Source organism: Stegostoma tigrinum, chromosome 15 (genome assembly GCF_030684315.1).
Source record: "Stegostoma tigrinum isolate sSteTig4 chromosome 15, sSteTig4.hap1, whole genome shotgun sequence".
In the NCBI taxonomy this organism is placed as follows: domain Eukaryota; kingdom Metazoa; phylum Chordata; class Chondrichthyes; order Orectolobiformes; family Stegostomatidae; genus Stegostoma; species Stegostoma tigrinum.
In genome coordinates this window covers 21,269,238-21,493,840 of record NC_081368.1, presented here as the reverse complement: position 1 = coordinate 21,493,840, position 224,603 = coordinate 21,269,238, and the positions used below count along the sequence as shown (strand labels likewise).

Sequence of the window (224,603 nt, the reverse complement as noted above, 5' to 3'; positions counted from 1 at the left end):
GTTTACAGCAGCATCCATAATAAACTTACACAAACTTCCATTAAAAATGAGCACAGAAAATATATTGCCATGGTACGCAGAGAAATGCATGATTGTAAACAAGTAGGTTTGGATTTGTTCTCAGGTTTTGAGAGTAGATTAGTAGCTCGGGCTGTGGATATTGTGGCTAGTTGTCGTGCCGTGCTGCTTTGTTGTTCCACTGACGTTTCGTTACCCTGCTGGGTAACATCATCAGCACAGCCCATAATGAGGTGCTGTAGTGTTTTCCCGTCTGTTATTTAAACTCTGGTCTCTGGTTGAGCTGGATTACCTCACTTCTAGTTTTCTTTCGCAGTGGTCTGTATATGGGGGTCTAGCTCTGTGTTTATTGATGGCTTTCTTTGTGGAGAGCCAGGCCTCTAAGAATTTCCGTGCTTGTCTCTGCTTCGCCTGTTCCAAGATCCTGGTGTTGTCCCGATCGAATTGGTGGTTTTCCTTATCCATGTGGATGGAGGTGACTGAGGATTGGCCATGTCTTTTTGTTGCCAGTTGTTGTTTATGTACTCTTGTGATTAGTTTCCTTTCTGTCTGTCCAATGTGATGTTTGTCGCTGTCTTTGCAGGGAATCTTGTATATGACATTGGTCCTGTCCATGGTGGTCTTTGGTTCGAGTTAGCAGTTGGCATAGGGTTGATGTGTGTTTGTGTGCTACCCTGATGCCCAGTGGTCGTAGGAGTCTTGCAGGCAGTTCAGATGTGTTTCTGATGTAAGGTAGCGTGATGAGTGTGTTGGAGTGTATAGTATCATCCTGATGACATTTGTGTATAGGCATCTTCTGACTCAGTTTCTCAGGTATCTGTTGTCTTTGAATACTTGGTAGAGGTACTTTTTTTTCTTTTTGGCGTAGTTGTGTTGCTGCGGTTTGTTGCCTGTTTGGTCCATTTAATAATGACAAAGGTGTCGTCCGCATAGCATATCCATAGATGCGATTGGATTAGCAGAAGGTGCATGCTTTCAAGTCTCTGCATCACCACCTTTCTTGCCACCAGTCCGGATAGAGGTAATCTTATGGGTGTCCCATTGACCTGTTCATATTCTTGGCTGTTAAAGGTGAAGTGGGTGGTGAGGCATAGGTCCAGTAGCTTCAGCATGGTGTCGCTCGGGTCGTGTTCTTTTTATAGTGTTGCCAGATTTGTTCTTGTCAACCTAAGATTTTCTAACATGATGGCAAGCACATGCTGCTTATAAACTTATAGGTTAATTTATTCAAAATTTTTTTTATCATTTTAAAACTTTTAAGGTACTATATTTAAAAGTATACATTATCTATATTGTATGTTTATATACTTATTCATACATTGTGCTAGTACTCGGATGTTAGTAAATATGATGCACACAGGCCAAGGCCCACTGCTGTCATTTGGCTGATTATGTTGTGATTAGAAAGGTGTCTAATCTCTCTCTCTCTCTCTCTCTCTCTCAGCTTACTGTCTCTGTTTCTTACTCTCTAGCCTCATTTATTTGATCCTCTTTCATAATTAATCTTGCTTCACAATTCATCCCCTTAGCTTTAAGCTCATATGCTGTTGATTTGTACTTGCCTCTTGATTGCATTAGTAATACTTACATTTCAAGTCTACGCATTGTCTAAGCTGACAGGTCAGAATTGTCCTCAGCATTATGTTTGGAAACTGTTCTCAATTCTGTTTTTTGATGTATTGCTTTTCATGTGATTTGGGGTTCTTTTATTTTCAGTATTTTCACTCTTAAATATTTCATTCTGAATGTTCACTCTTTCAATTCACAAAGTTATGGATTGCTACAGGCAGTAAAATAAACCTGAGCATGTAAATAAACACAACTGTCTTTTTGGATGTATAGAATATAATTCAGCATTGCCGTCACGCCAGCCTGTGGTCTGTTTTGCACACAGTAGGAATACTTCTCTGGTAAATCTCTGAATGTGTGAACCTTTCTGGAAAAAAATGACTTTTTAAAATCTGACAGTTGATAAGTGCAGTGACCAAAGCAGTTCATATTAAACTATTTAATTGATCCACAGGCAAAAAGAAAGGACTTTTTTGGAGTATGCTGTGTTAGCGGGAATGCAAATAAGCTTTTAAAAGTTGGATGTGCGAGCCTTGGAGAGATTAAAGAGATTAGATTACCTATAGAGTGGAAACAGACCCTTCGGCCCAACAAGTCCACACCGCCCCTTGAAGCGTCCCACCCAAAACCATCCCCATTCCCCTATAACCCACACACTCCTGAACACTACGGGCAATTTAGCATGGCCGATCCACCTAGCCTGCACATCTTTGGACTGTGGCAGGAAACCCATGCAGACACGGGGAGAATGTGCAAACTCCACACAGACAGTTACCCGAGGCTGGAATCGAACCCGGGCCCTTGGTGCTGTGAGGCTGCAGTGCTAACCTCTGAGCCACCGTGCTGCCCCAAACAGTGAAGTACAAAGGGCACACTCATGAAACCACATGTTTGACTGAAATGTTTCTCCGTCAAGATGTTAGGCAATGAACATTGGGAAGGAATGACAGAGTCATACAGTCTGGAAGCAGACGCGTCAATCCGACCCATCCATGCTGACCATAATCTCAAGCTAAAGTAGGCCCACCTGCCTACTCCCGGCGGATATCCCACCAAACCTTGCGTACTCACGTACCTGTCCAATGTCTTTTAAATGTTGTAACTGTACACACATCCACCACTTTGTCAGGACGTACATTCCACATGCAAACCACCCTCTGCGTTAAAAAAAATTGCCTCGTCTTTTAAATTATCTCCTCTCACGTTAAAAATATGCACCCTAGTCTCAAAATTCCCCACCCTAGGAAAAAGACATTAGCTTTATATATACGTCATTATTTTATACACTCCTTTCTGTTAATGTTTTACTTTCCAGTCAAATAGAACTAAGTTGCAGCAGTGTGCCTGTGCCTGATTTGAGGCTCCAGATAGGCCTGAACATTTGAATTGAGGTCCTATCTGTCTCAGACTTGTGTCATACCATGTCTGCACAAGTTGATTAGAATAATTGTCCATCTGATTAAAATCAGTCGTTGAACAGAGCCTTCCACATCGTGGGAAAAAGGTTTATTTTTGTGAATCAGTAACACATTTATGCATGAGTGGAATATTGATGAGATTTTAATGTCCCTTTGAGGAAAGATCATGACTTAATGATAACCTTTGCAATGACAGAAATGGAGTGCAAATTGTGATTAAACCTTTGACCTTTTCTTCCAAAGGTGAGGAAGTCGTTTTATACAATTTAAAAAAAACAGCAAACAAAATTTGGGAATACAAAGCATCCTACCTTGATGGTCACCCAGTCTGGAAAATGTTCTGATTTACGAAATGAACTGAGATGTCTGCATTAGATTATTCACATTTGCCCTGACTTGCTGTTTGTGTATTGCATTTGTAAATTTTTTTTTTATTTCTGTAGATTATTTCAGTTTTAATGGTATACTTTGTTCAGGAGCTGAGGATGTACCTCATGAGGTGATGGAAGGTGGTGACAGTGTAGACATGGAATATTATCTGGGTTGATATCTGGGACGGTGAGACTGTCATTGAGAGACTTCATGGGTTGGGACTATATTCACTGGAGTTTAGGAGAATTGTGGTGGGGGTGAGGTGCCTCACAGAAACACTTAGAATGCTAACAAGACTGGACAGGGCAAACACAGGAAAAATGTTTCTGATGATTGGTAATAAAAGGCCTAACAGTTAAGGAGCAATGAGGTGTTGGGGAAGCAGTGTAGTTATAGTGCTTTGACTCCTGTTGAAACTGTTTGTGACTGTGATAACTATTTGTATGCTGATGCTTTGCATATAACATGCAATGTGAATCCAGCACTGAAGGAGAGGGTGTGACGTTTAGTAATTACCAAGCTAGCTCTTGTTAATTTTTTTTGCGTGCAATGCCTTCCACTTCTTAATATTATTCCTTATATTGTTGCTGCTGATATGATTCTGTTGTTGCCATGGTCACAGTTGAATATACACTTGGAGCTTGCTGGTTCTAAGCCACGGAACGTTTTTGAGACTCGTAAAGCAAAAGTAAATAAAGACCTCCTGGCTAGGAAAGTGGCTACAGTGTGTAAATAGCAATCATTACACCATTCCTGTTAATCAAGATCAAAATTGAAAGAACTACAGATGCTGGGAATCAAAAAGAAAAACAGAAATCGTTGGAAAATTTCAGCAGGTTTGTCAGCTTCGGTAGAGAGAAATCAGAGCTGACATTTTAGACAATCAGAGGATTAGACAGGGTGGACAGTGAGAGTCTCTTTCCGAGGATGATGCCGTCAGCTTGTACGAGGGAGCATAGCTACAAATTGAAGGGTGATACATTTAAGACAGATGTCAGAGGCAGGCTCTTTATTCATAAACTGGTAAGGGTGTGGAACACTCTGCCTGCCAATGTAGTTAACTCAGCCACATTAGGGGCATTTAAACAGTCCTTTGATAAGCATATGGATAATGATGGGATAATGTAGGGGGAGGGGCTTAGATTAGTTCACAGGTCAGCACAACATCGAGGGCCGAAGGGCCTGTTCTGCACTGTATTGTTCTATGTTCTATGTTTTGGGCCCAATGACCCTTTCTCAATTCAGAACTGAGAAAGGGTCACTGCACGTGAAACATTAACTCAGATTTCTCTCCGCAGATGTTGCCAGATCTGCTGAACTTTTCCAGCAATTGATTTTTGTTCCTGTTAAGCAATGTTGTGCCACAAGGTGGAGACTTGATGATGTCAATAGTGCAGTCAGGTTCAAAATCTCAAACTGCAGAATCAGATGTCTGAAAGGTTACTCCGGCTTGTTAATTTCATGGGGGCAGAATTCCATGTGGTCCCAGCAACCATGGACAAGACTCCAATGTTGCAATTGTATCTCCTAGCAGTTCCACACAAGTGCAGAGGAGATGTTTAATTCCCAGCAAAACATTTGAAAGAATGCCATGTAGGAGATGCCTTAAAAGGTTGAATGTTACAATACAGCTGGAATTCCTCTAAAGTAGATGGAAAACTGCTTGAAACAGAAAACCATTGTGTTAGTTCTTACATGCAATAGCAGTTAATATTTTTGTTATTGCAGTATTCCATACTTGCTGTGGTTTGTGCATTCCTTGTTACATCAGCAAAGGTTTAGATTAGATTAGATTCCCTACAGTGTGGAAACAGGCCCTTCGGCCCAACAAGTCCACACAGCCCTTTGAAACATCCCACCCAAACTCATCCCCCTATAACCCAAACACCCCTGAACACTACGGGCAATTTAGCACGGCCAATCCATCTAGCCTGCACATCTTTGGACTGTGGGAGGAAACCGGAGCACCCGGAGGAAGCCCATGCAGATACGGGGAGAACGTGCAAACTCCACACAGACAGTTGCCCAAGGCTGAAATCGAACCCGGGTCCCTGTGCTGTGAGGCTGCAGTGCTAACCACTGAGCCACCGTGCCGATTTAGATTTTAATTGCACCCAATATCTATGTACAATCATGAGCATAATAGTAGAAATGTTATTTGAGGTGAAGCAATTCCTTCAATGGACTATGGTGATTGTAAATCTTGTTTCTAAGATCATGTTTTAGTTTGGATGCCTACAGTCCTACAAATGTGCTACATCTTGCCGAAAGAAGTTCATGAGTAGGCTCAAGTGACCCAGCATATTTTTTGGCACAACTCCTGCCTGGGAATATATTGACAGCTAAAAATGGATTGTGTACCCAGGAACTCCATCGAAGTTTATTGTTATGGCAGTAAATCAGGAGTATCCCATTGAAGTTTAGGGACCTAACATTAATAAAGCTTGGAAAAATATTTAACTAAGCCATGCCTATTCCAGAGTGTCATGTACTCCTGAAATTCTCTTAAGAATTTGAAACAATGCCTGATTACCCCAGGTCAACTAGTCTTCATGTGGTGAGGATTGCTCAATGTAATGTTTATTAACCCAACGTGTGGTTTTGTTTCTTAGCTACCAGTGTTTGCACCTTGAGGTATTTGTCACCTCCCCCAGTTTGTTGTAACGGGTAACAATTGTTGAGGTAGTGCACTGTCACCAGTGCTTCCTCGTCTTTATCTTGGGTCCATTTGGTGATTAATGGTAGAGGATACACCCCTGCAGAGTACAAAAGAGCTGCTGTTCTTGGATAACCAGGTTTATTGCATAATAACAGTGATAATGGGAACTGCAGATGCTGGAGAATCCAAGATAATGAAATGTGAGGCTGGATGAGCACAGCAGGCCCAGTAGCATCTTTTGTGCTCCTGAGATGCTACTGGGCCTGCTGTGTTCATCCAGCCTCACATTTCATTATTATTGCATAACAATAGCTTCATACAACTCCTTCAGCAGTACAGAAAATGAGTAATTGACAGTGACGTACAGTTAGACACGACAGTGTCTGACCGTACAATTCCTGTTGAAGTCCCTTATTCATACCCATTGACCTTGGCATAACTGTTATGCATGGTGTCTTCTGTATAACAAGTAGCCTGCTGCTTTCTACAAAACTTGTATCTTTTCTAGTTCATTGGATTGAACTCTGGAGTTGAAGTCTTTGGCAGTGAGTTTCTCCCTATCAGCAATTCTATAAACCACACTTAGGAGTATGGTCATTCAGTAATTTAACAAAACTATATAATACTCGGCATTTTTGTTCTGAACGGATTTGAGCATCTGGACCCCACGCTAGGTTTCCCCATTCAACTTTGGGTACTTTAGTAATATTCAAATGTTCATGTTCAAATCAAGAACTGGCTAAAAGTTAACCTTGAGGGAAGCCACTTGATTTTTGAATAGCATATGCCTTTTTCACAAAAAACTGTTTGGCACCCTTTCGTACCACAGCAATGTTCAGGTAACTTATTTGTCTGGCAGTCATTTAACTGGCTGTTCGGTGGTGATTTACTGCTTCCAAGCTTTGTAAAAATCTGCTTCTTTGCATTGCTGGATTTTGTTTATTCTCGTTCTGTCAGTGCTTTCCTACATTCTTCATGATCAAAACTGTCTTTTTAAAGTTTTTCCCACCTTCTGCAACCAAAATGGAGTCTCCCGTTTCTTCCCAGACAAAACAGCCTAAAACACAATGAATGATCTTAAAGTTCTCTGGCTGTGACCTTTATAAATTTTCCCACAGAAGTTGAATGACTGAGTCCTGAACCTTTTTAAAAATCATTAGTCTTCCCTGATTTTTTTTCTTCTGCAAGACTAGATTTCTCTAACTTTTCACTTGACCAATTATTAAATGAATTCTAAGGCTTATTTCTAATTTTGCAGCTCCCCCCCCCCCAAGTTTATTTGTTGGCCCTTTTCACTGCCTCTTGTAATTGTGCTTGTGGAGCCTAATTTTGATGGCAATAATGCTTTATTGTGACAGGTGAGAGCACTTTTCACTTTCCTCCTTTCTGGTCTTCACACTGTTTTCAGAAATTGTTCTGCTTTTCCATTTGGAATCCCTAACTTTATGCCAGTGACCTTCTCTCTTGGTCCTTCTTCACTAAGGTCTTTGTCTTTTTCTAACCCTGTGACGGGCTTTTTGCTTTTACCCTAGCCCACTCACTCTTTCATGCACCTCTTATCAACTTGGTGAAGGTTTGTCATTGCAGTTTTGCAGTGTGTTGTCAGTCAGGGAGGTGCAGACACTGTGGGCAGGGGCCTGCCCCATTTGGTCTCGGAGCTGCTTGACAATGTCTGTCAGAGATTAGGAGCACTCACTCTGCCTGCAGTCTGTGCTTTGATCAGGGAGGAGGGTATGAGGAGGGCTGTAGGGGCAACTGGGGGAATCATTGCAAAAAGGGTGGGGCAGCCAACGCTCTTGAAGTAAGTTGTGACTAACAGTTAGGGACAGGGCCTGAAACAGGCAAACTGACATGTGCGTGTCCAACAGTTAGGGACAGGGCCTGCGACAGGCAAACTGACATGTGCGTGTCTAACAGTTAGGGACAGGGCCCGCGACAGGCAAACTGCCATGTGCGTGTCTAACAGTTAGAGACAGGGCCCGCAACAGTCAAACTGACATGTGCGTGTCTAACAGTTAGGGACAGGGCCTGCGACAGGCAAACTGACGTGCGTGTGTAACAGTGAGAGACAGGGCCTGCGACAGGCAAACTGACGTGTGTGTATAATAGTTAGAGATAGGTCCTGCGACAGGTGAAGTGAGGTGTGTGTATCAGTTACAGACTGGGTCTGCAACAGGCGAAGTGGGGTGTGTATAACAGTTAGAGACAGGTCCTGCAACAGGTGAAGTGAGGTATATGGAGGGGGAGGGAGCACACAGTAGAAGGGCTCGAAGGCTGAGAATGGGCTAGTGATTGGCAGTGATCATCTCCTCGGGGGAGGGGCATCATTAAGGTGTAATAGAGTGGGCATGTAGGAAGTGATGTTCAATGTGGTGAGTCTCCACATGGTGGGAGTGGGTGTGTGCATAAACAGTCTGACCTGGTAGAGTGAAGTCAAAGTCACTCGGAAGTGGCATCAGGTGTGGGACCCAATACAAATACTTGGAGTTTGAGCTTGTAGCCTGCTCCTACATTCAAACTCTAATCATTTCATCATCCTTTTGCAATGCTGAAGGAACAAATGCAGGGTTCAAATCCTGGTGAGAGGTAATTTGCATCATGCCATTGGTGCTTGTAAGTTGAACATTGTCACCTCAATGATTCTGAAGTGAGCAGCGATGAGTTACAAAACTGTTGATTGCAAACCATTGGTGACCCCAACACTTGTGCCATTTCTAAGGAAACTGTTGGAGGTGGAGCTGAATGCTTTGTTACCTGTGATGTACAGTTAATGATGGTGTCCCACGGGATGTAATGAGAAGGTAAATGAATGGTACGGGCCTGGGATGGCAACGGCCCTGAGTCTGTTGATTACTCTGTCAGTGTGGCACCTTCACCAAGAGGGCACCCAGACTGACTTGTGTGGGGGTACAGCCAGTCTCACTGAGTGTGTGTGTGTGTGTGTGTGTGTGTGTGTGTGTGTGTGATGCTTTCAGTCTGTCTGTGTGTGTGGGATGGGTACAGTCTGCCTCACTGTGTGTGTGTGGGATGGGTACAGTCTGTCCCACTGTGTTTGTGTGGGATGGGTACAGTCTGTCTCACTGTGTTGTGTGTGTGTGTGTGCAATGCGTACAGTCTGTATCACTGTGTGTGTGGGGGATGGGTACTGTCTGTCTCACTGTGTGCGCGTGGGATGGGTACATTCTGTATCACTGTGTGTGTAGGGAATGGGTACAGTCTGTCTCACTGTGTGTGTGTGGGATGGGTACATTCTGTATCACTGTGTGTGTAGGGAATGGGTACAGTCTGTCTCACTGTGTGTGTGTGGGATGGGTACCGTCTGTCTAACTCTGTGCGTGTGGGATGGGTACTGTCCGTCCCACTGTGTTTGTGTGGGATGGGTACAGTCTGTCTCACTGTGTTTGTGTGGGATGGGTATTGTCTGTCTCACTGTGTGCGCATGGGATGGGTACATTCTGTATCATTGTGTGTGTGTGTGGGATGGGTACAGTCTGTCTCACTGTGTTTGTGTGGGATGGGTACAGTTTGTCTCACTGCGTGTGTGTGGGATGGATACTGTCTGTCTCACTGTGTTTGTGTGGGATGGGTACCGCCTGTCCCACTGTGTTTGTGTGGGATGGGTACAGTCTGTCTCACTGTGTTTGTGTGGGATGGGTACTGTCTGTATCACTGTGTGTGTGTGCGATGCGTACAGTCTGTATCACTGTGTTTGTGTGGAATGGGTACAGTCTGTCTCACTGTGTGTGTGTGGGATGGGTACCGTCAGTCTCTTTTGTGTGTGTGGGATGGGAACCGCCTATCCCACTGTGTGTGTGTGGGGGATGGGTACAGCCTGTCTCACTGTGTTTGTGTGGGATGGGTACAGTCTGTCTCACTGTGTGTGTGCGATACGTACAGTCTGTATCACTGTGTGTGTGTGCGATACGTACAGTCTGTATCACTGTGTGCACACGGGATGGGTGCAGTCTGTCTCACTGTGTGTGTGTGGGATGCGTCCTGTCTATCTCACTGTGTGTGTGTGGGATGGGTACCGCCTGTCTCACTGTGTGCTTGTGGGATGGGTACAGTCTGTCTCACGGTGTGTGTGAGGGATGGATACTGTCTGTATCACTGTGTGTGTGTGTGGAATAGGTACAGTCTGTCCCACTGTGTTTGTGTGGGATGGGTACAGTCTGTCTCACTGTGTGTGTGTGCGATGCATACAGTCTGTATCACTGTGTGTGTGGGGGATTGGTACTGTCTGTATCACTGTGTGTGTGTGGGATAGATACTGTCTGTATCACTGTGTGTGTGTGTGGAATGGGTACCGCCTGTCCCACTGTGTTTGTGTGGGATGGGTACCGCCTGTCCCACTGTGTTTATGTGGGATGGGTACAGTCTGTCCCACTGTGTTTGTGTGGGATGGGTACAGTCTATCTCACTGTGTGTGTGTGATGCGTACAGTCTGTATCACTGTGTGTGCGGGGGATGGGTACTGTCTGTCTCACTGTGTGTGCATGGGATGGGTACAGTCTGTATCACTGTGTGTGTGAGGGATGGATACTGTCTATCTCACTGTGTGTGTGGGATGGCTACTGTCTGTCTCACTGTGTTTGTGTGGGATTGGTACTGTCTGTATCACCTAATGCGTGCAGGATGGGTACAGTCTGTCTCACTGTGTGTGTGTGGGATGGGTACAGTCTGTCTCACTGTGTGTGTGCGATGCGTACAGTCTGTCTCACTGTGTGTGCGGGGGATGCGTACAGTCTGTCTCACTGTGTGTGCGGGGGATGGGTACAGTCTGTCTCACTGTGTGTGTGTGGGATGGGTACAGTCTGTCTCACTGTGTGTGTGCGATGCGTACAGTCTGTCTCACTGTGTGTGCGGGGGATGGGTACAGTCTGTCTCACTGTGTGTGTGTGGGATGGGTACAGTCTGTCTCACTGTGTGTGTGTGGGATGGGTACCGCCTGTCTCACTGTGTGCATTTGGGATGGGCACAGTCTGTCTCACAGTGTGTGTGAGGGATGGATACTGTCTATTTCACTGTGTGTGTGTGTGGAATGGGTACCGCCTGTCCCACTCTGTTTGAGTGAGATGGGTACTGTCTGTCTCACTGTGTTTGTGTGGGATGGGTACATTCTGTCTCACTGTGTGTGTGTGTGATGCGTGCAGTCTGTATCACTGTGTGTGTGGGGGATGGGTACTGTCTGTCTCACTGTGCGTGTGTGGGATGGGTACCGTCTGTCCCACTGTGTTTGTGTGGGATGGGTACAGTCTGTCCCACTGTGTTTGTGTGGGATGGGTACAGTCTATCTCACTGTGTGTGTGTGATGCGTACAGTCTGTATCACTGTGTGTGCGGGGGATGGGTACTGTCTGTCTCACTGTGTGTGCATGGGATGGGTACAGTCTGTATCACTGTGTGTGTGAGGGATGGATACTGTCTATCTCACTGTGTGTGTGGGATGGCTACTGTCTGTCTCACTGTGTTTGTGTGGGATTGGTACTGTCTGTATCACCTAATGCGTGCAGGATGGGTACAGTCTGTCTCACTGTGTGTGTGTGGGATGGGTACAGTCTGTCTCACTGTGTGTGTGCGATGCGTACAGTCTGTCTCACTGTGTGTGCGGGGGATGGGTACAGTCTGTCTCACTGTGTGTGCGGGGGATGGGTACAGTCTGTCTCACTGTGTGTGTGTGGGATGGGTACAGTCTGTCTCACTGTGTGTGTGCGATGCGTACAGTCTGTATCACTGTGTGTGCGGGGGATGGGTACCGTCTGTCTCACTGTGTGCGCGTGGGATGGGTACAGTCTGTCTCACAGTGTGTGTGAGGGATGGATACTGTCTATTTCACTGTGTGTGTGTGGAATGGGTACCGCCTGTCCCACTCTGTTTGAGTGAGATGGGTACTGTCTGTCTCACTGTGTTTGTGTGGGATGGGTACATTCTGTCTCACTGTGTGTGTGTGTGATGCGTGCAGTCTGTATCACTGTGTGTGTGGGGGATGGGTACTGTCTGTCTCACTGTGCGTGTGTGGGATGGGTACCGTCTGTCCCACTGTGTTTGTGTGGGATGGGTATGGTCTGTCCCACTGTGTTTGTGTGGGATGGGTACAGTCTGTCTCACTGTGTTTGTGTGGGATGGGTACAGTCTGTCTCACTGTGTGTGTGTGTGCGCGATGTGTACAGTCTGTATCTGTGTGTGTGTGTGGGATGGGTACAGTCTGTCTCACTGTGTGCGCATGGGATGGGTACATTCTGTATCACTGTGTGCGTATGGGATGGGTACAGTCTGTATCGTGTGTGTGTGTGTGTGTGTGTGTGTGTGGAATGGGTACAGTCTGTCTCACTGTTTGTGTGGGATGGGTACAGTCTGTCTCACTGTGTGTGTGCCGGATTGGTAATGTCTGTCTCACTGTGTGCGCATGGGATGGGTACATTCTCTCTCGCTGTGTGCGTGGGATGGGTACAGTCTATCTCACTGTGTGTGTGTGGGATGGGTGCCGTCTGTCTCACTGTGTGTGTGTGGGATGGGTACAGTCTATCTCACTGTGTGCGCATGGGATGGGTACATTCTGTATCACTGTGTGTGTGGGGGATGGGTACAGTCTGTCTCACTGTGTGTGTGGGGGGGGATGGGTACAGTCTGTCTCACTGTGTGTGTGGGGGGGGATGGGTACAGTCTGTCTCACTGTGTGTGTGGGGGGGGATGGGTACAGTCTGTCTCACTGTGTGTGTGGGGGGGGATGGGTACAGTCTGTCTCACTGTGTGCGCATGGGATGGGTACAGTCTGTATCACTGTGTGTGTGTGTGGGATGGGTGCCGTCTGTCTCACTGTGTTTGTGTGGGATGGGTACAGTTTGTCTCACTGTGTTTGTGTGGGATGGGTACAGTCTGTCTCACTGTATACGTGCAGGATGGGTCCTGTCTGTCTCACGGTGTGTGTGTGGGATGGGTACCGCCTATCCCACTGTGTTTGTGTGGGATGGATACAGTCTGTCTCACTGTGTTTGTGTGGGATGGGTACTGTATGTCTCACTGTATGTGTGCAGGATGGGTCCTGTCTGTCTCATTGCGTGTGTGTGGGATGGGTATCGCTTGTCATATTGTGTTTGTGTGGGATGGGTACAGTGTGTCTCACTTGCAGACGACATTAAGGTCGGTGGAGTTGTGGATAGTGACGAAGGATGCTGTAGGTTGCAGAGAGACATAGATAAGCTGCAGAGCTGGGCTGTGAGGTGGCAAATGGAGTTTAATGCAGACAAGTGTGAGGTGATGCACTTTGATAGGAGTAACCGGAAGGCAAAGTACAGGGCTAATGGTAAGATTCTTGGTAGTGTAGATGAGCAGAGAGATCTCGGTGTCCATGTACACAGATCCTTGAAAGTTGCCACCCAGGTTGACAAGGCTGTTAAGAAGGCATACAGTGTTTTAGCTTTTATTAATCGAGGGATCGAGTTCCGGAACCAAGAGGTTATGGTGAAGCTGTACAAAACTCTGGTGCAGCCGCACTTGGAGTATTGCGTACAGTTCTGGTCACCGCATTATAAGAAGGATGTGGAAGCTTTGGAAAGGGTGCAGAGGAGATTTACTAGGATGTTGCCTGGTATGGAGGGAAGGTCTTACAAGGAAAGGCTGAGGGACTTGAGGCTGTTTTCATTAGAGAGAAGAAGGTTGAGATGTGACTTAATTGAAACATATAAAATAATCAGAGGGTTAGATAGGTTGGATAGGGAGAGCCTTTTTCCTAGGATGGTGACGGCAAGCATGAGGGGGCATAGCTTTAAATTGAGGGGTGAAAGATATAGTACAGATGTCAGAGGTAGTTTCTTTACTCAGAGTGTAGAAAGGGAATGGAACGCTTTGCCTGCAACTGTAGTAGATTCGCCAACTTTAGGTACATTTAAGTCATCATTGGACAAGCATATGGACGTACATGGAATAGTGTAGGTTAGATGGGCTTGAGATCGGTATGACAGGTCGGCACAACATCGAGGGCCGAAGGGCCTGTACTGTGCTGTAATGTTCTATGTTCTATAACTGCTGCAATTTCACTGTAGGTAATCTGCTTTCAACTGCTGACTGAGCCATCTGCTGTTAAAATGGTAATGTTGCGAGAGTGCTAAGCTCACGTGCTTGAGTTCTTATTTTCTCCTAGGTCTTCTGAATTTATTCTCGTGGTGTGGGTCAGATCCTTACCACTGCAGCTGTGTATTTTCCCAGATGACCACTGGAAATACTACCTTGAGGTATTTGCCATCGGTGCCAGGATGTGGTACAGAGCGATGGTTGTTTCAGGTAGTTTACTGCCACCAATCCACCTTTATCTTTGCTCTGTTGTGGATTTGCTTAATGCTTAAGGGTAGAAGATAAACCATCAGAGAACACCTAAAAAGAAGCACTGTTCTTAGATAACAGGAAGAATTATGTAGTCATGTACTAGAAAGGTGTGAAAAAAAAACCTTCCTGTTCTTGACTGGGACTCTCAGAGCTAGGGGCTCGGATGGAGACCAATTTGTTAGGTGTATCCAGGAGGGCTTTTTGAGACAGCATGTTGACAACACAATCAGAGAGGAAGCCATACCAGGTTTGGTATTAGAGAATGAGCCAGGACAGGTGATTCACATTTCAATATGACAGCATTTTTCCATTAGATTTTCAGTAGTCATGGACAAAGAGAAGACTGTCCCTCAGGTGTGCGTGTTTAATTGACCAAGGGCCAATTACATCCAAATTAGCCAAGAACTGGGGAATGTGGACTGGGAGCAGTTATTTGAGGGCAAATCTACGTCTGGCATGTGGGAAGCTTTTAAAGACCAGTTGTTAACGTGTAGGACATGCATGTCCCTGCAAAACTGAAGGATGGGAATGGCAGGATTCAGGGACCATGGATGACAAGGGCAATTGTAAACTTAGTCAAAGGGGAAAAGGAAGCATATGATAGGACCAGGCAGCTACAAACTGACAAAACCCTTGAGGAGTATAGAGAAATTAGGAGGGAACTTAAACACAGAATGAGGATGGCTAAAAGAGGCCATGAAATGTCTTTAGCAAGCAGGATCAAGGAGAATCCCCAAAGCTTTTTATGCATATATTAGGAAAAAGAGGGTAGTAAGGGAAAGAGTAGGCCACCTCAAGGAAAAAGGAGGGAACTTGTGTGGAGCCACAGAAAGTGGGAGAGATGCTTAATAAGTACTTTGTATCGGTATTCACAGAGAAGAAGGACATAACTGATGTTGAAGTCAGGATCAGTGTGTGAATACTCTAGAGAATGTCAGTATATTAAAGGAGGAAGTTTTGGGTATCCTAAATTGCACTAATTTAGACAAGTCCCCAAAGCCAGATGGGATCTATCCAGGTTACAGCAAAAGGTAAGGGAGGAAATAGCTGGGGCATTAGCAGATATCTTCATACCCTCCTTGACCACAGGCGTGGTTCCTGAGGATTGGAGATTAACAAGTGCTGTTCCCTTGTTTAAGAAAGGAAGCCGGGATGGTCCAGGAAATTATTGGCCAGTGATTCTAACATCTGTGGTGGGGAAGCTTTTGGAGCAGTTACTGAGGGACAGGATATATGCACATTTGCAAGAAAATGGACTAGTTAGTGACAGGCAGCATGGTTTTGTCCAGGGAAGGTCATGTTTCACCAACCTGATCCAATTTGTTTGAAAAGCTTACAAAGATAATTGAAGGAAGAGCTGTGAATGTAGTGTATATGGATTTCATTAAAGCATTTGATGAAGTACCATATTACAAAAACTAAAATCACATGGCATTCAGAGTGGGCTGGCTAGATAGATACAAAACTGGTTTGATCATTGAAGAAAGAAAGTAGCTGTGGAAGGGAGTTTTTCAGCATGGAGACCGGTGACCAGTGGTATTTCACAGGGATCAGTCTTCGGTCCTCTGTTGTTTGTAGTATATATAAATGATCTAGAGGAAAATGTGGGTGGTGTGATTTAGTAAGTTTGCAGATGACATGAAGATTGGTGGAGTTGCTGATAGTGCTGAAGATTGTGAAAGGATACACCAGGATATAGATTTGCAACTTGGGCACAGAAATGGCAAATGGAGTTTAATCCAGACAAATGCAATGTGATGCATTTTGAATGATCACATTTGGGTGTTAATTATTCTGTTATTGGCAGAACCCTTAGGAACATTAACATACTAACAGATCTGGGAGTGCAGGTCCACAGTTCATTAAAAGTGGCAACACAGGTGGCCAAAGTGATTAAGAAGGTACAATTCATTGGCTGGGGATTGGAATACAAGAGTTGGCAAAACATGTTGCAGCTATATAAAACCCTCATTAGGTTACAGTTAGAGTATTGTGTGCAGTTTTTGTCTCAATACCATAAGGATGTGGAAACTTTGGAGAGTGTGCAGAGAAGGTTCACCAGGACATTGCCTGGTCTTGAGGACATTGACGACGAAGAAAGGTTAAAAGGACTAGGATTGTTTTCATTGGAAAGATGGCAGCTGAGAGGAAACATGATAGAAGTCCACAAAATTATGAGAGGCATAGATAGAGAGGATAGTCAGAGGTTTTTTTCCCAGGTTTGAATTTTCAATTATAAGGGGGCACAGTTTCAACATGAGAGGGGGAAAGTTTAAGGGAGATGTGTGAGGGAAGTTTTTACACAGAGAGTGGAAGGAGTCGAGAATGCACTACCAGAGGAGGTGATGGAAGCAGACACATTGGCAACATTCAAGAGGCAGCTGGATGGTTACATGAATAGGGAGGGAGTGGAGGGATATGGGCCAAATAAGGGCCGGAGGCTTGTTCTTTTAGTTTAGTCCTGTGTTGTTCTGTTATTGTATGATAGCAATAAACACAACTATATTTAGTTGAGCATATATACGAGGACCTTAAGTAGCTCTTACAGATAAATATGCTCCCTCTCAAAGCTAGAGTATAAATCAGTCTCCTCTCACAGATGGTGGAATTCACTATGACGAGAACATGAATTCCTTCAGAATGATTAATCTAAACAGCAATTCACATAGTTTATGTGATTGTCAAAAACCAACATTGAAAATAAGTGGCACTAATTATGCTGATGGCCCCAGGAATAACCAGTTCACTTTAGTGCAGGTAAATGCAAGTAATTAACATGGCAGGAAATATCGCCAGTCATAGTTTACATGATAATGGCTCCCTTCATGTTGTCAAACATCCCAGGGCAGTTCATGAGCTTTATCTAACAAAACTTTACATTTGCAGAGATAAAGTATTGTAAAGTACAGGGGATGGGACCTCTATCCACAAACATTTTAGATCTTTAACTAGATAAAATAACCAAACCCTTAAAAGGAAGAAGATTACATTTGACAAAGAACAGTTTTGTCCTTGAAGTGAGCGTCTGTGCACCCAACTTACACTAAATGCTACATCGGTTTATGTTCCTTTAATTTGAAACTTATAATAGACACAGAGTAAACCTCTTTTTGGGTGGCAGTGAGGAAATAATCTGAAAATGTCACAAGTGCTCAAAGTATGGGCAGGGGCTTAAAAGACCAACCCACTCCCTTTAACCAGCTATGATACCATGCAAATTATGTGGTGAACTGAATTCCTCAATTCCAAAATTGTGTCCTTTAGGAAATAAACCACATGTACTGCTGCTGAACTTCAGAATGTAGAGCTGATACACTAACAGATGCACAAAGTTGAAGCTTTTAATGACACCAACATCAGGTCTGGTAACGCAAGAGTGTAAAATCTGAAAAAGGTTCATTACTATATAGTGTGAGAAAAGGGTGTCTTCTGATCTGACCTTGGTTGGCATAGGATGTAGCAGAATCTGTAAAGTATCAATCTTACAAGTAGGGTCTCCATGCAATCCTGTGGACACTGCTCTGAGCAAATTTGTGCATATTATTTTTGAAAGGATAATGGAGACTACTAATCTTGGCTGCAATACCCTCACCAGTCAGAATCTGCTTGACTGTTTTGAGGTTAATTAGGTAAGATTGACAGTTAACAGAACCTGATGCATGTCCATGCCAACTATGATCCAACTAATCAGTACCCTGTTCTCAAGCTGTGTAAATTGACATGCCCGTTGCATTCTGACTGCATGCCAGTCCCAATGAATAGAAAATGAAAGGTTTTGGCTGCATATCTCTTTTTACTAAATTTAACTTTGTACTACCAAGTAATTAACTGATGGACATTTGTATTCAAAGTAGCCATTTTAAATGTTTGTTGTCATCAAATGTCATTCCGAGCTTAGCAATTACTCGAAGGTGTAGAATAAAATAATAATTTCATTTTGTGCTTTTCAAAGTTTATTTTGCATTTTATCTAAAGATATCCTTACTTTGATTTAATGTCATCAACCTCTCATTTCTGCATAATACTATTGGTGAACAATTTTCAACATGAAAAAGAGACACAAATGAACTTTTTAACATCAGATTGTTTTGATAAACATTAAACTTATTCATGTTCATTTCTAACAATGTATAAATAATTGATGTTTACTTTAGAGCATTTCATTTTGCTACATTTGGCCTACTTCTGACAAAGCTATTACAGAATGCGTTTGAAAAATTATTTTTATTACCTGTCAACTAAAAGGTGGATGTGTAACAGGAAAATGATATCTTGAATTACAAATCTTGTCATATTATTCTTTTAAAGTTATTTACTGCTGATTTACATACCAAAAAGACAGTGCTATGTTATTAAATTAAGGTTTCAATAAAACCTGAATTAATATTATGATAAACTATCCAAAAATAGATAAAATTATAAAGTTACTACTTGATATTTACATTTGCCCTGTACTGTGACAGTCTGGAAACCACTAAGTTTTGGAAGGTGTGAATACTACTAATCTTTGTGGAAAAGTTAGCTACAAGATATAACAAACATTTAGAAGAAGCTTTTGTCTATTAAGTTAGAACTGTCTGCTTAGTGAGCTTCCTCTGTCTGATTCAACTTGCATGAGGCGAAGGTGAAAAGTAACTAAATGATTAATTGTGGTGAGAGGGATCAGTCAAATCTTTGAGCAGCTGGTTTCTGTGTCATAGTGTCCTGGCTGAACCTGGGATTTAGTCCCCTACCTGTGCTTTTGAATTCAAGATGAAGGCAGGAATCAAAGGAAGTGGGAGAGTGAAATATCTCAGACAGGGGAAGAAGGAAGAAATCAGCCCTCCTTCCAATGCAAGCACATCAAAAGGAGGGGAAAAAAGCTGAAAAACACTTACAGGCCAGAGAATGAGGAAGATTTCCTTTATTAAATGTCATGTGAACGTCTTTGGGAGTCAGTCTGAATAAAGCTCCAGCATTCTCTTCAAATTTTCGAGATAATTTGAATTTAAGATTTTGTACAGCTGGAACTGAGGTATCCGCTATTACAGACATCGCAAGTAAGAGTGAACCTTTAATCTGCTCCAGTATTCATTGAAATTAAGATCATAGCTGAGCTGTTTGAGTTTTGAATTCCGCATTCCCATCTACTCTTATGACCCTTGATTCCCTTTACCTGACAGAAATCTATTGACCTCTGTCTTAGAAATATTCAGTGATTCCCAACTATGCCTTCTGAGGCAGTGTGTTTCAAAGCCTCACAACCGTCATCGCTGCCCTGAGAGGCCAAATGTTAATTTTAAGAGAGCGCCCTTCATTCTAGACTAAACCACAAGGCAAAGCATTCTGTCCATATCCACTTTGTCAAGACCATTCAGAATCTACGTACTTCAATCAAGTGACCACTTACTGTTCTAAAGATAAAACATAAACATTCTGTCATTATATGACCTGTGCCACCAGATTCATTGTTTGGAAAGATTACAAAATAGAAATAAACCATAATATGCAATTTCAGAGGTTCTGTTAAAGGTCCTTAAATGGAGCAAAAAATTAGGAGCTGTAAGTCAAGCCTCCAAACTTTAATCAAAGTTTAACAGCTTCAACATATCCGTGCAACTACAACAGACAATAAACCCTACATTCTGGATTCACAAACCTCAGAAAATAATTACTTTTGTACAGGAAGGTGAGGGTGAGAGTAGGGGAATGGGAAAAGAATAAATTCAGTTAATTTCAGGCAAGAGTTGGAGGTAGAAAGAAAAAAGGGCGTGCATTGATATTATAATTTTCACACCCGACTGAATATCTCAAAAGTGCTTCACAGCCAATTCAACACTTGTTTTTCAAGGGCAGAAAACATAGCAGCTAACTTGCACTCAGGCAATCTCTTACAAACAGTGGTGTTATGTTGATTTTCGGGATAAATGTTGGCAAAGTCACGAGGATAACTACATTGCCTTGCTCATTGTCAATATTTTGTAATGTGATCTTTTGCATTCAGCCATGCAAATTATCAAGTCCCTGTCTGAAAGTCTCATTCGAACAGATGACATTACCAATGGTTCCATGCTTTCTCTGTACAGCACAAGAATTGTTGATTGGACCTAAGTTCCAGAGGTAGGCCTTGGACACAGAAAGGGAAGATACTACCAACTGAATGATGACTGACTCAAATTGAGCTTTTATTTAAACTTTCCAAGCTAAAGGCTGAAATTGAAGCCACTAGAGCTTACAGAATATTTTTGCAGAATTATTTCTGCAGCAAAAGACAATGAGTGGAGGACAAATGCCTAACGCAAATTAGGTTTGTAAAATCTATCCCAGATATTTACAAGAGTGTAGTTTCTACGTATCATTGACAAAATTAGACAATCATCTTCGTTGTCTCAGACTTACAGTTTCACAATATGCAGTCAAATAAATATGCATCATTTACAAAAACGGAATAATTTTTGCAACTCCTTTTACTATCTATTCTTAGTGTTGGTCTCACCACCTCTCATATAAGGACATGACAGCTTGTTCCCTCTTTAAAGCAGCTCAAGGTGCTATGGTTGTGATTTCATCCTGGAGTGGAGAGGGAGTGACTGACCTCCACTTCCTACCCTTCATCTCAGGCAACAATATCAAATCTTGCAATCCCTCACAGAATTTATAGAGGGAAGAGGAAGAATTTCATAATGTCTTTTAGGGCGCAGTAGTGCTAGTGCCTGCACCTCATACTCCCCAACATTTCTTTTCATAGTGAATGGAAAAATTAAAAACTAAAGTCCGTTTGATTGGTTCCCAGTGTCCAAAGATTGCTGTAACTGTATGGTGGTAAGTATAAGGTGATTAGGTACACTTTAAACTTAACCTTAAAGTTTGGCTCAGAAAAATCTGGAATATAAATTCAGTCAATTTCCATTCCTATTCATCTACCAGAGGAAAACCCATCAAAAACAGCAGCATGAATCACTTACTCTGCAACAGCAATATCTCTTTTTATCATAGCGATATCTACCAATAGTCAATACCAATAGTCAATACCAAAGAATAAAGGAATTTAAAACACAACATTGCTTCCCCAAATTTTAAAATTTGAAGTAGTTGAATTTTGTCATTCATAGGCTTCCTTCTTTATTTAAATACATATCAGTCTGTTTTCAGAAAGACACTGAGTATGTTTAAGATGTGGAAACAAATAAAATTCTGTGAAAAAGGAAATAAAACTTTGGTAGCAATTTTCAATCATTATTTTGCATAAGAAAGCTTAATTGTGTGTTTGTTTTCAAATGCAGAAGGGGTCACAGCTTTCCAATAATTCAAGATGTGAAGGTAGCTCCACTTAATTGCAATTCATGTCAGAGTCCAACTAGTATGTTCCTGTTGATGCACTGCATATCGTGTAACATTTAGAATGATAAATCAAGGTACTCCTATTAACAAGCATTTATCAAAATCTGTTTTGAATAGGTGATATTGCCATCTTACAACAATGCAATGCAGCTACACTTGCAAGTTCCATCTCTTCACTGTAAATCCTTCCTTGATTATAGGTTCAAACATCAAGTTGATATATATTTAAAAATCACTTTCTCCATGTAGTATGATTGCACATACTCTGAACACTTTCCACATATGGCACTGTACAATATAACACAGAGACAGCGTATTCAGTTTTTCAATTATATCATGACTGATATGTATCCTAATTTCATTTATCTGCCCTGGTTCCTTACACGTAGTGCCCCTACCTAATAAGAAATAGCTATCAATCTCAGCTTTTTGAAGCAGACTTCCAGATTCCTAACAGCCTTTTGTGTGCAGAGGTGCTTCATCCAGAGGCAAGGACAGATCTCATTTAGTATAATAGTTCTGAAAGGGTTAATATTGAAGACAGAATTAGGTACTGCTCAATTTGATGATGTCATGTAATTCTGAGTGGCTAACTAAGTCCAGATGGCAATCCTATGTTCTGAAATGGAGGATTGGTGTCAACAATTGACTCTAATGATGAGCTTGTCAGGGTTGGTTCAGCAGACATATGATTTCCACCTGAGCTCTAAATCCTTTAATATTTTAAAATCTCAATTGGTTCATACCTTAGAATTCTGTTCTGAAATATATACCAACCCAGACTATGCATTTAGTTTATCAGGTCTAATATTTTTTTAAGCTGGCATCATTCTGCATGCCCTCCAATGCCAGTGCATGGTTCCACTGCAGGTATGGTGTCTCAAACTGAATACAGTACACCAGATATTGTCCAACCAAGCTTTCATTCAAATATAGCATAACTTCCACTCCTTTGAATTCCAATCCTGTTTGTTGGTATAAACAGCATGAATATTACACTGGATGAAAATAATTGCTTTGAAACAAAGTACTGACACATTGGAAAAGGGGAAGAGATTGTTTTAACAATTTGAATTGCTCAAGTAGCATGACAATTAAGGAACCTGTAGCCTACAAGGCCTATAGCCATTTGCTTGCTCCCAGTCGTTGTTTGAGGGAGATCTGAGGCTTTGATGTGTAGGCTAGTTAGATCTTTTATTTATGTGTATATTGCACATAGTCGAGGAGCTTGTGAGGGGGTAGTTGTTAAACTATAGTCACAAGCTCCCCTGAGCAGCAGCGGTGACTATGCAGACGATCCAGTCTGAAGGCACTGACAATAATGGATCAACTCAAGCGAATGGCATGGGCAAACAGTGAGCTCCAGATGGGTCCTTCATTTCAGAAAACACCATTACTGGGGATGTGCTGGCAGCTCAGGATGTTTTTTGTGTCAAGTTGACATATGCAGAGGCAGACAGGGACTGAGAGAGTTTGGGAAGTGCTGTTATAAAATTAATAGAGATTGAAGAAGCGCAAATCAAAACCATAATGCTTCATCCATGTACCCAGTCCTCTCTGAATGTTATCCCTTAGGAACTGATTAATCTGTTTTTCATTGTACACAATCATGAGTACTTGTTAATTTTAAGAGCTCCTGCCCAAAGGAAAAAAGACTGAATTCTTCTTCATGATCATGCACCATAACATTGAAAAGAAACCTGGTGACTTTAGATCTGTCGATTCTACAAAGATTAGTTTCTACTTGCCTAGTAGAAATTATTGTGTTGAAATGCAATCAGAGTGACTAGTCTGTAACAAACTTTAGTGTGGCACTTAAGATCTAGGCTCAAATCCGTTCTGGGTTGTAATGAAGTCAGCCACATGGACCTCATAAAATATAATTTGCCTGATTGGGGCTGTTAATTTGGACCCATCAGGGAGCCCTGGCTCACAGATATAAACAGGAGTGTCAAACAATCTGTGGAGCTGGATGAACACAGCAGGCCAAGCAGCATCTTCCCTCTCCAATGAAGGGTCTAGGCCCGAAATGTCTCAAAAAGCTTTTGTGCTCCTAGGATGGTGCTTGGCCTGCTGTGTTCATCCAGCTCCACACTTTGTTATCTTGGATTCTTCAGCATCTGCAGTTCCTATTATCTCTGTGTCAGACAACCTGTTCAGACTGAGAATGGGCTCTGAGGAAACTGGACCAGTGTCAAGTACCGAGCATGTGTAAATATAACGGTGACTTGGAAACAGACTGCTGGCTTCTGTAGAATCATTTCAGTGGCAATGTGAGAAAAAATATGAACCAAAAGAAATTTGTTCGCAACAGTCGACATTGAGTTGGAGTAAGCATTTCTGGCGGCATGCTGAAATTTATGAAGTTTGACTTGTTCAATCCTGCTATTGAAGACTGTGCAAACAATGTATTATGCTTTACAGGAAAATGACACTGGAGCAGATGATAAGCAATGAGTAATTCTCCTGACAGCTTGTGAAGCTGCAGCTTTTTCGGTTGTTAGGATCCTGACATTTCCTGAGGCACCAGATACTATAAACCTTTCAAGAGTTGACCATTGGTTAAGGAATATTATGATCCCAAGCCTCCTCTAATTATAAGGCATTATTGGATTTATTTGGCAGTTCGAGTACAGGGGAGTCCATGTCAGAACTTTTGACAAGGTTAAGATGACTGGCAGAAGCATATAACTTTGGTTTAACCCTTAATGAGATGCTGAGAGATCATTCAGTATGTAGGATTAATGATGTAACCATGCTAAAGCATTTACTAGCTGAAGCACAACTGGACTTCAAACAGGCACTATAAGTGGCTTTGTCATTGGAAAATGTGGTAAGTGGAGCATATGAGTCAGAGGGTATGATGATGGAAGTGGACACCGTCGCCAGGCTGACTGAACTTGGGGGACAGCACTTGAGTGAAGACACTGCCTCACTCAGGACATAGCAAACCCAAAAGAAAGCGACATAACCTATAGGACTCTGGGTCAGCACACAGCAAACCCAAAAGAAAGCCAAGTCTCAGCCAAATGGTTATAATTTTCTTCAAGATCTGGGCCAGCAAGTCAGTGTAGTTGCTGCCGATATGCGGACTTGAGATGGCTAAAGAGTATCACCAGGCCTGAACTGTGTAAGAGATCTCATAGGCCATTATCCAGGAGAGTGCACTCGCTGGAAAGCCCACGGACGTCTGGCTGGGAACAGTTAAATTGCTTAGCAATATTCAAATCAGAACTAATAAATCAAAATATTTCAGAAGAAGGGTCCTGACCCAAACGGCAGCTTTCCTGCTCCTCTGATGCTGCCTGGCCTGCTGTGTTCCTCCAGCTCCGCACTGTGTTATCTCTGACTCCAGCATCGGCAGTTCTTGCTTATCTCCCAGTCAAAATAAATGTCTGGTTAAATGGTCACCCGGGTCTAATAGAGGTTGACACCAATGTGCCTGTATCAGTGGTTGCTGAACTAGGCTTAAACAATATTTGCTCTGGATTCCAACCCTTAACTTTCCCATAGACCTTGATTAGACTGAGAACCTACACCGAGGAACTCTTCCAGATTAAGGTTCTGGACTCATGTGAGAAGCAGCTATTCAGTTATCACTGATTGTAGTGAAAGCCAACATCAGGCTCTGAATGCAAAATGATCCAGTCCTGGCAAAACTAAAACAGCTGGCGGTGATGAGGGAAACCAAAATCACAGCTAGAAATCTTTCTGGATGCGATGAGACTAAGTCACCACAGAGAAGGCATTTAATTAAGGGAAGCAAGGTTGATTACCCTGAGTAAAGGTCGCTGCCAGATACTGGCTGAACTCCACCAGGGTCATCCAGGGGTTTCCAAAATGGAGATGTTGGTGAGAAATTATGCCTAGTGGGCAGGGTTAGATGTAGACACAGCTGTGTTGGTGGGGCACTGCCCAGAGTGCAAACGAGGACAAAACTTACCATCAGCAGCTCCCCCACATTCGTGGGAATAGCTGGCTTAACCCTGGACTTGGTTACATGTTGCTGGCACTTTCACGGGTTTGACGTTCTTAGTCGTGGTGGATCTTCACTCAAAGTGGTTGGACATGCATTGGGTTCATTCATCAAGAATGGGGACAACGATAGAAAAGCTGCAAGCATCTTTTGTAATAAACGGACTCCCAGAAGTGTGGTCAGAGCCAACAGGCTCTTATCTACCAGCAGGGATTTAATCTATTTCTAAAATCAAATGACATTTGGCACATAAGGACAGCTCCATACTATCCGTTGTGCAACGGTCTGCCAGAAAGAGCAGGCCAAATTTTGAAGGCAGCCTTAAACAAACAGCCTATACTTTCACTCAATACCAAACCGTGCTGGTTTCTAGATAACACAGTGAGAGGCTGGATGAACACAGCAGGCCAAGCAGCATCAGAGGAGCAGGAAAGTTTGACATCGTGACCGTCCTTCGGAAATTATTGACCCGAAACAACAAACTTTCCTGCTCCACTGATGCTGCTTGGCCTGCTGTGTTCCTCCGACTTCACACTGTGTTATCTCAGATTCTCCAGCATCGGCAGTTCCTACTATCTCCGTGCTGGTTCCTATTTGATTATCGGACCACTGCCCATGTAACTACAGGCAGGGCTCTGGCAGGGTTGCTAATGGGGAATAGATTCCGCATTAGATTAAGATTGGTCTTCCCAGACGGCGGGGCAGTGAAATGGCATCAAGAATGCCAATGCCAAACATGAGATTTCTCTAAGCGAGGGAGACAGTTTACTTCAGGGGATGAAGTTTGGTGCCAACACCACGGAAACACATGACCAGGAGGCACGGTCGACGCAAGGTCAAGTCCCATGATGTACAAAGCTCAGGGAGGTGAGGTGGTCCTAAACAAGCACGTGGGCCACATGAAAGGTGCAAACCCACAAATTGGGCAGCAGGAAAACATAGGCGGCCCATCAAAACTGCCCAGAAAGGCTGTCGGAAGCCATGGCCTCTCCCTGTCCATCCAGCATCCAAGAAAGTTTAGAATCTGAGATGGACACTGTGAATGTCGCAGCCTCAATGCTTTTACCATCTGAAGAAGGGGATGAACTTTTTTTCTGAGATGCTCCGTGCCGAAGTGGCGGTCTGCAATCTTATACATTGCCCGTATTCACGGCTGAATCAGAGGAACCGGACCCAATCTGAGGGCGCCCCAGCACAGGCTACAAGAACAGGTCTCCATCCCTGGACGTAGAGGGGGAGGGATGTAGTGATTGTAATGAGGTCAGCCAGGTGGACTTCACAAAATATGAATTCCCTGATTGGGGCTGTTAACTTGGTGCAATCAGGGAGCAGTGTCAGAGCTTCTGTTTACTCAGGGAGATGGCTTTGAGGAGGCCAGACCAGCATCAAGTGCTATGCATGTGTAAATAAAGGGTGACTTGGCTATGGGATACCAGCCCTTTGTGGAGTTATTTCAAAATTCAGCATATTATCTTGTTCCAAGAGCTAATTCTGATGTTACACATGGGCAAAAAAAATGTTTTAAACCACACAAATGAGTTTTCTAAGGAATTGATACAGGCAGAGTGGTAGACATTATTTACTTGGATTTTAGTAAAGCTTTTGAAAAGATTTCACATGATAGACTAATTTGTAGAATTAGATCACATAGGATTTGGAGTGAGCTTGCCAAATGGATACAAAATGGCTTCAGGTAGGAGACAGACTGTCATTAGCGGTGGAAGGTTATTTTTCAGACTGGAGGCCTGTTACCAGCAGGGTTCCGCAGGGATTGGCACTGGGCGCAGTTTTGTCAGTCATTTATACAAATGATTTGGATGATAATATAGGATGCATGTTTAATAAGTTTGCAGATGTCATCAAAATTGGTGGTATAATGGATGCTGAAGGTTATCTAAGATTACAAAGAGATTTCGATCAATTGCATTAATGGGCTGAGGAGTGGCAGATGGAGTTTAATTTGCATAAATGCAAGGTATTGCGCTTTGGTAAAACAAACAAGGGCGGGATTTATACAATTAAAAATAGGGCATTAGGTAGTGCCGTAGAACACAGAAACCCGTGCTTAGATAAGGAGGCATTTGGCTACATTGAAACACTGCAAAATAGCAGTGCACTTGCCGAGTTTTAACATTGCTCATCGACATGGCAAAGGTCACCTCTATATAGCTGAGCTAAGCTAGTTCTTACAGTGACGGGGAAAGGGCACCTTTGATCACAGAGCTGCACACCAAGAGCGGGAACTGACGGCAAAGGTAACACAACCATTCGGTTAGCATCTATACCCACATTAGCATCTTGTGAGGTTAAAATTTATTCAGCGATAATGGGAACTGCAGATGCTGGAGAATCCAACCACTGCTTGGCCCGCTGTGTTCATCCAGCTCCACACTTTGTTATCTAACATCTTGCGATGTGTTTTTGTGAATATTAAGCAAATGCCATACACCTACCACCCTTACTAGTGACTGAAGTAAACAACCTTTATTAACTAAAACCACTGCTTTAAAAGAAAATAAAACATTAAAATAATCTTAAAATCAACAAATAAATAAATATATATAAGTGGACTGTAAAACATGCAAATAAACCAAGCAAGCATTAAAATTGTCCTCAGAGTGTAACTGACGTTCATCTGCTAACCTGTTTAGCAGTCACCAAAGATTTGCAAAATTTTGACAGTCAATGAAATAGTAACATGAGACACTTCCCGGGTGATAAACTTAAAATTCTGCACCCAAGACAGTTCATAAGCTTACTGCTTGTTTCTGTCCATTTTCCTCTAGCACCCATAACAAAACCATAAAACAATGGCACATCTATATTCATTGACCCCATAATCTGTTCTGGTAAATGTTTACATGTAGTTAAGCTTTCATCCCAAGCCTTTTCCAATGCCTCCTCTCCATTTTCAAATCACACCATCACATCTATGACAACTACCACTGAACCTTTTTGTAAAGTTAAATCTGGTTTCCACAACTTGCTGGTATCCTCACTTATCTAAGGCCCTTCAAAGGTCTTCCAACCATATTTACACACACTGCTATAACTTTTCCATTGTCTTCTTATGCCTCTTTATCCATATATTTTTCACTGACGGACGCCATCCAGAAATGTGAGGAAGCGTCTTTAATGAAGCTTAACACCTCCAGCTCTTTCTTACTAAAAAGAGATCTTCCCAATGGGTCCATGTTGCTCTGGTTAGATACAAATTGCACCACGATAGCAAAGTGTTAATCAGTTTTGATGTCTTCATAGTAACGGCCATTTTTGACTCAAGTATTTGATATCATTCTTAAAATACTTCACTGCTAATCCCTGGCACCATAAGGACATCCATTTCAACCACTCTGTCCCCCTCCAAACTTTGTAATTTGGGCTTAACATGCTCACCAAATCCTTTTTCTCTTCCATATCCATCTCCTCTTCAAACTGTATGCCAGCGTCTCCAGGCGAACCAAATCACTTGCATTACCTTTAATTTCCTCAGCTCCTCTATTATATCCAAATTATTCTCCATACTAAAATGGAACGATGCCTGGGAGACCTTATGCTCAGATTATTGAAGCGCCACATGTTTTCTCAAAACAGCAAATGGGATTTGCACTTCCAGCCATGAAATCTCTAACCCACCATATCTATTGCAAGCATATAGAATCCATCCAATGTAGATAGGGGTAGATGTAAAATTTCCCTGATAAAACCTCGAATGAAAGAGTCCAAGTTTCATAAAATATTCTGGGGTGTCTCTGCTAAGACAAAATGTTGATGCAACCTAGGTATAAAATAATTCTTAAACTCAATTTTCTGCATCAGGCGAAGGGCTGATCTTATCAAATTCTCTGCCCATTCTTTCAATTTGCTCTCATAGTCGGACAGTTTAATGCCCATCCATGGATTCACTTGAGAGTCCAGGTATTTCTTGGTCTCACCTGGGACAATATACTGAACCTCAATTCCACCAAATTTCAGTTCCTTTAGATGACAACACAAAAATGTTTTACCTTCGTACACAAAATGAAAACCCCTGGTCTTCTTGATGTTAATTGTGAGACCCATGTTGTCACAAAAGCATTGAACAGTCTTACGGTTGTGAGCCATCCCCATGTGAGACCCACTTACCAGCGCTACATTGTCTACGAACTCCAAAGCTGTACAGTGAACAATTTCTCATTTCAAGTTAATAGTAATGCCCGATCCTACTTCCTCTAGGGTGCTTACTAATGGATCCACAGCGATATTAAATACAATGACAGACAGACGATCGCCTTGATTAACACCACAAGCTACTTGTATAATATCAGTCTTACAGTTATATCCCTCCACTACTGTTGTATTATTCATATATAAATTCACTATTAATTTAATAAAATCTCTCAGGAGGGATATTCTTTCCAAGGTTCTAACAAGCATCTTGTGCCCAGTTGCATCAAATACCTTCACTAAATCAATAGAAACCACTGCTAAATCCATCCCGTTCTTCTCGGCTCCCTTCATAATATTCTGAAAAATCACCACATTCTCATTACAACCCAAGGTTGCTACCGGGAAGCCCTTCTGTCTTGGATTCAGCTCTACTGCTCTGCTAAGTATTTTCGCCAATATTCTGGTAAAAGTCCATAGTAGGATAGGCCCCAATGGTGATGAGCTGCCAGTTATCAATATCCCTTAAGACTACCCTTATCATTCGCCTTCAGTGTCAATAACTAACCTGCTATTCTTCAAACTATCAGAAATAACACCAGTTTTCATCCACAAGGTAAATAATCTGACTAAATGAGTTATATCCTTATAATGATTTGCCTGGATGTCCTGAAATCCCAATCCATTGGGTCCTGCAGCCGTTTTCGGGTCTGTCCCCCTGATGGCTTCGTCTACCTCTTCTTTACTCAAAGGATCCATTAAACGATCAATCTGAATAATACTCTTGTAAGTTGTGTACCTGGTAATATTTGCTTTATTGCTGGGCAAAGAGAGCTTCTCTTTAAATATTCTTTCCTGATCATTCCTACTAAGGGGGCATAAACAATTAGAAGGTCCTCCCATCAACTCTAACAAGTTGTTGCCTTTTAGTTTTATATAGTGGTTGAGCTGTTTTAAAACATGATTTCCTTCTAGCATATCTCTTCTGTGCCCCATTTCTATTCCTAAACCTATTCTCCTTGATCATATTACCCTTCCTTTGTTGTACATTATCATCTTCCTTACCCATTTTGCTACCATTATTATGTCCTATTTCCTTCAGTTTCATCAGTCTTTCTGTAATAGCATCAACCAAACATGGTTTAATCTCTAATCCTGACCACCTTTCATATTGCTACATTCCTCAGCCTGCCCTAATAGTTCATCCACAGTATGATGGAGTTTGCATCACATTTAGCACGCTTGCCTACATTCCTCAGACCTTTTGAGTAAAGGAGTTGGAACGATATGCTGATGTTGTACAGGACTTTGGTGAGACTTCTTCTGGAATGCTGTATTCAGTTCTGCTCACCCTACTGTGGAAAGGATACTACCAAACTGGAGAGGGTTCAGAAAAGCTTTACCAGGATGTTGTTGGGAATGGAGGATTTATGTAATAAGGAGAGGCTGAAACTTTTTTTCACTGGAGTGCAGGAGGTTGAGGGGCGATTTTTGAAGGTTTATAAAATCATGAGAATGGATAAGGTGCATGGCGGGTGTCTTTTCCCCAGGGTGGGGGATTTCAAGGCTAAGGTGAGAGATTTTAAAAAGATATCAGGGACATTTTGTTTTACACACAGTGTGGTTTGTAAATGGAATGAACTTTCAGAGGAAGTGGTGGATGCAGGTACAGTTATAACTTTCAGAAGACATTTGGATAAGTGCATGAATAGAAAGTGTTTGGAGGAAATGGCCGAGCACAGGTAGGTGGGACTCGTTTAGTTTAAGATTGTGGTCAGCATGGACTGGTTAGACCAAACGGTCTGTTTCCATACTGTATGACTCTGTCACTGTTTGTGCTGGTAAGGGTCCATACCGGAATGTAGGAAAGAACAGCATGGCCTCATTGTCTATGCAGACACTTCTGCATTGGTGTTGCCTGGAAGCATGTCCCCATTGAATACATTTTCAGAAGCTAACAACATCCTGTCAGTACCAGGCTCTTCTTTCTCTTGCCTGTTGCGAATTCGGTTGTGGATTAAAGGAATAAAGAACAAAACTGATCCCCCAATAATCGGTGGAAGTCCAGCCAGGTAAAAAGCCATTCGATAGTTGCCTAAGTGATCAAAGAGAATTCCTGCATGGAGAAATAAGACCAGAAATTAGATGAGTTAGTATTAAACTCCCAACATCAAACCTGCAGCTTAAATTTAATATGCCATTACTTGACCTGGAAATACACAGCTTTGGCAATATTTTAGTCAAGTAATGACTGTACTGCATGAACTGGAGGAATCTGTAGCGATCTAAATTTATGAGGAAGGTTCACCGGACCCGATTGTTAACTCTGTTTTCTCCTTCACAGGTGCTGCTAGACCTGCTGAGCTTTTCCAGCAACTTTGTTTTTGTTCCTAAATTAATATTGATATGCATTGCCCACTTCTTTGCTGAGTGCTGAATTGGATGTAAACAGGCAGGCTAATTTTCAATTTTATGAAAACATGAAAAAAATGTACCTGTCAAGTTGGAAGAATTTTCCAAAAAGCATGGCAAATTCAAGACAAACAGCTTTTTCTGTGGTTTAATTTGATCAATAATCTTAGCTCAATCTAAATAGAAACAAAGCCGTCCTGCCACACAACATTATAATTTTGTATAAAAGGTGAACCAGCCTGAAGAGAAATACAAGTATTCTAGAAAGAATTTTTTGAGGTGGCTCATGTGATTCACCAAACCAAAACTGTACAAATTAATTAAGGCAGAGTTTGGTGAGAGATAATGAGAACTGCAGATGCTGGAGAATCCAAGATAACAAAGTGTGAAGCTGGATGAACACAGCAGGCCAAGCAGCATCTCAGGAGCACAAAAGCTGACATTTCGAGCCTAGACCTGATGAAGGGTCTAGGCACGAAACGTCAGCTTTTGTGCTCCTGAGATGCTGCTTGGTCTGCTGTGTTCATGCAGCTTCACACTTTGTTATCTAAGGCAGAGTTTGTACAGCTTTGCATTACTTGCTACTTTGGTGAGACTCTCGTCATGTGACTCTTATGCCAGCCATTTGGTTTGTCTCTATTACCATCTTCTTTTCGATTTTTGTATAATTATCTCTCTGCCTTCATTAACTGGATCATAGGTCATCCCTTCACTTCACAGCTATCAAGACTCCACTCACACCCTTTTGACACTCTTAATTACCTGGAATTATCTTCTAGTTGTCTCTCCACCTATAAATCTTGTGCCCTGTTGAACTATAACCTGGTGTCGTGTGACTTCTGACTTTGTTCCCACAAGACCATTCGCGGGACCTCCGCAGTTCCTCTATTTTGACTAACTGTGTAATTTTCAAGAAGGATCTATTGTTTCAAAGTGAATTCCGTTTTCCATCCCACACTGTCCAACTATTCTTACAGCTCGAAGCGTGCGTACATTTGTAACATCTCCGCACATTCAATTAGAGATTCTTGCCAGCCAAATTAGATTTTGGCAGTAGTGAAAAATGGACAATAGGAAATTGGCAACCTGTTTAATTTTTAAAATAATCTCCTAAGAAATTCATTTGCTGAAGTGAAGAGATTATGCACATAATTATTCTTAATCACCCTGTTCAGACCCAGGTCCAGAGCAGGTGGGACTTGAACCCAGATCTGCTGGACTAAAAGTAGACATGCTTACTGCTGTGCCACAAAAGTTTCTTAAATTTTGTTTTATATAAGAAAGGACCTCTTCAAACAGACGTCTGGAACATAATTGGCCTTGAGCCCTACTTTCCTGACCCAGAGGTAGGAACCACACTATTCCAAAACAATACCCTCCTCCTCCGTTCTAACTTAATTATTTTTGGTGAGAGAGGTTCATTGGCCATCGCTGATAAAGTGCTCACAGTGAATCTCATGATAACGGTGCTGCAAAGGTAGGGACGGGAGGACGACTATTTCTTCATTTTAAGGCAATTTGTAACGTTCTGTTTTGGCAGAACTGAGTAATTATTTTTCCAACTGCAAAGCCTGTTTACTAATCCCCTTTCTGGTTTTTGCAACCAGTGTAACTCATTTCTTTCTTTAGTTAAGTCAAGTACAAAGAGGACTTAAATAATGAAAATTCTAACAATCTAGGTTTAGGCCTCACCATCCATGTATTTCCATACACACAAAAGCATGAAGTTAGATCAACCTTCTGCCTGCCTCATTTCTTCCAACTTTACTTTGTACTTGGAAAGGGATCTAACTCCAGCGTATCCAACTAATGTCCCAGATTCTGCCCCTCTCCTGAAAATGCCTCACTTTTGCCATAACCAGGGAATTTCAAGCCTCAGGAAGTTGAACAATAATTAATCTTATTCAAGGGAGACAGCTCCTCACAGAGTGGTAAAATTAAACAAAGAACAATGGGTGCTGGAAATCTGAAACAAAAACAGAAATAGCTGGAGAAACTTAGTAGGTCTGGCAGCATCTGCAGAGAAGATTCAGCTCTGAAGAAGGGTCACTGGACCCGAAACATTAACTCTGCTTTCTCTCCACTGATGCTGCCAGACATCGGTATTCAACTGAAAATTAAGTTTAAATTTAAAAATTATCCACATGCAGAATTTTGAAATATAATTGTTTCAATTATTTTTAAATTTAGTAAGTGCTGTTTTCAGTGAAATTGTAAACATATCCTTCATGTACATTTTTATAATTTTACTGTGAATAGCAAATGGAGAATGTCTTCCCTGGCAGAAAACCTTTTGTTGAAGATTTACTAACTGATCTGTGGGCTAATGACTGTGTGAACAAATGGTGCCCATGGAATTTGCACCAATAAGATGTAGGATCCCACTTCAAATTTAAACAAAGCTTTCCTTTTCAGAAGTTGACTGGCCTACAACACTTTCTGATTCCATTTAAAATGCAATCTGGTTTAATGGTTAATAGTGAACAAGCAATGTGTAAAAAACTCAAGTGCTTGCTCTGATTTCTATCAATTGTGGAATAGGTTGCATTTCAGACAGAGAGACCGAGAATTCTTTCACATGATGCCTGGGAATTACAGGATTAAATAAATAATATGCAAAGATGACTGGAACCCTCTTAAAGTTTAAAAAATAATGTGGGTGAAGGACTTCAAACATATAACAGTAAATGTTAACATCCTGTCTTTTTCATCCAAATGTATCTCAATTTCCCATGATTTTTAATCTGCCTATCCAGTTATAAATGTGAAACAAATGTCACTTCTTTTGTCACTAACCTGCAATAGGTGGTCCTGCAGTCATAGGAATAGCCATAAGTCCCAAAAGGAAGCCAATTGCCTGTGATGCATCTTGAGGTCCAACGAGTTCAAAGGCAATAGGGGCCATAATTGTGATGAAACAGCCATCACAGAATCCCAGGAAAGTACAAACAATAAGTACGTGTTCGAAAACTTTGCACAGCGGTATCATCATGGACATAATCCCCAATATCCAAAAGGATGCCACCTACATGTAGGAAACACAACAGCATTAATCTCCTGGCTGACAGAGTAGATAGTGTAGTGGGGGAGGGTTCAAACTTTTAAGGCAGGGGAAGTCGGTTATCTAATGGGCCTCGCCTTGGAAGTCCCTGTGAGGGCAAAAGAGAGAAAATGGGGAACGTGGAAAAGGAAGTGAGGGAAGGCTTGAGTGCTGCGAGTGAACAAAGAAGTGATTGCCTCCCAATGGGCCAGGAAGAGTTCAGTGTGGGTTTAAATGGTATGTATGTAAATGCATAAAGAGTATCATAAACAAAAGTGGGGAACTGGAAGCACAAGTGGCTCTGGGGGATGTGACAAAAACATGGCTTAACCCAAAACAGGGTTAAATACTTAGCATCCCAGGGTATGAGGCCTTTTAGTAAAAACAGCATGGGTACAAAGGGAGGAGGTCTAGCTGTCTTGGTCAAAGATAGCATCATTGCACTTGAACAAGATACAGTTCCCGAATTAGAATTTATGTGATTGGAATTTATGTGGAACAGGATGGGAATGTTGACCCTGTTGGCTATTTATTATAGATCTCTAAATAGTGGAGACAAAATAAAAAAGACCATTTGTAGTTGGATTACGGAAATCTGCAAGACAAGTAGATATGTGATAGTTGGCGATTTCAATTAACTAGGGCAGACTGGGTAAAAGGTAAAGTGTGGGGCAGGGAAAGCGAGAAATTCCTGCAATGTGTGCAGGAGAACTTTCTAGAACAGTACAATTCGAGTCCTACCATAGGAGAGAGCAATGCTGGATCTGTTCTTTGGAAATTAGGCAGGCCAAATGGAGGATGTCAGAGTGGGGAGGATTTGGGAAGTAGCAATCACAACATAAGAAATTGGAAAAGGATAAAAATCAGCCAATGATTAAGATCTCAGACTGGAAAAGGGTGGATTTTCGAGGCCTAAGAATTGAACTGGGGCAGGTTGATTGAAAATGGATTTTCGTGAATAAAACAACGGATGAGAAATGGGAGAATGGCAAATGAGAGATAAATAGGATGCAAGCTATATACATACCCATGAGAAATAAATGAGGGGTAACCAAAGATAACTCAGGATATTATTTTAAAAAAAAGGTAGAGAAAGGACACATACAATGCATACAGGAATAACAGCAATAGAAATCAGGAAGAGTATCCGAATGTTGGAGAGAGGCTAAGGCTGGAATAATGAAGGCTAGGAGGAAGCATGGGGCAAGTATGGGGCAAGGCTGCACCATAAACAGTAAAATATTCTTCAAACATATTAACAGTAAAACATTGGTGAAGGATAGAGTGGGGCCCATTAGAAGCAAGCAGGGTTAAACTGCCCATTGAAGCAAAGGATACAGCAGAGGTACTATTTGAGTACTTACTTCTAAAAACAAAGAGCAGACAATAGCATGGCATATGAACAGGCTCTTCGACTCACCAAGCCTGCACTGACTCATGATGCCTTTCTAAACTACAAACCTGTAGCATCTGTGCGATCCATATCCCTCTCATCCTTGCCTATTCATATACCTGTTAAGATGCCTCTTAAACGTATCCACCTCCACCACTTCCTCTGGCAGTGCATTCCAGCCACTTACCAACATCTGTGTAAAAAGACTTGCCTCTCACATCTCCTTTAAACTTTCTCTCTCTTACCTTAAACGTATGCCCCATAGTAACTGACATTTCTATCCTGGGAAAAAGACTCTGACTATCCCTGCTATCCATGCCCATCATAATTTTGTAAACTTCTATCAGGTCGTTGTTGTTCAAGAGAAGACAAACCAAGTTTGTCCAATCTCTCCTTCTGCGCATGTCACGACTGGAGCTCTACACATTATTCCAAATGTGGCCCAGCTAAAGTTCTATGCAGCTGTAACATGACTTGCCAAATTTTTATACCCTATGCCCTGACCAATGAAGGGAAGCATACATGCGCCTTCTTGGCCACCTTATCCACTTGTGTTGCCACTTTAAAGGGAACTGTAGACCTGTACACCTAGATCCCTATGTACGTTGATAGTACTAAGAGTTCTGCCATTACTGTACAGTTCCCTCCTGCATTAGAACGTCCAAAATGCATCATCTTGCATTTATCTGCATTAAATTCCATCTGCCATTTCTCCAACAAAGATTTCAACCTATCCATACCCAGCTGTATCCTCTGGAATCTCCACAGCATCCCCAACCTTTGTGCTGTCTGCAAATTTACTAATCAGACCACTGACAAGTCATTAATATATATTACAAACAACAGAGGTCCCAGCACTGCCCCTGTGGAACACTACTGATCACAGATCTAGAGTCAGAAAAACACTCTTCCATCACCACTCTCTGTCTTCTATGACTAAGCTAGATCTGTATCCACCTTAGCAGCTCACCACAGATCACGTGACTTCATTTTGTCATGAGGGACCTTGCCAAAGGCCTTGCTGAAGTCCATGTAAACAACATCCACCCCCTGCCCTCAATCATCTTTATCACTTCCTCAAAAAACTCAACCACGTTTGTGAGACATGAGCACCCCTGCACAAAGCCATGCTGCCAAAAAATAAGTCCACAATTTTCAAAATGTGGATAAATTCCGTCCCTAAGAATCTTCTCCAATAATTTCCTTACCACTGGCATAAGGCTTACCAGCTTGTGATTTTCCTGATTATCTCTGTTGCCCTCCTTAAACAAAGGAACAACCTGGCTACTCTCCAGTCCTCTGGGATCTCACCTTTGACTAGACAGGATACAAAGATTTTGTGCAAGCCCTCAGCAATTTCCTCCCTTGCCTCCCCCAGTATTTGGGGATAGATCCCATCAGGTCCTGGGGTACCTACCTTAATGCTTTTCAAAATACCTAACACCTCTTCCTTTTCTTTATCAATATGTCCTAGATTATCAATATATCCTTCTCTGGACTCACCATTCACCACATCCTTCACCTGTGTGAATATAGGTGCAAAGTATTCATTAAGGACCTCTGGCTCTAGGCATAAATTCTCCCCTTTGGCCTTGAGTGGGCCTCCCCTTTTGGTCCTTATCATCGGATAAAATGCCTTGGGATTGTCCTTAATCCTGTTTGCCAAGGAAGTTTCAAGACCCCATTCAGCCCTCCAAAACTCCTTGTTTAAGTTCTTCCCTGATTTATTTTTATTTTATATAGAGGGCTCTGTCTTCAATTTCCTGAACTTTACATATGCTTCCTTTTCCCTTTTCCTTTGTGACTAAGCTCACAATTTCTCTTGTCATCCTAGATTCTTGAATCTTGCCATCCTTATCCTTTGTTTTCACAGGAATATGCTGGTCCTGAACTCGAGTCAACTGGCTCTTAAATAAATCCCACGAGAGATATAGATTTACCCTCAAACTGCTGCCCCTATTCTCCATTCCCGAGTTCCTCCCTGATATTGTCGTACTTAGTCTTCATCCAATTTAGTACTTTCATCCAAGGACTACTCTTATCCTTATCCATTAGTAACTTAAAATTTATGCAATTATGGTCACGATTCCTGAAATGCTGCTGCGGTGAAACTTCGATCACCTGGCCAGCCTCACTCTCCAATACCAGGTCTAGTATAGCCCCTTCCCTGGTTTAGGCTATTTCCATACACTTGAAGAAACCCTCTGGGTGCACCTAATAAATCCTGTCCCATCCCTGGCACTAAGGGAATCCCAGCCAATACAGGGGCAGTTAAAATCTCCTACCACAACAACCCTGTTGTTTTCACAGTTTTCCGTAATCTGTTCACATATCTGTTCCTCTATCTCCAGCTGGCTGTTGCTAGGCTTGAAGAACAATTCTATCAAAGTGATTGCACCCTTCCTATTCCTGAACTCTACTCATATAGCCTCACTGGATAAGCCTTCCAAGGTGTACAGCTATAATATTCTCCCTACTCAGTAATGCCATTTCCCCCACCTCTTTTATATCCCTCTATATTTCCCCTTAAACATCTAGATCATGGAAAGATAAACTTGACCCTCTCTCAGCCAAGTCTCTGTAAAAGCCGTAACATCGTAGTTATATGTACTAATCCAAGCTCTAAATCAATCTGCCTTACCTGTCATACTCCTCACACTAAAAAAATTACACTTCAGACTACCAGTCCTGCTGTGTTCCATAACCTCTCCCTGTCTGTCCTTCCTCTTAGCCTACTGGACTTAGTCTCTAAGACCTCCTTGGTCATCCCACTTGCTGATCTACTGTTGCTGTCTTTACCAAGTTAGAAAATGGTGACAATAGTCTACTTCAAGATCTGTGCATTGTACAACTGGGCAGTCTGATGACAGACAAAGAAGGGGTGCAGCACTCCTGGTAGCATGGTCACCAGGCCCAGGCAGCAAGCATCCGAGATTGCCGAGAGGGGTAAGGGCGTGAATAATGGAGAAATTGACAAAAGTGTTCCAGATGTGTCTGAACACAGAATTAGTCCCGGAGGATTGGAGGATTGCAAATGTTAACATCGTTGTTTAAGAAATGGTCAAAGGATAGCCCAAGAAACCACAGTGGGAAAACCAATGGAGGCCATTATGACTTTACCTTTCACCGTTATTACGTTTGGTAGTAAATCTGGTGCTTTACTCATCAGTATAGCTTAGTATTACACTCAATGTTGCACTTATACATAAGCTCTTAATACTTTGACCTTATTTATAATTTTAATACTTTAGTAGGAGTTGGAGCAGAGAAATTATAAGTCTTAAAGCTTCACCAACAATTTCACATTAATAATTCTGAACATGCCACACTGTGGTGCTAAAGGACATCGAAGGACACAGTTAGTGGTTGTGAAAGTGGGATTGAGGCAAACTATCAGCCATGATCGTATTGAATGGTGGAAAAGGCTCAAGGAGTATTTGGTTCACTCCTGCTTTTATTTTTTAACTTCTTGTGATCTTACATAGACACCCTACCTCCCCACCTATACTCACCTCTACAGACTCCATCCCCACTCCTTTAACTTGTCTGTCTCCTCTCCACCTATCTTCTCCTCTATCCTTCTTCGATCCACCTTCCCCCCTCTCCCTATTTATTTCAGAACCCTCTCCCCATTCCCCTTTTCTGATGAAGGGTCTAGGCTCGAAATGTCAGCTTTTGTGCTCCTAAGATGCTGCTTGGCCTGCTGTGTTCATCCAGTTCCACACTTGTTATCTAGGAAGGCCATGACATTGCTTCTCAGAATGACTCACCATGAGAATTTCACCATGTTTCCTATTCCCTACTCCCTGAACACTCAACCACCAGGCTCATCACACTGGCTTTCAGGTCCAATGTTGTTCAGTATCAGGAAGGAGTTTGTTAAATCAATAACTGAATCTAGTCTTGCTTGAATTAGTTTGATGATTGCCCGTTAAGTTATTTTTAAAATCACTAAACACTGCAAAAAAACAGTGAATGCCAGACCTATGGGTTTTCAGGCTCTTCCCTAATGCCTGGGTCACAGTGTTATATTGTTTGTTCTGAATGCACGTCCAATACAATGAAGGTTCAGTGTACTCCAAGCCAGCACAGAAACAATTCAGCTATGAAGAAAGATTAAGATAGTAGGAGCTACCAATGCTGGAGTCTGAGGTAACAAGGTGTGGAGCTGGGTGAACACAGCAGGCCAGGCAGCATCAGAGGAGCAGGAAAGCTGATGTTTTGGGTCTGGATCCGAATTTCTGAAGAAGGGTCCAGACCCGAAACGGACACTGCCTGGCCTGCTGTGTTCATCCAGCTCCACATCTTGTTATCTTAGATAGGCCAGAGATGTCTTCCTTAGAGCAGAAACAGCTTGATGAGGGGAGACATTATGAGTGCATAGATAAGGGGGAAAGGAAGAATATTTCCCCTCAGCATAAGGGTGAATAACTAGGGAACGCAATTTTAAGTTAAGGAGCAGGAGGTTCAGAGCGATTTGAGGAAAAATTTTACCTAGAGAATGATAGGTATCTGGAACTCACTGCTTGAAAGGTTGGTCGAGGCAGGGTTCTCAAGATATTTAACAAGTATTTAAAACAGCACTTCAAATATCATAACATAGGCTATGGGTCAAGTGCTGGAAAATGAGACAAGAACAGGTAGATGCTGAAAGACTGGCATGGGCATGATGGACAGCCTCTTTTCACACTGTGATCCTATGACAATTTCACCCTCTTCACCGAGTTGATGTTCTATTTTAGTCTTAGGAGGTGTAACCCTATCACATCTTTGACCCGAGGGATTTAGCAGGTGACAGATTGCTGGCGTGCCTTCAACTTGGGCAGGTTTAATAAAATGGGAATTGCTCTCATGACATTCCAATATATAAATACATAATTAATTCTCTAATTAATTGCCAGCTGCTCTGAATTGCACTCAAGGATGGACAATGGGACAAAGACACAACTTTAGAATACAACATTAACTCAGCCTTCTTCCCTGTTGCATTTGGTTTCCACTGATTTACCTGCAGGAAGATCTTCTTAGGTCCAGGGATGCAATCACCAATTTTTCCAAACATCAGACGTCCAATACCTGATGAGGCTCCAATGCAGACTAGCAGGATCCAAGTTCTGTTAGTTTCTTGGAACTCAAGTTTCACAAAATTCACCTGCAGCCAAATTATGAGCTGGATGTTAGACTGAGTGAGACAGGGTACTACAGGGCTTCTGAAAAACAAGTGACCATTTTGTCGAGAAGATAAAACTGATGCAGGTGTTTCCCCAGTGCCCTGCCCCAACCTAAAGAAATTGTTTTTATGGCTGTTTCCACCAAAACAGAACAAACGTAAAAATATTAAAGTACACAGAATACCCCAATTTACTTGTCTTTAAACCCAGATTGATTGAATGCACAAACTAGGTTTCTGCACTTAACAAGAATTACTATCTATTACAAATAGACTCTGGCTAATGTAAACAATACATCAACTGTCAGCATGTAATTCTACTAATTAAAACTCTAATCCTTTATGAACTTGCCACACACAGAAAAAACAAAAATGGGATTATGGATGGAGGGAAAGTGGGAAAGCAGTTCGATGGTTCCTGTTCACTGGGCCTGATGAGATGCTTCCTTGTGCTAATCAGAAAACTGCTTCTTAGTCTTCTTTCTCCAGAAGCTGTCGTTGGTTTGTAGAAAGCACAAGGTGGCCGCTCACACATACAAAAGGTCTCTGGCTTATTAATTAAAAGTCACAGTTTACAATAACTGTCGAAGAAATAATAAACTCATTTTCTTCAGACTTAAAATTGTTTTTTACTGCAGAGAGCGAACAGAGCTCCCCAGCTGGTGAAGGTCTGAAGGTTTCTCCCTTTCTTGTTCACATCCCCAAATTGTTCAGCTAGCTGAACACCAATCACATTGTTATTCACAGGCAGAAGGCCTTTGCTATTGATAATGGTCACAATTTCACAGACCAATCAGCTACTTGTTGCTGGCTGAATCTCCATTTGTACACACCCTTGGTTCAGCTTATCTGTACCTTCTCCTACTACTATTTGAACTGGCAGCTGTGCACACAATCCTTACAATGAATTAACAAGGTGTACAGCTGGATGAACACAGCAGGCCAAGCTGCATCAGAGGAGCAGGAAAGCCAACGTTCAGGCCTAGACCTTACAACGAGTGCCAGGTTACTTGTGTTCAAAAACATGCAGTGATCTTTCTTGGTCTTTTTCTTTTTGCTACAATCAAAAATTCAGAAAAATGAAAACACACAGTCTTTCCAGTAAGGCAAACTCAACCCAAAGGAGTTACCCAAAATAAAACAAAGAACTGTAGATGCTGGAGATCTGAAACAAAAACTGAAATTGCTGGAAAAGTTTAGGAGGTCTGGCATTACCTGAGGAGAGAAAAACAGTTAATGTTTTGAGTCCAGTGAACTGGGTTACAGTTATAGTTTTGGGGTGATGTTCTAGCAGGGATGGAGGAGTGGCTAATGAACAGGAAACAGATCCAGGATAATTGGATCATTTTGAAGTTGACAAGCTGGAATTAATAGAATACTACAGGGATCAATGCTGGGGCCTAGCTATTTATGAATTATGTTAATGATATGGCTCAAGGTACTGACTGTATTACAGTCAAATTCGCTGATGATATGAAGCTAGTAGAAAATTAAGTTGCGAGGAAGTATACAAAAGAGTCTTCAAAGGGACCAAAATTTCTCCTTCTACTAGCACCACCAAATGAATATCATCTGATCAATTATCCCAATGATGTTCCAGGGCTTACTCTGAATAAATTAGCTGCTGTGTTTGTTAGGCTACATTTCAAAAATACTTCTTTGGCAGTAAACATATTTTGGGGTGTCCTGAAAGCTCTGACAGCCAGCATTGTCAACACAATGTCGATTTAAAATTGAGCGATAAGAGTTTAGAGTCCATTATTAAAGATGGGATTGTGGAGTATTTGGTAAAATAGGGCTGAATCAGCATATATTTGTGAAGGGTAGGTCAAGCCTGACAAATCTGTTTGAATTCTTCGAGGAGCTAATGAGTAAATTAGACAAAGGAGAATGAGTAGATGTGATCTATTTGGATTTCCAGAAGGCCTTTTACAAGGTGCCGCACAGGAAGCTGATAAATATGATAAGAGCCCATGGTGTTAGGGGCTAGGTAGTGGCAAAGGTAGAAGATTGGCTGACTGGTAAAAGGCATTAGAGTGGAGATAAAGGGATCTTTTTCAGGACGGTAGCCAGTGGCTAGTGGAGTTCCACAGGGGTCCATATTAGGACCACAACTATTCACATTATACATTAACAATCTAGACAAAGGAACTGAGGGCATTGTTGCTAAGTTTGCAGGTGACACAAAGGTAAGTGTAAAAGATAGTGTTGAAGTGGGGAGGCTGCAGAAGAAGTGGGGACAGTCTAGGCAAGTGAGCAAAGCAGTGGTAGATAGTATACAGTGTGGGAAAGTGTAATGTTATGCACTTTTGTAAGAATAAAGGTATAGATTATTTTCAAATCAGGGAAAGGCTTTGGAAATCTGAAGGTCGAAGGGGCTTAGGAGTCCTGGTTCAGGATTCTCTTAAGGTTAACATACAGGTTCAGTTGGCAGTTAAGAAGGCAAATGCAACATTCAAGCGGACTAGAATACCAGAGAAGGGATGTGGTGCAGAGGCTGTTTAAGGCACAGACCAGACCACATTTGGAATATTGTGAGCAGTTTTGGGCCCCGTACCCAAGGAAGGATGTGTTGGTGTTGTAGTGTGCCCAGAGAAGGTTTATAAAATTGATCCTGGGGATGAAGGGCTGGTCATACAAGGAGTGGTTGAGGATTCTGGTCTGTACTCAATAGAGTAGGATGAGAGGGTGGATCTGATTGAACCTTATGGAATACTGAGAGGCCTGAATACAGCTCATGTGGAGAAGATATTTCCACTTCTAGAAGCAGGAGGACCCAAGGACACAGCCTCAGGGTGAAGGAACGAGATGACTAAGAACTGAGATGAGGAGGAATTTCTTCAGCCAGAAGGTGGTTAATCTGTAGAACTCATTTCTGCAGAGGACCGTGGAGGCTACATATTGAGTGTATTTAAGAAAGAGACAGATAAGTTCTTGGTTAGTAAGGGGACCAAAGTTTATGGGGAGAAGGCAGGAGAATGGGGGTGAGGGGGGGGGGTGGTGTTGAGAAACACATCAGCCATGATTGAATGGCAGGGCAGACTCAATAGGCCAAGTGGCCTAGTTCTGCTCCTACATCTGATGGTCTTGTGGATAACATTCTGACCTCTGGTCTCTAACTGCTCGTTAAAATGCTCAATGCTAACAAACTTCCAAAGGAACAGTTACCAATAAGTGAAGGTTTCAAAGAGTTTGCTTTGAATCTGCCAGAGTTTTAGTGCAGCCAGTGCAAAGACAAGTGGTGTCACATCACTTCTGTTGCAACAAACCCACATTGAGATCCATTTTGTGCTGCGGTTTCTTTGAAAAGAACCATGGTTTCACAATTAAGTATCACCTCAATTGCCCTGTGATTGCAGTCACTTGTTTAATTTAGCAGAAGAGTAGCTGTCCTGTACCCATAAGCCATTTTTGAAAAAGGTTACACACTTTATTACAGAAAAGCACTGGCAAAGTTGCTGCACTTACCAAGTGAACATATGGCACAAAGTAGCCTAATACTGCAGTGGCGACTCCAAAGGCCCAAACCCTGTATGTTACCTTCCTGAACACTCTTAGATTTAGGTACTTCTTAAATCGCTGGAGGCACTTCGGTTCTTCTGTTTTGTCAGGCTTATTTCTTTCTCCACCAGAGGGCAAAGACAACAGAGGTTTATACATCAAAGATAAAAATATCTGTATGAACATGAGTACACTAAGAATCTGCAGTGTATGAGCTAGACCGAGTGCTTCGCCAATCTTCTTTAACAGAAAAGGCATAGTGACGGAAAACAGGCTGCTACCCGCTGTCATCACACCATTTGCAAGTCCTAAGCGACTTCTAAAGTAATGGCCAAGAATGACTAATGAAGGCTGGAAAGCAAAAGATGATCCACATCCAAAGAGAATTCCATAGGTGAAATACCTCAGTTCCAGGGACCTGTTAAAAACAATAGAAAAGTGTATTATAGTAGATTACATGGCACCTTCCACGGAGAGGTGTGCTCTTTTTCCACATTAAGAGTTCACCCAGTCAAAGTTACAAAACTTAATTTTATCTAATTACTTAATGAAAAAATCGAACTGAAGAGAAAACAAGGAGACTGACACCATTCAACCTACTCCAGTTGAACCAGGATACATGAAATGGGCAATTCATATGATTTTTCAACGAAATCCCCAAATTGAGAAGAAATTATCAGATGGTGCTTTCACTTTGAATCCCCTAACTGCTCTTCACAATCACCACTGACTCCAGCAAAGGATAATCAAATCTTTAACCCAGCGTGGACAATGAAAGCAAGTGAAGACAGTGAATGATAGCCATTGTATTAAAATATCCCTTTGTAGACAGTGATTGTATTCCAGGATTTGATTCATTTGTCATCAGAAGCCCTTATGATGAGGATCCTCTAAACCTGCATTCCCTGGAATGTGTCTCTGAAAACCTTTCATGCCAGAGATAAGTAGCAATGCCTAAAATTAAACAAAGGCAAGTAGTGAGGGAACCAGGGTCAGGAGAGGGAAGTGGCGATTTGTGAAATGTATACATTCTTAAATGGAATAGATAAGGTATCTTAAAGTAGGATTCTAGGATCAAAAAGAAATGACAATAGATTAAAACAACTGAAATATACATTTAATGCTTATTTTAGGTAGTACTCATTACCCAAATAGTGACAAATATTTAGATTTTTCTGTACATAAGTTAGTGAAGACAAACACAATAGGAATTTCCAACATCCAGGCTGCACTTGATGAGGCAAATGGACCTCTCTTGTCTTTAATAGTTCTTGTGTTCCTGAGATTATTTTATTCTGCTGGACTAATCATTATTCCATGCAGCGTTGCTTCTTCCACACAGAAGCAAACCCATTAAAGTCTATTTGGTGATAGTGACCATAACTGCCTCACATTCTACATAGCTATGGAGAAGGAGAGGATTAGGCAAAATGGGAGGATATTTAATTGGGGAAGAGGAAACTATGATGCGATTAGACATGAGTTAGGAAGCATGGACTGGGAGCAGTTGTTCCATGGTAAGGGAACTATAGACATGTGGAGACTGTTTAAGGAACAGTTGTTGGGAGTGATGAGTAAATATGTCCCTCTGAGACAGGCAAGAAGGGGTAAGATAAAGGAACCTTGGATGACGAGAGCGGTGGAGCTTCTAGTAAAAAGGAAGAAGGTAGCTTACATAAGGTGGAGGAAGCTAGGGTCAAGTTCAGCTAGAGAGGATTACATGCAGGCAAGGAAGGAGCTCAAAAATGGTCTGAGGAGAGCCAGGAGGGGGCACGAGAAAGGCTTGGCAGAAGGAATCCGGGAAAACACAAAGGCATTTTACACTTACGTGAGGAATAAGAGAATGATCAAAGAAAGAATAGGGCCGATCAGGGATAGCATAGGGAACTTGTGTGTGGAGCCTGAGGAGGTAGGGGAAGCCCTAAATGAGTTTTTTGCTTCTGTCTTTACGAAAGAAATGAACTTTGTAGTGAATGAAACCTTTGAAGAGCAGGTGTGCATGCTGGAATGGATAGAGATAGAGGAAGCTGATGTGCTGAAAATTTTGTCAAACATTAAGACTGACAAGTCGCCAGGCCCGGACCAGATTTGTCCTCGGCTGCTTTGGGAAGCGAGAAATGCAATTGCTTTGCCACTTGCGAAGATCTTTGCATCCTCGCTCTCCACTGGAGTCGTACCTGAGGACTGGAGAGAGGCAAATGTAATTCCTCTCTTCAAGAAAGGAAATAGGGAAATCCCCGGCAATTATAGACCGGTAAGTCTCACGTCTGTCGTCTGCAAGGTGTTAGAAAGGATTCTGAGGGATAAGATTTATGACCATCTGGAAGAGCATGGCTTGATCAAATACAGTCAACACGGCTTTGTGAGGGGTAGGTCATGCCTTACAAACCTTATCGAGTTTTTTGAGGATGTGACTAGAAAAGTTGATGAGGGTCGAGCTGTGGATGTGGTGTATATGGACTTCACTAAGGCATTTGATAAGGTTCCCCATGGTAGGCTCATTCAGAAGGTCAGGAGGAATGGGATACAGGGGAACTTAGCTGCTTGGATACAGAATTGGCTGGCCAACAGAAGACAGCGAGTGGTGGTAGAAGGAAAATATTCTGCCTGGAAGTCAGTGGTGAGTGGGGTTCCACAGGGCTCTGTCCTTGGGCCTCTACTGTTTGTAATTTTTATTAATGACTTGGACGAGGGGATTGAAGGATGGGTCAGCAAGTTTGCAGACGACACAAAGGTCGGAGGTGTCGTTGACAGTGTAGAGGGCTGTTGTAGGCTGCAGCGAGACATTGACAGGATGCAGAGATGGGCTGAGAGGTGGCAGATGGAGTTCAACCTGGATAAATGCGAGGTGATGCATTTTGGAAGGTCGAATTTGAAAGCTGAGTACAGGATTAAGGATAGGATTCTTGGCAGCGTGGAGGAACAGAGGGATCTTGGTGTGCAGATATATAGATCCCTTAAAATGGCCACCCAAGTGGACAGGGTTGTTAAGAAAGCATATGGTGTTTTGGCTTTCATTAACAGGGGGATTGAGTTTAAGAGTCGTGAGATCTTGTTGCAGCTCTATAAAACTTTGGTTAGACCGCACTTGGAATACTGCGTCCAGTTCTGGGCGCCCTATTATAGGAAAGATGTGGATGCTTTGGAGAGGGTTCAGAGGAGGTTTACCAGGATGCTGCCTGGACTGGAGGGCTTATCTTATGAAGAGAGGTTGACTGAGCTCGGTCTCTTTTCATTGGAGAAAAGGAGGAGGAGAGGGGACCTAATTGAGGTATACAAGATAATGAGAGGCATAGATAGAGTTGATAGCCAGAGACTATTTCCCAGGGCAGAAATGGCTAGCACGAGGGGTCATAGTTTAAAGCTGGTTGGTGGAAAGTATAGAGGGGATGTCAGAGGCAGGTACTTTACACAGAGAGTTGTGAGAGCATGGAATGCGTTGCCAGCAGCAGTTGTGGAAGCAAGGTCATTGGGGTCATTTAAGAGACTGCTGGACATGTATATGGTCACAGAAATTTGAGGGTGCATACATGAGGATCAATGGTCGGCACAACATCGTGGGCTGAAGGGCCTGTTCTGTGCTGTACTGTTCTATGTTCTATGTTCTAAGTGGGAAAGTTCATTTAACTCTGCTGATAATTAACACCTCTGAATCAATATTCAGCCCAAACTGCAATTTTTAAATTTCAGCAGCTGTACAATTTATTTGTTTGGGAAAAGAAAAAGAAATTGCACCCAGTGTACATGATCAGAAGCGAGGGTACATTTTCTGAGTCAGTTCCAGGCACGTGCCAGAACTTCAAGGACTCAAAAAATTCAATTCCAAACATCTACAACCAAGATGTGAAGACAGATCAGCATTAAAAACAAATACCACTTTAAACCATTTGGTTACGAGACTTAAGGTGTACTCGGATAATCCTAGCCCAGTACTGCTGGATAATCTATCCTTCAAGATGCAAATAGAACATAAACGTTGTTAATTACTGAGACGAACATCCCATATTTATTTCATTGAACTTATGTTCATTTAAAACACTAAAGAAATTGCAGTATCCAATGTACATAAAGTATAAGTATCACGAGAACATCGGATAAAGTGAATGATGAATCCGAAATGACAGAATATTAGCTCTGAGGAAGGGTCACTGGACTTGAAACGCAACTCTGAGTTTTTCTTCACAAAGGCTGCCAGACCTTTTCCAGCATCTTCTGTTTTTGTTATTGTTGTTGTTGTGACAGAATATTAAGATTGAGTTAAGTACAACATCAAGTTTAAAATTCAGCTCAAATGGAAGGAGTGCTACGCTGTGAGAAATGCTATCTTTGCATTCTCGGGCAGATGTGTGAGATCTCATGACACAATTTTGGGGAACACCTGGACAGTTTTCCCCAGTGGTTAATGTTTAGCCTAACCAACAATTAAGAACAAATGCCCAACAACTATTACATTGTTGTTCAAGGGACCCCGCTGTGTGAAAATTTGCTGCTGTGTTTCTGATATAATCAGTTGACGTTCATGATAATCTTGTATAATTCCTGGCCCGGCACCTGGTTTATTATGAAAATCTGGTAAATAAGAGAAGTATCCAATCAGGCTAATGGTGAACTTTATTTGTTTCAGTCTGGACAGAACACAACATTTTTCTTTCAGTCACTGAAGCTGTATCATTGGAAGCTAGTGCCGTCAGACTGAAAGCAGCAATGTGGTGTTCTTTTTAATCGATGCAAGAGATACTGCTGTTTGTTACCCTTTCATAATACTGTTATTTAAAAAAAAACATAAAAATTTATATCCACCATTACAGCAACTCAAACCCACATACCTGTAACTTAGAACATGTGTACATTGTAGGGAAAAATGTAACATTAACTACATCCATCTACTATGCATTAATTTAACAACTTATATTTACACAGCACTTTTAATATAGTAAAATGTTGCAAACTGTAAATCAGACAAAAATTAACACTAGTTAAAAAGGATTGTGGTCCTTCAGCATAACCTAGCAAATGAGCTACATTTCCTGATTCTCCTTCCTTTAGGATGATGACAAGTTATATTCTGCAAACATTATTACAAATGTAATCTCAATATTCACCAGCTTTGGGGTCTCCTCCCCAGCAAACAAGTTATTCAACATTCATTCTGCAATGTGCCTTGTGCTCTGCTCTTTTATCAGCAGAGGGGAGTCCTTCAGATCATTTTTGCCTCACCCTTTGAAGTCAAAATACTTGAGTTTTTGGTCGAAAACAGCAACTGCCTTGACAAATCATATCAAAGAAGACTTCCAGCTGTAAGCTGCTTCTTTATCTCTTTATCTGTCTGATTTCATGGATGAGCTAGTACCCCTCCATGCTGAACACCAATTGGAGGAAGCACTGCAGAGGACTTCAATGTTGATCAGTCCATCACTTGAGTGCTCATGAACACCAATGTCAACCGACTGTCTGAATCCTAAAGGACATTGTTGAGTGTCTGAAGTTAGCAATTAACCTGTAAGTATTTCCATAGTCTGGGTGATTTATTTTAAAATATTAAGCCATGTAAATAGTGTGGCTACAAGACCAGGAAATTCTGCAACAATAACTCACCCCTGACTATCCGATGCCTCCACCATCCATAAGGCACAAGGCAGGAGTGAGTTTTGTTTATTCATTCACAGGACAGCAGCATCACTGGCTAAGCAGAAATTATTTCCTCATCCCTAACTGCCCTTGAAGGTGGCAGTGAGCTTCCTTTTTGAACTGCAGCAGTCCTTGACATGTAGGTGCCTCCGTGGTGCTCTTGGGAAAGGAGTTCAAAGGATTTTAACCTAGCGGCAGCAAAGTAACAGCAATATAGCTCCAAGTCAGGATGATACATAGCTTTCACATGGTGGTGTTTCCATGTATCTGTTGCCCTTGTTCTCCTGGTTTGAAAGGTATTGGGAGTTACTCCAGTGCATCACGATAGGCCAGAAAATTGCACAATAAAATAAAACAATGGATTGCAAATGGGTTTCTCTGCACTTTCTGTTTTTAGAACATAGAACATAGAACAGTACAGCACAGAACAGGCCCTTCAGCCCACAATGTTGTGCCGACCATTGATCCTCATGTATGCACCCTCAAATTTCTGTGACCATATGCATGTCCAGCAGTCTCTTAAATGACCCCAATGACCTTGCTTCCACAACTGCTGCTGGCAACGCATTCCATGCTCTCACAACTTTTTGTTCCAGAACTTTAGAGACTACATTGACAGAATTACAGAATAGCAAAATTATTTCATTGCAGGTGGAGCATCTGTATTGAGTCTGTATTGAATCTTAGTATTTTGCGATAGTGCCCTGTCCCTGTAACCCTGCACAAATTTCTATTTAAGTCATCATCCAATACCCTCCCAAATGGTTCACCTGAACCTGCCTCGAACACATTTCTGAGCAGACCCTTCCAGACCCTAACCATGCACTGTGTGAAGAGGTGTTTTCTCATCTCACGTTTGTTTGTTTTGCAAAACAATTTAAATCTGTGTCCTCTGGTTCTCGATCCTCTAACAAACGCGAATGGTTTCTCTCCTTCTCCTCTGTCAGAGCCCCTCATAATTTTGAAAATGTCTAGCGGGCATCCTCTTTACCTTCTCCTCTCCAAGGAAAACAGTTCCAACCTCAGGTGGATGATAGTGAACTGGTATTAAAACACACCCACACTAAGCTCGCTATTCAAATAACTGAAAACTGAAAGACAAAAAAGTATTAGGAAATAAGAAAAGATTAACTATCAAAACATTACTCAGTTAGTCATGGTAGCTTCAACTTTTGTACAATCTCATTACAAAGGAAAAGGTAAGTCTGATTTATCTCCAGGTTTATCAAGTAATACTGTGGGGTTCAGACTGTATTCCAAAAATTAGATTTTCTTAACTCCACAGGTTTCCTTTAGTGTGCTCCATACTACTCATTTTTAACATGAAGCTTACAAAAAGCATTACTAATGAATAAAATCTAAATTTATGCAAAATACATCAGAAAAAAACTTTTAAAAAATTAAAACTATTAACAGTGTAGAGCACTTCCTCTTAAAGCCACTAGGTGTCACTGTAACAAAACCAATAGGCTGTTTTCTGAGCCATTCCATTGACAGTTACGAGGGACGTAACTGACCCTCCCTGTGTACAGCAACACACAAAAAAAGTCATTATGTCCTTTAAGGTCAATGTGCTCATCTATATCAGAGGCTAGCAGTACTGTGGTGAATGACTCACCTCCTGGCTCCCCAAAACCTGTCCACCATCTACAAGGCACAAGTCAGGAGTGTGATGGAATACTCCCCACTTGCCTGGATGAGTGCAGCCCCAACAACACTCAGGAAGCTTGACACCGTCCAGGACGACACAGCCTGCCTGACTGGCACTACATCCACAAGCACTCACTTCCTCCACCATCGACGCTCAATAGCAGCAGTGTATACTATCGACAAGATGCACTGCAGAAACTCACCCAAGCTCCTCAGACAGAACCTTCCAAACCCACAACCACTTCCATTCAGAAGGACAAGGGCAGCAGATACATGGGAACACCATCACCTTCAAGCTCCCCTCCAAACGACTCGCCATCCTGACTTGGAAATATATCGCCGTTCTTTCACTGTCACTGGGTCAAAATCCTGAAATTCCCTCCCTAATAGCACTGTGGGTCAACCCACAGCAGGAGGACTGCAGTGTTTCAAGAAGGCAGCTCACCATCACCTTCTCAAGGGCAACTAGGGACAGGCAATAAACGCTGACCAGCCAGTGATAACCCACATCCCACAAATGAATAGAAAAAATCTGCCGCAATTTCACACAATGTAATAAAAAGAGTTTCCAAAGAATACTGGAGGGGCAATGTTTGAATGGTTCAGAGATTAGGACAGTACATTCAGGAGGGATGTACTTGATGACTGTGTAAAGGCAACATTACTCAGCTGAGCAAAGTAGGTTTTGCTCTGTTTATCTGGCAATTATCCTGGGGTCTTCGAATCGGGAGGCAAATGGAGGGATTTTAAAAATCATCCTTCAGTCATACATTAGGTAACCTTTGAGAATTATTGTGTAATAACTCATGCCAGAAATTCGTGTGTGGGGATATCTGGTGAGTACATAATTGGCTGAGACATGATGATCAGTCTACAGTTAGATATTATCTTGGGTCAAACATAAAGAAACACCATGTGGTTATCTGCAGAACAGCAGCCCTTAATGAATTAATGTTTCTAAATGAGGTGGAAGCAGAAATGGAAAAAACATGCCTATAAATACCAATCCCTGGCTCTCCATACATTTCAAATGTGGAGGTATTTGATAGCACACCATTACCAGTATGGCTAATTTCAGCTTCCAGTTTAGTCTGCTCCCTTCGCTAATTTCACCTTCCAGTTTAGTCCGCTCCCTTCGCCGATTTCACCTTCCAGTTTAGTCCGCTCCCTTCGCTGATTTCACCTTCCAGTTTAGTCTGCTCCCTTCGCTAATTTCAGCTTCTTGGGCTGTACATGACACATGAATCTATTTTTGTTATTTCAATGCTATCAAATTTCCAGAGTTTTGTCACATTATGTAACTGAGCTGCAGTGCTAAAGCATAGAATTTTTTATTTGCTTGAGGACAGGACTGTGCCATATTTGTTTGAGTTGAGCTTGTGAATCAATGTGCCCTGAGCTACTTCAGATTCCAGTGTCCAGAAGCTGCCTCTAGGGTGAGGAGAGTTGCGGAAATGTGGTAAGGCAAAAATACTTCCCTAATCAATCCAAGTGCTCCCTATCCCTAATTACTACTATGCCTCATGCTGTCCATACATCGTGTACAGCCCTGCCATTAACCATGAAGCTATCACGCTCTTCGAAGTTTACCTTGGTTCATGTCTGCCAGTCTGTGGATAGTTGGAGACCAGACGTACCACAAAAAGATATACTTTGCGACCTCTCAGAAGTCCTGATGCACTGACTCCAAGGGAACTGTCCAGAAAGTTTAAACTTTGAATGGACAATTTCTCTAGCTCCCCAGTACACTAGGCAAATGTTTCTGCTTTGCTTTGCTCGATAGTTACCTTGGTCACATAAAACAATTTAAGCCATACTGGACTATAAGGTCATTATAATACTGACTGACCCCCAAATACCCAGTAGCCAACCCAACAACCCCAATTCCCACTCGATGTGCCTGACTCATGCCAACTCTCACTGACATTCTGACCCCATGACCCTCTGACTGCACTCACTCACCCCATTTCCAGCTAGAAATTCTGAAAAGAGAATTGTTGGCCTGTACCCAATGAGATTCCATCTCCCTGTACTATGACTGAAAGCAGGCTCCTTCCAATGGTTAACCAGCTGGTAGCTAATTCAGGTAATTAAATGAAAGGGGACACTCAATGGTAACTCAAAAGCTGTTTAATCACACAGCTCTTCCTTGAGGCTTCTTCTTGCTTGGTTGATGTTTTGTAACTACAAAGCTGAAAACATGAATCATTTTACCAGGAGCTTTTGCTTACCAATCCACATCCAACAACCTGCTCTGAATACCCTGCTGACATTTTGACAGCTTTGACAAATTTCCCCACAGCCGCTGAAAGAATGCAATATATTCTAAATAAAGCAATCCCCCATAATCTTAAATATAAATGTCAATTTACCCTATCACCAAGGGTTGCCAGTCCTTTAAAACTTCCATGATCAAAATGCATATCTTCGCCTAAAACTAATTAGCTCTTCTTTGGGCCCAACCTATCTACATAGCAAGTTTTGTTGAAATCCTTCCATTAGTTTTTCAAAGATTTTAGTCCAAATTTTATAATGACCAGATAACTGTTGATGGAGTTGTGGACCCTGCAGAATGGTTAACATAGCAGACTCCAAGGGTATTAAAGAGAAATGGATAACTTTGCTTGTCAATTCCCCTATCCATGGAACCTTCCAGAACTGTCCATTTATATTGGAGAAATGGGGAAATTCTGTTGCAGCTGAGGAAAAGTTAGACAATTAAATACGTAGTCTAATTCCTAAGTATTCAACTTACAACACACTCCCAATTACATAGTCTCCAGCCCACCATACCCCAGATGCTGACCCAACGCATCCCCACTAACTGAGGATCTGACACTCCTTCCCCCAGAGATAACAAGGTGCAGAGCTGGATGAACACAGCAGGCCAAGCAGCATCAGAGGATCAGAAAGGCTGACGTTTCGGACCTAGACCCTTCTTTTTTCTGAAGAAGGGTATAAGCCCGAAACGTCAGCTTTCCTGCTCCTCTGATGCTGCCTGGCCTACTGTGTTCATCCAGCTCTGCACCTTGTTATCTCAGATTCTCTGCATCTGCAGTTCCTACTAACCCTTTCTTCCAGCCCCAGATTAGAACCCCCTTCCTTACCATAAGAACCAACATTCTCCACCCACCATTGCTGCTGCTGGACTTTATACCTTAGACCCACTCCCAACATAACCTAAATACTTCATTACTTTCCTCGCCTCTTTGCACCCTGGCACCTTATCAGTGTGACACCACACTTACCTGACACCCTATGCCCTCCCTATCTGGCATCCTAAGCTCACATTTACCTCACAAACTTACCCTTTCACAAGGTCAAAGTGACTGCCTGTGATGCTGGATATTTATATCATCCAACGCAGCAACCAACTGCTGTGATAAATTGTTTTCTTTCCACCAGAGTCTGCACTACGAGAGAATGGTCACACTATGTCTCCACGTTTCTGAACAACACTGAATGGAATCTCACATTAGCAACGTGCAGCTTTTTCTTGACGTTAAAAAGGAGCAGCGTGGAGATCTGCTGTGCGATTGTCACTCTTCACCGAATCCAGCCATTTGTTTACAAACAAACAGACTAATAAATGGGTGAAACCATCGAGTGGCAGAGGCAGTTATCCCCCAGTTCATCGACATAATGAAATCTTCTAAATGACTGATTGTGAGACAGTTGGAAGGGTTCAGGAAGGGTTTCCGAGGATGCTGCCAGGGTTGGAGGGTTTGAGTAATGGGGAGAGGATAAATCGGCTGAGGCTATTCTCCCTGGAGTGTCAGAGACTGAGTGGTGACCTTACAGAGATCATGGGTAGGTCGAATGGTCAAGGTCTTTTCTCCAGGGCAGAAAGTCCAAATCTAAAGGGCACAAGTTTAAGGTGAGAGGGGCAAAATTTAAAAGGGTGGTGCGCGTATAGAATGAGCTGTTAGGGGAGGTGGTGGAGGCTGATACAATTACATTTAAAAGGCATCCAGATGAGTATATGAATAGGAAGTGTTTAGAGGGATAGGGATCAAATGCTGATAAATGGGACTAGATTAATTTAGACTTATCTGGTCAGCATAGACAAGTTGGATCGAATGGTCAGTTTCCATGCTGCACAGCGCTATGAGTTTATGACACAACGGTGCCACAATGTCACACATCATCAGGGCGCTGGTGCTGTAGTGGTAACATCATTGGGCTAGTAATCTAGAACCCCAAGCTAATGTCCAGGGGACAGGGGTTCGAATCCCACCATGGCGAAATTTGAACTGAATAAAATTTGGAATTTAGAAGTAGCCCAACGGTGACAATTGTTAATTGTCATTAAAACCCTATCAATTCACTAATGCCCTTAAGGGAGGAAAATCTGTCATAGCTGATCTGGCTCCAGGCTCAAAGCAGTTTGGTTGATTCCTGAACTGAAAAGCAAGCCAAACACTTGGAGCGCAGTTAAAATGTGCAATGAACGATAGCCAAGTCAACAATAGCCAGCCCTGATAAGTGATTTTAAAAAATGAAGCTGTCAGCTCAGAACAGTTGAAAGCACAGCCGGAAGTTACTTTTGAGAGTTAGTAAGAAATGCTGACACTGGAGTCAGAGATAACACAGTGTGGAGCTGGAGGAACACAGCAGGAGGCAGCATCAGAGAAACAGGAAAGTTGACGTTTCAGGTCGGGACTGTTCTTCAGAAATCTATTCAGCTACTTTTGGATGATAGGAATTCAATAACAAAGCAAAAGTGGCAAGGCTAAAGCCAGGTCTTAAAAAATTAATAATCTTATCAGATCCTACTAAGAGGGAAGAGAACATATATAAACCCTGGAGGGAGAAGGCTAAAAAAGAGTTAACTAGGACAAATATAGAATTTACAAAAACAGGATAACAAGATGAACAGGAATATCAAAGAAGAACCTATAAAAATAGAAAATATACAAAATAACTAGATTAGCATTTCCCAAGTACAACAGGAAGCAATCAGATGTGCAAAAAGTAGAATCTGAGAATGCACCCAAGATAGTCAGTATAACCAAGCCATGCCTTTCCAAGTAAATCTAAGGAGAAAATATTGAACGTCATGCTCTCCCTCAAAAGCAATAATCCAACTAGAAGTGACTTCAAAATAAATCAGCTGGAAGCTTGTAATAGGCTAAAATGGCACCAATTTTTTTTTCCATCATTAGGTTCCTTCTCCAAGTCCAGTATGACAGACAAGGCAGGAGATATGTGAAGCACCAATTGTCATTTCTGAGCAAGTCTATTGGGCTTGTAAGGTACAGGGTATACTGTACAGGCTGCCGATGTTCCTTTCATTATTCTGCTCTCAACTGTGCTGCCTTCATCTTCACAATGAGATGGTGAATGTGGAGGCAGGTCATTATTTGGCTGCCTCCCGTAAGATTATGCTCAAGGACCCACTGCTAGCATACTCAAGGTCTAGATCCAGAAAGGGTCCCAACAACCACAAGTTGAAACTAAATAATTGGGGCATGGCGTCAAATTTGGGGCGATGTGGTAAATTGAATAGTAGGGTCCCAGCCAAAGAGAAACACATGATGAAAATTTAATTGGATGCTGACAGGCAGCAATAAAGTATATTAGTCAAAGAGTAAACCAACAAATAGGACTGGAAAGTACAAAGAGAATAAAAAGAGAAAACTAAGGGCAGTATATGTGATTTTTTTATGGGTAAGTCACCACAAGTTATCCCTAACTCAGCTATTTATTAAGAAATCTCACAGTCAAAGCACTGAAACAATGGTTTAAACTTTATCGCATGTAGCAACCAAAATAACACCCCACAAGGAAGGAAGTTAAGCCTCACAACACAACTTGGCCGCCACTCAATTAATGGTGATATTTAGCTACAATTCCAACCAACAGCATTTGTCTCGGGAATTGTCCACAGTTCAATACTTGTACAGTGGTGTTCTTTGAGGTTCTGCTAATGAAGGGGCTCTAGTGTTGGATACTTATACAGATTTCCATCCTTCAGGTCTATGATGCGGTATTAATGATTCTTTTTACCCAAAATATTTTAAGTCTAAAGCTGGTGTTAAGAAAGTTGTGAATCTTTGGAACTCTCTCCATGAAAAGACAGTGAATGCAGAGTCCTTGAATATTTTTAAGATAGAATGGATAAAGTCTTGTTATGCCAGGGTTGTGAGGTGGGCTGGTGAAAGGTCATCAGGGAAAGGTGGAATTGTGGCTCTGAAGTTACAATCAAGTCGGTCATGAACTTAGTGAATGGTGGTACTAAATGAGGAGGAATGAGCTGAATGGAAATTCTGGATGACCTCCTCCTATTTCTAATTTATACTGTATGTTATTTCATTGTGGAGTATTCCAGCCGTTAATGCTGTTTCTTTGCCCACAAATGCTGCCTGACCTGCTGAGCATATCCAGCACCAGATAGATAGGTGGGTAGGTAGGATGGATGACGGATGGACGGATGGACAGACGGACGGATGGACGGATAGATAGAGAGACAGATCCCTGAGACAGAAAGAGAGATACATACAAAGCTAAAGGGGAAAACATGAAGAGAGGGAAGCAAACAAGGAGACACACAGAGAGAATGTATCTCATATAACATACATGTAAGAAACGAACAGAGAATGGACAATTGTGTGAGGGATGATTAATTAATTTGGGTCAAATTTCAGTGTGGAGTCTGCACATTCTGCCCGTGTCTGCGTGAGTTTCTTCCTACAGTCTAAAGAGGTGTAGGTTAGGTGGATTGACCATGCTAAATTGCCCATCATCTCCAGGGATGTGCAGGATAGGTAGATGAGCTATGGGAAAATGCATGGTTACAGGGATAGGGCAGGGGCTGGGGCCTGAGTGGAATGCTCTCTGGTGGTTCGGCATGGAGTCGATGGGCCAAATGGCCTGCTTCCACACTGTAGGGATTCTAAGATTATGCTCATCTTGAGCTTGCACACAAGTCCCTAGAACACACCAGTTGTATCTTTCAGATGACATCACTAAATTGCCAGTTTTACAAATATTCTTTATCTGTTGTTTTTTTCCCCCAGGTCCCTGCCTACAGGTAGGATTGACCTATAGCGCTATGAGGAAGCAGGTACTGAATCCACAGTAACTGGAATTGGGAGTTAACCCAATGGCACCAATGCGATTCACTCCAGCTATCCAGTGTGACTACATACCCTACTACCTTGTTTCCCCAGGATGGGGATGCTAGAAGTTCCAATTTACTTTCATCACACACCTACCTGCCTTTCACTAGTGTGGGCTGGAATGATTTACAATCTCATTCCCAACCTGTTTGGCTCCATTATGGATGCACCTTCCTTGACTATTAAATCCCGGACTGGGGATTTGAATCTGGAGCTTCAGGCTAAAAGGCAGGGACACGAACTGCTGCTACATCACAAGACTGACTGCAATCAGATTCAAATGTATTCCATATAAAGTTAGTGTTAGCAATGTTAGAACTATTTCTTAAAGAGTTTCTACAGAGTAAATATAGAGAAACTGATTTTGGTGGCAGAAGGTGATCTAAGGACACAAATTAATGTAATGGATAAACAACCAGAGGTGACATTAGTTTTCTTCATGCAGTATGTTGAGTTAATCTGGAACAAACTGCTTGAAGAACATGGAGACTGACTTAAGAATAACTTGCAATAGACAATAGGTGCAGGAGTAGGCCATTCAGCCCTTCGAGCCAGCACCACCATTCATTATGATCATGGCTGATCATCCACAATCAGTATCCCGTTCCTGCCTTATCCCCATAACCATTGATTCCACTATCTTTAAGAGCTCTACCTATCTCTTTCTTGAAAGTATCCAGAGACTTAGCCTCCACTGCCTTCTGGGGCAGAGCATTCCATATATCCACCACTCTCTGGGTGAAGAAGTTTCACCTCAGCTCTCTTCTAAATGGCCTACCCCTTATTTTTAAACTGTGTCCTCTGTTTCTGGACTCACCCATCAGCCGAAACATGCTTCCTGCCTCCAGAGTGTCCAATCCCTCAGTAAACTTGTACGTCTCAATCAGATCCCTCTCATCCTTCTAAACTCAAGTGTATACAAACCCAGTCGCTCCAATCTTTCAACATATGATAGTCCCGCCATTCCGGGAATTGATCTCATGAACCTACGCTGCACTCCCTCAACAGCAAGAATGTCCTTCCCCAAATTTGGAGACCAAAACTGCACACAATACTCCAGGTGCAGTCTCACCAGGGCCCTGTACAGCTGCAGAAGGACCTCTTTGCTCCTATACTCAATTCCTCTTGTTATGAAGGCCAGCATGCCATTAGCTTTCTTCACTGCCTGCTGTACCGGCATCCTTGCTTTCATTGACTGACGTACAAGAACACCTAGATCTCGTTGTACTTCCCCTTTACCTAACTTGACTCCATTTAGATAGTAATCAGCCTTCCTGTTCTTGCCACCAAAGTGGATAACCACACATTTATCCACATTAAACTGCATCTGCCATGCATCCGTCCACTCACCTAGCCTGTCCAAGTCACCCTGTATTCTCATAACATCCTCCTCACATTTTACCCTGCCACCTAGCTTTGTCTCATCAGTAAATTTGCTAATATTACTTTTAATGCCTTCATCTGTATCATTAATGTATATTGTAAACAGCTGTGGTCCCGGCACCGAACCTTGCGGTACCCCACTGGTCACTGCCTGCCATTCCGAAAGGGACCCATTTATCACTACTCTTTGCTTCCTGTCAGCCAGTCAATTTTCATTCCAGGTCAGTATTTTGCCCGCAATACCATGTGCCCTAATTTTGCTCACCAATCTCCTGTGTGGGACTTTATCAAAGGTTTTCTGAAAGTCCAGGTACACTACATCCACTGGCTCTCCCTTGTCTATCTTCATAGTTACATCCTCAAAAAATTCCAGAAGGTTAGTCAAGCACAATTTCCCCTTCGTAAATCCATGCTGACTCTGACCTATCCTGTTGCTGCTATCCAAATAAGTCGTAATTTCATCTTTTATAACTGACTCCAGCATTTTCCCACCACTGATGTCAGGCTAACTGGTCTATAATTCCCTGTTTTCTCTCTCCCTCCTTTCTTGAAAAGTGGGACAACATTGGCCACCCTCCAATCCACAGGAACTGATCCTGAATCTACAGAACATTGGAAAATGATTACCAATGCGTCCATGATTCCTACCACCACCTCCTTAAATAACCTGGGATGCAGACCATCAGTTCCTAGGGACTTATCAGCCTTCAGACCCGACAGTCTATCCAACACCATTTCCTGCCTAATATAAATTTCAAAAGAGAATTGGATTTATACCTAAACAGGAAGGATTTGGAGGACAATGGGTGTACAGGGTATGTGCATAATTGTACTGATTTTTAAACAGCCAGCACTGCTATGAAGGGCAGAATGATCTCCTTTTGTGTTGTTACTATTCTGTGATGCTAGGATTTCAATCAAAGAGACAATCATTGCAGTAAAATTGTAATGTTGTACACTTCTTTTTTAAGTTTAAGAACCATGAGATTAGCCAGAATGTTGAGGAAAACTGACAGCTCAAGCAAAGTGCATCAATTCTGTCATTGCCCCTGGCTCTCGTTCAAGCTCGTTGAACTTTACTAGATTGTATTGTTATTCAGTCTCTGTGACCTACATAAATAGGCCTATTTTTATTTTTCTTTCCGCGCCATTCGGTGGCTCTGTAAGCCCGAATGTTTTACCAAGTGGTTGAAATGCTATGAAAGAATGTAATTAATTCTTTCTCTCAAGTTCAATCTAAATATTGTTGATTTATACAGCACTGGCACAGATACGATGACTAAAAGGGACGTATGCTTTGAGGACATGCATTGCCACTAACAGGGCTTGAAACAATACTCACAGGAGTAAGTTATTTTGCCTGTCCATGGGTTGTGGAAGTTATTGGCAAAGCCATTACTTATTGCACACACTGACATGTGCAAGGCAAAACCAACACTGTCTTATCACTGATAATGGGAACTACAGATGCTTGGAGAATCCCTTGGGGTCTAGGCCCGAAACGTCAGCTTTTGTGCTCCTGAGATGCTGCTTGGCCTGCTGTGTTCATCCAGCTCCACACTTTACTGTCTTATCACTGGTCACCGCTGTCTTATTCTTGGAAACAATACATTGCCAAGCACTTGCTTGGCTCCAGCTCCTTGGCTGACACTGTTGACCACGGAAGAAAATGAAAAATAAGTCAAACTGAAATTGCCAAGTTTAGACAGCTACTGACCTGGAACAGAGATCCCAATTCACCTGTTTCGTGGATAATAAATGAATTCAAAATAGACTAATTCCGCTGGCAATGTCCCACAGCTAGAAAGCATTTGAAACACATCTGGCATTGAACCGTATCAAAGTATAAGCATATGGATAATGATGGGATAGTGGGGAAGGTGCTTCGATTAGTTCACAGGTTGGCGCAACATCGAGGGCCGAAGGGCCTGTTCTGCACTGTACTGTTCTATGTTCTCTATGTTCTATATTCAGATGTCTGTACAGCCACCATAAACACATGCTGGATACCTTGTCTATGTCCAGATGAGGATCAGTGTGAGCATACGGATCCCTCTGTACAAGTGGCGAGTGCTGTACTGACAATAGACAAGGTAATGGTTTTACACTGATAGTGGGAACTGCCGATGCTGGAGAATCCGAGATAACCAGGTGTAGAGCTGGATGAACACAGCAGGCCAAGCAGCAAAGAAGCAGGATCTGAAGAAGGGTCCAGACCCGAAAAGTTAGCCTTCCTGCTCTTCTGACGCTGCTTGGCCTGCTGTGTTCATCCAGCTCTGCACCTTGTTATCAATGGTTTTACAGCCTGTTACAGCCTTTCTGTGGCTATCAACAAAGAGGCTTTTAGTTTTCACTTTACGCTGTATGATCCTTGTTCCATGGCTCTCCTCAGGAACCCTTTGAACTCCCCAGGACATTTTCTTGGCCAACCAGCATCCATTTGACAACCAATCACACCCTTTTCTCTTAGATAACGAAGTGTGGAGCTGGATAAACACAGCAGGCAAAGCAGCATCTCAGGAGCACAAAAGTTTTCTCTTGTAGTCTTTGTTGTTGTGATGGTTTGAAATTCAGCATTCTTGTAATTGTGCTGATCAGTGCAAGTCTAAAAGGTGGAACGACATATGTCTCTTTCCAGCAGGATTTCTCACTTTTGTACATGATATATTCGAATTTTATTAACGTTAAGTAGGGTTAGAATCAGATTTCCCTTGAGACTCCATGAATTAATTACTAATGTTTAGGAGACTTCCGTGAAAACCCCATTAAAAAGCCACTGCCTTTATTTTGAAAACAAAAACACAATTTTATTCACTTACTCGACAATACCAGACTTACAAGGAAAGACTGAGTGATATCATCAGGTGGAAAGGATCCTTTAGGTTTCCAACCAATGTGAGAAGATAGTGCAGTGTGGGAGTTATGTCTTTGTGCTTCCTATAAGTTTAAATGATCCCATATTTAGAGTTAAAACACTGGAGCTTCATTCAGTGTATTTCTTACTGGTCTTCATGAGGTCTGACACATTATTCCCTGGCAGCAAACTTCAGTGCAGCAGTAGGTATAGACCCAATCAGTATATAGTGCATTCTCATAACAATTCATACTAAGTGGAGCAGGGACAGCCAGCGGGCTGAGGGCCTGAGCTCAGTGGGATGGTTGTTGGGCTGGGGACTGGTGCAGGTGACCAATGGCTTGCCAGCCTGGTCAGACCATGTGTGGAAGCCCCCTGCATTGATCTACTCCAGACCCGTTGTAGAAAGACTATAATGTTTAGCTTTCTAACTTTAGTTCCTGATTTTCCAACTTTTACAATGAACAACTGTAAAGTAATGTAACTTTTTTTTCCCCTTTGTGTCTAAGATTTGTACCTAGGTACTTTGTATCTAAGATGGTGTTGTGTGGGCCATCATTATAAACTTTTCACTGTACTCCTGTACTCGAGTACACATGACAATAAACCTAATTCTATCCAATTCTGCATGTAATGTAACAGTACAACATCCCTCTTTCTTCATGTCAATCTAACTGTATCCTTTCTTTTCTTAGAAACGATTAACATTTGACTTTTGTCAATAAACTGAACACTGAGTCTCTTGTACCTTGTTGTATCAAAGTATCATTTACAGTATTGCTTAGTTTGTAGGATGTTGTACCACCATCTGTGGATTAGTCATCTATCACTCATTGGTCCGCACCTTGCACAAGAGAAGTCGTACCTGTCACTCTTGGCGTTGTCGAGTGTTGCATTTGATGTTCCAGTGTCGGGTCCCTCACTGGAGACTTTGCTGGTGTTGCTCAATTTGTTGATGATTTTATTGATGTTTTTATTTGTTGGCTAGTGACGTTGTCATTGTTGTTATCTTTTCAGTTTTTCCAGTTCAGGTGTAGATCAAGTAGGGACTCTACTGCTTTCCATTTGCTTCCTGGCTACAGTTTCAGTGACATCCGTCTTTGAATGCTTAGGTGAGCGACAACTATTGCCACTTATTCCAGTGTTTCAAATTTGAATCGTGTACATATGCAGTCCCTCCTTCTAATCCTTAGGCAGGGATCTTGGTAGTTGTTGAAGTTTTGACCTCCTTCTCCCTAGGCATCAATGAATTGTTATCTTCCTATTTCCTCGACATTTGAGGAAATATCTTGCTTTGGGAAGATGCCTTCCAATTTCTTCCGTTCAGCAGCTTTGCAGATTTCATGTCAGCATTAAGAGGTGACAATCTGAGTGATGATAAGCTAAGGCTTATTCTCAGGAAAGAGAAGAAACTGAATTCAATTGTCACAGCTCGTTCTTTCAGGAATCACTGGCTCAGCAAAAATAACTTGGACTGTTCAGATGACTGTTGTAACTTCAAAGTCCTTCAGCTTTCACCTAACAGGGAACTTTGAGTAGTAGTCTGTGGCTACCTGATATCATTCTTGATTATCTGAATAAATAAGCTCTCGTAGGATGCCACATCTGGGTGGTACTTCAGCAGTTATCATTTCCCCTTGCTGGTTTGTATTTCTGGCATACATTGTATGAGGATACCATTATGCTGATGTCTCTGTTGATACCTATTTTAGTACACAGAAGATCTAACTCTGAGTTTACATTTCTGGATTCCTATTAAGCAAAGGAGTGAAAGGTTATCAGGGGTAGATGCAAATGTGGATTTGAGGTTACATTCAGATCAGCCATCGTTTCAATGGATGGAGAAGCAGGTTTGAAAGGCTGAATGGAAAACTCTTGAGATTAATTTGCATGGCCTTCTGGAGAAGTTCTTCCTGCTTTGTTTGTTTATGATTGTTCTGGATCTGGATAACAGAACACCATCTTCCAATAAGAGGGCATCTCTGATGGACTAATGCTGCCACAATGTCGTTGTGTCATAGCATGTGAGCAAGGGATGGTCTGATAAGAAACAACTGTAATTCTCATCATTGTTAATTTAATCGTTTTGAAAGTGTTACCCAGATCTTTTTTCTTCCTGGTCGGTAACAAAATGGAAATTCCATAGCCTCGACAATAACCTCTTGCTGGAGCTCTGCAGAGATTTTTCTTGTAGTCTGATCCTGTAGACCATAATTACTCTCTACGATGAATGTTCTTACATGCATGGAATTTCTCACATCTATAAACCATGACTAAAAGCTTGCATTCTATGTGAGTACATCTGATCTCAATGATGTTAGGATTGCAGATACACAGGTTATTGTTTTTCCTCTTGTAGTGGGCTGCTCCTGGTCATTCTTGTGAACTTTCCTTTTAGTTCTTTTGGTACGTTGCGTGGGAGATGAATCACTGTTTTTATTTGACAAGTCTACAGTTGTGTAGTACTCAAAATCTTCAAAGCATCTGTAAAGCATCTTATCAGAATACTCAGGGACACTTTTCAATGGGTGTATTAACCTCAGTGCAACCTTCTCCATCCCACAGTTTACAGAGATAAGCTAAATCACTTTGCAAAAGCTCATTTTAGGATAACAGAGCCATCTCTTTCAGTGACATGGAACATACAATTACTGTTTTTTCCCTTTGTAAGTCTCCTTGATTTGGACAGTGCCTAGCTGTTGAATCGCAGTATCCCCGAATGTCATTAGAATGATGTTGCTCGATTTCAGGGTGTCTTTTCATGGGCAACTACTTCCTTTCCAATTTTTAGGGAAGGTTCTCCAATGGGATGATGTTACTCTGTGCTCTGGTAGCAAACTTCAGCCTCAGATTTATGTCTGGGGCTTAATTCATCTGAGTAATCGTTGGGCTAGTCAACAACTTCATCCCTCTGTCAAAGCACATAGAGCGATTACTAATGTCCAAAGCCTTCAATGCTGTGAGCTTACCTTTTCCAATAAATACTTCTTTACTTCAGGGCATTCAAAATCCCACGAGTTGATCTATTAGCCTTTCGTCTGTCTCCTTGAATTTACATTTTCCTGCTGCATTTTCTAATCTTGTTGAGAAATTGTCTTCATAGGGTCATACAGTTTGGAAATAGACCCTTCGGTTTAAGTCAACTGCATTGATGAGGCATCCCAATTGGACTTAGTCCCATTTCCCTCCAAATGCTTCCTATTCATGTACTATACAGGTGCTAAAATGTCATAATTGTATCAGCCTCCATCACTTCATCTGGCAGCTCATTTCATACATGCACCACCCTCTGCTTGAAAATATTACTCCTCAGGTCCTTGTTAAATCTTTTCCCTCTCAACTTAAACTTATATCCGCTAGATTTGGACTCCCTCACCCTAGGAAAAAAGACCTTGTTCAGTAGCACTCCCCAGGGCCCTTCCGTTAGCCATATAATTCCTGCTCCGATTTGCCTTACCAGAATGTAGCACCTCACATTTATCTAAATTAAACTCTATCTGCCACTCCTCAGCCTATTGGCCCATTTGATCAAGGTCCTGTTATATTCTGAGTTAATCTTCTTCACCGTCCACTACACTACTAATTTTGTCATCTGCAAACTTACTAACCATACTTTCTATGATCACATCCAAATCCTTTATACAAATGACAAAAAACAGTGGACCCAGCACCAATCCTTGTGGCACACCACCAGTCCAAAAAACAACCCTCCACCACCACCCTCTGTCTCCTACCTTCAAGACAATTTTATATCCAATTGACCAGCTCCCCCTGGATTCCATGTGATCTAACCTTGCTAACCAGTCTACTATGTGGAACCTTGTTGAATGCCTTACTGAAGTCCAGATAGTTGTCTACCACTCTGCCTTCATCAATTTCCTTTGTCACTTCTTCAAAGAATTCAATCAAGTTAATGAGACATTCCTCAGCACAAAGCCATGTTGACTCTACCCAATCAGTTTGTGCTTTTCCAAATGCACATAAACCTGTCCCTCAGAATCCCCTCCAACAACTTAGCCACTAATGATGTTAAGCTCACTAGTCTATAGTTCCTTGGCTTCTCCTTGCAACCTTTCCTAAATAATGGCATATTAGCCAACCTCCAGCCTTGTGATACTTCACCCGTACGCTGTCGATGATACCAATGTCTTCAGGCTCATCCAATTCCTGCCTCAGGCTTTGAAATTCAGATTGGCATTTCCAATTATTCAACTTTGGCTGAAGATGCAAGCTGATTTTTCATAAATTCTGACTGAAATTCTTTGGTCGCCCTCACTCACCTCCAGCAATTAAATAATTTTTACCCTTTCCCTCCTGCCCACAAAAGAATGTGGGGGGGTGAGGGGTGTTACCCTTTTCACTTCAATGGTGCCTTTGCAAAGATTTTGAAAATCAGTCCTCAAGAGCATTTAAACTTCTCAAATGTTTCTACAACAGAGCTTCCTAATTCATTTTGAGATGCAGCTTTGCATTCATTGTTGTATTGGCAGCCATTTCATTTTCCAACATTTCATTCAACTTTTCTTTCTGTCTCTTGTACTAATTTGGGTTGCCTTTTCTCAACTATTTCAAGATTAAATCCAATTCAAAAAAAACATTCAAATCTTATTCACAAACAACTGCTATCTCAGTGCCTCTTATTTCCTATAAGTTCAATATAATGATATCTTTAGACCGAATATGCCTTTCTCACTCTCCATTTGGCTACTGGACCTAATACATTGTTGCTCAACCCATGACTTCAGTGCAGCAGTAAATGTGGCACCTTGGATGAACATTCTCTTACATTAGTTCCTGTTTCTTGATCAATACTATACTAATCAAAAGTAATTATTATAAATGCCAAAATGGCCACCAGCGTATGTCAAGATGGAGCTGTTGACATTAACGTCCATAACTCTCTTCAGGATGGATTCATTGATGTATGCATTGCTGGCATCATGGTCTGCATGCAGTGAGATTGACATCAATGCATGCACAGACAGCCTCTGTTTTTAAAAGCAACAGCAGCTGGATGAACATGGCAGGCCAAGCAGCATCTTAGGAGCAGGCCCAACTCCTAAGATGCTGCTTGAGCTTTCCTGCTCCTAAGATGGTGTATGGCCTGCTGTGTTCATCCAGCTCCACAGCTTGTTATCTCGGATTCTCCAGCATCTGCAGTTCCTATTATCTCTGAACCAATCACCCGTGTTGCCTTGGTCACTTCTCACTCCCAGCCGCATCATGCCACCTATTCAGTCCTGGACGGGGGAAGAAAGTCATTGCTCAGAAGGAAGAGAAGCCTCGATTAGCGAAGACCCCCGTATGTGTAATCATTGTTGGATTATTTCCTACAAGGCCATATTTGTGACAGGCAGCAGCTGCTGCTTCATTGATGGAGAGTGACATCACTCTGCAGTGCTGTGTCCCTGCAATCATTACTCCATCTGCTTGTGGTGTTCACAATAAATGCAGCCATAACATTATTACAGCAGGTAGGCACATACGAAACAACCATTAGCCAGAGTGTCTGAGTAGGTGTACAAGTTTTTCCACTAAATTTACACTAGTTCACTAGTTCTAAACTAAGCCCACGGCCTTGAAGTATCATAACATTTAAGGCTATGGGTCCTGTGCTAGAAAGTTGGACTAGTGTAGGTTAGTGCATTAGACTTACTGGGCTGAATTGCCTCTTCTATAATGCATGGTTCTATGATTTGAAATGACAGAAGAAAGTGTGGTGTAGTTGGTCAACTTTAACAAATGTCCCACTTGTGTTTGAGAGAAATGGAAAACTTAGAAAAGTTGAAAATCCCAGAAGAGCAGCAATGCTGGAAATATGTAGGAAGTTACAAAGCAACTGAATGTGCAAGCTTGGGTAATGTAGCAGCCGGGATCTAGGTGACTCCTGTTCAGGAATCCACCTTGAAATCTTAACATCTTGTTTCCTTTCCAGTGCTGACTGGCCTGGTGTACATTTCCATCACTTTACTTTGAATCATGTTGTAGAAACTGTAATGGACAGTACCACTTAGTAAATGGGTATCGTGCCAATGCTGGTTCATCAAGTGATAACAAAGTTTGGAGCTGGATGAACACAGCAGGCTAAGCAGCATCTTAGGACCACAAAAGCTGACATTTCGGGCCTAGACCCTTCACCAGAAAAGGGCCTTTTCTGATGAAGGGTCGAGGCCTGAAACGTGAGCTTTTGTACTCCTAAGATGCTGCTTGGCCTGCTGTGTTCATCCAGCTTCACACCTTGTTATCTCAGATTCTCCAGTATCTGCAGTTCCCATTATCTCTGGTTCATCAAGTGATGTACCTATAAACACAAATGTCTGTAATTTAGAGCACCAAACAATGGAATTGCCTGGGAAAAAGCTCCTCAGGACAGCAGAAGCCGTTTGTAAAAGTTTGTAAGCAGTTTGTACATGCACTTTACATTCTGTTACGTCAAATATCAATCTCTTGTGCTCCTGATAGAATAGTTTCAAAGCCTGAAACTCCAGCAGTCAAATTCCAAGAGTGATAGCCACAGCATAGCATAGCTTCTTTCAGACTTTATAAAGCAGGATGACAACATTGGCTAAATAATTAAATATGCCCACACTGGCATCACCATTAAACACATCCTGTGCACCTTATTTATAAGATATCTGTGCAACTGCAAAATAATTGCGACTCCTTGACAGGACAAGGCATTAGCCTTGCAAGACCTAAATTTTACAAGCTCTAAGTGGTTAGTTAACTCTATTCACTGTTCACATGATGTGTTTTCTAGCTGATGGCAACAGAAAATAACAGAATTAGTTGAAGAGACAAAGTGAGTTTCTCGGTAATCAGCAGTGAAAACATTACAAAGGAATTTACAAAAACAAGAATCAGGGAGGAGTGTTACAGGGTGAACGACTGCATTTCTGAGAGGCCAGTTTGGGGTGTGGGGGTTAAAGAGAAGAACTTGTAAATCTCCGTGGCTGCTTAGCCTGACATTTTGTTTACAAAACCAAAGGGCTTGTTGCCACAGCAGCTACAATCACAGAACAATGTAGTGGCTGAGGCAACAGTAAAGCAGAATGTGTGTGAGCACTACAAATTAAAGACTTTCAGGGTCTGCTGCGATATTAGAAAAAGTACATACACTTCAGAGTGGGCCTAGCAATCTGAGTGATTAAAGAATAACTGTGTGCGCATCACCATGGTGACATGCAGTATCACAGGTCAGTGGGATATAGAGCTGAGGACTGCTGCAGTCCGAGATAATAAAATGTGAGGCTGGATGAACACAGCAGGCCAAGCAGCATCTCAGGAGCACAAAAGCTGACGTTTCGGGCCTAGACCCTTCATCAGAGTCCTGACCGTTGTTATAAAATTGGAGGCAAATACAGAGAAATGGCAAACAGTTTCTTTTCAGGATGCAAGAGGAGGAGCAGAAATGGACAGGGGGTGCAGGATAAGGGGAGAAGAAAAAAAAATCACTTTATCCCAGTAGTTAATTTTTAGCAGTTCGTGAAGCCTGAGGGGTAGGTCTCACATACTAACCTCATCCCACCTCCTTGACCTGTCCGTCTTCCCTGGACTGACCTATCCCCTCCCTACCTCCCCACCTATACTCTCTCCACCTATCTTCTTTTCTCTCCATCTTCGGTCCGCCTCCCCCTTTCTCCCTATTTATTCCAGAACCCTCTCCCCATGCCCCTCTCTGATGAAGGGTCTAGGCCCGAAACGTCAGCTTTTGTGCTCCTGAGATGCTGCTTGGCCTGCTGTGTTCATCCAGCTTCACATTTTATTATCTCACATACATTGATACCTTGTGGCATGCACAGAGAAGACGCGGGCAAAAATAACAAAAACAGAAATTGCTGGAAAAGCTCAATGGGTTCTGTGAAGGAAAAAACACAGTTAACGTTTCAGGTCTGGTGACTCTTCCTCAGAACTGATGGTGGCTAGGAAAACATCAGCTTATATGCAGGAAATAGGGAAGTGGGTGGGCTAGGGAATAAATGAAAGGACAGAGCCCAACGAGAGAGAAAGACAGTTGGACAGATAAAGAGGTTGATAACGATCAGGCTGGGAGGGTGCATAGTTGTTAATGGGGACTGTTAGTGACTAACAAGAGGGCTAATGCATATGCTGCAGACGTACCTCACTGACTGTAAACAGAGAACATAGAACAGTACAGCGCAGTACAGGCCTATTATCCAACTAAGATCAAACGACCCTGCATACCCTACATTTTATTATCCTCCATGTGCCTATCCAAGAGTCACTTAAAAGTGTCTAAAGTATCTGACTCCATTACCACGGCCAGCAGCGCATACCACTTGCCCAACACTCTGTGTGAAGAGCCTACCTCTGATATCTCCCCAATACCTTCCTCCAATCACCTTAAAATTATGCCCCCTTGTAATAGTCTTTTCAGCCCTGGGAAAAAAGTCTCAGACTATCCACTCTATTGTGCCTCTCATCATCTTGTACACCTCTCTCAAGTCACCTCTCATCCTTCTTCGCTCTACTGTAAAAAGCCCTAGCTCCCTCAACCTTTCCTCATAAGACCTGCTCTCTAGTCCAGGCAGCATCCTGGTAAATCTCTTCTGCGCCCTTTCTAAAGCTTCCACATCTTTTCTATAGTGAGGTGACCAGAACTGAACACAATATTCCAAGTGTAGTCTAACCAGAGTTTTATAGAGCTGCAGCATAACCTCACAGCTGTTAAACTAAATTCCCCTGCCAATGAAAGCCAACACACCATACGCCTTCTTTACAACACCAACTTGAATAGCAACTTTGAGGGACCTATGGATGTGGACCCCAAGATCCCCCTGTTCCTCCACACTGCCGAGACTCCTTTAAAGGTTAACACAATTTTCCCCACACAGGGTTCCCTGTTTTCGTCACACTCCTGCAGTGATACAATGCACACAGCTCCAGTTCTGCCACATATGAACGGACACACTACCTCAAAAGTGCCTCTTCTGCACTTTGTTTTGCAGATGAGTCATTAGAATGTACTCTCAAATCTTGCACGCTCAAAAAGGAAACTCACTCAAAAGGAATGTGATTTGGAAATACGCTACAGCCCTGTGGTGAGCATTCTCTAACCTATGTTCCCTTTCAGCATAGGCCTGTTAAGAGGCGCAGGATCAGAATTTACCCAAATAACACATGTTTGTAAACACTTGTTTGCAGTTCACTTGCCTCTTTGGTGGGCTAAGGTCTGTGAGGAATACTTGAAACAAAAGAATTGGAAAACTCACCCAATTGACAATTCCTGTGTATTCCATATGTTATCAGAATTTATGGAGGCCATTAGATTGCCAGAAGACATGTAAAGCAAAGTGAAAATGTCGCTTAATAGCATTCAACAAGAGTATTGCTGTTGAAGGGAAGATAATGGGAACTGCAGATGCTGGAGAATCCAAGATAACAAAGTGTGGAGCTGGATGAACACAGCAGGCCAAGCAGCATCTTAGGAGCAGAAAAGCTGACGTTTCAGACGTAGACCCTTCATCTGATAAGTTTCTCCAATTGGTTCTCCCGCTTTCTTCCCGTAACCCTTGATCCCCTTGACAATCAAGAACCCATCTATCTCTGTCTTAAACATCCTCAAAGACCTGGCCTCCATAGCCTTCTATGGCTGTGAATTCCATAGATTCACCACTCCCTGGCTGAAGACGTTTCTCGTTATCTCTGATCTAAAAGGTCTTCCCTTTACTCTTTACAAAGGCTCTGCCCTTGGGTCCTAGTCTCTCCTACCAATGGAAACATCTTCCCAACATCCACTTTGTCCAGGCCTTTTAGTGTCCTGTAAATTTCAATTATATTCCCCCCCACCCACCCATCCTTCTAAACTCCGAGTATAGACCCAGAGTCGTCAAACGTTCCTCATATGTTAAGCTTTTCGTTCCTGGGACAATTCTTGTGAACCTCTTCTGAACCTGCTCCAGTGCCAGTACATTATTCCTGGGATGTGGGGCCCAAAACTGAACACAATACTCCAAATGTGGCCTGACTAGGGCCTCATAAAGCCTCAGTAGTACATCCCTGCTTTTATTCAAATCCTCTCAAAATAAATGCCAACATTGCATTTGCCTTCCTGACTACTGACTCAACCTGCAAGTTTACCTTGAGAGAATCCTGGACTAGAACTCCCAAATCTCTTTGTATTTCAGACGTCTGAATTTTCTCGCCATTTAGAAAACAGTATATGCTTTTATTCTTCTTACCAAAGTGCATGACCTCACACTTTCCTACATTGTACTCCATCTGCCACTTCTTTGCCCGCTCTCCTAACCTGTTCAAATCCTTCCACAGTCTCCCCACCTCATCAATGCTACCTGTCCCTCCACCTATCTTTGTATCAATTACAAACTTAGTCAGAATGCCCACAGTTCCTTCATCTGGATCATTACTGTAGAACGTGAAAAGTTGTGGTCCCAAAACTGACCCTTGTGGAACACCACTTGTCACTGGCTGCCATCCTGAGAAGGACCCTTTTATCTTCACTCTCTGCTTTCTGTCAGACAGCCAATCTTCTATCCATGCTAGGACCTTGCCTCTAACACCATGGACCCTTATTTTACTCAGCAGCCTCCTGTGTAGTACCTTGCTAAAAGCCTTCTGGAAGTCCAGGCAGATAATATCTATTGGCTCTCCTTGGTCCAACCTGCTCATTACTTCCTCAAAAAAGATTTATCAGGCATGACCTTCCCTTGACAAAGCCATGCTGACTATGCCGTATTTTACCATGCACTTCCAAGTATTCAGAAATCTTATCCTTCACAATGAACTCCAAAATCTTACCCATACAAGATTAGGCTAAACACCCTGTAATTTTTCACCTTTTGCCTTACTCCCTTTTTAAATAGGGGTGTCATGTTAGCAATTTTCCAGTCCTTAGGAACCCTCCTTGACTTTAGCGATTCCTGAAAGATCATCACTAACGCCTCTGCTATCTCCTTAAGAACTCTGGGGTGTAGTCCACCTGGTCCAGGTGATTTATCCACCTTCAGGCCAATCAGTTTTACTAGCACCTTCTCCTTGGTGATGGCCACCATACTCAGCTCTGCTCCCTGACTCTCTTGAATTTTTGGGATCTTGCCCATGTTTACCATTGTGAAGACTGATGCAAGGTAATTACTCAGTTTCTCAGCCATTTCCTTGTCCCCCACTACTACCTCTCCAGTGTCATTTTCTAGCAGTCCAATGTCCACGTTTGCCTCTCTCTTGCCCTTTATGTATCTGAAGAAACCTTTACAGTCCTCCTTTACATTACTGGCTAGCTCACCTTCACTTTTAATCCTCTCCCTCCTTATTTCTTCTATTGTTGCCCTCTAATGGTCATTGTAAGCTTCCCAATCCTCTGGTTTCCCACTGCCCTTCGCCACATTATATGCTTTCTCTTTTGCTTTTATGCTATCCCTACTCCCTAGTCAGCCATGGTTCCCCCATCCTCCCTGAACCATGCTTCTTTTCCCTAGGAATGAATTTTTACTGTGTCTCCTGAATTACTCCCAGAAACTCCTGCCATTGCTGTTCCACTGTCTTTCCTGCCAGGCTCCTCTCCCAGTCAATTCTGTCCAGCTCCTCTCTCACGCCTCTGTAGTTGCCTTTATTCAGCTATAATACCATAACCTCTGATTCTATCTTTCCCCTCTCGAATTGCAGAGTAGATTCAATCATATTATGATAACTGCATCCTAAGGCTTCCTTTATCTTAACCTCCCTTATCAAGTCTACCTCATTGCACAACACGAAAATCCAGTATTGCCTGTTCCCTCGTGGTTTCCACAACATGCTGCTCCAGAAAGCCATCTTGTAGATATTCCACAAATTCCTTTCCTTGCAATCCACGACCAAGGTGATTTTCTCAGTCCACCTGCATATTGAAATCCCCCATGATCACCGTAACTTTGCCTTCCTTACGCACCTTTTTGATCTCCTGGTGTGTCTTGCACCCCAGCTTCTGACTAATGTTTAGAGGCCTGTACATAACTCCAACTTTTTTTTTAAAACCTTTGCAGCTCCTCAGCCCTACCCACACAGATTCTAAACCATCTGACCCGGCCTTGTTTCTTACCATTGGTTTAATTTAATTTCCTACTAATAAGGCAACCCGACCCCTTCTGCTCACCTGCCTATCTTTGCAATAAGACGTATATCCCTGGATACTCAGTTCCTAATCCTGAGCCCCTTGCAGCCATGTCTCTGTGATGCTCACTGTGTCATATCTGCCAATTTCAATCTGCACCACAAGCTCATTTACCTTCTTTCTTATACTGTGTGCATTCAGATATAACACCTTCAGTCCTCTATTAACCATCTCTCTTCTCATTGTCACTCATTTATCCAGTGTGCTTGAAGTTTGATCCCTAACCCTTTCCAAACACTGTCCAATTTGTGTCTGTGCTGGAGACTTTAATAACTTCTCCTGAGTTCTCCTTTCCTGTCATTCTCTGCATATTTTTCTATTCAGTTGAACCTTCCCTACAGCTGTTAACCTGCTGCTTTGTCCCCACTGGGGGAAGGTTTACTTTTCCCATCTCCCATTTTCTAGTTTAACATCCCGTTTGATCAGTCCATTTAGCCCTTTTGCTAGAACATTGGTCCCAGCTCGGTTCAGATGGAGACCATCTCAGCAGTACAGGTCCCTCCTGTTCTAATACTGATGCCAATACCCATGAGAAGGAATGCACCATTCCTTTAGCCACGTGCTTACTTCCCTTATTCTTGTGTCCCTATGTCAATGTGCACGTGGCTCGGGTAGTAATTCAAACATTCAGGCACAACTTCGAGGGCTGAAGGGCCTGTACTGTGCTGTAATGTTCTATGTTCTATAACCCTTGAAGACCTGTTCTTTAATTTCGTTCTAAGATCCTGAAAATCCCCGAACATTCTATCCCTGTAAACCCGCCTTTCTCATGGCCAATCCATCTAACCTGCACATTCCTGGACACTATGGGACAATTTAGCATGGCCAATCCACCAACTGGCACATCTTTGGACTGTTGGAGGAAACTGGAGCATCCAGAGGAAACCTGTGTAGACACAGGGAGAATGTGCAAACTCAACACACAATCGGCCGAGGGTTGAATCAAACCCAGGTGCCTGGCATTGTGAAGGCAGCAGTGCTAACCACTGAGCGAAAGTGTTGCTACAAGTGCTGTCCAATCACAGAATACATCCAATGTTGAAACCTATATTTTGAGTTTTTCAAGCAGAGTCATTACACACAGTCAGATTCAGACATGCCACCTAATCAGCACTTTTATTATACATTGTTGTTGCCATTGAGATCTGGTATTCCTGCATCAGTCCTGTTAAGTGCTTGATGAAAAGCTTCAATGCTTGTCTCTTTTCTCAGTTCTACTGAAGAGAACTTTCAACACCAGAAAGACCAGAACAGGATGTGTTTGCCACAAACCTCCACTCTTCGGTCAGAAAATACACAATCTTGAGTGCTTGGAAGTTAATGCATCACCACCAGCATATTTTCTCCTAAATAAAAGGTCAAAAGCCAACAATACACAATTTAGTCCAAAATTAAATGTGAATTTTGAATATAAATTGTGGTTAAAAAGGCTTGTTTATGTGGTAGATCTAGTTTGCTAGATGACGTGTTCAGCTCATTTGAATATTTGGTATATACTTCACAGAAACAAACTGGGAACCTTCTAGTTGGTAGTGAATCAAAGTTCAGCAGGTTTTAAAGATCTTACTTCCACTAAGCAGTTCAATTCTGACATTAAAATGAAACTCTGGCATTAAAATATCCGTGTTGATAGAGTGACCGTGAAACATTTGGACTGTTATAAAAACACAACAAATGTTCTTCAGGAAAGGAAACTTGCCAATCTTACCCATCAGTAATGTCAGTGTCAACCCACAGGAGCAGAAGCAGGCCATTCAGCCCACTGCGTCTACTCCGCCATTCCATGAAATTATGTCTGATCTCATAGTTATAGAATCCCTACAGTGTGGAAGCAAGCCATTCAGCCCAAAGTACTTACTCCAACCCTCTGAACAGCATTCCACCCAAACCCACACCCATTACCCTAGCCCTGTAACCCTATACCTTCCATGGTTAATCCACCTGACCTACACAATACTGGACACTGTGGACAATTTAGCAAGGCCAATTCATTTAACCTGCATGTCTGTGGACTGAGGAGAAAAACTGGAGGAATCCCAAGCAGCCAGAGGAAGAATGTGCAAACTCCACACAGGCAGTCACCCAAGGGATGGGATCAAACTTGGGTCCCTAGCGCCATGAGGCAACAGGGTTAACCACTGAACCACCGTGCCGCCCCAAGTAACCCTCAACTACACTTTCAAATCTTTTCTCCGTAACTCTTGATTCCCTTACTGATTGAAAATCCATTTACCCTTCAGTCTTGAATACTTAACAACCCAAACTCGATAGCCATCCGAGGTTAAAAAAAAATCCACAGATTCACTTCCCTCTGAGAGAAAAATTTCCCCCTCAAACCTGTGTTAAATATGCAACCCCTTATTCTGACAATATGCCCTCTGGTCCTAGACTCACCAAGCTTTTTGCATCCATCCTAAGAATCTTCTATGTTTCAACAAAGTCATGTCTCATTCTTCTAAACTCCAACAAGTACAGGTCTAAACTATTCAACTTCTCCTCATTAGAGGACACTGGTATGTCTGACTCTTAAGCGTACTCTAATCTAACATCAGTTACTATAAAGACTGTAGTGTTTCAAGAAGTATTTCCACCACCGTCTTCTCCAGGCAGGCTAGAATTACCAATGACACCAATGAGCTGAGAATGAACTCTTAAAATCCTACATCAATCAGGATGATTAGGCAGGAATCAGACAAGAAATCAATAATGTCAAAAATTAAAGGGGTCATACAAGGAACTGTGATTAGGATAAGCAAATCTGAATGTATTGGATTCAATTCCTTTGTTCTGGGTGGATTTTTTTTTGACTGATCCTCCCCTATCTTACTCTTGTGGGTGTGTTTCACAGTGATACTGATCGATTTTACAAATTCAGTTTTAATGGGGATGTTCTATTTCTGGTATAATTGCACTGTCTTACAGCTACACCCATCAAGGCGAAAAAGGACAATAAACCATCTAATCCTGAGAAAAATGTACTCCTGCACCAACAGAAACTACAGCTTCTCCCCACCGATAACTCCTTAAAATTCTATTGCAGCGTCTGGAATGTGGTTGAAGTATATCCAGAATTTTGTCTTCGAAGGAAGGTGGGACCCTTTTGGTGATCTAGATGCCAAAGTCACAAACGAAAACTCAGCCAACAGATTGTATCAGCCTGTGTATTGTGGAGAATATAATGCAGGGGTTCAGCCAAAGTTAAAATACTTAAATACACAACATGTACACTGTACCTGAACCTAAAAATAATTCCCCTCCCTTTTCCTTTCTCATTTCCAGACACACCTTTTCCTATAGTCGATTGCTCATTTCAAGCGGCTCTTTTAACTGGGTTCTCCTTCCTTGTAAATCAGCATGGGTCTTCACCTGCCTAACAGATAGGCTGCTGTGCAGTGAGCCCCAAGGGGCAGACAGTAAGCCTTTGTCACCATGCTTCAGCTTTCTGACCATACGCGTGGCATAATGCCACTTTCTCAATTTCTAACAGTGATAGAATACGCAGGATATATAAACTACCAAAGAGATTTATTAAAGAGCAAACAGATAATAAACTGTGCCAATGACAACATTTCCTTCTGTATTATTTATCGGCTTAATTATTCCACAGAACATTTTACAAACATATCTGCTGCATTACACCTCAATATGACGTGAATTCAAGGTCCTAAAGTATATGAACTCATCTGCCAATTTATTGTTGAAGGCCTAAAACAGACTCTCATCTCTATTATTCTCAGGTAGACTCCTAAATTAGAGCATATGTGAACAGGACAAAGCAAAAGAAAATATGTATCCTTTAACAGCTACCAAATCTGTCAGCAAGAATAAGTTCACAGACAGGACATCTTAGACAGTAGTACATTTCAAAAATTTTGGCAGCAAAGATTTTGGAAAAGGCAGCTGCTTCTCTTTCTTATAATGCTCCCCCTATTCTTCACCCAGAGAGTTGTGAGCGCATGGAACAGTTTGCCAGTGGTAGTCGTGAAAGCGGAGTCATTAGTGACATTTAAGCAACTGCTGGACATGCACATGGACAGCAGTGAATTGAGGGGAATGTAGGTTAGGTTATTTTATTTTTGGGTTAGGATTATTCTATGGCACAACATCGTGGGCCAAAGGGCCTGTACCGTGCTGCACTTTTCTATGTTCTATGTTTTATTCCTCATCACAGCTTCAAGATAAAGCTCTATTAGTAGCTCCCATGTTGTTGCCAAGGCTGACAGCTGGGAGGTGAAGATCATAGCAAATAAAAACCTCCAAGGAAACACAAATAACTTCCAAAGTCTTGAAAATCATATCTAAAGCAGTGAAAGCATCCTCCCAGAACAGGTCCCCTGGGCAAAAGCCCTGCACTTAGCTTTAATTCTCAGTATGTAAAGCCTTCTTGACTGTCAGTTCCCTTAGCCCTTCCAATCCTCTTATCTTTGCTTGCTTTAGCTGGTGTGTTGCCATGAAACCATGCACTGAAAGCAGGATCTTAATGAAAACTGCAACTTGATCTACTTCAGTCTCAGAGTTGCCTGTTCCATGGTGCTTCCCGCGTCTGAAATGACCCCAGGTTAAGTGCGAAAATCAACATGTTCCCACCAGTTCCCAACATGTTGCGTGTGCAACATTCACCGACCACCAAAATACAATTTGTTTCCAAAGAATTTTGGAAAATGATTAATTCCTCTAACATTTCCCCATGTCGTTCTCTCTTTTCCGGTGTGTAACTGTCCTAGCTCTGTACTACAATCCCACAACAAACAGTCTCAAAACCCACTGCAGCCTCCTAACTATCCCTTTTTGCAGTTTTCACCAGTGTTAACATCAAGGGCCGAAGGGCCTGTTCTGCGCTGTATTGTTCTATGTTACCCATTCTACCAAACTTCTTGGGAAAAAAGATGTTGATCTAAAGCTGACAGAGCTAATGCATATTTCTAGAGTTTTCTGATTACACAACAAATACTACATGACATTGCTGATGGCAAGTGAAAGGAATTGATATCTTTTTAGTGGCAGCAACAGTACAGCATGTAATAGGCGACGTGCATTAAGGTACAGAGATAATGGGAACTGCAGATGCTGGAGATTCCAAGATAATAAAATGTGAGGCTGGACGAACACAGCAGGCCAAGCAGCATCTCAGGCATTAAGGTACAGCTGTGTTTCAGTGGATTGTCCAATCAGGGGCACAAGCATAATGAATCCAATTTTAAATAACTAGAACTACTTCAGCAGAAACTAGATAGAATCATTTACCAATGGAATTTGCTCGCACCATCAGTTTCTCAAAAGATTTAAGAAGTATTTAAAAGCTTTTGAATGTATTTATTAGTATCCTTGTGCCCAACTTTAAGATCACCCTTCAAGTTTCCAAGTGAGCACAATTACTGTAAAATCATTCGTGTCAGCACCTCTCCAACTATACAGGATGATGGACATGCAGAAAAATCTGCTGGAGCTGGGGTAGTTTCATAAGATACTGATGCTGAGGAGATTAATCTGTCAGTGACAGGACCTGGTACAAGTAAAAGGCTGTTGCTTTTGGTGTTGATACCTGTTGCCAAGCCGCCATAGCCACCCACCATCAAGATGGCATATGCCAGCTCAGAGGTGACATTGCTATTTCCTTCAGTTATCAGTTAGTGCTTCTCCCTGCCAGGTGTGAAAAATCGAAGTTTTTGGGCCTTCATGCCACACAGCCCTCCTTGAAGTGGAGTTCTGGGCTTCCTATGAGCCTTCAGGCTCCAGTAACCACACCATACAGAAAATCTTGTCAGTATGGATCTTTCATTCTGCCAACATGCCCAAGGCAATGAGGTTGCTCCTGCTTGATAAATGGTAGCATATTTCAGAGATTGGCCTCTGCGCAACATGCCACATTTGTGATTTTAACCTTTCATGACATGGCAAGAAGGTGCCATAACAAGCAAAAACGAAAGAGATAGCAAGAACTGCAGATGCTGGAGTCAGAGTCAACACAGTGTGGAGCTGGAGGAGCACGGTAGGTCAGGCAGCATTAGGGGAGCAGGAAAGTCGATGTTTTGAGTTTTTAACCCTTCGTCAGGACAGCTGCTGTGTTCCTTCAGCTCCACACTGCATTGAAAGAAAAATGCAAGTTGTTGACATTCCCTTGTTGATGGTTGCAAGTCATTCATATTTCACTGTTGTACAAGGTACTGAGAACACAATTCTCATAAGCCAGCATCCTGGCACTCAGAATCAGTTTGATGTTATTCTATGCAGGCTTAGTGAGTAGGCTGAGGCTACTTCTATTATATGTATATCAATTTCTATAGCAAGGGGCAGATTGTTGATAACAATGGACCTAAGTAAAAGAATTAGCTAACCACTTTAGCAGAGTAATGTGATCAAGGGTGGAGATGTGACACCTATGTACCGTAACCTTGGTTTGCTGGATGGTTATCGTCAGGAACATCAGGTTACCTGCATGGGAGAGATAATCTGGAGTGTTTGAAGCTGATTTTTCAATTGAATTCCTGAGTATTACCAGTGCTGAAGATGTGGTGTACATAGAACATAGAACATAGAACAACACAGCGCAGAACAGGCCCTTTGGCCCTCGATGCTGCGCCGACCTGTGAACTAATCTAAGCCCCTCCCCCTACACTATCCCATCATTATCCAATGTATTGTTGTATCAACACAGAAAATGCTGGAGAAACTGGACATCGCTAGAAAGAGAAACAGATTTAGCATTCCGTGTCCAGTGTGACTCTTCATCAGAGCTGAAAGGAGCTGGAAACTAGTTTTTAAAATACTTTCAACAGAGATGGAAGAGGAGCAGGTGCAGTTGAGGTGTGATGAAGAAATGGGGCTGTTATTGGGGGTGAAAGAGAAAATGAGACTTAAGATGGGTATTAATTAAGATGCGAAAGAGAGAGAATGGGTCCTATCTTCACAGCAATGTAACTAGCCAAAGCTCAGGGAGTGCGGTGGGGAGGGGGAGGGAACGTAAGAAAAAATAAGAACAGATATTATGCAGTCACAGTCTAAACTTTGTATGTCTCCCTGTCTGTTGCACGTCTGTCTTAGCTACTTTCAAGATGTGCAGTATTCCAGAATTCTAGGTTCATGTTATATTTCAGCAAGGTTTTTCTCCAATTCAATGACGGATGTCATCTCTGCTAGGTGGGTCTCAAAGCAATCTTTTTCACAGATTATGCCTTTACCAATGGCACTTTGCCCACGTCATAAAAATGATTGAACTTAGTGACTTCAAAGCTTTATCAAAACAAACAGCAGCATGGCCAAGTGATCTGCAGTACCAATGCAACATGCTGGTATTCTGCATCATTTCTTGTACCAGAGATGTTGCTGTGTGATGGGTGTCACATTTAGAGCTGTAAAACTTGCAGGATTGCACCTTCAGTCTGCTGCTGAGATGAGAGAGTGATTAATGTTGCAGTTTATTCTATGTTATGTACAGGCATAGACAACACTGCACAGCTTCTGTCTTCTGTAATAATGTGTCAAAGGAAAATTGCAAAGGGGATAAATTCATGCTGAGGATGTGACCTGTTTTAAGGGGAAGGCGAGCTTTAAGCAGAACGACTGTTGGACGACTCCCAAACACCACGGAAGCTCAATTTGGAGAAGTGAGGCAAATCACGAAAACCCTGCTTCAGATTATCTGCCTCCTCAAATGACGTTCTGCAAGGCAACAGTCATCAAACAGATTTCAAATGATTTAAAGAATCAAAGAATTGTCAGAGCACAGAACGAGATTATCTGGCCCATCATGCTGGTGCTGATCGTCCTAAGGAGAAGCTCATGTCCTGTACCCACCACCATCTCCTCTCTCCTGCATTCTCTTCTTCAGACAATTTCAATATTTAGAAAATGTACAAGTAAAAGCACAGAAGGAAGGCCACTCTTCCTCTCGTGCCTGCTTCCACAGTACCTGGCACAGACCCCTAAGGTGCAATACCTATGACCACAGATGATTTGTACACTGATGGAGTTTTTCCACTTGACAAAGTCAGCTTTGTTAAGATATGATGCTGGCAATGCAAGGTGTGTACAGGCTTTATCGCCAGAGAGGACTGGTAACATCTTCACGCTTTTTTTAAAAATTAATTCATGGCATGTGGACTTTGCTGACTGGATCAGCATTCATTGCCCATCACCGAGTGTCTTTGAGGAAGTGGTGGTGAGCTGTCTACGTGATCCATCGCAGTCCATTTGTTGGTAAGTCAACCCACAATACTATTAGGGAGAGAATTCCAAGACTTTGAGCCAGCAACATTGAAGGAATAGCAAAACATTTTGAAATCAGGGTAGTGGCAGGAGGAATAAAGGAGCTGAATGTTATTATTTAAACAGAGAAAGACTGTAGAAAGCTGCAGCAGAGGGGGATTTGGAGGTTGATGTGTATGAATCACATAAAACTAGCATCCAAGTTCTGTGGGTAATAGGGAAGGTACATGGACAGTTGGTCCTTATTTCAAACAAAATGGATATGAATATCGGAAAGATGCGCTGAAACTATAAAAGGCACCAGTCAGATCGCATCTAGAACAGTTTAGAGCCCCTTATCTGAGAAAAGATATACTGATATTAGACACAGGCAAGAGAAGGTTGGCTAGGCTGATACTGATAATGGAGGGGACTGTCTTATGAGGAGAGTTTGAGTAGGGTGGGACTACTCTTTGGAATTTAGAAGAATGAGAAGCAACCTTGTGCAAACATATAAAGATTCTTAGGGGACTTGAGGGTAAATGCAGAAATCCCCTTGATGCACAGTCCAGGATCAGAGGGCATAATCTTAGAATAAGGGGTTGCACATTAAGACAGAGAAGAGGTGGAATTCCTTCTCTCAGCGGGTAGTGAATCAATGGAATTCTTGATCAGAGGACTTTAGAGGCTGGGTGTTAAATGTATGGAAGGCTGACATAGATTTTTAATCACTAAGTAAATCAAGGTTATGGGGAAAAGGCAGGAAAGTGGAGTTGAAGATGGTCAAATAAGCCATGGTCTCATTGAATCGCAGAGCAGCCTTGATGGGCTGAATAGCCTACTTCTGCTCCTGCATCTCATTATGGTGAGTGGTTTGGTCAGAAACCTGCAGTTGTTGGTGTTCTTGTATACCTACTGCCTGTGTCCTTCTAGATGGCAGTGATTGTAGGTTTAGAAGGTGCTTCCTAAACACACTAGGTGAAGTTCTGCAGTACAACTGCTGCTACTGAGTGTCGGTGGTGGAGACAGTGGATGTAATGTCATTGAGGACCGCCTTGTCCTGGATGGTGCCAACTTTGAGTGTTGTTGGGCCTTGTTCAGCAGAAGTTGGAGGTTTCTGCTAGTGCTGGCCTTACATGTACACCTGCTCCTCCTCCATTACTGTGCCTCTATAGCACTGTAGCCACAGAAACGAAGACATCTAATGTGGCCGTATCCATTGGTCATGAACCTGTGTCAATGAAACTGTGTGCGGGAGTATCTGAAACAGAACAAGTTCTTAGTTATGTGAGCATCAGCTTTTGCATCACACACAAATGATAATTTCATAAAATCCTCCATACAACAAATGATGAAGGACTCCGACAAGGAATATGATGGGATGCTTCAGCACAGACCTCTGACTTGCTGGACATTATTCCAATGTAGCACAAAGAATGCTGCACAAATAGAGTAAGTATGACTGTAAGTGTGGTGCAACTACTGAACACTCCCCACACTTCCATATCACCCAAGAAAGGCAGTGATGCTTACAAGAATATGTTGTAAAATACATATTGTTCAAGGCAAGAAGTAATCCTGGAGCAGCATATGAGATCTTGGACTTTGAGATTTTGTCTTTTATGAATTCTGGCCTGTGGGTGAGACTTCTAACGTTAGATTACATTATCTCTGCTTTGCAGTGATGACCATGATCAATCTATAATGAGCACTGAGCTGGTTAAGATTGCTTGTGGGCAGGATTTGCATTGTCCAACTGTGTGGGACACGTGTGGCTCATGTGCAGGTTACTATGATTACAGATGTCTTTACTTTATGCTGTGAAATGGTCTAATTAATGCAATTACTCCTTGAAGGGCGCCACATTGTTCACAAGCAGAGCCCATGCCCTCAGACACAATATTATCTGATTATTCTGGGTGTGTCATAGCCACTTTACATTTTTATTGCATTTCTATAATTCCAATGAACAAAGACGACAGAGCAGGTCATGCTAGGCAGAGGGAGGCACTGGCTCAGTTGGGTAATCCATGTGCCTCCCAAATCTTCATGTCTCTTTCTTCTTTGCACTCTCCTGCTCGCCTCCTTCAGTTCTGAGCTTCCACGCATTCCCTCCCAACTCTTTCATTTACATCTTCATCTCCCACCATTACTCCCTAAGACCCAGACATAGTGTTGCCATGCCAACGGTTGTGATGTAATGCGCCCCTGTTGAAACGAGGGTATTGTTGACCATAGATGATTTCTTCTCCCACAGTAACCCGTGTCCTCCAATGCACTACCACCCTTACAGCTATTTTAATTAACGTGACTGGACGTTAAGACAAATTTCCAGAGCAAGTTTTACCTGAAACCCAGGCCTTCTGGCCCAGAGGTAGTGACATTACCACTGTACCATGAGACCCACTCCCACGCTTACATGTTGATCTACCTCCCTTCAGAATTATTGTCCCCTCTGCACCCCAACATGCTGCCTCCACTCCCCATAATTGACTTCCCTTTCACTGTAGGGGCCACCCCGATAACTTCCCTCAACTTCCAGTCAGCAGATCCCCAGGATTGACCCTGGACCTCTGTGGCCCACCCTGTGACTGACTTGAAAAGACAGCCCTGACCAATGAGTGACTGGATCCGTGACTAATCTCTGCACAACTCCCTGAATGAAATACTGCTAAACTACAGACTGATTGCACTGGACCTGCAGAACTGACCATGACCCACTTCCCAGACAGTAACATTATAGAACCCCTTGAGCCTGCCTACCCCAAACAGCCGACTCACACGTGTTCTAGCCCCTGGACTGACGTCAGATGCTGCCCTTGGCTTACTGTGGTGGGACACACTTACTGACAACAGTCCCCCTTGACTTGACCAGGGACCAGTCCTCTTTGAATATGATTACGTCTCACAGTCTATGTGTTTGCCATGTTAGCTGCAGGCACATGCTGTAGGTGTGGCATTGACATAACATGTTGCCACACAGCAACATGTTCACCACCTGGCAGGTCACAATCATGTTATGCCACCTGGCATTGTATCTGTGCTTAAAACAATGCAAGACAGAAGTATTGTGAGACTTTAAATTCTGAGTGAGGTCACAAAGCTCAAAAAAGCAATGCAAGAAAAGGCAGAGATGCTGTGCAAAGTAGATGCAAAGTGAATGAGTACTCAGAGACCAAGCAAACAGCCCTGGAGGTACAGCTTACTCTGATGTATGAACTGGGTGCCTAACCCTGCGCACAAAGTGGCAGCATTGCAAAGTATGTTGTTGGTGCACTGCGAAGTGCAGCATAGAAGTGGATAACTGTACTCCACATGTAGTGGAGAACTGCCAGGAAAATGTGGCGAAGATGTACTTGTGCAATGCTATTCTCTATGGAAGTGCGCAGAGATGTTGGACACTATCCAGGGTACAGGTACGGAGGGGAAAGCTACCATCTGGGGCCTTTAGGTGCCTGCTCTGACTTTCAGGAATTGTCTCCATTTACTTCCTCTCAGCTGCTTAGGAGAAGAGGAAATTGCAGATAAGTAAAGTGAGAGTGAGTCCTAATGGGACACAAAACTGCTCATTGCGTCAGAGATAGTAGCAACTGCCGATGCTGGAGAATCTGAGATAACAAGGTGTAGAGCTGGATGAACACAGCAGGCCAAGCAGCATCAGAGGACCAGGAAAATTTGATGTTTCGGGTCGGGACCCTTCTTCAGAAATGGGGGAGGGGAAGGGGATTCTGAAATAAATAGGGAGACAGGGGGTTCTGTTTGTTTGCTATCCACAGATTCTACCAGACCTGCTGAGTTTCTCCATCACTTCCTATTTTTATTTCAGCTCTTTAATCCTATATTCAAATTAATCTCCTTGTAATGAAGGTCAATATACTATTGCCTGAGATAACACGGTGTGGTGCTGGAGGAACACAGCATGTCAGGCAGCAGAGGAGCAGGCAAGTTGATGTTTTGAGTCAGGGATCTCTGATTCCAGCAATTGCAGTTCTTGCTATCTCTGAATATACTACTGCCTCCCTTGTGAGACCTGCTTGCACGTTTGAGTCACCTGAAAATAAGGGCACTCAGGTCATTTTGGATACCGATACTTCCCAATCCCTCACCATTTAAGAAATATTCTGTCCTTCTGTCTTTCCCTTTCTTGAGTGGATAACTTCACACCTATTCCCATGTTAAATTCTGGCTGCTGTGTTCTTGCCCAATCATATTACCTTTCCAAATCTGCTTGAAACCTCCTTGGATCTTCATCATTAAATACACTTTCACTAATTTTTGTGTCATCAGTCAATTATGAAATATTAAAAATGGTTCCTGCATTCCACTAATTTATAATAAATTAAGAGCAACTTTGGCCTCAGCATTGACTCTCGTGGTATTTCACTTGTGACATCCCAAGAATGATCTGTTCCTTCCTATTCTCTTCTTTTGGTCTGTTAATCATTCCTCAATTCACATTACTCTGTTACCATCAATTCCACACACTCTAAAGTTGTTTAATATTAGTGAAAAACAGATGTAATCACTTGTATTTCACCGTCAAATGTCTGAGCTTGGTACCTGAAAAAGAACACTGGAGCATCATTATGTGGGAACACAAAACAGGAAAAAAAAATGGGCTTGTGCGTCTAACTCTCCTGCATTAATTGAGTAAATGATCCCATTATATTACTGCTGGATAGCATAAATACAGGTTAAAATATAAGTCTTTTCAGGTTACATTAATGCAGTCCTTGGTAGCTGGTTTTAAGAGTGACATTACAGTGAGTAATGGGCTGTCTGTGAATGACAACTTGCATAGAAAGCAGCAAAAGACAAATACATTAAAGGGTTTGCATGAATTTATATCAACTAACAACAAATCACTTAAGCCCAGGGTAGGCATTCAAATACAAAGTTTGGTTGGAATGGAAGTGGATTGGATAATGTATGATGAAATGCAGTAGGATCAGGTGCCTGTGCAGCAAAAGATAAAAGGTCAGACTGAAAACAGTTCCGCCCGGCTAACCCTGATGCTTCCAGCGACACCCAGACCTTTTGCAGGATGCCATCATACGTCCAGGTATCAAAGCAGTTGACCAGGCCTAAATCAACTTTTAATGAAAGAGATTTTCACATTTCAACATTAAACTTTAGTAAATGTTACTAATTTTAAGAGCACATGTATATGTAGAATATGCATTAAGACAGAAATGCACTCTTACCTTGTGAAGGAGCTGGAAAGAAGTCCAATAAAAGCCGTTGCTGCACCGCCCATTGCTGTCTTCCTGCATCCAAACCAGTCAGTGAAAATGCTGACTACTGGAGAACAGAAGAAAATCATCCCCATTGAGACTGCACCTACCCATGCTGCAAGGAAAAAGTAAACAAGAACATAATTTTAATTCAATTTGTTGGATTTTATCTCTCCTCCAAACAATGTCTTCACCGCCCCACAGATGGACCATTTGCTGGAAATATTTTCCCCGGCTGCGGAACCTATGGGCTCAAAGTCACAGATTAAGGGATTGGCCATTTGGGATGAGATGGAAAGCCATTTCTTCACTCAAAAGGTTGTGAGTCTTTGAAATTCTCTACCCCGAGGGCTGCAGATCTCAAGTGGTGAGTAAATTCACGACACTGGGGCATTAATGGAATTAAGAAATATGGGGACAATGTGAGGTGGTCAGTTATGATTTTGGCAGGTCAGGCAAGTAAGACCGAATAAATGGGCTGCTCCGACGCTATTGGTGCAATGTGGCATTCATTTCTGGGTGGTATGACACCAACAAACTGCATCTGTAAATATTCCTAGTTGCTTTTCAAAGACAGAGGGAACAGATAAGAAGCACATAGAAAATGAATTAGACAGCAGTCAGGTGACCAAAGGTATAGTCAACAGCTACCGCTTAATGCTGTTTTTGAGGAAAAGTGGGATATGTAGCAAGGTGAAGATTAGTGCTAGTACATTGGATGCAACGGTGGAGGACAGAGAGGAATGGGACAGATTCAAACTTTGATGAAGAATCACAGCAGGGGATTCAGGCAGCATTTATTTGGGAGTGAAACATCAGTGAAGGCTGGTCGGGGTGGAGGTCTTAGTGTGCAGAGCATTGGGCAGGATACCGCATATGTTACATTGCAGGAGAAGATGGAAGGAAGTGTTGGTGAAATTCAGCCAATAGCTTTCCTGTTCAATGTAAAAACCCACTATATCAAATAATCTTTAGATCCCATGGCTTTATGCACAACAGTCTGAGACAGCAACTCATCAAAAAAAAACCAAAAACTTTCTTAGGCTTCAAGTTATGCAATGAATGTCATGCAGCATTTTACTTACTGTCCTTGGGAAATTTGCAGCTGGGTCTGTAAGATGCTTTTAATAACGTGTTTAAATAGGCTGTTTTAATAATATGCCTTGTGGGCTTTGGACAATGTTGAATTATGTAACTAAATGTCAAGCTTCCTATTTACTTAGTTGTTCATCTATTATAACTTGCCTTTTGAGAAGGACATGTACTGTACATTATACTATTTTAATCAAGAGTTGGTTCAGTGAAGGATGAACTAATCTTCATTTCACACATTTCTACCAAAGAGTACAATAATAGGTAGCCAGATCAGGAACGTTGAGCCTGTTGCCTTGAAGCCAGTAGATTTTGTAGTTCACATTGATTTGTGAAATTTAAACAAAGTAAAAAGAGGTAAATAAGAGCACAAATAGAAGCAAGGTGCCCAGTCTTTGTTCTTGAAGCTGCTAAGGCTGAAAGGCCAAATTGTAGTTTCCTCATCATCGCTCAAGATATCAGAAAGGCTTCAGAGATAGTAGGAACTGCAGATGCTGGAGAATCTGAGATAACAAGGCATAGAGCTGGATGAGCACACTGGCCAAGCAGCAGAGGAGCAGTAAGGCTGACGTTTCAGGCCTGGATTTCTGAGAAGAGCCTCAGCTTTCCTGCTCGTCTGATGCTGCTTGGCCTGCTGTGTTCATACAGCTCTGGACCGTGTTATTTCAGAAAGGCTTATTGGTTACTACAGCCTTGGTATTAAAACAAGCCATTGTTAGGCATCTCAATTGAAGAGGCATACATGACAGCCTTGGTGTTGAGGTTCCAGAAGTTTCCAGTCAGTCCAAAGCATAGCAAAGACTTGCTGCCTTTCACAGCCTTTTAAACAAATTCTGTGCCAAAACTTTATATGCAAAGTTGGATTTTGGGGATGTCAATAAACTACTTCAAAACACACACAACTAAACCACAAAGAAGTTCAATTCCTAAACCACGAACAGGACAAGTGCACAGTTCCCAGATAGCTGCAATTATCTGTATTCATTTCAGACTCTCGCATGAATTGTTGAGCACAACAATCCCTTGGGGCTCAAGGGGAATGCTGTCTCCAGAGCTTAACAGTATTTCATCAACTAATTGCACAAAGTGCTTCCAACTTCTTGAAAAAGCTCAGGCTCAACAGGAATGTGTGTGTTTCCGAAGACTTCAAAGGCAAAGTAATAATCAGCTCTGACTGTTTTCACTGTTCTAATTGAATGGTTTTTCTCTTCACGTAAGGAACAAGTCCATCATTGTGCAAAACGTTAACCTCTTCTTTTAACAGAACGGCATTACTTTCCACAGGCTTACCTTTTTCATTCAAGACACTGCAGCCCTTAAACTTTTCTGGCTCATATCCCAGTGCAAATTTCTTCCACTCGTGCTCCCAACCTGAAATTTCGAGTGGAACTTGCAGGAGCAGTTGCCCAGCTGGCTCATGCAGCTTGAAATTCTAATGCTACCAAATGTTCACTACTTATGCGCTCCCAATGTACCAAAGTCCCAATCTCTTCTTGGATAATTTTCAGTGTGTCCCAAAAGAGCATCTGTCGTACATCCCACTCCTAGCTGTAGGCTGCAGTCTCTACTGTGTAGGTATTTGTTTAAAATTGACATCTGTTCATAAAAAGGTATACATGTTGGATTGCAGGAATTAGTTAAGACGGTCCTTCACGTTATCCTGAAGTGACCAAAACGGATTGCACTGACAAGGCAATTGTAATACAAAAACATACATCATGCAAAATCAAAGTTAACTGGAAATTAAATGCCTTTTAAACAGATAAAATTGTAACATGCAACTTGTTAGGAATTTCAGCACTTTGAGAAAAAGAATGGATCTTTAAATATGCATTTGCAAGAAAATTCAAGAAGCAATGGTTTTCAATTGGAAACTAAAAAAATGCTTAGCCAAGGAGCTCGCCAATGCTAGATTTTATAAAAAGCTCTAAGCACATCTTTATCAACACAAGTAGATCTGAATATTACTTTTCTCACTTCTTGGAGGAAGTACCTGATACAGGACTATGATGCTTCATAACTTGGAAGTTTGAGCTGACAGGCTATTTTTAACTAATAGCAACAACTTGCATTTATCTAGTGCCTTTAATGTCATAAAATGACCAAAGACACCTTGCAGGCATATTATTAAGCACTACCTGACACCCAGACTTGTTGGGAAGATGGCCAAAAGCTTGGTCAAAGTTGTTGACATTTTGAGGAGCGTATTAAAGGGCGGAGTGAAAGAAAGATTTAGTGAGAATTCAAGAGCAAAAAGAGCCTTAGCAGCCAAAGGCATGACCACCAACAATCGGAATGATTTATGGGGTGCACAAGATGTCAGGATTCACAGAAAATAGAGTTTTGTGGGGTTACAAGTGATTGCAGTGTTAGGGAGGGGCAAGGTCATGGATAAGTTTGAAATCAAGGACATACATTTTAAAATTGCAACCTTGCTTAACCAGGAAACTAGCCTGTCAAACATTCTGGCCAAAAATACAACAGTGGTTACAAGAGTTTCCTCAGATATGGAATAAAAATTTGAAACTCTGGACACCTTGAGGTTTTTGGAGAGTTGCTGAGGAGAAGCTAAGCGTTTGACAGAAGTGTTTGGAATTTAACTCAGCTTGTAATCTGCAGAAAGCTTTAGCTATAGCGACAGAGGAGTTCCATTTCACATTAAAGGAAATTGTGTTGTCACGAAATGAAGTAAATCAAGAAATGAGCCAAGAGAAAGGTAAGTTATGAGAAAGAGTTGGGCCAAGTTGTAAGAAACGTGAAGGAACTGAATGCTGAAAAAATGAAAGTAAGTTACATTGTCATTACTCCTTTGAAGAACTGAAGGGCAATTAGTAATAATTCAGGTCTATTCTTTTGAAACTAATACTTAATTATATTCTATAACATATTATTAATGAAGTTGTGCAAGTAAAACAGTTATATTAATCAGAAATTTTAAGCAGACCATTGTCTCTTACTGTTGACAGAAGTTCATGAACCGAGAAGTACAGTGTAAATTCAAAAGTACATTTTAAGGATGAAAACTGAAGGTCATACTAATAAATATCTGCACCTTCACCAATGTTGCATACTAGTTAAAGCACACTACAAATGTCTTAGCATCATATAGCAAAGAAATTGACCCGTTGGCCCAACTCGTCCATGCTGACCAGGTTTCCCAAACTAAACGAGTCCCACTTGCCTGCATTTGGCCCATATCCCTCTAAACCTTTTCTTTTCATTTACCTATCCAAATGCCTTCTAAATATACCTGCATCTAATACTTTCTCTGGCAGTTCATTCCAGATACGCACCATCTTCTGTGTAAAAGGTTGCCCCTCAGGTCCTTTTTAATCTTGACCCTCTCAATTTAAAACTACGCCCTCTAGCTTTGAATGCCCATATCCCAGGGAAAAGACCAATGCAGAAGATGTATTCTGTGCAGATGCATGTGTGACCTTGCATGCAAAGTGACCTGCAGAAACATGCAATTTGTTCATGTCCCCGAGATCCAAAGTGAGGTCCTGAAGCAAGTTTGTCAGACAGCAGGCAAGCTGAGGTTGGTGGCTTACTGTTGCTAAACTTGCATGGACAAAGGGTGGAGAAGCATAGGGTGCAAGGGGCTTGCAGAGACTATGTGGTCAAGAATTCAGTGAAACATGGGCAAGGTACTGCCAGGCTATCACCAGGACTTTCATGTCAGGAATTTGCATCATCTAGTTTCTTGCGAAGGAGAAATGGAAACTGCACTGAAGTGGGTTGGGATATTTATTTCCATGCACTTACATCTAATTAAGTTGTTGATGGGATTCCAAACTCAACATTTAAAGCTTTAGGGTAAAACTGGAATTCTTCTCTTCAAAAGTTGAGATTCTAATTTTGTTTCATTTACGGCATATTTTCCCACTTTTCAAGTCACCACCCACACCATCCAAAGGGGCAGAAAATCCTGCCATTTCCTTCTTAAATACATTCAGTGACTTAGCCTACACAGTCATTTGTAGCCAAGAACTCCACAGGTCCAGAAAGAACACTTGCAGATGACATACTCTGGTCTGTCCACCTATCTCATGCACATCAAAACAGAGCTTCAGTGTGACCAGCATGTTCCTTTCCAAACTTTTTTTAAGAAACAGATTTTTCTCTCTGAAGGTTCACCACCGTCTGAGCGAAGAGATTTCTCTTCATCTCAGTCTAAAATCAGCAGCCCTATATCCTGAGACTGCAACTCTTTCTGACCCAACCTCCCCTCCAGTTCTGCCCAGTGCAAGGGAAACATCATCCCTACATCCAGTTGGTTACAGTTTCAATTGTTTCAATAAATATTCACACTCATTCTTCTAAACTCTTAACACGGTGAATACTGGCCATGTCAACATAATCACTTCTCACACGACAAACCTGCCATCCCAGGAACCAGTCTGGTGAACCTCTGTTGCACTCCCCTGACTGCAAGTATATATTTTCTGAGGTAAGGAAACTATTACTCCAGAAGTGATTTCACCAAGGCCCTTGACAGCTGAAGTAAGACATCCTTTCTCCTGTACTCAAATCATCTTACAATTAAGGCCAACATACAATTTGCCTTCTTAACTGCTTGCTACACCTGCATACTTACTTTCTTGATCAGTGTACAAGGGCATCCATTTGTACATGCACATTTCCCAGTCTATCACCGTTTAAGTGATACTCTGCCAATCTGATAACTTCATACTTATCCACATTTGCCAGGTATGTTCCCTCTCAATCAAGTTGTCTAAATCAGCCTAAAGCCTCTTTACATTCTCCTCGCCATTCACAAACCCACCTAGTTTTGAGTTGTTAGCAAACTTGGAAATGTTACATTTGATTCCCTCATCCAGGTCACTGACATGTATTATGAATAGGTGGGTCCCAAGCACTGATCCCTGTGACACTCACTAACCTGCGTTCCAAATGAAGACCAATTTATTCCTAGCGTGTTTCCTGTTCACTAACCAATTTTCACGCCAAGCCAGTATGTTATCCAAAGTGCTGTATACTTTAGTTATGCACAATAGCCTCTTACGTGGGACTTTACAAACAGCTTCTGAAAATTGAAATGCACCACATCTACTGGTTACTCCTTATCTATTCTAGTCCAAATATGTCCTCAATAATCTCTAAGCTTGTCATGATTACATGTTAACTTATCTTACGCCTGTTGATATTCTCATATTATCAAATTCTTCATAATAGACTGTACCATTTGTTTTGGACTGTCTTAAAACCTATGTAATGAACCCCCCTACATTCAAACCCTTCTGGGGTGCAGAGTTCCAAAAGTTGCAGGACCTTTAGAGTTAAAAAAATCTCCTCACCTTGGTCCTGAAAGGGTGACACCCAATTTTAAAACAGTGCTACCTAGATCTGAGCTCTACTAGACTAAATTGGAGGTATTCATGTGGATACATTCTTTCATCAACTCTGGGAATTGTGCAGAAGTCTTGCGAAACCTACGCAGAGATAATAAGAACCAGGGCTTAAGCGAGGACAGGTTGCCCGATGGTAATGATCTAATTCCAATTTTGTGCAAACACCAAAGTCAAAAGGGGAAGGATGACCAACAAGGGTTGATGCAAGACTTATGCAATGCCAGTTCAGTGATGTTGCTGAAAGTTTAAGGTTCAAAAGAAAGTTAATCTTCTACTCAAGACATGCTGTTTCACAAAACTTAATAAATCTTTTATTTGTAATTTATTATCATACTTTTACTAGAGCAATTTGCTCTGCACTCCTTTATAAGACAGTAGAAACAGCATTTCCTTAAAATTATATTGCTTTTAACTCTTTTCAGGCTTTGGTTTAGTGCAAAAATATTTTGTAAGAATAAAAAGATAAATTTAAACAAATCCAGATTGTTTTCCCAATTCTGCAGTTGTATTTTCACCGTCAAAACTATGTTGCAATTAATATGACTTAGCTCAGCAAGTTAGACTGCCTCATCTTAGTACAAGAAAATAAATGACCAACTGAATACAAATATTAAACAAAGGCTAATTGGCTTCACTGTCTGTAAATAGGCTGAATAGTATCACAGACAAGTACACATTGAGGCAAGTCTCCAGTGACCATGTTGTTCAAACAATTATTTATTTACTCCCAGAACTAGCAGGGGTCTGTAAAGGATACAGAGCAATCAGTCAAGGTCTGACTGAATGGTGGAACAAAATTGAGAAGCTGATTGGCTATCTCCAGTGCCTACATAATCAACATTTTCAAGGTTTTACTACACTCCTCTGGAGCATGTGGGATTTGAACCCTGGCCTCCTCACTTGCCATAGGGACACTACCTCCACACAACAGCCACAGTTTTCATGTAAATGTGGATACGGGAATTTATAGTCGTAACAGCTGACACGAAAATATGACAGCAATATGGTACCATAAAACAAAGTATTGTAGGAAGTAGCTGTGAAGATGCACAAAGTTTAAGCTCCAAGTATCATAAATAAATGTTTTCCCTTTTGGCTCCAGTCGTGAAGTGTCAGCAATCTTTAGCAGCGAATGGATGTGAAAATGGATGCTGGAATTGGGAGCTAAAGTCTTCCGGTAGCTGTGGAGTTAATCTGCAAGAATAGAATAGAGAAAATTGGAAAGAAAAAGTGCTTTTTCTTGATAGGGAGTATTAAGAACAGGAATCAGTTGTGGGATGACTCCATAGGTTCCAGGAATTCTCATTCAGTACCTCAGTTGATTCTTTACAAGGCCAATAACATGAAGAACAGCCTCAAAAACGGGGGCTGCCTGTATTGCCAGTTCCTGATTTGTAGCCCAGCTGGGATCCAGCCTATGGATGCTGAGGCACACGAGCTTCTAGATAGACACAAATGGGCCTATTATGGGGTGAAAGAGGTCCAAATGCTCTGGAGCCTCAAAGAAATTGAACTTAACACGTAAATAATTGTCTCTGTTCCATCCTGTGACAGTTGGAAGAGTTTTTGACCGGTGACCTCTACCGCCTAGAAGGACAAGAGCAGCAGTTGCATGGGAACTACAATACCATCTACAAGTTCCATTCCAAATAACTCACCTTTCCAACTTGGAACTTTATCACCAATCCTTTACTGTCATTAGGTCAAATTCCTGGAACTCCCTCCCTTCCTGTTCCGACATCTCAAGGGCTGCTGAAGTTCAAGAAGGCAGTTCACCACCACCAACACTCTCTCAAGAGCAATTAGGGATGAACAATAAAAGCTGCCTCAGCCAGCAATGCCCATATCCTGGGAACAAATAAAAAATAGTGATGGGACTTATGTGGGTAAGTTAAAAGGTTCTTGGAAATTCTGGTCAATCTTCAAGCAGAATATTACACAAAAGAACTTTGCTATCAACGGGCAATTTGAAGTCACAATGACTTGCATTCGTACAGTAACTTTAATATAATAATGTATTCCAAAGTGCTTTACAAGAAAATAATCAGGGAATTCATCAGTTTCAAATAACTTAAGTCCAAAGAGAAGAATATGAGAAGGTAAGGAATAGGAAATTAATGAGAGCAAACTGCCCTGCAAGCCTGCTCCACCATTCAATAAACCCTCCTATTTGTGCTGACTCAGCTTCTGCTTTCCTGTCCATTCTCTACATCCCTTGATTCACAGAATATAGAAATGATAGCTGGGAGTCTCATGTTATTTCATCCAAGTGGAGCTGCAAGTATTATAGAGCACCTTAAATTGCTGCATTGTTAAGAATAGTCATAATTGTTATTATTTATTTGAGCAGATAGATTAAAGTCTCTTTTTAAGGGCTTACCAATGCAAAATCATTCCAGCGTCCTCTATGCCACAGTCCTGCACTCCTTGCTATTTCACTGTACATCTATTGAGGAAATGAGGTCTACTGCAGTAGCATTCATTGGGAATCCAAAAATATCAAAACACAGGAAATAACATTAACAAAAGTCTGAAATCTTGTTGATTTTTGCATTTATTGTCAGATGAGATCTCACAGCTCATGTAACAGAAGGAATGTTGTTGCACTAAATGCTAACACTATAGCAATGAAAATTCAAAAAAACTGGTGTTAAAGAAGTTTCAACATGCAAGGTGTTATATTTATACAGTTGTAATCTACCATCCTCAATGTATTTAAGAACAGTAACATGGAAAAATTTGATGATTTTGAGTAAAACTGGGATAAATCACAAAATATAAGCACTTTGCCAAATGAAAAACTAAACAACCTGATTTTAAATAATGAAAAGTACTTTTGAAAACCAACCATTTGCTACATATATTAGTGTTGAGTGGTATTTAGAAGGTTTTAAAATATAGTCTTATGTCTCAAAGAACCCATTTAATTTTTAGAGACTTCCTAAAGGTCCACTAGTGTTCTTGTCAAATGGAACTTCCTAAATGATGATTCACTCATCCTAGAGGCAAGAGTGGTTTTGTAGGCAGGGACAGATGTGAGCAAAATATTTTCTGAACCACATACAAAAAAAAAATCACAGGATCTTGACTGGCAATGAAAATAAACTGCACTTCAAATTCTGTGCTGTGTTATACTGGTTACATTGCTTGTGTGTGCGCGTTCTGAAAGAAAAATGCTACAACGAAGTGAATTCTACCTCACAATGCAGATCTTATGCTGTTTATAAGATTAATTAACAAGAATTTTGCCTTTTTCTAAAAAAAATCAATAGGAATAAAATCACAACATGAATGTATTGTATAATGATTTATATATTGTGATACATTTAAAGCATCAGTCGTGAAGCTGTATTTCAAAATAAGTTGAAATTGTGTCCTGGAAGATAAATGCCAAGTTTTCCTTTGTTGATACCTTCACAACTAACAATTCATCACAGCAACCAGTCACACAAAAACACTATATATGACTGCGTGACAGTTTTGTATTTCCGTTGTGGCTATCAAAAATTTAATATAGAAGTCAAAAGTTTCAAGAAACACAGGAGAAAACATTCAGACTCTCAAGCTTATTCTGCCAAATCTGGTCTGTAATCCAATTATATACGCCAACATTCGCTCTATATCCCTACTATATTTTCCTTAACAAAAAAAATCTGTCAAACCCAAACTTGACAATCAATGTAGCACAGAACTGCAGTTTATGGGGAAAAATTCCCAACTTCTAACATTGTTTGCATGTGTTAAGTACTTACACTCCTGAAAGGTCACTTTTAAAAGGTTACTGATCTATAATTCTGTTTGTTTCCACAGATGTTGCCTGATCTGCTTTGTATTTCCAGCCAATATCGGTGTGTGTTTCAGATTTCCAGCATCCACAGTAATTTGCTCTTTTAACTCCTTCCTGTTCCCTAATCACTGACAGAGGCCACATAGGCTATTCACAGGCTCCAGGCTTAGGATAGAATTAGGTTTATTGTGACGCGTACTCAAGTACAGAAGTACACTGAAAAGTTTACACTGAAATGTCACCCCACATGGCGCCATCTTAGGCACAAAGTACCTTGGTACAAATCTTAGATACAAAAATAGAGAAATAAAGAAGGAAAAGGTTACATTACCACACAGTGATTCATTGTATAAATTAGAAAATAAGACAAAGTGAAAAGGATAATCATTACAGTCAGATAAACAGATTACAGAGAAACATTACATTGCTGTAGATCAGTGCAGGGGGCTTCCATACATGGCCTGACAGGGCTCACAAGCTACAGACCTGCTGCACCAGTCCCCAGTCCAACAACTGTTCTCACTCCAGCCGTCTATCACACTGCTCCATGCCTCCAGCTCCCTCTGCTCTGGGCCTCCCACCCGCTCCACTCCAACTCTCAGCTGCTCTCAGCCTCCAACCTGCCTTACTTCGGGCCTCCAGCCCACTCCGCTCTGGGCCGCGGCTACTCCAGGATAAGTTTATTTTTTCTAAAAGCAAAACACTTTAAAATAGAAAAAAAAAGACAAGAACAAAACGAAAAAAAAGAAAAAGCAGACGGATGGTCGAGCCCTGGGCTGAGGAGCTCAGACAGTGCCTACTCCACCATCTTGGATGATCTTCATAGACCATTAAATGGACTATTCAGTGCTGTCCTTTCCAACTAGACTGAGATAATTCTGCTGGGGTTGGGATGTCCATGGACATTGTCTTTGCAGTTGGCCCTGCCTCTCGGCATTTCTAATCAAATACTGAGGCCACACTCTGACATCATATCCTGCTCACGCAAATTTTCCTGCTAGAGCATCCTATCTCCACCTCAGTCTCAGTTCATCTGCTCATTCATGCCTTTGCTACCTTTAGACTCAGTAATTTCAGAGCTCTCCTGGTTGCCTTCCACATGCCTCTCACCAAACTGATCTTTAACTAAATTATTAACAATGATTCCAGCCTACAAGATATCTGAAGCATTCTGTACCTCCTGCTATTATGAGATAGTAGGAACTTCTGATGCTGGAGTCAGAGATAACAAGGTGTGGAACTAGAGGAACACAGCAGGCCAAGCAGCATCAGAGGAGCAGGAAAGCTGATGTTTTGGGTCTGGATTCTTCTTCAGAAATTAGGGCTTGTAAAATCCATATTGAGACCATTGGGTTGTACGGTTAAACCCAATGGTCTCAATGTTGATTTTGCAAGCTTCAAAATCCCCCCACCCCTGACATCACTCCAAGACAAGCACCCACTCTCACCCCAACTCCTTGACTTGTTTCTCCCACCTATCCGCTCCTCCCACCTCACTGGCCAACCCCCAACCCCACTTGCTACCTGCACTCACCTCACCTCTACTAGCCTCATCCCCACCTCCTTGACCTGTCAGTCTTCCCTCCCACCTACCCGCCCCTCCACCTCACTGACCAACCCCCATCCCAAATCCCTACCTACACCCACCTTTACTGGTGTCATACCTGCCTCCTTGACCTGTCCGTCTTCTCTCCACCTATCTGCTCCTCTATCCACCTTCTATCATCACCTCCCCCCTCTCTCTATTTATTTCAGAGCCCCTTCCCCTCCCCCATTTCTGAAGAAGGGTCCAGGCCCTAAACATCAGCTTTCCTGCTCTTCCGACGCTGCCTGGTTTGCTGTGTTCATCCAGCTCTACACCTTGTTATCTACTACTATATATAATGCTTCTAGTTACTTTTGTCATTAACAAGAGTGGGATTCGAGTTGAAATCATGTATTAGACCACCTATTATCTGGCAAAGGTTGTTTCCTTCAGCCTTCACAGCATTACGTTTGGTCGTGCGTTGCTAATATTGAGCTTACGTAAAGTGAGGCCATGAAGAAATAAAATCATTCAATGTGCTGGTCATTCAATCCAAATGGCATGGAACACTCCAGTTAATACTTGCTATCTAAGCTCAAGCTGATAGAATCTGCATTGTCTGGTAACTTATAAACAAAAGTAGCAAGTAAGTTTACTTATTACACTGGTATTTATTAAGACTGGCTCCTTCAAACTACCAGTAAAGAAATAAGCCACAAGAAACTTGTGGAAAACCAAAACGTTTGCAATTTTGTAAACACCACCGAAGATTTATAATGCTTTTCAGGGGTATGGTTGCATAGTGGTATTGTTGCATATCCTGACTTGGCAACAGGAGATTTAAATTTAATTAAACAAAGCTGCACTAAACAAAAGCTAACATTAGTAATGGAGACCATGAAACCAGAAGATTGTTGTAAAATCTATTTGATTCACTAACCTCCTTTAGAGATGAGAATCTGCCACGTTTAGACAGCTTGGCATATAGTTAACTCCAGATCCACAGCAATATGGTTACCTCTTAACTGGTCTCTGATTTCCCAGGCCATTTCATTCAGTTATATTCAAGATGACTCAATGCATCCTTATTTAGATCATTAGAGATCTGCAATAAATCCTGCTTTTCCCAAAGATGCTCACGGGCTATGAATGAATTATGGAAGTGAATATTTTCTCATTAAGAAACTAAAATATCTAAAATTACAGATCTAAAATGTGGGCCAATTTGTGGAATATGTGCCCACATCAAAATCAGGAGTTCGGAAACTATATCTTTTTCTTCCTTCTATTACATTGAAAGATAAATTTATCTCCATCCTCATACCACACACAATTCATTTACAGATTGTATATAAGTGCATTTTTCATAAAGGGGCAGAAAGTGATTGACTTATCAATTCTCTCTTGCTCTCTCTAGGAGAAAGTTCTCGCTTCCTCCTGCACTTTTCACAGGATCACCTAATTTCTGGCATTGCACATGTGGACAGAAGCTATTTGGAGACAATGTGCTGCCCTACTGAAGTCAATATAAGTTTGTGTTTAGATAATGATTATCAACAGGCTATTCAGCAATTGAGGGCAAAGATCAAGCTGTCCTCTATAGTTGTCCGTGCATGCACACTTTTCAGTACTGGATCAGAATCAGGAATGGTGATTCTTCCTAACGAAGGCCACAAAGGGCAAATGTCACATATATCATGTGGCTCACCTACCCAATTCTGGAATGTTTCAATCTGCGTAGATCTATACAAAATCTTTAATTTTAAAAGATTGTGTTTTAGGGTAAAATTGAGGAATAAAGACGAAGTATGCAACTGGTTCTGAATTCTGTCAGACAACTCGGCGGGTTGATTATTTAAGATTAAAGGGTGGCCCAGGTTATTTTACCAGGATGATTATACAAGATGTCCACACATCTCATGTGCAATGGCGAGGGCATCACTGTTGACTCTGGGTAGATCATTAGCCTCCAAGAATAATAGGAATGTATTAGAAATATCACGTTTTATAAATGGTTATACTTTAAACTGTCTAGTTAATTCTAAGACCAAATGGAGGTGGAGGTTTGGAAGATAATTAGTTGGAATTTCTACCTGAATAAGAGAACCATGTTATTCATGTTATCATGGAAATGGACTTTGAGGAGGAAGCAAACCAAAGAAAGCCAGTATTAGCTTATTGGGTTTCACAATGAGGTCAATCTGCAAGAATCAGAGCGTAGAAAGATACAGCTAGTCAGCATGTGTCATTCCCCACATAGAATACAGGTGACATTAAATTTTCCCAATCTTCTGCAATCCAAACAAAGTCAGAGAGAGAAATCTCTAAAATAACCCTCACTCTGAAGTCAGTTCATGGATTAGACATCATCCTGATAGAAAAAGGGAAAAATGAACCATGCATCAGAAGCTGTGGATAGATTCTGATTGGCTCCTTCAAAATGAATATCCACGTAAGGAAGAGAATGGAGTATAATCTTGAAGGGGGTTTCTGAGACAACTGAATAGTTAAATGGGGGTATTCTTTTCTGTAGTTGTGTACTAAAGTCTACTAAAATAGAACATAGTTTATTTGGTACAGAAAAATTATTCAAACTTGAAATCTTGTGTGACCTTTCGAGTTAGTGAATGTGAGTTTAAGATTTTTTTTAAGTTATGGGAGTCTACAGGACCATGATACCAGTAACAGTAATTTATCAAAGCTATCAGAGACCTGGCTCATGGTTAATGAAATGTTTGAGGTGAGGCACCTTAGGGATAACTGAATTGTTAAATGGGAGGCTACAAGATTATATGAAGGAGAAAGAATAGAAGGTATCACTGAAGCAGTCAGATGATTAGGGTACAAGGACATTTGTGAAATATAACCATGTACTGAGCCAATGGGCTGTTCCTGTGCATTGAATTCTTTGTACTCCCTAGAAAAGGGCTGGGATTTTCTCTTTTTGGGATGAAGTGTAGGGGGTTGTGGGCGCATGTCACATAGCGACTAATACACCACTCCCACCTCCAAGAGAACTCAACCTATTGGGCATCATTAAGCTTGCTAACAGCTGAGTGGCCAGCATCAGCAAATTTCTCAGCTTATCACTGCCCTTGAAATTAGCTGGGAGCTTCTAGAGACTGGGAAACCAGTAGTCTCTGGTTCCTAAAGATCATCATAGAGGCTGACTTCTCAGGGGATGCAACAGCACAAAGATAAAACATTTCCTTATCATGAAGAAAGGGGATGTTAGAAGGTCAGAAGCAAGGGCAGGCAAGATGCTTTCGAAGGCTACGCTGCCAATTACAGTAGATTGAAGCAATTGAAGGTCCCTTTCCAACAAGGAGGTAACTCTGGGAACTAGCCCTTTTTCTTGCCTGTTGGGATGGCAGATACCTGCAATGGGGCAGATTGAGGCCCATATGTGGCTATAAATTGCTGCTAAGAGTACATAATGGACCTTTTCGCCCAGGTCCTAATTGCTAACATGGCAGAAAGGGGATGAGTGCATCTCCAGGGCTAACTGGCCCAATTATTTCCTTTTCTTGCCACCTCTCTTGTCACTTCCAGGGAGGGGAAGGTGTCCAAAGGTTTTTTTTTAAAATCTATTCATAGGATGACAGCATTGCAGGCAGGGCCAGCATTTATTGCCTATCTCAACTGCCCTGAGGACAGTTAAGCATCAACTACATTTCTGAGGGTCTGGAGTTACATGTAGGCCAGACCAGATAATGATGGCAGTTTCCTTACCTAAAGGCCTTTTGTGAATTAGATAGATTTTCCCAACAATCAACAATGGCCATCATTAGAATTTTTATTGCCGTCAAATTCCACCGTCTGCTTGTGTTTACACTCCAATAATTCATCCTGTGATTGATTCTATTTGCACCTAGTACAGACATGAAAAACCTTACGAAAGCTGCAAAAAGTTTAATACTCTTTGGAATTTTAAGCACATTTGCGTCATTGGCTTTATGTAAAAGAAACAGGTGCAAACACAGTTTGTCTGAGATTGAAATACAAATCCCCAATTCCTTCACTGACTATTCACAATTGTTCAAACTTCTGCTGACCATATTCAAACTGGCACCATATCTTGTTCCCATATCACACTATTTCTTCCAGGCCTACATTGGTTTCTTGGTCCAGCAATCCTCAAATCAGAAGTTATCGTTATCTTATTCCCATTTTTCGCACTATCACCATGTTCTTTGCTTTCCTTTGAGTCAAGAATCAATTGAATTCAGTTGTGAGTGAGTATGTTCAATGATTAAGCATCAACAACTCTGACCTAAGTTTTTTTTCTTCTCCTACTCTTGCTCTGACACTGAAATCTCCAGTTTCTTTCACAAAGAACAATCCAGTTAATCCTGTGCCACATTCTTTCCTCACGTTGTTGCAATTTGGTCTCCTTCAAGTATTCACTCAATTCTCTTTCAGAAGCTGCTTTTTAAATGTTTTCCTCTATTCGACAACGCACTCCAAATCCTAAGTACTCATCATGTCAGAAGTTCTTTGTGTTACCTTTGGTTTATTAACTTCTTAAATCTATGCTCTCTAGTATCAATCCCTAAATTATTTAGAACAGTTCTCTTTCCTTTACTTTATCCAATTAATTAGTCCTTTTGGGCAGCTCTACAAAATCTCCTGTTAGCCTTCTCAACTGCAAGAACTATCCCAGCTTCTCCACTCTATCAACAGAAACTCTTATTCCTCATGCATGGAAACATTCCCGTATATCTCTTGTGTATCCTCTCTAAAGCCTTTGGATCCATTCCTATCTATGGACATACCCCTCCAGTTGAAACAAAGGTGGTGTTTTCTACATGTTTGGCTGAATTTCCTGGCTTTTTAAAACACCTGAATCTTTTCCACGTTTGAGAATGTAATGAACCTTTATGTGAATCTTCTCCTCTTTAAAAAATATGCAACGCTCCATAATATTCTTTCTGCATGCTCAGATTCCAATTTAATTGGCTCATTTCCTGTTGACTTCATTAAAATTAGCCTTTAATAGTGTCATAGTAAATAGCTCCTGCGCTTTCTGTAGAATTAAGCAAAATTTTATGATGCGATGATCACTATTTCCAAGGTGCTTCTACCATTGCCACTCTCTACTAGATCCAGTTCACTCCCCAGGACCACACGATAATGCTTTCTGCCTCACTGGAAGAGGGAGGCATGACAGATCAAAGCAATTCTCATAAGCACACCAAAAATGTATACCTATCTTTGTCCTTCATACCATCCTTCCTCCTTCAATATTGATTGAGATAGTTAAGGTCTCCCATTATCGCAACTCTACAGTGCTCAGCAATTTTTTTGCAAATCTGTTTGTCTACTTCCTTCTCACTACTCAGTGTATTATACAATAAACTTAGCAACATAGTGGCTCCATTATTGTTTCTTAACTCTAACCAAATTGATTCCGCCCTTGGTCCCTCAATAATATTCTGTTTGTCACAATGTAATATTTTGCTTAACCATGCTCATTTTTCCCTTCCTTATCCTTCTTGAATATTATGTGCCCAAGAATAATAAGCATCCAGACCTCCGTTTTTTTAAACCTGGTCTCAGTCATACAACAGCATCACGTTGCCATTTGGTTAAGCGCTCCTGGGCTCACTAAGCTTATCAACCATACTTTCTAGATTTACTCAAGAGTACACAAAATCAAAGGGCCTATATTTTCAATGATACCACCTGATTTTGCATTAATTCCAGCTGTCTCTTATTCCAGTCCTCTGTGCACCTTTGCCTCCTTCTCACTTTGCCACCAGTTTCACATCATTAGCAAACCTGTACACATTACAATTTGTCCTTTTATTGAAATCATGGATATAACTGGAAATAACTGAAACCCAAGCATTATTCTTTGTAGCACCCAACTATTGAAATGTTTGCAATGTAAGGAAATACAGCAGCAAATCTGCATACAATGTGGCCCCCAAAAAGAAATCAGAAATCACCTGGACTCATCCTGCTACTCTATCCCTGTATCCCCATAACCCTGTATTTCTCATGGCTAATCCAACTAGCCAGCACATGCCTGGACACTACAGTTCAATTTAGCCTGGCCAATCCACCTAACCTGCACATCTTTGGACTGTGGGAGGAAACCGGAGCACCTGGAGGAAACCCATGCAGACACAGAGAGAACATGCAAAGTCCACACAGATGGCCAGACAATCTATTTAAGTTACATTTAATGAAGGTTAGAAGCCACAAAGCAAGGAGAGTGACTCCAGTCTCCTTCAAATATCATGTCCATTTGAGAAGGCAGATACAAGTTTGACGTAACGTTTCATCCAACAGATAACTTACTCTCAGATGCAGGCTATTCCAATGAGCAAAGTGACTTTAAAGCTATAATAGTCAACAAAATTGCAGAACTACAATTGAAAATACTTTTCTACGCCACTATTCAATTCCACACGTGTGCAGATAAAATATGGAACATGTCTTTATGACCGAATCCAATACAGCACCACACTTGTGCAACCCAATTAAATTTAACATCAATTTGTTGCTCTACACTATAAAACAAGTGGTGAAGGATAGTGGTGCTTCCACACATGAACAATACGTACCACTAACCCAGGAGGTTGTAATTTATAGCTCTGGAGACACATACAGCTCTAACAATTTTTTTTGTAGCTCTCATGTTTTTCCAGTTGGATCATAATAATATTAAGAAAATGTAAAAAACTAATTGAAGTAAAGCCTGGTTTTGCACAGTTAACATGCACCCACATACAGTTGAACACTCAGTTCACGCACATTCAATGCAACATATTGATCTGCATTATAGACTCATTTTACATTTCATTATTTGGGGTTGACTAAGCCTTTATGACTGGAAAATATTCAAATGAGTGAGGGTGGCTGCCCTTGGCACACTGGGTCAAATGCACCCATGCTTAGAAAGCTAAATCTAATGAGAATCAAGGAGTCATACATAGCACAAAAGAAGATGCCGGTGGGTGGGGAAGATCAATCATCTCAGCTTCAGGATATCTTCACAGGAGTTCCTCAGTGTAGTGACCCCAGCGAAGTCATTGTCAGATGCTTCATTAATGAGCTCCCCTCCAGTACAAGATCAGAGGTGGAGATATTTCATGATGATTGCACAATGTTCAGCACTGACATTCCCACCAAGCTGCATATGTGCACGGCTGCTCCAACATTCTAGGTGTGGCAGTCACCTTGGCACACCTATTATGGTGCTGACTTCTGGTTCTGGACGTCAATGCCCCACACAGGTCTCGAAAGACAACATTGTTGTAAGAAAATTAGATGATTCAGCACCATTCACAACGACTACTTACCTTCTGAGGCAATGTACAAATTCAGCAAGACCTAGACAATATTTGGGCCTGGGCTGGTAAGTGCCATATAACATTTACGCCACACAAGCACCAGGCAATGACTTTCTCCAACAAGGAAGATTCGAGCATGCTCCTCACCTTAAAATTCAATGACATCACCATTGTTGAATCCCACACTATCAACATCTGGGGTTACCACTGATGAGAAACTGAACTGGGCCAGTCACATAAATATTGTGGCTACAAGAGCAGGTCAGAGACTAGGAATACTGCAGCAAGTAACTCACTTTGATTTCCCAAAGCCTGCCCAAGATCTACAAAGTACAACTCAGGAATGTGATGGGAGACTCTCCAATTGCCTGGATGAGTACAACTCAAGCAACACTATGAACCTCAACACTATCCAGGATAAAGTGATGTGCTTATTTGGCACCCAAATAACAGCTTCAACATTCACTGCCACCAATCCCAAAGCACAGGGCCAGCAATGTGCATCATCTACAAGATGCACTGCAACCACTTACCAACGGTACCTTCCAAATCTGCAACCTCTACCGCCTAAAAGGACAAGGGCAGCAGACACTTGGGAACACCACCAGCTGCAAGGTTCCCCTCTAAACCTCTAAACCATTCACCATAATGACTTGGAAATATATTGCAATTCCTTCAGCCTTGCTGGGTTAAAATTTTGGGACTCCCTCCCACAAACCCAGCATGTGTGTGTACCTACATCAGGTGGACTGCAGCAGTTCAAGGCAGCTCACTTCCACCTTCTCAAGGGCAACTTTAAACTTTGGCCCAGTCGGCGATGCCAACATCCCATGAACGAGTTAAGACGTTATCAAAATGGTTTTCTATGACAGCATTATGTACAAAGAATTCACGTAATGTTTCAGGTAAAGGAGCCAATTCTCCTTAAAGATTAAAGTACATTTATATGCATCAAGGGTTATAAAGAGCAGCCACTCTTCAGAAACTGACAACTAAATTTCATCTATTTGGTTTGGCAAATTGTATACATTTACTTCAGCAATCTTAACTGAAACATTTTGAGAGCCTGTCTATGCAAGAACACAGATGGTTTTCTTCCCTGTTTCTTTCATGTGAATCAAGATCAGAAGAGATCTCCGGCAGGTGTTAAAATAAGTTTTAAATGTTAATGTACAGCAAAGCACTGCCTCACAAAGCAAACAGTGACTTTAAACAATGTAAGAGGGAAAACTCCCTTCATTTTGGCAGTTGATACCATTGTAATTAAGGAGCCTTCTACTGAAATAGGTGAGTTGAATCAATCTAAAACAAATCATGGTTTCTTATCATTGACATCCATTCTCATCAAGCTTGAATACATAGGATTATTCATAAATTACTCCAAACATCTGGTACAAAACCCTCAGGACTTGAAAGTTAGTCCATTCAGTTAGTGGAGGCTTTTTTGAAAGAAAAATTCAAGTTTTACAATAATGGCAGCATTTTGTTTTAAACCTACTAAAAGTAGCTTCAAATCATATCATAATATTTGCTGTACACCAACTATTATAAAAATAAAACAGTAAGTGCTTGAGAAACTCAAATCTGGTGGCATGGTATGGAAAACTGCAGAGATCAGTAGTCATCCCCACCTCTGACCTTATGAAGAAGGAAGGTCATTGATGAAGCAGCTGAGGATGGTTGCGTCTAGGACATCATCTAGAGGGGATCAGGGAGCCTCTTCTATGGAGGTGGTGTCTCTAACCTTTGGACTGGGAGACTAGAATTCCGGGCCCATCTGCTCCAAAGGTGTCTAAAAGCTTTTTCGAGCAGGTTGATTCAAAAGGTTTCTACAATGAAGAGCTTGGGGTTCTTGTAGCACAACGGTAGGGTCCCTATCTCTGAGCCAAGAGGCCCAGATTCAAGTCCCACCTGTTCCAGAGGTGCATAATAGCATCTCTGAACATTCTGATTAGGAAGATATTTAGCCTGAGGAGCTCCTGCAGAATTGTCCTGGAGCTGAAAAGACTAATCCAAACCAATGCAATCATCTTCCTTTCTGCTAGGTATGTATCTAACCAACAGCTGTGTCCCAGATTCACTTCAATTTTGCCAGGGCAAAATTTTCACACACAGAATGTTGAAGAAACTGAACAGATTTGACAGCATTTACGGAAAGAAATAAAGCCAGCATTTCAAGTCCCCAGTATTCCCCGAATTTTGCTTTTATTTGCAATGCTTCACTTGTTGCACAGTTCAGTCACTCATCTACAACTAAAGCAAACACTGGAAATCTGAAAACCAACCAGAAACCTGTCACTGCAGCCAGGGCATCTGCTTCTCCCCCCAGACGCTGCTTAACTTAAGTGAGTATTCCCTACATTTTTCTCTCATTATCTCACTGAGGAAAACCTACCACTTCTGAAATCATTTCCAAAAGGATTTCTGTTTGGTTCAGGTGCTAAGCTTTGACATAACTCCCAACAAGGAGACAAAGCTCCACTGGTTTGCAACAAACATCATTCTTTCTCCAAAATGTAAGACAGGGCTCTCCATATAACAGGTTGCATATGACATACAGCTTCTTAGTCTTCACCATGGACCTCCCTATATCAGAGATGATCTTTCTCTGCATCTTTTCTGTAGCTGTGACACTGCATTCTCTTCTGTTACCCTGCTGCAGTGTGTAAGGTACGCTTTGCCAAGATTGTAGGCAACACCATATTTTTCACTGTATCTGTGCACGTGATAATAATTAATCAGACAAAACGTGCTAATCACGTCCTACACCGCAGAGACAGCGTTTGGACGCAGCAACTTTTGCCGAGTTGGAATGGTTTCTGGGGAAGTTGTGGCATTGCGTGAAGACCTGGACAGTTGGCACTCACCAGTTTTAAACCGGATGCTCGGCTCCTTGACAACCTCCAACTCTTCCAGGAACATCACGTAGAGAATCCCGAACGAGTTCTGGATGCCGAAAATGGAGCCGCTGCACCAGGTGCTGGCGAAAACCACTAGCCAGCCGAAGCCGCCTTCGGGGACGGGAGAGCCGGGCGCTGCTCCCGGAGCGGAGGCCGCCTGTGCCGGGAGCTGGGGGGCGCTGCCCTCCGGCTCTTCCGACTGCAGCTCAGCCACCTCCCCCATCTCTACCGTCTGCTTCAGCTCTACCATCTCGCACCCCCCCCGCCAGGGAGCTGCGTGCACTTGTTTTCCCAATCAGTGTGGTCTGCACCCGATGCTTTTATATAATGTGATTTTTTTTGGCCTGACTTAACCCGTCGCCAAGGTTTTGGACTGATCTACAGTCAAACAGCCCGGGGCGAATTCTCTCCGCCGAAATATACAAAATCCCCAAGTGTTAAACGTGCGCGTCATCGCCCGCTGCCAGGATAAGTGGAAGTATCGACATCAATCAGTTGCAGAGGAAACGGATCCCCAGACAGTTCACAAACAGCTGAAGCTCCGCCTCATTCTACACAGAAAGATAATGGGCGGGGGTAACAGTGGTCAGGTCTCCCCCAGGCCTGAGTCAGGAGCACTTAACTCCAAACACGCACTGCGGTCCCAAGACAGTTATAAACAACAACTAAATGCCGCTGAAGCCAATCAAGATCAGCCCCATCAGTGCAATACTGAAACCCATACACAAACACATGATGGTGCGGAGAATGCCGTGGGTCCCCCCCAAGTCCGCAACAGGTCCTATTTCTCTCCAGTAAAGCTGGCTGACCAACTGAGTTCCTCCGTGTTCCCCCCCCCGGTTTCTTTTTCGTTCAGTTTTTCCAACATGATGTGGAAGTGCCGGTGTTGGACTGGGGTGGACAAGGTCAGAAATCACACGACACCAGGTGATAGTCCAACAGGTTTTTATTTGAAAGCACGAGCTTTCGGAACCTCAGTCCTCTTTCAGGTGTTAGATAGAGAGGTAGTTTCAGACCCAAAATTTATACGTAAAAGATCAAAGGTTCACACCATTGATGAGGATGTACTAAATAAACCTAAGATGCAGTTAAATCTTTAATCAGTTAGAAGGTTTTGATTGATTAATATGTTTATGTAAATTCCCAGTTGCCTTTCAATTCACAGTTCTGAGAGAACCAAGCGTTTTATCAGTGGAAAGAAGTGACAGTTTAGGTCAGACAATGCATGTTATGTGTGAGACCTTGTTCAGAACCAGTTTGTGTTTTAGTTTGGAGTCAGACTGGTTTTATTTCTAAAGTAGGACAGTTGTTATCTGGACGTGCAGTTCCCACATTCCATTATCTCTGCCCACATTAAGTCCGCACCAGTTATAGCCATAGATTCATATCGGCGTGTCAATAAATCAAGAAACTAATAAATGGAGTAGTTATGCCATTGGTAAATCTTTCAATACTTCACTTGAGCATCCTATAGTGGAGATCATATAGAAGTTTCTGAAATTACGACAGGTATAGATAGACTTAATGGTAGGTGTATTTTGCCTAGGGTGGGGGATTTCAAGACTCGGGGTCTTTTTTTAAGGTGAGAGAAGAAAGATTTAAAAAAGACTTGAGAGGCAATTTTCTTTTCACACAGAGAGTAGTTTGCATGTGGAATGAACTTCCTGAGGAAGTGGTGGATGTTGACTCAATTACGGTGTTTAAAAAACACTTAGAAAAGTACATGAGTAGGAAAAATTTGGAGAGACATGGGCCAGGAGCAGGCACATGGGACTAGATTAGTTTGGGATTATGTTTGGCATGCACTGGTCCAGAAAGGTCTATTTCTGTTGCGGTATGACTCAGCGACTCTATGACTAATTAATTCAGAATTTTCAACAACTGTACCCCTGGGAGATCAAGCCCAGCAGAGGGGAGCAATTGACCCCTCATGGGGAGGGTAACCCATCATGGGGAAAGTCCAGCGTGGAACATCTGGAGGACCATGACCAATGAAGGGCTGTAATGCTGAGCCTTGAACTTTATTTCTTTATTTTTCTGCATTATACTAAGCAGAAGAAAAGTACCAATAAAACTTTTAACTTAGGTTTTTATTTTTCTACTTTGTACTAAAGATTTTGTTCCTAGGTACCTTTGTACCTAGGCATGGCAACTTTGTAAACTTTTTACTATACTCCTGTATCCCTGTACTTGAGTACATGTGGTAATAAAGCTTAACTCTAATTCTAATGGCTCCGTGGGAAAAATGACCCATCGGTGGGTACAAGTGATGTTAGTGTTAGTTTGAAAAGGATGCTTTTAATACGCCAAAATGGTTAGGAAGATTACAGAATTCACAGGTGAACGTTCAAGAAATTAATTTTATAAAAGAGATCCGAGTGGATGAGCAGGAGACATGAAAACAGACTATAAACAATTCCACAGGTACATAAAGGGAAGAAATTGACATAAGTGAATGTCAGCCCATTAGTCCATCAGGAGAAATTATAATGAAAGTAAGAAAACAGTTGCAATATTATGCAAGTACTTTGTATCTATTTTCAGGACAGACCAAACAAAAACAGAAAATCTTCGAGCTGACCAGGTCAGAATATCAGAAATAAGAGTAGAAGAGAAAATGTGGTTATTGTCCAAGGTGTTCAATGATGCAGGCAGGTAAAAAGACAGAACTATCCAGAAGGTCAGGTTCAGTACGTAGGCTTCTTTCAGAGATAGGCAGGTCATTCAGAAGCAAAAAGACTGAAAAAGCAGCAGTGCCTTTTTAGCTGTCTCTAAAACAGTCAAGCAGAAGGAAACAAGTCCTACGTAGCTTGGTGTTAGGAAGAGAAAAGCTCTAGCAACAGATGTTTATGGAAGAGGAGTTTAAGGAACACGTTAAGAAAGTGAACTGTGTTAGCAGGTTTTCAAGTATCTCAGGAAGCAACATTAACTGAAGATAGCCTCAAGGGAATGCAAACATTTGCCGAAAAGAAATCAATTTAATCATGCCAAGAGAACAAGGAACTTTAAAATGCTGACAGATTAATCCGTCATGAGCATTGACCACCTGCAAAGTTTTTATTGACAATAAAAGAGTTGAATCTCGATATCTAATATTTACAATAAGACAATTTCAAATGGTGAATTTTTTTAGTGCAATAAACTTTGGTGTTCTTTTTTCAGAGTGTACTAGCAGCCTCTTGTGAATATATTCAGTGACTGACCTCCATAGGAAACAAAGAACAAAAATGAAACTTATGGTCTAATTAAGTAAGGTTTCACTTTGGGATCTGGCTTGTTCAATATTACCATGAATTAAAATCATAACAGAAATTTCCAATCTCTTAGTAACATCAGTTGTCAGGAAGTTGCTCAAATATGTTATTAGAGACATGGTAATTACGCCCCCAAAAAACTATAATGTGATTGAGCTGAGTTAACATGGATTTATGGAAGAGAAATTAAATTTAATAGATCTACATTTTTGAGGATATAACAAGTGAGGTGAATAACAGGTACTCAGTGGATCTAGTATATATGGATTTTTTTAAAAAATAAGAAGTATTCAATAAAATGCCAGTTAAGTGTTAATTACCCAATGTAGGATACATGAGGTTGTGGAAAATAAGTTAGATTGGTCAATGAAAAAAAACAGAGAGAAGTAACAAATGGATAATTTTCGTGTAGGCAGTTTGTAATTATTTGAGTACTACAAGAATGAATGCTTGAGTTTCAGTTGTCTGCTGCCTGTGTCAATGACAGCTGAGGGGAGTGAGTATAATGCATCCAAGCATGCCAATGATACAAAAAATAAGGTGCAAGGAAGACTCAAAGGGGCTATAAATGGATGTAGGTGGGTTATTGACTGGGCAATAAAGTGGCATATGAAAAATAGATTGGGGAAGAATGAAGTTATCCTCTTTAACAGGAAAAATATAAAAGCAGATTTTTAAAAAATGGTAACAGAGTATGAAATGTTGGCCTTCAGATGATAGAAATAGAAGAAAGCTAACATGCAGATAGAGAAAACAACTTCCACTATCTTCTTGCTTTTATCACATCATTGCTCTAAAATTTTCTTGGCTTTTTTATTTCCTTCTTTTACATAATCCCAGATAAAAATAACAATACAGACTATATTCATCCAGTCATCTTTCTCCCCCCCAGGATCTTCTTTCTTAAATGATTCTAGGGCCTTTATCTCCACTGCTCTATCTAGCAATCCATTACATCCTGAATAACATATGAATTAGAATCTTTAGATAACAGTCTTAAGTTCTGATGAAGTATCTTTGACCCGAAACATGGATGACATTTCTTTGTATACAGATGATACGCTGCCAGCTTAGCAACTCTTTCTCTGAAATTCTTTATTGCTCATTTCAATGTACAGTACCTTTAAATTTCTCTCTGTGCACATGTTACATTAAACAGGACAGGTGGTGATCAACTTTCATGATATCTGGATTGCATATCTTAGAAGTGATGGGCAGAATCTTAGGCTTTTCTGCTTAAGTATGAACGGTGTCAAGCTTGGTGGAATGAGACTTAGTGCAAGGATGAGTTTTCTTGCTGTATCTTACCAGATCCATTGGTTTAGTTGCCATTGCTAACCCAATGGCAAGTATCTCCGTGTCGACTTAGCTCATGCTGTTCCCAGAAAAACTTGTCACTCAACGGACATCTGCCATAACACCAGCATCCTTGTGGCTGTGCCAACTTCAAGAGCCCATAGTACTTTGGCATCTGTCCTGCTCCTTACTGGTGATAGTTGACAAGGGCATGTTGACACTAAGGTTCACCAGCAGAAACCTGGAGGTCCTGGTTAATGGGATGGTGCAGAGGAGGGTCACCCACTTGCTGGAAGACTTTTAGAGATGGCCACAGCACTACACAATGGTCAGAGACAGCCATCCAAGCTAGTGCCTTATCTAGGATCAGAGCATTAGACAGCAATTGTGTCAGAATAAAGATGTTATACCACAATTATTTGGAGCTTTGGTGAGACTGCCTGTAGAGTATTACACCTAGAGTGTTCAGTTTTGATTCTCCTTACTTATGAAAAGATGTACTTGCTATAGAGGGACTGCAACCCAGATTCACTAAACTCTTTTCTGGGATGGAGGGATTATAGGAAGATTAAATGGACTGGGCCTTTATTCATGGGAGTTTAGAAGAATGAAAGGTGACATCATTCAAGTATGCACAATTCTCACAGGAATTGACAATAAAAATGTTTCCTTAACTTGGGAGGACCTCGGACCAGGGGAATCAGTCTCAGAATAAGAGATACATCACTTAAGACTTAGATGTGAAGGAAGAGTCAATCAGAGTATGGTAAGGCTTTTAAATTCTCTGTCCCAGAGGGCTGCAGTCATGTATGTTCAAGACAGAGATCAATAAATTTCTATATATTAAAAAAAAATCAAAGGACAGCAGGATAATGCAGGAAAATGGCATTGAAACTGTAGATCAGTCATGATCTCGTTGACTGGCAGTTTGAATGGGCTGAAGGACCTACTCCTATTTCTAATGTTCTTACATTACTCCCCATGATTCTGGATGCCATGCACTGCATACATTTTGGCTTTACACAGGCTCCATCTCAATGGTGAGATAGACCACAATAAGATTGTGACTCATTGAATGTACACTTTGTATACAACCACACTTGGCATATTATCCTGCCTACTACCCTAAATGCAATCTGGATGCATTCATTAGGTGCCAGTCCACTGTTCTATCAAACTTCTAGACATCACATTAACCAGATGGTGGCTGCTGGGCAGTAAGGTCTATCAGCTCCAGATTTGACTCATGAATCTCATCTGCAATGCAACTCCATGTTGCTAGTATTGAGAGCTACACTGCCAGAAACCATGATTAGGGTGATTAAACAAAGGTTCTGTAGCCTCAACTGCTCTGAACAGGACCTGCAGTACTGTCTCTTCCTTTAAGACTTTCTTTAAATGCTAGTTTTGTACATGGGTTCTATCATCTCTCTGACTATAGCCTTTTGGCTTGGGGTCAGTACTTCCCCTGAAGCACTTGACAGGTGATTTTTTTTTTGTCTGTTCACCAATGTTCAGCGCCGTTCACAACTCCTCAGAGACTGAAAAAGTTCATGTTCAAATGCAGCATTACCAGGGCAATATCCAAGCTTGATATGAAAGTGGCAAGTAACATTAATGCCACTCAAATGTCAGGCAATGACAATCACCAATAAATGACAATCTAACCAATTTCCCTTGACATTGCCGTATCGACCATTATCAATCCTGGGGGTTACCGTTGACCAGAAAAGTTATTAGACTGATGACATAAATACAGTGAATACAAGAGTAGGTCAGAAGCTAGGAATACTGTGGTGAGTAACTCACCTCCTGATTCCCCAAAGCCTGTCCACCATCTAAAAGGCACAAGTCAGGGATGTGCTGGAATACTCCCCAGTTGCCTGGATAAGTGTAGCCCCAACAACACTGAAGAAGCTTGACACCATTCCAGGACAAAGCAGCCTGTCTGACTGGAACCATATCCACAAACATCTATTCCCTTCATAACCAACATTCACGTGCAGCTACGTATACTATTGAGAAGATGCACTGCAGAAAGTCACCAAAGATTCTTAAACAATACCTTCCAAACCCAGGCTATTTCCATCCAGAGGACAAGGGCAGCAAATACATGGAAACATCACTACATATGGTTCCCATCCAAGCCACTCATCATCCTGGCTTGGAAATATATCATTGTCCTTCAAAAAAGTCAAAATCGTGTAATTCTCTCCCTAACAGCATTGTGGGTCTACTTACAGCACATAGACTGTAGCGGTTCAAGAAGGCAGCTCACCGCCACCTTCTCAAGGGCAACTATGGATGGGCAATAAATACTGGTCAGCCGGTGAGGTATACTTCCATGGATGAACAAAGAAAAGATCTTGTTTCCTATAGGCACAGATTGCTCAGTATTTGAGGAGTCATGAATGATGTTGAACATTGTGTAATCATCGGTAAGCATCCCCACCTAAAGTGGGAACTTTATGATGAAGGAAATGTCATTTAAAAACCAGATCGAGGTGGTTGGCCTAGGACACTACCCTGAAGAATTCCGGCAGAGATGTTCTGGAATTGAGCCGATCGACATCTAACAACCACAACCACCCTCCTTTACGTAGATACGACTCCAACTATTAGAGTGATTTACACCTGACTTCAGTTGACTTGTGTTCTGCCAGGGCACCTTGATGCCATATTTGTTCAAGTGAAGCCTTGACGTTATCCCCTCCAGAATTTACCTCTTTTGTCCATGTCTGCTCTAATTACATGTCTGTAATTAGGTCAGGGGTTTAGTGGGCCTGGCGGAACTCAAACTGAGCATCAGGGAACAGGTTATTATTGAGTAATTGCCACTGTTAAAGGCATTTTTCATCATTTGGCTGATGATCTACAATGACTAATGGGTGGCATTTGAACAGGTCAGATTGGTCACGCGTTTTGTGGACAGGACATGCCATTGCAATTTATTGATTAAATACGGTGTTGAAGCTGTACTGAAACTGCTTTACTAAGGGCACAACTAATTATGGAGCACATCTTCAGCACAATTGTCAGTGTTGTGAGAGCCCACAGCCACGACAGTATTCTGAGCTTTCAGCAGTTTCTTGATATCAACGGAAGAGAATTGAACTGGCTAATGACTTGGTAATCATCTGTGATGATTAAGACTCAAGAGGAAGCCAGGAGTGATCAGCCGCTCGGCACGGCTAGCTGAAGATACTTGCAAATTCTTCAGGCTGGCATTTTGCGCTGGTATATTTGGCTCTGCCACCATTGAGTGGGGTGGTGGGGGGTGGGGAGCCAATTGTGGTACCCCTTCTTCCTGTTAGTTGTTTAATTGTCCACCACCATTTACAACTATGTCAAGACTGTAGAGCCCTTAGACCTGATCTACTGGTTAAGGGATTAGAACATAGAACATAGAACATTACAGCACAATACAGGCCCTTCAGCCCTCGATGTTGTGCCGACCTGTCATACCGATCTCAAGCCCATCTAACCTACACTATTGTGTTTAATATTGTGTTTAATTCTGGTCGCCATGCTACCAAAAGGATGGTGCGGCCTTGGAGAGGCTATAGAAAAGATTTACCAGGATGTTGCCTGGTATGGAGGGCATTAGCTATGAGAAGTTGGTGAAACTTAGGTTGATCTCACTGGAACGACAGATAGAGGTCCACAAGATTATGAAAGGCATGAACAGACTGGAGAGTCAGAAGCTTTTTCCCAGGGTGGAAGAATCAGTTACTAGGGGACCATGGGTTCAAGGTGTGAGGGGCAAGGTTTAAAGGTGATGTACGAGGCAAGTTTTTTTTTACACAGGATGGTGGGTGCCTGAAACTCACTGCCAGGGGAGGTAGTGGAAGCAAATACTATAGTGACTTTTATTGGAGAGTCTTGACAAATACATCAATAGAATGGGAATGGAGAGATATGGTCCCCAGAAGTGTAGGAGGCTTTAGTTATGAGGGGCAGCATGTCGGTGCAGGCTTGGAGGGCTGAAAGCCCTGTTCCTGTGCTATAATTTTCTTTGTTACTTGTTTACCTTCAATTCAACTGTCCTGATGGTGAAGGGGATAAAGGATTGATTGACCCAGTTCCCAAATAAACATGGTCTTGTTCTTGCTTCAATTTATCTTGGCTCCAGAGGCCAGTTCGACCTGGTTGAAGATGCTCATGAGTATGTGCACTGATAACAGATTCAAGCAGGAAACAGCAACGTCATCCATGTAAAAGAAGGCTTTGATCCACAGGCCTCCGCTACCTGGAACAGTTAGCCCTGTCAGGCTCACATCCTTCCTGATGGGCTCAGCAAAAAGCTCTACACAGCATATAAAGGCAGGGGAGTGTACAGTCTGGCCTGACTCCAGATCTGATCCCCACCCACTAAGTGTGACTGCACTAACAAAGTTGTTGACAGCAATCTTTGCAGATTCCTCCCCAAAAGCCATTTGGAGAACACGTCCAATATTTGGGTGTCCGATATCCTGTCAAAGGCCTTCTACTGGTCCAGGATGATGACGCAGGTGTCCCTGTCCTACATGAGAGGATCATACTCCTTAGGAGCACGAGGCTGTCACACATCATTCTGCCCAGTATGCCACAGGCTTGGTGGGATGGATGGCCAACCTCAGAGCAGACCTGACCCCGTTGGCGATGACCATAAACAGGATTTTGTAATCTGCATTCAGCAATAAAATTGGTCACCAATTTCTAATTTCCTCTCCCTACCCCCTTCCACTTATAAATGAGGATGATAACAACTTTCCTCAGAATCAGACATGCTTCATGTCAGAAGCATACCATCAATTACATCCAGCCGGTCCTGGCTAATTAGGTCACACAGAACTGAATACAACTTGCCTGATAAGTGGTTGCTTCCAGAAATATTATTATTTTCTAAGGACTCGGGGACCAAGGTCAGCTCATCTAGCTGGTCCAGCTTCTCCCCTGTGCTGTTGTCTAGGATCTCCATGATAGAGGACAGGAACAACTGGGAGGCAGCAATGTTTGAGGGCTTTGTGTCATATGGGCTGGCAAAAAAAGGGTTTGCTAAACCTCAGGATGTCAGACTAAGTTGGCTTTACCAAGCTGTCTTTTTCCTTGAGGCTACTGAGCACAGAACTCTTCTTGTATACCTTCTGGAAGAAGAAACACAAGCATGCCTCATCCTGCTCCACAGTCTGGACCCTGGATCGTGAGATTATCTTTGAGGCCAGAAGGCAAATTGCAAGGCTGACTGGCTTTTCACCTTATGGGGATCCTCAGACACATCAAGCCTTATCTTCTACAGCAGAAGTAGCTTCTGCATACTTTTCTAGAAATTTCCCCATCTCCCTCTCTCTCTCTCTCTCTCTCACTTTTCAAACACTTCGAAGAATAAAGAACTTCTTGATGTTCTCCTTGGCTGTTTCCCTCTAGTCCACTGGAGACTAAAAGAGAGGCTTCATAGTCCTCAAACCTGTAAAATCCTTTTTCAGCTCCTCAGTGTTTTCTGGGGTCAAAGGTTTCGCGTTCAGCTTCCATGTTTCCTTGCCAGCCCACTGGTCATCCCATAGGTGGCAGTTGGCCAGCAAGAGGTAGTGGTCAGAGAAGAACACTGGTTTGACTTCAGTGGATTTGATAGAGAGTGGTATTGATTTAAGAAAAAGATACAACATAGATTTAGGGTAAAGGGCAGAAGGTTGATGGAGATTTTTAGCTTTGTCTAACGCATGCTACTTCCACTGTTTGCCATACAAGTTGTCCTGTTTTATATCTTCACCAGGTAGGCATTTCATTTTTATGTATGCCTGATAGTGCTCCTGACATGCCCACCCTTCACTGAACCAGGGTTGATCCCCTGGCTTAGGTGATAAAGATTGAATAATAGAAAGTAATGAAGGATACAGCAAGCCATGAGATTGCAGATTGTGTTTGAGTACAATTCTGCTTCTGCTGATTGCTCACAGAGCCTCAGGGATGCCAAGTGTTGAGTTGCCAGATATACTTAAAATCTACGTCATTCCTGTGATGGTAGTGTTACATGACACAATGCAGATTCTCCCGCATGATGAAGATAAGCCTTCATCTCCTCAAGTACAGTATCATGGACAGATTCATCTATGTCAGGTAGGTTGGTGAGGAGAAGGTCAAAGAAGCTTTTTTGTCGTTTCTTCTGTCAATAACTTCTAGACCCAGTCCGGCAGCAGACTCCTTTAGGACTTGATCAGCAGTGGTGCTATTGACCCACTTATAGTGATGGACATTGAAGATGGACAAGTTAACAATCCTGTTACGTAGGCCCTTCATCAGAGTGTGGCAGAGTCCGAAACGTCAGCTTTTGTGCTCCTGAGATGCTGCTTGGCCTGCTGTGTTCAGTCAGCTCCACACTTTGTTACATTGCCACTACCTCCTTGTTTATAGATAAGTTATATATAATTTCTAGTAAGGGAATAATGGAAAAGTTCTCCTCAATAGTAGAATATTAGGACTCAAACAAAAACCTCATTAAATCTAGGAGGCAATAAGTCCTAATGAAGGGCTTTGGCCCGAAATGTTGACTTTCCTGCTCGTCTGACCCCGTCTAACCTGCAGTACTTTTCCAGCATCACACCTACAGACACTCATTAAATCCAGCCAGTCTCAGCAAAATCTAATTCAAATCATGCCAGTACATTTTGCATACTGGAATGTGAAGAATGGTTTAAACAAAGTTAGATTGGATTCAAAACATTAACTCTATTTCTCTCTCTCCGCAGATGCTGCCAGACCCGAGTTTCGCCAGTATTCAGTTTGTTGTAGGATTGAGTTTGGCTATTGAGCCCTCTTGTGGTTGAGCTGTGTTTACTACAATAATACATTAACTCAAATATACCATGACTTTAGGAATGCAAATCTTTCTTTGTAGGACAGCAACAAGGGGCCACTGGCAGTTTGGTTGAAGAAATTTGTTTGGTTTTTTTGATAATTGAATTTTGTTATACAGTCCTTTTAGGGAATACAACAAATTGAGGTTGTTGGTACACTTCAAACTGTGTCTGCTAGCAGATAGTTAAGTGGTAGCCCTTAGGTTTGGGTGAGTCAGGGAAAATGCAAGTCTATCGTTTCGTTAACTTTGCCTTCCATTGTCAAATCAAATGGAGGAGATTCAAAGATATTTTGCAGCTACGTTCAATAGTGACAAACCCTTACCTGTTTTACCTTACTATGCCATTGAGAACTGTTTTGATTCTGTCCTATCCTTGGAGGAGTGGTGGCAAATACATCTGCTTGTGACGTGTGTGTGCGCCTGGAGGCAAAGGGCACTTTATCTCAATCTGCACTAGCAGTCAAAGCCTTAATGTTGCAGAGATAATAGGAACTGCAGATGCTGGAGAATCCGAGATAACAAGGTGTGGAGCTGGATGAACATAGCAGGCCAAGCAGCATCTTGGGACTACACTGGCCCTAAACCCAACCTCTTTCTCTGTTACATTGATGACTGTATCGGCGCCACCTCATGCTCCCACGAGGAGCTCGAACAGTTCATCCACTTCACCAACACCTTCCACCCCAACCTTAAGTTCACCTGGACTATCTCTAATAACTCCCTCACTTTCCTGGACCACTCTTCACCATCTCGGACAACCACCTAGAAACCGATATCCATTTCAAGCCCACCAACTCCCACAGCTACCTAGAATACACCTCCTCCTACTCACCTTTCTGCAAAAAAAAAAAATGCCATCCCCTATTCCCAATTCCTTTGCCTCTGCCACATCTGCTCCCAGGATAAGGCATTCCACTCCCGTACATCTCAGATGTCCTTGTTTGTCAAGGACCACAACTCCCTCCCCTCAGTGGTCGAGAACGCCCTCGACAGTGTCTCCTGCGTTTCCCATAACTCATCCCTCACACTGCGTCCCCGCAATAACCACCAAAAGAGAATCCCCCTTATCCTCACATACCACCCCACCAACCTCCGGATCCCAACGCATCATCCTCCAACATTTCTGCCATCTGCAATCTGACCCCACCAAAGACATTCTTCCATCCCCACCCTTGTCTGCTTTCTGGAGGGACCACTCTCTCGGTGACTCCCTTGCCTGCTCCACACTCCTCTCCAGCCCCACCACACCTGGCACTTTTCCCTGCAACTGCAGGAAGTGCTGCACCTGCCCGCACACCTCCACCCTCACCCGCATCCGCATCCCAGGCCCCAAGAAGACCTTCCACACCAAGCAGATGTTCACTTGCACATCTGCCAATGTGGTATACTGCATCCACTGTGGCCTCCTCTACAATGGGGAAAACAAGTGGAGGCTTGGGGACCACTTTGCAGAACACCTACGCTCGGTTCGCAATAAACAACCGCACCTCCCAGTCGCAAACCATTTCAGCTCCCCGTCCCATGCCTCAGACGACATGTCCGTTCTGGGCCTCCTGCAGTGCCACAACAATGCCACCCGAACGTTGCAGGAACAGCAACTCATATTCCGCTTGGGAACCTGCAGCCCAATGGTATCAATGTGGATTTCACAAGCTAAAAATCTCCCCTCCCCCCACTGCATCCCAAAACCAGACCAGCTCGTCCCCGCCTCCCTAACCTGTTCTTCCTAAAACCTATCCCCTCCTCCCACCTCAAGCTGTACCTCCATTTCTTACCTACTAGTCTCATCTCGCCCCCTTGAACTATCCATCCTCTCTGGACTGACCTATCACCTACCTAACTCCTCACCTACACTCAGCTCTACAGGCTCCATCCCCGCCTCTTTGACTTGCCTGTCTCCTTCCACCTATCTTCTCCTTTATCCATCTTCGATCCGCCTCCCCTCTCCCTCTTCCCCCGTTTCTGATGAAGGGTCCAAGCACAAAACGTCAGCCTTCCTGCTCCTAAGATGCTGCTTGAACACAGCTCCACACCTTAATGTTGCATCCCACTTGGGAATGATGTTGAGAGAGTACTTCCACTTGTTGGCTTTGTTGACTTAATTTGCATTTTCTTACATAAAAAGAGCTAGCGGCTGAGCGCTGGCACACGCAAGCTTCCACAAGGAAGGGGGCTTAGTAGATTTATATCCGGGTACAATAAATGTTTTGAAAGCTACATATCGAAAATTTATTTTTGCATCGTTTTCCATTTAACTTTGCTTTCAGCAATCTATATTTTTCAATATCCCAGAATAGTTTCAGATATGCACATAGACAGGTAAAAGGATCTAGGTACGTTTGAATTTTATTTAATTTTTAATCAAAAAATTGCAGCAAATGAATTAAAGACAACAGCTCCTTAAATCAGAGAAATATTTTAACGGTGTTGAGGGTTTTGGCTATCCTCAGGAACAAATAGCGTGGATACAAGTACTGCAAGCAGTTAGGGACACAGACAGCATGTCACCTTTATTGTAAAGTCACTGGAGTTCAAGGAAAAGGAAACCATGCTAGGCGTATATAGCCTTAGGACCACATACATTGTACAGCAAAATTTCCTTATCTAAAGGAAGGATATAAGACCATAAAGCTTAGGAGTGGAAGTAAGGCCATTTGGCCCATCGAGTCCACTCCACCATTTAATCATGGCTGATGGGCATTTCAACTCCACTTCCCAGCACTCTCTCCATAGCCCGGGATTCCTTGTGAGATCAAGAAATTATCAATCTCTGCCTTGAAGACATTTAATGTCCGGGACTCCATGGCAACGAATTCCACAGGCCCACCACTCTCTGGCTGAAGCAATGTCTCCTCATCTGTTTTAAATTTATCCCCTCTAATTCTAAAGGCTGTGCCCATGGGTCCTAATCTCCCCACCTAACAGAAACAACTTCCCAGCGTCCACCCTTTCTAAGCCATACATTATCTTGTAAGCTTCTATTAGATCTCCCCTCTAACTTCTAAACTCTAATGAATACAATCCCAGGATCCTCAGCCATTCATACGTTAAGCTTAGCGTTCCAGGGATCATCCGTGTGAATCTCCACTGGACACACTCCAGCGCCAGTATGTCCTTCCTGAGGTGTGGGGCCCAAAAATTGGACACAGTATTCTAAATGGGGCCTAACTAGAGCTTTATAAAGCAGCACATCGCTGCTTTTATATTCCAACCCTCGAGATAAACAACATTACATTCATTTTCTTAATCACAGACGCTATCTGCAAGTTAACCTTTAGAGAATCCTGGACCAACACTCCCAGATCCCTTTGTACTTCTGCTTTACAAATTTTCTCACTAGTTAGAAAATAGCCCATACCTGTATTTTTTTTCCCCAAAGTGCAAGACCTCACATTGAATGTCATCAGCCATTTCCTGGACCACACTCCTAAACTGTCTAAATCTTTCTGCAGCTTCCCCACCTCCTCAGTACTACCTGCCTGATCACCTATCTTCTTATCATCGGCAAACTTCGCCAGAACGTCCCCAGTCCCTTCATCCAGATCATTTATATATAAAGTGAACAGCTGCGGCCCCGACACTGAACCCTGCAGAACACCACTTGTCACCAGTTGCCATTCCAAAAAAGAGCCTTTTATCCCAACTCTCTACCTTCTGTCAGACAGCCAATCCTCAATCCAAGCCAGTAGCTCACCTCGAACACCATGGGCCCTCACCTTACTCAGCAGCCTCCCGTGAGGCACCTTATCAAAGGCCTTTTGCAAGTCTAGATAGATAACGTCCACTGGGTTTCCCTGGTCTAACATACTTGTTACCTCTTCAAAAGAATTCTAACAGGTTTGTCAGGGATGACTTCCCCTTACTAAATCCATGCTGACTTGTTCTAATCTGACCCTGTACTTGCAAGAATTTAGAAATCTCATGCTTGACAATGGATTCTAGAATTTTACCAACAACCGAGGTTAAGCTAATCGGCCAATAATTTTCCATCTTTTGTCTTGATCCTTTCTTAAACAAGGGGGTTACAACAGAAATGAAATTTTCCCATCATCTGGGACTTTCCCTGACTCCAGTGACTTTTGAAAGATCACATCCAAAGCCTCCGCTATTTCCTCAGCCACCTCCCTCAGAACTCTAGGATGTAGCCCATTAGGGCTAGGAGATTTATCAATTTTTAGACCTTTTAGCTTTTCTAGCACTTTCTCTTTTGTAATGCCTACCATACTAAAAACTTTGCCCCCTAACACTCCTTAATTGTTGGGATACTACTCATGTCTTCCACTGTGAAGACTGACACAAAGTACTTAAGTTCTTCAGCTTTTTCCTTATCTCCCATCACCAGCCTTCCAGTGTCAATTTGGAGCAGCCCAACGTCTACTTTTGCCTCTCGTTTGTTTATGTATTGAAAGAAACTTTTACTATCATTTCTAATATTACTAGCTAGCCTACCTTCATATTTGATCCTCTCCTTCCTTATTTTTCTCTTTGTTATCCTCTTTGTTTTTGTAGTCTTCTCAATCTTCTGATTTCCCAGTTCTCTTAGCCACTTTACAGGCTGTCTCTTTTTCTTTAATAGAGTTCCTGACTTCCTTTGTCAGCCGTAGCTGTCTAATCCCCCCGGATAATCTTTTTTCCTTTGGGATGAACCTCTGTACCGTGTCTTCAATTACACTCAAACTCCTGTCATTGTTGCTCTACCGTCTTCCCCACTAGGCTCTGCTTCCAGTTGATTTTTGCCAGTTCCCCTCTCATACCCCTGCAATTACTTTTATTTAACTGTAACACCATTACATCCGATTTTGCCTTCTCTCTTTCAAACTGCAGATTGAACTCTACTATATTATGATCGCTGCCTCCTGTTTCCTTATTTTAAGAAATTTTATAAGGTCAGGCTCATTACACAGCACTAAGTCCAGAATAGCTTGCTCCCTGGTGGGCTCCATCACAAGCTGTTCCAAAAAGCCATCCAGTAAACATTCCATGAATTCCCTTTCTTTGGATGCACCTGCAACATTATTCACCCAGTCCACCTGCATGATTGAAGTCCCCCATGACCTTGCCTTTCTGACATGCCCTATTTCCTGGTCCATCTTGCACCCCTGGTCCTGATCATGGTTAGGTCTGTACATCTCATTGTGTGGGTGGAGTTGAGGATCCACAAAGGCCCAAAAAAAACCACAGACTCCACATCCTCTGACCCCATGTCATTCAGTGCCATAGATTTAATTTCATTCTTAACTAATGAGTCAGGCCCACCTCCCTGTCTTTGACATGTTGTAAATCCTTGGATGTTTAACTGCCAGTCCTGAACTCCCTGCAACCATGTCTCTGTGATGCCTACTACATCATAATCATTCCAGAGGATTTGTGCTGTTAATTCAGCTATTTGGTTGCGAATACTATCAACATCTAGGTAAATTACCTTAAATGCTTTGTCATTATTAGAGATATTGGAAATCCTAAGCTAGCCTTCCTTTTTGCTGTATTCCTAGTCGGCCTCGAGCTTAAACCCACATGTACATATTGCTATCCTGCTGCTTATCTTTCCATATTCACTGTCGCTTTTGCTTTCCCTTCCCCACAACTCAGAAGTTTAAAGTCCTACTGACCACCCTATTTATCCTTTGCTAGTACACTTGCTCCAGATTGGTTCAGGTGGAGACCATGCCAACGGTACAGATGCCCCCAGTTCCAAAACTGATGCCAGTGGCTCGTGAAACAGAATCCCTCTTTCCCCCCACACCAATCCCTTAGCCATGGTGTTTATTTTGCCTTAAAAGAGGAGATTAAAGAAGTTCCCCCTATTTGTGAGATGAAATGCTGTCTGAGGACAAGATGTTCAGCAAATGGGGATTTTTAAACAAGAAGTGATTTAATCAAAATGATCAAGGTTCTAAAGAAGGCTTGACTGCATAGTGCTTACAGACTAAGCTGGCTAGAGAATTTTGAACTGTGGAGAGCAAAAAATGTCAGAGGTTGTCATAAGCAATGACAAATATCCTCCCCTGGTTGTGCAGCTTTGGAATTCTACAGTTGGAGAGAATTGTGGATACTCTTACATCAAAAACTTTACCCGTCCCTTTGTGTCCTTGGATTTGTAAACTTTGAGATCGGTTGGGAAGTGGAATGAGGTCCAAGTTTGTGCTGCCATTCACTGAAGAGGCCATAAATCAATGGTTCCTATTTATGTGCACAATGGTGGCTTTTTTTGGGCACAATTTCCAAAATAGCTTATGATATACAAGTCGAGAACTTTATTGCATTATGTGCTGAAAATTTAAAAAAACCCAAGGAATTAGTATCATTTTTCCCCACCAATGTAAACCAGAGAAGTTAAACAGTACACTTAAAGTCAATTCAGTGTCAAAAGATGCACAAAAAACACCTGGAATTTTCCACTAGGTTAACCATTTAGAAATACTGGCAACAGCTAAAATTGATTTTCAAATCAGGTGGTCTCACCTCTCAACTGAAGCCTTCAAGATCAATGCTTCTTTTATTCACTCCTGGGATGGGGGTTCACTGGCTCGACCAGTATTAATTACCCATCCCTGCTTGCACTTGAGGTAATGGTAAGCTGTCATCTTGACTTCTCCCAGTCAATGCACTGAAGGTAGACCCACATCATAATTCCTTCCCCAGTCACAATTTTAAGCCAGCAACGTGGAAATATAAATCACCATTCCCTCAAAGACTGGTGGAGAATGTGCAGCTGAACTTCCCACATATCCAGATATAGTATTCATGGTGGATTTTGCAGATGCTGTTTAGAAGGATCTTTGGAAAATTTCTGCACTGTGTATCTTATAGACATTAAGTGGAGCTAGTTGCTTTGTCCTGGATGCTGTCAAGCTGGACATCTGGTGGAGCTGCACACCTCTAAATGAGGAGGAAGCCCATCACACTCCCAACAGATGCCTTGTCAAGTGGCTATGCTTTGGGACACAGGTAATGAGTTACTCACTGCAGCATTCCTAGGTCTAAGCTGCTCTCATCTCCACACTACATGGGCAACTTCTGAATGGTAACCCCCCAGGTTACTGGAGAATTCAGCAATGGCAATAGGTCTGTCAATCCTTGATGCTATACTGTCATATACAACCTCGATAAAAGGCTGTCACTAACTTCACAAGCAATGTTGCACAAGCAGTCAATTATTATTTTTCTCTTTATGCAATAGCATCTTGATTACATTCTGCAAGCCCCTCTCTCCAAGAGCTGTTAGGGATTGTTAAGAGTAACTTGACTTGATGTTACCTATCTTGTCTCTATAGAGGCTGCAAGACTGGTATTTCTTCAACCTAGAGGTTTTTGTTTCAGATATGCAGCAGCTGTTTTTAGTTTTCCTAGGACATGATCTATTGCCAATCTTTATGATTTGTCCATGATTTTTTGATGCCAATAGACCCATAAAAGACAGGACTAAATAGAATGCCAAAAAATCTGAACCATGGAGAAAAATTAGGTTCAAACATGGCAGAAGGCTATAAAGTGCCTGACCCCAGGGTGGGGTCCCTGTAGCAGGCAAAATGATAAAGATTAATGAGAGAATTAAAGTGACAGGTCAATCTTAGAGCAAAAGGATAAATTGGAATCCAGTGATCAAATTGTTCAATTACAACTATTGAGCATGAAAATCAAAATCCACACACGAATTGAAAGTGACTTTTGGTAACCCAGATGAATCGTAGCAAAAATTTCATAGCATTGCTTCTGTGGTGTGAAATATTTATAGACAGCAAAATGAATTTACAGTTTAACTAGAGTGAACATTAGACAGATCAGATAAAACTGTGCATTAAGGGAAGGCTACTTAATACAGCTAAAGTCATCTTTCCTTGTCTACACACACACACACACCTAAATTTAAGAAAAAAATCTAAGTAATTGTACAAAAGATAGAATGACTTAATCCTGAGGAATGTTGCTTTGAGGAATGGTTTGACAATGAACTGTATTCAAACAAAATTTAGCTAGTATAACAATACACATTTGTTTCTGGTTTCAGTGGGAAAGAAATTGCATTTCATATTGATCTTTAAACAAAAGAAAATATTACATCACAATTCCAATAAGAATGAAAGCATTAAGCAGACAGGGATGAGTGTACTTAAGCAGACAGACTCACTTTTTTTGGAAATGCCAAAAAAGATGAGAAACCTTTAATAGTTTCAATAAGCAGTTAATGGATTTGTTGTAACAAGTGTATTTCAAAAAGTGAATAGGATTGGTGATTTACACAATCCATTCAGTGTTGCACTAAAGTACACTTACTCCAAGAGATTCTAATGGAAGGTTCTGTCCCTGTCCCCTCCTCCCATTGCAGTTTCATTCCAAAAAAGGAATGGCCAGCCTAAACAAATGCCATCTTAGACATTGTTTGTCACTTCCCTCCCTTTAGACTACTAACATTCAACATCCACAAACCCATTCAGACTAACATGTCAAGAGGGCCGTTTTTATATATAAATATAAAAAAGAACAAACTTCAGGCTGCAAGAGAAAAAAGTAAAAACAGATAGTCAGTCAATGTTGTAAGTTGCTCGACTACATCAAGATGTAGGCTTCAAATTCAATGAATAATTCTATAAACAGCAAGTCATGGGTTTCCCATGGATACCAAGCAGTTGAGGAATCTCTCCTCATGGCCATCTACCAATTCCCACATCCTAATCAGGAAGAATTTATTCCTTCAGCCATTCCTCAGAAGTTGAGAACAAAAACAACTGGAATTCTGGAAAGTTGGACCGGCGTACAATATTGTGATTAACTGCTAATGTCAACTACAAGTTATCCTCATGCAAGATTAGATTGAAGCAGTTAAAATTGTTCCTCCTCTACCCCCACCAAGTTCATTAAGCAGTACAGAAGAGAGTAAAGAGTAAATCAGAAGGGCAGAAAGAAACAATTTAGACTAAAAAGTGATAGTTGTTAACAGCTTCATCATCTGAAGTGCTGCAGGTGACTCAGATTTGCTTCCCATATAGTCTTTAGTGGCCCACTTAGACTCTGGATTGGGGAGAAAAAGACAAGAAAAATCACAAATCTGTAGTTTAACAAAAAAAAAGAGACACCATCAACCTCAATCGCCACTCACTGTATATGAGGCAATAGCTTTTAAAAACAGCCAGATGTTTCTTGCTTGAACCACATTCAACGATACTCCATGAGGTAATAGGCCAATAAAAAAAAGGGAGAAATTGTGTTTAAAAACCACACAGCATTATAACTCATCTGGAACACCACTGCTAGAAAAGTTTTACGGTAGAACAAAGATAGCTTAAATTTTAATGTAAGTAACCAAAAAGCAGCAGTTGGTAGAAGAAATGCCTGTTATGTTTCCACTTCAACCTAGGAGTTTTAGGCAACAACTGATGTGAATATTGCTCAAGTATTCTTTTACAGCACAAGTGATTTTCTTGGGGAGTGTTTTACACTTGTCCCAAGTCAACTGCTTTAAAGAATCTTAAAAGTACTAGAGGCAAATCACAAAAGAAAAATTTCCACAAGGATTTATTTCCAGTTGAGGCAGCAGCATTTCATTTCTATAGGTTGAGCACACAATAGGTGTATGAACATGCAAGGAATTTAAGAAATGGAGGAATTAGAAACCAGGAGTTAATCAAATGCAATTTTAAAAGCTTATGGTTGGAGCCAAGGATAACAGATTCACACAATTCTTAACTCAGTTTTACTGCAGGAATGTTGTAAAAAGTTTTGAAGCTGTTACTAAACATTTAGCAGTGAACAATTAACTTTGATAGAACAGTTAGCCAACAAAATGGTCATTTGCCACAAAAAAAATTGACACCGCACATTTTAAATAAATCTTATATACACTTTCTAGCAATGTTTAAACACAGCTACTGTACAAAAAAAGAAACGAACAAATGCAACCTGATGTTTTAACTCCTTTTAAAAAGGGAAACCTGATCATTTGATTATCCAGAATGTCATTTTTAGCCAAGAGTGCATTTATCACAATAAGCAGATGTAATGAGAGTCAAATTTATGATGCAATTTACTTCTGGCAAATATTCAGTTGTAAATATTTGTGGAATTGAGTTTAAATGTCTTACAGTTCTAAAATGGCTATTTGTAGTGCTCTTACTGTAAGAAGCCATTCAGTGCATCACAGAACAGAGAATGTTGTGTTGGGAGATGGGTAAAGAGGGGAATGGATAATGGAGCACATGTACTTAAAAACAAGTTGGTTTGTTTAAGCATATATGAAGCTACCTTCAAAAAAAAAGGATGGAGGAACAGTAAATCTTTAGCAAGTCTTGAGTCTTAGACTAATTGTTCTCCAGTAGACAAGACAGCAAATATTTGCAGGGCACAGAAGAGTTAGCAGTTACAATATGAACAGTTACAAGTTTAAACACCATCTGCATCAAGCAATACAAAAATTAGAAATTGTATTTAACATCCAGGAGGTCTGTAAGCAGAACTTTAATGAATGTTTGTTTATTTTCCTCCAAGTGACACCATGGCAAGAAACTGGGGTGAAAGTTTGAACAGAAGAGAAAAACCCCAAAGGCTGCACCATCTGATACAGGTTCGGATTTTCAGGTCAAGTCAAACTAATATCACAAGTCCTGATGCTCATTTCAGAATCTGCAGGACTCAGGCTGCCTCTGCTGGCATAGTGGGTTTGACAGGGTATTTTGAAAAGCCACATTATATAGTTGTGAAACCAGCAGTGCTTACTTTTTGAACAGTCAAAATTAAAAAAGGTAGTGATAAGTGTATATATTTAGTGTAAAAATAAGGGGAACACACTGGAGGAAAGACCAAAGCATCCAGATGCCCTACTGACGTACTTTGCCAGGTACATAATTCCTATCGATGCTTTCCTCTTGCAAGAACATATGAAGGCAGCGTTCATTCTGGGCCAGTGGGTGACCTGCAATTCTAAAACAGGGGAAGAAAATTGTCAGGTAACCAAGAAGATTTGTATTCTGTAATTGTTATAGTACTGAATATATCAAACTATAATGGCAAATATCAGTGGTTCTTGTTAGTTAGATACTATAATGCTACGTATTTACATTTTTCACCACACTGTTATACACTTAACACTCCAAATAGCTTTTAAGAGAATTCTTGGAGGTACATTCTCCACTCTTTCCTCCCCCCAGTTATTTAAGGCTCTGTTCACTCCCCAGAAAAAGAGTAGTATCTGCAATTTTGCAGGGGAAAGAAAACTCACTGAATATCTAACTTAAAAATATGAACTTTGAAAAAACAATGTTCTGCTGAGATGTTTTCAGAGGCTCATTATAGAAAACAACTAGTAATATTTAATAAGTGCACTAAGGTAGACAGCTGTCTCCTGTGTCTCAAGATTTCTTGCCAATAAGTCTAGGATTGTAACATTTGTGTACATGGGGCTTCATCTTAGGGCAAGTGACTAGGAATTGCCATGAAGATTACATTAGAAAATCTTCCCTAATGGGAACTGTAGGACCTAGTCAAAGATTACTTGTTAATGAATTGTTCTAATCCAGCTCTTCTTTCTTCAATAAAAGACTCTTCAAAAATTCCTTCATCCATTCTGAATGGTAGTTGACGTTTCAAAGCTTTTCCTGGTAGTGGTGGCACAACAATCTGCATTAAAAGGAAATCTGAAGTTAAACATTCAACATTTTCTCACCTAGCTCCCACCAGCACACTTCAAAGTTACAATCTGTTCTGAAAGTCAGCTTTCAAAGTGGACACTTCTCCAGTTCCCATGCATGCTAATTCACTGAGCTCTGCTGCCACCCACTATGGCAATTTAGACAAAAATCCAAGACAGTGCTAAGAAAATCCTATTTTTGGATATCAATTCTCATACATGCACCTAGTTCCTCATTATGTTACCAACATCTGAAATGGTCAAAAAAGGTGAAGACAACAAATTGCAGCATCACCTTGAAGCAGTTCTAACATGTCACTTTTGCAAAAGACATCTAACCTAACAAGTGTACATTACGGCAAAAAAAAAAAGGAAAAACCACACTTGAGGGGTAAGCAGACTCACTGGTTGGTTGTTAGACAACTAAGAAGCACATTTAACTCCTTGCTGCACCATCCCTTCCAGTTGAAAAACTACTAAAAAGTACATGAAAGCAAAAAAAGGAGACAGGATTGTTAGAGGACATATGTGATGGGGTCCTGTTCGGAACAGATTCAGGACCAAGTTAGTGAAATGACAAGGATAGTGAAACTGCAAGCATTCATGTCATTACTCCACATAACTGACCAGTAACTTCAGGAATCTATACATGCCTGGAGGAAAAAAGTGCACTTATACAGTTTAGCAGCCTCAAAAAAATGCAGTTTGGGCAGCCCCCAGTTTAGGTGTCAACAAGAGGACGAACAAGTTGAGGATGAGGTGTTCAAAAGGAACCCATATTAAGAGATACAAGTCATGCTAACAAGTTTGATACTCATCCCTCACACCCTCAGCTCTTAGTTTACCTGCTGTTGGCCTATCTTGTGAGCTAGCCTCCACAACATACTGCATTATACAGAATTTTAGAAATTAGTTACGCTCAAGGTCATTCAAATCTTAGTTACAGAATACAAGAGCATTTCATTCTAAAACTACGTTCCCTTGTTTGAGATTCTCTCAAGAGTGGCAATATGTCAACATCTACCCCTAAGCCTCTTCAGAGTCATGTTTCAATAAAGGTTAGTCCTCAGTTTAAAAGAATGAGGAGTAAAGACTCAACTTGTTTAGTCAGAGTATCCAGTCTTTCATTTGTAATTAAAAACAAAGTTCTTGTACAGTATTTATGGACTAAAATACTATTGTGTATACACTGTTAACTTAAGGTACATTGGAAGCTTTGTGTGAATATAGTCATTGACCATGACAGTAAGCAAACTGTTAAGATACAGCCCATTGACAATCAAGCCAGGAATCTGAATTACCTATGATTACTGTCAGTTGGGGTGCATTGTACCATGCACTTACCATTTTTTGCCTAAAAAATAGATTATGACTTGGGAAGACAACTAAGAAGCACATTTAACTCCTTGCTGCACCATCCCTTCCAGTTCCAGCATGTAAAGTTGCTGCAGTGCATCTTAGTAGACTGCTTTCATTGTATGACAATTGTGGAAGAATGTTAGAACTGTGGATCAATCCTGAAATTGAAGTTTTTTTTAAAAACAAAACCTTTTGTTTGTTGTCTCCCTAGCTTGCTGGCATTACTGCTGCTGAACACCATATTTAAAAATTGGGGCAAGGTCAATGGGCTGAGGAGCGGCAAGTGAAGTTTAATTTGGATAAGAGTATTGCACTTTGATTAGAAACAAACAGGACAGGACATATACAGTTAAAATTAGGGCTTTTGAGTAGTTTTGTAGAACAGAGACCTAGGGTCTTAATGCATAATTCTTTCTATTTTGTGACGAAGGCAGCATGTAGCATACTTGCCTTCATTGCTCATACCAAAAGTATAGCAGTTGGGACATCATACAATGTTTAGGTGAGGCCTCTTCTGGAATAGTGTGTTCTGTTCTGGTCAGAGTTATAGGAGGGTGATTATTCAGCTGGAAAGGGTTCAGAAAAGATTTACCAAGATGTTGCCAGAAATGGTGGCAACAATGGTTTAAAAAAGTTAAGGTCAAGCTGGGCTTTTTCCAAAAAGGCTACAGGATGCAAGAGCACAGAAAGACTAAGTCTTACTAAGTGCTTCGTGTGTGGAATGAACTGCTGGAGGAAATGATGAATGCAGCTACAGTTGGAACATTTGTTTACTTATCCAGTGCCTTTTAAATAGGAAATATTGAGGGATAAGGGCCAAGTGCAAGCAGGTGGTACATTTATTTTGGATGTGTGTCAACTAGTCTGTTCTGATCAAGGGTTGTTTTAGTGCTGAACAACTCTACAAATCCAACTTTCTGGACAGCTTTTAGGTCAGTTGTGAAGAGGGCTGCTTTACCTCAATCACAAATGGGACTAGGGGTCTATTCAAAAGTTTAGAAAATGAGAAGTTTGCCATTTATTGCAAATGCTAGCAAGTATAATCCATAACCACAGCATTTTAGTCAATGTTACTTTGTATGCCCTAATTAAGTACTCAAAAGACTAGCTGACAGAAAGAGACATGAATTTTCCACTTTCCTACGGCATTACCTTACTGTCTCTCTCCAATTCACTTTTTAGCCATTCAAAGTCACTGTATCGCCTGCGTACACATGAATCCTTCATCTTAAAAATGGGAAGATTTGTCTGAAAGAAAAACAGTTGCACTTTATTATTTAATAGTTCTGTGCACAAGAACAACATTTTTCTACATGCAAGTCAATTGCCTTATCAATTGAAATGCTGACACCCTGCCTAAGAAAAAAGGGATCTGTTTTCATCCAAACAGTTACAGGAGAGCACACAATAAACATCCAGCACAAACGATCAGAATACATCATACACAACCACCCAGGCACACAACTCAATTGTCAACCAGGCTAATAGACTGATTTTGTTTGTAAGACAGTGACACCACAGTGGGCTTCATACCTAATCCTTCATCTTGTACATCCCTTCTACAATCTCAGTTCTTACTTCCTACAATACCTCAACCATTTGGGCTTCAATAAGAACTGCTAGTCCAAACAAATGTTTGTTCTGTGGCCAAATAGCCACCTTCAATGTTTGTCTTGGTTCAAGAACAATTTGCCGAATACATTCCATTACATCCCCCACTCCCACAATTTCAGATAAATACCAGCTTCTCTGAAGGACTTTACTGACTGCCGTCAGACTGTGCATGCCAGATCATGCACACACATGAACCTTTGGCAACAAGCACCCTTGTTTAAAAAACAAGTTACGTCTGGTTCCTAATTTCTCCCTAAATAATATTTTAAAGATTCCATTTGAGGACCGAGATCAGGACTCTTCCTAACCTTCCATGAGCTCCAGATTTACTAATCCTCACAAATGAAGTTTTCAGCCAGAACAGAAACTAACCGTGGTAGCTTTCTAAAGCTACCAGGCTGCTCAATAAATTTGAGCACATTAAGTCCTTAGACCTTCCAGTTCAAGCACTTTTTTCCCCTGCCTTTAAGATTGCACTCATGTTACATTGAAGATTAATTGCCTGTCCGCTCATTCCAATATTATGCCCTCTTGAACTATCACTGTCATCCTCAGTTCACAATACTTGCATATTCTGTATTATTGACAGAGGGGAAAAAAGGACAGGTACATTAAGTTACAGAACAGTTACCTGATCCACAAGCAGAGTAAGCTCCCAAATGGTGATTAATTCTCCTCCAGATACCATTTAGCCCATGTTTTAGGGGGAACTAGCTTATCACCTAAATCCTTTCTGCACAGACTTCAAATCTTTGCCAGTAGGACAGCTAAAACAGTAAGACAATAATTCAGGGGTACGCTTAAGAAAAACATGCTCTTCCAGAACAAAGATGATTTTGTTGCAAACCTTTATTTCAGGTAACAAAATTATAGAGAAGTTCACTAAGTGCTCAGTCAGAAACCAAGCATATTTGGAGGACAAAGTTTGGCTTACTCCCAAAGAAGTTTAGTCTTAATATCATTGTCTCTGGCTGATAACTGGTATGTAAAACAAAGTTTATGTTTATGTTTAAGTGACTTTTACCACACTATCTGGCCAAGTGAGCAAGAAAAAAGGCAGATGGATAGCAAATGTAGGGAAGCAAAGTTATTGCCTTGACTCAGGAGTACACAAACAGAATTTCTTTTCCAAGTGGTGTGACACTAAACTATTGACAAGAGACTTGGTGTACTCATGCCAGGTACACCTTTAATGAAGTTAGAAGCAATGGGACACAGCCTAAATTACTAGATTAGAATACAGAATAAAGTTGTGTTACAATTGTACATGGTTTGAATATCTGGAACCAAACAGTTCTAAGCACAGGTCACTGGACCCAAAATGTTAACTGCTGTTTCCCCACAACAGCCCCCACCCCACATCACATCACCTTCAGGTGCAGCCAGACTTGGATTTTTCTAACAGCTTGTTTTTGTACACTATTAAATCCTTGTCTGACTGCAAAAAAGTTAACGAATACAGGAACTTCCTCTTAGTGATGTTGAATCAACAGCTCCTACTGTTTGCTTAGCTACAAGCTGTGTAGAAACCCAGCCTATTTTGATCTATTGGCTACATATTATTTAGAAAACAAGAGCTTCAAGTCAATTGACTTCATCGTGGCTATTCTGACTGTAACAGAAGTCCATATAGTACTTGAAAATGAATTCTGCTCTCAAAATGTAGCTACATTGCTGCTGTTTTTTGTAGTCTCAGCAAGCAAAAAAGTTTAATTCACAGACAGGGCAAAATATGAAAGTAAGCAAAGTGAACAATTCAACAAGTAAATTCTGGCTGTAAAAAATTAATGTTGTTATTTGCCTAAAGTGAGGTGCAACAATCTAAAAAGGATTAAAATTAACCAGTAGCAAAGATGGGGCAGATTTATACAGAGCACTGGCCAACTTATTGAAGTAGTCACACCTGGCTATCTAGTTTTAAAGCTAGATAGAAGAGAGTGGAATTTGCATTCAGTTGCAGCTCAGTTTCCTTCACAATTTAGCGTCAAAGGTTGTATCAGTGATAATGGGAACTGCAGAATCCAAGGTAACAAGTAGTGTGAAGCTGGATGAACACAGCAGGCCAAGCAGCATCTCGGGAGCACAAAAGCTGACGTTTTGGGCCTAGACCCTTCAGAGAGGATGAAGGAGGGTCTAGGCCTGAAATGTCAGCTTTTGTGCTCCCGAGATGCTGCTTGGCCTGCTGTGTTCATCCAGCTTCACACTGTTAACTTAGTGTCAAAGATTAATAGCTTGCAAGTAATGGTACATCATTTCTAGCACAGTTACACTTATTGATAACTCACCCATCTCAAAACTTGCAGTGCAGATGTGCAAAGCAGAGGAATTAGCGTAGGGGTTGTGGGTAGTTTTAAAAAAATGATTGTGAAAGACAGTTTAAAAAAGCCCTCCAGTTTCTCCAAAAGGATGGAGTACGGGAGACATTGAACTGCAAACCAATGAGACCCTCCTATGCACTTCAAGCATGGCCCCAAGTTCCATCTGATTTAAGGAAAAAAGCACTGGATGCAATTGCAGAGTGAGTGAACCCAACTGTTATCTTCAACGTACAAAGTATGCAAGTGTCTTGAAAGGTGACATTGGGAAAGTGAAATTATTTCGAAGCCAACAAATTGACTAGCAATTTACTTCGTGCTTACAAGGAGGAACACAGATATTCTGCCCAAGTTGTCAGTTTGAAACTATGTTGGCCTATATTCACAAGCCATGCACACCAGGAAGAATCATGGATTTTAAATAAAGTCAGAGCGCTGGGTGAAAACAACAAACTCTTCTTTACAAAAAAAAAAGATACAAGATAGGTTTCAAGACATTGAATTTAAAGTGACAAAAAATGAAGCCGCAAATGTAAAAAATAAGAAATCATAGCATGATTAGACTGATCAAGAGAGGAACCAATAATGGTTACAATTAGAAAAAAGTGCAAGTAGACGTGATGATCGTAAACGAACTCCAGATTCAGTCTAGGTGGCGATAAAGTAAATCAAGAGGTGAAGTGGCAAACCTCAGTCATTTAGCTTTATTTCAGTGTTAGAAACAGTAGATATCATCGGCTATGACTTAAAGCTTGAAGCTAAACAGACTAAAATAGGAGGTATTAGTTACCCCAAAACAGAGGAGACCAAGTCTTGAACAGTGAACATGCAGTACTATTGTGTTGTTTCACCTTGAAAGAATGTCTACAGGTCACGGCATTAAGGGGAGAGCTAAAAGGACAACTTACTCTGTCTGCATGGAATGGGAATTAGAGTGAAAATTCAAGAAAGTGCAGAACATTTTTACAAAAGATATTAGTCTGAAAGGAAGTAAATATTGAACAAAATGTTGTGGGAACACAAAACTAAGAAAGTTTTTAAAAAGAAGTGTGGTGGGATGGGTTTACTGCAGTCTTCAGCTGATTGTAAGTGATATCTAATCACTCAATGTTCATTTGAGACGTTAGTCTTGGCACAATGATAAGCACTCACACTTGAAGTGGAAACCCTAGAGGTTTTAAGAATGTGCTAGTTAGGAGTGTGTTTTCTTGAGATGGGTGTGGGTGTGGGTGTGAAAGACCATAGAGGGCTCTTTCCATATTTTAAGTTGTTCAAATATTACTTCCAAAATCCTCATTACTACTGCTGGGATCTTGCAGTGTGGAAATTGGTCTACATTTTTGGTCATATCACATTGGCTACAAGTGTTTTAGAAAACCAAGGGTATTGAAGATGAGACCTTGTATTTATTTAGGAAGACCATGGAAGTTGCCTTTACTTTTGGATTCCATGTAGTCTTTCACTGTCTGGAAATGTTAAATGCAGATTTGCATTTCTGGCTACCAGTTCTGATACACAAGTCTGGGAAGTGCAGGGGGAAGCATGTGTGGATTACTGGTTACATGGCAAAAAGCAAGGGTAGGTCAGACAGGGTCTAGGGAGGGGAAGACAAAAAAAGTTAATTTTCCAGGCTGGTGATGTCCACTTACCCAAAAACTTAACAGATTCTCCCTACAGATGCTGTCTGACCCGAGTGAGTACTTTTAAATAGCAGATTCCAGTCATTGTTTCTTGTAAAAAGATATGCTGTCAGTTAATTTAAGAATCTCAACCTCACTAAATATCTTTTAAAGAGGCAAACCATTGCCTCGAGTTAGTCATTTTAACTACTGAACACAATGTATATTTACTGAGCTAAATGCAATCCACTTTAGCCTAGTAGGCTGTTAAAAATACAGAAGTTCTTAGTGTTTAATGTTAGAACTGTCAAAACAAAAAGAAAACCCGACAGATAGCTGTGATACAAGTCATAATCTTCTAGGTGGCCATCATCTAAAAACTAATATTCAACACTTTCGTCAAAGTGAAAGACCACATGAATGGTACTCAGGATGCACATGATTCAAAACTATGCAGCTACACTAGTTGTTGGGGGGGGGGGGGGGGGTGGGAGGAGAGGAGAGAAGGAACCAACTTTAAAAAGGTCATCAACTGCAGATAGATAGGCCATATCTTTAGTAACAAAAACCTAGACAGAATCTTAAGCACTTTTACCACAACACTATTCTACTTGTTTGTCTTCAAACAATAACTGACCAAACAGACCAAAACCCATGGTACCTTTGGACTGCCAAGTGGTATAATCTTCCACTAAGCCAGTTTAACACTTCAGCACAGCATCATGCTTCAGAAGCATACCAGGTGTATTCTGAGGGCAGGAGCTAGGAGCCTCACAACTAGGTCCATGTGAAACTGTCAGCCTATTAACGACAGGCAGACCTAACAGTTCAGCAACCACAAAACCCTCAAAGCAAGAGTTAAAAATGTTTCTTCAAACCTGAAGGGTTACTTGACCAAAACCATTAACTCTTCTTTCTCTCCACAGATGCTGCCAGATCGGCGGACGTTTTCCCCGAATATAATTTTAGTTCAAAAGTTACATTGGACAACAGTGTTGGGACCTTTAGATCTATATTCCAGCACAAGTTTCAGTAACATAGAAAAGCAAATTAAAAAGAAAAAAGGGGAGGACAAGATCACAGGCTTTAATGTTGTTGTCCTACATAAACCTAGGAGGAACGTTTAGAATACACAGAACAGTTAAAGTTGAAGTTAGCGATAGCTGAAATTTTGGTTGTGTGACAGTGGTTCTGTGATGTTGCTGTCTGATCAGAGTGTGCTCAGTAAACAAACAAGAGTCAGAGCCAAATCTGTACTAAAGTCTGATGTTTTAAGAGCATTGACAGTGGCTCAGTGGTTAGCATTGCTGCCTCACAGCACCAGGGAACCAGGTTTGACGCCATCCTTGGGTGACCATCTGTGTGGAATCTGCACATTCTCCATGTCTGCATGGGTTTCCTCCGGGTGCTCTGGTTTCCTCCTACAGTCCAGTGCAGGTTGGTGGAATGGCCATGCTAAATTGCCCATATAGTGTTCAGGGATATGTAGGTTAGGTGAGTTACAGGGGGGATGGGATGCTCTGAGGGTCAGGGTGGACTTGTTGGGCCAAAGGGCCTGTTTCCACACTGTGGGGATTCTATCAAAGTAGGCAACATTTCAAATTTGCCTGAGAGAGAGTACATTTAGTGCACCTAAACTGAAAGTACATTGAATTAAGTGAATATGGCATAGTATTGTTACAGTTAAGTGATCAAAGCTATGATTGTCATCATTGTGGTGATAACCGCATAGAAAGACAAATTGTATTTGTGATTATAACATTACATGCCTTTGCTAGCAAAATTCACTCAGGAGATGGGAGGGCAGGGGAAGGGGAGACTGATACATTAAACCTGAAGCTCAGGTTTAAAATCCCACAACAGTTAATGTTTAAAGTAAAAAAAAATGGAATGGAACACGACAGTTATGGTGGTTAAGTCTTTTCAGGCCAAAAAAATCTGCCATCCTTGTCACATAGCAAAATATAACTTCAGATTTAGTGACATGGTTAACCCTTAACCAGCCTCAAAATGGCCCAACAAGCTAGTCACATGAAAGACAAAAACAAAAAGATTTTGTTATCCATCCTTAAGGGAGATGGTCCAGTGGAATTATTGCTGGACCCTTAAGCCAGAGACCCAGGTAATATCCTGGGTCCAACTCTTGCCACGACAGATGAAATTTTTAAGAGATTAAAAATCTGGAATTAAGTCTAATGACCATGAAACAATTGTGTTTTTCCTGACATCTCGTTCAGCAGTTGGAAAAAAGATAAACCTGATCTAAAAAGTTAAAGTTTAAATTGGAGCAAGGCCAATTTTGATATTAGGCAAGAACTTTCAAAAGTTGCCTGGGAGATGCTATTTACAGCTAAAAGGACAGGTGGAAAGTGCAAAGCCTTGAATAATGAGATGAGTGTTCAGGGAAAAAATTGTTCTTGTTAGCACAAAAGGACAAAGCTGGCTGACTGGAGAAATTGAGGCTCTGGTTAAGAAGGAGGAGGCAGCAACATGTGTCAGGTATAGACAGCTGAAATCAAGTAAACCCCTGCAGAATACAAGGGAAGTAGGAGTATGCTTAAGAGAAAAAAGGAAGTGAGTTTGCTTTGGCAAATAGGGTCAAGGAAAACCCAAAGAGATTCCACAAATACTCCAAGGGCAAAAGAGATAGCTAGGGAGCAAATAGGGCCCCTTAGAAAGATCAACAAGACTGTGTGGGGAACCAAAAAGGAGTTGGAGATATCAAATGAGTACTTTTCATCAATACTTACATGTAGAGAAAGACATAAGCTAGAGAATTTAGCAAAAATGAGGATATCTGAATAGTGTCCACATTACAGGATAGGTGGTGCTGGACATCTTAAAATACATAAAGGTGGCTAAACCACCAAGGACCTGGGGAAACATATCCCAGAACTTGACAGAAAGCTAGGGAAGAGATTGCTGGGCCCCTTGCCAAGTTATTGGTATCAATGGCCACAGGTGAAATGCTGGAAGGGCTAGAGGCTGGCTAATGTCGTGCCATTGTTTAAGAAAGGTAGCAAGAAAACTCCAGGGATATAAACTGGTTAGCCTGACAGCAACAGTGGCTAAGTTAATGGAGGGCATTCTGAGGGACAGGATTTACATGCATTTGTGAAGGCAAGGACTGATGAGGGATGGTCTGCATGGCCAAGTGTGGAAAACTGTCTCACTAACTTGACTGGGCTTTTTTTTGGAAGTAGAGGCTAAGAACATTGAGGGCAGAGCAGTAGATGTTGTCAGTCGACTTCAGCAAGGCTTTCAACAAGGTTCCACATGGCAGACGAAGATAAATCACATGGGAATCCAGACAGAGCTAGTCAATTGAATGCAAAATTGGTTTTGTAGGTAGGAGGGTGGCAGTACTTTTCCAGAATAGAGTACCAAAGTTTAGTGCTGGGTCCACTGCTTTTCATTATTTATATAAATGAATCTGAATGCAGATATAGGAGGTATCGTTACTATGTTTGCAGAGGACACCAAGACTGTGTGTGTGTGTGTGTGTGTGATGGGCAACCAAACAAAAATCTTATAACAGGACCTTGATCAGATGGGTCAATGGGGGCTGAGTGGCAGACAGAGTTTAAGATTATTTACAGTTGTTTAAATTTTGGTAATGCAAAATCAGGACCGGACTAGTAGGACAGTTAATGGTAGGGCCCTTGGAGGCATTGCCAAATGAGTCCTAGGTGTGCAGGTGCACAGTTCATTGTACATTGTTGAAAAATCAGACAGTTTGAGCTACAGGGAGAGGCGATGATAGAGGTTTATAAAATCACAAGGGGCTTAGACAAGCGAATATCCAAAGTCTTTTGCCCAGAGTAGCAGAGATCATAACTACAGGGCATAGTTTTAGGGTGAAAAGGGGAAAAAGAGATGTTCTTTTTAATTTAAAAAGAGGACCTGAGAAGTAACTTATTCATGCAAAGAGAATTGCATGTATGGAATGAGCTGCCAGAATGTGTTGGTGACAGCTATAATTACAACATCCGTATGAAAAGATGGAGGGTTGACAGATATGGGCCAAATGCTGGTAAGTGAAATTAAATCAGCTCAGGATCTGTGATAATGGGAACTGCAGATGCTGAACAATCTGAGATGACAAAGTGTGGAGCTAGTTGAACATAGCAGGCCAAGCAGCATCTTAGGAGCACAAAAGCTGACATTTTGGGCCTAGACCCATCAGTAAAGGGGGAATGGGGAGAGGATTCTGAAATAAAGTAGGGAGAGAGTGGTAGGCAGACCAAAGGTGGATAGAGATGATAGCTGGAGAGGAAAGTATGGTGGTGGTGGGTGGGTGATACATCAGTCCAGGGAGGACAGATATCTGGTCTACACAGACAAGTTGGACTGAAGGGTCTGTTTCTGTGCTGTATAGACACCACTTGGCCTTTAGTGGAAGGAAACTACCATTTAGGCTACATGTAATTCTAGACCCACAGCAATGTGGCTGACTTTTAACCATCCTCTGGTATGGGCAATAAATGCTGGCATAGCCAGTGACACCCTGTGAATACTGGCCTTGCCAACATAATGCACATCTCAAAAGACAACAAACCTCAAAGTTATGAGCAGCTTCAGGTAAATATCACCATTGAGTGTCCATTTACCACAAGCCACACAAATCTCACTATCAATTTGAGCAGCATTACACACCAAATGCTTTTACTGCAAGGGATTAGATTAGAGGGCTTTGAATTAAACAAGCCAGTTACAGTATGGAATGATCCTAAAGACAGCAGAAAGATGACCAGACTAAAACAATAAAAGCAATCAATTCAACCTTGTTTGTTCCAGCATCTTAAACTTTAGCAGCTTTTAAGTGGAGAGGACTCAAAACAGCAAGTAGGGCCAAATAATTCAATTAAGTCATTTACCTATAGGATTCAGTTTACATTAACTAGAAACCTGGGACTAGTTTTCCATACACAGGTACAAATCTGACACCATCTTTATTCAACTAAGAGTACTAAACATGCTGGAAATCTGGATTGAAAACAAAATGCTGGAGAAATTCAGCAGGTCTGGCATCATCTGTGGAGAGACCCGTCATAACAACCTGGATAATCATATCAGACCCGAAGTTTTCAGTTTTTCCTCACTGCACAAACCAGACATACGAGCTCCTCTAACATGTATCATGTTTATTTCCACTCCCACCCGCCATACAGGAAACTTTACATATGGCACCAGAATAAAGGCAGCGCTACTAATGGGGGGGGGGGGGGGGGGGGGTAAAAAACTCAGTTCCTTATGCTTTTGACAGGGCCATTGGTATATGGCAGCTTGAACTCCCAGTCAACTCATCCAGGAGACAATCGGGTGGGTTGCTCTTTCCAGTAACGAGCATGATCAAAAGCTGAGCGCAGAACTAGAATTCAGAAATTATTAAAAGCATCATGCTTTTCAAAAGCAAGGAATAACAATTCTAAGCTTTTTAAATTAGAAAGAGGTACTTCAGAACATTCGCTCATACAGTCAACATCTCAAAACAGAGAGGGTTGTGTTGAGTTTCCAAGTGGAGAATCATTCGACTGATCAAATCAAGGGCACCAGCGATTTAATAGTATCCGATAATAAGCGAACACTTAAATAACTAGCTCCGAGATATGCTTCTTAAATAGAGCAAAAAGAATAGCAGGATTTCCCGTCTTAAAAATGATACCCTCTCTGTTTTGATCACTGATTACATGCTGAAGCGCCATTCTCCTCGGAGGTGCGGGCGGTATGGAAATAGGCCACGACTGAAGCCTCGCACTAGATTTTACACTGTCCTCATCACCCCTCAATTTAAATTAAAGGTTAGCAGGCGTATACTCACCCTCATCCGGACCTCGTATGTAGTGTACTTACTCCTGCCAACCCCAACTGTCTGCGGGTTAAAGATGTCGATCTCGAGGAAGTTACTAGGAGGCCCGTAAGCGTCGTTTAAATCCTGCGGTTTACTGTGAAGTCTACGGGTGTCTGCCACCCCCAGAGCCTCCGCCATCTTCGGAGAGATAAGAGCAACTGTAAGGAGGCAGCGGGAGAAATAATTTTTAAACCTTGACTCCGCTTGTTTTACGGCCGGCTACTGGCCTGGGACTTTTTAAAATGCAAAAAACACCCCGACTCCACCCGCGGCCGGCATAGCCCAATAACACAACAGCCAATCTGCACCCGGGCGTATTAAATATTCAGATTACCGCCGGCCGGGGCCGTTATCTGGCACCCCGGAGAGAGCACTGCCCAATATTCCCGCATCGCTCAACCCGTCAGTGGGATTTACTTATTCATGGTTAGGGGCCGCACAAGCGACGCCGACACCACGTCTAAATCGGGTTATTCATGGTCCAGGGTTCGCAGGTCGCTGCTCCCGGCGAGAAACCTGAGTATTCATATACTGGGGCCAGGCATGGGCGCCGCTTGCAACACTCGGCTATTCAGGTTACGGGGCTCAGCAGGCTCCGCGCTGGAGCCTGGGACTTGATGACGCGAAGGTAACCAACTAAGACTGTCCGTGATGGAGATGATGTTATTCAGATTCTGGGGTGATAAAGTACTCATCTTTGTAATGGTTTGCATTGATTCACTTATAAAGTCACTGAGTTATTGGTCTTTTAATTATATTTTCTGATAACCCTGTTCGGAGATGTTATTACGCAATTCTGGAGCAGGTGGGACTTTAACCCAGTCCTCCTGGCTCAGAGGTGGGTGACAACTACAGTGTCACAAAACACCATAGTGAACCAGACGGGTTATTCCGATAATGGGCAGTAGGTTCATTGTCATCATTATACTCATAATTACAGATTTAAAAAACGCATATTACATTTAAATTCCATCTGCCGTGGTGGAATTTGAACCTCAGGTCTCCAGAAGGGTACCTGGGTTTCCGGATTAATATTCCAGCAATAACGTCCAGATCATCACCTCTCTAGTGTTGTTGAACAAAGACCCTTTATATTCAAGACAAATCACACTAATGCAATCCAATTCCTTACATGGTTTGGGTTCTCACTGGAATAGCTAAATACTGAAATTTATATGCAGTTCAGTGCCTGTATAATAGAAATCGTGCATTGTTTTGTAATGCCAATCCAATTTTACGTTACTCTTTAATATGTCATCCACCACTTTTCTGCTACTTGCTGAATTTCTGAAGAAGGGTTACTGGACTTGAAATGTTATCTCCGTTTCTCTCTCCACATATACTGCCAGTATCACTGGGTTTCTCCAGTAGTTTCTATTTTGGTTTCAGATTTTCAGCATCTGCAGTTCAATATTTTATTATATTATGTATATTTATTATACATTTTCTTGTTCTTACTTATACGTGAACATATTAATTAGAAGCAAAAGTAGCCATTTGGCCCCTGAAGCCTTCTCCATCATTCAGTAAGATCATGATCAATCCGCCTGTGTTCTGAATATTCCCAATATCCTTTGACTCCTTTGCCTAAAAAGAATGTATCTAAAATTAAAACAAAGAACTATGGAGGATGGACATATGAAACAAAAAGAGAAATTGCAGTAAAATCTCATCAGCTGTGCTCGCATTTGGCAGGACTGAAGGCACTTAACATTTCAAGTTCAGTGACCCTAAATCAGAATCTTATTGTCCACCTTAAAAATACTGAATGACTGCATCTCCATAATCTCCTGAGACAGAGTTCCAAAGTTGCACAATATCCAGAGAGAAAAGAAATCTCCTAATCTCTGTACTAAAATTGCAATCTCTAATTTTTAAATATTGCCCCAGATCTGGACTCACCCCACTTGGGAAAAAAAAAATTTCAAGTCTACTTTATTAAGACCATTCTGGATCTTGTACACATAAAAAAAATGGGCAGCATGGTGGCTCAGTGGTTAACACTGCTGCCACACAGCGCTAGGGACCCAGGTTTGAGTTCAGTCTCGGGTGATCGTGTGCAGTTTGCATGTTCTCCCCGTGCCTGCGTGGGTTTCCTCTAAGTGCTCTGGTTTCCTCCCACATCCAAAGATGTGCAAGTTCAATGGATTGGCGATGCTAAATTACCCATAATGTTCAGGGATGTGTTGGTTAGGTGGGCTAGCCATAGGAAATATAGGTTTACGGGGATGGGTCTGGCTGGGACGCCCTTCTATTCCTATTTTCTCTCCCCCAACTACCCCTCCCTCCCCTTTTCTCTCCCCCTCACTCTCTGTCGCTTCTTTCTCTTGCCTCCCCCCCACTGCAATTATGGTTTGCGACAGGGATTAGTGCTGAGCCCACACAAAAAGCTAGCATGCAAATTTGGCGGCTAATAGGGAACATAAATGGAATGTTGACCATTAACTTCAAAGGAATGGAGGATAATCATAGGTTTTGCTAAAACTATACGATGTACTAATCATACCATAGCTGGAATGCTGTGAACAGTTTGGGCCCTCTATCTAAGGAAAGAGAGGCACTCCAGAGAATATTCACTAGGCTGATACCAGGTATGGAGAGAGTGTCTTAGGAAGAAAGGTTGATTATATTGGGCTTGTACTTGTTGAAACATAGAAGAACAAAATATGTAAGAACTTTTTGAAATATTCAAGATTCTTAGAGGATTTGACAGGGTAAATGTGGAAAGGTTATTTCCCCCATTGGAAAGTCTGGAACCAGAGGACATAATCTCAGAATTATATCTTGGACATTTAAGACAGGTGAGGAACTTCTTCTCTCAGAGGGTTGTGAATCTGTTGAATTATTTACTACAGAGGGCTTTTGAGGATTGGTCATTAAGTATACTCAAAGCTGAAATAGACAGATCTTTAATCAGTAAGAGAGTCATGAGTTATGGGAGAAAGGCAAGAAAGTGGAGTTAAGGATTATTAGATCAATTGTGATGTTGAGGTGAATTTGACTGCCAACTTCTGTTTCTATCTTGTCTCTCTGTACCTCAGAATTTTGCAATCGTTCTATATTTCAGTTGAATCCTTTCTTTTTAAACTTCATACCAAAATAAACAACTTCACATTTTGCCACATTACATTCCACCTGCCGGATATTTGACCTCTCATTCAGTCTACTTATACCTGTCTACTCTGTGATTCCAGTCTGTGATATTACTTTCTTATTGTTAAATTTTTCTACTCTGTAATTCGATTAATTTCTACTCTTCATTCCTATTTTTTAAAGAAATGCTTTTTAATAAGCTCAATTTTCTCCAGAATATTAAAATATTAAGATACAACAGGAGCATGTATGACAAGAGCCTGGAACAACTTAATCATAAACATGAAAGAAAAATCTTAAATTTGCTTCAATAACCAGCAACCCCCTCCCCCACCACCTCATCTCATAAAGTGTGTGCTTCTGAACAAAAAAGAGGAAATCTGGATGCACACAAAACCCCTTCTGGTGCAAGGACTGGAATAACAGGGCTGCTTTTGGGTTCTTACATGGGGCCTATCTGCTCACATCTGCTTTCCTTCTTTGTCTTATTTTTGCTTCTGCTATTTTCTTTATTTTCCCTTCCTTCTGGTTTTTTTGCCTTTTGTGCAGTGACTTGGTTGGCTGCACCAGCGCAGAAACAAAAGTGGGCCACATGCAAAGCTGTGGCTGTGGCTACCCCCGGCGATAGGAGGTGGCAGCAGACAAGTGTGTTCTCTCGCCATTCAGGGTCGCTGGCAGTGGCACCAAGGTCATTCTCCCATCATTCAGGGCTGGCTGTAGCAGCAGCAAAGCTCCTCCATTGACCGGGGCGGCGGCGCTGGCAGTAGCAGACTCTTCGAGATGGCGGCGACAGCAAAGCAACACTTGCAGCCAAAGTGGGACTCGTGACCCGGCAGCGATCTGGCCTGGCAGCGGAGCCAGGGACTCTTGGTTGCGCGGTGAGTGTGGGTTTAGCGGTGTCAGCAAAGTGGGCCCAGCAGTGAAGAGATGGTGCCTAAAGTGGAGCAACTCCTATGGTAATGGGTCTGGCACAGGCGCTGGCTGGGTGATAGACGTCTCCCTTGAGGCTAGATGCTGGCATGGACTGGGTGGGAAAGACTGATATTCTGAACTTCTTACTTCTTTATTTTTCTATTTCTTCCGATGACCTATTATGCTGGACTATTTATTTCTTTACTCATCAAAATTTTTGTTTGATTCCTAAGAATTTGATCTTAAGTCTCTGTACCTAGGTACCTTTGCACCAAGACAGTACTGTAGTGTGGCAACTGTAAACATTTCACTGTACTCATTTGAGTACATGAGACAGTAAAGCTAATTCAATTCATATTAAACAGTACAAAAACAAAAGTTCTGAGGAAGGGTCACCAGACCCAAAACGTTAACTCTGCTTTTTCTTTCACAAATGCTGCCAGACCTGCTGAGCTTTTTCAGCAAATTTGTTTTTGTTCCTGATTTACAGTATCTGCAGTTCTTTCGATTTTTATTACACGTTAAACAGGACTTTTGAGAAAAGGCACATTGACATTTCCAGTATGAGTCATGTTTCTGTACTGCCCCTAACTTCTATATAACTCAGGTCCCTCATCCTTGGAATCATTCTAGAAAATCTGTTTTGTTCCTACAACAGAGTTAATATTCTTACAATTGTTAGGTAGTTGATTGAGGAAGACAATAGCACAGTGATAATATCATTACCCTAGTAATCCAAAGGCATAATGCTTTAGGGTATAAATTCAAATGCCGCCATGGTAGATAGTAGAATTTAATTAATAAAGCTGCAGCATAAAGCTAGTTTTAATAATAGTGATTATAAACTATTGCTGATTATTGTAAAAACCCAGTTGTTCATTAATGTTCATTACTGACAGAGATCTTCTGTTGGGTCTGACCTTCATGTGACTCTAGCCCTGCAGCAGTATGGTTGATATAGTTTAGCAAGCCAATCAGTTCAATGCCAATTAGGGATGGACAACACATGCTGACATTGCCAGTGATGCCCACATCCCATGCAAGAACAAAACAAAAGAATCCTCATACAGTATTCCAGATAGGATTTGACCATCTTTCATCACCATGACATTTGCTTTTCTGTTACATCCTTCTCAATGTAAATTCCAAAGTCCTGTTTGCATTTTAGCATGCCCATCTATTTCCATGTGCACACTTAAACTTTTGCCTCTCGACTGCATTGCAAAATCAACTGGCCTTAATAGGTTTTCGCAAATTTATTGAACTACATTTTTCTGTATTAGACTGCCTTTGCCATTTATATGCCAATTTTCTAATGCTTTTGGCTTCTTTTGTGCTTCCTCTGACTTTGAAGAAATTTTGTCTGTATCAAAGCGACAGAAAAGACTTCATTAGAAATTAACCTATTCAGTAATAATCTCTACAAGGTGATTTCAAATGTTAGCTACCCAATCTCCAAGTAACACAGTCATAGAGTTAAACAGCACAGAAACAGAGACTTCAGCTCACTCATCTGAGCCAACCAGATATCTTAAACTAATCTATTCCAACCTGCCAGCATTTGGCCCATATCCCTCTGAACCCTTCCTATTCATGTACCCATAAAGATGCCTTTTAAATGTTGTAATTGTATCCTCTTCAACCACCTCCTCTGGTAGCTCGTTCCATACATGCACTATCCTCTGCATTAAAACTTGCTGCTTGGGTTCCTTTTCAATGTTTCCCCCTCACCTTAAACCTATGCCCTCTAATTTTGGACTCTCATACCCTGGGAAAAATTCTTGACTATTCACCCTATCCATGATTTTATAAACCTCTATAACGTCAACACTCAGCCTCCAATGTTCTACGGGAAGAAAGCCCAGCCTATTCACTCCCTATAGCTCAAACATTTCAATCCTGACAACATCCTTGTAATATTTTTCTGAACCCTTTCAAGTTTAACAACATCTTTCCCATAGCAGGGAGACTGGAATTGAATGCAGTATTCTAAAAGTGGCCTCACCGATGACCTGTACAGCTGCAGCATGATGTCCCAATTCCTGTACTCAGTGCACTGACCAATGAAGGCAAAGCGTGCCAAATACCTTCTTCACCAATCTGTCTACCTGCGACTCCACTTTCAAGGAACTATCCACCTGCACCCCAAGGTCTCTTTGTTTGGCAACACTCCCAGGGCCCTATCATTAACTGTATACACACAGCCATGCTGACTGTCCCACATCAGTCCTTGCCTATCCAAAAGTATAGTTTGTAACTCATGTGCTGATCATGTTAAAAGATGAGCACTGTACTAGTGAAATAACTGCTAGGTACAATACAACCCTGTGTTATTACATAAATGTAGATTCTGCAATGTCTTGGAGCAGGATAGTTTTGTTGTTTTATAACTGCTGTAATCCACATTGCAATCGTTACTATCTTCCACACTATCAATTGAAACTACAGGGAAAAGTAAACAGTTTTATAACAAGGGGCCTATTTTCTGTTTTTAGTAGTTTGCCACTGTGTAGAACTGGCTGAATAACCAGAACTAATAAGCTACCAAATAATTTCTGCTTCTTTTCAGTGGTTATTTCCTCTATCTTGCCTAATCCTAACTAGGATCATAGCCAAGATATTGCCATATATACAACCATTTGAAACTGTTATTTTGACATTGATCTTATGTGAATTCATGAAGTGTTTTGCAGTGTTAACACAGCAGGCCAGAGAGCATCAGAAGAGCAGGAAAGTTGACGTTTTGGGTCGGGAGCCTTCTTCAGAAATCTTTTCTTTTCTGAAGAAGAGTCTTGACCCAAAGCGTCAACCTTCCTGCTCTTTTGATGCTGCCTGGCCTGCTGTGTTCCTCTAGCTCCACATTGTGTTATCTCTGACTCCAGCATCGGCAGTTCTTACTATGTCTGAGTGTTTTGCAGTGTGCTCAGATATATTGAATTTACTTTTTGAAGTCCCTTCTAAACCAATTTGCAGAACACCTCTGCTCGGTTCGCAACAAACAACTGCACCTCCCAGTCACGAACCATTTTAACTCCCCCTCCCATTCCTTAGACGACATGTCCATCATTGGCCTCCTGCAGTGCCACAACGATGCCACCCGAAGGTTGCAGGAACAGCAACTCATATTCCGCTTGGGAACCCTGCAGCCTAATGGTATCAATGTGGACTTCGCAAGCTTCAAAATCTCCTCTTCCCCCACTGCATCCCAAAACCAGCCCAGCTCGTCCCCGCCTCCCTAACCTGTTCTTCCTCTCACCTATCCCCTCCTCCCACCTCAAGCCACACCTCCATTTCCTACCTCCTAACCTCATCCCACCTCCTCAACCTGTCCGTCCTCCCTGGACTGACCTATCCCCTCTCCACCTCCCCACCTATCTTCTCCTCTATCCATCTTTGGTTCACCTCCACCTCTCTCCCTATTTATTTCAGAACCCTCTCCCCATCCCTCTTTTCTGATGAGGGGTCTAGGCCCAAAACGTCAGCTTTTGTGCTCCTGAGATGCTGCTTGGCCTGCTGTGTTCATCCAGCTTCACACTTTGTTATCTTCCATTCTCCCTCCATCTTTTAAAATCATCTTAACGGATTCAGACTTCAGTCTTCCTTTCTTTCTCCATCTTTATATTTGCTTAAAATCTTTTGAATCTCTAACTTCTCCCAGTCATCACTGTTAATTTTGTCCAGTTGTGAATGTTTTGACATTTTCTCTAATTCTGGATGTGAGATTGCTCGCTGAGCTGGAAGGTTCATTTTCAGACGTTTCGTCACCATTCTAGGCAACATCATCAGTGAGCCTCCGACAAAGTGCTGGTGTTATGTCCCGCTTTCTATTTATCTGGTTAGGTTTCCTCGGGTTGGTGATGTCATTTCCTGCATTGGTGATGTCATTTCCTGTTCTTTTTCTCAGGGGATGGTAGATTGGCTCCAAATCAATGCGTTTGTTGATGGAGTTCCGGTTGGAATGCCATGCTTCTAGGAATTCTCGTGCGTGTCTCTGTTTGGCTTGTCCCAGGATGGATGTGTTGTCCCAATCAAAGTGGTGTCCTTCCTCATCTGTATGTAAGGATACGAGTGATAGCGGGTCATGTCGCTTTGTGGCTAGTTGATGTTCATGTATTCTGGTGGCTAGCTTTCTGCCAGTTTGTCCAATGTAGTGTTTGTCAGTTCTTGCAAGATATTTTGTAGATGACGTTTGTTTTATTTGTTGTCTGTATAGGGTCTTTTAAGTTCATTAGCTGTTGTTGTCATATACAGACAGCTAGTTGATGTTCATGTATTCTGGTGGCTAGCTTTCTGCCAGTTTGTCCAATGTAGTGTTTGTCAGTTCTTGCAAGATATTTTGTAGATGACGTTTGTTTTATTTGTTGTCTGTATAGGGTCTTTTAAGTTCATTAGCTGTTGTTGTCATATACAGACAACAAATAAAACAAACGTCATCTACAAAATACCTTGCAAGAACTGTGACAAACACTACATTGGACAAACTGGCAGAAAGCTAGCCACCAGAATACATGAACATCAACTAGCCACAAAGCGACATGACCCGCTATCACTCGTATCCTTACATACAGATGAGGAAGGACACCACTTTGATTGGGACAACACATCCATCCTGGGACAAGCCAAACAGAGACACGCACGAGAATTCCTAGAAGCATGGCATTCCAACCGGAACTCCATCAACAAACGCATTGATTTGGAGCCAATCTACCATCCCCTGAGAAAAAGAACAGGAAATGACATCACCAGTGCAGGAAATGACATCACCAACCCGAGGAAACCTAACCAGATAAATAGAAAGCGGGACATAACACCAGCGCTTTGTTGGAGGCTCACTGATGTTACCTAGAATGGTGACAAAACGTCTGGGAACAAACCGGCAAGCTCAGTGAACTAGCTTACATCTCGAACACAATAAAGACCCACTCTCTTGTGGACCGAGAGGAGGAGAGTGCTATCTTGGAGGTGAAAGGAGGACGTCGGGTTGGCTGTGCACCCTTGCGACCAGTGGATCTTAATGCTGGCTTCGGCCTAACGCTGGTTCAGGGGAGCAGCCAACCTGCAACGATGGCTGCGGCAAGTGCTCGTGCCCCAGGTCAGGGGGTCCGGAACACCATCCGTGTTTCTGTAAAGAAGGTGGATGAAGGTGTACCTGTGGACCGCACCTTCTTCGTGAAGAGGGTCCTGTTGGACTGTTGTGGATTCGCTGCTGCGGACATTTACTGCCTGCAGGATTTCCCCGGAGGAGGTTTTTTACGACGTGACCTTCAGGAGTGCCAAGCTTTGCGAGCGCTTCCTGGAGGTTTTCAAGGAGAAAGGAGGTGAGGGCCCCCTCTCTGTATTGACCGCTGTCCCACTGTTTGTGATGCCAGCACAGAGAAGCCGTATGGTGACTGTACACATGTACAACCCGCATGTGCCAGCAGTTGATGTCCTGACCTTCCTCGGAAGGTATGTGAAGGTGGATGGGGACCTAACTGACATCGTGGACCCCTTTGGCATCTAGACGAGTAAGAGGCAGGTCAAGGTGACGCTGAGGATGGGTGCAGACGGGAATGTCGCACACCCACCATCCAGCTTTGCGATCGACGGGAGCAGGGGCTACCTGACCTATGCAGGGCAACCTAAAGTCTGCCATGCCTGTGGTAGGTCAGGTCACATGGTGGCCGACTGCAAAGCCACCATCTGCAGGGAGGAGGGACACCTTGCAAAGGATTGCCCACGAGAGAGAAGCTGCAACCTTTGCGGGGAAGCGGGCCACTTCTATAGGGCATGCCCGCGGCGGAGTACCACATACGCCCAGGTCGCCGGCAGGGGAAATGCGGGGCCAGCCCGCCCGGAGGAGAGGAAGGCACCAGTGCCCAGCAAGGACCCCACTAACGTGCAGGAGGGCCAGGCCGTGCAGGAGGGCCCAGCCCTGCAGGATGGGCCCGAGGCCAGCAAAGCACCCCTGCAGGCTCCGATTTCCCCCCCGACAACCCGGAGCCAATGTAGGTGGCGACAGGCGACCCAGGGGAGTGGACAACAGTCCGGAAAGCGAGGAGGAAGGTGCGTCGATGGGCCCAGGAACCGCAACCATCAGGCGGGAAGAGGCTGCTACAGGGGGGCTATAAGAGCTCCTCTGACGAGGAGGATTCGGAGAGGGCCCACCCGAAGCAGAAGTTAAAGGTCTCGAGGGGGAAGGAAAGCAGCACCCCGCTTCCAGGTGACGGGAGGCGTCCTGAGGCTCCCTCCGATACCCAGTCAAGTACCGCTGGAGCACTGGAGGGCCCCCCGGAACTTCCAGGCGGGAAGGAGGAAACAGCGCGTCCCCAGCCTGACCCAGAGCCGGACCCTCCTGCCTCCGCACCCCTGATGGGGGGATGCCACCCGGAAGGCAGCACGGACGGTTTCCTGAGCCCGGAGAGCGTCCAGCAGTTAGCCCGGGCAATGGGCATGAAGGGACAGATGGAGGGGCTGGACCTTGGACTTGGGGTGGGTACTGCGGTCACTGCCCACAATGGGGGTACGAGTTGCGAGCATTAATGTGCGCAGCGTCAAGTCAACCGCGAGATGTGTGTCCACGTTGGCCTACCTGACCACCATCAAGGCGGACCTCCTGTTTCTGCAGGAGTGCGGGATACCGCACCTCGGCAGGTACGGGAAATGGTCCGGCGCCTGGACCTGGTGGGCCTTCGATCTGGTCGGGGTGTAATGACTGTCGCTCCTAGGGCCTGGCTATTCTGCTGCGGGGGCGCGACTTCACCATCTCTCAAGTTCAGGAGGTGGTGGGGGGGGCGCCTCCTAGTGGCTGACATCACCTACAGGAATGCTCCCCTGAGGCTGATCAACGTGTACGCCCCAGCGGTACGGAGTGAGCGGTTGGCCATCCTGCAGCGGCTTCCACCCCTGCTGGCTACGTCCAGGCCGGTCATCCTAGGCGGAGACTTCAACTGCATCATTAATGCAGATGGAAGATCCGGCGTGGGGACAGCGGGTGGGGGGAGTCAACTGGACGTCACGTCCAGATTCCTGATGGGCACGGTGAAGGACGCCAAGCTGCTCGACGTCTTCAGCACCCCTGCAGACGGAGCGCAGCAGAGGTACACCTGGTCGCGGCCAGACGGGTCTATCCGTTCAAGGACAGACTTCCTGTTTGTGTCACGGACGTTCTTGGTCAGGTCCACCGGCGTCGAGCCGGTGTTCTTCTCTGACCACTGCCTCCTGCTGGCCGACTGTCACTTACAGGACGACCAGCCGGCCGGCAAGGGGACGTGGAAGCTCCACACGACTCTGTTGACCCCAGAGAACGTCGAGGAGCTTAAGAGGGAGTACGCCGGTTGGAGAACCGTGAAACCCCTCTTTGAGTCTCCAGGCGACTGGTGGGAGACGGTGAAGGAGAACATCAAGAGGTTCTTTGTCCTCAAGGGTGTTCAGAAGGCAAGAGAGAGGCGGGGAAAGCTGTCGCGACTCCAGAAAAGGGTGCAGAACCTGCTCCTTCTGCAGTTGATGGGGGTCGATGTCACGGAGGACCTCCGCGAGGTGAGGGGCCAGCAAGCCTTGCTCTTCGCCACGGAGGCCTCCAGGATAATCTTCCGGTCCAGGGTCCGCTCCGTGGAGCAGGACGAGACGTGCTCGCGTTTCTTCTTTCAGAAGGTGCACAAAGAGAGCTCTGTGCTTAGCCGGCTGAAGGAGGATGACGGCTCGGTGACGTCGTCGCGGCCCGACATTTTGAGGATCAGCAGATCCTTCTATGCCGGACTGTGCGACACGAAGCCCACGGACAGTACGGCCTCTGAGTCGTTCCTGTCGTCTATCACGGAGGTCTTAGACGACGGCACGAGGGAGTGGCTGGACCGGCCGATATCCCTGGACGAGCTGGCCAGAGCCCTCAAGTCCTTGCAGAGGAATAGGACTCCTGGAAGCGACGGCTTACCGGTCGAGCTGTATTCCGCTCTGTGGGGCCTGGTCAGCCAGGACCTGCTGGACGTGTACGATAGTGCGCTTCGGGCAGGGGAAATGTGCAAGTCCATGAGGAAGGGCATCATCACCCCCATTTACAAGAGGAAGGGGGAGAGGGAAGAAATTAAGAATTGGCGTCCCATTTCACTTTTGAACGTGGACTACAAAATCCTGGCCAAGGTCATTGCCAACCGGGTCAGGTCTGTCCTGGAGTCAGTGATTCACCCTGACCAAACCTGTGCTGTGGCGGGCAGGAAGATCGCTGAGAGCCTCGCGCTCATCAGGGATACGATCGCCTACGTACAGGACAGGCGGGTGGACACCTGCCTCGTCAGCCTGGACCAGGAGAAGGCCTTCGACAGGGTCTCTCATGCTTACATGAGGGACGTCCTCTCCAAATTGGGGTTCAGGGAGGGCATCCGCAATTGGATCCGGCTGCTCTACGCCAACATCGTTAGCGCAGTCTCGATCAACGGGTGGGAATCAGACAGTTTTCCTGTTAGATCTGGAGTCAGGCAGGGCTGCCCACTCTCTCCTGCCTTGTTCGTGTGCTGTGTGAAGCCCTTCGCCGCCTCCATCAGGAAGGACGTGAGCCTGAAGGGCGTGACTATCCCAGGCAACGGAGGCCTTCAGGTCAAGACCTCCCTGTACATGGACGATGTTGCCGTCTTCTGCACCGATCGTCGGTCGGTGAGTAGACTATTGGACATCTGCGGCCAGTTTGAACTGGCCTCGGGTGCCAAAGTCAATAGGGGTAAGAGCGAGGTCATGTTCTTCGGGAACTGGGACGACCGCTCCTTCATCCCCTTCACCGTCAGGACAGACTACCTGAAGGTGCTGGGTGTTTGGTTTGGTGGAGCTGGGGCATGCACTAAGACTTGGGAGGAGCGTATTGCCAAATTGAAGCAGAAGCTGGGCAGGTGGACGCTCCGGTCCCTCTCCATCGCGGGTAAGAACTTGGTTGTCAGGTGCGAGGGGCTTTCGGTACTGTTGTATGTGGCGCAGGCCTGGCCTATTCCCCGGACCTGCGCCGCTGCGGTCACCCGGGCCATCTTCCACTTCATTTGGGGGTCGAGGATGGATCGGGTCCGCAGAGACACCATGTACAAAGACCTGGGAAATGGGGGAAAGGGCGTACCGAACGCCACCCTCGCCCTGACGGCTACCTTTGTGTGCGGCTGCATCAAGCTGTGCATAGATCCTCAGTATGCAAACACCAAGTGTCACTACTTACTGAGGTTCTACCTGTCCCCGGTGTTGCGAAGGATGGGCCTGGCCTCGTTGCCGCGGAACGCTCCGAGTAGTTGGACCGTTCCGTACCACCTGTCCTTCGTGGAGAAATTTTTGAAAGGAAACACCTTTGACCACAAGGCCGTCAGGCAGTGGTCAGCACGTAGTATCCTCGGGACCCTTCGGGAAAAGGAGAGGGTGGATCCCGTCGTGTGGTTCCCCACGCAGACTGCCAAAGTCATTTGGCAGAATGCCTCATCGCCAGAACTTTCAAACAAGCACAAGGACATTGCTTGGCTGGCGGTGAGAGGGGCTCTGCCAGTGGGATCCTTCATGCATGCCCGGAATCTCTGCACCACCGCACGCTGCCCTCGAGGTGGCTGTGGGGGGTACAAGACTGTCGATCACCTCCTTCTGGAATGTGCCTATGCGCAGGAGGTCTGGAGGGGGATGCAGTGGTATTTGTCGAGGTTCGTCCCGAGCAGCTCCGTGATGCGGGACTCCGTGCTCTACGGGCTGTTTCCGGGGACGCACACCGAGACCAACATCAACTGCGCCTGGAGGACCATCAATGCGGTGAAAGACGCTCTTTGGTCTGCCCGCGACTTGCTGGTCTGCCAGCTGAAAGAACTGACCCCGACCGAGTGTTGCAGACTGGCGCACTCCAAGGTCCAGGACTACGTGCTCAGGGACGCGCTAAAGCTTGGGGCAGCCGCCGCCAAGGCGCGGTGGGGAAAGACCACCGTATGAGCCCCCTCGTCCATAAAAGGGAAAAGAACCCTATCTGGTAACTGGGCCCAACTGGCGCCTTCCCCAACTGGTCAGGGGGCCAACTGGGACTGTGCGGGGTGACGACTGCCGGGGCGGTTTCTTTGCTTTGTTTTTTTTTTCTCTTTTGTTTTTTTTCCTTTTAGTTGGTGTACGTACCCCCGGGTAACCCGGAGCGGCTTGCATGACTGGGTAGGTGTATAAATATTTTATTTTTTGTACATTCTATGAATAAAGTATATTTTTTCAAATTAAAAAAAAGGTGACAAAACGTCTGAAAATGAACCTTCCAGCTCAGCGAGCAATCTCACATCCAGAACCTCAACGTGAGCTACAAATCTTCTCAAAACTCGCTATTTTCTCTAATTATTTCGTCATTCCTGATTTCATGGCCCTGTTGTAATGATAATGTGTAATCCTCAACTCTTTTTGTTATCTCAAAATGGTGGGCTGAGAAGATTGGCTAGTTTCGTTGCCACCAATCCTTTTTGCTCCAATCAATCTAAGCAGCTGGTACCACATAGGGAAGGAATCTCATGTGAACCTTCAGGTAGAAAATAGGCTTAATCTTAATAAACAATGATAGGTTGATTACATATTAGTTGGTCACCACTTATATTATATCTGAGATACATGGTTACCTTGTTGAGACTGTCCGTGTACTTAAGTACACATAAATATTTCAGTTATACCTGTTAACATTAAAAACAATCATTGAAGCATTATCAACACACTGGTGAACACATGCTGAACTCATGAGCTCCTCTCAGAAACAGTTCTTTATATTTAGATGTGTAGAAATTATTTTGAAATGTCAGTTAACCTGTTCTGGTACTAACTGCCTAATACATCAGAGTCCTTACATTTTTCTCTTGTCTACTTGTTTTTCTCATGCCTATTTTGTATCCCTATGCCTATATAATCAATGATGCTCAGTATAAGTTCTGTAAGGGCCGTTCAGCTCCCAACCTTATTACAGTCTTAGTTCAAACATAGAAAAAAGAGTTGAATTCCAGAGTTGAGAGATGAAATTGATGCTCTTGATACTGCAGCTGCATTTGAACAAGAATGGTAACAACAAGCCCTAGCAAAACTACAGGAAAATTGGAGGAAAAGTCTCTGTTGGTTAGTGTCATACCTGACACAGAGGAACATAGTTGTGGGTATTGGAGGCATTCTGGGATAGTCCACTGGAAATGAAGCCACTATTCCTGAAGCCCTTGGAAAAGTTAAAGATTTTTAAAAGCACACAAAATTCCCCAATTCACCTGTCTTTTACATACAGGTTGACACATATGGATGGATAAAGTTTCAGTACTGTGCAAGAATTACTATTTAGTACAAATAAAACAACTCTATTTGTAGCTAAACAATTATGAACTGTCAACATATACCTCTACTAGTTAAAACTCTAAGCTCCTTACAAAATTCTTCGTTATATATATGTACAGACAGACATAGACCGGAAAATAAAATGGTTGTTATGAGTTGAGGGGAAGACTGAGAAGGCAGTGCAATAGCTTTTGCCCACAGGATTACTGAGATGCTTCTTTTGGCTTGTCAAAATGTGCAGCTCCTTGATTGCCCTTCTCCAGATACTTTCACCTGTTTTTAGAATTAATTGATTCATTGCAAAGGAGATCACAGAAGGCTTATATGTCATTTCTAAACATTATTTCTTACTAAGTCAAGATGATTGTGTAGCTTTGGATGTTCTTTACTTAGCAGATACTGAAGTCAACTCAGCACACCAGGAATCACTCTCCAATACTATGACTGTGAAGATAGTGCAGATTGTTAATTTAGCTCAAAACAGAGGCTGCAAACAGTGGGAGAAAACACACAGATGATGAAGATCCACAAGAAGGAATTTTATAGTTTATTTTGCTTTCCTTTGTTTTGCTTTACTTTGTTACCTCTTTTGAGGTGAGTCAGCCTTTTGTTGGAGAAAGTAATGAGAGGTAAATTTGTCTAATTAATTCACTGAATTCACCAGCAACAACCACAACAACTGTAACTCTAATCTAAGTTAGATGAAAAAGTGTTTCCCTTTAATGAAGATTGGAGCAAAACAAAGCAGCAAAAAGAGATCAGAATCCTGAAGGTTTAGTTACTGCCGACTGCCTTCCACATCCCTAATACCTGATTGGGACTCTGGCAAAGTTGCAAAAAATACAATTGAAGATGAAAGTCCTGCCAGTGTTGCAGGCTAAGTGCAATGAATAGGAATAACTAGTACACGTCCTGACACGTAAAGGGTTAGCAGCTGAGGAAAACTATTTACTAGTTCAGATGCAAATGATCACAAAGTTTCAAACATATCTACAGCCAGCAAAGTAACCACAAAATCAAAGATGTCTTGGATTTTGGAGTGAGCAAGGTGTCCTCAATCATGTCTGAAGGAGGATCTCAGCAGTTTCAGGAACATTGAAGCTTTAGGCGAGGTGGATAATGCCCCATTTTATCATTAGAAGCCAGCTTTTTGCAACATGGCTTTACAAGCATGCACAGGGAATATCAACATGAAAGTGAACCTTGAACCTTAAATTTTGGGAGATCTGATAAGAGAAGATTTACACAATGAATGGTAGGTCCCTGCATGGACTTACAAAAACATGTGACAAGATCCCTCATGATAGGCTGGTCCAGGAGATTAAGTCACATGGGATCCACGCTGAGTTGGTACTTTGTATACAAAATTGCCTTAATCGTAGAAGACAGACATTAGTTGTGGAGGGGTGTTTTTGTGACTGGAGGTCTGCAACCAGTGGTGCTCTGCAAGGATTAATTTGGAACCTCTGTTACTTGTAACATATATAAATAAGTCAGATGAAAATGTAGTTGGTCTAATTAGGAAGTTTGCAGATGACACAAAAATTGACAGTTGTAGATAATGAAAAATGTTATCAAAGGATACAGTAGGATATGGATCAATTGGAAAGTTGGGCAAAGAAGTGTCAGATGGAGTTTAATCCAGACAAGTATAGGAGGTAATATATTTTGGGAGGTCAAATGCAAGAGGAAAGTATACTGTAAATGGTAGTTTCATTGATATACAGAGAGATCTTGGGGTATAAGTTCATAGCTCCCTATAAGTGGCAACCCAAGCCTCCACCATTCAGGGAATTGGGATAAAAGTTGGCAAGTCATGTTGCAGCTGTGTTAGGCCATATTTGGAGTGCTGTGTGCAGTTCTGATCACCAAGCTATGGGAAGATTGTGGAGGTTTGGGGAGGGTGTAAGAGGTTTACTAAATTCTGAAACTCTCCAAAACTCTGCTGCTTATTACTTACAGCAAGAACTCTTTCCTTCTCATCTTTGTGCTCATTTATCTATATTTGGTCCCAGCCAAGCAATAGCTCAAATTTCTTCAAATCTCTTCCAAATCTTCTGCCTTTCACTTTAAAAGAGTTTCCTCTTTCTTCTCAACCGCTCGACTATGGGGAACAGCTGCTTTCTGCTCACACTGTCCATGCTCCTCATAACCTCACACACCTCTATCAGGTACTCCCTCAACATTCTCTGCTCCAAAGAAAACAACCTGAGGTTATCTAGCCTTACTTCATCGCTGAAATGTTCTATCTTAGACAGTATTTTGTGCAACCTTCTCTGCACCTCCTCCCATGCAATCACATGCTTCCTATTGTGTGGTGACCAGAATAGCGCACAGTACTCCAGCTGTGGTCTAAGCTTATATGTAACCTTCCTACTCTGCTAATCCATGCTTCAATGGATAAAGGTATGCATCCCGTAAGCTACTTTAACTCCATATTTAAAAAGTCTTGCCACCTTCAGGGATTTATAGATGAGCATTCAAGATCCCTCTGTTCCACTGAGTTCTCTAGTATCCTGTCATTCATTGAATACTCCTTTGCCTTGTTGCTTCTTCCAAAATGCATCATGCCACATTTATCAGGACCCACCTCACTAACCAAGCTTTAGGTCATCAGATTTAACATTGCCTTCTGTGAAGAGTCTCATACTTTGTATTATAATGTTTTTGTGAAATATTTTGGGATGTTCCCATTATGTTAAAGGGCACTATTAAAATATAATTTTTTTGTGAAACTCCTTGGGATATTATTTTGTATTAAATGTGCTAGATAAATTTAGGTTTTTGCGGTTGGTTTGCTTTTTGAGCCGGTCCGTTAGTTCGCAGATGTTTCAATACCTTGCTGGGTAGCATCATCAGTGCAGCCTCTGATGAAGCACTGTTGGATATCCAATGGACCCCCAGAGTTTACGTAACAGGCGGGAAAACACAACAGCGCTTCATCGGTGAACTAACAGACCACCTCAGTGGGTGAACCAACCACAGCATCCATGACCCGAGCTACAGAATTTACTCAAGACCCTTAAATTTATGTTTCATTGTTACTGTTATTCTTATTTTTGACTTTCCAGCTTTGAACAAAAGAAACAAGGTAAATTTTAAAAGAAAGTTTCAGAGAGCAGCGACATAAACCAAATCCATGATTTACAATTTTGTACAAGAGATTGTATTTTCTTGTATCTGAGCACTTATCAGAGAAAAGTAGTGAACAAAATGATAATAGGCCATGTAACCATGTATTGTCTAGAAATACAGCTATGCTTACTTTTTTGCTAACTCAATTCACCAAGTAATAGCACATCCTCTAGTGTCTAGGAATGAGTATTGCAGGATTTGAAAAAGAACACTTTTTTTTCCAAAAATCTCCTTCATTCATAAAATGTGTAAAAGTGCATCACATAACTGTTTGAATTTCACAATATATAAAGTGCATTACAGTTTCTATCAGTATAGTACCTGAGGTGCCTCAGTACACTTGTCACTTACAGGTAATATTTAAAATGTACATTTACAGTTCCTCACAAATATTTCTGGTGCACAAAATCTGAGAGATTTTCCACTGGTCCTAGCCACTTTGTGCGCTGTGGCTGGAAGGTCTTAGAAATTGACGTTCTTCATTGAATCTTTATAGTAGCTGCTCCAAGCTTTAGTGCACAGTTTGGAATGAGTCAGTCTATAACATTTGGTTGTCAACAGCTCTTTGAACTTGACAACCAATAGGTTACAAGCAAGTCAAAGATAGAAAGAACGAAATATGGCCTGTGCCTAGATTGGCACAAAGCTGGACCTGCATGAATGAAACTTAATGAGAAATGGCAGCAGTGAAGCACTGAGTAGATTCTTCCAGGTTACTCATAAAGGTTGGAGAAGGCCACGATGAGATTTGAAAACAAGGATAATAATTCTCAAACTGATGCATTGCCTAAATATGAGATAATGTAGGTCAGTAGGCACTGCAGTGAAAAGTGATCAGGACCTGATGGCATCAGACTTTTTGATCATTGCCTGTTCATCATTAATTAGGGCCATCAAAAATTCCTAGCTACGCCAATGGAGATAAAATCAAACTCTTCCACCTTGTTACCCTCAATGAAATTTCTATGGCCCATAACACCCATTCAGAAAGGGTTTCCTTGATACAATAAATGAAAGTCATTCGCCATTTAATTGAATTTCTGATGTCTTCCACCCTTTCTCAGATGTTCCCTCTTATCTTCCCCTCCCCCCGCTTTCTTTCCTAGCATCTGTATTTGTTTAAAATCTGCAACAATATTTTATCAATTTTAATAAAAGGTTACAGATATAACATGTTATCTCTGCTTTTCTTTGTCCATAGATACTGCCAGACTTGCAAGTTTTACAGAATTTTCTGTCTATATTCAGATTTCCAGCATCCATGGTCTTTTTTACTTCATATGTAAGAATATTTGGCTGTACTTTGGTATCATGCAAAGAAGCAAACATGAAATATATTTTACAGTTTTGTTAAAATTTCGTCTTTCTGCTTTTCATATCTGGATGATATTATAGGATAAAGCTTGCAATTAGAATTTAGTTGTAAAAACAGCCAGTATATCAGAAGATAAGGTAGTTAAACATTCGCCGTATTTGCATAGATAATATTCAATTAATTTATATTAACATTTCAGGTTTTTGATTTTCATTAAATATAAAAACATAAGAAATAGAAAGAGGAGTAGGCCATTTGGACCCTCGAGCCTGCTCCACCATTCAAAACGGTCATGGCAAATCTACCCCATACCTCAACTCCTTTCATGGCAGCTCAGCATGGCTGTCAAATCTCTGATATTTCAAATTCTATCTTTTCTTTAAATGCTTTCAATGATCTCACCTCCACAGTTCTCTTGGGATAGGAAATTCCATACATTTTCTACCATCTGGAAGAAGAAATTTACTTTCATTTCAGTTTTAAGTGAATTTCCCATTATTCTGTATGTCCACTAATTTGAGATTGCCCCAACAGTAGAAACATCTTCTCAACATCCACCCTGTCAATTATTCTCAGAATCTAGTTTGAACCTTTTATTAGCACTGGGAAAAGTTAGCAATGAAACAGGTTTATGACTGATAGGTTTTTAAAAACAAAGAAAATCTATCAGTCCAACTTGTTCATGCTGACCAGTCATTCCAATCTGACCTAGTCCTATTTGCTAGTTTTTGGCCCTTATTCCTATAAACCCTTCCTGTTCATATACACGAGATAACAACGTGTAGAGCTGGATGAACACAGCAGGCCAAGCAGCGTCTTAGGAGCAGGAAGGAGAGCTGACGAAACATCAGCTTTCCCACTCCTAAGATGCTTCTTGGCCTGCTGTGTTCATCCAGCTCTACACCTTGTTATCTCAGATTCTCCAGCATCTGCAGTTCTATTTACTTCTATTCATATACCCATCCAGATGCCTTTTAAATGTTGTAATTGTACCAGCCTCCACCACATCCTCAGGCAGCTCATTCCATACATGCACCACCCTCTGCGTGAAACTGTTGACCCTACGATCTCTTTTAAATCTTTCCCTTCTCACTTTAAACCTATGCCCTTTAGTTTGGACTCACCCATCCTTGGGAAAAGGTCTTGTTTATTTACCCTACTCATGCCCTTCATGATCTTATAAACCTCTATAAGGTCACCTCGCAGCCTCCCAACGCTCCAGGGAAAATAGCCCCAGTCTATTCAGCCTCTCCTTACAGCTCAAACCCTCCAACCCTGGCAACGTACTTGTAAATCTTTTCTGAATACTTCCAAGTTTCACAACATCCTTCCTATAGCAGACAGTCCAGAACTGTATACAGTATTCCAGAAGTGGCCTAAACAATGTCCTGTGCAATGTCCTGCAACATGATGTCCCAACTCTTATACTCAACGCACTGTCCAATAAAGGCAAGCATACCAAACACCTTCTTCACAATCCTATCCATCTGTGAGTCCACTTTCAAGAAACAATGAACCTGCACTCCAAGGTCACTTTGTTCAGCAAACTTCCCAAAACATTACCCTTAAGTGGAGAAGTCTTGTCCTCATTAGCCTTTCCAAAATGCAGAACCTCACATTTAACTAATTTAAACTCCATCTGCCACTCCTCGGCTCATTGGCCCATCTGACCAAGATCCTGTTGTACTCTGAGGTAACCTTCTTTGCTGTCCGCTACACCTCCAATTTTGGCATCATCTACAAACTTACTAACTGTACTTCCCATATTCACATCCAAATCATTCATATAAATGACAAAAAGCAGAAGATCCAGCACTGATCCTTGTAGCACACCGTTGATTACAGACCTCCTGTCTACAACGCATCATTCTCCGACACTTCCGCCATCTACAATCTGACCCCACCACCCAAGACATTTTTCCATCCCCACCTTTGTCTGCCTTCCGGAGAGACCACTCTCCATGACTCCCTTGTCCGCTCCACGCTCCCCTCCAACCCCACCACACCTGGCTCCTTCCCCTGCAACCGCAGGAAGTGCTACACTTGCCCCCACACCTCCTCCATCACCCCCATCCCAGGCCCCAAGAGGACTTTCCATATTAAGCAGATGTTCACCTGCACATCTGCCAATGTGGTATACTGTATCCACTGTACCTGGTGTGGCTTCCTCTACATTGGGGAAACCAAGCGGAGGCTTGGGGACTGCTTTGCAGAACACCTCCACTCAGTTCGCAACAAACAACTGCACCTCCCAGTCGTGAACCATTTTAACTGCCCCTCCCATTCCTCAGACGACATGTCCATCATGGGCCTCCTGCAGTGCCACAATTTGTGGCACCTGGTGTACGTTCTGTACTTTTGCCACCCTCAGTGCTACTTGATAATCATGTTGGAGTACTGATTCATTAGTCAAGAGGTTAGACTAGATGGCAATGAGTTGATTTTATTGTCACGTTTGATCTGATGTCATGAGGCATCAATCAGCACATTATTCTACAGAGAGCAGCTAGAAACACCACAAACTGGGAAGATTGATCATAACACGCATACCTGGCCATATGTTACACAGCTGTGTCTGTATTTATTACATATTTGACACAGGCATCACTCGACTTCTTCTAATTAACGAACGCGTTTTGTTGACATCCCGTTTTTAAACTTTGCTAACCAAAATATTGACATTTGTCCGGTTGGCTTGCCAATCATAACAAAAGCGCGTTTATTTTAATCAGAGTTCGAGGGTATCCACGTAGAAGGGGATTTCATAAATTAAAGCCCGTCCCGCGGCTTCCTGGGAGTTGTAGTTCAGCTTTGCCACCAGGGCGACATACGCTGTCGGGCAAACTACAGTTGAGGACTACAGTTACCATAAGGCAAAACGGCACAGGTCAACGTCAGCGCCATCGCCGTGGCAGCTTTAGGCTGAGACTGAGAAAATTAAGAAACGGGAATGGCCGAGATTGTAATCCCACCCAACATAGAGAATCGTAAAGACTAAATGTGACAACGACTGGATCCAGTCTGCCTTCCCAGAGCGATCAGAGATAAAGCTGACTGATGTCACGGCCGCGATGCTCCTCGGGTGTCGGCATGGATGTAAGATTTTTTTGCAGCGGAAGGCCGGACCGTGAGGAACGCTGGGAGAGGTAGTTCTCCGTGCGCCGACGGTCCTATCGAGCGATGCGACAACTACATTGTGAGGACTACAATACCCGCCATGCATTGGCGGCGTGCCGCCATCTTCCTTACTCGTCCTTCTCACCTCCCCCGCCATTCCCCTATGCGTCAGGCGGTGATGTTTACTACGCCATGAATACGCGTCAAAAGAAGCCAAACGGGTGAAAACACAGAAAGGTAAAAAGGGGAAAAAAAGTGCAAAAGTGATCTTGAGGAAATTGCAGGATATCCGATCAACACTCCTGCCGTGAAGTGAAATCGCTTCCAATGAAGTTTGGCGGTGGTCCCGGTGGAGGCCGCTATCGCCAAGGTGTCCGGTAAACGACGCAGAGCTTCTTTCCCCCTCCCACTCCGTCCCCCCTCCTCCCCGCAACTTGGAAGCACAGGTTTGCACAGCCTTGCATTTTTCTCCTTTACCCGCCCTCGGCCTCAAGATGGTCGCTCGGAGCGGAGTTGCCTTGTGGCCGGGCCGTTCAACGGGGCACCGACCAGGACCCAGCGAGTGAGGGCACTGGAAGAAGCTCCTTCTTTAGGAAAAAGCAACGCAGCTCTCCACCGACCGGCCCTGGAGACTACGCTCCATCCAATGGCTCCTTGAGAAACCTACACGGCAACGCATATTATTGGGAGATTTTTATGCACGTTGATTATTTTTCTTTCTTCTAGTTTTGTCTCGGAACTTTTTTCTGCCCCTTTGCCACTTCTGTGAAGTGGAGGATCTAATGGGTTCTTAATCCTGTAGGAACCGAATATAGAGCTATCAGGGATTCATTTTCACTTGTTCTATTACACTGCCTTTTTTTAACATCAATTGAAAGAAGATTCTGTATTCCACTCGAGAAGGGACTGCAAACGCACCATTTTGGAGGTACTTTTATATACAAGAGGAGATCGACCCTTTTTGGGAATTTCACCGAGTTTCTGAATTCCGGCGGAGCTTGGCGAAGTTACTGGCTGCTATAAGCATTTTCTGTGTATTAACATATTATCGAAGATCGCCATGACAGGCTGATGCATCCGATAAAAGATAATTTCATGAACTTCGCTTTCAAAACTTAAACCTGATTCTGCTGGCATGTTGAGATCTTGTAGTATTTTTTGGTTTATAATAAGCAAGCCGGATTTTCCATCATAGAAAATGCCAAAGTATTAAATAGTATCTGTGTTTTGAATACAGAGCATGTGTAAGTACTGGAAACCTATTACAGTGTATGCCAGTTTTGTTCCTGTCGATTGGAATTATGTTGTTTTAAATACTGGGAACTGAAACGGGCCATAGTTTGAAGTCAAAGTTGTAACTGGTGAAAAGTGCCAGCATACTTGCTTGTGTGCTTGTTATAACCTTATTGGACTTTGTGAATAACTGGGAGAATACCTGGATGTTTTTTTCCCTTCAATAAAGGTGCAAATTTTTTAAAATTTAAGATGTGGAACATTTGAATGAAATGAAAATTGCATGCATTTTAGAGGATTTTTGCCATGGCCTTTTTATTTAAGAAAAAGTAATAGCCATCGTGTCTGAATCTAAGTTTTGTTTTATATTGTACAACATCTTATCAATTATGGCTGAAGAAACACCACCAGCTGAAATTGATCCAGATTTTGAACCGCAGAGCCGGCCCAGATCCTGCACCTGGCCTTTGCCGAGGCCAGATCTGACAACTGTCAAACAGGAAGACTCTGCCTCAGGAACCCCCACTGAAGAAGAAAAGCAGGATGTTTCTGATTCTAGTGCTGTAAAATCGGAGAGTGAGACTGGTCTGAATGCAGAGGTCTGTACCCAAGTTGGTGCAGCAAATGCTCAGCGGAAGAGTTCTTCTAGAAGGAATGCCTGGGGTCATCAATCTTATGCAGACCTCATCACTAAAGCAATTGAGAGCTCTCCTGAGAAGAGGTTGACACTGTCTCAGATCTATGACTGGATGGTCAAATCTGTGCCTTACTTCAAGGACAAAGGAGATAGCAACAGTTCAGCTGGATGGAAGGTAAGGGATTTGGGATTGTGGGAGCTTGATATTTATCTTGAATTCTCGTGTTAGAATTTGGTTACAAAATAAATTAAGAATTATGTTTTCAATTACTAATTGCAAATATAATTAATCCTGTATCAATAACATATTGTATTACAGTCAAGGATCAGCACTGTTTTCGTTGTGGCCATGGTTCTTGGCAGCTTTTAACACCTGTAAATGTATAACAATGGGCTGCCTTCTCAGTTTGTGTGCTGGGTTTTACCCTGTACAAAACATTAGAATAGCTTGATTATAAATAGGACCAGATCAGTCTGTATGAATATCCGCATCGCTACCATCTTTTCTCCAGTTCACACATCTCATTGACTAAATATAGAACCATGCGTTTGTGGGGATGATTCCAAACCTGTGGGCTGGGTGATTGCAGGTTAAGAGTGTATATCTAAGAACTTAAAATAGTTGTTGGTGCATAAAATAGTTAGATCAGGCTTTGCATTTGTTATATACTGATTTGCTTTGTCACTACCATCACACACGTTCGTTCATGTGCATACCAAATATCCATCAGGGTCTGTGTACCTGTCATTTTTTCTCCCCCTAAAAGTCCTGTCGGTATTGTACCGTGACCAGTGTAATGCTTTCAATTAACTTGGGAGAGACCAGGGGGGTGATCTGCTTTTTCTCGGATCGTATTTTACAATATCTACGGTCGTGGCTTCTATCAAGGACCATGAAAGTCAATATTTCAGTGTTCTTAACCTGCATAGTTATTGTTTTTAAGCTGTTGGAGAAGTTCTTCATTTATATCCCCTTTTTTTACAGGTGTTTTTTTAAAACTAGTTATTAGCAGAACTTCTAATTTCTCTCTACCATGAATGTGGCCAAAGAATTGTAGTATGTCTTAGTGATAATCTCAAAAGTTTGTACTTGTATGCCACCTTTCTTTAGAATTCATTATTATATGGGTTTTCCCAAATGACCCTTATCATATATCTCGAGAATTTGAAGCTAATTTTCAGTTGTCTGTAAGTTAACTTCCCTTGTCTGTTTTGTTCACCTTCTGCATCCATGTAGAACTTTTGACCAGTAATCTGAATCTGCTTTCCATACAGATGCTGTTATTTCTAAAGAGGCCTGACTTTTTAGAAACATTTGTTTTGCAAGTGTTATGTGCTTCTTAACCATTTGCGTTTCCTATCTGATGTTATTATGTCACCCAGATAAAAAAAATAGTATTACCTATTTTATATTTTATTCCACTATTATCCAGGTATCTTTTGATATATCCATAAATACTGTTTTGCTGCAGGTTAATTAAAATCCATAATTTTGTTAGTTAGAATTATTTAGAATTTTTCCTGGATTTTTCTCTATCTGCCATATCTGTCATTTCATTCAGATATCTCCAATTATTCATATTCTGTCTGCCTACTGCAATTCTTTTGAGAGATGCCTCATCATTTCATTTGAGAAGATCTGGAGACGGAACACAACCTTTTCACACTTCATTTTTAACAAATAGCTATCAGTTAACTACATTTATTGTGTCTGCTGTTAGGCTGAGCACAGCTTCTGAATCAAAGTTTTATACAGCATTTAAGACACTTGTTCATGCCTAACTTAGTCAAATACAGTAGTATAATTTATAAAGCATGAGTATACATTCTTCTGTTGGCTTCATTCTAGTTTTTAATATGAATATTGCATTTGTTTTTTTCCTTTCAGTAAACACGTTGTGGTTTTCTGATATCTGTGGTTGAATTCTGCTTCTGTGCTGATTTATATTTAATTCTTTTGATTTTTGTGAATGATGAGACTGTGTTCTCTTCCTGATCTTTTCGGTAGTGCTGGCTCGGTCTGGCCTATTTCAAGATCGCATCACATTTGTATTTACTCAGCATTAGGGGAGTAAAAATATTTAACTCACACTATTTGTGTGATCTTTTAAATTTAGAATCCTGTTAGCAACAGTTGAGAATTATTAGTCATCTGATTAATATCACAGTTAAGTAATCATTGTTTTTCTAATGCTGAGTTGCATTATTACAACTGTTGTTGTAACTATCTAGTTCATGGTTTGTGTGTGTTTAGAGAATAACTTTTTAGCTTATAGATTAAAAGGCTAGAATAGAAGAGGGAAAGCTCTAAAGCAGCAGACGTTTAGTCACAGTGAAGGAGATGTGTTTTCTTTTTTGGTTGGGGGTGGCGCAACTGTTGTGGAACTGTGGTAGTGTTCCTACCTCCAAATCAGGAGGCCAGGGTTCAAGTCCCATCTCCGCTAGAGATAAAAAGAACAAAAAACAAAGAAAATTACAACACAGGAACAGGCCCTTCGGCCGATCAAGATCCTCTGTCTAACCTGTCATCTATTTTCTAACGGTCTGTGTCCATTTGCTTCCTGCCCATCCACATACCTGTCCAAATATATCTTAAAAGACGCTAACGTGTCTACATCTACCACCTCCGCTGGCAATACGTTCCAGGCACCCACCACCCTCTGTGTCAAGAACTTTCCACGCATATCTCCCTTAAGCTTTCCTCCTCTCACTTTGAACTCATGACCCCTAGTAATTGAGTCCCCCACTCTGGGGGGAAAAAGCTTCTTGCTATCCACCCTGTCTATTCCCCTCATGATTTTGTAGACCTCAATCAGGTTCCCCCCTCAATCTCAGTCTTCGTAATGAAAATAATCCTAATCTACTCAACCTCTCTTCATAGCTAGCACCCTCCATACCAGGCAACATCCTGGTGAACCTCCTCTGCACCCTCTCCAAAGCATCCACATCCTTTTTGGTAATGTGGCGACCAGAACTGTACACAGTACTCCAAATGTGGCCGAACCAAAGTCCGATACAACTGCAACATGACCTGCCAACTATTGTACTCAATACCCCGTCCAATGAAGGAAAGCATGCCATATGCCTTCTTGACCACCCTATTGACCTGCGTTGTCACCTTCAGGGAACAATGGACCTGAACACCCAGATCTCTCTGTTCATCAATTTTTCCCTAGGACTTTTCCATTTACTGTATAGTTTGCTGTTGAGTTAGATCTTCCAAAATGCATCACCTCGCAATTGTCCGGATTGAACTCCATCTGCCATTTATCTGCCCAACTCTCCAGTCTCTCTATATTCTGCTGTAATCTCTGACAGTCCCCTTCACTATCAGCTACTCCACCAATCTTAGTGTCATCTGCAAACTTGCTGATCAGACCATCTACACCTTCTTCCAAATCATTTACATATATCACAAACAACAGTGGTCCCAGCACAGATCCTTGTGGAGCACCACTGGTCACAGGTCTCCAATTTGAGAAACTCCCTTCTACTACTGCTCTCTGTCTCCTGTTGCCTAGCCAGTTTTATATCTATCTAACTAGCACACCCTGGACCCCATGTGACTTCACCCTCTCCGTCAGCCTGCCATGGGGAACCTTATCAAACACCTTACTGACGTCCATGTATATGACATCTACAGCCTTTCCCTCATCAATCAACTTTGTCACGTCCTCAAAGAATTCTATTAAGTTGGAACGACATGACTTTCCCTGCACAAAACCATGTTGCCTATCACTGATAAGCCCATTTTCTTCCAAATGGGAATAGATCCTATCCCTCAGTATCTTCTCCAGTAGCTTCCCTACCACTGAGGTCAGGCTCACTGGTTGATAATTACCTGGATTATCCTTGCTACTCTTCTTAAACAAGGGGACAACATTAGCAAGTCTCCAGTCCTCTGGTACCTCACCCGTCTCTAAGGATGCTGCAAAGATATCTGTTAAGGCCCCGGCTATTTCCTCTCTCGCTTCCCTCAGCAACCCGGGATAGATCCCATCCGGACCTGGGGACTTGTCCACCTTAATGTCTTTTAGGATACCTAACACTTCCTCTTTCCTTATGTCAACTTGACCTAGAGTAAGCAAATATCTGTCCCTAACCTCAACATCTGTCATGTCCCCCTCCTTGGTGAATACTGATGCAAAGTATTCGTTAAGAATGTCACCCATTTTCTCTGACTCAGTGCATAACTTTCCTTCTTTGTCCTTAAGTGGGCCAATCCTCTCTTCTAGTTACCCTCTTGCTCTTTACATATGAAAAAAGGCTTTGGGATTTCCTTAACCATGTTTGTCAGCAATATCTCATGTCCTCTCTTAGCCCTCTTAATGCCTCGTTTCAGATTCCCTCTACATTCCCGATATTCTTGCAAAGCTTCATCTATCTTCAGTCACCTAGACCTCATGTATGCTTCCTTTTTCCTCTTGGCTAGTCTCATAATTTCACCTGTCATCCATGGTTCCTTAATCTTGTCATTTCTATTCCTCATTTTCACAGGAACATGTCTCTCCTGCATGCTAATCAACTTCTCTTTAAAAGCCTCCCACATATCAAATGTGGATTTACCTTCAAACAGTTTCTCCCAATCTACATTCCTCAGATCCTGCTGAATCTTGGTATAGTTGGCCTTCCCTCAGTTTAGAACTCTTCCTTTAGGACCACTCCCATCCTTGTCCATGAGTATTGTAAAACTTACGGAATTGTGGTCACTATTTCCAAAGAAGTCCCCTACTGTAATTTCAACCACCTGGCCAGGTTCATTCCCCAACACCAGGTCCAGTATGGCCCCTTCCCGAGTTGGACTACATATTGCTCTAGAAAACCCTCCTGGACACACCTTACAAATTCTGCTCCATCTTAACCCCTAACACTGAGTGAATCCCAGTCAATGTTGGGAAAATTAAAATCTCCCATCACCACCACCCCGTTTCTCCTACACCTTTCCATTATCTGTTTACATATTTGTAGCTCTATCTCACGCTCGCTGTTGGGAGGCCTGTAGTACAGCCCCAACATTGTTACTGCATCCTTCCTATTTCTGAGTTCTACCCATATTGCCTCACTGCTTGAGTCCTCCATGGGGCCCTCCTTCAGTGCGGCTGTGATATCGTCTTTGACCATTAGTGCAACTCCTCCACCCCTTTTACCTCCCTCTCTATCCCGCCTGAAGCATCGATATCCTGGGACAACTAATTGCCAAACTTGCCCTTTCCTCAACCAGGTCTCAGTAATAGCAATAACATTATACTTCCAGGTACCGATCCAAGCCCTAAGCTCATCTGCCTTATCTACTACACTTCTCTCATTAAAACAAATGCACCTCAGACCATGTGTCCCTTTGTGTTCCTTATCTGCTCCCTGACTACTATTCCCTTTATTCACAGTGACTCCATTATCTAGTTCCCTACAGGCTTTCGTTACTACTACTTTTCTGTCCAATATCTGGTTCCCATCCCCCTGCCACATTAGTTTAAACCCCCCCCAAGCATTAGCAAAACCACCCCCAAGGACATTGGTTCCAGTCCGGCTCAGGTGTAGACCGCTCAATTTGTAATAGTCCCACCTTCCCCAGAACCGGTTCCAATGTCCCCAAAAATCTGAACCCCTCCCTCCTACACCATCTCTCAAGCCACGCATTCATCCTGGCTATTCTTTCATTTCGGCACTGACTAGCTCGTGGCACTGGTAGCAACCCTGAGATTACTACCTTTTGAGGTTCTACTTTTTACCTTGGCTCCAAACTCCCTAAATTCTGCTTGTAGGACCTCATCCCGTTTTCTGCCTATATCGTTGGTGCCTATATGCACCACGACAACTGGCTGTTCACCCTCCCACTATGTGATAACGTTGCTGAGCATGTTGATTTTAAAAAATGCAAGAAAAGAAAGAATGATCAGAAGCGTGGGGAAAAAGTGGGAGAATGGCATTGAGTGAGTTCTTCATTCAGAGTGCTGGTGCAGATCCCATGGGCTGATAAGCCTCCTTCAGAGCTGTATTAGTGCTTGGCTGAAACAGCTCAGTTGTGAGAGAAGCACTCAGGCTCAATCAAGGGTTTTAGGAACTCTTGTGTTGCAGTGGTAATGTCCTGTTCTCTGAGCCAGGGGACCTGAGCTCAAGTCCCACCTACTCCAGAGGTCTGTAATAACAACATCTGTGAACAGGTTTGACTTTTCTTTCATTTATGGAATGTTCTGTAGGTAGATCTATACGCCGTTGGGGATGGAGTTTTGGGATTTTGATCCTGTGGCACTGAAGTATATTTCCAAGATAATAATGAGGTAGAAAATTTTCAGAAAAGTGACATCTGCAATGCTTTGCAAAAACAGGGACGTTCTAGTTTTTGGTTTGGTTGATGGAACTAAATTAGTACAGCTTCATTCAGGGACGGTTGATTGATTGTAATATCAATTTATTCCAGATTTGAAAAAAATAGATGAGGGATCATTTGTCTAAAATCTATCTGAAGATAGTCCAGAGCAATACACCATGGAGCTGGTTGGATCTCTGGTTGCAGTTTATCTGGAGAGGTTGGGTGCGATTTTGACCTTGTTTGGTATGCAACTCACTGAGAGATGATGGGTAAAATAAATTATCATTAGCTAGGCTTGCACCTTAAGTAGGTTTAAAAACCTAACTTCATCAATCACTGTGCTCAGTATGGCTTGCATTGAGCTGCCAGAGGAGGTGGTGGAGTCTGGTACAATATCAACATTTAAAAGTTATCTCGATGGGTACATGGATAGGAAGTGTTTACAGGGATATGGGCCAAATGTAGGCAAATGGGGCATAATGCCGACAGCCTAAATTATGTTGGACCGAAGGATCTGTTTCCATTCTGCGTATCTCTATGACTGTGACTCAGTGTGATTTTATGAGGGAAGGTTACCTTGTTTGAAACCAGTAAGAGAGTCAAGAGTGATATGAAGAGTTTGTGCCAAAGTATTGAAAATTTAACTAGAACAATGGCCAAAGATGTCCACTGCCATTAGATGGTAAATGAACATTTTACGTCTGAGAATAACTGGAGCTGAGGAGCAATCCTAAGAGCACTATGACATACTTCTAGAAGTAAATAAAAATGATATGTCTTCTAGAAATAAATAACTTTAAGAATGATAAGCCTTAAAAGACAATTTTCTGGGGAATTAAGAATAAATTTGGCTGCGTAAACCTACCTATTTGCAAACAATTTTAAGCTAATTGCACATGTTTTGCTTGTTTCCATATCTTTTATGTACAAGAAAGTTGGCTTTACTGCTTTTTAAAAAAAAAGGTGAAATTTTGCAGTTCTTGCACTCTGTTAGTTAAAGTGAGGCATTTAGATGACTTAAAAATGTTAAGTCAGTAAAAGATCATAAAATACATCAGTGTATTGCTTAAGAGTTGTAGATCAAGAAAGGTTATGGATCATCTAGGCTTCAGTCTAGCAGTGGCTTCTCTCTGATTGTGGTTACATATTGATTTATTAGACTTTTTGAAGGAGAACATGTGGAAAACCATTTACCATTTCAATACTGCACCATAAAGTGGAACATTGTCGTAATTTGAAACCTGTACCACATTGTCATATGGAAGAATGATTCCCAAAGTCAAGTACATTTTGCAAATGCTGTTAGATCTCTTGTGTCATTGCTTGTGGAATACATACTATCTTTTGAGGACAGAAGACATGAGAATAATAGTGTATTATTATGTTAAGATAAAGCTATGTATTTTGACTTATCCCTTCAAAGATTACCAGGTTAATTTACAATAATTAGGTGCTGTGTTGAATCAATATTTAGTTGAGAATGTTGCTTCAGCCTTGAGATTAGAATGCCAACAACAATTTTTTTGTGGTAACTAAGTGTGGAGCTAGATGAATGCAGCAGCTGTGCTCCTGAGATGCTGCTTGGCCTGCTGTGTTCATCCAGCTCCACACTTTGTTATCTCGGATTCTGCAGCATCTGCAGTTCCCGTTATCTCTGAAATAATTTTTTTTTGTGTTTTGCATCATGTAATGTGCTATCGCCGAGTTGATGAGATGTTTGCTTATATACAATTCTTGGATAATTTATTTAACTACTTTTAAAAGTCCAGTATTTCTTGTGAAGCTTGAATGTTGAAATGCTGATGCTATATAAATTTCATTAGCCCCAGATATTGGTATTATTGGCCTTGACTGTTGGTTGATGCTTTAAATGCATGAGCAAGAAGATACCTTTTAGAAATATAGAAAAATAAGAGCAAGAGTAGGCCGTTTGCTACATTCAACCTACTTGAACCTGAATGTGCCATTCAGTATGATCAGAGCTGGTTTACTGATTCACAACACCATACTTTCATACTTTGCCCATGCTACTTGACACTCTTAGCCCATCGACATCAATCTATTTCTGAAATTTCTTCACTGATTGGCCCTCTGGTTATGTGTTAGAGTATGCCAATGGTTTACCATGTTCTGAGTGAAAACACTTCTCCTCCAGCCGGTCCTAAATGATTTCCCTGTATCCTGAGACCGTGGCACCTTGTTCAGCGATGCACCACCCCACCCCAGCAAACCTGCTATCCCAGGAATCAGTCCTTTGCTGTACTCTCTCTCTGGGAAATACTTCTTTTCTTTGGTAAGGAGACCAAAATGCACACACTACCCCAACTGTGAGCTCACAAAGACCCTGTTTCACAACCGTAAGACATCTTTGTTCCTGTACATAAATTCTTTTGCAATGAAGGCCCTCAGATCCCTTTTGCCTTCTTAACTAACTGCAAAGTTTAATACACATTTGATGCTGACCCCGTCATTCTTTATTTCACTTGTGAATGTAAAGTACAGTTCATCACCAGCTATTACTAAGTGATATGTAACTATCACAGAATATTAGAGAACTTAAGCTTTGTTTCAGGTTTCTACTCTGCCCTTGCCTTTCACATGATTGGTTTCTGTGCTGTGCCTTGGAATTTCGACTTTGCACTATTATTAACTCCTCCAGTTTCTGTACTTCAGTCGTATCCTGTCATGAAACTGGATGAGTTCTAAATGTGTGAGCAGTCAGATGAGTGCTATATGTTCTCCCTCATTAGTCCATAGACCGAGAAGTTGGAAATTATCCCCAATTAGATATAAGCAAAACATTTTCTGGTGTATGGAATTTATGTACATTCCAGGGGACTTGAAAAAAAATGTGAAATTTGCCAGTAATGTTACGTAACAGACATGAATTATGTATCATGTTAGTAATATACACTGATGTACTATAAACAATGGGCTTGAGATCGGTATGACAGGTCGGCACAACATCAAGGGCCGAAGGGCCTGTACTGTGCTGTAATGTTGTATGTTCTATGTATGTTCATCTTGACACTCAACCTCCCTATAAGCCCTCACTCTGCCTATTTTTCTCTTCTGTATTCTCTCCTGGACTATGGGAAAGACCAGCATTTGTTACTCCATCCTAATTGTCCTTGAACTGAGCAGCTTGCGGGGACATTTCAGAGGGACAGTTAAGCATCAGCCACATTACTCACTGTCTGGATTCACAAACCGGATTAGGAAAGAATGTCAGCTTTCCTTCCATAATGGATATTAGTAAACAAAATATGCCTTTATGACAATCAATGCAAGTATTATGGTCACTATTAGAGGCTAGCTTTACATTCCAGATTTTATTAATTGAATTTAAATTCTATTCTTAGAGTGTGATTTGAATCCAAGGTCCCCAGAGTCCAGTGACATTGATACTATGCCATCATCTTCTTCCCTTGCATATTCTATACTTGCTTGTATTCCAAGGAAGTTATTTGTTTGCCTTCATTTGCTTTCTTTTCTCCGCCTGAAGATAGGTCTGACATACAATTCCACAACCAGTCAAACACTCTGTTATTGGTGTCAGTCAGATACAGAACAGCCAACTGCTTTGCTTGCTTGAGGCAGCGTGCAATTTTATATGAATGTTGTTGTACAAAGCTATGGACAGTGGTGATATGCAGAATTTCCAGTCTGACCTGTGCTTGTAACCACTTCATATGGTGAATCCTGTCAGTTTCTGACCAATGATAATCTCCATGATGTTAGGGAGGATTTGGCAGTGGTACTGCCATTAAGTGTCTAGTTGATGGTTAATTTCTATCTTGTTGAAGATGGTCATTTCCAGGCATGTGTGTGGCACGAATATTACTTGTGTCTTGGACATTACCTTGAGGAACTGAGGGCTTTTGTGGTAAAACAGTAAAGCCTGGGTTCAAGGCCCACCTACTCTGAACAGGTTGATTATAAGTACACAAAAGAATGCCTACTGAGATGACTGACTCCTGCTACAATTTTGTCATTCTTCAAGAGTATACAAATTTTTAAGGACTTCAAATAAAAGCAGGAAAAACCAGATGTCCTCATTGTGTTAAGGAGCATTTATGGAGTGTACGATGGGTTCACACTTCAGAATTACATGCTGCTATCAGCTCCAGGTTCATTGGCCTAAAAGGCTAACCTTTGTTTCATTCTCTGCAGTTGCTGCCTGACCTGCTGAATATCTGTAACAGTTTTATTTCAGATTTCTAAACATACTGTAGTCATTATTATTACTATTGGTTTCAAAATCCAAGTATGGCATCACACAATACTAGTTTCTCATATCTTCTTCTCCAGCTTTGGTTGTTTGCTTTGTGCAATTCAAAGACTTTTCATCAATAAACCTGCGAAGAATTGAAAGTATTGCTTTTATTATTCTCACTCTGAAACATTTTTAATTTTACCATTTAATCAAAATTAAAAATTTAGTAGATTGACTTAGGCGGAAAGAGATTCTTTTGTTTCAAAGTAACTTGTTCAGTACACTGGACTCTGTTCAGCCTTTTCAAGTCATTAAACCATTACGGGAATAGGTCTGGCCAGGGCTGGAATTGAAATTTGAGACTCCAGTATAGATTCTCTAAACAGGCTTGCAGCTGTCATTATGTAACCAGCAAAAAGGCTTGCTGGAAATGCTTGGACATTGGACTTCCCAATGTGTATAAATTTGAGGGGAGATTGGTAAATTGGCATATGTTGAAACAAGCAGCGTTGTCCATATCGTCATAAGAGTCCCTACGTGTATGGGAAAGACTAATCACAGCTTTAGTTGTGCAACTATGGAAGTTGCTCAACAAAGGAACCTCCAAATTATTTTAAAAATAATGTTTAGTGAAATGTGGCATCTTAACCCTAATCCTGCACATTTCATCTTTTGATAGAAATCAAGAGCAACAACATTTTAAGCTCTAGTAAGGTCATTTAAAATGAAGGAGGGTGATTTGTCAATTCTGAATCCTTCAGTTATTTTGGAGCTTGAGCTAGTTCTGATGCGTTAGCAAGTTTAAAGAAACTGCGAAGTAAATCATAGAATGGCTACAGTACTGACGAAGGCTATTTGAGTCGTTGTGTTGATGCAGCTTTTCTGCAAGAGCAACTCAGCTAGTTTTATTCTCCCATCTCATCTCTATAGTGCTCCAAGTTGCTTCTTAAGTTAAAGAATTTATTGCTACACCTGTTCAGAGTTTCTAGTGGACTTCAGGTTTCAGTCCCATCCTGGCTGAACTGATGCCCATAATTTTCTAAGGGGTTGAAAAGGCTGTAAAAGGGTACTGATTAAAGCACTTTTGAAAGATAAAATGTCTCAGATTAGCTTTTGATTTTTAAATTCTGATGCCAAAGTAAAAATATTTTACAATTAAGCTTTTTGAGAACAAGAAATACAAGATCTGCACAAGATATATTTTCTTGTAAGCAACAAATGCCCAAAGGGAGAGATGAATGAATCATGGTTAAAGATTCAAGTTAATGATTGCATTAAATCAAAGAAAATGGCTGATTTTTTAAAAAAAAAAGTGGCAAGTCTGGATATTGGAAGCAATTTGGGGTCAACCAAAGGTGGGCCAAGAAACTAATGAGGACAGGGAAAGGAGGAAAGCAAGCAGTTAGAAAGATGAGTTGTATATGACATCCATTTCAAATGGATTTGAGTATAGAAATAAAGATGTCTTGGTGCAGTCATAGATCCTTGATGAATCCTCATCTTGAGTATTGTTTACTGTTTTGGACACCTTACTTGTGGAAGGATATACTTGTGAGAGAAAATGCACAAGGGAATTTCATCATGTAATAGTGGAATTGTTTTATGTGGCAAGGTCGAGAAAATTGGTTCTGTATTCTGTGGCGTTTCAAAGAATAATGGATGGTCTCACTGAAACTTGGAGTATTGTGTACAGTTCTGGTCACCGCATTATAAGAAGGATGTGGAAGCTTTGGAAAGGGTGCAGAGGAGATTTACTCGGATGTTGCCTGGTACGGAGGGAAAGTCTTACGAGGAAAGGCTGAGGGACTTGAGGCTGTTTTCATTAGAGAGGAGAAGGTTGAGAGGTGACTTAATTGAAACATATAAAATAATAGAGGGTGAGATAGGGTGGATAGGGAGATCCTTTTTCCTAGGATGGTGACAGCGAGCACGAGGGGGCATAGCTTTAAATTGAGGGGTGAAAGATATAGGACACATGTCAAAGGTAGGAAAATATTCTGCCTGGAAGTCAGTGGTGAGTGGGGTTCCACAGGGCTCTGTCCTTGGGCCTCTACTGTTTGTAATTTTTATTAATGACTTGGACGAGGGAATTGAAGGATGGGTCAGCAAGTTTGCAGACGACACAAAGGTCGGAGGTGTCGTTGACAATGTAGAGGGCTGTTGTAGGCTGCAGCGAGACATTGACAGGATGCAGAGATGGGCTGAGAGGTGGCAGATGGAGTTCAACCTGGATAAATGCGAGGTGATGCATTTTGGAAGGTCGAATTTGAAAGCTGAGTACAGGATTAAGGATAGGATTCTTGGCAGCGTGGAGGAACAGAGGGATCTTGGTGTGCAGATACATAGATCCCTTAAAATGGCCACCCAAGTGGACAGGGTTGTTAAGAAAGCATATGGTGTTTTGGCTTTCATTAACAGGGGGATTGAGTTTAAGAGCCGTGAGATCTTGTTGCAGCTCTATAAAACTTTGGTTAGACCGCACTTGGAATACTGCGTCCAGTTCTGGGCGCCCTATTATAGGAAAGATGTGGATGCTTTGGAGAGGGTTCAGAGGAGGTTTACCAGGATGCTGCCTGGACTGGAGGGCTTATCTTATGAAGAGAGGTTGACTGAGCTCGGTCTCTTTTCATTGGAGAAAAGGAGGAGGAGAGGTGACCTAATTGAGGTATACAAGATAATGAGAGGCATAGATAGAGTTGATAGCCAGAGACTATTTCCCAGGGCAGAAATGGCTAGCACGAGGGGTCATAGTTTTAAGCTGGTTGGTGGAAAGTATAGAGGGGATGTCAGAGGCAGGTTCTTTACGCAGAGAGTTGTGAGAGCATGGAATGCGTTGCCAGCAGCAGTTGTGGAAGCAAGGTCATTGGGGTCATTTAAGAGACTGCTGGACATGCATATGGTCACAGAAATTTGAGGGTGCATACATGAGGATCAATGGTCGGCACAACATTGTGGGCTGAAGGGCCTGTTCTGTGCTGTACTGTTCTATGTTCTATGTTCTATGTTTACTCAGTGAGTAGTAAGGGAATGGAACGCTTTGCCTGCAACGGTCGTAGATTCGCCAACTTTAGGTACATTTAAGTCGTCATTGGACAAGCATGTGGACGTACATGGAATAGTGTAGGTTAGATGGGCTTGAGATCGGTATGACAGGTTGGCACAACATCGAGGACTGAAGGGCCTGTACTGTGCTGTTATGTTCTATGAAACGTTCAGGGCATGACAGCAAATGTAGGTCGGATGTTTCACCTGGCTGTCAAATCTAAAACCAGGTGACATAATCTCAGGAAAAGGAGCAGGTCTTTTACAACTGCTATCAGGAAGAACTACTTCTTCATTCAGAACATGGTCCATCTTTGGGATTCTCTACCTCCAAAGGATTGTGAAAGTTGAATCCGTCAACAGGTTTAAAACACGACTGTCGGTTTCTGGAGACTGATTACGTTAAGTGAAAAGTGCATTGGGGAGATGATCATCCATAAACTAAAATGGCAGAACAGACTTGATGGGCTGAATGGTCTATCCCATTCCATTGTTTCTGGTTTAACAGAATTCTGTTGAACTGACTGAGATCACTGAACTGGTGTATCCATTGTACTGCAAACATATACTCAATTCCTACTTTTATCACAACAGTATCTGGTTGACTACTGGTTATATTTTTCTGTTCCACTTGAAAAGGCTGGCAGAAATGTAATAGTGACTTGCTTGTGTGCGTTTTTCATCATTTTATGGCAGTCGAAATTTGTGCAGTGTTCCCAGGCAGCTTCTGGCCTGCATTCTAAAGCCATAAAATGCAGCAGTAAACAGGACTAGGAGACATTGGCCAGTAACAGCAAGTATTTTCTTTTCAGAATTATGTGACCATTTTATGAATCTCATTCCTGTTGAAGGTGGCTTTTGGCTTCATGTCCTTTGCTATAAGCCTTTGCAATCAGTAGTTTTTGTGGTCAGATACCATTCAAGTTTGGCATTCTTACACAAAAAGGTTCTTGTGTTTATGTTGGTGAGGGGGAAGCTGCTAGTTTTAAAAGGACAATATTCTCATTGTAAGTTCAGAGTCAGTGGAAAATAGAATTGAAACTGGGCAAGTCTGTCTGATGTAGCTGCAGATGGGTCTCAAACTTGAGAGGGAAAATAATGCCTGCTAATTAAATTTTTATTGAAATTCCGATTTTTCTTTTTTAAAGAGAGTGGAAAAGTTTCTTTTTGTGGTAACTACTTAATTCAGTGCTTTCATTTAACCTCTAATACTTTGATAACACATTCAATCTCAGTAAGGTACTTTGAAAAAAAAAGGTAATAAGTCATTGTTTATCCACATTGTCAAACTCGCAAAAATCTGCAGGGTTGTAATTGAAAGCTTTTTTTAAACTCCAAGGTCTTAGAATTCTTGCCATCATGTTTTATTATTTAAAAAAATTAAGCTTTACAAACCAATTATAGTTTGAAATGGAAGAACTGATAAACACAATAAAATGGTCTCAACCAAGACTATTAATTATTATGTAACTGTAGAAAAAAAACCCAGAAAAATTTTACTGTGATATGAGTAGTAAATATTATAATTTCAAACTGTAAAAGAGGGTACGCTGCCTAGTTTCACATATTTGAACAGTAGAACAATGGACAATGAGGGTTTGTTAGGAAGTACCAGGATGTATTTCGGGGAAAATTATGTTCAATTAACTTGCTGCAGTTTTCTGAAGAAGTAACAAAGAGGCTTGATGAGGCAGTAAAGCAAAATACTGTGGTTGATGGAAATCTGAAATAAACACAGAATACTACAGAAGCTCAGCAGGCCTGGCAACATCTGTGGAGAGAGAAACGGAGTTAATGTTTTGAGTCTGGTTTGACAACTCTTCAGAACTTTGGAATGGTAGTTGGGTGGTGGTGGTTGACACATTCGTTGTTCAGTTTCTCAAATGTTACTTCGAGGCAACAGCTTATTGCGTGTGATGGGAAAGAATATTTTCAGGCTTTGGTTACATCACTGCAGAGAGAGAAAATGCCGTCCCTTGAGGTCTGGAAATTTTCTGCTCTTGCATTGTTTGCACACAAACTGTTCACCTGCCCATGAACCAATCAGAGCACTGTGGCGTGTTGTCAGCTCTAATTTCAACTAGTTTAACAAACGTTATTGCTGTCCTCATCACCCCTCTTGTCTGGGACCCATCATGTCTGTGACCAGGATGCCATTGTAAACTAACCCTACCTGCCTGTATGTGGTCACTATCCATGAATTCGCTGACTGTTTGTGTGTTTAAGCACCTCTTCTCGCACCTCCTCTGGCGGTACATTTCAGGCACCTACCACCTGTGTATGAAAAGCTTTCTTCGTATATCTTTAAACTTTTAACCTCTCAACTTTGACGCCTAATATTTGACATTCCCACCAATGGACAACGACTATCCATCCTATCCGTAATTCTGTGTATTTCAATCATGGGGCCCTCCGTCTCCAATGCTGTAGTGAAAACAGTCCAAGTGTGTCCAATATTTCTTTGTAGCCAATACACTCCAATCTAGGCAATGTCCTGGTAAACCTCTTTTGCACCCTCTCCAAAGCCTATTAGAATGGTACATAATACTCCAAATGTGGCCTAACTAAATTCTTGTACAGCTGCAATATAACTTGCTAACTTTTATATTCAGTGCCCTGTCCGATGAAGGCAAGCATGCCATATACCTTCTTTACCACCTTATCCATTTGTGTTGCCATCTTCAAGGAGCTATGGAACTTGCACCCAAAGATTCCTCTGTATTTCAATGCTCTTAAGGTCCTGCCATTTACTGTATACTTTCTTCTTGCATTTGACTTCCCAGAATGCATCATCTCTCTCGTTTAGATTGAACTCTATCTCTGTCCAACTTTTCAACTGGTTTTTATCCTGCTGTATCGTTTGTCCTTCCTCATCATCCACAACTTCACCAATTTACTTGTCAATTGCCAGCTTACTAATCGGACCACCTACACTTTTCATCCAAATCATATATATATTGCAAAGAACAAAGATCCCAGCGCTGATTTTTGTGGAACACCACTGGTCACAGACTTGCAATAAGAAAAAAACTCCTCCACGACTATCTTCTGACTCCTGGACCAAGCTAATTTTGTATCTACCTTTCTGACTCACCATGGATGCCATGTGACTTAATCTTCTGGATCAGCCTACCACAAGGAACCTTGCCAAATACTTTTTAAAAAAGTCCGTGTAGACAACATCTACTGCCCTACCCCCTTAATTGCCATCTTTACCTCCTCAGCAAACTCAATCAAATTTGTGATGCAAGACCTCCCCTACACAGAGTCATGCTGACCATCTCTAATAGGTCCATCCTTCTCCAATTGTGAGTAAGTCTTGACCCTTGGAATTTTCTTCAGTAATTTCCCTACTACGGATGTAAGGCCTACTTGCTATACTTTCCTAGATTATACTTGTTGCCCTTCTTAAACAAAGTAATAGACTTGGTTACTCTCCAGTCTTCTGGGGCTTACCTGTTGCTAAAGAGGATACAATGATCTCTGTCAAGGCCCCAGCAATCTCCTTCCTTTCCTCCTTCAGTATCTGGGATGAATCCTATCAGGTGCCGGCAACCAATCTAGCTTAATGTTTGACAAGGCACCCAACTCCATCCCCTCCTTAATATTGATGTGCCCCAGAATATCAGCATATCACTTTTGAATTTTACCATCATCCATGTCCTTCTGTTCGATGAATGCCAATTTAACATACTCATTAAGGATCTCAGCCACTTCCTGTGGCTCCATACATAAATTCTGTCTTTCTTACTTTAGTGGACCTATTTTTGTCCCTAACTCCCCTCTTGCTCCTTATGTTTTCATAAAATGCCTTGGAATTCTTAATCCTACTTGTCAAGGACATTTCATGGCCCCTTCTAAGCCTCCTAATTTCTTGTTTAAGTTCTTGTGTGCTTCTTTTATACTCCTCAAGCCTTGTTTAATTTTAAAACCTCATAGTGGAACTGTTTTCTATTTTGACTACCCTTTCAATATCTCCTGTCATCCCAAATTTTGCCATCTTTTTAACCTTACAGGAGCAAGCCTGGACTCTGATCACCTGGCCTCTAGAAGCCTCCCGCTTGTCAGATCTGGTTTTTCCCTCAAATAGCTGTCCCCAATCTAATTTCTTTACTTCCTGTTTAATTATGTTTCATAAGCCTTCCCCCAGTTTAGCACTTTCACCAGAGGACAAGTCTTATCCTTATCTATAACTGTCTTAAAACTTGCAGAATTACGATCACTGTTCCCAAAATGCTCCCCAACTGAAATTCAGTCACCTGGCCAGACTCCTCCTTCAGTACAAGATCTAGTACCGTTGGGTGTTCTCCATGTTGTTTTGAGAAACTCTCCTAAATGTACCTAACTAATCCTACCCCATCTAAATCCTTGGCACTAATTCCCTAGTTAATAATGTGGAAGTTAAAATCACCCATGACAACCCTGTTGTTTTTGCATCTTTCCATGACCTGCCTACATATCAGATCCTTTATTTCTTGCTCTCTATGGGGAGGCAATGGTATAACTCAGTCATAGTGATTGCACCTTTCTTATTCCTGAGCCCTATCCATTTGGCTTCGCTGGATAAGTTGTTTAGGGTGTCCTCTCTTAGTACACCTGTGGCATCTCCTTAATTAGTAATGCAACTCCCTTCCCTCTTTAATTTGCCTGAGACGTCTAAACCCTGGAACATTGAGCTGTCAGTCCTGCCTTCTGTCAGCTAAGTTTCCATAATGGTTATGGCATTGCGGTCCTATGTTCTCATGTGGGCTGTAAATTCAAACAAACTAAATCAACTTGGACTAGCATGACTTAGTATGAAACTAATATACTGAGCTAGAGGAAAAGTATTCCTAGTTGCTTTTTCGCAACTAAAACCCAAGCCATGGTTATAAATATCATTCTCAGCAGATTCTTTGTCTTATATTTAAAGTCTCAAATGTTTTGTAGTGATTCAATAAACTTGCTTCTCTTTGCTTTACCTGGGATGAATCGTGCAGTGTCCTTTTAAACCAAGTCCCCCTTCACTCAATTTGAGTATATACGAATGGACTTCTACTGGTGACTCCTTGTTTAAAATTCCTTGCATTAAGCATTGCTGCTTCCCGCAAGGATTTCTTCCAGACCGACAGTGTACTTGGTGATTAATCAAACGCTGTTCATTTCTTCTGCTTGGTAAAGTAGCACCAATTTTGTGTCTTACTGCCTCGGAGTCTGTAAGTCTGTAAACATAGAAAGGCCAGTTACTAGTTCTTTCGTGTGCAGGTGTTTTAAGTTTGCATCTGACATTTTGACCTGGGTCCTTGTCCCCATGATCAGCCTGGTACCATGGGCCCTATATAGAGTGAATTATGCAGTTTTGATCATTAGTCTCATGTCAGTGCTGGGTCGATGTTCAATTCATATTTTTGAAATTGTTTTGCAGTACAGAATGAACCATACAATTTTCTTTCTTGTTGTGATTCTCAAAGGGATGTGCTTTCCAAAAGGTGCAGATGGAAATTATGAAGCAAACAGGAATTGGAGGGGGGGGGAGAAGTTTGTGGAGGAGCAGAAATTTTGAATGGGTATACAAATGACGTTAAAAGAAGGAAATGGATGAAGGGCTGCGATGTATCTCTCACGAAGTTGTTCCATGTAAAGTAGAGCAAGGCATTGGGAATATATTAAAACTGATTATCGCTTTTTTTTTGGTCAATTTGAGTGAACAAGTTTGGCAAGGAATAGGGAGATCATTTTTAAAAGAAAGTGGCTTACTAGCATCTTCTGAGGGCTAATTAGGAATGAACAACAAATGCCAGCCTCGCCAATGTTGCTCATGTCCCAGGAAGGAGTAAAGAAGCACATTATACAGAAGAGTAGTAGGTTGTTTGTATTCTATTAAATTTGATCACTGCTGAACAACTGTGTGGCAGCAAAATCTGTCAGTCATTTTGGAGTATTTATCTCAAGATACTTTTATTGGTTTTATTTGATTGACCTCTCACAGCCACAACCATCTTCCTATGTATCAGTTATGACTCCAACCACTGCAGCTTTGGCCCCCAATACCCATCGATTCCAGTTTTGCCAAAGTATCACAAGATACTTTTATCGGTTTTATTGTCAGTTTTTTTGTGTACGTGCATCAACAAGAACAAGGAATGGCTGTAGGCAATTCAGCCCCTCAGCTTGTCTTACCATTCTAGAAGATACTAGTGCATTTGCACAAACCTCTTTCATACCAGCTTCTTGTAGCCTGAAATTTCTTGATATTTCAAAACAAATCTTTTGAACTCTTCTTTAATATTTTGAATGATCTAGTCTCCACAACCCTCTGGGGTAGAGAATTCCAGACATTCACTACTGTAAGAGAAGAAATTCCTTCACATGTTGGTTTTAAATGAATGTGGCCTCATTCTGTAACAATGTCACTTAGTTCAAAACGTCTTCGCAACGTCTAACCTGTCAAGTGCTCTTGGAATCTTTTGTGTTTCAATAAGATCACCTTTTCATTCTTCTAAACTCTAATCATAGAATCCCTACAGTGTGGAAACAGGCCCTTCGGCCCACAAGTCCACACCGACCCTTGGAGCATCCCACCCAGACCCCCACACACCTGAACACTACAGACAATTTAGCATGGCCAATCCACCTAGCTGCACATCTTTGGACTGTGGGAGAAAATGAAGCACTTGGAGGAGACCCACGCAGACATTGGGAGAATGTGCAAACTCAGCACATATAGTTGCCCAAGGCTGGAATCGAACCCAGGTCCCTGGTGCTGTGAGGCTGTGGTTCTAACCACTGGGCTACCGTGCTCCCCATAATGCTCACAGGGCTACCAGTTTAGCAATTCCTGATAAGTTAATCCATTCATTTCAGGAATTCGCCAATTCACTCTTACTGAACTACGTTCAATACCAATGTATCCTTTCTTAAATATGCGGATTAAACCTGTGCAGTACCCCAAGTGCGGTAGCATCAACATCCTGTACAATTGTAATCAGACTTATCTGTTTTTAAGTTCTAACTCCCTTGCGATGAAGGCCAAAATTTCCAATGCCACTTTAATTAATTTCTGCACCTGCATGCAAACATTGTGTTTAATGCACAAGAACACCCAGAGACATCCGTGTTACTCTTCTTTTGGAGTCAAACTACTGTGAGGTGGAGAATATTTTTGACCAATGCCTCCAATTACCTCTGCCACTACTTCAAAACCTTTTGGATGCAGGCCATCAGGTTCTGGTGACTTGACTGCCTTCAGCCTCATTAGTTTGTCAAAATCTTTATCTCACCACATGTTTGCCAGACTCATCAGAAAAAGTACTAAATGCACAAATGTAACTAAACTTTTTTTCAGTCAGATGATCATGATGGGCAGTGTTGCTAATTGTTGAATTCATTTAAGTGGTGTCTCTTGAACTCATCAACCTGACCACCAACTTGCAACACAAAAGTAAAATAGCCCAGTTGTGGATTTTGAATTTTTAAAATTCATTTGTGGGATGTAGGCATTGCTGGCTTGCCAGCATTTCTTGTCTGTCCCTAGTTGCCCTTGAGACGATGGCTCTGAGCTGCCTTTTTGAACCACTGCAGTCCTCCTGCTGTGGGTTGACCCACAATTCTATTAGGGAGGGAATTCCAGATTTTTGACCCAGTGGCAGTGAAGGAACGACAATATATTTCCAAATCAGGATGATGAGTGATTTGGAGAAGAACTTGGAGGTAGTGGTGTTCTCACATGTTTGATGTCCTTGTCCTTCTAGATGGAAGTGATTGGATTTGGAAGGTGCTGTCTCAGGATCTCTGGTGAATTTCTGCAGTGCATCTTGTAGATAGTACACACTGCTGCTACTGAGTGTCGGTGGTGGAGGGAGTGAATGCTTGTGGATGTAGTACCAGTTAAGCAGGCTGCTTTGTCCTGAATTTGTCAAGCTTCCTGAGTGTTGTTGGGGTTGCATTCATCCAGGCAAGTGGGGGTATTCCATCACACTTCTGACTGTGCCTTGTAGATGGTTGATAGGCTTAGAGGAGCCACAAGGTGAGTTACTTGCCGCAGTATTCCCAGCTTCTGCCCGGCTCTTGTAGCCACTCTGTAAATGTGGTGAGTCCAGTAGAGTCTGGTCAATGGTAACCCCCAGGATGTTGTTAGTGGGGGATTCAGTATTGGAATGCCATTGAATGTCAAAGGGTGGTGGTCAGATTGTCTCTTATTGGTGATGGTCATAGCCTGGCATTGTGTGGTGTGGAGGTCACTTGCCAGCCCAAACCTGGATATTGTCCAGATCTTGTCGCACGTGAACATGAACTGCTTCAATATATGAGGAGCCGTGAATGGTGCTGAACATTGTGCAATCATCGGCGAACATCCCCAATTCTAACCTTATGATGGAGGGAAGGTCATTGATGGAGTAGCTGAAAATGGCTGGGCCTAGGACACGACCCTGAGTGGGCAGCACGGTGATTCAGTGGTTAGCACTGCAGCCTCACAGCGCCAGGGACCCGGGTTTGATTCCAGCTTTGGGCGACTGGCTGTGTGGAGTTTCACATTCTCCCCGTGTCTGCGTGGGCTTCTTCCGGGTGCTCCAGTTTCCTCCCACAGTCCAAAGATGTGCAGGCTAGGTGGATTGGCCATGGGAAATTGCCCATAGTGTTCAGGGGTGTGTGGGTTATAGGGGGATGGGTCTGGGTGAGATGCTTCAAGGGGCAGTGTGGATTTGTTGGGCCGAAGGGCCTGTTTCCACACTGTAGGGAATGTAATGTGATGTCCTTGAGCTGAGACGATTGACCTCTCACAGCCACAACCATCTTCCTATGTATCAGGTATGACTCCAACCACTGCAGCTTTGGCCCCCAATACCCATCGATTCCAGTTTTGCCAAGGCTCCTTGATGTTGCACTCGGTCGAACGCAGCCTTGATATCGAGGACTGTCACAAATTAAAGCAGAAAATGTGCAGCGGGCCTGGAATCGATTGTGGAGTGAGAAAAGTTGAAATTTCATGTTGATGTACCTTCATTTCACAACTGAAGGGTCATTATCCTTGTAACGTTAACTCCTTCCATTGTTGTGGTTGAAAACCTACTTCAGTAAAATTGAAATAAGTCTTCACTTCACTTTTCATTCCCTAGTTTTTAGAATTTATTCACTTTGGTTCCAGGACTATTCATGACTCTCTTGTACTGATTAATAAGATGTCTGTCGGAGATTTCAATTGCTGAGTATAAATTTGTGAGACTAGCTCGTGTGGGAGATGACAGTATAGTGGGATTCTAAATGGCTTTGTAATCCAAGGCTCCATAACAATGTTCTGGGGATGGGCTCAAATCCTATCACTGCTGGTTGAATTCAAAACAGAATTGAAAGTTAGAAATAACCTTTTAGTTTGTTGTTGTATCATCACGCACCCCAGGAAGGAAATCAACTAGCTTACTTGAGTCTCCAGATTCACAGTAATGTGATTTATTTTTGGCGGAGCAGGCTTGAGAGCTGAATGACTTCTTCTTGTTCATGTGTTGGGAAGCTGAATATCTCAGCAGTATTCGAAAGTTCTATGATCTAGTTAGTTTCCTAAACCTTACCTTGTAATGAAGACTGCAGCCCACAGCTGTTATCCTGTATTAAATATGCTGAAGTTGTAAATCTCTTTATGCCAACTCGGTGGGGAGTTTGACCAAAGTTATACAGCAGTAAAGCTAAAGACTAGATAAAAGGGAATGAATTTCATTCATGCACAACCTGCTCCCCATGTATCTTTTAAGAATATTGTTCATGTTTTATCTATGCATGTTGAGTCATGCTGTTATGTCTAAGTTTAATGACAAACATCTGGTTGTCTTGTCTGAACTGGCCTGGAACTGTCCATATTGGTTTGAATGAGTATGCTGACAGCAGCAATGTAAAATTTTGGAAATGGAGAACTATTATCTCTTGCTTCACAAGAGCACTTTATTTCCTGTGGCATTGGAACTGTAATTAATCCCTGAACTTGTAGTATCAAGATTTATATTTTGATTCTGGAGGTTATACTTTGTGTATGCTTGCAGTTGCTTTGAAATTTCTGCATTTAAGTCGTCATTCATCAAGGATTCCTTCCCTCACGTTGCGTGTTGGTGAGTGAACATATGTCTAATGAACCTGTACACAAGGTGTCAAAGGTTATGCCAGCATAATGATGGGTTAAACGTTTCGGTCACTGAAGTCATCTGCCTTGCTGGTGACCTCTGGAGAGAGTTGTACACTCAAATCTAGTGTTCTCAGTGGCATAGAAGCTGCAGTTTTTCCACAAATTTTGAATCTGGCACTAGGTCAGAGGGTTTTAGATAACAAACTGCAGTGATGCCATTAAGCAGGGTAAGCAGCCAAAGACATTGGAACATTAACTCTTCACAAAGAAATTAAGCTGTCTGTATCCCTTCACATTTTTGTATTTTAAAATTTTACAGATCATGAAATGAATGTAAATTCATATGGAATCAATGTAGAAATTAAAATATGATCAACTTAAAAGTGTTAAAATGTAGAACTTCGTTTTAATGGTGAAGATAGACATTGACTGGTAAAGTGTTACTCTTAGGGTCAGAGAGGCTTTTTGGAAGTAATTATGATCTTGATATTCTAATAAAAACCCAATTTCATGTTTATCAAGGTGTAACAATTTCAGATTTCTTTTGCAGTAATACCTAGAGCATAAGAATGGAAGTTCTTGTGGGTTCTGTTGTTATTAATTAATACTAGTCTTTGGGGCCCTCAACAACATAATCTCTAGAGAAGCATGGAATTTGCTGAGAATAACTTATTAATTCCAGTGTTTGTGTGTGTGTGACTTCAATTGCAAAAAATGTGCCACAGTGGCCTGGAGAGTTGCGTCATGTATCACTTTCATATGTGCTAAATGTATATTTTTTTCAAATGATGATGTAATCTTGGGTTTAAAATCCCTAGAGAAGTAGCTAGCAGGCCAGTTTTGCAATATGCTAATAGTGAAATTTTGCATGTCACTTCACATGATCCCAGGCAGTACCACAACTAAAAGTGCCCCTTATGATGAAATTGAAAATTAGTTTTCATTGGCCGAGTCAAGATTAAGCTATTATAAGTTTGTGATATGCTCATAGACAAAAATTATGCCAGTTTAACAAAGCCACCGTTCACATAAATCCATCAGAATAATTTTGCTAAGCCATTTGTTTTTGTTAGCTGCAGAGCAATGTAACTTGCACGTTGGTTACTTGGTATACCCAAAGCAGTGAGAAATTAGTAATAGAGGTATTTAAGGGGCTGTATTCTTCTTCTGCCTGTACTGCTCGTAAACAGAGCTTTTGACTGTATTTCGGTACTTGTGACAATAACCAGATCAACCCCCAATAAATCACATCTTTTCAAAACTGAATATTTACTTGTTTTGCAAGAGGTGCAGATATTTGCAGGACTTCACCAAATGCAAGAAAACGGAAACATTTGGTAGCCCTGACACATTTTACTCATCAAAACAGGCGTGATTAGCCTTTCAGAATGCACATTTTAAAATATTTAGGCAACATTTGAAGTTTTCTCCCCTAATAATTCAAATTTTGCTCAGAATTCTGGTGGTCCTGTATAGTGGTAGAAAGTCACTGTGATCTGTCCTGCCACAACGTACAGTCCTTTAAATAATTTTTCTCTGCTTACCCCTCCTCACACTTATTTTCTCTACTTTTTATCCTTCTTTGCACTTGTGTTTCAGCCTGGTGATTTGCTCCAAGCTTCCATCATTTGCTTTTATTATATATTCTTTCTTGGTTGTGGGTGTTGCTGACAAGGCCATCATTTATTGCTCATCATTAATTGCCTGTGAGAGGATCGTAAAGAACCGTCTTCTTGAGCCACTGCAGTCTTTGGAGTGTAGGACCACCCATAGTGCTGTTAGAAAGGGACTTACAGGATTTTGACCCAGCAACAGTGAAAGAACATCTTTATAACTTCAAGTCAGAATAGTATGTGCTTTGGAGGAGAGCTTGCAGGTCGCAGTGTTCCATGCATCTGCCGTCTTTATGTGGTAACTTGCGAATTTATAATATGCTGTTGGAGGAGCTTTGTTGAGATGCTGTACTGTATTTTATAGACGATACAACTGCCCACTGTGCATCACTGGTGCAGGGCGAGTCGGAGATGTGAATTAAGTGGGCAGCTTTCTCTGCAATGGTGTCGAGCTCCTTATGTATTGGGTTCTACTCATCGAGGCAAGTTTCCCATCAAATTTCTGACTTATGCCTGACAGATTGTACACAGGCATTGGGGAGAAGTTGTAAATTACTTGCTATGGAATTTCTAGCCTCTGACCTGTTCTTGCAGCCACCATATTTATATGGCTAGCCCAGTTTTAATTCTGGTCGATGATACTGGATGTTGAATCTCAGGAGGCCCAGCAGTGGTAATTCCATTGATGGTTAGATTCACTCCTGACAGGAATAATAGCACAAATAATACTTGTTGAGCCTGGATATTGCCAGGTACTTGCTATATAGGGATGTGGTTTGTTTCAGTATCCGAGGAATTGTGTGTGTGCTGAACATTGAACAATAGCTAGGACACAGGTACAGCAGGTAATCAGGAAGCTGAATGGAAGGATCACTCTCACTTCAAAGGGGTTGGAGTATTAGAGCACAAGGTGCTGGTTCTTTGCACCATTGAAGACTAATTGACTGCCATCATTGGTCCTGCCACATCCAGGTGTGAAAGAGCTAAGATCTGATCTATTTGATTGTAGGATTATTTAGCTTATGCATTGCATTACTGCTTCTGTTTGGCATGTAAATAATCCTGCGATGTAGCTGTACTAGGTTGACATTCCCATTTTTAGGTATGTCTGTGCTATTTCAGGCAATCCTTCCCACACTGTTCATTGAACCAATATTGATCTCCTGGCTTGGTGATAATAATAGAGTGGGGACTGTGCAAAGTCATGGACATTACAGATTGTGGTTGAATGTAAATTTGCTGTTCGTGGCCTCAAGTACCAGTTTGGAGTTGCTGAATCCCTATGAAGTGGGTCTCATTTCGCACTGTGGTAGTACCACACAACATGAATTTTATCTGCACAAGGAATGTGCTTTGTTCACTTTTAATGATGGTGTCAATGGGTAGATTTAAATCAAGTAGATTTTTCTCACATGTTTGGCCCTCACCACTTGCTGCTGACCTAATGTAGCAGCTATCCTTTTTAGGACTTGGCCAGCTCAGTCAGTAGTGGTGCTATGAGCCACTCTTTTTTGAAGTCCATTGATGTTCCCATCCAGAGTACATTTTATGCCCTTGCTATGTTTAGTGCCTCCTAAAAGCGACATTCAACATAGAGGAATGCTGATTGTGTAGTACCTGGAGAGAGACAGTGTGTAAAATCCTTATTTTTGTGGTTTATAGTTTGTTACGGTAGGGAGAGAGAGAAAAATGTGATTAGTGTTAGTGGGTAAAGTGAAGCAATTTGTTTCTAGTTTGTTTATTGCTTGTAATTGTAAGGTTCACAATGCTAAGACAACCTAGTCCTGTGGAATGCTGCACCCACAATATATGGGGAATCGTGTACACTTCTGGTGTCCACAGTGACCATGTGTGCAGGAAGTGTGTTCAGCTGCAGCTCCTGATTGACCGCATGGCTAGAGCTGCAGATGGGCTCACTGTGGGACATCCATGATACTGAAAACATCATGGATTACATGTTTAGCGAGCTGGTCACACCACAGATAAGGGCTACACATGTAAAAGCGTTGGGTGACCACCAGGAAAACTAATAAGTGTGGACAGGTAGTACATAAGTCCTCTGCTGACCGGCCATTCATTTCTCAAACAGATATACCGTGATGAGTACTGTTGTGGGAGGGACTGGGTTGGAGGGTGGTTGGGGGGGTGGTGGGAGGAGGGGTTTGTGCTGGATGTTGGGGATGATGGCCTCTCAGGGGAAATTAGCAGCAGTCAAGTTTGTGGCACTGTGGTTGGCTCCGCTGCACAGCAGGGGAGGGAGAAGACTGGAAGAGCTTTAGTGATAAGGAAGTTGATTGTAAGTAGAGCTGACAGGCAGTCCTGGGGGAGCAAACAAGACTCCTGAATAGCATGTTGCCTTCCTGGTGCTGGGGTCACGGATGTCTGAGTGGCTGCTGGGCAGTCTGAAGGGGAAAGGTGAACAGCCAACAGTTATGGTACATATTGGTACCAATGATATGGGTTTTTAAAAAATGAGGTCCTGCCACAGCAATATAGACATGTTAAAACATTTCAGGTGGGATGGGAAGCGTATGTAAGAGAGGTGGGTGCGTTGACTTGTTGTGAAAGGAAACCAAACTTGTGGTAATGAGGGAGGATATTCTAGAAGTCTTTTCAAATGAAGCTGTTTGCGTCAAGCTCAGAAATAAAAATGGGGTGATTACTTCACTGGAATTATACTCCAGGCCTCCCCACAGTCTGAGGCAGTAGAGGAATAGATATGTTGACAAATTGCAGAGAGGTGTGAGGGGAGTTGTGGGTATCAACTTGGCCAACATTAACTGGGAATGTCGTAACATGAAAGGATTAGATGGGATGGAATTTTTAAAAGTGATCCAGGGGAATTTTTTACGCCAGTACATATGTAATTCAGTTAGAGATGGGGTGGTGCTAGTCCTAATCATGCGGAATGAAGCTAGTCAAATGATTGGAGTTATTGAGGGCCGAAGGGCCTGTTCTGCGCTGTATTGTTCTATGTTTGTGGGTGAGCAATTTATGACCGTAACTGAGTTTCAAAGCCATTATGGAAAGGGAGGGATAAGAATAGTGCAGAAAATGACGTGTCTAAGATGGGGGAATATCAACTTCAATATCATGATGCAGGATCTGGCAAATATAGACTGGGAGTAGCTAGTAGCTTCTAAGTCTACATTTGGAAAATAGTCAGTGATACAGTACAGAAACAGACCCTATGGTCCAACCAGTCCATGCCAACCATAATCCCAATCTAAGATAGCCCTACTCATCTGTGCTTGGCCTATCCCTCTCCAAACATTACTTATTACTTATTCATGTATTTATCCAAATATCTTTTAAACATTGTAGCTGTACCCAAATCCACAATTTCCTCTGGAAGTTCATTCCACGCATGAACCACTCTTTTTGTTTTTAAAAAAAACTGTTGTCCCTCATACCTTTCTTCTTTTAATCTTTCTTTTCTCACCTTAAAAATATGACCCCCTAATCTTGAAATCCCCCACCCCAGGGAAAAGACACCAGCCATTCACCCTTAAGAGTTTATAAATTTCTAAGGTCATCCCTCAACCACCTATGCTCAGTGGAAAATGTCCTAGCTATCAGACCTCTCCTTATTACTCTCATCCTCCAACCCCAGCAACATCCTGGTAAGTCTTTTCTGAACACTCTAGATTAATAATATCTGTTCTATAACAGAGCGACCAGAACTAGACACAGTACTCCAGAAGAGACCTTACCAAAGTATACAATATCTGCTGCCAGTCTTCATCAATCTTGGTTGCTTGCTCAAACAATTCAATCAAGTTTGTGAGACATGATTTCCCTTGCACAAAATCATGCCGACTATGCCTAATCATTTCTTGCCTTTCCAAATGCATATAAATCCTACTTTTTAGAATCACTTTCAACAACTTACCCACCCACTGAAGACAGGCTTACAGTTCTATATCTCCCAGACTTCTCCTAACATCTGTTCTTGTACAAAGGCACAACATTAGCCACTCTTCAGTGATCTAGCATCTTACCTGTATTTTTGGATGATAAAAATATTTCTGCAAGAGGCACTGCAATTTGCTCTTTAACTTCCCAATGTCCTGGGATACACCTAGTTCAGATCCCAGAGATTTATCCATCTTTTGTATTTTTTTAAGACCTCCAGCATTTCCTCTTCTGAAATGCGAACTGTTTTCAAAACAACCATGCTTATTTCCCGTATTGTGAGAATTCAAAACCAGCGTGTTTCTCGAAGAATGAAGACAAGTGCAGCAATTCCAAGGAACCTTGGATGTGAAAGGATATCAGGAGTTCGATAAAGAAAAGGAAATGTATGTCTGGTACAGCGCATTAAAAACAAGGTAGGTCGTTCAAAGGCATAAAGTGCAGAGGGTTGCTCAAAAAAGAAATTAGATCCTATCTGAATAACTTAATTGAGGTCTTTGAAGAGGGGACTAAATATGTGATGGATTGGATGGGCTGGATTTGTTTTCCTTGGAGCAGAGGAGGCTCAGGGGATGGGATCTGATTGATGCACTTAAACTTATAAAAGATATAAATGGGGCATATCATAGAAATCTTTTCCCCATGGCAGACTTGTCTAAGCTGAGTAGTAGTAGGAGATTTGAGGAAAAACATTTTCACCCAGAGGGTGGCAGAAGTGTGAAACTGGCTGCTTGAGAAGTTGGGGTAGGCAGGTACTCTTATAACATTTAGGAAGCACCTGGATAAGCAGATATATGCCTGGATATATTAGGCAATTGACCAAGTGCAAAAAATGGGATTAGTGTAGTTTGGTGTTTGCTGGTCAGCATAGTCATGGTGGGCTGAAGAGCCTGTTTTCTTTGGTGTGTGATTCTATGGCTGTATTAGTTGAGGGGAGTGTGGCAGGATTCCCTGTCCGTGTTTGACCTGATGCGATGAGATTTAATGGGATCTGGTTGCTGCTGAACTTGTGCTGGAAGATTTGTATTTTATCACTCTGCTTCATCTTCCAGTTTGGCTGTTTACCCTTTCACTTCTGCTTAGAACTTTACTCAGTGAGATTAATTTGCATTTTACAGTGTGAGTGAATTTCTTTATCATTGCATTACTCTCTGTTTGATTAGGTAATGTCGAGCCTCATCAGGTTTACTTGCAGAATTTAATGACACAGCACCTTAAATTATCACAGTTCACTCTTGATGACTAATAAAAAGTTGCAAAGCAACAGCTAATATTTAGGAAGTAATGGATCAAAAGGATTAAATTTGATGCCAGGATTCAGTTTGTCTTATTTAATCTCTTAGCTGAATCAAAGTTGCGTGGATTTTGCTGAAACAACAGAGTTTAGATGTTGAGTCATACCTTGTGGTGATTTGTTATTTCCTGGAATTTTATTCTGATTGCCTCAGGTGGTTGAAGAGGAGAATTCTGTGCTCTCAAAATAGTTGTAAAACCATGTAAATCATATATGATATGATTCTATCCCCTGCCTCAGCTCTTTCCCTCCTTCTTCTTGTGCGCAATTTCTGTGAGCACTTGATTTTCCCTTTGTTTTACAGGTAATGTAGAAATTCTTCATATATTGGTTTGGGTATCCAGTGTCAGCAATCGTTTTAAGAGGTGACGTTGGAATTAAGATTAAGTCCTCAATTGATGTTTTTATTCATTCAATATGTCTGGATAGCATTTAGGAGCTTCCTCACCCTCTGCAATCTTCTTATTCTGTGCCAAAGATAATAATTGTACAGTGATAGCTTTAAATTACAAGTTGCTTGTAACAACCTTGTGCTAAATGGAATGCTGAATTTAGAAGGATGAGCGTGGGATGCCTTTGAAGGTTACACAATATTAAAAGGCCTGAATGGAGTATACATTGAGAGGATTTTTCCACTAATAAGAGAGACTTGTACCCAAGGGCACAGGCTCAAAGTGAAGAGATGACTCTTTAAAACTGAGATGAGGGGGAATTTCTTCATCCAGAGGGTGGTTAATTTGTGGAACTCATTGCTGCAGAGGGCTATGGAGGCCAAGTCATTCAGTGTATTTAAGACAGAGAGACATTTTTGATTGGTAAGGGGTTCTAGGATTATGGGGAGAAGGCAGGAAAAGGGGTTTGGGAAACATATCTGCCACAGTAGAACGGCAGAACAGCCTCAATGGGCCAAATGACCTAATTTTACTCATACCTTATAATCACCTTCTAGTGGTCTGTGTTAGAAGTGTAGATCAGGCTCTGCATTGAGGACAATATTCCAGGCAAACAATCTGTGAGCATTATTTTATTCACGTACGGGAATTAGGCTTGCTGGCTAGGCCAGAATTTATTTCCCATCCCTAATTGCACAGGGGTCAGTTGAGAGTCAGCCACATTGTTGTCGGTCTGCAATCACATGTAGGCCAAACTAAATAGAGATGGTAAATTTCTTCTATAAAGGGCAATAGTGAACCAGATTTGTTTTCCTGACAATCAGCAATTGTTTCATGGTCATCATTATACTCTTAATTCCAGATTTTTATATTCCAGTATCTGCTGTGACAGGATTCATGGCTGATCTTTGAGACTCGGCTCCACTTACTCGCCCTCTCACTATAACCCTTAATTCCTTTACTGTTCAAAAATTTATCTAGCCTTGCCTTAAACACATTCAGTGAGATAGCTTCAACAGCTTCACTGGGCAGGGAATTCCACAGGTTCACAACCCTTTGGGTGAAGAAGTTCCTGCTGACCCCAGCCCTACATCTGCTTCCCTTTATTTTGAGGCGATGCCCTCTCGTTCTAGTTCCTCCTGCCAGCGGAAAGAACCTCCCTGCCTCCACCTTATCTATACCCTTCATTATCTTATATGTTTCTATTAGGTCTCCCCTTGTTCTTCTGAATTCCAATGAGTATAATCCCGGTCCATTTAGTCTCTCCTCGTAATCTAACCCTCTCAACTCTGGAATCAACCAAGTGAATCTCCTTTGCACCCCCTCCAGTGCTAGTATATTTCTTCTCAAGTAAGGAGACCAAAACTGCACACAGTACTCCAGGTGTGGCTTCACCAGGTCCCTATACAGCTGCAGTATAGCCTCCCTGCTTTTAAACTCCATCCTCTAGCAATGGCAGGCAAAATTCCATTTGTCTTTTTAATTACCCCACTGCACCTGCAATCCTACTTTTAGCGATTCATGCACAAGGACACTCCTGTCTGCACAGCAGCGTGCTGCAATTTTTTTACCATTTAAAACATAGTCCGTTTTGCTCTTATTCCTACCAAAATGGATGATCTCAACTTATAAAAATCACCAGGTCGCCAGAACATTACTTGGATCTCTGGATTAATTGTCTGACAATAATGCCACTAGGTCATCACCTCCCCCTCCAGCCTCTTCCATGAAGAATTACCTTCCAATTGAACAAAGAGAAGGCTCCCAGCAGAATTTACCACAGCATAACTTGCTGCTTTTCAGGAATTCAATGAATTTGTGCACATGAAGAATATAGGAGCAAGAAAAATAAACAAAGAAATGTGATCTTTTTGTGCTCATGCTAAGGAAAAGAGTGACAACAGTTTTATTTACTGTTAATGATATGGGCAAAAGCATTGGCATTTTCTAATGTTGCACTAATTGAACATAAGTTTAGCAACATATAAAATCTGTGGTTTGATGCATCTTCTATGCCTCTTTTTTTCCCTTTTTGTCCTATTCAATAATCTAAATGTGTCACTTTGAAGGAGAACTATTTCCTGTATCCATATTTCGCTATTTTGTTGAAAAGGCAAAACTAAGTAGGGGACAACAACAAAAAAGCTTTAAACAGGAATCCTGTTGTAGAGAGGAACAGAGCTGCTTCAAGGTGGGCGTACTTGGAAGAGATGTGGTAGTGAGATAAACACAGAAATAAAATATCTATCTGCTCACTCCTTTTCCTCTCCATCCCCATCACCAGCATCGATACCACCTTTTCCAAGTTGCTTCTGCTTCTGAAGAAGCGTAACTGTTCTTGAAATGTGAACTCTTTTCCTCTTCACAGATGTTGCCAGCAGCTTCTGACACTGCATATATTTGCTGTTTATCCTAGTTGGTCTTTGAGGGGAAACTACTGGCTGTCATATAGTATAATGATGGATGTAGATTCTATCTGCTGTTTTTTTTTAAACACAGAAGCAAGTTTGTTTTTCCTGGCAGCTTCCATGGACTTCATAACGTTAAACCATGGTTGAAATTTTTTTGTGTGTACTACCCATACCACTGACTACAAACCATACTTTGATAATAATGTGGTGCTGTAACTTGGACAGCTAATGCTGTTTTGCCTGGAGCAGGTTAATTAGATGCAGACTAATAAAAAATTCCAAGTTCAGCCCCTTTTCTATTACATTGTGAATTCTGAATATTTGTCACATTCCTCCATCAGTTTGTGACGTACAGTTCTTCATTTACACTTGCAGACACAAAGTCTGTCCGGGGCAGTTGAGTGACCCGAAATGCTGATTCTTTAGGTGTCACAATGAAATCAACATAGAATCTCCACAGTGTGGAAACAAGCTGTTCGGCCCAATAACTCTACACTGACCCTTCAAAGAGCATCCCACCCAGACTCATTCCCCCAACCTATCCCTGTAATCCTGCATCCCTGTCCCAGGGATGTTTTGGTTAGATGGGTTAGATGTGAGAAGTGCAGGAGTAGGGGAATGGGTCTGGGTGGGATGCTCTGCAGAGGGGTGATGTGGACTTGTTGGGCTGAATAGCCTGTTTCTGCACTGTAGGGATTCTGTGATTGTAATGCACCTAATCTACACATCCCTAAACACTTTGGCAATTTAGCACGGCCAATCCACCTAGCTTGCATATCTTTGGATTGAAGGAGGAAACTAGATCACCCGGCAGAAACCCATGCAGACACGGGAAAATATGCAAACTCCACACAGACAGTCGCTGAGGTTGGAATCGAAATTTCTGAAATTAAATTGACTAAGATTGTGTGCTCTTTAATCAAACATCCTCCCCCATGGACTCACTCACTCTTCCTCTCACAGCTGCCTATTGTTGGCCAATCCCCAAATCCCACACATGCAGCTGCCAGTTGGAACCAGAACTGTCTTAAACCTTTTTAGTTGATTCTGTCCATTTATTATGATATATTGTAGCAATTTCTCTCTCCAGTGCAGTGTTGTAACACACTTTGAACTGTAAACAAGCTAGAACTCAAAATAACAAAAGTTAAATCAACAAAGACAACATATGGCTACAAATGTATTAACTGTATTACAGTAAAACATTCAGATAATTCATGGCAAATGTACTAATCAAAGATATGATCTGGGTAACTTCTCCATTGTCTAGTTTCTAAGGCTAATTTTAGCTTTCAGTCATGTTATCTGCAAAATTAAAATTGAGCTTTATAATATATACTTTTTAGTTGCTGAGAGCAGCCGTTAGATATTGTAGCAACAATGCTTTCACATGAAGTCACAATACTACAAGATATGTGACTGGTTGAAATAATACACGAGGAATTTAAGTCAACTCTGGATAATTTGTATATAATTTAAAGGTGACAGTTTGATTATTTCATAAATCATCATTTCATAGTTAAATGATAGCTAAAAGTTTGAAATCTGAAAATTAATAACAAGATGCTAAAAACACACCGGTTCAATTGGTGTCTCAACTATAAAACTTGGTTAATTTTTCACTGCAGCCTTTCAAGGGTTAAAATTGAATCATTTAAAACTGTGCTTCCAGAGATTTTTAATTGCTTTTGAAACATTTCTTTCAGAATTCCATTCGACACAATCTTTCTCTGCACAGTAAATTCATCCGGGTCCACAATGAAGCTACAGGGAAAAGTTCTTGGTGGATACTTAATCCTGAAGGTGGGAAAAGTGGGAAGTCACCAAGGAGACGAGCAGCATCAATGGATAATAACAGTAAACTTGTAAAGAGTAAAGGAAGAGCAGCTCGGAAAAAGGCCACCCTCCAAGCAACCCAAGAGGGTTGTGGTGATAGTCCTGGTTCACAAGTTTCAAAATGGCCTGGAAGTCCCTCTTCTCGTAACAATGACGATTCTGAGGCTTGGACTAGCTTTAGGCCAAGAACAAGCTCAAATGCAAGTACATTAAGTACAGGGCGTCTGTCCCCAATAATGCCAGAACAAGAGGATCTGGAAGATGATCTCCATTCTGGACTGGCTTATACTAGCACTGCAAGCAAGTTACCTTCAACCCTAACTGAAAATATAATTGAAGAGCTTGAACTCATTGACAGTTTGAATCTCATGTCCCCGTCATCGACACTGTTGCCAACCCAGCAGTCATTATCCACCGGCTTGATACAGCAGGGTTCAACCTACACATTTAGGCAACAAACCTCAGCCACTGGATCGCAGGCTTCTACCTATGGGAACTCTTTCTTTGATCCCTCTGACCTGACATCTGTACAGAGCCACTTTAGTGTACCTGCAACACTTGAAGCGCTCTTAACTTCAGATTCACCCACTCATACCGATGTGATGATGAGTCAAGTTGACCCTGTTATGCCACAGACAGGTGGTCGACTAAACAATGAAAATCTGATGTTGTTTAATGTCGAATCACTCAGCAGTCCATCAGCAGAGTCAAAGGTTAATCAGGCTAGCCAACGAGGAAAATCTGCAGGTCTATCTGCTACATCTATTGATGCTAATGCTTTACCTCACACACTGAGTATGATGGGACCTCCGCCCGATGCCAGCCAAATGCCTACTTTGAAAGCCCAGCTCCAGACACCAGTAAATCAGACCCTGCAACTTGGCTTACCATCTACTCATAACTCAAACAGCAGCAGTACTTCTTCAGGGATGAATATGAATTCTGAAAATTTTCCACGAGATTTGGATTTGGATATGTTCATGGAAAGCCTTGACTGTGATGTGGATTATATCATTGACAATGACCTCATGGATGATGAAGGGCTTGATTTCAACTTGGAGCCTATTGCCACTAACCCATCCTATCCTAGCACCTCACAGTCGTCCTCTCGTAGCTGGGTGCCAAGTTAACTTCTAACAAATGCAAGACCTAAAGGTAACAGATTCTTTTGAATCTTATTGCCCAAAAGCATGTCAGCCTAATTTTCACCAAATATGTGCCTTAAGGCACAATAATCAAAGCTGACTTGCCTTCAAGTGTAGTTTGTTTCCCCTCACATCTAACCAGCTCACTTCTGCACGTGAACCAGCAAAAGGAATTGAGACGGGAAGATTAAAACAAATGTTACCCTTATGTAAGAACTTAGCAATATGAATAGTCATAGAAGCGGCTGTAAGCATTAAACTGCTTTTTAGATCATAGTGCAACCCTGGGAACTTTTACTGACTAGAGTTCCAAATTGTTCTTCGTCTCAGATTGAGGTTTAAGGTAGGTCTGACTGTTTGATGGTTGAGATTAGTAGGTGTTAGTGCTTCAACTCAGGACTAATCTGGCCAAGTTGTTGAACACATCTGTAATATTGTGAGGTGGATAAAGTCAGTCTATACTGAAATCCCATTGATTAATAACAATGATTTTTCATTTTCTAGATTTTCTACCCTTTTGTTGTACATGTTGAAAACACTGTTGCCTTGCTTACACTGCAATCTGTAATACATAGAATAATTGGATCATCTTTTGTCTATTGGCAGTCCCTTGAAATTCCTGATATTTGCTTATAATTTAGAAGACACAGTGCATTTTGAAACAGATTCTGAATAGAAGTGGCAATCATCAACTTCTCTTTTGATGATTGTATGGTGAAAATTGCTGTATTTTTAATTCTGCACTTTTGAGAAGATTGCATTCAGCCAGTTGCTTCTGTGTAGTGTTTAGATGTATGCATAACAAATTCTACATAATGTAGAAATGGTATACTTAGAGTTCAGGGAAGAACAGCCCTGTAAAGAAGGGATTAATATTTTTGATTTGTAGAATTGTTTGAGAAAGACTGTAATACGTATTTGTCCAAAGTGCTTCCTTTTAACTTGATATTTTTTGCCCCAGTGACATTTTTATATTGTCAATATGGCTGTGTACAGAACACTTGTTAAAAACAACTATATACAGAAAAATATTCATGTGCTGATTTAGTATTTCATATTATTGCACAACTAATTTTCAACTAAATATAATAATAACAAATTATAAAGCTGCAGCCCAGATTGCTGCAATTAGTTTGGAAGTTGGAGAATTAGTTGTTAATTCCTGAGAATGTATCTTTCCAGTTAGACCATAAGACATAGGAGTGGAAGTAAGGCCATTCGGCCCATCAAGTCCAATCCGCTATTTAAATCATGGATGATGGGCATTTCAACTCCACTTACCTGTACACTCCCCGTAGCCCTTGATTCCTTGTGAGATCAAGAATTTGTCGATCTCTGCCTTGAAGGCATCTAACGTCCCGGTCTCCCCTGCACTCCGTGGCAATGAATTCCACAAGCCCACCACTCTCTGGCTGAAGAAATGTCATCTCATTTCCATTTTAAATTTACTCCCTCTAATTTTAAGGCTGTGCCCACGGGACCTAGTCTCCCCGTTTAACGCAAACAACTTCCTAGTGTCCACCCCTTCTAAACCATACATTATCTTGTAAGTTTTTTTTAGATCTCCCCTCAACCTTCTACAATCCCAGGATCCTTAGGCGTTCATCATATGTTAAACCTACCATTCCAGGGATCATCTGTGTGAATCTCCACTGGACAAACTCCAGGGCTAGTATGTCCTTCCTGAGGTGTCGGGCCCAAAATTGGACACAGTATTCTAAATGGGGCGTAACTAGAGCTTTATAAAGCCTCAAAAACACATCGCTGCTTTTATGCTCCAACCCTGTTGAGATAAACGACAACATTACACTCGCTTTCTTAATCACGGACTCTACCTGCAAGTTAACTTTGAGAGAATCCTGGACCAACACTCCCAGATCCCTTTGTACTTCTCTTTACGAATTTTCTCACCATTTAGAAAATAGCCCATGCCTGTATTCTTTTTTCCAAAGTGCAAAACCTCACATTTACACACATTTGAATTTCATCAGCCATTTCCTGGACCACTCTCCTAAACTATCTAAATCTTCCTGCAGCTTCCCCACCTCCACAGTACTACCTGCCTGTCCACCTACCTTCGTATCATCGGCAAACTTCGCCAGAATGCCCCCAGTCCCTTCATCCAGATCATTAATATATAAGGTGAACAGCTGCGGCCCCAACACTGAACCCCGTGGGACACCACTTGTCACTGGTTGCCATTGCGAAAAAGAGCCTTTTATCCCAACCTCTGCCTTCTGTCAGACAGCCAATCCTCAATCCAAGCCAGTAGCTCACCTCGAACACCATGGGCCCTCACCTTGCTCAGCAGCCTCCCATGAGGCAGCTTATCACAGGCCTTTTGGAAGTCTAGATAGATAACATCCACTGGGTTTCCCGGGTCTAACATACTTGTTACCTCCTCAAAGAATTCTAACAGGTTTGTCAGGCACGACCTCCCCATACTAAATCCATACTGACTTGTTCTAATCTGACCCTACACTTCCAAGAATTTAGAAATCGCATCCTTGACAATGGATTCTAGAATTTTACCAACTACCGAGGTTAGGCTAATCGGCCTATAATTTTCCATCTTTTGTCTTGATCCTTTCTGAAACAAGGTGGTTACAACAGCAATTTTCCCATCATCTGGGACTTTCCCTGACACCAGTGACTTTTGAAAGATCACAACCAAAGTTTCTGCTATTTCCTCAGCCACCTTCCACAGAACTCTAAGATGTAGCCCATCGGGGCCCAGGAGATTTATCAATTTTTAGACCTTTTAGCTTTTCTGGCACTATCTCTTTTGTAATGCCTACCATACACAACTCTGTCCCCTGACTCTTCATAAGCTTTCTATGTGTCCATACAAAGTTATTAGTAATGGAACTAATGACTTGATTTACAGTATATGCTGGTGTGGTGCGCATGCGTCTATGACCGGCAATCTATTTTGTCTGGCTGAGATGCAGTGATAATTTCCCTATCGCAATAATGCCATGTAAAGTCACTTTTAAAGTACAGGTAGGGAAGTTGCACCTGGACCTTGACTGTACCATTTTGTTACATTATCCTGAAGACCGTTATGTGTATGGTGGCTCCTATTATATTCCTTTCTCCCACTGTTATTTTATTTCCTTGGACACTGAGAAAGTTACTCACTTTTACTGGATTGCTTCTCCACAGCAGTTTGGTTGTGCGTAATTTAATTTTGAGGAAATGTACAGGTCTGCGTCATGTTGTACTTGGTGAAATTATAAATGGCAAAGTTTCATAAAAACGCATGTATAACATAATAGCAAATTCTTTAATTCCCATGCACTGACTGTTTTTTCTTTGTAGCAGGTTTATTATTCGTCAGCCAAGTTCATCACCTCCTTTCACAAAGTGATGGTTTGTTTTGACGTGATCCAGGAGTTGAGTATCTATTCCAGTTTCACATGTTAAGCCGTATGTGATGTGTTCATCGAAGAAGGCATTTTCTCCCTGGCATGCATTCCAATTTCCAGACTACCTGAAACAGGCTCTTTAAGAAAAAAGTCTTTGAGAGATTTTTGGAATGCTGTTGTGCCAATGCTGCCCATTTGGAAACGACTAGTTTTGTTGCATTACAGAAAGCTTCTCAGATGAATTTGTACATGCTGATGGGAGTGTTTTTTATTTTGGTCATGTTCCCTGTGCTGCCCTATGAGTTCTCTCAGTATAGTAATTTGGATCATGGAAATGGAACTGCAGATATACAAAATTGTAACAGTTGATTGATGTGATATCCTCATTTTTTAAATACAGGACATGTTTTAAAAGAACTTATAGTAATATGTAGCAAAGTTCCCCTTTGGACTTTTGTTGAAACACTACATGGAAAGAAGTCAAACAACCTGAATTTTCAAGAGAAGAACTCAAACCACATCCAATTGAGATATAAGATTATGGGAATAAGACAGACTAATTGATATCAAGCTGTAGTATTGGACAGGTTACAAATGAAGTGAAAAACCACATCGAACTGGTGAGCCTGCGGCCTGAGGATTATCCCCTTCTTCTCCCATCACTTTGGTTTGTGCTCAGCAGATGCTTTGTGCCCATCTGAGATTGAAAAAAGGCAGAACTGTTTATAAATAATAATGGAAGAAGAGGTGAGGTGGAATGTGCAATATATTTCAATGAGGCAGAGATAGTCTATCCAGTCTTTGCCCACATTGTCAAGACATCAATCCAAACTAGACCAAGCAGTCATACCCCAATTTATACAATGACATAATTTTTTAAAACCTCCAACAAAACTTAAATCACACTATCTTTGTACCTAATTTTATTTTGCATTATATGGGTTGCTTATGATTTTATCATGTGAAACATTTCATGTTATTTCCGCTGTCCACTCAATTTTAGCAGATTGAACTTGAAGTTAATGTATTCAGCAAATTTGGACATTTTGAGAGACAGCTTGGTTGGTTTTATGGCGAAGATTGGGGGAATGTGCCATGTCACGAACAAAGAATGCTGGAGAAGCTCATCAGGTCTGGCAGCTTCTTTCAGAACTGTTCTGAAGAAGAGTGATACTTGGTTTGAAATGTTAACTCTGTTTCTCTCTCCACAGATGCTGACTGACCTATTGAATTTCTCCAGTATTTTCTCTTTATTTCAGATTTCCAGCATCTGCAGTATTTTGCTTTTATTAGATGTTGTGTCACTTGGAAGACGCTGGCATGTCGATTTGATACTACCTAATTTGGGAGAAATGCTGGGAAAAACTCTCAGATTTGGAAATGTTTCATTCAAATATAGAGTTCTATTTGTAAATATTACATAAATATAACAAATCCCCTGTCCACGTTGTAAAATGACTTCCTCATGGGTCATGGCTTGAGTAAATAATTCAGTCTGATGCCAGTGTAATACAGAGGAAATTCTGCACTCTTGAGGTGTAGTCTTTTGGGTGAGACATTAAACTAAGGCCCCATCTGTCCTCTAGATAGATGTAAAAAAAAATTCCAAAGCACTGTGTGAAGACGACCCAGGGCATTCTTCTGATGACTTGACCAATATTTATCCTTTACACAATATCACTAAAACCAGATTATTTCATTGTGTTTCTCATTGTTTGTTGATCTTGAGGAATGCAAATTGGCTGCTACATCTCCCTACATTTACGGTAGTCAGTGTCAGGTCCCTTGTGAGAAGATGGAAGTGTTGCTGTCTATGAGACGGAAAACCTGGATTCAACTCATTACACATCTGAACAGGTTGATTTAGAGACAAAAATCTGCAATAATGAATACACATCAAAGCAACTTCATTTAACTATAAAACTCTTTGAAATGGCCTGAGGTTGTGAAGGTGCTGTCCTTTAGTTCACACGTTCATAAATAGTTGGAGAAAAGCTCATGTGCCACACTAACACCAATAATTGTGAAGGAGGAAGTACAAATATTTGTTTGAGGTAACTGTTCTAAAATGAACAAATGATTTTGTTCATGAAGTAATTACCTGAACTATAACAGCTACATCTCCATCATGCTAACTAGAAGAAAGTTGCAAAAAACAAGAGATTCAAGATTGATTGTAGTCATTGTCTGCAGTTGACTTCATAAAGTGCATGAGTGAGATTCAAGCAGTTTATGCTTTGCTGACTCTGTATTGAAATAGACCACTACTTTGAAGGCCCTCCTAAGCCTGTCTAATAGTTTTGAAATAATGTACACTCTGAAGTTTATGAGAATGATTTTATTCTCTTTTGGGTTGAATTTCTGAACAGATGTTCTTAGTACAGTTGCACAAAGCCAGTGCACTCCTCCTCATTGCGTGATAATGTTCACACTGAAGGATTAAGAATTGTGACCTAATCACTGCATGTCGCATCAAGAAATCTTTATTAATGACTGGTAATTTTAATACTGTGGCCATATATGTTGATATGGTACATGCCTGTGTTCAGATGACCTCAAATGCTCTTGATCTTTTGAATCCTGGATTGTATTCATTGCTTCTTTGAAACACACTCCTTTTTGTTAACATGCTTTTGTTAAATGCAAAAATCAAATACAGTATATATCAAAAATGAAATTATGAAACTGAATTGAGCAACGATGAAATTGCATTGTGAGTCAAACCAAAGTTGTATGATTTATTTGACTGTTCGTTCTGGTAGATCCCATTTATTAGAGGTATTAGCTAGAGTGCAAGTGCCACAATGGCACTTGGAAGAAAGGATAACCGTGTTTTAACAAATTTTAAAAAAAACTCCTGGTTTGACTTCTCACCAGCCAAACTCTTGGAATGAAGTCTGCCTCTTGCCTGTAAGGTTGCTTTAGGAATTACTTTGTAGCTCCTATTCAGGGTGAAATTTCAGCCCAAAATATCCCTCCAATTTAGCACTAAATTCTGAAGCTCACTCAGCCCATGGAGGTCTGGTGTGAGAAATAAGGAAGAAAATCATTCTTGTCGGCGGGATGTTCTTTTGAACATTAGGCACTTCTAAGTTTTAGGCTTTACTCTAAACCCCAACTTAAAATGTTTGGTTGTGATATTGTGTATTCTAAATGACAATTCTTATTGTCAGTGCTAATGTCCTTTAGTGATTATCAAAAAGAACCTTACAGAATTTCTAAAAACAGTTCCTCCCCCATCCCCCTCCTTTCTTTACAAAACTACTCAATCAAAGTAAATTTACTTTGAAGTAAATTGGTAACCCCCCTGACTTATTTTGAATGAAGTCCTGTGGCAAGCCAGTTACCAGCTTTGGAAATAATACATACCCCCCCCCCCCCCAGTGGAAATTACCAGCAACAATGGTAATAGCTTTCTGTTTGATAGTCATTGTGGCATTCCAGCCTCAATTGACAGATTTTTCTTTTCTGGAACAGCTTTGTGCTGCAGGCACTACCAGGTGTGATGGGTTTGTGATAATTTTCATTATGCAGAAAACAGACTCAGAATTATTCAGTGGATGCTATCATGATTAATTCCCAATTCTGCTTGCCTCAGCCACTCCAGTATCTGTCCTAAAACCATTTTGTGTATATTTATATGCAACTATTCAGTCGGGGATGAGAGACAGTTAACGTGCCATAAAAAACACTAATACTAGTTGCTGGGAGCAAATATTTTTGAAGCCTCTGCTCTTGTACTCATTGAAAATCTGCCTTTACCTCTCAGGGTGATTCTGAATATATGCTAATGTCAAAATGCACAAGGCAAGTGTGTTTTGTTTTTACTATTTAGATTGATTATATATGACTTGCAAAAGAGGCATTATGCCAGATTCATTTGTTTACGCAAATCAAGTTAATTTTCAGATTGCATCTTTTTAAAAAAAAACACAATGACAGTACTTTATTTTACCCTTGGTTTAAGTTAGCTTCAGATTTTGCTTGTAAATAAAGTTGTACTGCATCTAATAATAGCTGTTTCATAGCTTCAGTGTGTATTTTCCAAGTACCTTTTAAAGTTTTAAACCTTAACTGAAACAATTTTAATGTGTTCTGTGGGAAAGATCTATAGATCTTTCTGGCTTTGTCTTTGAGTTAATTGTGCAGGTTAACAAAACTAGGCTTAGTCTCTCCCCCCCAAACACCCCTAACTTGAGTGTCCATGCAGGTGTAAAAGGGTACAGATTTTCTTATTTTTGGAAAGAAGAGCTTATTTGGTACTCTGCCCATTGCTGCAGAATTTGGGTTTATTCCCACAATTTCGTTTTGCTGTTAATCTGGAGATTTCTCCATTTTTAGAGGCCAGAAATAACATTGGAGGTTGTGGACATCTACATTGCTTTTGCAAATCTCTTGCTATTACACCTTTTGATGGATGCTTGGAAGCAAGTTGTACCTGCTTTCCTTCAGCTATAGAAGGTACATCAAGCCAAAGGGCAGAACGAAGAGAAGCTGAAAGGAGATCAAAATTATATTTTTCAAAGGGGAGTTGGGAATCTACATACAGCATGTAGGTAGTTCTATCACTGGTGCTATCCTGAACCTTCAAGAGCCTCTTTTAGTTATTTTAAAACAGCAATCAGATCATTGCTGCATAATCTTATATCTTATAGAGACACAGTTGTGTAGATATGCGTTATTGGTGATCTCTTGTCCCCTTATTTTATTTTGTAAATAAAATGTTAGTGGGACTGTCTTGCATAGAAAGTTACCTCTGAGTATGGAAGAAAGAGTCCTCCAAAGAGAGTTCACGCAGCTAACCATATTTTCCACTTTGGTGTGGTATAAACTGCAAGCCTCTTGGCTTTCGAGCCAGCTGATGACAATGCAAGGATATGAGAGGGCGAAAGGGAAGAAATTGAAAGGGTAGCCATGTTTTCAATTTGTTAGAATGTGTTTTTATAATCTGTTCAGTAAAGTGCTTGATTTTTCAAGATAAAGTGTATCTTTACATTAACATTTTCCTTTACTTGTTAAATTGTTGAATAACCAGCAAGTTCCATGAGTTCTGCCTTTTACCCATATATTGATTGATGGTGTTTGCAGACTTCTATATGAAATGCTTAAGTGCATTATCTCTATAGATATTTTAAAAAAATATGCATTTTTAAGAGTATTCCATACCTATAAAACTTACATGCAATTGTTCCATGTGGTACTATTTTTGGTACACAGGGTTTGTAACATTAAAGTATATTTTATGCAAGTGTGATATGTTGATATATTTTGAGATGTCATCTGTAAGAAATATTTCTCATTTCATAAAGAAGGCCACTTCACAAACTTTGTGGTTTTGTTTCTAAATGTATCACCACGCAATGGTTGTTACTCACCTCAGCTGTTCTGGGGTCCTGTTGGTAAGACTTACCATTTGGACTTTTATTTATCTCTCTCTTTCCTTGTTTTGCTTCTTCATCAAATCTCCTCCTTTTGCTTCACAAATATTGTTTCAAGAATAAAATCAAAACTACAGATCATCGAGTGGACTTTTAATTCCTATGGCAATTATTCCCTTTTTAATTTTCTTTGTTGTGTTCAACACTATGCTGAATTAATAGGACAGTCCTCTGACACTTTGTTCAAATCCCCATTCCTAGCGTGACTCTACGGCACTTATCTCTGCAGATTTGCAAACATCAACCTTGGACTTTTTTTTAAACACCCTCTTCACCTCCTTACCACCTGACCTCCCGAAGTGGTATTATTATTAACCATAGCTAACTGCATTTCTTAGAACTGTGCAAGGTGTTTCTAAAATTGCTGATTTTGTTTCTTCAACAAGTTGTTTGCACTCAAACATGAATGTGTAAGTTATCAAGGGATGGCCAGTACTCCCAGAGCCATAAAACAACATGCAGAAAGAGAAGAGAGAAAAATATGAACAAGGATACAATTTAAAGAATCTTGAGAATGTTGCACCACAGTTTAACGAGATGAAGTTTCATGGCTGTTACTGGAGCAGTAAAGATTTTGCTATGGGCAGGATCTCCACAACTCCAGGGACTGAAAGGACACCTAATGGCCCGCTTCATGCTAGTATAAACTGTAATTTTCAAAGATAAGTAAAATACAGCTGTATATTAATGAATTACATAATAGTGTTATACCTGCGATTTCTCGTTTTACTTAAGCTGGTAAATGCTGATCCTCCAGTGTTGCATTGGTTGTTGAATCCTGTTGGCTGAGAAAAGCAGTTTTAAAAGTGCAGTTAAAAAAACAGTTCTACAATAAACTTTTGGCCGGCCAAGAATTGCAGCTTTTGTATTGTGCTAACATTTTAAGGAAGGCTCAACAATTGGTACTGTGCTATGATGAAATCTATTCTGTCTATTTGAAAATGTTGGTGAAATGTTTGACTGTAATATCTTGACATGTAGATGGATGACATTATATATATTATAATATAATATGTTAATCTCTGTAGTTACTAGGATATTGATCTGAATAGTATAATGACATGGCTATGATTTTAAAGACTAACCTGATTTTTAATGACCTCCTACTCTTTAACAGTGAGCACAAAATTTGTAAGGAATGTCAAAATTTTATATTAGACCTAATCTATAATTGAGGCCCTGTTTTGTGTCATGCAATAAGTTTATTTATTGCCTTTAGTTAACCATGTCTGCTGTTCAAGCATATATAAATCTCATGTGTTCAAAAGGATGGATGGGACCTTGTGGTCACCATAATCCATCTCAAATTTCTGTTGAGAATCTGTTCAGACAGTGACATAGATTAGAATCTAGTGCAAGCAATTAAGTGAGGCACACAATTTCCTGGCCCAGTGTATTGCCTGTGAAATTTAAAGTTGTATACAGATTTTTGTGCATTCCAATGTTTCTGTATAATGGCGGATGTTGTTGTGCTGTCTCCTAAGCCAATTCTGCTTCAGTGTGGAGCTGGAGGAATATGGCAGATCAGGCAGCATCAGAGGAGCAGGAAAGTTGCCGTTTCTGTTTGGGACCCATCAGAAAGGAGCCTTGACCCGAAATGTCAGGCTGCCTGACCTGTTGTGTTCCTCCAGCTCCACACTGTTGTCTCTGACTCCAGCGTCTGTAGTTCTTGCTATCTCCATTGGTTTTTTGATATTGCTGTTTCAAATTTATTGCACGGTGATTTGCATTAGATTGCAGACCAGTTCTGGATCACTTCTATTCCTATTAATTATATACTATTTTTAGAAATTCAGCACCTCCTGACGTGTCTCCCAGATGGTGAAACCACATTGTAATTGCATCATTTAGTAATAATGCTTGATTTTGCACAGATTTGTGGTACTTAATTATGCAGATTATCTGGTAAACAAGTGTGTTTAATTCCAGTACTTAACAGGTGAAGAAAGCCACAAGTGAGTGATATGTGACCAAAAACAATTCACCGTTTAAGTATTGCATTTTTACCTGTTGAATTATTCATAACAGTAGCATGGCCAGAGCATGTTTTATATAAATGCATTTTAAACATTTTACATATTTTAAATATTGAAAACATTTAGACTTCTTCACAATTTGAAGAAACTAAGATTAGAGAGTGTACAGTGACTTTTTTTTCACTTTGTGTAATTTATACTATTGTCACATACATCATCCATATGTACAAAGCCTGGTATCAATGTTCCAAAATTCATAACTGTTCTGAGGAAGCGATCATCAAAATGCTAACTACCCTTTTCACTTTTACGGTAGATTTAAAATGCATTTAGTGATTCATTTCATTTATATATTTTTGAACTTCAGCAAAATTATATATTCAATAAAGTGTTACGCTCGATCATTGTTATCTAAAAAAAATCAGACTTTTTGTCTCTCAATATGGGTTCTTGTTATTTTCATCATTACTTGAGGACATTGATTTCTCATTTGTACCTTGCGATGTTAATTCTTTATCATGAGTTATATGTTGTTTGATTGTAGAAGCATCACAACACATGTCTTTATATGACAGCATGCCAGCTGGTTTGGCACCCCTAACTAATTTTGCTTCTTGCTATGAGCTGATTTTACCTGAGTCCAATAATGGTAGACTTGACACTTCCCTGGTTGACATCAGCAGACTCAGCATAGTCTTGAAATATAACCTGAATTTTAATGAGTCAGTGGCTCACTGATTCAGCAAGTTAATGATTTGGAGACATTTATTTTTAAATAAGTGAGCTGTTGAGCCAGCAAGTTAGTGTTGCCACCTACAACATAATAAGCAATAGCAATCCCAGCTCTAATCATTTCTTTAGTGGGGCAGATGGCAATCTTAACAGATCACCCACCCAGGACATATATTCTGATGAAACAAATGGCTGAGAAATTATTCATGCAATCATACAATTTCACTAAAAAGAGACGTGAAAAAAGTAAATGGTAGCTGCGTTGAAAATAGTCTAATATGAAAACCAGACCCTACACTGACTTTTTATGAGGTGGATGAATAAGAGTTGGTTCATTGTAGAATGTTACAAAGTTCTAATCAAATTTTATATGTTTTTGAGACATGACAAGGGCTGAATGGGAGCTTATAGCAAATAAGTTCCATAGCAAATTGGTTTTCAAGCTTTTAAAAAACCAAATGTTTGGTTGTAGACAAGTAGTTTTGTTGCAAACATGCACTCTATTCCAGAAATAGCTAATTAATATTCTTAAAAGAAAAGAGTTGCTAAGTAGGACTGAAGTGGATCAGGTTGCAACTGATGTAGGAGTTCATTTTGGTAAAGCTACAGAGTTAAGTTTCATTGATTATGCAATGAGGTAACAGTAATGCTTACCCCACTTCCATAACACCAAGGTACTGGCCATAAAATGATTTTGTTGTGATCAGTGCAAAAATCGTGGTTTTGATGAGTAGAAATTTGATGAGGAAAGTGGATGCAGCAATTTAACCTCCAAAATTGAAGTGATTTAAAGGAAACTTGAGCTAATCAATATTTAAATATTTTTAGTGCTTCATGGTGTGAGGGGACAGGGTGGGGAAGACTCTTTTTTTGAAAGGTAAATTTAGAAAACCTAGACTATGGTAGGGCAGAGCAGGTTCTGTATCTGGTTGGTAGTATTTGGGAGTTGAAAGATTGAATGCCCCTGAATTCTCTTTGGGTCAGAGTTATTGAGCTAGAATGCAAGTGAGGAATATGCTTATACATTAAAGGAGGGGCAAAGATTATCTAAACAGAAACTGGGGTGGACAGGCCAGGTCCCTCAAACAGTACATTAGACTGATAAAGTTTAAGCATGGAGGGTGAAGGGCTAACTGGATTGTGATTCAAAAGATGGGGACTCAATGGGGAAAAAAAACCCTCTTATGTGCGCTGCTTAGTTTTATTTTGTATTGGCTTGAGAGGAGAGACAGAGGGCAAATCTAATTGATGTGATCTATTCAATGAATGATACGTGAGAGGACTGGTTAGCTAATTTAAAGAACGACCTAGTTTACTGTAATTTCCAAGTGAATAGTTCAGCTATGTGCAAATGGACACAAGGTTAAAAGGATTAGGGAGGTAATCATGACTAAAGGAATGATGCAGAAAACAGAGATTCCATTTCATTGGCCACTGGCATTAGTACTGGGACAGAAAGAATTACACAATTGGCACAGGCTCCACCTGAACCTGCCTCTAATCTGGGTCCTGGTGGGTAAGTAAGATGGGCATAAGAATTTTAAACAAGCAAGAATGCGGGGAGGCTTTGTGTGGAAATTGCTGTTTAGACAATATTTTGAAAATAAATCTGAAGGAAGAAAATTCATTAATTATGCCTGTGCACAGACGAAAGACCAAATCAAGTAAATTGCAGGCACAAACTTAACTTGGAGGGCATGCATGGTGGCAACGAGGTTTGTACTGAGCAGTCAACGACGCTGCTATAATGGCTAAAGAGAAGATATGGAAAATGGTAGAATGGCGAAAAAAGCTGTAGTGATTCGGGATTAAAAATACTTCAATGCGTAGGAAGTGTAGAACAAGGGATAAACAGGTAATGGAGAATTTATGAGTAAGGAGAAAAATTTACAAGATTTTCTGGGACTTGTATATCGGGCTGCTGGTAGCAGCTATGAATTGGTAGATTGTATAAATGCACCAATTTAATCAGTGCACAACAAAGATTAGATTTTAGCTTTCATAGAGAATCTCATTAATCCATGAGCAAGGTATGAGTTTCCCAAACTATTTGGGTAGTTGTTGATTTTATATGGGAATGATTCTGAAAAGCTACCTCCATCCTGAAAATGCCATAAAGAATGGGGTGAGGAAAGGCAAAACAACTTAGAATTTTGAAAGGAATAGACTTATACATGTGACTGAGGCTACTAGGAGACCTAGGATAATATCATTAATGTAGGTATATGTGATTGCTATTGTAACAATAAATTGCATCTCATTTAGGACAAGAGCCTCCACTTATTTGAAAACTAGTGAACCTCCTCTACCTCTGGATCAAGTAGGCACCCGAGACCCAATCACATGATGGCAGTGGTTGGCATTGCAGGCTCATATAAAAACCCTTTTCTGCATCATTATATTTTTCAAATGTAAGGAGCTCATGTCGTGCAGTGGTAGTGTCTCTTACATCTGGGCCAAGAGAACCATGTTTAAGTCCCATCTGCTCCAGAGGCACGTAATAACATCTCTGAACAGGTTGATTACAAAATAGATAACGATAACCGAGTGGGCTATTGCCTCAAAAGATTTAGAAATGAAACATGAACTGGATTTCTTTAACAATTCAGCTGTATGAATATTTATTTTAACAGCAATCGTGATGATTGACTTGAATACAATATTTGAAAGAAGTGTGAAAAATTCTCTCTGCCAAAATTCTCTATATTGAAAACTGACTTCAATGAGGCACAGTACTCCGGATAAATTTAATGGGGTAAGCATATTAAGTTAGCCAACAGTTAAATTGTTGCCCACATGTTTAATTACTGAAGCTAGAACTAACAAACAGGAATCTGTGATAGCACTTCCAAACACACGACCTCTCCGATTGTCGACAAAGACAGCTATTTTGGACATTGGCTATTACAAATGTGATGTATGGTGTGATTTATGTAAATTTTTATATCATTCATTTTTGTACTTTGGAATTTTGGAATAGTGGCATATGGGTTTTCTGTGTCTGAAGGCTGAATGATTGATTTGTAGGTATTTCTGTAGCCATGATGATTTATTTTAAAACACAAAATTAGAGATTTTTTTCATGAGTGACGAGGAATTGTTTCCATTGGAAGAGTTTATAACAAACAAAGGGCATTAGGTTTTCAGATTGATGATTTTGGACCTTTTGGGGGGCAGGGGGGCTAGGGGCAACACCCATAGCTCAGAAAAAGTCTCAGTTTTGGGTGATTTACAGATGTTTTGGCTGAAGCAGGATATGTGAAATAGTTCCTCCTTAAAAAACGGAGGTAATTTTAGGATTCTTAAGAGTTTTTCTATGCAAGTAATTTAGTTTAAATGTTCTATACCAGAGGTGTTGAGATAAAATCCTGAGAGTATTAATTGAAGCTGGGAAAAGAAGTTAGGATCTCGGAATGGGGCATTGAAGTCACAGTTAACTCATTTACATGACAAGGAAATGCTTTCTGAATAAGTACTGTAAAGGAGTGCTCTCAAGAAAGAGGAGATTGCAGTTTATTATTTCAACATCTTTAAATTTGTGTTGTCTGCAAATAGTTCGGGTCATTATTTTATCCTTTTTTTTGTATGTTAAACTGTTTCATTGTTTTAACATAACTCTGCAGCATTACATGTTTGTGTTTCATTGAAAGACCACCTTGTTAAAATTAAAAAAAATATCAAGCCAGATTTCAGTCTGAGCTCTGATTTGCCCAATAATGTCATCAACTGGGATCATAACATAAGGTCATAAACAGTTGCAGAAAATAATGAATGGAGTGGTGGTCTTCCTAGCAAGAGAATGCAGAAGTCATGGTTCAACAATGCAAAGCCCTATTTAGAGCACACTTGGGAGTACAGTGAGCAGTTCTGGACATCACACTTTAGGAAAGATGTGTTTCCAGTGGGGGGAAGTGCAGTGCAGTGCAGTGCAGTGCTACTAGAATTATATCTGCACTCAGTTAAATGATGAGGTTAATTTGAGGATTAAAAACTAGAGTTGTAATTCCTGGAAATGAAAGGTGACTTAATTAAAGTTTAAGAAATTAGGGCAGAAAGAGAAATTATTTCAACTGGTTTTGGAGTCTTTGACCAGGGTATAGTCTAAAACTTAGGGTTACACTTTTCAGGAGCAAAATTAGGAAGAACTGTCACATACAAAAGGATGTTTGGTATTTAAAATTCAAATGGTTTCATCCAAAACAGACAACATTCTTCTTAACCAAAGACAGAAGTTAAAGTGTGATAAAGGGTGAGATTTAGATATCAATGTTGTTAAGAGTTTGGGTTTCAAATTAGTGGCATGTGGATGCTCCTGCTTTTTTTTGTGACAAAGGTTTAATTAGTTTACTAGATCAGTCATTTTGAAATCATGTTCTAAACTAATAAGATTTAGCATCAGAGACTGGATGATTGTTGGCTTTTTGAAGTGTTAATAGAGAACTGCTAGAAGGGAAGGAAAACATTAAGCCGGAAGCTGGGATAAGCAAGATATCTAAAAAGTAAAAGCTTCTGAATTCAATTTGAAGGAGACCTGAATGAACTGAGAGCTAAGAATAAATTCTTGAAGATAAAGGTATTTTTTTTTTCGGTGAAGTTAAATATAAAGGATTCAATTTGTGAAAGCATCCAGAGCTAGAGTGTTTAATTGGAAATCTGCACTGGTTGTGCAAAGCTGAGAAAGTCTAAGACCTCAGTCATGTGAGTCAAAAGAAAAAGCCTCACAGCACACATGATTGGAATCAAAGAGAAACACAGTGAAACCAACTTTCTGTTTGAGGAAGGAAAATTTCTGTGGAATTTGAGTAACTAACGTGATGGTATTGACAAGTAGATAGGACTTCAATTTGCTTTTGTTATAAAATATTTCAAGCTTTTTCTT

At 41.6% G+C, this 224,603-nt stretch overlaps 3 protein-coding genes across 5 annotated transcripts; 1 reads left to right on the top strand and 2 right to left on the bottom strand.

The window, feature by feature from the left end:
• Positions 1–26,166: 26,166 nt before the first annotated feature.
• LOC125458633 (monocarboxylate transporter 8) lies at positions 26,167–111,966 on the bottom strand. The gene is made up of 6 exons (XM_048544053.2): positions 111,441–111,966; positions 89,467–89,611; positions 45,283–45,733; positions 41,653–41,796; positions 35,008–35,236; positions 26,167–31,915 (listed from the first exon to the last, which is right to left on the bottom strand). The coding sequence occupies exons 1-6, from the start codon at positions 111,721–111,723 to the stop codon at positions 31,689–31,691; spliced, it is 1,479 nt and encodes a 492-aa protein (XP_048400010.1). The 5' UTR covers positions 111,724–111,966; the 3' UTR covers positions 26,167–31,688.
• Positions 111,967–125,263: 13,297 nt separating this feature from the next.
• Positions 125,264–147,557, bottom strand: LOC125458902 (sorting nexin-12). 2 transcript variants are annotated; one of them, XM_048544724.2, is made up of 5 exons: positions 147,207–147,552; positions 136,990–137,085; positions 134,344–134,468; positions 133,682–133,772; positions 130,529–131,867 (listed from the first exon to the last, which is right to left on the bottom strand). In XM_048544724.2, the coding sequence occupies exons 1-5, from the start codon at positions 147,372–147,374 to the stop codon at positions 131,802–131,804; spliced, it is 546 nt and encodes a 181-aa protein (XP_048400681.1). In that variant the 5' UTR covers positions 147,375–147,552; the 3' UTR covers positions 130,529–131,801. The 2 variants fall into 2 exon arrangements, with proteins under 2 accessions (XP_048400682.1, XP_048400681.1); XM_048544725.2 differs by lacking the exon at positions 136,990–137,085 and having other exon boundaries at positions 125,264–131,867; positions 147,207–147,557.
• Positions 147,558–169,850: 22,293 nt separating this feature from the next.
• On the top strand, positions 169,851–217,097 carry LOC125458768 (forkhead box protein O1-like). 2 transcript variants are annotated; one of them, XM_048544397.2, is made up of 3 exons: positions 169,851–172,121; positions 206,936–208,220; positions 211,535–217,097. In XM_048544397.2, exons 1-2 carry the CDS (start codon positions 171,699–171,701, stop codon positions 208,193–208,195), a joined length of 1,683 nt encoding a protein of 560 aa, XP_048400354.1. In that variant the 5' UTR covers positions 169,851–171,698; the 3' UTR covers positions 208,196–208,220; positions 211,535–217,097. The 2 variants fall into 2 exon arrangements, with proteins under 2 accessions (XP_048400354.1, XP_048400353.1); XM_048544396.2 differs by having other exon boundaries at positions 211,532–217,097.
• Positions 217,098–224,603: the final 7,506 nt, after the last annotated feature.

Bases quoted from the DNA above. Each gene is read 5' to 3' on its own strand.
- LOC125458633 (XM_048544053.2), bottom strand. From the start codon at position 111,723: ATGGTAGAGCTGAAGCAGACGGTAGAGATGGGGGAGGTGGCTGAGCTG. The intron at 89,612-111,440 runs GTGAGTGCCAAC...TTTTCCTTGCAG, and splicing joins GAGCATCCGGTTTAAAACTG to CATGGGTAGGTGCAGTCTCA. The intron at 35,237-41,652 runs GTAAATCAGTGG...TCCTACATGTAG, and splicing joins CTAAGAAGATCTTCCTGCAG to GTGGCATCCTTTTGGATATT.
- LOC125458768 (XM_048544397.2), top strand. From the start codon at position 171,699: ATGGCTGAAGAAACACCACCAGCTGAAATTGATCCAGATTTTGAACCG. The intron at 172,122-206,935 runs GTAAGGGATTTG...CATTTCTTTCAG, and splicing joins ACAGTTCAGCTGGATGGAAG to AATTCCATTCGACACAATCT.
- LOC125458902 (XM_048544724.2), bottom strand. From the start codon at position 147,374: ATGGCGGAGGCTCTGGGGGTGGCAGACACCCGTAGACTTCACAGTAAA. The intron at 134,469-136,989 runs GTAATGCCGTAG...CTTTTAATGCAG, and splicing joins AATTGGAGAGAGACAGTAAG to ATTGTTGTGCCACCACTACC. The intron at 133,773-134,343 runs GTAATCTTTGAC...CCCCTGTTTTAG, and splicing joins TTAGAACAATTCATTAACAA to AATTGCAGGTCACCCACTGG.